The sequence below is a fragment of the Crocuta crocuta genome, unplaced genomic scaffold (assembly GCF_008692635.1).
Source record: "Crocuta crocuta isolate KB4526 unplaced genomic scaffold, BGI_CrCroc_1.0 scaffold52, whole genome shotgun sequence".
NCBI lineage: Eukaryota > Metazoa > Chordata > Mammalia > Carnivora > Hyaenidae > Crocuta > Crocuta crocuta.
In genome coordinates, this window is record NW_027528617.1 from 1631206 (window position 1) to 1919474 (window position 288269).

The 288269-nt window shown below is 38.5% G+C and overlaps 5 protein-coding genes and 1 pseudogene across 16 annotated transcripts in view; 3 read left to right on the forward strand and 3 right to left on the reverse strand.

Moving 5' to 3' along the window:
• Positions 1-2829: 2829 nt before the first annotated feature.
• On the forward strand, positions 2830-22127 carry FAM241A (family with sequence similarity 241 member A). Its single transcript, XM_077754999.1, has 2 exons — positions 2830-2880; positions 20099-22127. Exons 1-2 carry the CDS (start codon positions 2863-2865, stop codon positions 20342-20344), a joined length of 264 nt encoding a protein of 87 aa, XP_077611125.1. The 5' UTR covers positions 2830-2862; the 3' UTR covers positions 20345-22127.
• Positions 22128-39106: 16979 nt separating this feature from the next.
• LOC144224149 (transcription elongation factor A protein-like 8) lies at positions 39107-39452 on the reverse strand (annotated as a pseudogene).
• A 25937-nt stretch (positions 39453-65389) lies between these two features.
• AP1AR (adaptor related protein complex 1 associated regulatory protein) lies at positions 65390-102136 on the forward strand. Of its 2 annotated transcripts, XM_077755010.1 has the most exons (10): positions 65390-65567; positions 86365-86413; positions 87945-87971; positions 90431-90456; positions 93063-93159; positions 94354-94452; positions 96875-96933; positions 97589-97662; positions 99187-99315; positions 100700-102136. In XM_077755010.1, the coding sequence occupies exons 1-10, from the start codon at positions 65485-65487 to the stop codon at positions 100960-100962; spliced, it is 906 nt and encodes a 301-aa protein (XP_077611136.1). In that variant the 5' UTR covers positions 65390-65484; the 3' UTR covers positions 100963-102136. The 2 variants fall into 2 exon arrangements, with proteins under 2 accessions (XP_077611136.1, XP_077611137.1); XM_077755011.1 differs by lacking the exon at positions 94354-94452.
• A 2981-nt stretch (positions 102137-105117) lies between these two features.
• TIFA (TRAF interacting protein with forkhead associated domain) lies at positions 105118-114538 on the reverse strand. Of its 3 annotated transcripts, none has more exons than XM_077755023.1 (2): positions 114444-114538; positions 105118-106495 (listed from the first exon to the last, which is right to left on the reverse strand). In XM_077755023.1, the coding sequence occupies exon 2, from the start codon at positions 106469-106471 to the stop codon at positions 105914-105916; it is 558 nt and encodes a 185-aa protein (XP_077611149.1). In that variant the 5' UTR covers positions 106472-106495; positions 114444-114538; the 3' UTR covers positions 105118-105913. The 3 variants fall into 3 exon arrangements, with proteins under 3 accessions (XP_077611149.1, XP_077611148.1, XP_077611150.1); XM_077755022.1 differs by lacking the exon at positions 114444-114538 and adding an exon at positions 113647-113810; XM_077755024.1 differs by lacking the exon at positions 114444-114538 and adding an exon at positions 111243-111331.
• ALPK1 (alpha kinase 1) lies at positions 113965-242188 on the forward strand. 9 transcript variants are annotated; one of them, XM_077755018.1, is made up of 16 exons: positions 113965-114240; positions 115390-115506; positions 122871-123001; positions 178470-178701; positions 183301-183455; positions 211081-211279; positions 220464-220523; positions 222492-222578; positions 224296-224372; positions 225318-225413; positions 227666-227770; positions 228668-230777; positions 233701-233854; positions 238004-238166; positions 239383-239569; positions 241652-242188. In XM_077755018.1, exons 4-16 carry the CDS (start codon positions 178581-178583, stop codon positions 241846-241848), a joined length of 3711 nt encoding a protein of 1236 aa, XP_077611144.1. In that variant the 5' UTR covers positions 113965-114240; positions 115390-115506; positions 122871-123001; positions 178470-178580; the 3' UTR covers positions 241849-242188. The 9 variants fall into 9 exon arrangements, with proteins under 9 accessions (XP_077611144.1, XP_077611143.1, XP_077611145.1 ...); XM_077755017.1 differs by lacking the exon at positions 113965-114240 and adding an exon at positions 114802-114892; XM_077755012.1 differs by lacking the exons at positions 113965-114240; positions 115390-115506 and adding exons at positions 118585-118701; positions 121551-121732.
• Positions 242189-287972: 45784 nt separating this feature from the next.
• NEUROG2 (neurogenin 2) overlaps positions 287973-288269 on the reverse strand; it is an 839-nt gene continuing 542 nt past the window's right edge. The window contains exon 2 of the mRNA XM_077755000.1: positions 287973-288269. This exon is cut by the window's right edge and continues 10 nt beyond it. Within this exon, the coding sequence (XP_077611126.1) occupies positions 287973-288269 (297 nt within the window).

Below are 288269 nucleotides of genomic sequence, written 5' to 3' on the forward strand. Positions count from 1 at the left end.
AAGGAACAATGAAATGACATGGTTTTATAAGGAAGCATAGCATGATTTTTACCCTAACACTTAGCCTAGAAGGAACAGGGAAATTAGAGGTTACTGAAAGTCAGGCAGTGGGAGAGAACATGGGACTATGAATTCATAGTTGAAATGGTAGGCTGTGGGTTCTAAACTGCAAGGAGAAAATAAAATCCAAAAGGACTAAATCTGTAACCCAGAGGCTTTTACAATTTATAATTGCTTCTTTCTTAATATCTGTTTTCACATACTTGTTTATCACCGTATGATTTTGTGTCTTGTTGACGTTTTGCAAATGTGAGACTCCTGCCCTTCAAAGAAAGGAGCAACATCTTTTTCAAAAACTACTGTCTTTCTTCTGAGAGGCTGAGTGGGATAGTGGAGTGGATTGACTAAAACAAATTCCAGTATTTAGAGGTGAAGGGAGGCTTTTCAGAGTAAAATGCCTGGGAAACTGACTCGACTCCCAACTTGTTTCTGTCATTGTTCTTCCTTCATTTTTGTCTCTTCATAATTATATTCACTCAAAAATTATGGCATAATCATAAAGGCAGCCTTCCTATGATAATTAGAGCACATTCCACTATGTTAGTTCATTGTTCATACTACTAAGGTAAGATGATTGCAGAGGGGAGTAAAAGGTGGTTATTTTCTGTCCCAAACTGAATATAGTTAGAAAAATGAAACCCAAAATAATCTGCCTCTGAAGTATTTTATGTGCTTTGTCTTTATGCTAGTTTACATTGCTTTTCTTTTATGGGGTAGGGGCAGTGATGGGATTAAGACTTAGAGATTGGTTTGACATTTATTTTCTTAAAAAACACAAAATTTAAATCCTGGTCAAACAGTAAGTATCACACTTGAGACCAGGTGCTATACTGTAGGGTGAGCCAAAGGTAAACACTGCAAAACCATTTTTAAATAATTTACTATTTTTGCTGAATATAAATGAATCCAGACAAGTGTAACTGTTTGAACTGCTGTTAAAATTTGATACATTAAAACAAATAGAATGTGAATAATTACAAGATTGATTTGTATTTATAAAAAGCATATATAGTGCAGGGCTTTAGAACATCAGCTTTAGAGCAGAATGCGTGAATGTATGTCTTCACTCCATCAGTTGCTAGGTAGTATTGATGAAATTACATAATCTTCCTTCCTCAGTTTCCTCTGTTTTGAAGATCAAAGTACTTTAAAATACTGCACGGCATATAATATTCAGTAAATGTTAAGTTTTTTAAATTAATATATTGTAAAATTCATTTAAAACTTGACTTAAACATTATTTAGTTGTTGTTTGTAAGGCTCTTCTTTCTCTACATAGGACATCCCTACATAGGGCCACCCTTTGAGATGAAGAGGAATAAAAAGCAACAATGAGTCTTTGCAGGTGATTAAATGCTGATGTAAAGATGTTTTTGATAACCACAGAATCAATTTATATTATATCAGTGATATACACAAATGTTCTATTATATAACGAGACAAAAGCAGTTAAACACACCGTCCCGTTTTTTTTTTTCCAAACTATATTTGAAAGCATTGTGTTTATAATTGTTTTTGTTGTTGTTGTTTTTGGTTTTATGCCAAGTCTCATTTAACTTTTTTACCAAATTGACCTTTTCTGAACTAAATACCAAGCATTTTGCCACTCTTTTTTTTTTTTAATTTTTAATGCTTATTTATTTTTGAGAGAGAGAGATGGAGTGTGATTGCAGATAGGGCGGAGAGAGAGGGAGACACAGAATCCAAAGCAGGCTGTCAGCACAGAGCCCAAAGCGGGGCTCAAACCCATGAACCATGAGATCATGACCTGAGCTGAAATCAGACTCTTAACTGACTGAGCTACCCAGGAGCCCCTTCCACTTTTAAACATATCATATTTTGCCTTAAATATACTTATTTTTATATAAATGTTTACCTCCTGACTAAAATTTTAGCTTCTTAAAGTTAAGGATATAGTCTTATTTATCTAATACGTTATAGGCATCAGAAACATACTTTTGAATTGAATTGGTTCTATAAATAAAAATGTTTTTACAGCAAAATAATTATAAATGTTACCTTGAATATATATGTTATATTGAATATATATGATAACTTGAGGTAGATTCATTCTTATACGTATTTGGTATGTTTCCTTCTTTGCTGATGATTTTCTTTCTGGGCTGCCAGGAATTTAATATAGGGAGTAGGAAGAAGGTGATGATTTTAATGCTTAGAATATTCTTGATTTACTTTTCACATTTCTGCATTCTTTACAAACTTTTCCAGGGGGTTATAAATACTAATAAAAAAAAGTATTTTAATTATGCTAAAAATTATTTTTAAAAACAGATGGGTATGGCATTTAATATATTGATAATAACTGAGGAAAAACGACTATTTTGAGATTTGAAATTCTGGTTAATTTCCCAGGGCTTAATTTTAAAAATGAGTTAAATCAGCCAAAGTACTTGCTAGACTCTGCTGAGCAAAACTAAAAAAGGAAAAAGGAAAAAGAAAAAAGAAAAAAAGAAAACTACCTCTTTAATGTTGGGTGTGAAGGGAACTGAGAAAGGAAAATTTTTTAAAAACTCATTGGTTTTTATTTATTTAAACTTTAAATACAACTAAAGAGTTTTTTTAACTGTTAGTAGAAATATTTGATGAAATAGATCCTCAAAAGTTGAGCTTTTATACTCAGAATTTGACATGACAAGACATATGAAAAATAATAAACACTCTTCAAAAAACTAGCTATCCACCATTCAGGATCATCCAATTCACTCTTACAGGACTTGTACCTTATTTCATCATCAGAAAGAATTAACGTCCAGAATCAACCAAGACAGGACTTCTAGAACAATGGAGCAAGGAACTCAGGTGGCTTTTCTCTCAGCAAAAACAACAATTTAACTGGTGAAAATTATTTAAAAACAACAATCATTCAGACTTTGGGAATTATTCTATGGGCATACAACAAATCAACAAACATTCATTAAGGAAAATCTTCTGAATACCAGAACAGTGAGTTTTTGTGGCATTTGAGCCACAACCCAATCCACTCCCTCTCTCTCATTGCCTCCGCCTCACAGTGCTGCGTTATAGCAAGTCCGACTCCAGCATGTGTAGCCAAGAAGCCAAGAAGAAGGTGAAGTTTCCCTTCTCCCTAACTCCTAGCCTAGAGCTACAGTTTGATCATAGAGGAGTTGGCCTCTGGTGTTTCTCATCTCCAACCACCCACCACCACCAGCTCCATGGAATTCTATTCCATATGGGTGTGGCTAAGACCATTCTCCCTTTCCACAATTAGCCCCTATCCTAGCAGAGCAAGCTGAGAACACTGCAGCCTAATTACCCTGCTCTAACTCACCATGGGGTAGACGTGCCACACCAAGTGTAGCAAGCCAGGACCAGAGCTGCTTCCCACTTCCATGCCAACTTATAGAGCAGAGTTGTAGTTGGGAAAAGAAGGTCTCTGTCCCCAGTTCTAGTGCATTGGTGCAGGTGTTCTGCCCAGGGGTAAAGGCAGATCATAAGGGTAAAGAGCTCTGTAGATCTGAGTGAGAGGACTGATTATTTATACTAAGAAGTGTAGAATTCCATGCCTGCAGGTGTACAATTCAGAGCTTGATGAAGAGAAATTAAGAGGAGGCTGGTAGCACCATAATGCATCAAAACAACAGAGCAGCCAAAAGTTTTAAAGAAAGAACCAAGCAAAGAGTTAGCCAAGAAGAGCCCTCCTGGCATCATAATCAACTGTGATGATCAGGAAGGTAGTGTGTGTGTGCAAGTCTACACCCACTTAGGAGCAATCAGAGCAGGATGTGGGGCAGACTTGAAAGCATTCCCCAAGCTGCACACAAACCCATCAACACAGGGCAAAAGCCTCAGAGGAACAAGGGGCTTCAACACAACCTGTGACCAAACACTTATTGAACAATAATAAGCTATTCTGACTTAGTGGTAACTCCTAGGAAGTAAGGCTCCTATGATATCATGATTATTTCTGGCAGTCTGGAGAATGGTGCACATGCCCAAGGCCATTCCCTCCTAGGAGCTGAGTACTTCCAAAGGACTAGCCCTGGCTGAATGTGGGGCAAACAAGTAAAATCCCTGAACTAGGATAGCAATGACCAAGCTGTAGATACAGTCAGTAGTAGAGAGTAAAAATCAACTGGAAAAAGAGGCTTAAGCACAACCTTTAACCAATAATTTGCTTATGATAACCCAAGAGCAACTCCTAAATAATGAGGCTAAAAGATGAAAATGGTAGGAAAATATAAGTAGGAAAATCAGAGACTGCACATTGCAGGGAAAAAAGACTTTGCAAAATTAGTTCAGCCAAGTCACTAAGCAAATAAACAATCAAGCAAACAACAGCAACCATCAGCGTGGGGTAAGGAGTCAGTATCTAGTGATGCTGATACTACAACAAATAGTTGTAGTTGAGACATGGAAAGAAATAAAAAGATATGACCCATAAACATGGGGAAAATTAGGAAATAGAAAATGCCTTTGATGGTACCCAGATGATTTACTTAGCAGACAAAGACTCCAAAGCAATATTATAAATACATTTAAAGATCCAAAGGAAACCATGCCTAAAGAATGAAAGTATAATGACAGTGTCTCATCAAATAGTGAATATTAAGAGAAATTTCTTTTTTTTTTTTTAATGTTTTATTTATTTCTAGGAGAGAGAGAGAGACAGCATGAGCAGGGGAGGGTCAGAGAGAGAGAGAGTCACAGACTGAAACAGGCTCCAGGCTCCGAGCTGGCAGTCAGCACAGAGCCCGACGCGGGGCTCGAACCCACGAACCGCGAGATCATGACCTAAGCGAAAGTCAGACGCTTAACCGACTAAGCCACCCAGGCGCCCCAGAAATTTCTTAATTAAATGGAAATTCTGGGGTTTAAAAGTATAATAAACCAAATGAAAATTATTTGAGCTGGAAGAAGATGAAAATCAGTGAATTTGAAGATAGATCAATAGAGATTATAAAAACAAAAGAATGGAAAGGAAAAAAAAACAATGAAAAAAGTGAGCAGAACTTAAGAGAATTGGGGGACATGATTAAGCACACCAGATAATACAGATAAAGGGGATAACAAAGAGAGGAGAGTAAAAGAGATAGCAAAATATTCTAAGATATAATGGCCGAAAATTTTTCAAATTAATGAAAAGCACTAAGTTACACATCCAAGAAATTCAGTGAAGTCCAAATAGAATAAACACAAAGCAGTCTTCATCCAGACATATCATGGTCAAAATGTTGAAAGACAAAAAGAAAAAATCTTGAAAACAATAAGGGAAAATAACTCATCACATACAAGGGAACCCCAGTAAAATTAATAGTTGACTTCTCATCAGAAAGAAGGCAATAGGGCAACACATTCAAAGTGCTGAAAGTAAAAACCTGTCAATGAACAGTCTTATATCCAGCAAAACTATCTTTCAGAAATGAAAGTGAAACACATTCCCAAATAAACAAAAACTGATATTTTTTTGTCAGTGGATCTGTCTTATAAGAACTATCAGAGGAAGTTATGAGGATGAAGTCATGTAAACCAGAGAGTACTATGTCTCCACACATGCACAAAAACAAAGAGCATTAATAAAGGTAATTATGTAGATAATTCCAAAAGATAGTATAAATGCATATCTATTAAATCTTCTCAACTGATTTAAAAAGCAATTGCATAAAACATTATGTACATAATTGTATTGTAGGGCTTAAAACATATTGAAATGTAGTACACTTGACAATATCTGTGCAGGAGACAGTTGTATTGTTGTGAGGGCTTGTATTGGAGTGAGGAAATGACACTAAATTGGAATTCAAATCCATAAGAAGAGACTTCTGTTTTCACTCATATGTGGATCTTGATAAACTTAACAAAAGACCATGGAGGAGGAGAAGGGGAAAAAAACAAGTTACAGAAAGGGAGGGAGGCAAACCATAGGAGACTCTTAAATACACAGAACAAACTGAGGGTTGAGGGGGTTATGAGAGAGAGGGGAAAGTACATGATGGCATTGAGGAGGACACTTGTGGGGATGAGCACTGGGTGTTGTATAGAAACCAATTTGACAATAAATTATATAAAGAAATAAAAAATACAAAATAAAATAATAATAAAAATAATAAAAAATTAAAAATAAATAAATCAAATGGGAATAGTGTTACCTGACTGGTATAGTGCCATAGTTCTGGAATCAGCCCAAAATTCAACCTTAGTTTTTCCATATACTATATATATATTATGTGTCTCTAGTTGAGTGAGTAGTTTTGGACACATCATATTACACCTACTTCATAGGGTTATTTTGAATTTTAAATGGAAATACATAGGAAACAAGCATAGCAGATGTTTAACACAATGTTTGTTACCTTAAGGCATAAATGTGAGTGGGGAGTATGCAGAGAACAGACGGTTGTGACCAAAATAGAATTTGTTTTAGAGGACAGCTAGAAAGTAGTATAAATTAGTACAGTGGTTACATAGAATACCTCGTAAGATCTTTTTTTTTTTTTTTATGTTTTATTTATTTCTAGGAGAGAGAGAGAGACAGCGTGAGCAGGGGAGGGTCAGAGAGAGAGGGAGTCACAGACTGAAACAGGCTCCAGGCTCTGAGCTGGCAGTCCGCACAGAGCCCGACGCGGGGCTCGAACCCACGAACCGCGAGATCATGACCTAAGCGAAAGTCGGACGCTTAACCGACTAAGCCACCCAGGCGCCCCGTAGAACCTCGTAAGATCTAATAGCAGTTAAGAGATAAAAAGAAGAAGATAGAATATACTGGGCAGAGGAAATAACTTTTAAAAAGTCTTTAGTCAAGAAAAGCAAGAGAGTATGAGAGACACAAATTAGGACAGTGAGGGGAGAAAGTAAAGAAAGTAAAAGAGGGAACAAAGTATAAGATGAGGCTGAGTGAGAAAAGCAAGTAGAATCATGTAGGAAGAATTAGGTAGATTAGGGAGATATTTAGGATTTACACATCAAAATCAGGAGGACATACTGATGAATTGGATGTAGGAAATGAGGAAAAATTTTTGCAGATCATTCCTAGGTTTCTGGCTTGTAGAAATTAAGGATGGATTTCATTCCTAACAGGCTGTTCAGTGAATGAAGATCAGTTTTGAGGAGGGAAATTGTGGGTTTGGCCTTGTATGTGTTGAGTGTTGAAGTATATTCAAAGTATTCAAGTGTAAACTTCAAGAAGGCAATTGAATATATGGCTCTAATGTGCTAAATAACTGATTTGTTTGTAGTAAATATAACTGTAAGGTTTGGGTGTGCTTATTTGGGAGAAATAAAACATGCAGCGAAGAAAGATGAGGACTTAGGACAAGAGGTTAGGGACCAAAATTTAATAGCTGGGCTGAGGATGATGAACTTACAAAAGAGACTGAGAAGGTATAGCCAGAGGCATTAAAGTAGAACCAGGAGAATACGATGTCCTAAAATGGAAAAGAAGAGAAAAAGTGATTGTGAAGGCTACCCTAGGAGTGGAATAAATGAGAACTGAAAATTGTGTCTATTTGACTTATTGATAAGAGTTTATTGGCAATCTTTTCAAGAGTCGTTTTGGTGGCGTAATAGGGACAGAGGCCAGACTGTGAGAATGCATGGAGTCATTCTCCAGGGATCTCTTGTACTAAAACTTTTTCTTTGGACTGCTCTTTCAAGGATAATTGTTGTTAAGTGAATAGACTTGGAAGATAGGGATACTGTCTCTTTCTGGAACAGAAAGCAAATTTGTTTGCTGTCCAGTATAATAAAGATAATGGCTCCCTCTGGGACAAAGGTTAGGCAGGTTTGCCTATAGCCCAAAATAAAAGATTAGAGTTCTTGAACTTCAGAGTTCCTCAGCTGTGATACAAACCCACCGCCTGCAGCATCTACCTGTGCCACTGTGTATCACCCTGTGGTACTTAGGAGGAAAGGGGAACCAGCATCAACGTGAAACTCATGCTACTTCCTGTGGCCTGAAAAATAAAGTCTTTTGCCTCTTACCTAAAGTTTTATGTCTTCTGCCAGCATCCATGAAACTGTGATAGGCTAATTTGTCAACTTGTAGGCAGGACAAAATGTCAGTCTCTTATAGTTCTTGACAACCATCAAAACACTGGAACAAGCCAAGTGAATTGTTTCAAACAGTTGGGCTATGAAAGAGAAGAAAAGACAAGGCAGAATTAATAGGGGATGTGGTATGGAGGGAGTCTTTTATTAGGGGCTTAAGATCTTAGAATGTACAGTGATGAAGAGCCAGTTGAAAGGGGGAGATTAAATGTATATGAGACAAAGGATAATGGAAGAGGGATAATCTAAGCTAGGAAAAGACCCTACACTAGGTAAAAGGAATTAGACATAGAAGAAGGAACACTTCCTCATTTCTATATGAGTAACAAAAGAGAATGGGGGAAGAGGGGCATAAATTTAAGTAGCTGTTACATTTAGTATCACAGAGTTAAGGAAGCTCTTTCCTGACTACTTCTCTTTTCCCTGAGAAGTAGGAAGTCAGATAAATTGACAGAGGGGGATAGGAAAATAGAGGAGCAGGAGGTTTGAAAGAAAGAAAAGGTTTGAAATAGCCTGTGGCGAGAACAGAAAAAAAATGAGCCAAGCAGAGAAATGAAGTAGGAATGCAGAGTATTTGAAGATCTTGTTGGGGATTAATGGTCAGAAACTAGTGGTACCAGTATACCCAATGGTATGACTTTCTCTAGCACCCTCAGGTACAGGCCAAGAAAAAAATTAAGCTCCTCTAAAATTAAGGTTTTGCCCAATGAAACAGCAAAGTTTAAAATGTTATTGAAATTCTGGACCATAAATCTCAAGCTGAACGAGGATAAAGAAAGGAACAGGCTGGGCTAGAGGATTGAGAGAATTTGGACATCAGTGGACTAGAAGCCCAGTGTGTTTGGAAACACTCAGTGTGAGTAGTTGAATAAACAAGTTAAAAGGAAAAGAGGTTGCAGTAAGAAGACTTACGAATTATTCATTCATTCATTAGTTCTTTCATCCATTCAATAAACCTCAATTTACAGACCAGGATGTGCTATCTAAAAATTATTTTCTTCCTGCTTGGTATGCATCTTGAGATGTATAACTTTATCTGCCTAGTTATGATTGCCTTGGGTTTACATTATTGAGGCTGACCCTTCTTGATAGCTAGGGAAGGCCAACCAAAAATACAAGGAGAAATCAGTCTTTCAGTTTTTACACTGTATTCTCTTGTGCTGTCTGAATGCATTCAATAACCATTTATCCATTTGTTCTTATGCAGTTTTTAAAAACAACACTTATAAAGTTATATCTAAACATTTCTACTTGGATAACCACCATTAATTGCTGTTTTTAGCATTATTAATGCATTTGCCATGTTAGTTATTACTAGTAACAGTAAATCCAAGTTAATGACGAAATGGCTGAGCACTATAGCAAAGAATACAAGCTTTGGAATTAACTATCAATACTTACTATAAAAAATGGAGATTAAGTGCCATAATGAATGTAAAGTGCTTAACACAATATCTAGCATGTAGTACATGTTGAATTAATAGTATCTATTATTTTTATCATTGTCATCATCATCATCATCTATAGTCAAAATTCTTGGTTCCAAGTGAAAAAAAAATCAACTTCTACTGGGTTTTCCATTATAGGAATATATTGGCTCATGTAATTAAAAAGATGAGAAGTAGATACACTAGGTGTATTCAAGTATTGAAACCATATTGGCAATATCATTTTTTGGCTTCATTTATAGCAGGTTTTCCCCTCATGGTAATAAGATGCCCTGTGTCTTATCAACTAACCAATAGCAGATTGGTTTAAAAAGTGTCTCTTTTTTAAGAGTTGCAGCAAAAGTCTTAGGTAGAATTGTTCCATTGGCCTATTTTGAGTTACATGCTTATCCCTTAATTAATCATTATGTCCAAGGAAATGGAATATTCTGATTGCCCTGCCTAGACCTGGAGATTGCGGACATCTTCAACCAAACACAGGGACTAAGAGTGGATGAGGGATATTTATTCCATAGTTAAGTCAAGGGGCTGCTACTAGAAAAAGCATGTAATAAATACCAGACGGGCAAGAATAGCAGATTTCTAATACTGTGCAGTAATACAAATGTGATACTTCAAACAGGAAAACAGTTGAAAGTGAATTATAAATTGTCACCCACTCAGCAAAAGCCTGTTTATAGAATGTAGCCTGTGCGCTTCTTAAAGTGAATAAACAGAGGTCCCGCCGTACTAATATGCACAGATTCTTCCATCGGTCAAGATGTTCCATAGAAAACTCCCACCTCAGCTTGTATATAATTAAACTGTCATAACAGTGGAAGAAAAATAAAACTGAATTTAATTATCATGAGAAAGATGATCAGTAAGGTATTAATTATCTCAAGGAACATGGTACAATAGAAAGAAAAGTAAAAAATTACAAGATATAAATCTACCAAAAACATAATAATAATAATAATAGTTACCATATACTGAGTGATTAGTATATATATCTTAAAAGTTTCTTATCCATTTATTATTATTTACCCATTTATTATTATTCTTCATTTTATTATCAATACTATAAGGTAAGTATTATTATGTTCCTTTTATACATGGGGAAACTGAGGGTCAGTGATTAAGTAATTTGCCTTGAATGTGTGCAGAGCAACATTTGAATCTGTTCTGTTTGCTTCCAAAGCCTGTATTATTATTAGTAAGCTGATGACTTAACCTCATATTCCTTCTTCCTAAAGTAGGAGATTTCGATTTATTTGTCTTTAAGGATACTTACCTCTTAAACCTCTTATGATTTGGGGCACTGGGTGGCTCAATTGGCTGAATGACCGACTCTTGCTTTCAACTTAAGTCATCTCACAGTTCATGGGTTTGAGCCCCATGTGGGGCTCCTCACTGCCAGGGCGGGGCCTGCTTGGAATTCTCTCTCCTCTCTCTGCCCAGCTCATGCTTTCCCTCTCTCTCTCTATCTCTCTCTCTCTCTCTGTCTCTGTCTCTGTCTCTCAAAATAAATAAACTTAAAAAAAAATCCTATGATTAAGTAAAGGTTCACGTTTAATTTCCCATCATTGGTTCTGTATATGTTTTAAGAAGGTCTTGAATCAATTATAACACCTCATTATGTTTTTTGAGTTTATCTATTTTGAGAATGAGAGACCGCGCGTGTGCAAACAAGTGGGGGAGGGGTGGAGAGAAGGAGAGAATCTCAAGCAGGCTGCACACCATCAGCACAGAGCCTATTGTGGGGCTCGAGGCCACAAACAGGGAGATCATGACCTGAGCCAAGATCAAGCATTGGACATTTAACCAATTGTGCCACCCAGGAGCCCCACACCTTTTTTATTTTTATGTACATTGTAAGTCATGAACAAAAAAATAATAATATCACTATTTTGGTAAAAAAAAAAAAAAACACTTCAGCAGGCATATCACAGTACTTTTGTATGATCATGAAGGAAAATGCACTTTTGCGAAATCTTCTTTCATCAGGACCTCACATACAAAGAAAAAATTTGCCAAATACACAAAGTGACTAATGTTAAAAGAGAGGGAAAAGCATCGTCTGAATTTCTGCCCTGGTGTACCATTTTATGTATGAAGTGTTTTGTTTGGAGGGGTTTTGTTGTTGCTGTTGCTGCCTTATTGCAATTCTGCCAAGTATATCTCTGCATTCTTGCTTAGAATCTCTTTTCCACATTCGTTTTTCTGCTTGTTTGTTTTCTTCAGCCAAGACAGCAGAAGAGATGATTTATTGTACATCTGTTACATTCAGCCACAAATGTAAACAAAATTAGTCCTGAAAGTCACAGACATGTCCAGGGCAAAGCACAAAAAGAGACTGTTTTGGTACGAGCAAGGCAGGTCTCTCTAAGGTGGTAATTACAGTCAGTGGCATGCAGGGTCTAGATCCATTGAATCAAGCTCTAGAAAGTAGGTGTGCAGTCCAAAACTTGGTACCAGGGTATCTGGCCTCTGGCTTTCCTTATTTCTGCTCCTGTGTTCCTGGGTGCACAAGCTAGTGGCTTACTTGGACCTCTGCCTCATCTTTCTCCTTTTATGCTTCAGCCTGTGCATTCGCTTCTTCCTCCACTTGGCTCTCTCAGTGTGGAGGTTTCCAAGAAGATGGTGCTAAGGCTGAGAGCTTTGTTTCCACATTTGAATCTGAATTCTAGTCAATACTGAAAGGGCTATGAAAAATCCACTGAGCTGTTGCAAATAGCTTTGCCTCGTTTAAATTTTTATGTATGATAAAAATAAGAATTTGAGTAATTCTTTGCTTGGTAAACTCACTTTCAGTATGCTGTAAACTGTGAGAAAAGATGTAAAGCCAAAAAAGATGCTGGTGTTCCTTTCACTTTGTTAAACGTACTCATTCTATGAAAAAAGGCTTTTCTCTTTTCAGGCTTCATATATGTAAAATGTCTCTGAAAAATAAGCAGCATTAGACAGATGCTGGCTATTAATAATATAATAATAACTGGTGGGAGTATAATAAGGGATTAATGGTGAGGAAGTATAGTATAGGAATTAATTACTCTTAATGGAGTAAGAGCATCTGGATTCATATCACAGCTCCTTCATTCACTAAGAATAAGTCAATGGCAGACATTTAATGCCTGTGAAATTTAGTTTCCTTACCTGCAAATGAGGGAAAATAATGATGCCTCCACAGCTTGTAGAAAGATCAAACAAGATAATACTTGTAAAGCACAGTGCCTGGCACATAAAGGGCACTCAGTGTTAGCTTTTCTATACCATTAATAATACTGCCACTACTACTATTACTCTGAATACTATAAACATGTGAGAGGAAGTTGAGGACTCAAGAACTCATCTGTTTATACTGCTCTCTACTATTAAAATACAGTGGTTTAGAAATTGAGTTAAGCATATAAATTTTAGCTAGCAGCTACTATATCTTGTAATCTAGTCTAGAATTTATTTAGGCCAGGCACAATACAATATACTAAGTACAAATGTAAAAATGTATAAGACGTGGTTCTTGTCCTTAATGGCCTTGCCTTTCCTATCAAAGCTAGAGACAAGAAATAGATATATAAAGAAATAATTTTATAATAAAATATTCTGGTAAGCAGAATAATGCCTCCTCAAAGATGTCCAAATCTTAATTCTTAAAATTTGTGAATATGATACCTCACATGGAAAAAGAGATTTTGCAGGTGTGATTAAATTTAAGGACATTGAGATGGGGAGATTATCCCAGATTTTCCTATTGGGCTAGACCTAATCACATGGGTCCTTAGAAGCAGAGAACCTTTCCCTGCTGAGATCAGAGAGAAGAGTTGACTACAGAAGAATGGTCAGAAGAGCTGCAGCATTGCTAGCTTTGAAGATGCAGGGAGGGGGCCATGCAAGGACTATGGACAGCCTTTAGGAGCTGGTAAAGGTAGGCAACTAGATTCTCTCCTGGAGCCTCCAGAAAGAAACGCAGTCCTGCTGAGATTAACCTACAGAACTATAAAATGATACATTTGTGTTGTTTTAAGCCACTAAGTTTATAGCAATTTCTTATAGCAGCAATAGAAAACTAATCCAAACACAATAAATTATCTTTATATGTGGACAAATAGAAAATAAGGATCATTTTCCAAAGTTGTGTCAGAAGAGCTAGGGAGATTTTTCCAAGAATACCCACAAAAGTCGTTGTTTCAAAGTGGATCATATGCTCTTTCCAAAGCCAGCTATGGGTAGAGGGAAGCTTATTATTCTTAGACTTGTCATCTCTGGAGCTGGACATGGGGTATGCCTCATCTGAGGAATATGGGCTGGAATAAGGCTCTAAGAAGAAAGAGGATGCTTAATAATATTCAAAACAGAAATACCCCATTAAAATCTATACATTGCTTTGAAATTAATATAATAAAAATACTTTGGAAAATAAAGACCATTTTTTATCTGGCAAGAAGTAAGCAAGGTAGAAAATCTATCAAGATATTGCTTTAATGCTTGCCAGACACATGATCAGTTTTCTCCATTTATTCAACAAATATGCATTGAGCTCCTTCTATGTGCTGCTATTCCCAAGACAGCCCCTGCTGTGTATTAATATTAGAGGATATCAGTGGTCAGCAAAAACAGATACTGTCCCTATCCTCATGCACAGTGATCGAGACATTCAGCAAACAATCACACACACACACACATTTCCACTGATTCAGAATACATTGAAAGAGCATTAAGAACACTGAAAGAGAAACTGAGTTGAAGCTTAAGCTGAGACTAAATGAGCAGGCATTAACTGAGCAAGGAAGGGAGGAAAGAGTGTGGCAGGCAAAGAAAACAGCAAGTACAAATCTGTGACAGGCAGCAGCATAGCCTTTTTAGGGGCACCTGGGTGGCTCAGTTGGTTAAGTGTCCAACTTCTGATCAGGTCATGATCTCACGGTTCATGGGTTCGAGACCAGCATCAGGCTCTGTGTGACAGCTCAGAGCCTAGAGCCTGCTTTGGATTCTGNAAAAAGAAATAAACATTTAAAAAAAATTAAATAAAAGCATAGCCTTTTCAAGAAGTTAAAGACCCATGTGGTTGAAACAGAGAAAGACAGGAGACTGATGACAGGATGGGGCCAGAGACCCAGAGAGAAGCCAAGCTAAGCAGCGCCTTGTAAGTCATGTTAAAACATTAGCCTTTATCTTAGAAGCAGGATAGAGGTGGAGTGATTGCATTTGCAATGTAAAAGGATCTCTTTGGTGTGGTATGGTAAATAGGTTATAGGGGAGCTAAAGAATATGTGCAAGAGCAGTTAGGAAACTCAGAATAATCAAGGCAAGAGACGTTAGCAGATTATTTTGGGATTACGGCAGCAGATGGAATGGCAATATACACAATAAGGAAGGATTTAAAAGGTAAAATAAAGAGGGTATGTGTTGATGAGCTGGACTTAGCAGGGAGGGAAGATGGAGGAGTCATAAATGCCTCAGGTTTCTGGCCTTTGGATCTGGCATATGGATGGTGGTGTCATTCATAGAGCTAGGCTGAAGGAGCACTACTTCCTCACAAATCATCCAGATGGTTTAAGTTCTATTGTAAATAAGAATCTATAAAAATTATTGAATTGAATTTATTTTTGATATCTGCATGAGACCAGAAAAAGCAAAATTCTGTTACTTGTTGTGGTGGTTTCGTAGCCCATATGTATTTCATTTTATCTAGCATATCCACCACTCAAATCATACTATACTTTTTTCTTAATACAGTTTTCCCAATTTTAATGTATTGTAGTAATTCTGTTTAACTATCCCAACTTATCAGTTTTGTAAATTAAAAAAAAAACACTCATTAAATCCACTAATTGATGGAAAGAAGGGAAAGATGAAACTAATCAATTATAACCATGCAGGTCTTTATCTCAACTACTGTACCTATAGTGGACTACTGATGGCAGCTCCTCCAGACCTCAAGAGCCAATTGTTAAATTTTCAGAAACCTTGCAAGCTAGTTGTTAAGCAGCTTGAAGGTAACCACAGCAGGAGGACTAGCTACAGAAACTGGAAAACACTACAGAACTGGCAAACAATTCAAATTAGAAATTCACCCACCCCAATTCCCACCCCCCACAAGCCTACTGTTAAACATTTACCAGCACATGAATGTTTGTACCTTTTAGAATTGTGCTATTTGGGATGGATCTTCTGGATACAGAAAATACTGTAATGAGATTGACTATAATCTCACTGATTTAAGAATGCTGCAGAGGTGCCTAGGTGGCTCAATCAGTTGAGCCTCTGACTTGATTTCAACTCAGGATCTCACGGTCGTTGGTCATAAGTTGGGGCCTGGGTTGGGCTTCACTGGGTGTGGGCCCGATTAAGATTCTCTCTCTCCCTCTCCCTCTGTCCTTCCCCTGCATGTGTATGCACTCTCTCTCAAAAAAAAAAAAAAAATACATACATATATATGTTATATACATATATATATATACACATATATGTAGCTTATTTTCCACCTTCTTAAATGCCTTTCATTTAGGATTGTTGGAAACCCATCTGATTCACTGCTGAGTATCTTGGATGTTTTCACAGAACTTCATTTGTGAAGATATGCCACTTTTAAGGATTCTTCTAATGATTTTCATTTTTTCTCTACTTTAGACTGCCCAGGTTAAGAGGTGCTGCAGTAAAGTGGCAAATTTTTAGTAATTATTGATTCTAGCTATAGGTGTATAGGAGATCATCATACTATTTTTCTCTAATTTTGTGTGTGCTTGAAGTTTTTCATATCAAAAACAGAAGCAGGCTGCAGCAGCCGCATCTTGCCCAGCCCAGTCCTTACTGGATCTTTCACTTCCTGTCTCAATCTCAGCAGGTATTCTGAGCTGATGTGATCCAGGGCTGCCTCCCCATCTGACCTCTAGGAGTTAACTAATTCCTTATTTTGATTTAAGTCTTGCAACACCTACTTCTTCCCTGAAAAACCCACAAGCAGTGTGTAGAAAATTTTAAGGTAAATCTTCAGAAGGAACCATACCAGATTAGGGTATTTTCTTTGTACTACAACCACAAAAATACTGAAAAAAAAAATCTTAAAAATCTTCAGTAACCACAGAAAACCCCAAAGTACAATGAGTTCATAGATTAAAAGAAATTGGAAAAAGTAAAAAAGAAAACAAAAAACTTTAATAGAAAGTGAAAAAGAGGTCAGAAATGCTGTCAACAATGCAAGACACTGGAAGAGTAGAGAGAAGTGGGGGACCAGAAAAATTATAAACTAAATCAAGTAGTCTTCAAGTAGTGTCCTAAATATAAGAAGAGCTTGATCTCGGGCAAGAATAAGACTTTTTTTTTTCTTTTATAATGTAGTATATTATTTACGGAACACAAAACAATATGAGAAGCTGAGAAATATAAAATTTACCTAGTCTCAGCACATCAGTGAAGAAAAAACTAATTTAGAAATCAAACACAAAAAAATAAGGAAAGGTTAACAAATAAATTATAATTCAAGAGAAAATTATCAGTATCCAAGGGGATTATCCATTTTATGGATTAGAAATCTGAAGCTCACGAAAGTGATTTGGTCAAGGTCATTCAGTTTAGGTGTTGGAGCCCGGATTTGAACTCCCTAGATGTCTCCACATATTTTGTTTTTCCCACTCTTTTTTTGATAGAAATGAAAGTCCAAAACTGATTTTGGGGGCACCTGGGTGGCTCAGTCAGTAGAACGTCCAACTCTTGATTTCAGCTCAGGCCGTGATCTCATTGTGTGTGAGTTCGAGCTTCCCATCAGGCAGCGCACAAGCCTGCTTAAGATCCTCCTTCTCCCTCTCTCTCTCTGCCTCTCCCCAACTCGTGCTTTCTCTTTCTCAAAATAAATAAATAAATAAACATTTTTTAAAAATGGATTTTTAAATTACATGTAAATATAATTTAAAAATAAATGGCTTAATTTTAAAATATAGACTTAATAATGATGCCCCAATAAGTCTCACTTTTCTACTACTACTTCATCAATGACACTCTGTGTTCTACATAAATTACTGCCATCTAGGGAATGGTCACCTTAAAGTCACTTTCTCTGCTATTGCAAATAAAAATTAGATTTTTATCACTCCCTCTTTCCTTAAATATGTAACTTATTTATTTAAATTTAAAAAAAAATGTTTTTATGCTTTAGAGATAGAGAGTGTGCAACCAGGAGAGAAGGGCAGAGGGAGGGAGGGAGGGAGAGAGATGAGAGAGGGAGAGAGAATCTCAACCAGGAGGCTCCACACTCAGTGCGGAGCATGACATACCTCTTAAGTATATACTTTAAATAGTATATATAGACTTCATAATAAAGCATTTCTTAATAAAAAATATTTTTATTTATATGTTGATGACTGAAATGATCAAGCTTTGGTTTCTACTAAAGGAATCTAAGTTGGAGTCGTATATTTGAAGAGTGCCTCAAAACTTTCTCAAATTCATTGGCTCTTTTTGGCAGATGACTTTTGTCTTTTAAGTTTACTTTCCTCTGGCATAGACAGCATACTTAATGGTATTTAATATTTACTTTTTATTATTTCAAACTTTTTGTTATATAAATATTTCTCCATCTTGTACCTACTATGAGCTAATAGGTATTCAGTAAATAATTATTGATTTCAATCATGACTCCTAAATGCAATTACATTTAATAAATTATGATGACAACTATGTCACCTACATGAAATAGTTTTTCTTTTGTGACTGTATTAGTGTCTAGTGAGGAGAAATTATATCCGTGATTTTAACAAAGATAATTTAACTTAAAGAACTGTTAATTGGGCATTGAAGAATAGAAGAGCCAAAAGAGAACAATAAGGCAGTGATTTTCTCAGATGATGGCCAACAGACGAGCATCATAAGCATTAACAGGAAACTTGTCAGGAATGCAAGTTCTCAGAATCCAAGCTCTGGCCCCTGGTGATATGCCCAACAATCTGCGCTTTAACAAGCCCTCCAGCGGATTATCAAGTATGCTAAAATTTAAAAATCATGGAGCAGACAACAGCCAGCACTCCAAAGGCTTGGGGCAGTAAAGAAAAGAGGTGAAATTACTAAAACTGAGAAGATTAGGGAAAGGCCCAGTGGAACTGAAATTCAGACTTTCAAGAACCCATCACTGTTTGCCTGGTAGTGGTGTCTGTGCACTCAGAGGAGGGACCCTATTGACCCACCAATGGGATATCTGAGGAATAGGCATCCATAAGTTTGATCTAGTGTCTCAAGAAGGCACATTGAGATTAATTCTGCAAGTGTTGGGAAATTCCCAAATTTTGAAATCAGTGGCTTCTTCTGGAAGAAACTACTATTACCAGAGTGAAACACTGTTGCTAGAGCAAAACAGACAGCACTACCAAACCCATCAGAAGCAAACAAGAGCAAATCCCTCCTTACTTCAGCTGTGCAATGTCCCATTAATACCTCTATTGGCAGAGACTAACAAGGTGCCAAAAATGTTTGTGGAATTCCAATGATTGGTTTTAAGCTGAGAGCAGGTAGCTCAATAACTGGCACGAAGACCTAAATTATAAGACTGAGAGGTAATAGAAGTAGTAACCATTTTTTGAAAATATTAAACAGTTTTTGGCCTGTATATAGGGTACACATGGACATTTTCTTGGGCATTGACTTCTAGGTGGACTTTTGGACTTCTTGTACAAAATTATTCCTATTTGAAAACTTTGTCTCTCCTGAGGGGATTAATAAGAGGCATTTAAGACATTCGTAGAATTTAGGCAAGAAACTATGCAAGGCTCTACACTGAGGTCTCCTTAGCTAGGGCTGAGACTGAAAGATCACAGCAGTAATGGCTGAGGATTGCTCGATAGAATAGTAGTAGTAAGACTTGCTTTCAAGACTTGCAGCTGCGCCTTAGTTCCTTAAAGTCTTAGTGTCAAGGGAATGGACTAAACAACTTACCTGCACACGGCAGAGCAATCTGGAGCCCTGCCTCAAAACAGGCAATTTGGTAGAAAGGTTATTTTGAAATCATGGCAAATGATAAAGCAGTACGAACATGATTCCTCATTGAAGCACCTGTCTTTTATAATGCCCGGAAACTAGAAAATGAATGGAAATGAATCAGCTCCCTCCTTAATCTTATAAATCAGTGTTCTGGTAGTTGAGGGTCCAATGTTGATTCTACAGAAATCAATAAATTAATGATTTCCATATTCTTGATAGTGGGTACAGTTCCAGTTGTTCTATATGTCAATCAAAAGGAATCCTCCCAAATATTTACTGAATGATTATCAGAAGAATGCCCAGTAGTTTGGGAGAATGATTATTACTGGGAGTCATTATTCTTAAGGACCTTCATCTATGGGCACCTGGGTGTCTCAGTCAGCTGAGCATCTGACTCTTGATTGAGACTTAGGTCATGGATCCCAGGGTCATGGGATCAAGCCCCATGCCAGGCTCTGTGCTGAGCCTGGAGCCTGCTTGATATTCTCTCTCTTTCTCTGCCCTTCTCCCCAACTCGCTCATACTCACTCTATCTCTAAAAAAAGAAAATTTTTTTTAAAGGAACTTCATCTATTTCTCATTTTATGTTTTGTGGTTTTTTTGTTGTTTTTTTTTTAAAGGATATTGAAGAATCACAAAACCACACTGGCGAGCCTGTTGAAGATGACTACAAAAAGATGGGAACACTTTTTGGTGAACTGAACAAAAGCCTCATCAACATGGGCTTCACAAGGATGTATTTTGGAGAACGAATTGTGGAACCAGTAATAGTCATTTTCTTTTGGATTATGCTGTGGTTCCTTGGTCTACAAGCCCTTGGACTAGTTGCTGTTCTTTGCCTTGTCATTATTTATGTGCAACAGTAAAATATGGCTAAATAAGCTGTTGTTTGACATTTGATAGCCAGATATGTAATTGGTGAAGTTATAGATTTCACTACATGAAAGCCGAAAAATTTGCCTTGTTTCAAATTATGTGCTGTTTTGTAATTAAATTTATTAGTGGATGTTGTTTAAAATTAAACTCAACTCTTAATTATAGCAGGGTTGAATATACATTTTGTAGCTTATTCAAAAGTCTAGTTTTACTACTGTGATCTGTGCCCACTTTTAAACACCCCTCCCTATTCCCATGCCAAATCTTAACACCACCAAAAAGTGAGCAGGGAAAATACTTGACTATGGAATTCGAATCAGACAATATAGGTCCTGCAAAGAATTCCAATAAAGCATTTTATAATAAAAAAGGATGAAACAAGGAGCTAAAAATGTTTGAACGGGAGACTGTCCCCACCCATACCCACCAAATAACCCCATATAATTTGGGAAATAATTTGGATATCTATTGCTCCTGCTCAGACCAAACTAATATAAATGATAATTACTACACACTACCTTAAAATCAGGATAAAAATCAGTAAATTAGCACATTTTCTAAAGACTGAAAAGAATATATTTATTATGGCTGGTGAAACTTCCCAAGTTCAATGTAACTTTTTTATAATGTAACACTGGGTCTGGAATCACTTCAGCATATCATTTGAAGTTTTAGACAATTTTGGTGCTAATTACCTTTTGTGAATTTTTTAAGTCTCATAAGCCATGTCCATTGCTGGCTGCACCCCATGGTAATGCTATATTTTCTTGTATCTAACAAGTTGCATATTTTTTTTCCTAGAGAGACATTTTCCATGTATTTTTTCCAGAAATTTACATTTTATAGTTCTTTTATAACAGTTGTTCTAAGATTTAAAAAATCTATTTCCTATTTTGGCATGGATTTTTCCCCCAAAATTGATTTATATTATGGCTGAAATTTTTTACTATGCCTTGAAGGGAAAAAAAATCAGTTTTCTTTGATATTTGTATTGTAAAGGTACAGTATTACAGTATAAAACCAAATGCTTAAATTTGGAATTTAACAGTGAATTGTAATAATATTCCTCTAAGGCTAAAGCCAAGTCAGTAATTGGCCAGCCATGTTATTAGTGTGTTTTAATTCAGTACTTTGGGGCTTTATATTGAAATAAGCATATCTTTAAATAACCTTTAAAAATAGAAAATGGCTTAGTGATATTTTGGATTTTGTTAAAGAACCTAAAATCTGTACATTTTCTTCTCAAAGACATTCTATATACATAAAGGAAGGGTACTAAAGATAATTATCTAAAAATTCAAGCTAAATATGAGGAAAATGGGACAATGGGATATTTTTATCTTTGGCAGGGTAGTAACAAGTGTATAAAGTGTTTAATATTCTGCTTTGTAAAGTTTTTACCCAATCCTGTTTTAAAAATTTATTCTATAAGGTCTCAGTGTCTTCCATGCTGAAGCATAAAACTGATGAAAAATATTCAACTTAGATTTCTAAAATCAGATAATCCTGAACAAAAATATCAATCTGAGGACACTAAAAAAATATTGTGTATTTGTATAAATATAGACCTTTTAAAGTTTGACAAAAAAGGAAAGATTTTGTACTGTATCATTGTGTTTTTATTGGGTTTGAAATATTTTTATAGTAACCTTTATGAATTTGGCTTAAGTGCAAGTTATTTGAAAAGGTGTCTTCATTTGTTCACAGTAGAATTGTGAGGTTTTTAATAGAAATCATGAGATTTTGTATATCTGCATTAAATATTAAAAAGTACATTTCCTAATGCTACCAAGAATTTTAATTTTCCTTTGGAATATAAAAAAGACACAGTATGTATAATAACAGCTCTGGTTCCACTAGTGCTAATTTTGAAAATATTTTAAAAGTAACTTTGAATAGTAATTATTTAGTATACTGTCAATACTATGTATCTATACACTGCTGTTAATAGGGTACATATTAAATTACATAAAGAAATGAGATATTTTGCTTTTCTTCCTGCATTTTTCATTGGTTATAACAGTATACCATCATATTGTTTGCTTTGTTAGGGAAAAAACAGACTTTGCTTGTTTGATGGAAATAATATATTTTCTTTTATGAAATATAATAGAATATAGTTAATACTTATATCCTGAAATGGAAAGAAACTGGTTATTTCTTTTTAAGGAATTGGATGAAAAATGATTCTCAATCATTTCAATCTCAGACACAAGCCAATTTAAGAAACTGTTACTCCTTATGAATACAGACATAGAAGTTACAATGCTAAGGTTATTGGATTACTCATGTGTACATCATTCATACCACAGGTCTCAATTCCAAGGGACAAGGTCAAGATCTACAAATAAACTGGCTACACATGAATAAGTCAATTTTCCTTAAAGTGGAAACTCAGTATTTTGTAGAATTCAGTTTCCTCGTATCTTAAGCTATGATTCGCAAGGTATCTTCCCATTCCTGGCTGCCAGCCAATCACACTTAGTCCAGTAGGGTCTGGATCCAACTTGCACTAACTTGCAAGAGACAATTGTGTACAGTTTCGCCCTAGTTTGCCTTCAGTAACACCAGTTGGTAGCTTTAAATTGTCTGTGGGGGGAGTATTTACACTATAAAAATTGGCAAACACAACAAATCAAGGCTCTTTTTTTTTTTCCTGGCAAGCCAGTTATTAAACATATATCAGTATGACACCTATTAGCCACTCTAGAGGTCACAGACCTGTTTTGACTTCTATAGATACAAAAGGAAGCATGTTGAGCAAATCCCCATCAACCAGTGTAAAACCGTATTTGGATCTTTTCCATGTGGGAATTATGAATTATGGTTGTCTTCTGACCAACACAACTATATGTGTTTTGATCAGAGAAAATCTCTCCAGGTTATTACTGAGCTGCATGAACATTAAAGGCTATCCAAATTGCTGAGGAAATAGTTATAGAACTGATGGAGGCAAATTACAGCATAAGTAAAGAATCCTTGCAAGTAGAAAGCTCAAAATAGTTAAAACAAGATATTGAACAATCAAGGGCTATTTGATTTTCAGGAGATTATATTTAACAGTTATTTTACAAATGTTTATTAATTTCAGGTCATTTTAAATGTTTTTTATTATCAATTCATGGCTTCACAAGGTAAAAGAGACAAAAAAAAAAAAATCTAAGAGTTTCATACCTGTTAATACTTCTGGTAATAGACTTGGCCAAGGAGAATATAAGGAGAACACAGCCTGTTTTCTCATCACCTTACACGTTACCTTGGACAATGTCACCACTCCCATGGCATCAGTTACCATTTCATACTAACAGCTCTTCATTCTGTATCTCCAGTTCAGAGCACTGTACAGACTATAAAATCCATATGTTTAATTGCTTGCCCAACATTTGTACTTATTTATCCCTTAGTACCTCATATTCACTATATCCAAAACAAAACAAAACAAAGGAACTCGGGTTCCTTTTCCCAACCCTTTTTATCTTCCTGTGTTTCCATTCTCAGCACATGGTGGTTGTCTCCAACACTGCCTACATATAACCAGTCACCAAGTAGTATTTTACTTCCTAAGAAATGTCTTCAATCTTTATACTTCTCCTGATTCCCAGTATCACTAACTTCGTTCATCCACCATCATCTCCCTAGATTGCTGTCTCAGAATCCTAGTTGGTCTCCCCTGCCTTCGTTTTCCACTCCACAGTCAGAATAATCCCTTTGGCCTAAATCTTTTCAATGGCTTCCTGTCACCATTATGATAAAGTGCTTACTCCTTAATCTATTTACAAGGCTCCTCAAGCACTAGCTCTTGTATACTTTATCTCTCTATACTACTACCATCCCTTTCCAAGACTCAGCTTTACGAATTGATTTTTCCGTTCCTTGTGAGAGTTGTGCTTACTCACTTCCGGAACTCTGTATACGCTTTAGCTTCTTTAATCCCTCCTCACCAAACTGACCAATACATCCACAGCTTTAAGACCTTTAGACATAATGTCCCCCAGGAAAATTTTTCTGATTCTTAAGTCCAGTTTTGGCATTTCATGTGCTTTCTGAGAAACCTGTGCTTCCCCTATCAGCATTTGTCATGCTATATTGTAATAGCTTATTTGTCAGTTTCTTCCTTTAGACAGTAGGCTTCACAAGGGCAGAGAACATGTCTATCCAGTTCATAAATTGCATCGTCTAACACAATGCCTGGCACATAATACATGCTCAAGATATTTAGATTAGTAAATCAATGTCATTTATTCATGTACTCCCTATAGGGCATTAACAAAGATTTAGCACTTGTTGTACTTTAGAGTTCTTTAACTCCAAAAGTATGCTTATCATGCATAAAGAATGTCAATTGGTGTATATGTTATCATTTATAAAGTTTATTCACTTTTGATGGAAGAATATAGCTATTATTTGCGTATACAGTATTACTACTATACACTTGCATATTTTTAGGAGGCAGTGTGAATTTTCAGTGTTGTAATTGGTGAAATCACTATTTCTCCAGAAAGTATATTTTAGAATGTATGTGGTCACTGATGCTACCTAAACTTCATATTTCCAGTATTTTTCAATAGACTTTTGTCTACTAACTTTTAATTAAAAAAACAAAACAAAACACAGAAGTTGTGATCAGGAATTCTTGAGTATCTAAGCTTGGGTATTTTAGGCTACAGAATAAATTCACTACTAGAATGTTCTAGTTACCCAGATTATAAATGTTAAATAACATGTATATAAAGTACTTTGTTATCTTTTCCAATAAATAATACACTTCCACAACCTTGCATTCTGAGTCTCACTTCTGACTCCTTCTATCATGTTCTATTTACCACTTAATTGCTACCACATCAAGTTGGGAAATTGCCAAAGCAACAACATACCTATCAGTGGATCATCTCTAATGCTGGAGCAGCAGAAAGCTAAAGCTTGATATGTGGATGGCTTCCTAGGCAGGAGAGTAGTAGGAAAACCTAGGTCAAGACCAAACCCTGCAACCAAGCTGTGTTTCTCCTTTGTTGCCTTGACTATTGCATAAATTAGAGTTATTGAATGAGCTCTGCAGGGGCCTGCTAAGATCCAGAACTTAGTCAAACACACGCCTATTAAATTTGACGTATCTTTCCAGCAGTTAAAGTTGTATCATTTAGCCTTTCAGCAACTTAATATTAGTTGGAAATTTCCTTGATAGCTTTCCAATGCACTACAGAATACAATGAATTTTATCATAAGATCATGGTCCTTTTTTGATATTGGTTTACCCCTTTATTATGAGGCTAATTGAGGTATATATTTTAGTGTTAGGGGTTTTTTTTAACAAATGAATGAACATTCTATATATAATATACTTCTTTATACCATAATATCTTAAGACAAAAATCTTAAGAGTTATTTTTCAAGGATAGGGGATGGGATATGTAAAACTTCTATCAATATTTGAGTACACACACTATCTTCTCTGTCTGAATGCCCTTCTCTGTCTGCTATGGTTGCTTCTGTTGTATAATTTCTTAGTTTTACATATGTAATATCAAAAATATTTATGATTTCCTTATTTAATGTATTTCCAGCTTTAACAGGCACATGAATATATATATAAATGCAATATACAAGCAAAGGCTAAGAAGCAACAATTACAAAAGGAAAATACACTGCTTAGATGTTGGCTTGGGAGCCTTAACTTAAATAAATTGGCCTTGCACAAAACTATAAAGGTGATTTCTCATATAAAGTAAAGCATTTCTTCAAATATTAATTAGAACAGTGGCTTTCAAAGATTTTTAGTTTGTTTGCCCTAAGTGAAATCTCACATGAATAGCCAATATCAATAAATGATAAAAGCAGGGCTGCTGTAATTGATTTTGTTGTAGGTCCAGTTCCCTGGAAAACAGACTGAGAAGAAATTAGCATGCAGGAAGTTGATTAGGGAGTGCTCTGGGATCAGCAACTGTGAAGGAAGTAAAGGAAGCAGGATTGGACAAAGGAAGGTCTGCAATACAGTCACAGCAAGGCCTCAGCCACTCTACAGGGTGCCCTCAAACAGAGAGGGCCCTTAAGCATTGACGTGTATTGGGAGCTCTTCAGCCAAAAGCAATTCCCAAAGAGAGCTGGCAGCTGGGGCTTGTTACCTGGCAGCTTCCCCAGCAGTTCACGGAGTTCAGTGGCTCTGAAGAGAGGGTCTGAGCTCCCCAACATGGCATCCACTTATTCCTCGCCTTGCCTGATACCTGAGTCACTTCCAAAACCCCACTCTTCAGAGTACAATGTGAAGATGACTAATTTAAATCATAAACTCACTGGTCAAGATGGACTTTCAAAACTAGGGGTACCGTCTTTAGTCTGTTATGTTGCCTGTTTCTACTGTAAGATTCAGGTCCTCAATTATGATAAAGTTTTAGTTGACTAAGCATTATGCCCAGGATTCAGCAAAGGCTTGAAGCTACTGGGAGCAGATGAACAAATGATTGAGAGAAAAGCCCATTAGTTAAAACCTGAAGTAGGAAATCCATGAGATTTTGTGTACGTAAACTGCTTAGACCAACCATAAGTTAATAAGTCTCTCAGATGGGGCCTCACAAGACATCAGGACAAACCAGTATTAGCTTGTGTCTTGGCGTCTGGATATGTTCAAGCCTAGATAGAGGTAAGTCTGCTTTGTGCTTTGTGGCCCTTTTCCCAAGTTCCAATGCAGTTTAATTCTCCAATTTTGGGAGCATGTTTAAAATAAGATTTTCAATGGCAGAGGGGAACTCACTTGTAAAGAAACTGTATCTTCCCCCACCCCCAACACACTATTACAACTGATTTATGGCTTGGAGATTTGGCCCTAATCATGATTTTCCTATTTAATTTTAGCACAAAAGTTCTCAGCAATCAGAATGGGTAACTGAGTAGGTCCTTGAAAAGAGCTTCCTTCAGTCTTGGCCCAGAATATTTGGGGGGCCCCTAAGCATAATTTTAGCTGCTATTTTTATCCCTGGAATCTTAGGAGGTGGCAAGATCAGGCAAGACAGTGGCTGTAAGCCAGTTACATGCTAAAACTATAGTAATGTTTAGGCATGATTTCCCCCTTTGGTTGTATGAAAATATTAGAACAATACACAAACCAACTCTCAGGTAAAAAGATCTCTATGTCAAACCCAAATTTAAGATGACTCTGATATTTACTAACTGCACAATTTGTATAAGTCATACCCACATCTCTTTAAACTCCAAGATCCTCATCTATAAAATGGGGTAACTGCTATGGTTAAATAAATTATTGCATATCTTTTTGTTGTGCCTTACACATAGCAAGCTTTCAAAGAGTGATGGTCGTTAGTTTTAAATATAAATATTCACATATAAGAGAGGACATTCTTCACTATCCATGGAAAGCTCATACTTTGAGAGCCATAAAAGTTCCAATCTATTTTATTGTTAGCATAAGACTGATAAATGCAAGGAAATTCTATGCTGTGAACCCAATTCCTCATGACTGAAATCTTTCTGAATTCTCTTATTAATGTCAAATATCAGTGCTTCATGAACCAAAATGATCATAAAAATTAGGAATGAAGAACCTAAAGATTTGATGAACAGAAATGAAATAAATATGTTCTCTGCACCCACACCTTCTTTAATGAGATACTATGTTTTCTCTAAACATCTACTTACTACAATACCAAGCACTTCTGTTGCTCCTCTGCCTTAGTAAAATTAGGTGTAGAATTACTCACCAATGCATATACAATTCTGTTGTGGATTAGAACAATTCACAAAATGAAAACAATTCCAAAGATACTTTTCTGTTGTACTCCATTACATAGGCCAAGAGTATTATGCTACGTTTCTAGAATCGCAAACATTATCTTCCTTTGCTTTCAAAGTGAAATTTCAAAATAATCTGTTGGTCTGTTATGTCACATTTTCAGTACGCACTAAAATTGTTTCACCAAGATAAATATCATTGTATATTAGTACTTTCAACATAAAACATCCTGTACCTAGCAATATGCATGCATTCTGTGGACAGCTAGATAGTACAAGCCAATAAAGACTACTAACATGTTGTGTTTATGAGAGTATTAATATGTTCATAAAGTCTTGCCTTTAAGTGTGTGAAAACATGCTAACAGCATATCATAATCTTAATTAATCTTTATTTTAGCAAGCCTTCAGTTATGTTGTTCCATCCTGGGTTCCTCTTTCATGTCCTTTTCTTCCAAGTAATTCTCCCTACCTGAAAAGTGGAAGTTCCTCAAATCAAATGTTTACAGATATGAATGTTTTCTAATAAGCTATGGCATATCTTTAGTGCCATCTCCTAATGCATTTCAAAACTGGTTCTCCCACATTTTCCTTAACTGTCAATTTATGCTTTCAGATATTTTTATAAGATGCTCAGATAGAGCTGGTGTTGGCCAAATACAGTTCTTCTCAGGCATTTCTTCCTTTTTCAAGTTAAAAGAAACATTTCCTGAGAGCTCCATGCCTGGCCATCTGATCGTCACATTGCCTCCCTCTGTAATGGAAATATACTGTGCTTTTCCTTCCCTTACCATATCACTGACACCCAAGTGGATGGCATAGGCTTTTTTTCCACTAACTTGGCTTGCAAAGGCCTGAGACTAACAAAGAAGACATTATTCAGGCAATGCAGAAAGATTTAGAGACAAAAAGACCTGAACTTTAATGCTCGTTTTAAATTACAGTCACTTCACTGATACCATTTACTAGCACTAGGAGTTACTGTTTCATCTCTGCCAATTCAAAGAAGACAAAGTGCTACTAAAACTGCCTCTACCAGGTGATTCCCTTCTCTTCATCAATGACTGCCAGAAATGTTCATACGGGAAAAATAGTAATGCTGAATCCTCAAAGTATATCCACAGTTGATATCCATAGTTACATCTCCGTTGGCATCGAACCAAAGAGAAGAATGATACACCACCTGCCTGCCTCTTCTGTTTTTCCTAATGTTTGCTGCACTTCCAGTCCTATGCACCACTTTCTGCCTAGCAGAACCATGTTTTTCAATGCAGTCTCATCTTCAGAGGAGGCCTAGAGAATAGACAATTATTTTTTGAGTAGATTTGGCACATATAATCACAGCAAGACTGAAATAAAACTTGCTGTGAGACACCATCTGTTGCCAACTTTTTTCTTTAAATACAGAACAAGGGACATCGGTATGAACTCATGCTCAGTTTAATATAGATACAGATAAACAATATGGAAATAAGCATAGCTATGGGTGTATGGCATTATTGAAGGAGTTCATGACATGCCACCCCAAAATATGCTGCTTTGGTACATTGATTATTTTGAGCTGAAGGCACTTGAAAATCAGCAAATGCAGGGAGGGGCTTTTTCTGTGCTTCCCTTATCTGCCTAAAGACAGATCCTCCAAAAGAAACTCAATTGTCAAAACCTGCCTGTGAGTTTCACCAACCAGAGACCATTAACTCTTATCACAAGAGAGGAGACTAGAAGTTGACATCACACCCAAACTTTGTCACAAACCATCATACATGCTATTTATTCTTCTAAGAGCCCATTCATCTCCAATAAAGATCATGAACTGTCCCCTAAATTGCCTAATCCCCACTGCCTTTCCTCTATTAAGATAACATATAAGTTCTCAAATCTCATTGATTTTGAGGGGTATTCACTTTTCCCCTCTGTGATACTTCCATGCAGGTAATAACAATTAATGAATTTATATACCTTTTCTCCTGTTGATCTGACTGATGTCAGTTCATTTCATAGACCCAGCTAATGAAACCTAGGAGGATAGGTAGTCTTTCTCCTTATAGTACTGACTCATGTATTTCTAAGTTGAGAAAACTTGAATTTCTAATGACATCTGTTTTTTCACTCTCTTTTTTAATACATGATTTTATAGCAGCAATATAAGATTCATACTAATTAACTCTTCTTAGTAAAATCATTGATCTGTAAATTTTCATGTGAGCATTTGATCGATGTTTAATAATTTTCTGGGGGTGGGTGAGAAATAATAGTAATCTAACTGTTGTAATACAAAAGCAATTAGCTCACACCCAAGAGAGTCTTTGGGTGTGACATATACTCTCATACTTCTAGAGGGTTCCTGTTAGGTATGGAGTGTACCTCCAGAACACGCTGGAAGTGGCCAGGCTGTGACAGTGGCAGAATCTGTTGGCTCAGAGGACCCGAAGAGCCTCACCACTGTTGAGTATTTTTATCTGCTCAGGACAACACTGTACTGGAACACCATCTCCTTCCCCCACTAACACTCAAAGAACAGCCTTGGTCCCAGAGACAGTCTACCCATAAGAGAGTTCACAGGCCCCAAAATATCTTAAAGAGTCTTTTAGGTCAGCTTCCCAGTGTTGATATCAAAGTGACCCTCTGGCCTTAGAGGACCCTGAAGAGGTATCATGTAGGGAGAGGTCCTGCAACCTGACAACCCCGTCTGCATGCACACCTAGCCATGGGGCAGCCTCAATATATCTGCCAGTCACTAAGAGGCCCTCTCAGGAAGAAATAACAGGGACTGGGTACTCTCTGGGGTGCAAGGCTTTGTAAGATTTGATAACTGCTTCTGACAGCAATACCTGTTTTCCTCTCTAATTAAGAGACCTCTGGCTTCTGAGAACTGGAAAACATTTCTGTCTAAATATCTGCAGTACACTCTCTACTCTGTTTTGAAAATCACCACTCTAACTATCCAGTGGTGATTATGAGGACTATCTGGTGCCCTGAACAGGTGAGATAAGAGAGAAAAAGAATGACACTTACTATGTATTCTTGACTCCCGCCTTTTAGAAATTAGACTTGTCTTGGCTCTCGTATTTGTAAATGCCAATTTGATGTCACTTTCAAAAAGGCAAAACATTACTGGATAAAGTTTAAAAAACATATTGATTTCAGTTAAATATTACATTTAAATGTATTTGGTTATGTTTATATATTAAATTTATATATATTTATTATGAATGTTTATTATATTTACTATTTTTTATAAACATCTTCCACAAATATAGTAAGGTGCTAACAGTGGTGATCTCTGAATTGTGGGTATGTTTACTTAATAATTTTTGTTTAATTTATTTTCTATACTACATGTACACTAATAACACTACTTATACACTACATATACACTAATAATAAAATGTTATTGTGTTTAGTATATATTAAATTATGTATTCAGTGCACTAAATTTCTCTACCTACTACCTGTTCCCTGCCTGTGGTTTTTAAAAAGATAATCTAATGAAATTTAAAAAACTGCAAAAATACAAACTAAGAATGTTAATAAACTGAGTTTCTATTAATAAATAAAATGCTTCTCAAAGTTTTCCATGAGGCATTGGCCTTCAAGATGGAAATTTCCAAACTATTTTCACTTGCTACTATAAAAATTGCATGAGTGGTCAGGCCTAAACACAGATGGGAAACTTGGTGATGCCTGGATGACAAAAAGGATAATAAGGGCCAGATGCTGAGCTGTTTTCTTTACACTGCTCCTGGTCTATGGGGGCCCAAAGTGCCCCAAAGGTGATGGCATAATTGGTTGTTGAGAAAATGAGCTTAATGTCATGGAAAGGTCACTGATAACATTGAAAACTATTTGAACTGAGAACTTATTACTGCCAATTACTTTGAACCTAATTTTTATACAGTTCTTTCTTCAACTGTTCGCATGCCTGCGATCGGTAATGAAAGTTTAAATTCTGGAACCCCTGGGGTGCCCGGGTGCCTCAGTCGGTTAAGAGTCCGACTTTGGCTCAGGTCATGATCTTACAGTTCGTGAGTTGGAGCCCACGTTGGACTCTGTTCCGATAGCTCAGAGCCTGCAGCCTGCTTCAGATTCTGTGTCTCCCTCTCTGTCTCTTTGCCCCTCCTCCACTCGCGCTCTGTCTCTCTCTGTCACTCAAAAACGAACAAATGTTTAAAACAATTTAATTCTGGGACCCCTGAAAACATGTTTCATGAAGTTCCCTACTTCTGCCGCTTGCTCACCCCTGCCATCACAGAATGCCAGGAAGGAAGGGAATAATTCCAAAGCTAGTCCAAGAGAAGTTCCTTCTGGAGCCTCTCGAGGGATCTGCTGGAGCAGTCCTGTTTTTACCCTCAAGTCGACAATCATGCCTATTTTAATATAACTGATCAGATAAATAGCAGGCCCAAAATTCTTATTTCTTAAGTCTTATTTCTTTCCTCTGTGATACTCAAAGTACCTTACAGACCTGCTTAGCCAGGCTTTTCCACGCTCTGGTTAGCCTGGGAGTTCGGTATAGCAGGTGACACCAAATAACTTGACTCCGCTCACAAGTGACTTGTTCGTCTATGGACAGTTGTCTATCTACCAAGCCCACCACTCGCTTCCTTTCATGCAAACTTGTATAGAATTATTTAAACACTGAAAAGGAATAGTTAAGTTTAAATACAGATATTTAAAAATTTTTTATTACTTCTTTTAACATTTTCTCAAAACAACGTCAATGGTTCTTACCTGTATGTTATCCAGATATTTGCATAGAGAAGGGAATTCCTTGGAAGCCCTTTGTGATTTTATTTGGCATTGGCTTTCTGTACTGAGATTTTTGCCTCGCTTTTTTGCCAAGATTTTGGATGTATGTTTTTCTGTTGAATCATTCAATCCACAAACACTTACTAAACATCTATAAAGTTTAGTATTAGCAAAGCAATACAGACATTGCATGCAATAAGAAATACAAATTATAAGGCCTAGTACTTACTCTTACAAAGTTTATAATCTAGCTGAAGAAATCAGAAATAAATATGAACTTTTTAATAACAGCAAGAGATAAAAATAGGTTATAAATCTAATTCTGTGGTGGAATATGATCAAGTTAAAATACTATTAGATGAGACAATGACATCAGCAAAATAGTGGCACATGAGTTACTTTTACAGAGCATATTGTAGAAGTAAACTTTCTTAGGAATACCATTTATAAAAATTCAATACTTAAAGTGAATTTGGAAAATACTAAAGGTGAAAACTTTGCAAAACAATAGGCAAAGAATGGATCAATAGAAGTGGAACAAGCAAAATAAAAAGAAACTTTATTGGACCAGAAAAGAAACACGTGTGTGTGTGTGTGTGTGTGTTAGACTTCGTGTAATATTTCTGGAAGATCATAGCAGACACTGACAATAGAAGTTTCTTCTCTGTAGAAAAACTGAGTCACAGGGAAAAGAGACTTAACATTTCACTGTGTACCCTTTTAAAGCTTTTTATTTTGTTCTATACATATGCATTAACTAGTTTAAATAAACAAAGCAAACAATTTTTAAATGCATGCATCTAAAAGGATTCATACCAATTTGTTAATATTGGTTGGTTGCCTTTTCTCTTTTGTATTTTATAGTTGTCAAATTTTCTATAGTTAATGGGTATTTAATTTATAATCACAAAAAGTAACTTTTTTAAATATTTTTTATTTATTTCTAGGAGAGAGAGAGAGAGAGCGTGAGCAGGGGAAGGTCAGAGAGAGAGGGAGTCACAGACTGAAACAGGGTCCAGGCTCCGAGCTGGCAGTCAGCACAGAGCCCGACGCGGGGCCCGAACCCACGAACCGCGAGATCATGACCTAAGCGAAAGTCGGACGCTTAACCGACTAAGCCACCCAGGCGCCCCCAAAAAAGTAACTATTTTTAAATTTCTCTAAAAACATGGTGAATAACCAATGAATCAATATAAACAAAATAAATTATATTAATATTCATACTGTATAGTATTACCGGTAGTTGCACATAACTTCACTTAAGTCATCAATATAGAAAACTAAATATAGTTCTAATTAAACAGTATTCATTTTCAACTAACCTCTTTTGTTTTCATCATTAATTCCACCCCTTAAGGGCCCTATCAGGTACTGTTACAGATTCTTGAATTAAGTGGTCCCTGCCCCTGCATCATTAAGTGTATGGGAAGTACAAATTTGGATAAACAGCACTCCAGACAAACTTTAATATGACTAATTTCTATATATTACCTGCTCAAGACTGGTAATAGAGAAGCAGATGTAGCTAACATAGAGTAATTTTCAAATTATGATTTCATATATAAAATATCTTTAAAACTTTTATACCTATACCTAGTAATGTCTTGGATTAATAAATGACATGAGAAAGTTTTAAAACTTTTTATTATGACTCTCCAAAGAAAATATACAAATACACAATAAGTACCTGAAATGATGCTAAACATCATTAGTCGTTAGAAAAGAAAAGTGAAAACACAGGATACTAGTTCACACCCACAAGGATGACTATAATCATTAACAGAAAATAACACATTTTGGCAAGGATGTAGAGAAATTGGAACCCTCAAACATTGTTGATGGGGATGTAAAATTGTGCAGCTGCTTTGGAAAACAGTTTAGTAGTTCCTCAAAAAGTTAAACCGAGAATTTCCACATGGCCCACATACACACCCAAGAAAAATGAAAACATATATCCACAAAAATCATGCACATGAATGTTCATAGCAGTATTATAATAACCAAAAAAAATGGAAACAACCCAAATATCCATCAGGTGATGAATCAGTTAATAAAATATATATCCAAACAATGGAATATTATTTAGCCAAAAAAGGAATGCTACAACATGAGTGAACCTTGAAAACATTATGCTTTAAGTAAAATAAGTCAAACGCAGAAGACTACATATTATTGTATAATAACATTTATATGAAATGTCCAGAGATAGAAAGTGAATTAGTGTTTGCCAGGGGCCGAGGGAGGAGAGAATTGGGAGCAACCATTAATGAATACTGAGTTTCTTCCAGAGGTGATGAAAGTGTTCTAGAATTAGAACAAACTAACAATAATGGTTACACAATCTTATGAATATGCTAACAACTACCGAACTGTACATTTTAAGGAGTGACTTTTATGGTATGTAAGTTATATCTCAATGATTTTATAAAATTTCATTAAAAGCTACAAGCCCAAGGTCAGGGTAACCTGGTTATCAACCTAAGTTTATTGACTCAATGGCATAAGAATTATGAGGGCTAATTCTTTGGGATGATATTATTACTAATTAAATAGCATATTTAAACTAATGTAATGCAGACTATATTTAAAATCTCTTCAGGGATATGCTAATTCTAAAAGTTTGCATTGGAACTTACTACTAAAAGAAAGGTAATATAACACACAAATAAGAGCAAATTTGCTTTTTCTCCTCCTACAAACTTTCACTGTAACAGCATAGTGGTCCTGATTATTTTTAGAGTTTTTATCACCAACCTTGAACTACCACACAGAGAAAACTGACAACAATACAGCCTCAAACATCAAACTGGACTTATCACAGCAAGCATTTGACAGCATATAGGAATATGACCAAACTCTGACCTCTAATATACATTAATACATTTCCCTCTATATTATACAGAAAGATAATGCAATCTGTGTTTTACATAAACTAAACACTATTATGATTGATTTTCAAATTAGAGTCCTTTTCTAATGTTGACAGTATACTGTAATTATTCAATTTCCATGTATTATTGACATATTTCAATGAAAACATGTAAATTCGTTTGGTTTTTCTCCTGAGTTATTTGGTTATTTGTTAATATAACACTGTAAGAGGACAATAAAATTGCTGAATAACAGTTCTCAACTCCGCATTTCTCTCTTCCTCACCTACACGGAGTACTCAAAGTTCTATCTAAAAGTGTTAAAGTGTTAATTAAAACATTTTTATTTAGCATTCCGTTAGGAAATGTTTAGTAAGCCAATAAAGTAGACTTTATCTTATAATGCTGAATTAGCTATTTACTGCCACCTAACAAATTACTCCAAAATATAGTGACTTAAAACAAAAACATTTATTATCTCACAGTTTTTGTGGGTTTGGAATTTCAGGGTGGCCTAGCTGGCGACTTTGGTTCAGAAGCTCCCATAAGAAATTAGAAAGTTTGTCATAGGCATCTTTTGGAGTACTAGAAGGTAGATTAAGGGAAGTGAAGAGGATGATGTTATTCAAAAGAACAAGTGAAATAATTGGGAATTAAGAAAACCAGCAACAAAAGAAAAGCAGGAAAGACCAGTAAATCAGTGGGAGAAAGAAGGAGCCAGTACTGATAATGAATTCTTCATTTAAAAAGAAAAACAGGACCAATAATTTGTTATTTTATTTTCTGCCAGCAGGTGGCAGCTCCTGCTAAATATATAATGGGAATGTTTCTGAAGATTCCTACACTGTCTCCATGATAGGCTCTCACTTTAAAAGGTGGGGAGGGGGTGGTGGGGATTGCCAAAATTGTGTATCAGTCACTTCTCTATAATACTAAAAAGTAACAATTTTTCAAAATAGGCCAATATAAAACAAATGCCTTCCAGGGTATATTAGAAACAAAATAACAAATACATGTACATTTCTTCCAATGTAACAATTCTCAGTTATTTCTTAAACCTTCTGGGATTATGTCCTATTTTGTTGTTTTAGTAAATTTTGAATTGTCAAAACCCATGGTTTTATTATAGCTCAGATCATGAGACTCTGGGATTAGGTGATTAGGACATAGCACTATACTAATTACAATTTTTAAAAATGGCATATATACACAAAGACCACTGTTTAATTTTTTCAAGGATACACACATTTCTAAATAAATATCAGGAGTCTGTACTGGAAGAGCATATATTGTGTGTCCTAATACTAGTGTCTTTGGAGGAGAGGGAATGGGACTGAGGATAGAAAATGACAGGGGAAAAATTAAATACTTTTACATTTGTCCCTAAGTATTTCATGGTTTTGTTGCTTTGATAAATAGCATGTTTTTCATTTCAATTTCCAATCACTTGTTTTTAATATATATAGAAATATAGTTCATTTTTATACATTGATCTTATACCTTGCAATTTTGCTAAATTCACTTATTGGCATTACTATGATTTTTTTGTAAATTCATTGAGATTTTCTAGGTAGGTGATCATGTCATTTGTGAATAAAGACAAAGAATGCCTGTTGCCAATCTGCATTACTACTATTTCTTTTTCTTGCCTTATTTCACTGTCTAGAACTCACTGATTAATAGAAATGGAATAGAGCTGATATCTTTGCCTGGTTCTTGATCTTAGCAAGAAACTACTAACTCTTTCATCATTAAATATGATAATAGCTGTAGGTATTTAATAGATCTATTTTTCAGGTTGAGAAAGTTCCCTTGTATTCCTAATTTGCTGAAAATTTTTATCATTCACGGATACTTAAAATTTTTTTCTGCATCTGGTGAAAAGAGCATATGTATTTTCCTTTTTAATCTATTGATAATGTGAGTTACACTGATTAATTATTGAGACTGAAACAAGCTTACATTCCTGGGATAATCCAACTAGATTATAATGTATTATCCTTTGTTTATATTACTAAATTTGATTAACTAATATTTTGCTGAGAATGTTTGCATCTATATTTACATGTTATTTTGGTCTTAAGTTGTTTTTTCTTGAAATGCTTTGTCTAGTAGTAGAATCACAGTAATGCTGGTCTTATAAAATGAGTTGGGAAGTGTTCCTCTCTCCTCTGTTTTTCATAAGCATTCAAATAGAATTTTCTTCTTGAAATGTTTGGTTGAATTCACGAATGAAGCCATGTAAGCCTGGAGTTTTCCTTGTCGGAAGAAAGATTTTAGCTACTAATTCAATTTCCTTAATAGATATAGGACTACTTGATCTGTCTCCTTGAGTGAACTTTCATAGTTTGGGTATTTCATAGAATATTTCCATTTCATTGAAATTATCGAATTTATTGGCATAAAGTTGTTAACACATTAGCTTGTTTTCCTTTTAATGTTTGTGAGATCTGTAGTGATACTGTTTATTTCACTTCAAATATTTGTAATTTGTCTTCTCAATTTTTTTATCATTCTAGCTAGGAGCTTAGTAATTTTATTTATCTTTTCAAAGAACCAGCTTTTTATTTTACTGACTTTATACCTGTTTTCTATTTTGCCAATTTCTGTTCCTTTCATTATTTATTTCCTTAAGCTTACTTTGCTCTTATATTCTGTTTCTTAAGGTAAAAACTGAGGTTGTTATTTGTGAATTTTCTTCTTTTCGATATAGACATTTAATGCTACACACTTTTCTCTTAACAACTGCTTTAGATGTCCCACAAGTTTTAGAAAAATATTGTGCTTTTGCCTGTATTCAATTCAAAATGCTCTCTGATTTTCTTTATAATTTTCTTTTAATACAGGGAATCCATTTACAATTGTGTTGTTCCATTTCCCAATATTGCGGGATCTTTCTAGGCACTTTTCTCCTACTGATTTCTAGTTTAATTAATTTGTAAATAAAACTTTAACTCTTTTTGTGTGCATGACATGGGCTCATGAAAAAATACATATAAGCAAAAAGAAAAAAGCTCATGCCACACAGAAATAAGCAATTAACTTTTTGATATATGCATGTATATATGTATGTATATGCACACACACATATTTAATTCTACAAATGCAAGCTGATGCTATATACTGCTTTGTAACCAATTATGTTTTACCTTACAACATAGAATGAATATATTTTCATGCATATATGTGAAACTCTCCAATTAAAAAACGGACCTGCAGAATGGGTCAAAAATACAAAATCCAGTGAGATGCTGGTAACAAGGAAACTACCTAAAATAAAATTCCACCAGATCATTAAAAGTAAGGCAAAGGTCAGAGATACACCAGAAAACACTAACAGAAAGAAAGCAGGGGCCAAATTTTAATATCAGATCAAAAAAAAAAAAAAAGAATTCAAGGCCTCAAGCACACAGGATAAGGATGCCTGCATGAATGTCTGCTTCCACTGCATCATTACCATCTTGTTTCTTACTCTTATGTTTCTCCTAAGCCTTTCCAACTCATCTACTCTTACCATTTCTTCAGGGACCTGATCCCTCACAGGAATTTCCTCTTTAAACCCCTGGCCAGAATAGGTCAGCTCTCCTCTAAGACTTCCTTCTGCCTCTGGGCTCACACCTTCTCTAGAAGGTTGAGGATTTCCTTCTGCCTCCTATGGTACATCTTCTGAAGGGTGGTCTCCCTTGGCCTTTGGCATGTTCTGCGGTTTTCCTTCATTTTGCTTACGAGTCTTTTGCATGTTGAGTATTTTTCTGTTATTTCTTTTTAATAAATTAATCCTGCAGGAACCCAGGAGATTTTCCTATCTCTTCCCGCACTTGATTTGTGTCATACCCAAAATACCAAGAGTCCTGAAAGGATCTGGGGCACTTTTCTCCTCCAGCAATATGTAGTTTCTAGTTTAATTCTTTTGTGAGCAAAGAACATATTTTTTAGGAGTGCAATCATTTTAAATTTATAGAGATTTCTATATACAGTCTACCTTGGTGAATATTCTATAGGCACTTAAGGGGAGCCTGGGTGGCTCAATCAGTTGAGCCTGTGACTTCAGCTTAGGTCATGATCTCACAGTTGGTAAGGTTGAGCCCCACATTGGGCTCACTGCTGTCAGCGCAGATTCCACTTGGGATTCTCTGTCCCCTTCTTTCTCTGTCCCTCCCTCCTTCCCTCTGCTTGCACACTCCCCCTTTCAAAAATAAATAAAACATCAAAAAAGAAATAAGAACGCATATTTTCCAGTTATTGAATGGAACATTCTAGAAATACCAGTTAGATCAAATTGATTATTTAGGCTTTCTAGATCCTTAGTGATTTTTGGTCTACTTTTTCTATCAATTACTGAAGTAGAAATACTGAAATTCCAATAATATTTGTGGATTCATCTACTTCTTTCAGTTCTATCAGTTTCTATTTCAGTTTCCTCAAATTGTGTTATAAGGCATGTAGATATTTAGGATTGTTATAGCTTTTTGTACTTTGATCTCTCTATCTCAGGTAAAATTTCTTGCTTTAAAGTCTACTTTCTGTGATATGAATACAGCCACTCAAGGTTACTTTTAATTAGCTAATGCATGGTTTATTTTTGTGCAGCATTCTTTCTTTTAGCTGGTCTATGTCTTCAAATTTAAAGTACATTTACTTTAGGCAAAATATAGTTGGATCTTGTTTTTATATTCAGTCTAACAAAGTCTGCCATTTAACTGGGGTGGTTGAAGCATTTATAGTTAATATAATTATTTATATAATTGAATTTAAATCTACCAAGTTGCCATTTGTTTCCCTTTTTCCCAGCACTAGACTCTCATTGCACATTACTTGATGGGCAGCTCAAAGCACAATGGAGAAGGCTGTCATTTCCCCCTTCTCTTCAGCCTTAGGCAGGCCATATGTGCCTAGGACCTTGGGTATAGGCTTTTTATTTCTGGTCTTCCCTGGCCCAGGAATCAAACTCTTGATAGTCTTGGGCTGGCGAGTTTTCTCTCCCTCCTCCAGCCCCCTTTCCTATTTACTCAATGCAAGACTCATGGTAGGGGCAGGCAGGTTTCTTGTTCTTACCTTTGTAAGAACAAGAGGCTTTTGCTTCTACCCTTCCCTCAGTAGAACCGTATCTTTGCCTAGGTCTAGGGTAAGAAGTTTCCTCTTCTCTTAGAGCAGCAGATGGTTTATGCATCTAACACCCANCCCCAGAGGTTTACAGCTTCTGTTTTGCATGAGAAAAGTCTAGAAAGTAGACAGATTTTCATTTCTGTGTGCCTCCAAGGGGCATGCTCTGAGAGCTCTCTACTTGCACTCCATCTTTCCTGTAAACATGAGGTAGAAGCAATGGAAAAGCACTGATGAAAGAATGAGGACTCTAGCACTCCCAAAGATCCTAACTTGTCACACTAGCCCAGTCTTTACGATTTGTTAAAAATTAGTTTTTTCTTTTTCTTGCTTAATAGCAGCAACCTCTTTCTTTTGTGCTCTGCCAAAGGTAAAACAATTATATGTTTCATTTCTCTTCAGAAGGACTTGTCACCCTTTAGACTGTTTGCCTTGCAACCCCCATTCTCTGATGGACTCAATAAGGTTTATGATTCCACAGATTAACTGGCTTTTTCTCATTGTTAGGATGGAAGCAACATTGTTTTTGTGGTGGGTGATGTGCAGGGAGATAGATGGATGAGACTGGAAAAATGTTGAAAATTGTTAAATCTGAATGACGGCAAATGGAGATTCATATTCTTTTTTTGTGTCTATTCTTGTATATGTTTGCAATTGTCCACAACAAAAAGTTTTTCAACAATTAACAAGATTGAAACTTTTTTTTGTTTATTTATTTAGAAAGAGAGAGGGAGAGAGAAAGTGCATGGGAGGGACACAGAGAGAGGGAGAGAGAATCTCAAGGAGGCTCTGTGCCATCAGTGCAGAGCACTACGCTTGGCTCTGTCTCAAGAACTGTGAGATCATGACCTGAGCCGAAATCAAGAGTCAGATGCTTAACCAAGTCACCCAGGTGCCCCTCAAAACACTTTAAAGATCAGGTTTTAGAAATTCCTTTATAATTAAAATTTATTCTAAAACAGAATAGACTTTGATAACCTGATAACTTATAAACTAAAGGATTTCGCCTCCAAGAGTAGAAGCTTAGAAACAGGGTGAGAAATTTGCCCTAATAATTTCCTCCTCAGCTGTGATTTTTAAGTTTTTATTCTATTTTTAAGTTTTTATCTTAAGATAAAACTTAGTTCACATACAGTTTTATATTAGTTTCAGGTGTACAATATAATTCCACAGTTCCATACATTACCCTGTGCTCATCATAACAAATGCACTCCTTAATCCCTATCACCTATTTAACCCATCCCTCCACCCACCTCCTCTGTGGTAACCATCAGATTGTTCTCTATAATTAAGAGCCTATTTCTTGCTTTGCCTCTCTCTCCCTCATTTTTCCCCCTTGCTTCTTTGTTTTATTTCTCAAATTCCACATATAAGGGAAAGCATATGGTATTGTCTTTTTCTGACTGACTTATTTCACTTAGCATTATACTTTCTAGCTCAATTCATGTTGTTGAAAATGGCAAGATTCCATTCTTTTTTACGCCTGAACAATATTCCATTGTATATAAATATCACATCTCTTTATCCATTAATCTATTGATGGACACTTGGGCTGCTTCCCTATCTTAGCTATTGTAAATAATGCTGCTGTAAACAAGTATCCCTTTCAATTAGTATGCTTGTATTTTGGGGGGTAAATTCCCAGTAATGCAATTCCTAGATGGTAAGGTAGTTCTATTTTCAACTTGTTGAGAAGCCTCCATACTGTTTTCCACAATGGCTGCACCAGTTTTCATTCCCACCAACAGTGCCTAAGTGTCCATTTTTCTCTACATCCCCACCAACACCTGCTGTTTATTGTGTTGTTAATTTTATCTATTCTGACAGGTGTGTGTGATAGCTCATTGTAGTTTTGACTTGCATTTCCTTCATGATGAGTTACAATGAGCATCTTTTCTTGTGTCTATTGGCCATCCGGATGTCTTCTTTGGAGAAATGTATGTTCATGTTTTCTGCCCGTTTTTTAAATTGAATTATTTGTTTTGGGGATGTTGACTTTTATAAATTATTTAAACATTTTGGACACTAGACTTTATCAGATATGTCATTTTCAAATGTCTTCTCTCATTCCATAGGTTGCCTTTAAGTTTTGTGGATTATTTCCTTCACTATGCAGAAGCTTTTTATTTTGATGTAGCCCCAGTAGTTTATTTTTGCTTTTGTTTCCCTTGCCTCAGGAGACATATCTAGAAAGAAGTTGTTATGGCCAATGTCAAGGAAGTTACTGCCCGTGTTCTTTTCTAGGATTTTTATGGTTTCCTGTCACACATTTAGATCTTTCATTCATTTTGAATTTATTGGGTATGCAGTAAGAAAATGGTCCAATTTCATCTTTTTGCATGTTCCATCCAGTTTTCCCAACACCATTTGCTGGAGAGACTCTTTTTCCCACTGTATATTCTTTCCTGCTTTGTTAATTAACCATATCATTGTGAGTGTATTTCTGGATTTTCTATTCTGTTCCATTGATCTTTGTCTCTATTTTGGTGTCAGTACCATACTGTTTTGATTACTGCAGCTTTGTAATATAACTTGAAGTCTGGAGCTGTGAGGCCTCCAGCTTTGCTTTTTTTTTTTTCAAGATTGCTTTGACAGTTTGGGGTCTTTTGTGGTTTCATACAAATTTTAGAATTATTTGTTCCAGCTTTGTGAAAAATGCTGTTGGTATTTTGATAGGGATGGAATCAAATGTGTAGATTGCTTTGGGTAATATTGATACTTTACAATATTTGTTCTTCCAATCCATAAGTATGGAATATCTTTCCATTTCTTTGGGTCTTCTTGAATTTCTTTCATCAATGTTTTATAGTTTTCAGAGTACACGACTTCCACCTATTTGGTTAGGTTTATTCTTAAGTATCTTATTATTTGGGGTGCTCTTGTAAATGGGATTGTTTTCTTAATTTTTCTTTCTGCTACTTCATTATTAGTATATAGAAATGCAACACATTTCTGTACATTGATTTTGTATCTTAAGATATTACTGATTTATGAGTTCTAGCAGTTTTCTTGTAGAGTCTATGTATAGTATCATGCCATCTGCAAATAGTGGCATTTACTTCTTTCTGAGTTCGAGTCTTTTTATTTCTTTTCATTGTCTGATTGCTGTGGCTAGGACTTCTCGTACTATGTTGAATAAAAGTGGTGAGAGTAGACATCCCTGTCTTGTTCTTGACCTTAAGGGAAGAGCTCTCAGTTTTTCCCCATTAAAGATGATGTTAGCTATGGGATTTTCATAGATGGCCTTTATTATGTTGAGGTATGTTTCCTCTAATCCTACTTTGTTGAGGGTTTTTATCATGAATGGATGTTGTACTTTGTCAAACATTTTTTTCTCTGTCTATTGAAATGACCATATGGTTTGTATCCTTTCTCTTACTGATGTGATGTATCACATTGATTGATTTGCAAAAATTGAACCACACTTGTAACCTGGGATTAAATCCCACTTGATCATGGTGAATGATTTTTTTAATGTATTGTTGAATTTGGTTTGCTAGTATTTTATTGACAACTCTCACATCTCTGCTTATCAATGAAATTGGCCTGTAGTTCTCTTTTTTAGTGGTATCTTTATCTGGTTTTGGTATCAGAGTAATGCTGGTCTCATAGAATGAATTTGAAAGCTTTCCTTCCTTTTCTATTTTTTAAAATAGTTTTAGAAGATTATGTATTAACTCTTCTTTCATTGGTAGAATTCGCCTGTGAAGCCATCTAGTCCTGAACTTTTGTTCTTTGAGAGTTTTTTGATTACTGACTCAATTTCTTTGCTGATTATGAGTCTGTTCAAATTTTCTATTTCCTTCTGTATCAGTTTAGGCAGTTTTTATGTTTCTAAGAACTTACCTATTTCTTCTAGGTTGTCCAATTTGCTGACATATAGCTTTTCATAATATTCTCTTATAGTTGTTGGTTTTTCTCTGGTTTTATTTGTTATTTCTCCTCTCTTATAATTTTATTTATTTGAATCCAGTTTGTCTTTTTTTCTTGTTAAGTCTGGCTAGAGTTTTATCAATTTTATTGAAATTTTCTCAAAGAATGAGCTCCTGGTTTTTTTATCTGTTCTATTGTTTTTGTTCGTTTCCTTGTTTTAGTTTCTATATCATTTATTTCTACTCTAATTTTTATTATTTTCTGCCTTCTGCTAATTTTAGGTTTTGTTTGTTGTTCTTTTTCTAGCTCCTTTGGTTGCAAGGTTCAGTAGTTTAGAGATTTTTCTTCCTTCTTGAGATAGGCTTGTATTGCTATAAACTTCCCTCTTAGAACCACGTTTGCTTTATCCCACAGGTTTTGGACCATAGTGTTTTCATTTTCATTTGTTTCCAGAAACTTTTTAAATTTCTTCTTTGATTTCCTGGTTAATCCATTCATTATTTAGTAGCATGTTACTTAGCCTCCATGTATTTGTGGTCATTCCAGATTTTTTCTTGTAGTTTCTTTCTAGTTTCATAATGTTGCGGTCAGAAAACATGCATGATATGGTTCAACCTTCTTAAGTTTGTTGAGGTTTGTTTTGTGGGCTAATATGTGATCTATTCGGGAGAATGTTCTGTGTGCACTTGAATAGAATGTATATTCTGCTGTTTCATAATGGAATGTTCTGAGTATATCTGTTAAATCCATCTGTTCCAGTGTTATTCAAAGCCATTGTTTCCTTATTGATGCTCTGTTTAGATGATCTGTCCATTGATGTAAGTAAGGTGTTTAAGTCCCCTACTATTGTTGTATTATTATTTTCTTTTATACTTTATTGTCAGGTTCTTTCTTTCTTTTTACAAGCTATTGCAAATACTTGTATAGATTTCAGTCTTAGAAGAAAGCACTCCAATTATAAAGAAATTTTATGAAATATCCAGTCATTAATAAAAAGACTCCCCTATTTCTTAAAATGGGTTCTTTTTCTCTGCATAAGTCTAATTTTCTTCAAATTCCCATTCATTGGGTTAACCATTTGTAAGGTAAACAGTATATGTCAGGCACCATGGTAGAAACTTTTATATATATTACATTCACACCACATAGCCTCTCTTTCTGTTTCTTGTTGACCTCATCTGCTGCTCTGTTCTGATTCTCAATTCTAGTGTCTCTAGGCCTGACCTTTGTCCACAAGTTGAAGGCCATAATTCCGATAGATTTCCTTTTTTTTTTTTTCATATCGTCCTCACTTGCACCTCAAACTTAATATGTCTGACATAGGAAGCATACTATTTATGCCATTCCAGCTGCCATTTTATAGCACACCAGAAAATTAGTGATAACAAATTACCATAGAAGATATTACAACATATTTCAAGTCATTCTAAATACTGAAAAAGATTCGATATACCTCAAACCCTATAAAATTATATTTTTAATGATTTAATATTCCTTACCTATGTTAGTGACATGCTAAGAGGAAAATAAAAGGCAGCTGAAAAACCATCACAAAATATACTAAGTACCCACCATAAGTTAAACATATGAAAACGTAATTCCTAAAAAGGATGAATTCCACTAAATTTGGAAGAAAAAATTAATAAAAACCATTCTCTGAGTTAACTTTTACAGTGTTACAGTGTTCCCCCAAATTCCATCAGAAAGACCATAACTCTTTCTTAATTTTGAAATCAAGGAGAATAAATATAAAGATAAGCTTTTGGTATGTTTTATTGTTGTCTACAATGGTGTCATGCTAAGCAACTGAAGAGTAGTGATCATTACTGAGTCAACAATAAGAGAGACAAAGAGCAATGATTTCTCAATATTTATCCACTTTATCCACAGCAGAAGGTATGCTGTTTGATCAGTTCAAGCATCTGGGTCAGACTTACTATGTCTTTATAGTAAGAAGCTATTCTAGTTTGATGACAACTTTCCACAGGCTCACTTAGACACCCTTGCTATTTAGTATATCATGTTGTTTTCTTCTTGGGAAGAAATACACTCAGAAACCAAGTCCTAGATAACTGAAAAATTGAATTCCTCGGCCTTGAAGCTAAGACCTGGGCTTTTAACCAGAAGGTGACACAGCCCCTCCCTGTGGCTCAATAAGCAGAACCTTCTAAGCTAGGTTGTAGAGTGATGGAATGCCATATAAGTATTTTAAGTAGGGGATAATAGAAGTTTTGAAGATGTTGAAGAAATTTTGAAATATTATTCTGGTTTTTATATGGAAAAGAGATTGGATTGAGGGATAGAGTGGATGTGAATAATTACAGTGGTACACAGGAGATATGTTCATAATTGAAGGAAAGTAGTGGCAGTGAAGATGGGGATAAATGGGTGCATTCAAAAATATTCAAGAGATAAAATCAACAGGACTTGGTAAAGTAATTGAATATGGAACCAATATGGGGATGAAGAAGAAGAAAGGATTCACGAATGACTCCTAAGTTTCTGTGCACTAAATTGATGGTGGCACCATTAATTGGAGGAAGGGGACACTGGAAGAGTAACAGGCATGGTGTGTATCAGCATAAGCAACTGAAACCAGTTTTAGCTATGTGTGTCAGTTTGGCGTTCCCTGATAGCAGAACTTGAGATAAGGGCTTGGGTACCATTTATTTGGGAGTTGATTTGGATATCATTTATCTGGGAATTGATACCGAAAAGCAGGATTGATGGAGTGAGGAGAGTGTGCTAGGAAAGGTGAAAAGCCAGTTTAAAGGCATGTTATCAGGTCTCTATCATGGAATAATGCTCACCACCAAGACATCCTAAGAAGCGTATAGAACACCTCCCCCACATTATCTACCTAAAGGCCAAGAGGAAGCAGACTTATCCATCTGCTATTTCCCTCGTTGGCTGAGGATTACCCCCAGGAGCATTATCCATGGACTTCTGAGCTGTGCTATGTGAGAGTAAATGGACTCGACAGCATCAGAGAAGGTCTTTGGGCTGAAAGTTGTAAGACAAGTGGCTCCTGCTTGAGGGATGCTGTCAGAGTGAGAAGCGTATAACCTTGCACAGAAAGGTTCATGTCAACTATAGGTGAAATCACAGATGGATCGAGGAGATGTGATATAGGGCACTGGGGCAGCATCTATACTAGCTTAAGAAAAACAACCAAAGTAAAAGTAAAAGGACATTACAGAATGGGCATTAGATAATAAGACCAGACTTGAAAAATGGATAAAAACCAAGGTCATTCCAGAAGGATACAAAGCAAGAAGCACTACAACTATTGAAAGAAATGAAAAACCCTACCATATTACATTCTGTTCTCTGAGCTTCCCTATATCTCACATGCTAGTCCTTTGACCAAAAGGGCCTTCCTTCACTCTCTCTGCCCAGTTATAACTTTAAAGTACTTATATGTATGAAAAAACTAGTGAGAATTTACAACTGGAAATAAAATCTGTTCAAGAAGAAATTTGACAAATACGATATCTATAGTCCTGCTACTTAAAGTGAGCATGTAAAGAAAGGATAAAAAAATTCACAACATAATTATTATAATTGAAATAAAAGAAGTTAGACCTATTCCTTCAGTAGGACCAGAAAGTAAAGTCTAAGAAAGCAGTGAGTTGTTGAGGAATATTATGTGTTGTAGGGGAAAGAGAAGAAGGATATGAATATATACATATTTACCATCAAAACCTTTCATAATGAAGATGGTTCATTATGAGATGTCAAATATTTGACATATAAGGTATAAGGTATCACAAACACCTTCAGGTAAATAATCCAGTGATGTTGTAAAATTTTATTTGAAACAACTGTGTTATTATTAAGAAAGTTCGCAACTGTAGCACCTATTACAATAACATCAAAGTCTATTATATTAAAGCTTTGATGAAGGTCAGCTTGCATAATGGGGCACCTGGGTGGTTCAGTTGGTTAACCATTCAGTTCTTAATTTCAGCTCAAGTCATGATCTTAACAGTTCTATTGGATCAAGCCCCACCTCCCTGCTGTCAGCATGGAGCCTGCTTGGGATTCTCTCTCCCTTTCTCTCTGCCTCTCCCCTGCTCGTGTGTGCATTTCTCTCTTCTCAAAGTAAATAAACATTTGTTTAAAAGTCAACTTGCATACTAAATAGGAAAAAGGAATGATGAAAGCAAGACAAATTAGAAATAGAATGTCTTACTGCCTAACTCAGAAATTTTTTTCCAAATTCCGTTACAATTAGAAGCAGACTGATACTGGGGCGCCTGGGTGGCTTAGTCAGTTAAGCGTCCCACGTTCGCTTAGGTCATGATCTGGCGGTTCGTGGGTTCGAGCCCCGCGTCGGGATCTGTGCTGACTGCCCGCTCAGAACCTGGAGCCTATTTCAGAGTCTGTATCTCCCTCTCTCTCTGACCCTCCCCTGCTCACGCTGTCTCTCTCTCTCTCTCTCCTAGAAATAAATAGAAATAAAAATAAAAATAAAAAAAAGAAGCAGACTGATATTGAGAGGGCATGGATCTGCTCTGAAGTTCTCAAGGGATAAAATTCCAAAAATGGCAGGTAACAGAGAAGCCTGGAGAACATTGCTACAGTGTCCTCCTCACCCTAATTGGAATTTTAAAAATAGTCTACCACTGCAGAACAGCAGACAGCTTTCTTCCACAAAGAAAGTGCTAGAAAAAAACACAGAATACAGTCCCTAGTGTATAAATATTTTTCAATGTGTACCAGTTGAAATTTTATCATGTATTTTGTCTAAATCTTTTCCATAAGGACTCATCTCCAATCGTAGAGTGAAAGTAAACAGGAAAATAAAGTCCTATAAACATTTAATTTAGAAGAGATATTAGATATTATCTAGCCATGTTCTTTTTCATAAATGAGGAAACCTAATGTAAACAGTAAAGTTAATAAATTCCTTAATGAACAATAAAATAACTTGAAAAGTACATTGTAGAACATAGCACCCATTAGTCACTCAAAAGGTGGTATTTATTAATATTATGAGTAATATTGTTATTTTGGTAAATACTATTATGTTAACAATAATAATTAGGCATATCTTAGTAAAGTGAGTTTTATATGCCTGATGTTGGTTTTGGCTTGGGATATTGGACTAAAACACAGTCCTTGTTTTGAGCCTCAGGTGTTTATATCCTACCAGATAATTAACTATAGTAAGTAAAAGAATAAATTGCAAAATGGGGAATAATGGCAACACCATAAGTATTATAAGGCATTATTAATAAAGTTTTGTGCGAATGCAGGCCTTGTTATTCACAGCCCCTCTGCTCTTTCCAGTCAATCATGTTGTCTCTTCATATGGCCCAACACACACACACGTACACACACACACACACACACACACACACACAAGATCAGAGTCAGACTAATAAAAGTTACATCTATATTCCAAATTAGAGAAGCACTGAAGTGAAAGTGAAATAAATCTTGTCACATGTACTTTTCACAGTATGGATACTGTGAATACTGGTATTTGAAGTTTAAAACTTTTGTGGTTCAAATTCAAAAAATGGCACGTGCCTCATAGACTTTTCCATTTACTTTAATAACATTCTAGCTATCAAAGAGGAAATATAAATATAATATTGATAAGCTGTAAATATAAACTTTATTTGCAGCTTTGACTATGGGAATCCATACTTATAAAGATTATTTTGTTTAGATTCAGATCTCAGCATCTTCACATTAAGCAAAGTGTTAAATGCATTAAGCCTAGAACGGTTCCTGATAGATGCGTTAGAGGACATCTCCTTTCTACTCAGCATCCTTTCCTTTGGAGGACGCTTATCCATTCTAGATTAGTATTTTCAGTTCTTATGAAGCAGGTCAGACTAACGTGACTCAAGCAAAACCAATCAAAATATCTCAATCATCAGGGATTTCATACATGATCACTAGGGTAAAGTGCTCTGTTCTCTTTTTCTGAAAAAAAATGACTTGTAAAATGAAGCAGCTCTGAAGCTAACAAGAGGCATCTTTCCATTCTGATATTCTCTTCCTGAAAATGATGTCAGGCAGAGATGGGTAATCTGCGCAATAGAGAGACGCAAAGTCCTAAGACCAGTATTTCAACCCTTGTATCTGGACGTGTCTTAAGCTCTAGCTCCTCCCACAGATGTGAGAGAAATTTCCACAGTGAGCCAGAACAATTCATTTTCTACTTAAGCCTGTGTAATTTGAGTTTTTGTTGTTTGCGACCAAAAGGTCCTGACCCCAACAGGCAGGTAGCGCACAACATTTATTGCTATTATGATTTAATAATTACTCAGTGCCAGCAAAACATTGTACAAAGTATTGTACAATATAAAACATATGTTTAGCATCACAACTCCTATTATTGAGGAACTTATCATTCAACTTAGGTCATGAAAATGAGAAAGATATTCATTTGCGAGGAAAGAAACCATGGTCAATAGAAAGGGAAAGATCGTGACACTACACTGATCACCCTGATCTGCTTTTCCTCAGACTTTTTCCTTACCAGTTTGGAAGACAATATGCAGAAACCGTGCTATATTAAATCAAGTGCGAGAAGGTAGATTAATGTCCAACGGGCCGATAATTAAACTACCACACACTCATAAAACTAGAATATTAACAACAGTAAATAAATGAACCAGAACTTTACACATTCCAATTAGTGAATCTCAAAGACATGATGTTAAGTGATAAGGCAATTACAGAATATTATAAAACCATAAACCCTTAGTAATATAGCATTAGAAGTATATATTAATATACACTATTTGTTATATATTAATATTTTTAATAATAAATGCTTGTTATTAATGTATTGATACATTAATATTAATTGTATATTATGTATAGTAAAACTATGATGAAAAGTGAGGAAATAATAAAATTAATATTCAGAATAGTTGTTACCCTTGATAGAAAAGGAAAGGGATGTGACTGGACAAAGGCATACAGGTATTCTCAGAGGCAGAGTTGATGTTCTTTTGCTTAACCTGGGGTTCTGATATCTGAGTATATTAGTTCTTATTGTTGCTGTAACAGATTACCACAAATTTAGTGGTTTAAAACAACACAAACTTACTATCTTACAAATTTCAAGCAATGGGTCTTACGGGGCAAAAATAAAAATGTTGCCAAAGCTGAGATCTTTCTAGGATCTAGGGTGGAGTTTGTTTTTTGGCTTTTCTATCACCTAGAGTCTGCTGCATTCTTTGATTTCTGCTACATTGCTCCAACTCCTGCTTCAATCAGCACATCTCTTCTGATTCTGACCTTCCCTTGTGATTACATCAGGCTCACACTTATCATCCAGAAGATCCCCATCTCAAAATCTTTAACTTAATCCTACCAGCAAAGTCCCTTTTGCCATGGAAAGTAAGATATTCACATATTCCAGGGATGAGGACATAAACTTTTTGGTGGCTGCATTATTCTTTCCAAAATACCGCATGTTGCTTTATTCTGTATGTCTCATTTTTGTTATATATACACATTTGCAGCGAATAGATTGGTGGTATGCTGCCCAGATCTCTGTTGAGATCTCAGTCATTCATTCCCCTGGCATCTGGGAAAATTGGCAGTTGACAGTTCCCTGTTGAGTTCTTTCCAGGAATTGCCCTTAACCAGAGTCATTTCACACAAGGCCTTACACCTTCACCAGGCTAAGTCTGTATCCCATGACTGGTAGGTATAGGAGTATAAGGCTTGGTCTCCAGAGTTACTCAACTCTTCCTTCCCCCAATCTTTTTTTTCCCCTTTGGTAAAATTCTAAGTTTTTTTTACTTAATTTCTTTTTAATTTCAGTGCAGTTAACACACATTACATCAGTTGCAGGTGTACAGCATAATGATTCCACAAGTTTAAACATTATGCTATGTGTACCATAAGAGTAGTTACCATATGTCACCATACAATGCTATTATAAATAATATCATTGACTACACCCCTCATGCTGTACCTTTTATTCCTGTGGCTTTTTCATTTCATAACTGGAAACCTCTATCTCTCACTCCCCTTCACCCATTTTGTCCATCATTCCCCTGCCACTGGTAACAATTAGTTTATTCCCTATGTTTACAGGTGTGATTCTGCTTTTTGTTTGTTTATTCATTATTTTTTGGTTCCACATATAAGTGAAATCATATGGTATTTGTCTGTTTCAGTCTGACTTATTTCACTTAGCATCTACCCTCTAGGTCTATCCACGTTATCACAAATGGCATGATCTCATCCTTTTTATGACCACTTAATATTCCATTGTATATACCATTATCTTTCCTATCCATTCAAAGCTGTAGTAATCAAAACAGTATAATACTGGCGTAAAAATAGACACATAAATCAATGTAACAGAATAGAAAACCCAGAAATAAACCCAAAATTATACTTTTAAGTAATCTATGACAAAGGAAACAAGAATATATAACAGGGAAAAGATAGTTTCTTCAATAAATGATGCTGGGAAAACTGGATAGCTACATGTAAGTGAAAGTGGACCACTTTATAATACCATAGACAAAAAATAAACTCAAAATGGGTTAAAGAACTAAATGTGAGACCTGAATCCATTAAAAACCCTAGAAAAGAACACAGTATGTGATTTCTCTGATATCAGCCATAGCAACATTTTTCTAGATATGTCTCCTAAAGCAAGGGAAACAAAAGCAAATATAAACTATTGGGATTGGAACACCTGGCTGGTTCAGTCATGAGATTCTTGATCTTGGGGTTGTGAGTTCAAGCCCCATACTAGGTGTAGAGATTAGTTAAAAATAAAGTCTTAAAAAAAATAAAAAGCTTTCATACAGTAAAAGAAAACATCAATTAAAAAAAGGCAGTCTACTGAATAGAAGATATTTGCAAATGATCTATCTTATAAGAGATTAATATCCAAAATATGTAAAGAACTTACTCAACTCAACATACACACAAAAACAAACAACTTGATTTTTTAAATGCTAGAGGACCTGACATTTTTCCAAAGAAGACATCCAGATGGTCGACAGACACATGAAAAGATGCTTAACATCACTCATCATCAGGAAAATGCAAATTAAAACCACAATGAGATATCACCTTATACCTGTCAGAATGGCTAGAATCAATAAGACAAGAAATAAGAAGTTCTGACAAGAATGTGGAGAGAAGTAAACTTTTGTGTACTGTTGGTGGGAATGTAAATTTGTGCAAGCATTGTGGAAAAAAGCATGGGCCTCCTTCAAAAAATTAAAAAAATACCAGATGATTCAGTAATTCCACTACTGAGTATTTAGCAATAGAAAACAAAAACATTTATTTGAAAAGATATATGCACCTCTATGTTTATTGCACTATTATTTACAATAGCCAAGATATGGAAGCAATGTATGACACCCTCTCCCCAAACTTACGTCCTTCCCTCCCCTTACAGGTATTGACTCCAAGAACATATCCCAATAAACTCCCTAAACATAAATCTTCCTCCCAGAGTGTGTTTCCTAAGATAATATTATATTATGAAGAGAAAATATTTCATGATCATTTAAAAAATTGTTAAAAACTACTTGGGGTATTTAGCAGAGAATAAATAAATTCAAAAACAAAAACAAGATGAATTGGAGTAAAAAGAAACTAGAAACACAAAGTCCAGTTAAAAACAGTGTAGGGGAGCCTGGTTGATTCAGTCAGTTTAGTGTCTGACTTCGGGTCAGGTCATGATCTCACAGCTCGTGGGTTCGAGTCCCGCATTGGGCTCCATGCTGACTGCCAGCTCAGAGCCTGGAGCCTGCTTCAGATTCTGTGTCTCCCACTCTCTCTGGCCCTGCCCTGCTTACTCTGTCTATCTCTCTCTCTCTCTCAGAAATAAATAAAAACATTAAAAATTTTTAAAAAAATAAATAAAATAAAAACAGTGTAGATATTGAGGCACCTAGGTGGCTCAGTCAGTTTAATGACCAACTCTTGATTTTGGCTCAGGCCATGATCCCAGGGTTGTAGGATGGAGCACTGGGTCAGGCTCTGTGCTGAGCATGGACACTGTTTGGGATTTCTCTCTCTTCCTCTGTCCCTCTCTCCCCCTGCCTGCTCACATGCTCTCTCTCTCTTTTTCTCTCTCTAAAAATAAATAAATAAATAAATAATAAAACAAAACACTATAGATATCTAGGGATATTAAAAGCTTGGATTGAGAAATTAACAGTGGACTTGGAAAGAATTAGACAATCTAACATTTCAAAATAAGTTCAGTAGGAATTAACAACTGAAATATTTAGGGAAGTCAGGGTTAACACTCAATTTGGGCTTCTGAATTTAGTTCTAACTCTACTTCCTAACTTCTTAGGTTGTGGTTTCCTTGCTATTAAATGAGGTGATTGGCTGTTAATTTCTAGTCTAAATAGTTCTAAAAGTCTTTTAACCTGACAAGAAAGCAGAAGTAAACCAAACAATTTGACTTTGGAATAAACACTATCTTTTGTTCCGATAGCTATCAAGTACTCAACATGGTTCTCAAGCTCCAAAAGAAGAATCATGAAAAAATTCAGCCCTCCCTAGACAGTCAGTGATAGTTTAATATCTGCATTTGAAAATATTTTCCTCTCTACTGATGAAAATCTGAACAAGTCCTGACTTTCCTATTTTACACTGTGTAAATTTCAAATACAACATCATTGAAGATTAACTCAATTTATCTCCTTATCTATTACTCCTCTTAGAATATTAAAATCGCATTGTAGATTCACGATTGAATGTATATTTTCATGTCATGACTTGTTTTAGAATAGCACTTTTCATGTCTATTATGTCATTACAAATAGTGAGCAAAATATTCTGTATTGTATATAGCTAACTATCCACAACAGTGAGAATTTATTCAGCTAAGGAAAATACATTATATGAACCAGCAAACATGGGCTGATGCTCCCTATAATCACTGAGCCATCAGCCTGGAGCCAGCCCTAGCAGCGAAGATCTAACCATCAAGAGCTCACAGATTGGAAAGAGTCCATTGTGGAATAAACACTTGTTCATAGCAAGTGCAGGGTATGTGACAGGCACTGTATGTGTATGTAGAAATCCAGCCTTGCCCTAAAGCCCCAACACAATTTTAGAACTCACTAAGTACTCTGAACTAAAAATAACAAATCCAAAGCCTAAGAACCATTGAAAAGCCAAACAAAACGAACAACCTCCTAAGGTCACAAAAAGCACCATTTCAGACTCGTTTCTTAGTTCCTATGTCCAACTTGATGTTACCCTCCTAGAGCTCTACATAAGAAAAAAAAATGTCTTTGAAATCCTATTTGGTGAAGTTCCAATAGTTTATTTTTGCTTCTATTTCCCTTGACACAGAAGACATATCTAATAAGAAGTGCTATGGCTGATGTCAAAGAGGTTATTGCCTGTGTTCTCCTCGAGGACTTTGATGGTTTCCTGTTTCATATTTAGATTTTTTCATCCACTTTGAATTTATCTCTGTGTATAGTGTAAGAAAGTAGTCTAATTTCATTCTTTTGCATGTTGCTGTCCAGTTTTCCCAAAACCATTTGGTGAAGAGACTTTTTCCTACTGGATATTCTTTCCTGCTTTGTCAAAGGTTAATTGGCCACCGAGTTGTGGGCTCATTTCTGGGTTTTCTATTCTGTTCCACTGATCTTTGTGTCTGTTTTTGTGCTATAACACACTGTCTTGATCACTATTGGTTCATAATATAACTTGAAGTCCAGAATTGTGATGCCTCCAGCTTTGCTTTACTTTTTCAAGATTGTTTTGCCTCTTTGGGGTCTTTTGTGGTTCTACACAAATTAGGATTGCTTGTTCTAACTCTGTGAAAAATGCTTGTGGTATTTTGATAAGGACTGCATTACATGTGTAGATTGCTTTGGGTAATATAGACATTTTAACAACATTTGTTCTTCCAATCCATGAGCATGGAATGTTGAGACTATCAAAATAAAAAGCTTCAGCACAGTGAAGGAAACAATCAACAGAACTAAAAGGCAACCAATGCACTGGGAGAAGATATTTGCAAATGACATATCTAATAAAGGCTAGTATCCAAAACATATAAAGAACTTATAAAACTGAACAAAAACACATAATCCAGTTAAAAGATGAGAAGACATGAATAGACATTTTTCCAAAGAAAACATTCTGATAGCTAACAGACACATGAAAAGATGCTCAACATCACTTATCACCAGGGAAATACAAATCAAAACTACAATGAGAAATCACCTCACACCAGTCGGAATGACTAAAATTGACAACACAGGAAAAAACGGGTGTTGGCAATAATGCGGAGAAAGGGGAACTCTCTTACGCTGTAGATAGGAATGCAACCTAGTGCAGCCACTCTGGAAAACAGTATGGGGGTTCCTTAGAAAGTTAAAACTAAAACTACCTTATGATCCAGCAACTGTACTACTAGGTATTTACTGAAAGGATAAAAAACTACTGATTTGGGGGCGCCTGGGTGGCTTAGTCGGTTAAGCGTCCGACTTTCGCTTAGGTCATGATCTCGCGGTTCGTGGGTTCGAGCCCCGCATCGGGCTCTGTGCTGACTGCCAGCTCAGAGCCTGGAGTCTGTTTCAGTCTGTGACTCCCTCTCTCTCTGACCCTCCCCTGCTCACACTGTCTCTCTCTCTCTCTCTCCTAGAAATAAATAAAAATATTTAAAAAAAAAAAAGAAACAATGAATGGTTCCTTGCACCTTGATAATAGAAAGAGCCCAAATATCCATTGACTGATGAATGGGTAAAGAAGATAAGGTATTATATATATAATAATAATACCATTATATATGTATATATAATGGAATATTACTCAGCCATAAAAGAGTAAAATCTTAACATTTGCGACAATGTGGATGAAGCTTAAGAATATTATGCTAAGCAAAATAAGTAAAACAGAGAAAGACAAATGCCATATGATTTCACTCATATATGGAATTTAAGAAACAAAGCAAATGAACATGGTGGGAATAAAAGAGAGGCAAACCAGGAAACAGACTCTTAATTATAGAGAACAAACTGAGGGTTACGGAAGGGGAGGTAGGGGGGATAGGTAAATAGGGGATAGGTATTAAGGGGGGCACTTGTGATGAGCGCTGGGTGTTGCATGTAAGTGATGAATCACTAAACTCCGCACATGCAACTAATATTACACTGTATGTTAACTAACTAGAATTTAAATAAAAATTTGAAGAGAAAAAAAAGGAAATCTTCTTTGGGCCCAAGTCATAATCTTGTTACATGTTGGCTTTGTGAACTTGGATGACACCTAATTCTTTTAACTTCAGCTTTCTCATCTGGTAATCTAACATAATTCATTGAGAAAAAAAGTTTTATCATAAAAACATATGTTGCCTGTGAAGGAGGGTCTAAAATAGGTTTTAACAAAGCCATACCATTAAATAAAACTGAAAATCAATATGGTAACAAAAGGGGCACCCTCTGGCTCCAATCCACCCATTTAGGTCTACCCATTCTGCATGGCCTCATGTCTGTTTCAGAGTGTTTGCTGTGCTGGAAAAACTTGTAGCACCTGGCCAGGGTCAAAGGAGGCCTTCATTACTAGCTATTAACTGATTTCTGTTTCTCCATGGCTTCTCAGAGTCAAAGTCCTAAGGGACAAAGCTATATACCAACCAGTGTGAAAACATTCCGGTATCTTAACAATAGTAAATGCCAGAGTTGTGTAACTTTCTAGACAGTAGATATAGCAGATACCTTCACTTTGCTGTCACTGCTGAACAATATTTTAGCTGGGTATTGGTTTACTTTCTCTCAATACTTGGAATATATTATTCCATGGTCGTCTGGTTTTATTGAGTAATCTGCTGAGGGTCATCATTCCCATAAATGTAATATATTCCCACTCTTCGTTCTTCTTAAGGTCTTCATGACTTGGATGTTTTTCAGTTTTGATATGATGTGTCTAGATATAAATATTTATTCCACTGAGGAATTGCATTTTCCAGATCTGAAGACTCATATCAAGTATTGCTACTACTTCAGGTATTATTTCTTTGAATATTTCGAAACATTATTCTCTCTTGCTTTTCCTTTTGGAACAGCTATTATACTTGCTCATTCCATATCCCAGTCTGTTAACCTCTGTTTCATATTTTCATCTTTATACTAAATCCTGGGTCACTTTCTCAGAAATTTTTTTACCAGTTCATAAGTTCTCTTTCTTGTCTTTTAAAAAAATATTCATTTGTATCAAGTTAATATATGCAAATAGTTTCAAGTATCAAAGAGGCAACCACTTTAAATTTTTGTACTGACTCCTTCAGTTATGACTTCTTATCACTAAATAATATGGTTTTATTGCTAGTTCTTGATTTTTCAGATGTAGGTAGTATTTCTGTTATAAGAAGACACCCAAAGCCTAGTGTCTTATAACAATTCATTATTTCTCAATATACTATGAGGCAATAGGATGGTTCCTTTGCTTTATATGATATCAGTTAAGATGCTGGACAACCAGAGGGCCTAAATGACCTCACTCACATAGCTGGAAGTTTGTCCTGGCTGCTGGGCTGTCAGCCAGAGCATTTTAGCTCACCTCGGCACGGTCTCTCTAGGGCAGCTTGATTCTCAGGGTCAACTATTAGAGATAGATAGAAGTTAGGACTGTTATGCCTTCTCAACTTACCTTCTTATCATAATGAAACATCCCTCTGAAGAGGCTCAGAAAGTCTCCCCAAATTATGCCACTGTGGCACGGAGATTATGGTGAACTAAGGACAACCAAGGTCCAGTGGCCTCAGGAAAAGCTCTTTACCTCCCCCTTACCTATAAAAAAAGAAGTATAAATGCTCCCACTTGTGGGGAAATTCTGCAATTATAAAGGAAATTTATACTGGAAAGGGGGCCTGTACCATAAAGAGATCTATTACCAGAGATCATTTTTTACCTAAGAAATTTATGTGCATAACAGGGCAAGCTTTAGTTCCCAAACATCTCCTACTCTCACCTTCCTATAAGTGTTCTTCCTCCCCTATGTAGTGCCAGGCCTCTACACCTTTCCTTACCTCAAGATGTTACAGAAACCTCAATTTCCTGGCTGCCTTTTAAGTTTAATATCTTTTGGGGGCTCCCATACATGTTATTAAATTTGTTTGCCTCTTGTTAACCTGTCTTATGTCATTTTAATTGTCAGACCAGTCACAGAACCTAGCAGGGTAGACGAAAAATTTTTCCTCCCAACACCTCCTTATCCCTGGTAATGCTCCTTATATTGCAGTCTAATTTGTCTGATATTAATATAATCACACCAGCTCTATGATTAGTATTTGCATGGTTATATCTTTTCTCATCCTTATTTTATTTTATAGAGAAAATGCTAATGGGTGAGAGAGAGAGTGAGAGAGCAAGAGAGAACGAGAGAGAGAGAGAGAGAGACTGAGAGAGAGAATATCAAGCAGGCTCCACAATCAGAGCAGAGCCTCACATGGAGCTTGATCCTATGGCTCTGGTATCATGACCTGAGCTGAAATCAAGAGTCAGATGCTCAATTGACTGAGTCACCCAGGTGCCCTATTTCATCCCTACTTTTTAAAAAATATATTTTTAAATGTTTGAGAGAGACAGAGCATGAGTGGAGGAAGGGCAGAGAGAGAGACACAGAATATGAAATAGGCTCTAGGCTCTGAGCTGTCAGCACAGAGCCGGATGTGGGGCTCAAACTCACTAACCATGAGATCATGACCTGAGCCAAAGTCGGATGCGTAAACAACTGAGTCACCCAGGTGCCCCTGTATTTGCTTCTTCTTGGTGTTTCTATTGATTTCCTGAAATACCATATATCTATACCTATTATGTCCATATATTCTTGTGTATATTTTCACATATTTATAGTAGTTGTACTCATGTTCTTGACAAGGTCTAATAAATGGGTCATCTTCTCCAGGCCTTTTACTATTAACTGTATTTTCCTTTATGATGGCTCCCATTTTTCTGCTTATTTTCATATCTGTTTAAAAAAATTAATTTATACAGATTGTGTGTAAAACAACATTGAAGACTAAAGTATAACTTTTGTTTCATTTTGATTATTCCCAGAGTATGAGCCTTTTCCTCAGCTAGGGTGAGAGTGATTATTCAGATTCTTCCAAGAGTCATGTTGAACACAGTCAAGCCATATATATACTGTATATATAGTTTTTTAACTCACCTGTAATCAGCCCTTGATTTTTTTTTTTAAGGTATTTGAGCTGGAAGTTAGGTTACCTTCAGAAAATTTTGATTTCTCTTCAGATTCAATTTTAGGAGGATGCAGAATCCAAGCACTGCGAAGATGCAGAGAAATACCCAGTTTATCACAGTTTTCCAGCCTTTCCTCCACTGCTGCTTTCTTGGCAATATTTGGGTGTAAGTGGCACGTGGAGAGAGGGCTGCAAAGGTAATTTATTTTCAAATCTGGAGCTTATTCTGGTTTTCTCTTGCTTCCTCACACATTACTCCAAATTTAACAATTTAACAGTTTAAACATTTGAAACAAACGTTGAAACAAAACAATATTTGAATATTTGTTTGCTTGGCGGGAAGGGGTAGAGAGAGAGAGGGAGAGAGACGAAGCAGGCACCATGTTCAGCATAGAACCCAACACAGGGTTTGATTCCACAACCGTGAAATCGTGACCTGAGCCAGAATCAGGAGTTGGATGCTTAACCAACTGATCCACTCACGTGCTCCACAATATTTGAAATAAAAATATTTTATTATGTGGATCTGGCTAGAAGTAACCTCAAAAATTATCTTGAGGTGGCTCTAATCACAGGCCTACTGGTTGATATCAACCGTTGGTATCACTTGGGATGATCCAGGCCATCTCCACACACCATGTTATACATAGACTTCTTACACTGCACTCACAGTTACAAAATCATGTGTCCTAAGACGACCAGACAGAACTGTATCACTTTTATAACTTAGCCTCAAAATCCACATATTATTTCTACCACTGTTGCAAACTTGACCAGATTCAAGAGGGATCTTGGACACTACCACTTGATGGGAGAATGTCAATGTCACATTATAGGAAAGAGAATGTAGGATGAGTTATTGTTGAGGCCATTTTTGGAAAACTCAATCTACTACAGTTTTCTTCCAAAGTCTGCTATCTCAAACAAACCCACTCTGCTGCCTAACCTTGGTTGGTTTCTATTCACCTCCATCTTTGGTGGACCAGTTCTTCATCTGCTCATATTTAGTCCAGGTGCTTACTCCCAAGTAGGAAGCTACTGAAGCTTTCTGTTCATGTATGAACATCTCATTTCTCTAAAAATTAGTTCATCTAGGCTGTCTTCTATTTATTGTTCCTTGCTGACCTCATAAAAAAATGAGTTCAATTTTGTTGAGGTTTTTGTTACCACGTGCCTCTCATGTCCTATATTTTAACTGGAAGCAGAAATCTCTTCATGTTTAATTTCAATGCCTTTATTTTTCATTTTAATTAGTTGTTTTAATTAACTATTCTTTCATGTTTCCTTGTTTTCTTTTTTATGACATTAACTATTTTAAACATGTTAGGGGCACCTGGGTGGGTCCATCGGTTACGCATCAACTTCGGCTCAGGTTTGACAGTTTGTGGGTTTGAGCCCCACATCAGGATCTGTGCTGACAGCTCAAAGTCTGGAGTCTACTTCGGATTCTGTCTCCCTCCCTCATAGCCCCTCCCCTGCTTGCACTCTCTCTCTCAAAAATGAATAAACATTTAAAAAAACTTTAACATGCTTATAGCATCTGATTGCTTTTTTATGTTTGGTCTATAAAATTCATGTTTTCTTTTCTTTTTTTCACTTATATTTATTTATTTATTTTTTTTACAAATAGTTTATTNGCAACAAGCTGATATTAAGTGGCCATCACTGTAGATAATTTGTGTGTCTCTTACTGGTACATTGAACAGTCTGCTGGGCAAACTGCCATATAAATGAATTCTCTAGCTGTGATAATTAAACATATAAATCTTACCCAAATATACTTGACTATTGTCTTTATTTATTCCATAACCATTCCCAAATGTAGATTTGGAGATGCAATATTGTGTCATGGCAGAACAACACAACAAGCCTCGTTGTGCTCAACTCATTTTATTAGAATCCATCTACATTCAAATTCTCATCACTTTCTAAATGTCTCCATTTGTTATCAAACTTAACTAAATTGACTATCAATTAATCCTTCCTGCTGACAGACCAGATTAAAAGAAATTTTTTTCTCTGATTACGGAAGTATCAAATTATCACTTAAAAAACTGAAAAAATACAAAGAAAAAAATCTCCCCAAATCCACAATCTTGATATAATTACTGCTAATATTGTTATTTAACAATTTTTATGTTCCCCTAGCAATATATGTAAGAAAGAATGTATGTATGTACTGAAGAATGTATATGCTTTGTTTTAAATATGATTTGGAACACACTATATGTATAATTTTCTTTCCTGAATTTTTTTCATATATCAGCAGCATTTTGCCATGCTATTAAAGCTTTTCTAAAAGTATTTCAGATGGTTATATATTATTATAAGACCACACCAGGAAATTTAACCATCCTTCAATTGTTGAGCATTTACTTTGTTTCTGGCTCTTGACAAAAGATTTCCAACTGATTTTTCAGAATGAATTTCACTGTCTCCAGTTCAGGACAGTACTACTTCACTGTACTCTTTCAAAAACTGAACATTTTTATTTGTAAATTTTTGTCGACTTGACAAGTGAACAGTGACTTCCCTTTGTGTCTTAATTTATATTTTTTTAAATTAGTGAAGCCAATTTTTTAATGTTTTAATCATACTCACTGACTCTGAGAATTATACATATCCTTAACTGAGTCCAGATCTACTTTTAACAGAGGTTTAAAAGAACACTTATGGCGAAAAATCCATGGAGTGTCTATTGTTGCATTAATTGTGGTATCGCATGCAGTTGTAAAAAATAATATGAAGAAATCACCACAAGTACTCTTTACCCAGTTTTCCTCAATGGCAGTATCTTGCAAAACTATAATGCAGTATCACAAAGAGGATATTGACATTGACACAACCAAGATTCAGGTTTTTCATCACAAGGATCCATTCCCTCCTCCCTGATCCCTGGCAACCATGAAATCTGTTCTGTTTCTTTAATTTTGTCATTTCTAAAATTATACACTATGTAAGCTTTTGAGACTGGTATTTCAATTCAGTATAATCTTCTGTAGATTCACTTAATATGTGTGTATCAATAGTATGTTCCTTTTTGTTGCGGAGCAGTAGTCCATAGCTTTCTTTAAGCATTTATAGTTGAATTTTAAAGATTATTTCACTACTAAGTTTGCTTGATTCTGGGGGCTGAAAGAGGCATGGAAAGTATGGTTGTTATTCAATAAGTTATTCAGTCATTTCACCAACATCCACTGATTGCAGACTAATGGGCCAAACATATCCTTTATGCACTTGGTTACAAAAAACGACCAAGACCCAAATAAGGTCAAAATTACTTAAGTTCTAAGACTGAAACCGAGGTCGGTCTAGATTTCAGGAAACAAGAAAACGAATAGCTCAAAAACCATTTTTTCATTAATAACAATTTTTCTGGATTAAATTACAACAGGCTAAAAATAGGCATACTTTTAAAAAAGCATTTTTTAAATGGACTAGGTGTTTACTAATCCACGCCTTCTATGCGATTTTAAGGCCCAATACAAAAGCCGAGTTGTACAGGAGCACTTGAGAATGCAGATCAAGTCGCGTCAAAGTAGCTATCCCTTCCCGTCTACTACAGAACCCAGCACCTCGCTTGGATTGGCAAGGCTGGTGTCCCTGAAAAACCGTCGCCCTCGAACTGATTTCCTCTGGACCACTACCACCTCTCCGAAATGATGTGAAATTCTGATTTTAAACAAAACAAAACAAAACGAGGCCAGTAGGGCACCATTAAAAAGTTTCTCTACAGCATTGACAGTACGGAGATAGAAACGTCAACTAGAGGCTAGAAAAGAAAAAAAAAAATCCTGGTGCATTCAAAACAACTTCACTCAGTCCCCGGCCTCCACCTGCCACTTATGGTGCAGTATTAACAAAACCTAAGCACACACCACACAGAGAAGTGCCCCTTCTCATACCCGGTGACTTCTGGCCTCGGGCTCTAGGTAAGCCGCTCACAAGGCTTTGGTACAAAGTTCAAAGGCTGAGCCTTGACCGTTGCCACACGCAGAGACGCTCAGGACCCAGACGCGGGAAATGAAGGGGAAAAGGAGACTTCTGGTTAGGTCAAGGTCCAACGAAACACACATTCACACCCAGGAATTGCACGAACTCCGAGGCGGAGGCTGCAGACGCGGGAGCTTGTGGAAGTGACGTAAGAGCCGGTGGCCGGAGGAGGCGGGGCCGCAGGGAGAGGGCGCCCTATTGGGGCCCGGGAGAGGGCGGGGGTGTGGCAGCGTCGGCGGCGAGGCGCCGGCCTGGGCGCTCGGGAGGGCGGGGTCTGGGCGCGCGACTCGCGGGGACTGGCTTCCACCCGCGGCTGGAGGCGGTCACTTGTGCTTAGGCTGGGGGCCCGAAGCGAGCGAGGGGCCATGCGGACTGCGAGGGAGTCCAGAACCCGCAGCCCGGCACTCCTCCCTCGAGCGGCGGCGACTCGGTGGCTGCTGGAGTAACCGCCGCCTTTGTTCCGAGCGCCTGTCCCAGCCTCTCACGCTGTCGCGCGCCGGCCCGCCCGCCCTTGGTCCCCGAAGCCTCATTCGGCTCGTGCCGCGCGGATGCGGCTGCCGGGCCTGAGCGTGGGCTTTGAGCGGGAGGAGGAGGAGCGGCGGCGCCTGGGCGGCATGCGATGGGGAACTGCTGCTGGACGCAGTGCTTCGGGCTCCTCCGCAAGGAAGCGGGGCGCCTGCAACGTGTAGGAGGCGGTGGAGGGTAAGCCCGCTGGGGGAAGGGCCGAGCTCCTGCTGGCTCCTCCTGTTCTGTCCCTTGCAGGAACCCCTTTCACAGTCTCCGTTTCCTCCCTCCCCTTGTGTCTTGAAGTAGGCCGGGAGCCCCTCTGCTCTCAGGACTTAAACTGGCGTCGAGTGGGCTGTCGTAGTGGAGGCCCCGGTCGAGAGGTGGCTCCCGGGGAAAGAGCTAGCGAAGGGGGCGGGTGTCGCTCTGGCCGCCTCCAGCAAGACTCCCTGCGGGTGCGATGTCACGCGGGGAAGGAGTCATGGTAGGCATCGTCTCTGGGAAGCCTGGGGTACTCTCTACGAATGGGCAGGAGAGCAGGCGTCACAACAACCCGGACACACCCTACGTTGAGTTTGGGCTAATGCCAAAGGTAATAGCTCTGTATCCGATCCTCCCTTTGGCTGTGACAGAGCCGCTGAGAATCGTGCTCTAGAAAGTTGATACCTCAGAGGGATTTTTAGTAGAAGTCATTTGGACGCTGTATGTAGTACAGTAAGGTTCCAGACATTGAGTAACTCTGACACGTACAAAGACTTGCCAAATTGCTGGGTTTCCAGTAGGGATTCGGATTCTTTGTACTGATAACAAGAGAAGCAGTGGGAGGCTTTTTCGTATTGTTTCGGTTATTTCCAGAGGAATGCTATACCCTGATTGCTGCCAGTAAACTCTGTAATACTAAGGAAATCTCACTTCTCTTGATTAAAACTGGCATATGCAAAATTGACATATGCATAAGTTTTTCTACTCACACCATCCAGAGAATGCTAGAATTTCATTATTCCATTTTTGTGTTTTTATTTCTTACAGTGTTGAAAAAAATTAGAACAAATTCCTTTGAAGTTGGCTTTGTTGTTGTTGTTAAATGTTTCCCAGAAATTCAGACTTAGAATCAAAAATATGAACCAAGCCACATTATGTAAGGAATAAGACTTTTTGCACTTTATGGAACAGATTGCTAAGTCTTCACGCTCTGTCTCATTGAACCAACGTTATTAGGTAATATAGTTCTGAATACACAAACGTAAGCCCCATGATTTATAATTTGGATCTGTTGGTGATGGAGATCTGATTTATATATGATTCACTCATTGGTTCATCAGGCTCATATCTTTGTGTTCATTGCATCACCTCACTGATACAAAGTAGCCAAGGTTGTACACTAAGTAGTCTGAATGGAAAGGTAAGGATTTAAAGATTTTTGCCTAGTTTAGTATTTTGGTTTTCCTGACTGAAGGGCTATTAGTTTTTCTCATGTCAGACATAATCCTGTAATTTACTTCTAATTTTTGTGTGGGGGTGCACCAATATAGTCTTAGACGCTTAAATAGGTTTGCCTAAGGACTGGATGCCACAAAATCTCTGGTTTTGTTACCATTTATTTGTATTTGTGTTGTAGTGTATTAAACTCTAATTGTAGAAATAGGGTCTTTGCTCTAATTGAGTAAGCAGAAATCATTTGTATTTGATTTTGGACTACACTGTGGTGTGTGGGATTTTTGTTTTGATCTTTCATTATGATTTTACAAATTAATTATGTTCTCCTTAGAGTGTAGCATTAAAATTGTAGATTTTACTCCCTGAGCACCTAAGCTTGGCAGCATAGGGAAGGGGCTGGGGGAAATCAGTCAATCAGTGTGTTAATTGTCTGTCGATATGCCATAAAAACATAATAGTTTGATCTGTTTTCTTCTGTTATGGGCAAAACTCCTTGAACAAGCAAGTCCTGTTGAAAGAATAAACTTCTGTGGGTGTGGACACTGTCATCTAAAGCCATATAATGGTGATATCCATACTTTTTTTTAAATTTTTTTTAATGTTTTACTTATTTCTGAGAGAGAGAGAGAGACAGTGTGGGCAGGGGAGGGTCAGAGAAAGGGAAACACAGAATCAGAAACAGGCTCCAGGCTCTCAGCTAGCTGTCAGCACAGAGCCCAACGTGGGGCTTGAACCCATGAACCGTGAGATGGTGACCTGAGCCGAAGTCGGACGCTTAACCGACTGAGCCACCCAGGTGCCCCCATACTTTTTGTATCAATCCATAAGCGTAGGTTTGGACAAGACCGTTCCCTTACTTGAATATTCAGATAACTTATTGTTTTACATTAATTTCTGCATTGTTTTAGGAGCTTCTAGTAAGCATGCAGAGACAAGTGGATACAGCTAATTGTTATTTACAGAATAAAGTTGCACTTTGCCTCTTGTTTTAGTTGCTTTTTTTTTTTTAAACCCCTGGTAATTCTGATTTTCTTTTAGCTGTAGGTTTAGATCATTAACTAATCGTTTATCTAAAGGCAAAAAACTTAGGAAGCGATCACAAAATCTTGATTTAATTTATATTTGTCACTGTAGTTGCCATAGGTAGAAGAATCCTGGGCTTTCTTAGACTGTTTTAAGCTGGACATCACAAGGATGCTTTATGATCTAGGGCCTAGGCCTGATAGATTCCCTCAGGGTATCTCAGAGTCAGATCACTCAGTATTCATTATCCAGTTTCAAAGCCGGAATACCAATGACTTTGTTTATACAATATTACAGAATTCTGGTATTTTACATTCTAAGGTATCTGTCAACTAGTCAAAATATTAATATCAGTGTTAAGAAATGTCATAAATCTTGCTACTAATAAAATTATTTGGTGATTAAAGCAGAGGGAGTAAAATGTCTTTAAGGAATAAAATTTAGGTATCCTAATGAGTCATCCTTTTTCACTCTAGGAAGTTTTGCCTACCAACACATTCTAGAGGGCTCCACCTGCTGGTCAGTTGTTGGGCAGTACTAGAAATCTTTTCTATATATACTTTCAGTGTTAGTTTCTTCTCAAACTGAAGATCCAATTGTGTTTTGTTGTGTTATATTAGAATTACCATTTTTATGTTGTCACGTATTTCCACACAGTGGTTAAAATGTAAAATAGTTTTTTTAAACATTTTTTCAAAGTTTATTTATTTTGAGAGAGAGCACTAGGGANAGAGAGGGAATCCCAAGCAGGCTCTGCAGTCTCACCATAGAATCTGATGCAGGACTCAAACTCATGAGTCGAACCATGAGATTATGACCTGAGCTGAAATCGAGTCAGATGTTTAAGCCACTGAGCCACCCAGGTGCTCCAAAATGTGCTGTAGTTTTATATAAAGGTATGATCATGTTTTGTATCCTTTATATTTAATATTTGCTGGCCTTTTGGCTTCAGCAGCAAAGTTGCCTGAATTCAGGCAATAGTTTACAATGACTTGCTGCTTTCTTCCCTGATAAAAAAGATTTTGATAATAGCTACCAATATCTGATTACTTCCTATATGTGCAGGATCTGTTCTAAGTGCTTTAAATTATCTCATTATTCCTTACCACAATCTTGTGAGAAAGATAAGTACTATTACATACATTACAGATTGAGAACTAAAGTGTGGCAAGTTTAATTTACTCAAGATAGCTAAACTGGGATTGAGCCCAGGTCCCTATGAATTCAGAGCCTTTACTCTTAACCACTAATAGCTCATGGCTTTTTAATTTTATACCTTAGATATGCATACATTTCAACAACTTGACTGTGTGATAAACTGTTCTTTTCTTGAAACTGCACTTGACCTCCACAACATCACTTTTATTATTTTCCTGCTTCTATCCTGGCTGTTCATACTCTGCCTATTAAATATGGAATTTTTCTTTGTGTTTTTCCTGCTTTATTTAGTTCCCTTCACACATAATACCCACCCCTGAAATTTTATCCAGTCCTATGATTTCAATCACCACTTTCAAGTCTCATATCTTCGGAACAGACCTCTTTCCAAAGGTTCAGCACTGTATTTTCAGTTGCTAACTGAACAGATAAATTGGATATGTGAAGTCTCCTCAAATCAACCTCTCTAAAAATCTGATACTCCAGGAAATATCTAAAATAGTGTATTTTCTTTCCTCCAAGATTTCTTCTTTCTCTGCTTTATGAATTAATTCCCTTAACAGCTGCATTCATGGTTTTCCAGGCCACAGACTAAACTTCATAGTCTTCTACTTCTGTCACATCAGCTAGGTCAGTCTCTCCTTAATACATACTGAACTCATTTCCTTTGTTGATTGATACTTGTGCCTTAAACTTTGTCTTTCATATCGCCAGTCACTGGCTTATTGGCTGTTCTCCTTGTTGTACATATCTGTCATACTTCAGCCCATCTTCCCTTTCTGTCATTGGAGTTAGGCTTTCTAAAACCCATACTGGATCATACCAGGCCCTTACTTAGCCATTCCCTCTGTGTCCTATTTTCTGCAGGGAATAAATTGCTCAGCCTTTTTTCCCTTCTGTGACAGTGATAAGATGCATGGCAACAGCTCAGATGTGCAACATAATGTCTGCTCAGGATTATATGTAGTTTCTGCATTTGGGTAGAGGGTAATCTCAGTCTTTGTTCTCTTACTCAGAAGATAATATCAGAATACAAATCAGCGGGAATAACATTAAAAGAAAAACAAATCTAATTTCAAAAAACAACTCATAAACCTTAATATCTTAACTTTTTTTGATAAATGATAACCCTCCATTGAGAGAAGTGTCAAATTTAAACTCCTGACAAGATAACTTTAATCTATTATACCAGCCTAGTTATGTTTTCCAATTATATTTTTCTCAGAGTATAGCATTAAAATTGTAAACTTTACTTCCTGCACACATGAGCTTGGTAGCATAGGCAGGGAAAATCAGTGGAAGTGTTCTCTGACATTCTTTCACTTGCCACATCCCCAATATCCTAGATACTAGATGGACTATATGCATTCCTGTTTTCTTAAAATACAGTGTTCTCCCATCCTAGCCTTTTGTCTTTTCCTGTTCTTGGTGAGCTTTTACTTATTCTTAAGCATTGCTTTCTTTATGAAACCTGGTCCAGCCCCCTGAGACAATGTTATCTCCCTGAAGAAATAATATTTTCTATAGGCTTCAATCTGCTTTGTAACAGGGGTTGGTGAACTTTTTCTGGAAAGGGCCAGAGAAGAATATTTTAGGTTTGCAGGCCATAAGGTGCAACTTTGTTGCAACTACTCAGCATTTCTGTTTTAGCACAAAAACATAGACAATATGTAAATAAGCTGCATGTGACTATATTCCAATAAAACTTTATTTTTCAGAAACAGGCACTGGGCCAGATGTGGCCCATGGACCATAGTTGTCTGACTTCTGGTATATTCCATGATATGGGTTGAAAGCTCCTCAAGGTCAAGGATACACTTTATCTCTGTTTACTCTCAGTGTCTCATGTTTGCTGAATAGCCAGGGAGTATTATTTATGAACTTGTAAGATCTAGAAAACAGTGTTTTCTCTTATCCTTTTTCTTTTAGAAAACTGTGTCACTTTGGCAAAAACATCACTCATTCACAGAGTTGAACACATATCCTACCATTTTTATGTTGATTTAATTTTTTAAAAAGACCATAGAGAATACTAATGAGAATGTTTTATCATAAATAGACGTTGCTAAAATAGTAATCAAGTGTCATTTTTGAGAGATTCAGTTTGGTTTTCTGAATGTTTGCCAGAAAAATATGCAAGTATAGGACATTTCTCTTGAAATTTTAGAAGTTAGGAAGGAAAACAGTAGTAGACTTAAATGGATATGAATTTCCTGAATATTCTTTATTTTACCTTAAAGACTCCCCAGAGCTCTGCTCTGAACCTTTCTCTTCTCCTTTAATCTATTTTCCTTCTTTAATGTACTTTTCCTTGGTGATGGCATGAAAACACTACCTGCATACTAATGAGCCCAGTCATCTCAGTGTTAGCTCTGAAATACCTAATTACCCACGGAGTATTTCCACTTGGATATGAAACATAACTTCAAATTCAGTTGGTAAAGCTGAGCCCATCTTTTTTCCCTTCTCATAGCCCTTTCGTCAATTTTTAAAAAATTTTTTAAAGCCCCAATCATTTCTTTTTGCCTTGTGCCCTACCTCGTGGAGTGGTAAACAGTATATAGTCACTTAAAGCTATGAACCTGAGAATCATATTAAACTCCTCCCTTTCAATCACTCTCCAAATCTGGGTTGTCATGTTCTATAGATTATACTTTCTGAATTACTCTTACATCTTTCCAAATAATGGAGCCTCCTTGCCTTAGAACAGACCATTCCATCTTCTGTATATCTGTAGCTCTACCCTCTTGCTGATACCTTTTTAGCTTATGTCTCTTTAATCTGAAAACCAAAGAGAAAGAAACACTAAACCTTACTTGGACTCCTACATCTCCCTCTAGACGCTACCCTATTTCCTGTCCTTTCCCTTTAACCTAAAGAATTGTCCAGTTTTGGTATCTCAATTTCCTCACTTCTCACTCAATCTTCAAGGCAAGCTAACGTTCACTTTCCCTGCTACTTCTGCTTTTGTTGCCTCTCCCTCACCCCATAACATCAAAATAGCCATCATAATCCAGGGAGTATTAGTAATCTTTGCTCCACTTCACCTTTTAGCAGCATTTGATACTGATTGTTCCTCCTTTAACTTCTGTAATTTTCATACCATATTTTCTATCTACCTCCCTGGGTAGTGGATTTAAATTGATCTATCTTCCCTATATCCTATGAATGTTCATTTTCTATTTTTTTAATGTTTATTTATTTTGAGAGAGAGTACTAGTGGGGGAGAAGGGCAGAGAGAGAGAGCAAGCCCATGCTAAGTGTGGAGCCCAGTGTGGGGCTCGATCCCATGACTGTGAGATCAGGACCAGAGCCAAAATCAAAAGTTGGATGCTTAACTGACTGAGCCACCCAGGTGCCCCTGAATGTTCATTGTCTTTACCTTAGTCATTAAGTGTTGGAATCCTTAAAAATGGAATTAGACTCTAATACTATACTTTCCTTAAAGTATAGCATGCATATAGCCACTAACTTAGGAGCATCTATGACACTATTCCCCCATCTTCTCACACATCTTAGTCCATTCCCCAAACCAGATTATTTTTATACCTCCTAGTTTTTCAACCCACCTATTTCTTTTACTGCTGCCACCTTAGTCCAAGCTTTCATCATTTCTTGCCTAGATTTCCAATACCATGTGTTAAAATAACACTCTTCCTAATTCACCATTTTCTAGTACTACTTTATTCCTTCATAGCACTTAGCACTTAATGACTTTGTAAACTCTGAGTATTTGTCTAGTGTCTGTTCCCCTTTAAGAGAATATAAATTTCATGAAGTCAGGGACTTTGATTTATTTATTCCCATATATCCAGTATACCAACAGTGCTTGTCACATATTAGGCACTCAGTAAATATTTGTTAACTGAGTGGGTAGACTACCAGCAGGTCTACCCACATCTATTCTTGACCTTTTTCAGTTGCTTCTATATTTTCAAGTCAGAGTAATGATAAATGTAAATCTATGATACAAACACAGCTTAAAATTCTTCAGTGGCTTATCATACTTGAAACATTGAAATCTTTAATGTAGATTTCAAGGCTTTGCATTATCTATCCCTTGCCTTCCTTTTTTTCTTTGGGGGAAAGGGGGCTCATCTGTGTTATATACTTACATGCATCTATTTCATCCATTTCTTCCCTTTTTACTTAGGTAGCTCCTGTTCAGTCATCTTTTAGATGCCAGCTCAAGGATTATCCCCACAGAAGTCTTCACAAACCATCTCCCACCCTCAGGGGATAAGTCTTCATATCATCATGGAATCATCTTCCTTTTCTTCTGAGCACTTCTTCAGGTTTTTATTATACCTGAAATAGTATGATTATTTTGTTAATATCTGTTTTCTGCTTTCATTGTAAAGGAAGGAGTCCATGCCTGTTTTTGCTGACCATTGAATATTTAGCTCCAAGTTCTATGCCTAGTATATAGACAATAAATAGTTGTTAACAGAACTAATGAGTATGTTTCTTAAATATATCTTGCTCTTTCATTCCCCCTTGTCTTTGGTGCCTGCTACTCCTTAAAACACTCTTTTTCACTACTTGGGGCCTGGCTGCTTTCTCCTCCAGCCGATTTTTGATGGCCCTCATCTGAACATATCCCTCTTAGAGCATGATAGTTGTTAATTTACCTATGCATCTACCCTGTTAGACCCTAAGCCTCTTGGGTACATGAGTCAATTTTTATTCACTGTTGTAGTTTAACTACAAACCTATGTCTTTCATTTGGTAACCCAGGGAACTTCAATTAGAATTAGAAAACTCAATATCATAGATACATAAGTAGCAATAGTTTCTAAAGAAGAAGGTAGTCAGCAATTTCAGATGCTGCATACAGATTTCAGAGAATGAGTGAGAAAGAACCAAAAGACCAATAATGTCTCTTCTAGCTATTAGATTCCTCAGGCCCCTCTTAAATGGCAGTGACCTTCATACCATGCATCCTTTTTGACCACAGTGCTGGAAAGACCACAGATGCATAGAGGTTAAGTAACATGCTACTAACCAGTGAATGGCTAAAGCAAGAAATCAAAGAAGAAATAAAAAGTTATATGGAAACAAATGAAAATGAAAACACAACAAAATCTCTGGGATGCACCAAAGTGGTTTATTTTATTTTATTTTATTTTACTTTATTTTAGAGAGAGAGAGTATATGTAGGAGAGAGGGGCAAAGGGAGAGAGAGAATCCCAAGCAGGCTCCACACTCAATGTGGAGTCCAACATGAGGCTTGATCCCACAACCCTGGGATCATGCCCTGAGCCAGTATTCAGAGTTGGATGCTTAATCAACCGAGCCACCAAAGCACCCCAGCAAAAGCAGTTCTAAGAGGGAAATTTATAGCAATATAAGTTCACCTGAAGAAGCAAGAAAAATCTCAACTTAACCTTATACCTAAAGGAATTAGAAAAAGAACAACACACAGTACGCAAAGCCAGCATAAGGAAAGAAATAAAGACTAGAGAGGAAATAAATTATATAGAAACTAAACAAAACAATAGAACAGGTCAGTGACACCAGGAGCTGTTTCTTTGAAAAGAGTCAACAAAATCGATAGACCTCTAGCAAGACTCATGAAGAAAAAAAAAAAAGAAAGGACTCAAAAAAAATCACAAATGAGAGAAGATATAACAACTAACACCACAGAAATACAATTCTAAGAGAATATTGTGAAAAATTGTATGCCAACAAAGTGGACAATCTAGAAGAAATGGATAAATTTCTAGAAACCTATATCCTATCAAAACTGAAGCAGGAAGAAGTAGAAAATGTAAACAGACTGATTACCAGCAAAGAAATTAATCCATAATAAAAAACAGACAAACCAACAAACATAACCTCCCAACAAAAAAAAAAAGCCCAAGACCAGACAGGTTCACAAGAAATTGTACCATTTTTAAAAAGTGTTTATTTATTTATTTTTGATAGAGAGGCAGAGAGAGAATCCCTGGCAGGCTTCATGCTGTCAGTGCAGAGCCCAACTCAGTGATCAATCTCGGGGACCTGAGCCAAAATCAAGAGTCAGATGCTTAACCCACTGAGCACCTCCACCAAACATTTAAAGAAGAGTTAATACCTATTCTCCCAACTAGTCCAAAATATAGAAGAAGCAGGAAAACCTCCAGATTCATTCTATGAGGACAGCATTAACCTGATAGCAAAACCAGATAAAGACACCACTAAAAAAGAGAACTATAGGCTAATTTTCTTGATGAACATAGAGACAAAAGCCCTGAAAAAAATACTAGCAAACTGAATTCAATAGTCAATTAAAGAAAGTTATTCACCACGATCAAGTGGGATTTATTTGTGGGTTAGGGTGGTTCAGCATTCATAAATCAATGTGATACATCACTCAATAAGATAAAGGATAAAAACTGTATGGTCTTTTCAATAGATGCAGAAAATGTATTTGACAAAGTAGAACATTGTTTCATGATAAAAATGCTATCAAAGTAGATTTAGGAGGAATATACCTCAACATAATAAAGGCCTTATATGAAAAACCCACAGCAAACTCTTACTCAGTGGGGAAAAACTGAGAGCTTTTCCCCCTAATATCAGGAACAAGACAAGGATGTCAACTCTCATCATTTTTGTTAAACATAGTGCTGGAAGTCCTAGCCACACCAATCAGACAACAAAAAAAAATAAAAAGTATCCAAATTAGTAAAGAAGAAGTAAAACTTTCACTATTTGCAGACGACATGACACTATATAGAGAAAACTCTGAAAGACTCCCACCAAAAAAATACTAGAACTAATAAATGAATTCAGTAAAGTCTTAGGGTGTAAAATCAATATACAGAAATCTGTTGCATTTTTATATACTAATGAAGCAGTAGAAAGAGAAATTAAGAAAATAATCCCATTTTCAATACCACCAAATAAAATAAAATTCCTAGGAATAAACTTAACCAAATAAGTGGAAGACCTATACTCTGAAAACTATAAAACATTGATGAAAGAAATTCAAGAAGGCTTTTAAAAATGGAAAGACATTTCATGTTTATGGATTGGAAGAACAAATACCATTGACAAATATTGTTGAAATGTCTGTTGTTAAAATGTCAGAAGCAATGTGCACATTTAATGCAATCCCTATCAAAATACCAACAGCATTTTTCAGAGAACTAGAACAAAGAGTCCTAAAATTTGTATGGAATCACAGAGGACCCCGAATAGCCAAAACAGTCTTGAAAAAGAAAAGCAAAACTGTAAGTATCACAATTCCAGGCTTCGGATTACAAAGCTGTAATAATCAAAACAGTATGGTACTGGCACAGAAATAGCCACCACAGATCAATGGAACAGAATAGAAAACCCAGAAATAAACCCACAAGTATATGGTCAGTTAATCTTCAACAAAGGAGGAAAGAATACTTAAAGGGAAAAAGACAGTCTCTTTAACAAATGGTGTTGGGAAAACTGGACCACTTTTTTACACCATACACAAAGGTAAATTCAAAATGGAGTAAAGACCTAAATATGAAACCTGAAACCATACAAATCCTAGTAAAGACCATGGGCAGTAATTTCTCTGGTATCTGCTGTTGCAACTTCTTTCTAGATATGTCTCTCTCTTTTTTTTTTTAATGTTTTATTTATTTCTGAGAGAGAGAGAGACAGCGTGAGCAGGGGAGGGTCATAGAGACAGGAAGACAGAATCGGAAGCAGTCTTCAGGCTCTGAGCTAGCTGTCAGCACAGAGCCCGACATGGGGCTTGAACCCATGAACCATGAGATCATGACCTGAGCCGAAGTCGGACACTTAACTGACTGAGTCACCCAGGCACTCCTAGATAATGTCTTTTAAGGCAAGGAAAGTAACAAAAATAAACCATTGGGACTACATCAAAATAAAAAGCTTCTGCACAGCAAAGGAAACAATCAACAAAACTAAATGGCAACCTGCAAAATGGGAGACGATATTTAAGACTGATATATCCAAAAAAGGGCTATATCCAAAATATATGAGGAACTTAGAAGACTCAACACTCAAAAAAGTGAATCCAGTTAAAGATGGGCAGAAGACATGAACAGGCTTCTAGAAATATCTAGATGGTCAACAAACTCATGAACAGTTGCTCATCATCACTCATCGTGAGAGAAATGCAAATCAAAACTACAATGAGATATCACCTCGCCTCACACCTGTCAGAATTGCTAAGATCAATAACACAAGAAATAACAGATGTTCGTGACAATGTGGAGAAAAAGAACACTTGTGCCCTGTTGGTGGGAATGCAAACTGGTGCATCCACTATTGAAAGCAGTTTGGAGTTTCCTCAAAAAGTTAAAAAATAGAACTGCCCTACAATCCAGTAATCACACTATTAAGTATCTATTCAAAAAAATACAGAAACACTAATTCAAAGGGATACATGCACCCATATTTTTGTTTACAGTAGCCAAATCATGGCTGCCCAAGTGTCCGTCAGTAGATGAATGGGTAAAGAAGATGTGGTATATATACACAATACAATATTCGTCAGCCATATGAAAGAATGAAATCTTTCTATTTGCAAAAACATGTATGCATGGAGTTAGTATAATACTAAAGCAGTAAGTCAGAGAAAGATAAATAGGATTTCACTCATGTGGAATTTAGGAAACAGATGAGCTCAGGAAAAAAAAATAAATAAATGAAGCAAGAAGCATCCAGACTCCACTATAGAGAACAAACTTCTGGTTACAAGAGGTGAGGAGGATGGGGGGATGGGTGAAATAGGTGATGGGGATTCAGGAGTGTACTTGTCGTGATGAGCACTGGGTGATGTATGGAACTATTGAATCACTATGTGATGTACCTGAAACTAATGTAACGCTGTATGTTAACTATACTGGAATTAATTTTTTTTATTTTCTAAATGTTTCTTTATCCATTTCTCTCATTGACTCCACTCTAGTCCAATCTATCATCATTTCTTACCTAGATGCAACATTAATTGCAAACATTATTCATGCATTCACTTATTCTCTATGCATTTATCTCCACTCATTTCTCTAGTAATCACATGGTTTCTGGAACTTGAAGGAGCAATTTCTTATATGGGCCTAAGTTTACCCCTCTAACTTGAAAGAAAGAGTGATGTTTTTATTTCCCTGTAGTCACTCTAAATATAGCAAACATTGATTGTGATTTAGGGTATTGATTCTTACCTATAATATTTATTCAAAATATCTATTTTCACACACATAGCTCTGGTTCATTCATTTAGGATCCTGTGTAGTGTGTCATTGTATAAATAGGCTATAATTAATTTATCCATTCTCCTGTTGGTGAGCATTTAGATTATTTTGAAGCTTTTTGCTATTACAAACTACTTCAGGTAACAGTCTTACAAATGACTCTTTGTACATGTGTATAAGAGATTTTTAAGGTATGTATACCTAGGAATAGAATCCTGGGTCATGGCTCATGCACACCTTCAAATGTCGGATTACTCAAAGTAATTTTACCAGTTTATACTTTTTCTAACAATAGGTTTTCATTGTCCACTTCCTAACACTTGGTATTGTCAAATATTTTTCCTAATCTATTAATGTGAAATGCTGTCTAATATTTATATTAAACCCTTATTGTATTCCTGTGTTTCAGAAACAAACTGCATGTTTTAAAAATTACTTTCCTGGACGCCTGGATGGCTCAGTTGGTTAAGTGTCTGGCTCTTAGTTTCAGCTCAGGCCATGATCTCACGGTTCGTGAGATCAAGCCTCATGTCAGGTTCTTTGCTGACAGTGCAGAGCCTACTTGGGATTCTTTCTCTCACCCTCTCTGCCCCTCCCCCACTCATTCTCATTCTCTCTCTCCCTCTCCCTCCCTCCCTTCCTCCCTCTCTCTCTCTCTCTCCCCCCTCTCAAATTTTTTTTTTAAAAATTACTTTCCATGTTAGCAATGAAAAGTACAAGAAATTAGAACTAAATCAATAATAGATGTGTAAGAACAAAGCAACATTTAAAAACAAAAACCTGAAATAAATAAAGGATAGTGTCATGTTTATGAATAGAAAGATATGAATTGAATGCAGTTCCAACAGCTGCATTGAACTTCACAAGCTGGTTCCAACAATTTTTATGAAAAAACAAGAAACCAAATCTGGCCTGCAAATTTTAAGGAAGCAGATTTGCCTTAGAAGATATGTTCTAATAATCAAAACCCTACTGTATTGATACAAGGCTAGACAAATAAATGAGCAGAATAGAATATAATACCTGGGTCTGTAAATCAACCTGAGGCAGAGCTCAGTAATCTTCAGTCTTTAAAAAGGTGATTGTTACATGCCAAAGTATGAAAATGGCAGATTTACTAAAACCGACTAATGTGTTATTGGAGGTGTTTTTATATATTGTGTCTAGATCATAGACTCACACTTTTTTCTCTTATTTCAGCTATTAGAGGTGCACATCAGTCTCCTGTCAGTAATAGTAACTTACTAATTGATTTTTGCCCCAGGGTGGGGAATGGATCCCTTCCTAGATTTACTGTTGCCACGTTTGCATGTTGGTTTCTCTGATAACATCCAGTGTTCACTACTTTGAGAATCTCTGGTCTTATGAGCTTGGGAGTTTTCTTTTAGAGTTTTGTTATCATTATAAATGAAATGAATTTGAGATCCAAAACTTTAGTCAAACGTTACAAATATGAAAGTAGAGAATATAATTTTTAGCTGTCTGTTTTTACTTTTAAGCAGTTATGTTCACATAATGGAAAAATCTTAAATTGTTCTGATTTACTTCTAAAATTTTTAGTGAAATTTAGGGAACTTTGTACAACGTGATCCACTTATATGCTAACAATAGGTTTATAAAAGTAGGATGACTCTTCTTTGTTTTTAGATTCTTAAGAAGTTAATGAAAGTATTAGACCACATTTTCTTTTAATTTTAAATGTCAGATTTATTTACCCCAATACTTAGTTAAGAACTTTTTATGAATAATAAAACAAATGCTTTATGAATAATACAAACATTTCTTCTAAAAGTGTACTAAAAGCCTATATATTGCAAAGTGGTATTACATATAAAATTAGTATACTTTTAGATTCTAAGCCATACACAGAGTATTGGAATATGCACATCAGTCTTTTCAACTGCAGAACTGTATAGTCAGTTGAACTTGGAAGGAGGAGGAATTGAGGAAGATCTAAAAGATATTTATCTATGTTTGATCATGGATATATGTTGAAAAGAGCTTAGTTATTGGAGCTAGATCATTTTATTTTGTTTTTGTTGTTGTTTGGTACTCAGTCTTCCAAAGAAAGGAAATATTTGAAATATTCAGACTGAATTCTCACATCAGACTAGCCACATGTCAAGTGCTTGATAGCCACACATAGGCTAATGGCTATCATGTTGAACAGTGACTATCTCTAAGATTACAGTACTCCACAGGATTATTGTGGAAGGGAAAATACATATGAAAACTAAATTCATTAAAAAAAAAAACGAAGCTCATACATACATAATAATACCTGGCCTGTTGTAGGCACTCAATAAATGTAAGTCTCTTTGTTCTCTATTACAGTAATAACTTGTCATACTTCGTTTTTTGTAACATTATGCATACGAGGAAACTTCAAGTCTATAATTTTTTTTTCAACTTGAATACAGCAAAACTTATTTCTTTAAGCCAAGCAGCAGTAATCAAGAGCCAGGCCTTTGCAGGACATCTGGGTGGCTCAGTTGGTTAAGCATCCAACTCTTGATTTCAGCTTAGATCATGATATCATAGTCTGAGTTCGAACCTCACATCAGGGTCTATGCTGACAGTGTGGAGCCTGGTTGGGATTCTGTCTCCTCTCTTTGATGTGTATCCTTCTCAAAAATAAATAAAAATAAGCTTAAAAAAAGAATTATTTAAAAAAAAAGAGCAAGGCCTTTGCAATAGACATTATTGCATTTAATTGTTTTGTTTCTTATCTTTCCTTTTAAGATTTAACCTACATCTTAGTTTGTTGGAAACGTAGTTTAATTAGTTGGTATCAAATTTCTGGTTTTAGGCTGATCCTAATTCTTTTTATCTCATTTTCCACTGTTCTTTTTTAATGGTGCCACTTACATACAACTAAAAGTTCATTCTTGAAGAAAAGATTGTCAACTAGGACCTATGTACTATAAAAGGAAATATTACTGCACAGGACTTCGGAGACCTGAATAAGACAAATCCTGTGATTTTTTTTTCCTATGGCTAGTTCTGTTGTTCCATTAACACATAGTAATTTTTTAAAGTTTATTTTGAGAAAGAGAGAGAGAGAGAACACGGGAGGGGCAGAGAGAGAGGGAGAGAGAGAATTCCAAGCAGGCTCTGCACCATCAGCGCAGAGCCCGAAGCTGGGCTCCAACTCACCATGAGATCATGGCCTGAGCCAAAACCAATAGCCAGACGCTTAACTGACTGAGCCACCCAGGCGCCCCTAACACATAGTAATTTTGGTTGAACAGTCAGTCACATAAGTTTTTCCCTTTGTCCCAGGCTCTTGCCCTCAACTTTATTGAGTCAAATCTAGAAAACCTGAAGGTATATTTGGTAATCAAAAATGCAAAATATAACTGTCCAGGAAGTGTATAGTACTTGTATCTTCAGTTAAGCACATTCTTTCACTATGAGTAAATAATGAGGTGGAGGTTCTTAGTATAAATTCAGAAAATGTTATTCAATTCAAATAACCCATCACAAAGGAAGATTACCTACCACTGGGTCCAGACAGCTCAGTTTCTTGAACCAGGGACTCCTGCCGATAGGCTTTGGATGAACTGCTAACATTTGCTTCCCTGTTTTCTGCCCTTCCATTTCCTTCACTTTAACACATTCTTCTTTTAGATATTAACTACTTCTTTTTCCTTTAAGTCATAAAACCCAGGAGCTATTCTTTTTCTGGAAGGTAAATTAGCTTGTCAAGGTAACAGATACGTTGTCTGTTGCTTTTATAGTTTTAATTTTTGTTTCCTGTATTTCCAACTTTTTGAGGAATAGCCCATTCTTTTTCCCCAGAATAAGCTATACTTCTATTTCTCCATAGTGATTGGAAGTAAAATCCTTAAACACAGTAAGCATATGTATGTGTTACTAATAACATGAAGCATATGTATGACAGGAAAAATCACTGGGATTGCATCCTTGTTTACAGCAAACCTTCCTTAGGATAGAAGAAAAAACAAAGATTAATTTCCTGGGTTTGAAGCCAGGAAGAAAAGAGTGGTGTTCTTAGTGATCTGGAATTGAGAGAAGTAGGCCCAGGGTTCATTATAGAAAGTTATAAAGGCCTTTGGGACTGGTGCTTATCTTAATGTGCTAGACTTAGAATTTAAATAGAGGATTCTCATCCAGACTCTTAACTATGTATGGATGTCAAGCTTAAGGCATCTAGAAATACCACTCACCCCTTTTTTAGGTTGGTGTGAAACTTGATAATAAATGAATTAGGCTGAAATACCTGAACCTACAGATCATTCTTAGCATCAGTAAAAGTGAGGCAGGCAAAAACAGAGTTTCTCATAATTTAGTTGAACAGCAGGTGCCACATATGAAGGGTTCTTGCCTTTAAAAAACTTCACTCAATTTAAATCAAATTATCAGTACACAGGAAATAGAGAGGAAGGAGGAAGCAAATAGCACCAAGAGAAGAACAATCAGCCAAACCTAGAAATTGTGAAATTCTACAGGACAAATGACACAATTTCTCCAATAAATCAGTGGCATGGGAAGAGATGATGGTGCAGCAAGGAGGGCTGTTCAGACTAAACGAGGACTACAGAGGAGGTCGGGGGGTTGCAGATTGGGGGCGCCTGGGTGAGTCAGTTGGTTAGTGTCCGACTCTTGATTTCTGCTCAGGTCATGATCTCACAGTTCATGATCCTGAACCCATGTCGGACTCCTGCACTGACAGTACACAGCCTGCTAGGGAAAATGGTAACTTTTTAAGTAGGGTGATGGGTACAAGGAGGTTTATATGCTCTCCTCCCTACTTTTGTGCATATTGGAAAATTGTCATGATAAAAGCAAAAAAGGGGGAGGAGGGAATGCCAAAGACAAATCTTTTTTTGTAAATTCTCAACTATTGAGAATAAACTCCAAAATCCTTCCCGTGGTCTGACCCTGGCTATTTCTTAGACCTCATATCTTTTCCTCCCCACTCCAACCATTCCGTTCCCCCACTTATGTAGAATATGCCAAGCACAGTTTTGCCTCAGAGCTTTTTTGTGTTTGTCTTTCTTCTGCTTAGAATTCTTTTCCTCCAGTTATCTAGTTGGCTGGCTTTCTTCGGGGACCTTTATTTCAGTTTTGCTTTACAGAAAGACCTACCCTGACCACCCTACATGAAATAACCTCCCTCTTCTGGTCACTATCTTTGCTTACTCTGAAGTATTTACTTATTCATAGCATTTCCCACCATTTGCTTATTGTCATTTTCCCAAGAATGTTAGCTGCAAGGTGGCAGGGTCTTTATCTGTTTTATTGACTATTGTATTGCCAGCACTTTAGAACCGTGCCAGGCACTTAGTTACATACTCAAAAAAATATTTATGAAATAAAATATAAACACTTGAGGCCATATTTAATAAAACAGATGTTTTTCCTCTCTGTAGTTGTTCTACTTACCTTTCACTTGTATTCTCATCTTTACCCAGAAGTAAGTAGTAGAGGATTGTGAAGAGCCTCATTCCTTACTCTAAAACAACACTTCAAGCGGCACCTGGGTGGGTCAGTTGGTTAAGCGTCTGACTTCGGCTCAGGTCGTGATCTCACAATTCGTGGGTTCAAGCCCCACATCGGGCCCTATGCTGAGAGCTCAGAGCCTGGAACCTGCTTCAGATTCTATGTCTCCCTTTCTCTGCCCTCCTCTCTCTCTCTTTCTCTCTCTCAAAAATGAATAAACATTAAAATATTTTAAATAAAATAAAACAACACCTCAAGGTAGAAAATCAGGGCAGTTTATTACAGAAAACACTGAAAAAGTTATATTCTAGATGTATTAGACTTTTAAGCATCCAATAATATGTAAAGATTTTAATTTAAATTTATTTCATTTACCGCTTAAGTAATGGAGAGCTCTCTGAAATCTGAGAGGCTACTTTTCAGCAGTTGGCTTTCTAATTACTTTTAAAATGTGTATCACAATATTTCATGACTTCTTTTCAGATAAAATCCAGGATAAAGCTCTTCTAATAGAAAATGTTGCCCCTGAGTTTGCTAAGTTGAATATTTAATCTATTAGTACAGTCTTGGCATTTATGACCGTAGGAATCAATATATGCCTTTTGTGAATAATAAGGTCTCAATCTAATCTGTTTTTAAAAAGAAAACTTAAATTCTTTTTCACTTGTTTTGCTTTTCTGTATACCTTCCATTTTAATTGTTGTGTTTTGGTTTGGTTTTAGGGTGTTTTTTTTTTTTTTCTATTACTTTGCTCTTTTGCCATTCTTTCATATAGACTCATGTTTGTTTATTAGTCAAGACTGTGATTGTGGGGACAGAAATCCAGATCAAGCTGTCTTAGGCAAAAGGTAGAATTTCTTACAAGGATACTAGATTTCTCAGGTACTATCCAAACCATAGGCAGAGCAGGGATGTGGCTGATCCTTAGGGATGCCTTCAACACTGTCAGAACATTTCTTTGATTTCATTCCTCTTTGAAGATTTTCAGAAGCATAACTCCCAGCATCTCCCTGGAGCTCTCAGGAAGTATTATCTCTCCCTGCTCAGTTTCCATATAACCCTGAACCAAACAGATGAGGTCTGGGGTTTGACTATGTCTAGTTTGGTCAGAAAATCGGGGAGTCAGAGTCATGCAACAGCCCAATCATTATACTAGAGTTAAGTAGAAGGCACAGAAAAGTGAGACAGTTACAACAGTCAACACCTTGGGCTTCTACTAAAGTTAGGTGTGTATCTATATATAATTGGAATAGAACAGTGTTCTGCCATCTAACACAAGTGCAGTGCAACAGTTACTTCTCTTGGTTTCGACAGTGTACCAGTTAGCTTTAGGTTTTGCTTCAGCAATGAAGTCACACTGATAGTCTATAATGAGATACTTAGTATCACTGAACTTTATTTTATTATTCAGTTACACCATCACAGTAAGCCTGGAGGGAGAAACATATATTAATCAGAGACAGATTCTTCATTCAGGGGAGAGAGTGATGGTTGTGGGGAGAGAGCACACAGTACTTGAAGCATGAGTCCTAATGTCAGAACACAGTGCTATTCAGAGGCTCAACACATTTCTGTTTTTGTTTGAGAAATGGTGAAAATAGAAGAATGGGGACACTAGATGCTTAGAGAATTAAGGGTATTTTGTTTGTTCTGCATATGTTCCATAAATTATTAGGTCTGTGAAATGACAATACCAAGTTCTCTGTTTTTTAATAATGATATTTTAATGGGTAATAAAACTGCTTTGCATCTGTTAGCAAATAAAAATTGTACTAGGAAAAATGGGACCTATGATTTCACTGCTCTTTTTATTCTTTATAATAATAAATTATATCATTATAATATAGCATTCATTCCCTTTTATGAAACCCATCTGCCCCTCCACACATACGTACATACATAATACTCACAAAACATTCTAACCTGTCTTAACTCCAGGATTCTTCTCATCTTTTAAAGAATCCTTTCTGTCCAAGGATCCATTAAAAACCCTTAATGTGACTTTTGGTCTCTGTGGGGGCATGAAGTCCTTTCCTCCATCATTTTAAGCAGCTATAACACTAACTACATTCTAAGTGAAAGTCTTATAATCTGGCACCTCCAGTAGTGAAGAAGTTTGAGCGCCTCTGCCCTATACCGATTTTCATACTATAATAGAGGACAGAAACATAGTTAATAGAGTATGGACATGTTCTTGGAGCAGATATAGCAAAGGCGATTCTTATTTGATTACATGTAAATTTCACATAGGAGAAGAAGAGAATGATTAAAATTTATATGGGCATAGAAAGAATAAAAAGCACCTAGCTTTGTATAAACATGGGATTCCACAGTCCAGAGATAACCACTCTTAGCATATTGGCATATATCTTTTCAGATTTACATTGTTTTGCCTATGTGTTAGAAAATTGGAGACACACTGTTATATATTATTTAACACATCAGTATTTTAACATACTTTCCTGATACAGTAAAAACAATGAGATGAGTTTTAAAATTTAATTGCATTCTGTTCTAGGTAGTAAATACAATAAATAATTTATTATTACTGGTTGAGTAAATATTAGTGTCAGTAGAAAAACATTGGTTTGACACTTTTAAACTCATAACTAAGTTTGAAAATACGGGAAATATTTTTATGGAAATGTTTTTATGCTACTATATTGGCTCAGTTTTAGTATTAATTGTGATTTTTAAAGTTTTCCTATTTTTCTTCCCAGATCCAAGTATTTTAGAACATGCTCAAGAGGTGAGCACTTAACTATAGAGGTAAGTAGAGTCGTGAATCTGATTGAATAAAAATACCATTAGGAAGGCAGGAGGGACATTTTTCTTTTCATAAAGGGCCCTAAACTTAGTATGGACTTGTTATATTTCAATATCACTGATGCCAATGAAGAGGAAAAGAATTGGTGTGGGGAGGGGAGTGGTGAATAAAGAGAAGTTTGCAGAAGATTAAGGTCCTATTCTTCTAATAGAATTGCTGTTTCTAATAAGTAGTGTTTTTGTTTTTTTGTCTTTTTTTTCACTTGGCATAATTCAAAGAGAGGGTACTCTGGTAGTAGTTACATGGCTCAGTAGGTGGTGATTCTAGAGATAGATGGTTGGCCTGCCCCTCGCCCCCCTTCGTGGAGAGGTGTAGTAGGATCAAAGCAGAAAGCAGACTTTAAGCAACTACACAGGATGAATCACTGATTTGCTTATTCTTTGTGTGTAAAATATAATAATAGAATGTACTGAGGCCCTACTATGTACCACCTACTCCACCATACAGTTTATAAATTTCATCACTCGTTATTCTAAATGCAGTTCTGTTGAATGAGTGGCAGTCATCCCATTTTATGGATGAGAATTAGAGGCTTAGACAGGTGAAGAAATTGGACTTTGTTACCCAGCCTATAAATGGCAAAACCTAAATCCATTCCCAAACTGCCGAGCTTCAGAGCTTGAACACTGTACTTCACTGCCTTCTATATTAAATAAGGAAGCAAGTAAATCAGAAATTAGTTTTTTAAAAAAATCACAAACCGAAAAAAAAAGAAATTCAAGATAATAATTTTAAACAGTTTAAGTCACTTCTTTAAATTCTTGTCTTTCTAAACCTTTTAAATGCATTGTTTTCTTGATCTTTAATAAACAGTGTTAACAATAAAACTTTTTTCTTTTGGTGGTTATCAAATTATTTATATTTAAAATACAAATATTTTAGTAATATAATTTAGTAGTAAATACTTTCATTTAGTCATTAGACATAATACTGTTCATCACATCATCATCAAATTGTTTACCTTTCTATCTGTAGAAAGACACTGTATTTGGGAGCACCAACTACCATTTGGTAGATTTTCAGTAAACAGTTAATGAATAGATGAATAAATATAAACATTATAAGACAAATCCTTATTTGGGCATCTTTTAAGTCCCTATTTCTTGAGTAAATTCTCCTTCTTATGACTAGTTTTTTTTTTTTTAAATTCAAGGAGAAAATTCTGGTAGTGTGGGTTTAAAACACCCATATAAAATAATTCAGGTGAAAAATAGTTTATAAGTTTTAAAAAGTTTCTGATTTATGAAGGAAATTGCTATAATTCTTTTTTCATATAAAATCATAAATAACAGTATATACTTATTTTGGCTATCTTGTAGGACTGTTGAGTGAACAGTGTATAAGGGACATATGACTCAAAGATCTTAAAAGTATAAAGGTGTATTATTTTTGAAGTGAAAAAGTGACCATTTTTTTGAGATATATACCTGAGACAAATATCCCTCCCTAACAGTTGCTTTCTTGTTCTTTCAGTTTGAGAATCTAGTAGAAAGTGATGAAGTAAGTATTTCTACAGTACAAAACCAGTATTTGTTCTCCTGAATCATCATGTTAGTCTTAGCTTTTATTTTAAAATTTTTATTTTATTGTCTTTTAGGATTTTTGATTTTTGGTTTTTATTTTTACTTCTTAGTCCCTAATTATGTCCTTTTACTAATTTATATTATCATATCATTGATATGATATCATTCAGAGTTTTCTCATATATAACATATAATGCTATTATGTGGTATTATTATATATACTTTTATATGTTGGTTTCATGTATTTTAAATATATAAACATATATCATATTTTAAAGCATGCTATAGAACTTAAGGAACTTTTAAAAGGATATTTCTAACCTCTTGCCATTAGGTAGGTAAAATTTCTCAACAACCCAAGATAGATCCATTCTTTAACCATAGTTTTCATAGATTTCTGAGGGTAGAATTTATACATGCCCATTCTATAATCACTTTCTGACTTTAGCCATTTTGCATTTCGTCTCATCTAAAACTTAAATTTAAGAGGCATTCCAAGTGTAGAAGTGTGAAAATATGAAAAAAAAAATACAGTGTAGAATTGGTGAACTGTGGTGTATATTTCTTATGCACTGGTTATAGTTAGAAGAGTTTTAGTTTGTGAGCTAAACTTAAGTTTCACTAAACTAATTGTATGAGTTTGTGCAAGTTACTAAACCCCCCTTGGGCAAACTTTACACAACTCTAAAATGAGTTCTACTACAAGAACTCTGTGAGCTGACCTTTTATCACTTTTTGTTTCTAAGGAAAGAGGAAAATGTATCAAACTAAATTTAAATTATTTTTTAGCCCAACATTTCCCAGCGTGTATGGAATACTCAGAATGTAAATTAATATGGTAAAGATTCCGAGACAGACTGTTAAAGAAGCTGTTAGAGAACTGTTAAGAAAATTATTTAAACCAATTCAACTCACCATTTCCCAAATTAATTGGGTATAATTCCTTTTCTCAGAAAATGATACGTATTTATTATCATCCGATAGAACACATTTGGGAAACTAGCATAGCCTTTTGTTTCCTAGTAAAATTTCTCCCAAATATTTTTATGTTTCATAGAACCTAGTTTCTTTCCCATTTCAAGTCATTTTAATTCCATGTTATTTTTTTAAAACAAGTGTAAGCAAACACTTAATGTTTTTAAAGTTTCTAAAGTTTAAGTGCTAAATGTAAGAGTCCTTTCAACCTTTATTGTATCATACTGCTTTTTAAAAGAATGTGGTTCCATGTGTTTTCCTAAGGTGCTTTTTGTTTGGTTGAGTTTTTGTTTGCTTTTGTTTTACTAACTGGTCTTTTCCTCTCCTGCATCATATTTTGTGTTTGGTTTAGTTGAACATCACCCTGTTTTGTGCTGCTGTTTCCTATCAGTTGGAGTTTTATTCCTGTTGTCAGTTGGCCATATATTTTAACTATCACATGTGAATACCTTAAGTGTATAAGAAAGATGCATAAATTCAAATCAGCCTTGTAAGTAATAATGGTTTACTTTGAAGGGAAAAAAAACTATAGGCAGTTTCATAACCATGTGATAAAAACCCCAAAAACAATAGATTCTCATCATTTGTGGTAGTTATACCCTATAAAGTTGCCATAAATGCTGAATTATTGAATACCAACTGGAACATTACTCTTAGGGAAAATAGAGAGTTAGATTCCTGTAAGCTTCTAGTCACAACATTTTCATCACCCAATCAGTAAATTACCTTGTTTTAGGTTTCTGCTTTACACCTTATTTTAATCTATATTATTGATTCATTAACTTTGAACTCATGGCCAATAGCAGTGTAAATCATGTCTGAACAGAAGCCTATCCAACACACACAGTTTTTCCACGGGGCTTGCCACAGCCTTCATGTGACTAGGAAGATCAGATAGCACTTCAACCCTACACAGTGAAATCACCAACAATACACAAACATGCAAAAATATGGGACTCAATAGACTATAAAGAGGACAGTATGAGAACTGAAACTAGAAGGCAGAGCATCACTACGTTCTGTCTCTACTGGGAAGGTGCCTGTCTAGCAACTTGAAGTTTTTGCTGCCCTGTGAAAATCTGTTCATGATCATAAAAGTATAGGGATTATTAGTTTTGATGTTAAAATACATTTTAGGTTATAGTTAAATTTGCAAATATGAAAGCTACAAATAATGAAGGTCAACTGTAAATGAAGAGGGTATAGAAAGTATATTGTTTAGAAAAACATTAAGATGTCCAATAACTAGTTAATGTATAATTAAACTAGATATGCAGTTTTGCTTTTGAGAAATAGTAAAATTTTAAAGCTTTTTGTTTAAAACACTTTTAATAATAAAATTTGTTTACATGATAAAAATAGATAAGCAGGAAATATTTTGATTAAATAAAAATTGTATTGCATTGCCTTGCATAGAAATTCAACTAGTGAAATTTCTTTAATTGTTTAATTTTTATACAGGGGGAAAGCCCAGGAAGCAGTCATAGGTAAGGCTCTTTTTTTTTTTTTTTTTTTTTAATAAAATTTCTGTNTTTGCTCGCTTTGAGAGATTGGACAGTTTACATATTAGGACCTTAGTTTTCTCTTTCTATAAGATTGAGGCAAATAATAATGTCTCAAACTTGTTTTGAACATTAAGGAATTTAATGTACATAATTGCCTAGTGCTTACCTATTGAACCTGAGTCATGTATTTTTTAGTTTTTAAAAAACTATTTAATATTAATAAGTACATTTCCTTGAATTTTTAAAATATTATCCCTCTTTTTCTTCCTCGCGACATTCTAAAACTTGTTTTACTAATCAGGTTAACAAGAACCTTAATACCTCAGTTTATTTAAACAGCCTCTTTAGGTTCTTCTGAAATTACAGGAGCTACTTGAAAAAGAACCATCTGTCTTTAACTCAAGGGTTCTTATATCAAGAGAATACTTTCATATACTGTTTCATATTTCAAATGCATGTTCTTCATCTTTTTTTAGTTTAGCAAACATAGACAACTGTCATTGGCACTGTGCTAGGCAGTGGGATTAAAAAATCAAACATGATTCTCTCTATTAGAAGAAAGAATATCCTGGTCTAGGAAGTAGTTTGTGTACATGACTAATTTCAACATAAGGTGGGAAAGAGATTAATTAGCAGTTATAAAACATGCAGGGAAAATGTAAAGGAGAGACCCTTTGCCCAAAATGTGTGAGAAGAGGTGTGTTCAAGTAGACCACAAGTGTCTTTAAGAACATGCCACTTAGGTCGATCCTGGAAGTGTAGTTAGTGATAACTATCCCAAGGAAGAGAGCATTCCAGACAGAAGAAATTGCATGAACAAAGTAGGTTGGCAGAAAAGAGGTACAAGAGAATTTTGTGGAGGGATCGATCTGTTTGTATCTTGCTTTGTGTGGCAGTTATATGAGTATATACAATTGTCAAAACTCTTTTAAGTGAAATAACATTTATTTTATGTTATACCTAAAAAAAAAAAAACTTAAAAAAAAAAGCCACGGGCAGAAGTTAGGGCTAGAGGAACAGAAGTAGGAGATACCACCTTATACTGGTGGTTAAAACCATGATAATTATCAAGATCACCAACCCGAGATTGCGACCAGGAGGAAGTGGGGTGGTTGGAGTGTGGAGAAAGAGCAATGGTCTGAGAACTACAGTCAGACGCTAGAAGAAGAGTCTGAAGACAACCAAGGCTCAGTGGGCAAAAAACAGTTAAAAGAACATGGTAGACATAATCTGTCTTCATCTCATTTCCCTCATGTGTATCATCTCTATCTCTACCTGATAATATTGGTGTAAGGATTAAAATTAGTTAATATATATAAAGCACATTGAAGAGGGCCTGACACAAATTAAGTGCTAGATGTGCTATCAGTGTACATTTAGTTTCATGAATTTTAGCTGAAATGGGAAGGAGGGAACAGTAGCTAGAAATAAATATAGGTCAAATGAAGGTTTTTCCTTTTTCTTTTCTTCTTTTTTTTTTTTTCTTCTTTCCCTCTTCCCTTCACATGGAAGAGAGGTAAAAACAGCTAAAGAGTAGAGTGAAGCTGAAAGAGAAGTGCTAATTAATAGGGCAATGTCCCAGGGAATGCCCTGGGGATGGGGGAGGGAGGATGGCATCAGTGTTGAGTGAATCAAGAGTAGAAGTATAGCAGATGACTTTGAACAAGTTAAGGAATGCCACCTCTTCAGAGGATTGAGGGAAGAATAGAGAGGATAGGCTTAAGTAAGAGGTGGAGGGGCAAGAAGCTGAAGGAATTGCTGGTTGATATCCCCAGATTTCAGAGTGGGGTGAAATTAACTTCTGAGAGAAGAGAGTTTGAATGAAGAACTTAAGGAGTACTTGAAGATTTGAAGTAGTTAGCTTAGGATGTGAGAGGTAGTTGCTCATGTCTAAGAAAAGAGTTATTGCTAGAGGCTGAGAGCCAGTTGGGTGTTAAGTTTTCTCTAGCAGCTCTTAGGAGAAAGGGCTAATCATGGAAATGACCCAAGGTCAGAAAGTAAGCTGGGTGAATAAGGTATTATGATAGGAATGCATGAAGGTAAGTATGTTGGTAAGAAAGTACTTTAGATTTGCCATGGTGTCCACTTTGGTTGTATGTGAAGTGTAGCTGGGTAATCAGGATAGGTAGACTGGGAGAAAAGGGAAGGATTGAGGGCCAGATTGACTGACTGATTGGCCAGAATAAATAGGAGGGTAGTGGGTATGAGAGTTACGAGTCCCAGAATGGTAAGAGAGCTGTCAAAGCATAGCTCTATGCTTTATGGTGAAATCTTGGGATATGGTCAGATGGCTGAAGCAGAACCAAAGTGAAGGTAAATGGAGTCCACATTTCTTAATAGTGGTTGTGGTGCTAAAAAATACTCTGATAATATATCATGCTATTCAACATATATATCAAATTTTAGCAAGTGTTAGAATGCATGCTTTTTTACTCTTACCAATTGAAATTATAGCATCAAATTGCTTTAATACATATTTTACAGTAAAATTTTAGTATTTCTCTGGTTTATGAGTTTTTTATTTGGACTTGGACTTATCAGAAGTATTTTTTCTTTTCTTTCTTTTTCTCTCTCATTTTTCTCTGTAGGCCTCTTACTGAGGAAGAAATTGTTAACCTAAGAGAAAGGCATTATGATTCTATTGCTGAAAAACAGAAAGATCTTGATATGAAAATTCAAAAAGAGGTAAATAGTCTTTTATGTTGCTGAAGTGTATGTTCTCATAAAGCCTTGGTTTATAGTATGGAGAAAGTTGCCATTAATATAGTGCGTAGGAACAGTCACTGGACCTATATTTAGATATTATACAGATGAAAATTATTTAAAAGTAAAAGAAGAACAAAAAGTAAAAGAGTAGTGTTCCAGTCTATTATAGTTTCTTTTATTTTGATTTAATTGATAAGAAATCATATGCTGCCAAAAATGAAGATAATACATTCTTCTAAAAAATAACATTTTAATTCACAAGTAGAGACTCTGACAAGGTACTTGTATTTTTGTGTTTAAAATAAACTTTTAAAAACTACTCTATTTCACGATAAGTATGTTTTAAGTCTTTTTGTTTGTCAAGGATTTATTTATGCTTAGTAAGTAAACCATAAACTATAATCCTAAATGTTATATTTATTTTAATGTGTTTATGGAAATGACCTATAATTATAGTTTTGCTAATCAGTAAGTAGATTAGTCACATTGTATTATACATTTAAGAACAGCCTGTTTAGTACCAATTACTTGATTTCAACAGCATTAATTTAAGCTATGCAAATAGATGTTAATATTAAGCTAAAGAAAAAATTGTTGAAATTTGATTTTTAAATTTGTTTTGACATGCAATGGATTATCACTAAATCAGTTTGTATGCTATTAGGAATAGCAAGAATTTAAATTTGGAAGTAATTTCTGAATAGCTTGGTAGTAATAAAATTCAGGACACATGTGCATCAATGAGACATGAACTTTGTGAAAGCTTACTTCACTTTGATAGACGGTGATATGATTGGCCTTAGTTTAAAGACTTTAGGCTTATGAGAGCCAAAACCATTAAACTAGTCAGAGTGATAGGCATTGGAACAATTGTTGAGCATGAAGATCACTATATATTCTAAAGAAACAATTTTGTATTTGTGCAAATTAAATGCTACTACTTCATAATTCAGCTTCTAAAGAGTTCTGTAATATCTCTGATATCATTTGAATTATTTTGTAATAGGAGAAATTGAAATGAGAAATCACAAAAATTTCAATTCTGTTATGCTTTGTAGAGGTCATTTATTTTTTTAATAATTTATTTTTAATTTTACAAACAAACACTTTATTTTTAGAGCAGTCAGACAGGTTCTGGTTTTTGTTAATCCTTATTGTTTTGTTCATGTACAGTTAGCCTTACAAGAAGAGAAGTTAAGACTAGAAGAAGAAGCTTTATACGCTGCACAGCGTGAAGCAGCCAGGGCAGCAAAGCAGCGAAAGCTCTTGGAGGTGAGGGGGAAAGACCCCAACATATAGTAGGGCTGCTCATCTCCTGATTTTCTCCGACAAATCTCAGTTGAGACTTCTTCTCCCCCTAGAATCAAGGGCTTATTGTTTAACAAATGTATTTATGCATATATTCTTAGGAATTTTCATTTTTATTTTTTATTTTCTGGTTTATTTATTTATTTTGAGAGAGAGTGCACAAGCAGGGGAGGGGCAGAGAGAGAGAGACAGAGAGAGAGAGGCAGAATCCCCAGCAGGCTCTGCACTGTCAGCACAGAAGGCCAATGTGGGGCTTCATCCCACAAACTGTGAGATCATGACCTGAACTGAAATCAAGAGTCAGATGCTTAACCGACTGAGCCACCCAGGCACCCTATTCTTAGGAATTTTAAAGGCAAATTAGTTTGTCTTTAACTAGAAATAGCATCCAATTTTATACTTGATGTTGAATGCTATTTAGCTTTAATTTAGCAAAAGCTAATTCTTGTTTATCCCAAAGATGAAATATAGTTTTCCAAAATCTGGTACTCTTTTAAAAAATAAATACACTCTTAGGTGGAAACATTGCAAAGCTACTCTTTAAATATAATTTCTGCATTTTTTAAGTTTATTTTTTTGAGTATTTTTTAAACAATTTCTTGAACTGCTAGAATTTCCTCTCCTTCTTTGAATCCGGTAAGCTAGGCAGTTTGCCTCATTTTCAGATACTGTATATTTCTCATCTTTATTCTTGTGTCTTTGGGTGATTGGGAGTTTGAGTCTTGAGAAATCTTTGGCATATTATCAGAGAAGGCAACATAATTAATTGTATCTCACCATGCTATATGCTAATATGGCATTACCATAAATGCCAGACCACTATTAATAACAGGTATTTATGGAGCCCTGGCTAAGTGTCAGAAACATGTCAGTTAATTTACATGTTTTATCTTGTTTAATCCTGACAAAAATCCTGGAGATAGGTAGCATCTTCAATCCTCATTTAATAGATGAGGAAACCAGGGGACTGAGATGTTAAGTAACCTGCTTGTCATCCTGTGGTTAATAAATGGTAGAGCCACAGTTCAAGCACAGCAGTGCTTGGTCAGTTATCCCACTTAGTATCTTCCTCTGTATTTTGCCTATGTGAACTCTGTACTGTAATATTAACTGAAGTAGTACAAAGATCATGTCACATACGAATTATTGTAGCAGAGAAACTGAAAAATCATGTGTCATATTGCCATGAATTTATATGTGACTTGTACCCTTTCTTTCTCTCTCTCTTTCTCTTCCTACTCCCCTCTCATTTTTTATTAAACTATTTCAGCAGATTAATTAGATTATATGGGAGAGTGGGGTTTTGTTTTTGTTTTTCAGTATGTTCTAACTCATGAAAAAGTTTAAAAATTAATTCACCTACTAGGAAATAAAGATGTTTTTCTGGCTATAATTTAGAAAACTCTTTTTATTGTAATAAAATTTCCACTGCTCACCTTTTAAAAACAAAAGCATTACATTCCATATGCAGCATCTCTTTGGGTTCTCTGAGTTTTCCAGAAACACACAACAGTCTGTACAACATACACTAGCACACAAAGATACACAGATGCATGCAAATCCATTTGATTTTCACAATAGCATTATGAGTATGCTAGGGCAGTATTATAGTTGTCTATACTTTACAGAAAACGGAAAGTAAAAGACATGCCAGGGACACACAGCTAATAACTGTCAGAACCCTAACTCTTTTTTTCCACCAAAGTTTATCTATTTTTGAGAAAGAGAGAGAGAGAGAGAGAGAGAGAGAGAGAATCCCAAGCAGGCTCCATGCTGTCAGTGCAGAGCCGAATGCAGAGCTCGATCTCATAAATCCTGACATCATGACCTGAGCCAAAATCAAGAGTTCAGACGGTTAACCTAGACTGAGCTGTCCAAGCACCACTTGTTTTGTTAAGTTTATCAAGAGCCCTAACTCTTCACAGGTTTTCTAAATCCTTTGTTTTTATTATTTCTGAGTCAGCTCAACCAGGTCTTCTAGATCTTTTGTTTTATTGCTATTTATTTCAGCCAGAATAGAACCTCATCTACTGTTTTAACTATTTTTTTCTTACTCCTCATCCTTCCAGTTATTGTAAGTTCTTAGGTATACCAACATATTGGTATATGTTGGGTACACCAATATATATCTGTTTTAAAAGTTATTTTTAATAACACTGTAAATATTCTGATCCCTCAAGGATTATACAAGGATAGAAATTCTATCCATAAATAAGAGGATATAGAAATGAACAGTGATACATTAAAAAAAAAAACTTCAATGGAATAACTTTTTAAGTTTTTTTTTTAGGAACTAGGAAAAAAGTACGTTTTGGTGTTACTTGAATGATTTTTTAAAATGTAATTTTACAACAGAGTGATTTTGTATTGCATTATGTTTCCAAAGCAAGAAAGGCAGAGAGTTGTACAGCGATACCATCCTTCAAACAACGGAGAATATCAAAGGTAAATGGGGGAATATAATACTTCCCTTTGTAGTAGGAAATGTGATTCCCAAAGCGAGCACAGTTAATCTCTCGATGTGTGTATATATACCATATTTATGTGTTCCTTAAAAAATAGAGACACTACTTCGTACGAATACTGAGAACATTTGCTTTCTTTACATTGGAAAGTGCTCATTATTTATTTAAATTGATTTCATTGAGTTTTTAAGAACAGTCATATCTTTCATATAGAAAACAGTGCAGTAATCAAATGCCTTTGGATAAATTGCTTATGCCATGCTTGTTTGGGTTTTCCTTAGCACCCTCTTTTTCTTGTAACACAGTTTGTGTATGATCAATATTTAGAAGACACATTCCAAAGTCGTATTTTCCACTCATCATAGAACCTTGTTCATGCTTCATTATTGTAAATTATAAAACTGGGCTTATCACTAAGCTTTGACTTCAAGATTAACCAAAATCTCATTATTTTCAGTTTATTGCTAGCATTCAGAAAATTCAAACCGACTTTCATTAGGTTAATTTTAATTGTGTAGTAATTATAAATTTGTGTGGGATAGATCTTCAAACTAAAATGCCATCATTAACTTAAGTATACATTGTGTTATATCTACTATGAATATATTAAAAAAATTCTTTTACTTTTATTACAGTTCAGGACCAGAAGATGACTTTGAATCTTGTTTAAGAAATGTAAAGTCACAGTATGAAGCCTTTCGAAGCAGTAGTAAGTCTTTTAAAATATATGCATACATTTTAATTTTACTTTATGCCACAATAAACAGATAAATAGAGATCCTTGCTATGTTTCTATAGAAGAACTACCTGCCCTTTAAAATTGTATTTCCCACAAATCAAAAGCTATATGAGATACCACCTCATGCTGGTCAGAGTGGCTAAAATGAACAAATCAGTAGACTACAGATGCTGGCGAGTATGTAGAGAAACAGGCACCCTCCTACACTGTTAGTGGGAATGTAAACTGGTGCAGCCCCTCTGGAAAACAGTGTGGAGGTTCTTCAAAAAGTTAACAGTAGAACTCCCCTATGACTCAGCAATAGCACTGCTAGGAATTTACCCAAGGGATACAGGAGTGCTGATGCATAGGGGCACATGTACCCCAATGATCATAGCAGCACTTTCAACAATAGCCAAATCATGGAAAGAGCCTAAATGTCCATCAACGGACAAATGGATCAAGAAATGTGGTTTATCTATACAATGGAATACTTACATGGCAATGAGAAGGAATGAAATCTGGCCATTTGTAGCAATGTGGATGGAACTCGAGGGTGTTAGGCTGAGTGAAATAAGTCAGGCAGAGAAAGACAGATACCATATACTTTCACTTATAGGAGGATTAGGAGAAACTTAACAGGGGACCGTGGGGGAGGAGACGGGGAAAAATAGTTGGGGAGAGGGAGGGAGGCAAACCATGAGAGACTCTTAAATACTGAGAACAAACTGAAGGTTGATGGGGGGTGGGGGAGAGGGGAAAATGGGTGATGGGCATGGAGGAGGGCACTTGTCAGAATGAGCACTAGGTGTTACATGGAAACCAACTTGACAATAAACTATAAAAAAAAAAGCCTTGAAAAATAAATAAATAAAATAAAATAAAATTGTATTTCCCAGATACATCAATTAACTAGTCCTGAATTATACAATTTTATCTTTCCTTTTCAAAAGGGAATTGGAGCAAAGAAAAATCTCAGGGTATAGCTGCAGTCTGGATGGAGAGTCAAACACTTGTTTTTCCCTATCTACTGTGGTCCTACCTCTCCCTCTCCCAGAAAAAAGGGAAGGTAGTTACAAAAGTATACTTATCTTACTTATTACAAATTGACTTATAAGAATTAAAATGTTTTTCTCCAAGTTTCAAAAATTGGAACTCCAAAAGCAGTTCCTGTTGAAAACATGGACTGCTTTTCATTTTTATTTGTTCATTTATTTTTTTTGTTCCTCTTTGTAATTAACTAGTACAATATTACCCAGAGTCCATTGTATTGGAAACATTTATAATTCATTTAAATTTGCATGTTTATCATGCTACATGGTAAAAAAAATAGAAAAAGAAAAAGAAAGGGAAAAAAACATTATATTGTTCCTAGTAGAAACTTACCAATGTGATGATTTCAATAATTGTTGATGATGCTAAAAGGAGTAATAATACTTGGAGAAACATAATATTACAACGTAAATGGTGATAAAAGAGTACAAATGACTACCTTATATTTGGTGTATATTCTAGGACTCTCATCAGATGCCACAGTTTTGACACCAAATACAGAAAGCAGTTGTGATTTAATGACCAAAACTAAATCAACTAGTGGAAATGATGACAGCACTTCTCTAGATCTAGAGTGGGAAGATGAAGAAGGTATTTTATATTCACAATTTTACCTGAAAATTCTAATCTGTGTTAATTTATAGAAATCTGCTTGGTATTTTGCTTTAAACTGAAAGGAGTGCAAGGCCTTGGAAAATCAATATGAAAATTTCTTAGTCTCTTACTATATTAGTGATTATCATTTGTTGATAAATGGTTTAGAAAGTTGCTTAATTCTTAGTGTTTCTTGAGCTTTAGAAAATAAATGTTAATGAACTGTATTAGATTACTCAGTAAGAAGAATTACTGCCCCCTTGTGGTCTACCTAAACCCAAAATTTTATTATCTTTTGGCTCATTATAAATGTTAGGAGTTTTTTTTGTGTGTAGTACAAAAGCTATAACCTGGACATGGGTTTGGATTTTAGCTGGTATGTTTTCCTAGCTTTAGTACTTTCGAGAGATTTCTTAATCCCTATAGAGCTTCAGTTTGTTCATTATAAAAAGTGAATAATAAACCTACCTTAAAGGATGACTATTCACCGTTGTATACTCAAGGCCTAAACTGCCTGGCACAAAAATAAAGAATGAAATGAAATGAAATAAATGAAATGAGGCACATAATAAACAGTCAGTAAATATTTGAACATGGGAACCTATGAATGTTGTGAGGATGAAATAAAATGTGTATAAAATAGTACAGGGTGTAGCACATAGTAAGTACTCAAAATTGTAGTTAAAATGTGGGAGTTTTTAAAAGGCTATTTCACTGAATAAAGCTCAAGTTTCCATTTTCATTTTCATTTTAGGAACTAGGTAATCCACAAAAAGGAAGAACCAATTTTAGAATGTAGGACTTTAAGAAAAATAGTAAGCATTAAGTATTGTATAGAATTTTGAGATGGAATGGACCTTAGTCCTCTAGTTAAGCCGTTTATTTCTTTTAACAAGAAACAAAGATACAAGGGACTTGAATAACTTTACCGAAGATTGCTTTAACTTACCTAAGTCTTCTCAGCTAAACACTTTCCACAGTCCTGTACTTCTGTTATTTTGTTTCTGGGTCCCAAGCAGCAGACTTTAAATTTATTTTTGTTGCAGCATCTTTTTAAGTTTGATCTAAAGCTTAAAGTCTTTCAATTCCAGATTCTGTCTTCCATGCTGTATGCTAATCAGATGTGTAGATAACATGACTTTTGAGGTTATTATTGTAGTCATTAACACACTTATTAACTAGACCAGGTAGGAAAGAGAGCCCATTAAAAACCTTTCCTTTTAACAAGGCCTCCATAGGACTGACTCTTGAGGTTAATTAACAAATCAAATCTGATTTGTTATAAAATAAATAACAAATAAAAACTATATTACTAACTGGCCTTTTGACACAGCTTTTTAAATTTTCACTGAGATTTGTAATAACTCTATCCAAATAATAGGAATGAATCGCATGCTTCCGATGAGAGAACGTTCCAAAACAGAGGAAGACATTCTCCGAGCAGCACTTAAGTACAGCAGCAAGAAGACAGGAAGTAATCCTACATCAGCCTCTGATGATTCCAATGGGCTGGAGTGGGAGAATGATTTTGTTAGTGCCGAAGTGGATGATAATGGCAATTCTGAGTATTCCGGATTTGTAAATCCTGTGTTAGAACTGTCTGATACTGGCATAAAATCTGATGCAGATCAACAGAAACGATAAGGCAAAATTGTGTGACCCTGTTTATCAGTTGTGACCAAATTTTAAAAACCAAGTAGAATGTATAAATGGTTGTGCTGAGCCTTTTTGTAAGAGGGAGATAGGAAACCATATTGTAAATGCTTATTAAAAGGAATAGAAATGATAGGCTATCTCTGAGTTGCTTCAGAATTAAGTGCAATTTCATCATCTGCCTTCTGCTTTTCAAAAACAATTTAATGGTTCTGTCATGTTATTAAATTTATTTTAAATCATCTTTATATCATTCCTATTTACCATTTGTAGGTTTTCACTTAAAAAAACAGTTTTATCTTTACTTTCAATGCTTTCGCAAGCCTATTTCAGTAGCTCTCTGTGAAAATATTAAGGCATTTTATGTTAATTCTCAGCAGATGTGAAGGGAGCAGGAGGAGGGACTGCCAGATCAGATTTATAATAGAGTTCCCGTTTCCAGCGTTATTTACTCCTACGGCTTATTTAAATTTTATTATCTAATAGTAAGCACAATTGAGTAGATGACCCTAAAGAAATGCTGAAGTATCCATTTCTCTCTACACTTACTGCGTATCCTACTATAATAATGTCCATTCAGTCTGAACAAAGGATAATATGTTACAATAAGCTTTCAGAGTTTGGACACTTGAAGCTGGTAATCAAAAGTAATATTGAAGAAAAAACATGTAATTAGGTTTTTCTCTTCCTTTTACATGCTGCCAGTATAAATGAATATTGACTTTAAGTTAATTGATATATTAAATTTTTAAGTGTCATTTTTTTAAAAATTCTATATTTCCAATGAATGATCTTAGAAAGATTTTACACAGGACATATTCTCTGTGCATGATTTATTAAGAAAGGAAAACCTAAAAAGGCAATACGGGTATTTCAAAGTAAAATCCTTTCCAGTGTGAAAGGATCCATTGATATTATTAAGCTTTCCTTTGCCTTGTAATACAAGGTGCTTTAAGGGGATGGAACTAATAAGCATATCAGTATATATAAATGCATTTTGTTTTATGCATTGAGCTCTTTTTTCCCCTAAAGTTTATGTATCAATTTGAAAGGCCAACGATAATAAGCACTCCCTAATTGCTTGTCTTAATTTTGCTGAGGATTGAGTATGATTTTAGGAAGCATACTGTTTTCTGATTTTTCCTTGGTGTGTTTTTTTTTTTTTCCTTGCAGCAATGACAGTGCATGTTCTCAAAAATATAGGAAGGTCCAGTTATAAATAGTAACTTAAAGTTCTGGCTGTACCTAAAACAAAATCATGTGGCCCTTTCAATATTTGAACTGCTAGGCAATGACATCTATAGTTTCATCTTTTTTTAATCTCATAGAAATAAATATGACACTTTAAATATGTAAATATATTAGGTAATGCTGTTATTTATGACTGTCTTAACAATTTAAGTTGTAGCTTTGTCACTGGAAATATTTTAAAGGTAATCTATATTCACATTGCCTGTGTTATGCTTTTTACAGTTTGTATACATCAGATGTATATTTTTGGTTTGGCATAAGCTACTATTGTAATTTTTCTTGGCATTTTGTTCATAAAAATTTTTTGAAGGAATGGTAACTTCTCAAGGATTGTGAATAAACACATTTTTACATTTAAAAATAATAAATTATTTGATTATTACTAGTTTTGCTCTATAAAAATACATAATTATGACTCCTGGGGTATAATTATTTTATTAAATCTCCTATGAAGATAAAAAGGAGTGAATTAGGAAAGCAGGATAGAACTAAACTTGAAAATGTTTGTTTTAGCTGCTAAGAAAAGGATATAAATTTTCTTGTTTTATACATTTACTAAAAAACACTAGAAACAGCATTTATTCAAAAATTTTTAATGTTTTATTTATTTCTGAGAGAGAGAGAAAGACAGCATGAACAGGGGAGGGTCAGAGAGAGAGGGAGACACAGAATCTGAAGCAGGCTCCAGGCTCTGAGCTAGCTGTCAGCACATAGCCCAGTGCAGAGCTTGAACCCACGAACCGTGAGATCATGACCTGAGCCGAAGTCGGACACTTAACCGACTGAGCCACCCAGGTGCCCCAACATTTATTTATTCAGCAGATATTAGAGAGTCTACTGTGTCTGATAGGGCATTAGGGATATAGTGGTAAAAAGACATGCAATCTCCAAGCTCTTTTGCCTACATTCTGATGAGAGAGACAAGACAGTAACAAGTAAACATATAAACAAGAAAACCACAGATCACAATTAGGAAATATACAAGATGATAGGATCCAGGATAGAGAGTCTTCTCTGAGGAGATGACATTTGAGCTGAGACCTAATTGTTGAGCAGGAACCAGCCACGTAAAAAGCCTGGTGACATAGGTTATAAGCATAAGGAACAGCAAATATAAAGTTCATGAGGTGAAGGAGAAAGTTTGGTATGTTCTGAGAGTGAAAAGACTGCTGGGACTGAAACATTGTAAAGTAGAGTCATAGGAGATGATATTTGAGGGGTATTTAGGGCCAGATCATGTAAGGCCTTATAGGCTATGGTTAAGAGGTAATCTTATTTGATGTATAAAGCCACTGACTTTTTGTAAGCCAGAGTAGAGTGATCAGATTTGCATTTTTGAAAAATTCCTCTAGCTGCTGTATAGAGAATGCATTATAAGAGGGTAGGAGTATATGTGTGATACTTGCAATGGGACATGGTGTGACTTGGGCTGATAATGATGATACCAATACAGAGCTGATAAACTTTACAAGTAGAATTAAGAAGGTTTTCTAATGGGTGAGATATGGGGGCAAAAAAGGAGTGGAATCCAAGATAACTGTAGGATGATGCCTCAGCATGGTGAACGGTGAGCTTGCTCACTGCATATCTACATAGCAACACTCAACCCTAGTCCAGCCTAAGTCTTGACAAAGCCCTGTGATCCTCCCTGGAAGATGGCAGGTGTAGGCAGCCTTAGAGAAGTTGTGACAAAGCCATTTATCATCTCCTTCCCTATCTTGCAGAAAGCTGCCATGAGGCAATTTCTTATCCAACTCCCTGGTTCTAGTGAAGCATGGGATTTCCACCTCACCCCCATGCACAGATGTAGGTGAATAAAACTGCTTGGCTGGAGTTCATTAGAGTTGGCTCTTTAAACAACAGAGCGACCTCTATTTATGTGTCATAGAGCCTCTGTGGTCCAGTGTCCTACGGACATACATAGGTACCAGGGATGTGGGATACTGACTCCATGCTGATCTTCATTTTGCTGTCTGCGTAAGTAGTAAACTAAATCTATTTGATATTTGAGCTTCTTGTCTCCTTGCAGGCTAAATCTATGGAAGTGTGACAGCCAACCCAAGAGCTGCAACTTTGCTTGTCAGTAACTTTTTGGTTTCTAACTTAATGAATGTAGTGGCAGGAACAGATTTAGGAACATGGAGGAAATTAAGGGTTCTGTTCTAGAAAGTTAAATTGGAGGTGTTTATCAAAAGTTTGAATGAAGATCTCAAGGTGATAGCTTTTATGTCTGCAGCTCGGAGAAGAGGACAAGGTACAAGTTTAGGAGTCATTAGTAGGTAAATGTGTTGTTAAGTCATTACACTAGGTAAGATCACCTTGGGGAAGCATATAGGCGGGGAAGCATATAGGCAGAGAAGCCCAACTTGATATTTAGAGGTCAGGGTTAGAGAAACAGTCATAAGAAGCAAATGCAAGAAGAACAGAGGAAACCAAAGAATGTAGTGTCACAGGAACTACTGGTGGCCATGTGCCACCATGTGAAGTGAGGAACATGGAGAATTGGAGCCAACTGGCACTGAGAGGTGGAGGGTGGTGTCTTAATCCCTGGCCACAGCCTCTGCCTGAGGCCTACGGCATTCCTTCCTTACAGCAGCAGCCTAAAGAACAGTTGTTTCTTTTCCTCAGAAAGAGCTTCAAAAAAATTTCAAGCATTTTAAAAAATGTTTACAGACTGTGTGTTATATGGAAACCAACTTGACAATAAACTGTTTTTTTAAAAAGTATAAAAAAATAAAAAATTCTGTTTACAGAATTAAACTCAGACCTTTTTTTTGAGAGAGAATGTGGGGGAGGGGCAGAGGGAAAGGGAGAGGGAGAGAGAATTTTAAACAGGCTCCACGATCAGCACGGAGCCCGATGTCATAACTTGCATTGAAATCAAGATTCAGACACTTAACCGACTGAGCCACCCAGGTGCCCCTAAACTTCAACTTTATTATGTGCATGGATGCTGTTAAAATTTTGAATTCATAGAATTTAAAAGTATGTAGTACATAAAAGTCAATTTAATATTTGGTAAAAAAAACTGAAAAAACATTCTAAACATAGCAATGGTTCATTAAAATGTCTAAAATGTTGGCTTTAGATGCTGAATACAGACAAGAACTATTTTTGGAAACAAACACTATAGCTCTACAAAAAGGAAATCATAGAAAAGGTATTATTGCTCAAATAAGGCTTCAGATATTAAAATGACAATGATGCATAGACACTGCTCCAAAACACTGCTCAAAAATCATGCTGTGCTGCAGTACTCTAGCACTGCAAGTCCCAACAGGCTACACCACCAGTAACAACCCCGCCCGTAGCCTTAACCTTGAAAACAAAAGGCTGCTTGTGAAATAATATGACCAAACCAAGAGATGGTTCCTTACAAAACACAGCACTAAAATCAAACATAAAAAAATAATACAACCTATTTTGAGGACATTATTCCTTCATCACCAAGGACACTTTTTGTACATGAACGCTCACAGAGGTACACTTAAATATACTTAATTCTTCATACATCTAGGAATGCAACAGATGACTAAATTGATGACTAATAGAATTTATAGACTTCAAAACGGTAATAAGAGATACCAAATTTGACAAGAGATGACAATAATATACTAATAAACTGTGAGATATCTATAAAACGTCTACAGATTTCTTCATCCGTCATGATTCTCCTCTTAGTCCTCTGTGTTCACAATTCATTTTCATCCATTTCTGTAGGAAAAGTGTCTTGGGTAGAACAGGATGGATAATGGCCATACTCAGGTATGGGCTTCTGTAGTGGCCAGTTGTTTTCTTCCAAGAGTGATCTTGGAGACAAAATGAATTGAGTTTCAAAACATTCTAATGACTCTCCATCTTCCTTCTCAATCAGGAACTGATAGTCACCAAATCTGACCATGCACCTGTAAGGCAGGTCTATTTTATTTAAGTAGCACAGTTCCTTGTTGTCCACAAGCAGACTGGTCTTCTTACTCATATTTTTTATTTCAAAAGAGAGAACTGAACTATCAAACTTTTTAAACAGCTGCAGAGAAAACTGAACTCGGGAAACCTGTTTGTCCTGAAAGGTATAATGACAGATGTTGGAATTTCGGCCAAATTTCACCACTTCGCTGGAGGGAAGTTTTTCTCGGTTATAAAACCTTATAGATTGGAATACTCCACTTTGCATCTGGCCAGGATGGTAAACAGTTATCTGGAGAGAGGTTACTGTCTCTTCCGTGTCAGCATCTTCGAAATTGGACATGATGTGTCTCAGAATCTGACCTGCCTGCAACAATCAAAACAGCCATGTTAGTTCACTCCTATACTTCAGGCATTGCGATCTTTAATTCTAACATTTTGATGAAAATCTCCTGATAGGTGATTTATTTAGATTTTTTTTATGTTTTATTCATTTCTGAGAGAGAGAGAGACAGCGTGAGCAGGGGAGGGTCAGAGAGAGAGGGAGACACAGAATCTGAAGCAGGTTCCAGCCTCTGAGCTAGCTGTCAGCACAGAGCCTGACGCAGGGCTCAAACCCGCGAACCGTGAGATTATGACCTGAGCTGAAGTCGGACGCTTAGCCGAATGAGCCACCCAGGTGCTCGTACATTTTAAAATAAGAAGACAATACCAAGGCACCTGGGTGGCTCAGTCAGTTAAACGTCTAACTTCGGCTCAGGTCTCCATCTCAAGGAACATGAGTTCAAGCTCCCATCAGGCTCCACACTGACAGTGCAGAACCTGTTTGGGATTCTCTCCCTCTTTCTGCCCCTTCTGTGCACTCTCTCTCTCTCTCAAAATAAGTAAATAAACTTTAAAAAAAGGAAGATGAAGACAATACATAGAATAATTTCAATTTTCTAGCACAAATGTTAAAAATTTCACCAAGCCCCATGAGATCTGGTGTACTACTTTTTCTATCTCTATTTTTCATTTCTAGTTTGACAATAAGACCATACATACAGGCTAGACAATAACAAGGAATGCTTGTTGATAATAAAGTGATTTGGCAGAAGCAAAAAGAAACTTCAGTTCCTTTCTCATTTAAATAGAATGACTTGGGCCCAGAGAAAATATGACAGCTGTACGTTAAAATCAGGAATAAATAATCCCTTTGTTTTGAATACCCTCAGAGGATATGCACGCACACACACACACACACACACACACACACACACACACACACACAGGACTATTATGCAGCCATAAAAAGGGATGAGAGCATGCCATCTCCAACAACTAGGATGAACCCAGAAGGTATTATACTAAATCAAATAAGTCAGACTGAGAAAGACAAATGCCATATGATTACACTGATCCACGGAATCTAAAAACAAATGAACGAACAAACATAAAGTAGAATAAGCCCTCCAAATATGGAGAACAAACTGATGGTTGCCTGAGGAAAGAGAGTATGGGGAAGGGCAAAATGAATGAAGGGGAAAGGGAGATATAGGCTTCCAGTTATGAAATGAGTAAGTCACAGGCACAGCACAGAGAATACAGTCAATGATATTGTAATAGTGTATTCTAACAGATGGTAGCTACACTTGTGGTGAGCAGAAGTACAGAGAAGCTGAATCATTGTGTTGCACGCCTAAAACTAATATAACTTTGTATGTCAACTATACTTAAAAAAATAGTGAATGCTTTCAAAGTTTATTTTATTTTGGGGCACCTGGGTGGCTCAGTCAGTTGGGCGTCTGACTTCGGCTTAGGTCATGATCTCACAGTTCATGGGTTCGGGCCCCATGTTGGGTTCTGTGCTGACACAGAGCCCGGAGCCTGCTTCAGATTCTGTGTCTCCTTTTCTCTCTGCCCCTCCCCTATTCAAGCTCTGTCTCTCAAAACTAAGTAAACATTAAAAATTAAAAAAATAAAAGTTTATTTTATTTTATAATTTTAAAATCAGACAATTACATACTTTTAAAAAATCTCCACAAGTTACTTCTAAATATCATAGTCTGTACTCATACTGGAATTATTTATGTCTGTCAGTGGTTCCTAATGACTGGACAAACTGTCAGTAACCACAATATAACTGCCATTAAGAGTTAAGGTGGCTCTCTAGAGCTCTCGGCCTCACGGTGCCCTCCACCTACATTTGCCAATATGTACTTTTAATACTCAGTGCAGTAAAGTCGTGTAACAAAATAGGAGAATTAATTACCAAAATCTTTGAGAGATTATTCTCACACAGAACTGCCATCTTAAACCTAATTTATTTTAAAAGGATTACATACACATGATTTAAAAATGGACACAGTAAAAAAGGATTTCTTAAAAAGAGTATCTTTCCTCCACCCTAATCTTTTGCTTCCCCTTCTAGAGCCAACCACTGTAAAAGGTGCTTTTATCCTTACAGAAATTGTCTTTACACAGGCTTAACTATGTGTGTGCTCAGACATAAACACCTGTTTCTACACATAAGAGAAAACATTTTCTTACACGAACATGCTGTATTTAGTTCTAGACCTTGCATTTTTTTTTTAATTTTTTAAATTTATTTCTGAGAGATAGAGACGTGTGATCAGGGGAGGGTCAGAGAGAGAGGGAGATACAGAATCTGAAACAGGCTTCAGGCTCTGAGCTGGCTGTCAGCACAGAGCCTGATACGGGGCTCGAACCCACGAACCGTGAGATCATGACTTGAGCCGAAGTCGGATGCTCAACCGACTGAGCCACCCAGGCGCCCCTAGACCTTGCATTCTTAAATTAATAATACAAATGGGTGGTTTGTTTCTTTATCCACACATATAAATATACATTATATTTGAATGGCTACACAGAACTCCTTTAACTTAGTGTGGCGATCTCATACCAATAGAGCGGCACCTGGGTGTCTCAGTCAGTTAAGCATCCAAATTCAGCTGAGGTCATGATCTCATGGTTTGTGAGTTTGAGCCCCACATTGGGATCTGGGGCTGCTGGGGTCTGCTGATGTGACAGTTTTGCCTGTTTTGGATTATATCTCCCTCTCTCTCTGCCCCTCCCCCACTCACACTCTGTCTCTCTCAAAATTTAAAAAAAAAAAATTATACCAGTAGAGTGATGCTGAGCACTCCCTGCATTCCTTAGAAACTGTTTAGGGCTTGGGAATCAATAATCTTAAGTGAAGTTGATCTGTAGAATGCTTTCCTTTTCTTTCTATGCTTGCTGCCATTTACTTTTAAAATACAATCTTTCCTCATGTTTTGCAAAGCTATGATGCTAAAAATCAAACTCTCAATTTAGTCAATGTTTCAACAAATGATATAACTAAGCAAACTTTCTTTTTTATTGATTTGGAAATATGTCTTTAATTTTAAATTTACTTTTGTAATAGATTCTTTTTGGACATAATTACATCATATTGCATTAACCAAGCAGAGAACAGATGCCCAGCTATTAGCAGAAAAAGTGAGAGGAACGCTCAAAATCATGGGTCAAAGATGGTAAAAATTTCTATGAAACCAAGGTAGCAGGAATTAACCAACAATGGGCAGAATTGGTTAACCGATCCTACACTGTGATTTGAAGATACTTTAATTACAATAATTAAGTCTCATTATTCAAGAAGCAGACTGCATTAAAAAGAATAATTATAACAAATCATTAGATGATGCAATTAGTTGTTGACAAGAAAAGAATGAGCTGTTAACAACAAAAGAGCTAAAAGGAAAAGCAGGAATCTGTCAATGATCTCAGCCTTGTCTAGGATACATTGCCTTCATTCTAGTTCATTCTCAGACTTTAGACAATAACAGTTCCAAAAGGAGAAATGGATTCAAAGCCATGGATATAATCTTTTGGTGACACCCAAACTTTGGTGTGGGGGGGGTGGTTATTTTAGAGAGCGTGCGTGCACAAGTTGGGGAGAGGGACAGAGAGAGTGAACATCTTAGGCAGGCTCCATTCTCAGTGTGGAGCCTGATGTGGGGCTTGATCCCATGACCTGAGCTGAAATCAAGAGGCAGATGCTCTACCGACTGAGCCACCCAGGTGCCCTTCTTTTGTGTTCTTTATATAATCTATGAACTTAGAATTTGTTCTTTTGAGCAAATCTGAAAGTTTTGCCTCATACATGCTCTTATTCTTAGTACTCAGGATAGATCTATTATCCACTGCAAGGGGGAAAATACCGGCATTCTGGTTTACCAAATCAGTGGCTACAAGAGTCTTGGTGTACATCAATTCTCAGGCATCACAACTGTGACCCTCCAACAAATGCTGAGGTAGACTATCCTAATGTCAAATATTTGCTGCTCCTCCCTATCAGGCCAATCCCTACTGGTTCTACTCCTTTAGAAAGATGATACTTCCCACTCCATTGACAGCCATGTCAATGAACCATGAATGGAAATGACATAGAAGCTTATTTCCAAGCAGAAGCTTTAAAAGTCACTGTGTAGTTCCACCAGGCTTCTTTGCCTCTGTCACATCAGCAGACCCCAGAAGCAGCTCAGCCTCCATCCCAGAGGCAAAGGCCAAAGATAGAGCCAAAAAGGACATGGAATGTGAGCACGAAATCAAACCTCCTTTAAGTCATCTGGGCTGACGTGTGTTCACCTACCTAATGAAGGTATGAAGCGACTACAAACCCTGACAGTTAATAGGGTTACTACTTAGTGTATATGCCCTTCATGTGCCAGGTACACTGCTAGCCATTTACACATACTGTCTTCTCTTCCAAATAACCCTATGAATCACTGCTTCACATAGAGGGAGCTAAGTCTCAGAGGCTTTAGTTAAGTAGGCCAGGTCTCAAAGCCAGTATCAAAGGGAGGATTCAAACAGAACAGAAATACACCCTCTCCTACCCACTACAAATACTGCTCCCTGTTACCATTTACTCCACAGTAACCTATAGAGAGGGGGGACCATGGAAATGTTCAAAAACCAGCAAGACACCAATCTAGAATATAGTGTTGGGGAGGCAAATACACTCTACCGGAGCCTCATAAAAGGAAGAGGCTCTGAAGCAGCAGGTTACCATGAATACTAGTTATCCTTAAGTCTGCACGAATAGACATTAGCATGGACCCCGTACTCACCAGTGATTGTGGCAGGTTTTTTGGAGAGCTCCAATATCATGGTCTCTGATGTCAAGGAAATTAGAAAGTAATCTATTTGTTAATTTCTAGAGCTGCAAGTTCCCTCCACAAAGCTGCCTGAATCTGTCACATTTCCGACTTGTTAGTAAGACCAGAAAGACTGAAACAAAAAAACTAAAATAAACTAAAATTGGTGGATCTTTAAAAAAAAACAAAACACTACTACGCAAATGGTCAAAAGCAGCTTTTGAAATGTTTGAGGTAAATTATCAAAGACAGAAGAACAATGAGCTTATATAGTAGTAACAGCAGTTACCTTTGGAGAGGAAAACAGAGGTCAGGAGTGGAAAGGAGACTTCACTGCACACTGTATATCTTTGAAATTGTATGTGGTGAGCACCTATATCTAATCAAACATTTAACAAATATTTTCTTTACAAAATTACAAACCACTTGAGTTTTATGGAGGTGGAGATTACCTAAGTATTAAAGTGGTAAATTGTGATATCTGACATCAAAAAGTTGTAAAAAAAAAAAAAAGAGTTTGCCTGGCTAGCTCAGTTGGTATTGATTCCTGATCTCAGGCTCATGAGTTCAAGCTCCAAGTTGGGTGTGGGGCTTACTTTAAAAAAAAAAAAAGAAAGAAAAGTTGTAAAACCCTAGGATGATGTCTGAAACAACACAGTATCTGTATTCACAAGTGAACTACAGTAGATAAATAGAAATGAAAATGAGCCCTGGCATCAAGAACTCTATCACAGAAAGCATAATGCAGAAGGCATGGGTGCTCCATTCTTGAGTATCAGAAGAGTGAACCTCTCCTTTACTAGACACCAGGAAGTACACACTTCCAGGGAGTCTGACAGCTGGCATGAGAAAGGTTAGACTCTGCGGCTGGCTTCTGACTCCTCTCAGAGGAAATGAGGGTAGATATGTTAGAGGTGCTATGTGCAAAATACATGCTCTCCACCCCTGCTTACACTCCCAACCCCTCCACCTCTCTCTCTCTCCCTCTCTCTTTTTCTCTTTCTCTCCTACACACACCCACCACCACCACCACCACCACCACCACCAACTACCACTCCAAGAACTGGGCAAAGCCAGTAAAGAGACATACTACCCTCAACCTTGCAAAAGGCTATTTGGACCTCAACTGTTATGAACAAAAAGACAGATATTTTTGCTTAAAGGAGGAGCCAGGTGTCCAAGCAGTTTAACAGAAAATTTGGTGCCCCTGGGTGGTCATGCATGCCAAGAGGATTCTCATGCTTTAAGAGTTTGTTTCTTAGGGTAAGATCTACCGAAATAATGGAGTTTGCTCTGGGCAATGTGTTAAGGAAGGTGTCCTTCTTAAATTTTTACTTTCATCCCTCTTCAGCTCAATGGGACTATTGATAATCTCAAGAAAAAGTGTCTTCGCCTTGTTGCAAGCAGCCTTTTATCAAAGGCTGTCTCCCTGACCAACAACCGACACTAAGCTTATTAATAAAAAGGAAGAGAAACTTAGAGCACAGCAAAAGACACAGGAATCCTCCCGCCAAACCTCCTTCCGGTCATCGCCCCCGAGGGTGGCTCTGAGGGCATCTGTGAACAATACTCTTCAGCAAAATCAATTCCTACTGAAGTGGAGTCGTGAAAAGCAAAAAGCAAGAGAAAAAAACCTTAAAAAAGTGATAAAAGGAGTCGTGAAAAGCAAAAGAGCACGAGAAAAACCTTAAAAAAAAAAAAAGACTTTTCAGAAACAGGGTCTTGTTTCTGCCACTCTGCCTACTTAATCTGTACCCAATCAAATGTGCAGACTCCACCTCCAAATCTGGAGGCTGTGGACGTCCGCTACGAGGTACAGCGTCGGTTCTGGCTTCCGGACGGTTTGGGAAATTCCTCCTTTCAACCTGAAAGCTAGAGAAAGTCCCAGAAAACAGCCGATTACTCTATTTCCCTAATGAATCACTGAGGCAAGGAAGGCAGGTTCAGAAGGACGCTCGGCAGAGAACTCTGAGCTCCGGGGAGCCCGGGACCCCGCAGAAAGGGCTCAGCCAGCGAGAGGGTTGCTGGGGATCCCGAGGGAGTTCACGCATAAATTCATTTTTGTTTTCTGATCAGAGAAAAAAAAAAAACTTGCAAAGCACAGAAAAGTATTAAAAAACCAAACAAACCCATCTCCAGTATTTCCTTTCACTATTCCTCCCTCGCATTTATAAACGTCCCTAAGTGCTATAAACCCGGGACTACGCCGTATATAATTAATTGTTTCGGCGTGCCCGGACGCTGAGCCAGCAGGAGCAGCAGGTGTGGCTTTCCACAGGGCACCCCGAAACACTCCTTGACAAAGCCTCCCTCTTGGGGCGACAAACAGGCAAGGCAGAGTCCCCACATCACCCCCAGCCTACAGCCCGCCAGGTACCTTGGGGCCCGAGAGTCAGAGACCGTCCCAGAGCGGCTTCGCTTTCCCGGCTCCGCAGGAGACTAACAGAGGCCACCCCGCGGCGGCTCGCATGGGGGGGCGGTCACCGCCCACTGCCCGCAACCACACTAGGAGAGGGCGCCAGCCCGCTGGCCGCAGCTACTCCTGGGGGAGGGGGGCGGGGCCGAGCAGGGGGGGGTGGAGGAGGGACGCAGACGCCGCCAGTCCCGGTCGTCCCGCGCGCGCCTCCTCTCCCCCCCGCGGCGCGGAGGGCCCCCCACCCGCCTCCCCTAAGCATTTCTAGAGACCCGGGGAATGAAGCGGCTTCCCAGCCTTGGCCCCGCCCGCCTCCTTTCTCTGCGGGGTGACCGCGGCTGCTGGCGCTGGATCCAGACCAGAAGCCCAGCCTCCTCACCCCTTTTCGGAGTTCCCAGGACGAGTGTGAAGCACAGTCAGCTGGTGGGGGCCGCACCTCCCGAAACACGCGGCCCCTCCGAAGAGGATGTGGCTAGTGAGCTGGATTTTGAAAAGGGAACAACATTAAGGGCCACTCTCTCCCTCAAGAGTTGGCCTCGGACGGGGTAGGAATAGGAGGTGAGTTGAACTAATTTACCAAACAAGCCAGGTGCACGGCTTGTATTATCTCATTGAATCCTCACAGTTGGGAGACTAGGGCCCCCTACAGATGAATAAACTGCGCCCCTGCCGGTAGGTAAGTGTCACGTTGAGCAAGAGCAGAGACAGGATTCGAAACTGCCCCCAGACCCCTCATCAGCCTGCGGCTGTGATGCCCTCACCTTACACCGGACCGGTCCAGGGGCTTCCTCTCCCTCCCCATCCACCTAAAGGGACCCCTCACTCAACGTCCAGGGTCTGCGTTTCCACGAGTAAAGGCTGGCACAGGATGCAATGAAAAACACTTACTCTCCCATGAGTCCTTTATAGCCTCGGGTGAGTAAGGTAATAGTTTCTTTTTGCCTGAGGGAGAGGGCTTGGGATGAACTAAATAAAGGTGGAGAGAACCTGAAGACAATAGGTGTCTAGACGGTGTAGGAGTGAGACTCTATATAAGGAGTAAAAGACTGAGAAGAAGGGAGGGAGGACAGGGCTTGCAGTGACAGGTCAAAGTGGCCCACTTACTTCAGAGCCTGGGAATCGATCCATCAATTCGGGTAGGCGTCCGACGGAAGACGCTCCTCTTGTTTGGATTCTGTCCTTGGCTTGCAGGAGAGTTGCTCCTTCTCAGGTCAGTTTCACTGGAATAAAATGACATTGATGGGGAGCTTCCCCATCTGATAAAGAGGTTACGTGAGAGGGGTTAAGTGCTGACCTCTCAGAGTCAGTTAGGTATAATCAGGAACCACAAGCCCTGGGAAGGAAATGTACAACTACAGATGTGGCCAATTCCTGTAAGTCCACAGTTTTGTTCGTTAATCATCAACATTTATGATTTCTTCTCTGAAGTGGAGATAGCCAGAGGATCTTCTTTCAGGGGAAGAACATTAGAGCATGTGAAAGTCAAGATACACAATTTTACTGTACCAATAAACCTGTACAGTAAGATATTTTATCAGAATTGGAGTTTCTGATCTTCACTCTTTAAAGTTAAGAAGACTTGAAAATGCTGTGAAGGCTGAAAAGGACTAGTGTGGTAGGTGTTATTAATAACACTAGTAAAGACAATGCAACAGTTGCTAAAATTTACAGTGCTGAATATTATTTCGTTTTTCTGTTCCCTTTAAGTATTCCTAGGCTACCCACTGAGGAGGAGATTAAGAGGAACCCTTGAGAGAAACGGAAACCCCAAAAGTCAGGCTGGAATTGTTTATCAAGGCAAAACAGAAGAAAACAGTAAGGCAGGTATGCTGTCGATACAAAATAAAGAGGGATTTACTGTTTGAATTATCAGTGATGAATCATTTAATGTGAAAATAACATATAATGCCCATGGCCTATTTTTCCATGAAAACAATATTAAAAAAGTCTTTAGATACTTTCACTACCCCTTAGTTAAGCGGATGTACCTGAAAGCGTATTTCGCTTAAAATAAAAACTAGAGGAAGCTAATTTATGGTAATACAATCACACCTTATAAGGAAAGAAAAGCGTTGCTTGTTTGTGTTGCTTGCTGGGAACTGGGTTATATGATACCCACCTTCTGTTCAGTGCACTCTAAATCCCTTGCATACACACTCATCTAATTCTCTACTCCCAAGCTCAGATGCTCAGATTTGGGGTAACTCCGTTCAGGAGTGCCCCACTTCACGGCTTCTATCAGCCTTTGAAAATACTCCGAATTACCTGAGATATCTCACTGAACTCTTTTTTCGTTAGTCTCTGAATGGAAGACAAGCAGAAGAAGCCCAAAGTGCTGGGATTGGAACAAAGGAAAGCTAGCGTGGACTTCTCTTCCTCCTCCCTTTTCCTGGAATCAAGTGACTACAACTAAAATAAGCCACTTAGATTTATGTGTGGAGATCTGTCAGAAACACTGTAACAGAAAAACCTAAGTGCTGAACAAAAATGTTGCCATTTGTAGAAAAGCCTGTCTGTAAATGCATGAAATATCCACAAAGAAATGCAAGAAATAGAATTGGTAGTACTGATTAATCTGAGAAAAAGAATTTGGGAGAGAGAAGGCAGAAGGTCCATATGAGGAGACATTTTTCATTGTGCACTTTTTCATAGTGTTTGGATTTTGTCTCATTTGCATGATTGTGGTTACACACCAAAAAAAAAAAAGCAAAAACAAAAACAACAACCCCCCCCCCCAGCTTTTTAAAGAAGAGCCAAGTAAGAGAAGGCTCCCAAGAGACCGATCCAATGTTCTAATGCCTCAATATTTCTCATAACGTGGAGGACTGCAGTAGAATTCAGACTCCCAAGAGAGTGGTCATATGGTGGGGTGAAAATTAGAGCCCACAAAGTCAGGGCACCTGAGGGTGGAGGAGGAGGAGGAGTTGGCCTGTTTAGGACTACCTGTTCTGCCCCTCCCTGGAGGAATTTGTGGGAAAGTTCTGTGGTAAAGCAGAATTCTCAGACAGCCCCCAAGATTCGCACTCACTGGCATACACAACTTATATAACCTCCTCCCCTGGAGCGTGGGCAGAACCTGTGAATATGATGGGCTACTCCAATGACTAGGTTTCTAATCAGTTATATTTGAGTTAATCCAAAGGAAAATTATCTAGCTGGGCTGGACATAATCACATGAATCCTTAAAAGGGATGGAGCACTTCAGAGGTCAGAGATACATGCCTAGAAGCAAATATCCATGCCAGGAACTGCCTATGGAGACCATGTGGCAAGGAACTACAGGTTGTATCTAGGAGGTGAGAGTGGTCCCCAGCCAACAGCTAGCAAGGAAATGGGACCTGAGTCCTACAAGTAGAATTCTACCAACAATCTGAATGAACCTTGAAGGAGATCCCAAGCATCAGATTAGATCTGCAGCATTCTCAATGATAATGTGCCCAGACTTCTGACTGACGGAAACAGAAATAATAAATGGGTGCTGGGGTTTGTTTTTTTTTTTTTGCTTGTTTTTGTGTATCAGATGTTCTAATTATGATATCATTTATGGACATTTTTTAATGTTTATTGTTTTTTTAATGTTTATTTTTGAGAGAGAGAGAGAGACAGACTATGAGCAGGGGAGGGGCAGAGAAAGAAGGAAACACAGAATCTGAAGCATGCTCCAGGCTCTGAGCTGTCAGCACAGAGCCCGACATGGGGCTCAAACCCGCAGACTCCAAGATCATCACCTGAGCTGAAATCAGATGCTTAGCCAATTGAGCCACCCTGGCACCCCTAGACATTTGTTTATTTTGTTTTGTTTTGTTTTGCTTTATTATTTTAAGAAAGAGAGAGAATACATGTGTGAGCCTGGGAGAGAGGCACAGGGAGAGAGAGAGAGACAGAGAGAGAAAAAATCTTAAGCAGACTCCACACTCAGCACAGAGCCCAACACAGAGCTCCATCCCATGACCCTGGGATTGTGATCTGAGCCAAATCAAGAGTCAGACATTCAACCGACTAATCTACCCAGATACCCCACCGTTTATATACATTTAAAATGCATCTTCATTTACAAATATTTTACATTTGGTCTATAGAACAGATAACTTAATGGGTGCTGTATTAAACTGCTAAATTTGTGGGTAATTTTTTATGTAACAATAGAACACTAATAAGTTTTTCTGTTAGAGGACCCCTGTGGATTATGAGAGTACACAGTAAATCCTGATCCTAAGAACCCAATATAAGAGCTACAGGCTATGTCAGCAGGAAAAGAAAGGCCAATTTGGGGAGTGTGTTATTTCTGCTGGTCACATATCTTCCAAATCAGGTAACTTCATCTTTCCCTTGTTGAATCTAAACTTTTGGCATATAGTATTCCTCACTGGTGTAATTTTTAGTAAAAAAGAAAACAAAACCCAAAAACCTTACCCTTTCTTTAATATTACATTTAAGTATTTAAATTTTATTTGTTAGTGCTTCTTCATTGATTTTTAAAATCAATTTCAAAAAATTAAAATTTTTGACCTATTTGCCAAGCCAATGGACACCTTTCTGACCTCATCCTTCATCATTTCTCTGCATCGTTTAGTACTGTTGAAATATGGAGCCCTAACATGAGTTTGTCTGTTTATAATAGATCAAAAGCAATGTCATATTCATTGTTTCTCACTGACATTCTCTTTCCTTGGTTCTTAGAGGACTGACTCTCTGTTCTGACTTAGTCCAAATAGGAAGTTTCCTTGCACTTTGTTTAAAAGAAGGAACTTCCCTGTAGTAATACAACTCCCAGAATACCTTTCACCAAAGTAATTCCTAAAGGGGTGTGTCTTATCATGCAAAACTGCTGAAAATCCCAGAGATGAATTACACAATCATATTCAGAGGCAGTGACAGAGTTTGTTTTCCTTTAAATTTCTACTTCCTGAAACCGACGCTGTTTATGAGAAACAGTGTATTTCAAGGAAACTGTGCTAAAATTAACCTTTTTCAGAGAGTTGCTGGTCTTAAAAGTGTTTTATCTTCTTCAAGACAAAGGTAAGTATAAGCCTTTAAATGACAAAGCACAGTAGATGTGGGTACAAAAGATGGCATAATGTATAAGGAGGTATTGTTTTAGACTCTTTCTACTTCCTGGCCCTGTCTACATTTAAATACCTTGAGAGCTCTAAGAATATTTGCAATCCTAAAAGCGCCACACAGAGGGGGTAAGGGTTGAGAAGGGGAGGGAACAGTAAATTCAGACTACAAGGGAAAGGAGAAAAGGAACCTGTTTTGTTTGTTTGTTTGTTTGTTTGTTGTTTTTAGAAGGTTTTAGTAACAAAGTCCAGACATCAGAGAGCTTGCTACTGAAGTTCTGGCTTTGTCACTGAGTAGAGATGTTTGATTACGGCATTAAAGAAATGGAATTACTTACGTGAAAAACCAACCCTGGGACTTTTGCCTGGAGAACATAGGCAGTCATAACAGAAACCATCACTCGTAGGATGACCTCAGTGATTTTGCCGGGAAAATAGATAAGAGTGGAGAATTACTCTTTTCATATGGGAACAATTGACAGGAATTCCGGGAGTGGTGAAGCATCATGCAGACAGAAAACATCCAGAAAAATTAAATTCTGGGATGCCTGGGTGGCTCAGTTGGTTAAGTGGTCAACTCTTTTTTTTTTTTTAATGTTTTTAATGTTTTATTTATTTTTGAGAGAGGGAGAGGGAGAGACAGCGTGAGCAGGGAAGGGTCAGAGAGAGAGGGAGACACAGAATCTGAAACAGGCTCTAGGCTCTGAGCTGTCAGTACAGAGCCCGACACGGGGCTCAAACCCACGAACTGTGAGATTATGACCTGAGCCAAAGCTGGACGCTTAAGTAACTGAGCCACCCAGGCACCCCAAGTGGTCAACTCTTGATCTCTGCTCAGGTCATGATCTCATGTTCATGGGTTTGAGCCCTGCTTCAGATCCTCTGTCTCCCTCTCTGACCCTCCCCCATTCTCTCTCTTTCTAAAAATAAATAAATAAATAAATGTATGTTAAAATTAAATTCCTTTATGTTTTATTCAAGAATTCTTTCATTGACAAATTTTATCCTTTGAAATTAGGGCTCTAGACTACTTTGGAAAGCCACAAATTTTGACCTTTAGAATAGTTTGAATCTGGGACATCTGGGTGGCTCAGTTAGTTAAGCATCTGACTTGGGCTCAGGTTATGATCTCACATGGGTTCAGACTGCAAATTGGGCTCTGCGCTGATGGTGTGGAGCCTGTTTGGGATCCTCTCTCTCTCTTCCCTTCCCCCATTTTCACATTCATGTGCAGGTGTTCTCTCTCTCTCTTTCAAATAAATAAATAAACTTAAAGAATAGTCTGGGACTTCTAGGTGGGTGAGAGTGCAGAGTCAGGGTCAGAAAGTAGGGTATTTATGTCACAACATAATGGCACCTTTAATATTTGCTATCTCCCTCTGCCTTTTCTTTTCTTTTTACTTAGTGCAGCTAGTACTCTTATGAGAAACAATATCTGCTTTTGGTTTGTTGATACCTCATTGTTAAGAACATTTTAAATTCTTTATACATAATCACTGTTGCTGTTCAAGCCTATATATGATGCTTTCAGCATAGTCTTCACATTCTTTTGTTTCTCCTCTTTCCTCCTTGACCTCAAATACAATTGAACTATATAGACCATTAGTATGATTGCACCACAGAGCCATGTGCCCCTGTCTCGATGGTGTGTCAGCAGATTACATATCTGTACAGAGAGCACGATTTTGGATAGGAGTATGTGTATGGTAACTTGCCACCTGAGAGGCACACCAGACCTAAACAAATGCCAAGTCGGTCTTTATATCCACTGACTAAAATAATTTACTTCTCTCTTTCCACCTCCTCCTTCTGAACTCTGTGAACCTGCAGTCTCAAGAGAAACAAAATACTTAAAATTGTTCTGTCAATAATTCACTCTCCACTTTAAATATCTTTTGAATCTGAGTTGAATCAGTCCTTCAAGTTCTTTCCCAACAAGACACCAGAATTTTATAATATCCTCCACTGGCATGAGTAATGTTAGGGTGCCGGTGACAGGGATGGTAACGACTTGCACAAAGGGTAGAGCATCAAGCAGGACAGAGTGTATTCATTCTCCAAAGGAAGAGAAGGACCTAACATCAAGAGAGATGTTGGCCAAGTTTCTGTTAGGCTAGGCCTTTTATAGGGTTTTGAAGGTTGTGAGTGGGTTGCAGCTAAGCCCAAAACAACTGCAGGTGCAGGGTGGGGGGGAATTATGGGGAGGGGGACAAGTCTTGGCCAGTTAGAGCAGGAGGTGATAGGTTTCTCTGTCCAGGGCTCATCTGGGGTGTGAGTTGTGGTCAGGCTAGAGAAGAATATGTTTTGTAGTTGAGGTCTATTTTCTGAGAATTCAAGGTACCGTAATCTGGAAAAACAAAGAGTTAGCACCAAGTATAAACACCTGTGAGTTTTGTCTGTAAACTTGGCAAGGGAAAGGGCTTTGAAAAGATTTTTTTCAAGTAANCATACATATATATTAAAGCCTTATGTAAATCATGAATGTTATAAAATCTTACATAACATAATAGTGTGTAATGAGCACACTTGACATATTAAGCTGTAACAATTCCCCTTATGTCCTATGTGATCCAAGTTTGAGTTTAGAACCTGGAATTTTCCGTAAGAATGTACGTATCCGTTTCAAACTATTTCTGAAACTCCATGGTTCCTCCCATTCCAAGAGAAGTTCAGTGACCCCTTTCCCTGAACACAATACACATACTACTTGTACTGTCCCTTAATCTATTTCAAATGATGATGGCTTTTTAGCATAAAATGCTCATTGACAATGCTTTCCTGAACATGTTTTAAATATTTATTTTTGAGAGAGAAAGAGAGTGCACATGTGTGCACACATTGGAGACGTACAGACAGAGAGGGGGACAGAGGATCCAAGTGGGCTCTGTGCTCCCAGTGCAGATGCTGGACTTGATGTTGGACCCAAACTCACCAACTGCGAGATCATGACCTGAGCCGAAGTAGGCCGTTTAACAGACTGAACCACCCAGGTACCCGTGTTTTCTTAAAATGTTAAGCATCTATGGTTTGAAGAACTTTAATAGGAATGTGCATTCAACCTTTGATGTAAACTCATTCCGTATTTTTGTTATTGTTATTTGTTGGCTCTCTATATGGTAGAGTCTTTGTTTCTTGTTATTGACAGTGACATCTATTTTTGACAGTGATGTTGTAATTTGCTCTGTCTATAGAGTTCTCTGAGATAGACTAATTTAAAAGAAAGAATATTATCTGGTGCTATTGTTCTCCTATGTCTAAAGAAGAGGAAAACATGATTTGAGCTTTAACATTAGTTATATAGTAATACAGTTTTTTTCAAAGTATGGTGTACAAACTACTGATTTTAGATAGCATCTGTCTTTGAAAATTTGAGTTACATGCTTAGTTTAATGTGAATCAAAAACATAATTAACTCATAAAATTTATGACTTCATAGATATTATTGCTCAAGAGGATGCTAAGTAAAAAGAAAGTGAACTGTTTACTACTGATTTTAAGAAAACAAGTAAATAAATACTCTTATAGGTAGTAGCAGATATGGTAAAAATTGTGAAGGTGGCATGTAAATGGCTAAAGTTTTGGAAATATTGAACTAATGTGTTTGCTAAGTGGATATTTTCTGAACCGCTGCAGAAATGTGAACCTCACTTGTCCTTGGTTACACTGCTCAATTAGTAATACAATCTGTTAAACATTTTTAATTATAGATGTACAAAATATTCGATAAAAAATGCCTTAGCAAACTTTCACCAGACCTACAGTCCTCATGAATTGTCATAACATTGAAGGAATGTAGAAGATAGACACCGATATCTTTCAAGGATGGGGAGGAGTGCTGTGCATTGAAGTGTGAGAGAGGGGGAGGAGACATAAATATCACCTAGGTCAAAGGCCATTGATGTATCATGTAGTGTGCCAATGGCCATGAAAAATGGTCATTTTGTTCATTTCTTGGGGGGAATCCAATCTAGGGAGGATGTAATTCTAAATATGGAGAAAATTTACAAAGATGTTTATCATAAAGGTATTTATGATAACAAAGAATTACAAGCATTCTAACAAAAGGGACAGGTTAAGCAAAATAGAGTACAATAGTCCCTCCATTATCCATGATTTTGCTTTCCACAGTCTGAGTTACCTGCAGTCAACCACTGCCGGAAGCAGATGATCTTCCTTCTTTGTCACATGCCTGGGTCATTCACCTCACTTCATCTCATCACGTAGACATTTTATTGTCTCACATCATCACAAGAAGAACAGTGAGTACAGGCATATCTCATTTTATTGTGCTTTGCTTTTTGTGCTTTGCAAATACTGAGTTTTTTTATAAACTGGAAATTTGTGGCAACCCTGGGTTGAGCAAGTCTGTCAGTGCTATTTTTTCAAAAGCATTTCCTCACAATTTTCTCTGTATCACATTTTGGTAATTCTCTTAAAAGTTTCAAACTTTGTCATTATTGTTATGTTTGTTATGGTGATCTGTGATCAGTGACGGTTAGCTCAGATGGCAGTTAGCATTTTCTAGCAATAAAGTATTGTTTCATTAAGGTATGTACATTTTTTAGGCATAATGCTATTGCACACTTAATAGACTAGAGTGTAAACATAATTTTTATATGCACTAGGAAACCAAAAAGTTCATTTGACTCCATTTATTGCAATAGTTGCTTTATTGCGGTGATCTGGAACTGAACCCGAAATATCTTCACAGTATGCCTATATAATAAGATATTTTCAGAGAGAGACCAAAACAGCCACATAAAGTAACTGTTTTACTTTATTATTGTTGTTAATCTCTTCCTGTGCCTAATTTATAAATGAAACTTTATGTATGTATGTATGTATAGGAAAATAATATGGTAGATATAGGGTTCAATATGGTATCAGGCATTCATGGTCTTGGAATGTATCCCCCAAGGATCGAGGGGGGGACTACTGTATATCGGTAAAACAAGATGAAGAATAGTACTAGCATAGAAAATGCTGAGTGAAAACTATTGTACTTACAACTATGTAATACATACATCAAATGATATAGATATAAATTCACAAATATTCTAAAACTGGTTATTGTCTTATGGTGGTAGATTAATAGTTCCTTTTCCTTTATTTTTGTATATATAATATATTTTTATATTGACTTTTTATATTACTATATAACATATTTGTATTGCTTTTTAAAAGTTTAGTTATTTTGAACAAGAGACAGAGAGAGAGCAAGAAGGGGCAGAGAGAGGGAGAAGGAGACAGAATCCCAACCAGGGTCCATGCTGTCAGCACAGAGCCCAATGCATTGTTCAAACTCAAGAACAGGGAGATCATGACCTGAGCTGAAGTCAAGAGCCAGTCACTGAACCAACTGAGCCAGGTGCCCATATATCACATTTTTTTAAAGTTTATTTATTTAATTTGAGAGAGAGACTGAGAGAGAGCAAGTGGGGGAGGGTCAGAGAGAGGGAAAGAGAGAATTCAAGCCCAATGTGGGCTTGAAGCCACAAATCATGAGATCATGACCTGAGCCAAAATCAAGAATTGGTCACTTACCTGACTGAGCCACCCATGTGCCCCAATACTTATATTACTTTTTGACAAAATTCATATATTAAATAAACTATGCTGCTGTATAGGAAATATAATTGTTCAGTCTTTGGAAAATAAATTTTACCTTTTCTTTATTTGACATAGAAATAACTTGCTATTTGAAAGAAAAGAGGATTGAGTCTCAGTGCTAGAGTGAACAGGCATAACAGAATCAGGGAACAGAGGGGGAAATACCAATTGAAACACTTAACTACTAGTTGATTTTTCTTGCATTGGTTGCTTCAATGTCAACCATGGCTTTTACTGAAGTCAACTTATTTTTTTATTTTGAAAAAATGGAAAGATGTCTTTTTTCTTTTTGAGGAAAAAAGGAAAGAGGAATGGGAACTTTACATGATATCTATGCTAATAGTTTCTTATTAGTTTCTCATTCTTTTGGATCCTATAACCTGGATTCACAAACTTTTGTCTGTACATATGGTACTTACATCCATTTTTGCCATATCTTTGCATATACTCCTATTGTACCCCAAAGTATATTGTGTCATCAGCTTGCCCAGGAAGCTTTGCTTAGAATCTTAACCCTAGCATATATAGTTACTATGATACATTCCCCATTAGTGCATTATAAGCACTAAAAAATCTGCACAATTTTCAACAGAAGCCTTGTCCACTCATAATTGTTTTTCTTTTCTATAAGAAAAATCCTTAGATCTTCATTACATGTCCATTTGCTTGACCATTTCTTCACAATGACTTAATCTCTCATTAAAGTCTGGATGCTGCGGGTCATTATTCTCCGAGATAACTATATTCCTGCGCAGAAACTTGCTTCCCTAAATCATGCCCAAGTTACTGTGAGGGCTAATAACATGTAAGTGAATAGCATCTCTTCTGAGATATTAATCAGTCAGGTCTGATGCACATTTCCTAACGTTGCAGGTTATTCAATAAGAAACATTTGAAGCGTTTTGAGCTCAGATTCCCTGCCACCCTGCACCTCCCCTCTTCTCCAGTGGGCAGGAGAGATAGGTAGGCGGACACCAGGAACCAGGAGGAGCTTCTAAAGGCACAGCTTGCCAGGCAGCCGAGAAGCAGACAGAAACACCCTTACCCAGTTAATTCTGGGCTCTAGGTTCCAGCCTCTTAATGTAGATGAGGCAAGGCCCTTCATCTTTGTAGCTCTCCATGGGACTTCTTGGGGCATACTCTGAGTATATTTCCACTTAATAAAATGACCTCTTTCATTTTCTGATCTTTCTTTCTTTGCAATGTTGACAGTATTGACTTCTCCAAATTTTCTTTTTTGGTTTCCATATCACCAGGCATTTCTGACACTTCTCCTAGCTCTCTGGCTGCACTTACTTCCCTTTGTTATCCCCGTTCTCTGCTCTCTGCCTCCTCTCACTCCTGCTGCACGTTCACATTGGTGAATGCCCGTTGCTGCACTTATACGGGTTTACAATCCTATGCTGAAGGCCCTGTGGCTCTTCTTCCAGAGTTCTGGAATGCCCAGAGGCATCTCACAGCTAAAATATTCAACCCTGGACTCATCATTTACCACCTCTATCAGTATTTTTTATATTGATATTTGGCAGTAAAAGCCATGTACTTGTCTAAGCTAAACATTTGGGGCTCACCTAGACCTCTTATTTACCAATAGCATCTAATCAGTTTTGAAGTGACATTGATTCCATTTCTTAAATATCTTTGGAAACCACCCATATGTCTATTCTTTGTTCAAACCCTCAACATCTCACACCATATCCTAATCACCTCAAGTCTCTAGTCTATCTGCAGGCAATGTTTCAACAGTTATTTTGGGTCATGTAGTTCAGAGACTTCCTGTTTTCCGAGCATGTACTTTAATATGCTCTAATGATCCACCATCTGCCTTCTTCTCCAGCCTCATCTTTCAGCCCTAACCAATCAACACCCTAGATGAATCTAAGTTCCAGTGATACCTCGATACCTATACTTTCTCAACTATGCCAGGCTCTTTATCACCACTACTGCTTCCTTTGCCTGAAAGACGATTCCTTCCTTTGGTGGCCTACTTTCTGAAAGATACACCTCAAGCACATTCCTCTGGGAAGACTTGACTGCCATTGCTGCTCTCTACCAAAGCATGTGGCCACTTTGTCCTGGTGGACTCGACATTTCCTAGGACTCGGAGCATTCTTCTTTCCCAGAACTTTTTTTGCAGTAATCACTCTTGAAAACTAAGACTGTACCTTTTATTTCCGAATTCCCAGTACCTAGCCCAGTGCATGAGACATTGTATGTCTCCAATATGGACTTGATAAATAAATAAAATTTCATGAGTTCCTCCTACTTTTCTGCCCTATTTCTTTTGTTTAGATGAGATTTACCACTACTTAAAGCTCCCTAGCTCACAAAGGACATAGTTTTTCCCCAGAATTAAATAAAACAATAAATCCATCAATTCAACATTTGAATAATTACATCTACTTTTTCGCATATATATAATGATATCTACTCAACTAGAGACTGTAGAAGGTTGTGACATTTGAGAGGTTTTGGACCCTGCCAAATGCTTCTTCTGACTTGGTATTTTGGTTATTTTTTTTTTTTTAAATCCTGAATGTTGCTCCATTTTAATGTATTTAAAGATTCCCAGAAGGAATACTATATATTCTGGATTAACAGGCTCACATTTTTAAATGTTCATTTATTTACTTAGAGAGAGCAGAGAAGGGCCTGAGAGAGAGAGGGAAAGAGAGAGAACCCTAAGCAGGCTTCATGCTGTTAGCACAGAGCCTGATGCAGGTCTCCAAACCATGAACGTTGAGATCCTGACCTGTGACTAAACCAAGAGTCCGACACTTAACCAACTGACCCACTTAGGCGCCCCCCTTTTTAAAAAAATGTTTGTTTATTTACTTATTTTGAGACAGAGAGCTTGGAAAGGGCAGGGGAGAAGGAGGGAGAGAGACATTTTAAAGCAGCTTGTCCATAGCATGGCCAATTTTTTGCTTTTGTGCTATTAGGTTATTTTTTAAAAAAAGAGTTTACTGTCTATTAAAAAAAAAAAACCCATCTGCTGAGCCTCCCAGGCACCCCATCCTAGGAAAAGTTTTGATAAAGATTAACATTCACTGATGAGGGTTGACTACTGGGATTTGTCATTTGTGTTAGGTGGGATGTGGAGGGGCAGCAGAGTGGTAAGAAGGTCTAGTTCCAAAAGCAAGGCTGAAAGAAAAACAGAAGACCATAAATATAGAAAGCATCCCTATGTTAACCATAAGTCATGAGGGAAAGGAAGTGCCACTAAATTATCTATGGTGTCACAGTGTTTTGTTAAACTACTTCTGACTACATCTAGACACCTCAGCTGAGAGGCAAAAATCAGCCTGCTCAATTATAGTCAAAGAATACTTAGTTAAATTTTGAAAACTTACACTTTCAAAAACTTTATTGTAAATATATATGTATACATAACAATGTGTATATACAAATGCCGGGAGCCGCACTGGCCTCTTTGGATGGCAGTCACAGCAAGGGAATGGCAATGTTTGCACAGCTTNAAACATTATAATTATACAGAGAAATAATGATATGAAGAAGTTTATAGTCCTTATTTCATAGTGGGACCATGGGTAAATCCTATTTTCTGTTTTGCTGTATTGTTTTCTCCAAAATTTTAAATAATGTCACCATTTTGCTCTCATTATAAAATAAAATGTTTCAAAAATCTAAGTTATTTAAAAATACATCAGAAATCACTACGGTACATCCTTCAAGATTTTCATGACTCGGGGAGCTTGAGTGGCTCAGTCAGCTAAGCATCTGACTTTGGCTCAGGTCATAATCTTGTGGTTCATGGGTTTGAACCGCACGTCGGGTTCTGTGCTGACACCTTAGAGCTTGGAGCTGCTTCGGATTCTGTGTCTTCCTTTCTCTCTCCTCTTCCCCTGCTCATGCTCTGTCAGTCTCTCTCTCTCTCTCTCTCTCTCTCAAAAATAAATAAATGTTATGGGGCACCTGGGTGGCTCAGTTGGTTAAGGTTCAACTTTAACTCGGGTCATGAGCTAGCAGTTTGTGAGTTCAAGCCCCAGGTTGGGCTCTGTGCTATCAGCACAGAACCTGCTTCAGATTCTGTGTCTCCCCCTCTTTCTACCCCTCCCCCACTCATACTCTTTCTCTCTCTCTCTCAAAAATATATAAAAACATTAAAAAAATTTTTAATAAATAAATGTTAAAAAATTAAAAACTTTTTTTTTCATGACTTAAATATTTTTTGATAGAGCGCACTGGAAAACACCCAGCAGAAACACCCAGCAGGCTAGTAATACCTCTCTCTTACAAGCCAGAGACTACTATGTATGAAAAAGCACTACTTATTATGCAACATAGATCTCAGAAGTCTCACAGTATCTCAACACAGTTATTCCCCAAGTCACAGTTGTCAAGGAAAAGCTTTTTAGACCACAGCTGCATATGAACAAAGTGAAAGTCTGAATGGACACAAGGGAACCAGGGTAAGTTTCCCTTCAAATAGCTCTATCTGCTCCCATTCAGCATCTTTTGACTGCACAGGTCATCTAAGAGCTGGCCTTTCATTTCACTTTCTTGGATAGGTCATTAGCTGAGTCGTTAGCTGAGGCAGATTTGGAGTTCAAAGTAGACAAGTTGAGAATGTGAAGCTTACCAGACATACAAGTCAGATACCCAGTAAACAGTTGAAAGTATCCATTGGAAAATTTCAAGACAGAAGTTTGGACTGGAGATACAAAGTTGATGATTGATATTTAAAACTCTGAGCTGAATGATATCACCAAAAAGTGGATTAATTGATTGATTGATTGATTGATTGATGAGAGAAAGAGAGAACATGCAAGCAGGGAAGGAACACAGAGAGAGGGAGGGAGAAAATCTTAAGCAGGCTCTACACTGCTCAACTGTGAGATCATGAACTGAGCCGAAACTGAGAGTTTGACATTTAATTGACTGAGCCACCCAGGCGCCCTAAGCCAAGGAGTGGACTTAGACGGAGAAGGGAAGAGGGCCAGAGACTGAACCTTTGCACATTTCAACATTAAGGGATCTAGAAAAAAGATGAACCAGCCAAAAAGTCTGAAAAGGAGAGATAGTGAGGTAGGAGGAAAACCAAGAGTGTGTGGTATCCTGGATGGCAATAGAGAAGGGAAGGTGTGTGTCACATGCTACCTGCCACATGGTTTGGTAGATTAAAAAGAAGAGGAATGAGAATTGACCATTGGATGTAGCACGGTGGAGCTCACCAGTGACTTTGACAAGGGCAGTTTCAAGTGGAGTGATGGAGCAGAAGTCTAATTGAAGTGCATTTAAGAGAGAATGGGAAGAGACAGGTTGAAAGCTTGAGTAGGAGCAATTCTTACTAGGAATTTTGCTGCAAATGGCAATAGCTATTGATGAAAGTGAAGTCAAGAGACTTTTCTTCTAAGATGGGAGAAATAATGGTGTGTTTGTAAGCTGATAGGAATGAATCAATGGAGAGCAAAAACTCAGAGACAGAAGAGAAAAATGCAGCACTGAGTTTGAGTAAGGAGAAAGGTGCAATTATTGTTCGAATAGAGTAATTGCTTCCAGATAAGAGAATGGGTGATTTGTCTCTGAAAGCAAATGGTGGGGCAGAATATGGGCTGTTAGCCACTGTTTGATTGGTAGAGGTGAAGGGGAGGCTATAGAAGTCCTTTTCGGATTGCTGAAAATGAGGATAGAGGAGGGAGGAGAGAAAGTGAAGTTGGCCCCTAACAGAGTGCAAGGTGGATGGACCTGAGAATCACAGTGTGATTGTCTGGCAGCATTAATGGCATCACTGAGTTTTTTAGAGTCAGAAATTTAAAGGGAAATCGGGGGGCAGGGTTATTTTTCCCCCAGCATTGTTCAGCTGGGAGAAAATTTGGATTTAACTAGAGTTGTGATTTTGACATGAACATACTAAAAACAAGGGAGTCAAAGGTGTATGCATGTGGTGATGATGATCATGATTGACCATGAGAATTAAACTGGGTAGGGGGAGGAGAGAGGACCTCAAGGTGAGTGTGGGTCCATGGAAAGGTGGTAGATCAATGGATTCTAGGTACCAGTGGGATTTTAGAATTGTTGGATTTGGGAGAATAAAAGAGGACAAGATAGATGGTATTGGACGAAAGTGAGATACAATTTGAAAGTATGAAAGAGTTGCCTTGAAAGTGAATGCCTGAGGTTGGGTAAAGGACAAAATCTTTGCAAGAAGGATTTCAAGAAACCAAGAGTCCCTGATCACTACATAATTATTGAAATCTACAAGAATAGGGGTCATTTGGAGTAATGATGACGTGGGAACTAAAATGCCCTAGGTGCTGGCAGTTGATGTTAACAATGATGGGCAGTGGACTATGATGTAAGATTCAAAGACAGGGTAAGGGATATGCAGATTAAACAAGGAAGGTAAAAACAAGGTCTGAAAATGGCCAGAGGTCTCCTCATTTAGAACCAGTGGTTCAGAGGCTTAAGAGCACAAGCTGCCCCTTGAAAGATTTTTCAAGGTGGTTGAAAATGTAAAACACTATGAAGTGTAATATACTATTTCTAGCATATGAACAAGTAGTAACTATTATCATAAACTCTTTTAGCAAAATATTTACATAAATAACAGGGAGGACTTCCTCTCTCTGGCAATCCCCAAAAGTAGTAGACTTTTTTTTAAAGTAACTGAGTGGAAGTTTAGAACTTTGAGACAAGAGATCATTCAGAAAGGTTTTTTCAGCAAAGTCTCTTTATTTTCTGCATAACAAAACTATCAGATAGTTCTAATCCTGATAATTTAGATCTCTGTTAGTAAAGTTTCTAAAAAGTCTAAAGAGATTTGAAACCCCTACCCCTGTTTAAAGAGATGGGGAGAGATGTTTGTCCCCTGTTAACCACTTTGGACAGATTCTGGTCTTCCTTGATTGACATTTTTCCTTCATGTGTTTCTTTTTATTTTAAATGTTTATTTATTTTATTTTATTATTTTTTAATATTTGTTTAATTTTGAGAGAGTGCAAGCAGGAGAGGGGACAGAGGATTGAAGCAGGCTCTGCACCGACAGCAGCAAACCTGATGCGGGGCTCAAACTCATGAACTGTGAGATCATGATCTGAGCCAAAGTTGGGTGCTCAACCAACTGAGCCACCCATGTGCCCCTATTCATTTATGTTTAATGTTTATTTAGCTTAGAGAGAGAGAGAGAGAGAGAGAGAGCAAGAGGGGAAACAGCAGAGAGAGAGAAGGGAACAGAAGATCCAAAACAGGCTCTGCATTGAGAGCAGACAGCCCCATGTGGGGCTTGAACTCATGAACCATGAGATCATGAACTAAGCCAAAGTCAGACGCTTAACCAGCTGAGCCACCCAGGTGCCCCTCCATGTGTTTCTAACGTGATGGACAGTGATGATCAACTGTAACTTCTCTAGTCTCATTTGGGACTCAGAACCTGAGTTTCCTCTCTTCTCCTACCTGGGTTGTTTCAAGTAGCAGTCATACAGCAATGCCTATAACATAATGCAGAAAATAAGGATTAGAGATTATTCCTTATTCTATTCATTATCTTATTATAATAAAGTCCTCTGTGTTTAATATATTTTTAATGTAGAAAGTTCTAAATTAGGAATGGATCAAAATATATGAACACCAATTTGGGGTAAGTTTTCACATGAAGTTTTGAATTAATTATTTTCTCCTAATTATAGAACTATGCATAGTCATTTTAGAAATCATGGAAAGAAGGGGAATATAGTCAAACAGTATTACTGAAAGCGACAGATGCTAAATATTTTGGTGTATCTTCTTCTATTTTTGCAGACATTCTTAAAAATTGTGGTAAAATACACATAAAATGTGCCATCATAATCATTTTAAGTGTACAATTTAGTGGTATTAAATTACATTCACATTCTTGTGCTACCATTTTATCCACAGAATGCTTTTCATCTTGCAAAACTGAAACTCTGTGCCATTAAACAATAACTTCTCATTCCCCTCTCCCCCGAACCCCTTGGCAACCACCATTCTACTTTCTGTCTCTTATACATTTGACTACTCGAGGCACCTTATTTAAGTAAAATCATGCAATTTTGTCTTTTTGTGACAGGCTTATTTCCTTTTGTATAATATCCCCAAAATTTACCTGTGTTAGAGCATTTGTCAAAATTTCCTTTTTAAGGAAATATATGTATATACCACATTTGTTTATCTTTTGATGGACACATAAGTTGCTTCCACCTTTTAGCTACTGTAAATAGTGCTGTTATGAACATGGTATACAAATAACTCTTTTTAAAAAATATTTATTTTTAAGAGACAGAGTATGAGTGGGGAAGAGGCGGGGGGTAGGGGCGGACGGGATATACAGAATCCAAAGCAGGCTTCAGGCTCTCAGCTGTCAGCACAGAGCCTGATGTGGGGCTCGAACCCACCAGCCATGAGATCATGACCTGAGCTGAAGTCAGATGCTTAACCGACTGAGCCACCCAGGTGTCCCCACAAATAACTCTTCAAGACCCTGCTTACCATTATTTTGGATATGTACTCAGAAGTGGAATTTCTGGATCATATGATAATTCTATTTTTATTTTTTGAGAAAATACCATAATATCTTCTTCCATAGCAGCTGTACCATTTTATATTCCCACCAACAGTGTGCTACGATTATAATTTCTTCACATTCTGGCCAATACTCTATTCTTTTTTCCTTTTTTTCCATAGTAACCATCCTAATGGGTGTGAAGTGGTATCTCATTGTGATTTTTGTTTGCTTTCCCTAATTATTAGTGATGTTGAGCATATTTTCATGTGGTTATTGACCCTTTGTATTTCTTCTTTTGAAAAATGTAAATTCAAGTCCTTTGCTATTTTTAAGATTAGGTTGTTTGTATTTTTATTGTTGAGCTGTAGGAGTTCTTTACATGTTCTGGATATTAATTCCTTATCAGATGTGGATTTCCACATATTTTTCTCATTCCAGGGACTCCCTTTTCACTCTGTTTAATATGATCTTTGATGACCAGGAATTTTAAAATTTTATGTAGTCCAATTTATTTGTTTTTGTTTGTTTGTTATATGTGCTTTTGATATCATACCAAAGAAATCACTGCAAAGTTCAGTATCATAAAGATTTTCTCATGTTTTCGTCTAAGACATTTATAGTTTTAGGCTTTATTTTATTCCATTTTAGGCTTTATGTTTTTTAGTTTGATTTTGGTTTTGGTATAAGGTAAAGGTCCAACTTAATTCTTTTGCACGTGGACTTCCAGTTTTCCCAACGCCATTTATTGAAAAGGTTGTCCTTTCCCCATTGAATGGTCTTGGCACCCTTATCAAAAACCATTGGATGTGGGGCGCCTGGATGGCTTAGTCAGTTAAGCATCCGACTTTCGCTTAGGTCATGATCTCACGGTTCGTGGGTTCGTGGGTTCGAGCCCTGCGTCGGCTTTGTGCTGACTGCCAGCTCAGAGCCTGGAGCCTGTTTCAGAGTCTGTATCTCCCTCTGTCTCTGACCCTCCCCTGCTCACGCTGTCTCTCTCTCTCCTAGAAATAAATAAAACATTAAAAAAATTTAAAAAAAAAACCATTGGATGTGAAGATTTATTTCTGGGCTCTGTATTTCATTGGTGTGTATGTCTGTCTTTATGCCAATATTACACTGTTTTGATTAGTGTAGCTCTGTAGTAAGTTTTAGAATCAGTAAGGTCAGTAAGTACAAGACCTCCAGCTTTGTTCTTCTTATTCAAGGTTGCTTCAGCTATTTGGTTTTTTTGAGATTTTAAATGAATTTTAGGGTGGGTTTTTTTCTATTTCTAGAAAAAACATCATTGATCTTCACTGACTTTTTAAAAACGTAGTAGCTATCACACTGTGTGAATAATGTTATATTCTGTTTTTCTTCCTTAACATTATATTTATGTTGTTAAAAAATAGACATTAGTTCTTTTTATTTAAACATTTCATAAGCATATTTCACAATAACTACCTAAAGAAAAATGTACAAATGGACATATAACTGACAGATTAGAAAATATTTATGCCTCAAACTGTGTGACTAGAATATACTTTAGATATTATAATCATGAAAATGAGACAAATCTGATTCAAGATTGTAATTCTTATATTATTTTTGACCAGCTCTAACTCTGGAATTCATTTATTTGCTCAGTAAACATTGCTGAGTGTCTGTAGTTTTGACCACCCTGGGAACCTAGATATAAATTAGATATGATCTTCACCCTCAGGGAAATGGAACAAATACTAAAATTTAGTGAAAATGTAGGATGTGTGATGAATTTTCACTTTCTTTTTTAGTGTTTGCATTCATCTTATGGGGAAATGGTGTTAGACCCATTTATAGATGAGGGTGAAAACCATTCATTTAAGAAAGGCTGAAGCTACCTGTTTGAGGTGACACAGAGAGTGAGTAGCAGGGCTGGGATACAGCTCAGGGTTGTCTGCTTCCAAAGCTCATGCCCTTTTCATTCCCCCTAGTTGCCTTTTGGCACTAATGACAGAGCACAAGAGACAGAAGTACATATCTGAACAAAAAACTGTTATAGGTAGGTATTAATTCTGCCAGAAAAGTGTCAAAAAAGGCTTTAGAGAAATAGCATTATAATTTAAAACTTGAAAACTGAGAATTTCATTAGATAAAAATGGGAGAGCAGCATTCCCTCTGTGCGCTGGTCACACGGCTGGTATCAGCTGTGTGCTGGCGATTTGAAAGAGAATGAGTGAGGCTCTGCCCACCCTCAGGAGTCAGACTCTTGGGAGACAGTCAAGTAACTGTTACATGATAGAGCCTTGTGCCAGCCTCTGCCACAGAGGACAAAACAGAGTGCTGGAGGACACTATTGCAGGGTACTAAGGACAAGTGCACAGGGACAGAAGCTGTGCTGCATTGCAGGTATGCTGAGTACCACACACTGGATTCTCCATGCCCAAGTTCAGGTGCTTGGACTTCATCCTATAGGCAACAGCAAGCCAGTAGATGTGTTGTTTTTTTGTTTTGTTTTGTTTTGTTTATTTTGTTTTGTTTTTAGAGAAAGAGAGCACAAGCTGGGGAGAGAAGCAGACAGAGAGAGAAAATCCCAAGCAGGCTCCACATTCAGTGCAGAACCCAATTCAGGATTCAATCCCAGGACCCTGGGATCATGACCTGAGCCGAGATCAAGAGTCAGATGCTCAACTAACTGAGCCACACAAGTGGTCCTCCACAGACGTTTTTAAGGAGGAGAGTGACAAGGTTAATTCTGCTTTTAAGAGGCTATCTGTAGTGTGTGAAGTATAGAGTATGGGGATGTGGATAGAAACAGGTGGCAGGAAAACCAGTTTGGAGGCTAATAGTCCCAACTAGAGATGGAGAGGACCTGGGACAGACAACAGCAGAAGAGATTGTGAGAGCAGAGACCATAGTTGCAAGGAGAAGATGGCAGACTTCATTGAATATAGGATGTGTAGTGCGAATAAGGTAAGAGTCAAGAGAACAGCATAAAGGCTTCAGGTCATGTGTATGTTCAGAACCACTGCATTATTTGCAAGTGAAGGACTCATTCAGTACTTCATAAATAGATAATGAATGCTCTTTGAGTTACCAGTATTTCTTTCATATATTTAGTCATTCTAAAATACATTTAATACTTTAATAGATTTTTCCCTCCCAGTTTACACATGGCCTGCAATGCTATATACACTATCAATTCTGTTAGCAAACTCTTTCTACATAGAGAGTAAAAGGGAAACTTTTATTGCTGTTATATTTAAACATCATAGATTTTGAGACAATGGGTTAGTGAATTTTTTTCTATAATAAAATTCAAAAGGAATAATGGATTTTTTTCTGAAATGGGGACCAAAAATGGTTATTGGTAGATAAATAAATATACATCACTATTTTAATGTTTCACAAAAGTTTTCCATTTTATTAGGTCATTTCTAAGTCTTATAATTTATTTGGCTCTCTTTTGTTCTGTAGAGCCACATTTGTTTTCATCAATGAGTAAAGATACCCATCTAGTTTAAAAAGTGGAATCTTCTATGCCTGTGCTGTTATATGTGACCAGAAGAGGGTGGCAGTGAGGCACTCAAAAGAATGAAGACCTTTAAATTGCAGAAAGGCAGTTAAGATCATCCTGTAAATGACATAAACATTTGTTGAGGCTGACAACTCATTAACTAGCTCATTTTCTGAGACAGACACTATGATATAAACATTATCACAAAGTTTTCAGAACTTCTGATGATGTCCTTATAATGCAAAAAGTAACACTAAGAAGTATTCGGAAAATTTTACATCAGTCTGAAGGGAAAAAAATAGAAGATGAATTAAGAATAAGCATGTTATTTCTTGTTAAAGAGTGTAGGCAGAGATTTTAATAGTGTATAGAGACAACAAAAGGAATCCTATTTCCTTTGAACATTATAGATATTCGTGGAATAAAAAGAAGTATTTCCAATTTATCAAATATATAGTAAGCAAAGCATAGGATTAAGCAACTCAAAGAGGATGCCCAGATTTATTAGATATCTCCTTTTACAAGCAATTCATGAAAACGAGTATTTTTTGAGTACATCATATATTTTAGGAATTATCATATGTCCTAAATATTCCAGGCTGTAGAAGGGAACAGAACAGACACATGCCCTCTCCTATTGGGGAAGATAGGCATTAAAACAAAACTACAAATTAATTCATAGTTACAGTTGAGAAAAAAGTGAAAAGCAGTCTACCATAGGGCCCCAAATAAACTAGTTTAGGTTCATTTCCCAAATTGGAAATTAAATAAAATTGAAAATAGGACTTAAGAACATCTCATCTGAAGTACTTAATACCTATTTACATATGTGTTTCTTTTAACAATAAATAAAATGGATAAGGGAAATTTACATAGTAATGAAAATAGCATTGCAAAAGAACATTTGGGTAATTGACATACAGCAATAAAACACTGCCAATTTGAAGTGCTGTAAAATACCCCAAGACTTCTCTGACTGCCTGAGTTGATGACACAACCATGTCAGTCATCAGGCTGGCCCCAGCTGCAACTGAGAATCTGTCCTCACTTGATCCACTCAAAATCCCAGGTCCCAAACCTGAAAAACACTTGTGTAAATATAATTCCCTACCTCCTCTCTTTTGTTCATTCATGCCAGCATCTCCAACATCCCCGATTCTGTTTGCCCAGACTATGAGCCCACTTCTGCGTTCTCCAGCCTCTCTCTGTCTGGACCCCGTGGCCCACAGGCACTTTAGACTATTGTTATGTTCTTTTGCCCTCCGTTGTATACACTTTCCAGATGTAGATTGACTTCAACTCTCCAGAGTAGACATGAGATAACCCCTCAGCTGACTGATGGGATCCATTACTGATGAACCATAGCTGAACCCCCACTGATTCTTTTATTTATCCTTACTTAATTGTCTTTCCAATTCTCTACAGCCCCTGTTCCATTCCAGGATCCCCCTTCTCAAGCTGAATTCACTCCTGCCACCCTACCTCCCAGATTTCCATCTGTTTGACTTAGGATACTGGGTTATCCGTAGTGAACTCTCAGATTTTCTCTCAATCATTAGCCATTCTTTTCTCCTTCCCTTCTGCCTCAGAGAAACAATGTTCTACCTTGGATTAAGCCTACTCCTGACGTCTTAAACCTCTTTTGTGATTTTTCTCATATTCTTCCTCTTTTATCTTTTTCTTTCCCCTTTGCTTTGCTTTCTTTGTTTTTTCTTTGCCTTCTCAGATCTCCTTAGCCTACACACATGTTCAAATCTAATGATTCTTATGAAGCATTCATTTCCCCTGAGACTGCATTCGATCTTTCTCCTTCCCTTAAAGGCAGTGCTTCTCAAAATAGTAGTCTATATTTATCCCTTTCACTTCCTTGATTAACACTCATCCATCTACTTCTGATCTGCCCTCTTCTGATCATGTAAATGTCTATTTACAAGATTAACAAGAACTTTCCAATCACCTGATCTAGTTGCCTCTTTCCAGTAGTTACTCTGGGGCTTCCTGTGGAATTCGTTGTTCAGTATCATTTTTCCGCTGTTTCTGGTTCTCACAGTTCTAGCTGTTTCTCTGGAGGCCATTATTTCACTATTTGGCACCTGGATAGAGGCATTTTGTAGAAGTCCAGTCTTCATATTTTACCTTTGCCTCCTTTAATCTGGTACAGTAGCTTCTATTATTGCCCCCCATGTGGATGATCCCTAAATTCCTCTCCACTCCTAATCTCCTCCTGAGTCTGACTCACACTTCCCACCCTCTTGTAGTGAGCTTCGTTTCTCTACAAGATTCCATGGACACTTAAAACAGGACTGGCCTGAACTCATCATCTCTCAGTGGTGCTCCATGCACCCTGGGCTCCCTGCTAACTTTAATCATGATCTGCCTTCACTCTTGCGGTATCCCCATCCCACCCCATCTGTCTGAAGTGTATCTCTTTGTACTACTTTTCTTGTTCCTCAGACACTGCCTCTCCATTTTCTCCACTTGTGGGAGTCCTACCCATCCTTCAGTGTGTAGTTCATATTTGTCCTTCTTAACAAGGAACAACTTAACTAAATCTCCACTTGCCCACTCTTCATCCATTCTTTGCTTGGAATTCAGCTATAAATGATCCCTTTCCAGTCTTGTGTTTGAGATACATATTTGTGTTTGTCATCTCTATTAAACCCTGGGGCCTAAGAGTGCTGGGACTGTGTCTTATTCATCTTTGGATCCCCTAGAGCCTGACACATAGCATAAAACCTTGAAAATTTGGTTAATTGGCATTGTTGGAAGAAAAGTACCATAAACCTTAATTTTTTTTTTTAAGTTTACTTATTTATTTTGGGAGAGAGAGAGAGAAAGTGAGTGGGGGAGGGACAGAGAAGGGGAGAGAGAGAATCATAAGCAGGCTCCTCACTGTCAGCACAGAGCTCAATGCAGGGCTTAAACTCACAAACTGTGAGATCATGACCTGAGCCCTAATCAAGAGTCAGATGCTTAACCTACTGAGCCACCCAGGCACCCCACAAACCTTAATTTTTAAGAACTGAGAAAAACATAGAATTTATAATATATAGGCTACAAACCTGGGAGAATATAGGATGTATAAAAACAAGTTTACATCAAATATAGTTGACATTTTTACCTATTTCAGTTGAAGCAGATTTTTAGAGTATTACATAAAATTTCACTCAATAAGGGCCTTTTCTAGGGATAATTAAATTCTTGGAAATTAAGATTTAAGTTTCAGGGTCTGAGGTTTTATTTTACTCTCTCTTTTAAAAAATTTTTTGTAACATTTATTTATTGAGAAACAGAGAGAGACAGAGCATGAACAGGGGAGGGACAGAGAGAGGGGAAGACACAGAATCCAAAGCAGGCTCCAGGCTCTGAGCTGTCAGCACAAAGCCCGATGCGGGCCTCGAACCCACAAGCGGTGAGATCATGACCTGAGCTGAAGTTGGATGCTCAACCACTTTTACTCTCCTTACAGTTAGTAACTTGACCTGCTATGTTTCATGGATGCTGGCAAAAGACATGAGACTAGCCTCTTGAGTCAAAGACAGAGGACTGTATTATTCAAGAGCACAGCAAGCATGAGCATCATGTAGACATCAGTTTCTTATGTCCTCTAAGTCCCAAAAGAGTGATACTGAGCAGTCCAGGTGGATGCCAGTGGGTTTGTGTTGCAGTCAAGGAACACTGATCTTGAGGAAGCCACTGCTTTTATAGCACAACTGTTCTATGACCTCATTTCTCAAGGTTGCTGCAAATACAAACCTGATGAACAGGCCAAGCAAGGAGAAAATGGGTTGGCATTCTTGACACACCCAGCAAGAACTTGCAGAGATGCCCACAGCCCATGGTGGATTGCCTTTCCCAAAAACATTCTGTGAGAGTAATGACTGATGGTTATCCTGGTGCAACAGAGGGAGTCAATAAATATTTGTTGAATCCAATTAATTAATCCAATTAATGAGAAGAAGGAGAAGCACCGAGGAATTAAAAAGGCAAATAGAGTGAATTGCTGTGGGAACAGTTCCAGATTTCAGATCTGATGAGGAAAAAAGTCAAAAGGGCTATGAGAACTAAGATTTTGTAGACCGGCTGGTTTTATAACACATAAAATTTCTAAAAACTTTACGTCATGGGAAGTGAGAAGGACTCATATACAAAATAATCACTGATTAAGTCCAAACAACCTAAGACAATGCCTGTAGCTTGCTGAATTAGTATCAAAGTAACTATGGTTCTTTCTATCTGCAGCATTCTGCCACACACTAAATTTCATTGAAGGTTTAGACGCTTTGCTCATTTGGGAACTTTCTCCACACGTGATTTTTACTTCCTAAAAATGGTGAATTGGACTACAAATGAATGTAGGTTATGCTAATGAATTTGATCAGAATTAAATACTTGCTTCAAAAGTTGTAGTCGAACAAATGAAATCTCTTAGCCTCTCAAGATTCTCTCTGTTTTAAGATTAAAGTATAATTAACATAAAACACTGTATTAGTTTCAAGTGTACAATATAGTGATTCAACAATTCTATACATTACTCAGTGATCACCACAATAAGTATAGTTACCATCTGTCACCATACAAAGTTATTACAACATTACTGACTATATTCCCTACTCTGTACTTTTCATCTCCATGACTTATTTGTTTTCTAATTAGAAGTTTGTACTTCTTCATCCCCTTTATCTATTTTGCACCCCCACCCCCACTGCCCTTCTGGGCACCACCAGTTTTTTCTCTGTACTTAAGAGTTCAGTTTTTTGTTTGTTTTTTCGTTTTTTTAGACTCCACATATTAGTGAAATAATAGGGTAGTTTTCTTTTATCTGACTTATTTCACTTAGCCTAATACCTTCTAGGTTCATCTGTGTTGTTGCAAATGGCAAGATAACATTCTTTTTTTTATAGCTGAGTGATATTCCATCATATGTACCACAACTTCTTTATCCATTCATCTATTGATGGATACTTGGATTGCTTCCATATCTTGGCTATTGTAAAAATTGCTGCCAATAAACATAGGGGTGCATATATCTTATGAATTAGTAGTTTCATTTTCTTTGGGTAAATACCCAGTAGTGAATTATTGGATTAGATGGTATTTCTAGTTTTAATTTTTTGAAAAACCTCCATACGACACCAATCTACAATCCTGCCAACAGTGCATGAGGGTTCCTTTACTCAACATCCTTGTTGATACTTGTTATTTCTTGTCTTTTTAATACTGTCTGTTCTGACGGGTATAAGTTGATATCTCATTGAGGGTTTGATTTGCATTTTCCTGATGATTGGTGATGTTGAGCGTCTTTTCATGTGTCCATTGGCCATCTGGATGTCTTCATTAGAGAAATGTCTATTTAGGATATCTGTCCCTTTTTTAATCAAATTGTTCATTGTTTGTTTTGGCATTCAGTTGTATAAGTTCTTTATGTATTTTGAATATTAACCCCTTATCAGATATATTATTTGCAAATATATTTTCCAATTCACTAGGTTGCCTTAGAAAACCATCAATAAAACAAAAAGGCAATCTAGTGGGTCAAGATTCCTTTGAAGGAAAGGAATTAACCTGAAATATCTTGTCAGAGTGTAGCAGTGAGGTACTTGGGACATGCAGGTTGGAAGTACAGATTTGTGAGGGAAGTTTATTTTTATACTGATGATTTCAACTCTTTTCTCTCAAGACCACATTAGCCCAAGTGACTAAAAAACTTAGGCTACAGCCACAAAATTTGTGGTGGCATATCTCAACTTTTAGCCTCTCTATTTTCCTTTTCTCCCTGGGTACTTTCCAGTCTTTTCAAACTACTGTTGCAGTGTCAGCTGATCTCTGTCTGTTGTTCTCAGATATGGAGATTGATTGTCTCCAGGGTCCACAGTGTTTCTAACAACCTTATAGACTTTGAACTTTTAAACAGCTACTACAGGATGGTTTTGTTTTTAAGATCTAGAATTCCCCTTCCTTCTCCCAAGGAATGTCACCCAGGTTGCCCTGAGGCAGCAGGGTTAGAGGGCTCTTGAGTAACCCCTGCCTCACTGAGACTCAAACTGATATCCCCAGATAGGCCATGTATCGGGAGCCCTTCCCTACCCCAAGCTAAGTTCTCAGCTTTCCTGAGGTTCTTTCCTTTTCTTTCCTCAAGTTTATAGAAACTTTCATCGTTCTTTTGTCTTTGAAAATCTTTACAATAGAGATGATCATCACTTCCTTCCATCGATCATATCCTCTTTACCAACATCCCATTTTCATACCATTTGCTCTATTCTTACCTGATTGCTGAGATTGTCCCATGCAACCCACCCCCCCCTCAGCCAACTGAGTCATTGTTGCTATGCCTGAAAGGACCAAGCGTAGACAGCTGATGCCAGAAGTATCTTAGCCATATGTTGTGCTAAGATTTTGTCTTTGAACTAAGGATGCTGAGACTGAATTAGAAGATTTGAATCAGGAGGTCATGTAAAGCCATGGTAAATGTATCAAATGAGGATAGTCTACAGAGAAGAATAAGGCAGACCTTGTACTCTGGACTCTTACCACCTAGCATGGTACCTGATATATAGTAGCCTATCAGTAAGTCTTGGTGGAATGAATAAAACAGACTCTTGGAGGGGAGAGAGAGAGAGAAAGAGAGAGAGAGAGAAACACAGACAGAGAGAGAAATTGCTTTTGCTTTCAACAGCTTTTGGTTCCTGACTCTAATCCCTCATGAGGACTATCTGCATTTCCTGTCCTTATGTCCAGGAGAGATCCTTGTGTCCATCCAATAAATCCCCTTTTATGCTAAAGCTAGTTTGGGAGTATTATGCTCATTACAGCTACATTAAACTCAAGAATCTCTTAATATAAGTGTTCCAATCATTCTACTTTAAAGTCTTCTTGTACCCAAGGAGATACAGTTCCTCATGCAGGCCAGAAATCTTGATAACTTGTCCAAAAATCACTGAATTCCAGAAGTAGGCATGCCTCCTCTTTGCCTAATGTGAACCTCACATTGTTGGGACAGAGAAAAGAGTAGAAACTCAAATTCAACAGAAAATAAAGGAATTACCTCCAAAACTAAAGTCTGATGGTCTTCTTAAAAAGTTACCTCTTGGGGCTCCTGGATATCTCAGTCGGTTGAGCATTGGCTCCGGCTCAGGTCATAATCTCAGGGTTCCTGGGTTTACAGTAGGGAGCCTGCTTGGGATTTTCTCTCTCTCTCTCTCTGCCCCTCCCCGACTCCCTCACACACACACACTCTCTCTCTCAAAAATAAGTAAACATTAACAAAATAAAAGGTTAAAGCAACCTCTGGGGACACACAGCTAGCTCAGTAGAGGAGCATATGGCTTTTGATCTTGGAGTTGTGGGTTTGAGTCCCACAGTGGGTGTAGAGATTACTAAAAAAAATAAATAAATAAACTTTAAAAAAAAAAAAAGCAACTTCTGAGGAAAAACTCCATAAACTCCCAAGCTGAGGATCCTTTTGTAGAAAGGGCCAGGTCTTAGACATTGCTGACTGAACAGGACTTTATTTAAGGTCCACAGGGAAGATTAGGCATGGTCAAGAGACACTTGCCAACCTAAGCTCCAGGGCAAGGAGGTCACAGCTTCACCTTAACTTCTCAAATGTACTTGAACTAAACCTGGTGACGCAGGAGACTTCTTTGCAGTGTCTGGTTGTATTCTTGATTATCACGCAGCATGTGGAGGAGAAAGGCTATTCTTCCCTGCTCACTAAAGTAGCAGGGAGACAGGGAACATATAAACTACCTCTAAAGATGGAGAGAGGTGGTTGAAAAAGCCAGGCTTGAAAAATAGAGAAACATACTACTTGGAGGCAATATGGCAAGTTTGGCGAGAACACACGAACTGAGACAGATCTCCAAAACCAGTTCTCCATCTTACTTTAGCTCTATGTCCTGCCTGGACTAAGCTGCTTAAACTCATAACCTCAGATTTCTCATGTACATGATAAGAATAATAATACTTTACAAACTTGTTATAAATATTAAGTTAGGTAATGTTTCTAAGTGTCCTGGCCAGTGGTAACATCCTAAGTGAATGGTAGGGATGATTAGGATTGTTAGTGCTTAGTAGTTTAAACAATGATGAAGAGTGTGTTATTTTTATGTGGACCAAAAAGGAGATTAAAAACTTTTCTAACTGAAGAAATATTGTACTAAAACGGATATTTAACAGTTCTTCTTCACTGTTACTTTTATAACATAATTCTCTATGTGATAGAGAAATGTTAAAAAAAAAAGAGAGAGAGAGAGACCAGTAAATTATCTAGCAAGATGATAGCTATACAGTATATTGCCATTAATTGTGATATCATTCAACAGAAGTATAAACTTCCTTAGAAGAAGGAGGAGGAGGAGGAATTCTCTAAATAGGAGGCAAGTGTGAATGAATTCTCACATGGAGTCTTCTGACCTTAAAAGCACTTGCAAACTGTATGACCTCTAGATGGCGAACTTGGATAGGGTGAATACTAACTAAGCAATGACTACCTAGAGAAGAAAGCAATGGTTTTTGTTTTGTTAAAGGAAGGACTAAGTTAAATTGCTACAATAATAAAGGCTGTACCCTATACCAACCCTAGAGAATTCTTTGCTGACACACTGGATGTCTTCCTCTAAAGGGACCGTCCATCTGCCTGTCAAAGTGAGTCTACCTTCAATCATATGTGCTGTTGAGGGACATTCGTTTCTGAAAGCAATGTTTTGGTTCAGCATTCACACTGGCTGCTAGTCACTGATACGAGAGAACAGAGTATCAAGTAAGGAATATAAATAGATTTCTTACAAGTCTCTTGAGGGGTACAGAAATGTTACCCTCTCAGAATATCCATATGTAACACTAATTATCTGAACCCATCACAGGTGTCCAAAGTATCTACATCTTTTGATCTATATAAATAATTATTTCCTCCCTTGCTCACTTACTGCCACTGTTGAGTATTTGTTCTGTACACTTCCCAAGGCAATCCTTTAGGGACCAATTACCGTCCTTTATTGACATCATCTCACTGGCTGATGGAGATTTCTAGAGTATCACCCTGGGCATTCAGGACTCCTAAGGGAGTTCTGTGGTACTTTATATGATCTATGTGCCCTGCTTGAGAAACATTTTCTTCCTTAAAATTCTACTTTGGGGTACTATTTTTAGCATATTTACTAGTTTTACCAGATCACAACTACATATAATATGTGAAATTGTAGTAAAATTCATGTGACTTTCCAAAACTGTGTCTGCTCATGCAGTGGCTTAGATGTTTTGTTGATTCTTTCAGTTGTGAAAAAGCCTAGTAACTCACCCAACATGATAGATTGATGACCTTTTCCTGCATTATAAAAGGGTCACTGTCCCCAAAGCGCCTCTCAGCTTGTGGGTCAGGTGAAGGGACATCTCTAGACTTCTGTGGTGCCTCTGCCCTGTCATTTATCACAAGGCTGTAATTATTGCCTATACATTGGCCTCCCCCAATAATGTACTTATGGAATCCAGAAACTATACTATATTTATCTGTTTATCCTTAAACAGATTGTGTCTGGCACATACTAGGTACTTATGAAAATGCTGAGTGGATTAAAGAATAATATATGTGCTTTGGAAGAACAAAAGAAGGCAGGAAGGAAGAAAGATCAATTTAGGACAAACAAAAAGAGGAAGATAAACTAACTACCTATAAGGGATTGTACCTATTTTAGACAAATTTCATTCCAAAAATACAGAAAAAGAGAGAACAGCAGTTTGTGTCCAGCCAAATACATTTATTTTTTACTAACCAAATTATTGAGAGGGTTGACTTCTAAACTGAAGTGCTAGTTCACCATTTCCTGTAGAGAACCTCTCTTCAGAGATTATACAGTTTTTGTGTCCAGTTTACAGCATTGCCCTTAACCAATTCCATTGACTTCACATCTTCATTTATATCAAAAGGAAGAAAGTCCCTAACTTTCAGACTGAGGCAGTTCTGGTTTTCAGGTGGCTTCTAAAAGCCTCAAAAAGTCGCAGTTACTCTAAGATATGGTAGGCAGAAGTTATCAGAATGTTTAGAAATTATAGACTTAGATTTAAAGATACCCACTGGTAAAAACCATACAATAGAAGGTAGGAGTGAGGAACAATCAGAAACAGACTCTGAAAGACAGTCCAAATAAGAGGAGCTACACATTACCCCAAATTTTACCCATAGAGTTGACAATGGGGCATCTGACATGAAATAATAGGGATGGCCGAAGACATGAGGACCATGCATAGTGATGAAGAGTATAGGACTGTCATTCCTACACATCGTGAGTACTCAATAGATGCTGGTTGAATGAGCAAGCCATTGTGTGCCCGAGCTGCTGTTAAGAGAAGTCATGAACTGCTTTGTAAAGGCAGGGTTTATTTATTTACTTATATATTTACTTAGGTACATGTAAAAAGGAATTGAAGTGACATGCGCTATTAAAATGTACATAAACCAAGGTAGGAAAAGTTAAAGCAGAAACTATTTAGAAGAAAGGAAGAAAGCAATGTCCTGGAAACCTGAGGTGATAAACTCATTACAATGGAACTTGTAGGAGGCCCTGAGCTTCCTGACAACCAGTTCAAAAGGGAAACATGCTAGATTATACATTCTCATCAGCCAGTAAAGGGGAATTTGTAAATTCATCTGGAAATGGAGACTTATTCTTGGAACTTAATTCTAGAAAGAGTTTACTGCATGGACTCTTAAATAAGAGGAAGAAATTTAATAAGTTTTGCATAAGCTACACATATCTTATTTATTGACTAAGCTATAAAGGTAACCACCACCAACATACCCTCTGTAAAATAATAGGTGATGGAGAGGGGGGATGGGTTAATATATGAACATACATACTGCTGATCAAGCAAGAAAATACAATATTGACCACAGTCCCCATGCTTGCAACTAGTTATGAGACTACATTTATAACTTCCTTATTATACTCTCAGTAAAGAGGAAGAGGGTAATTTGGAGATTCTTTTTCCCTATAGTTTCTGAGCCCATGTAATCTGTCCTTGGGTGAAACAAAAGCATATTATTGGTTATTGATGTGGAACATATACCATTTTCTCTAGACCAGTACCCCACCTTATAAGATGTCCTCCAGCTGGCTCTGTAACTGCGTCTTCAATAGACTATTGCTTTGCTCTCAAAAGCCAGCTGCTCCTGGGTTATGGTAAGACCAGTGAGTCCTGTGGGAAATTACCTACAACATTCTGACCAGAAGCAATGTTTTGTGGATTACTTTTGGTGAATTAAGCCTTTAGTAAATCCACAGAAGATATTGTTAATAGAAACATAGGAGGGAAGTCAAATCTATATCCAGAATAAATATCCATTCTAGTGAGAAAAATTTGTACCAAATCCATAATGAAAGGGGTTCAAAATAGTCAGNCGAGATCATGACCTAAGCGAAAGTCGGACGCTTAACCGACTAAGCGACCCAGGCGCCCCTCTCCTGATATTTAGATACCTCAGCTCTACAGTTCCAAGAAGTAAGACTTGATTCTTTTTTTTAATATTTCTTTCTTTCCTTCCTTCCTTCCTTCCTTCCTTCCTTCCTTCCTTCCTTCCTTCTTTTCTTTTTTGGGTAAACAGCATATATTGGCTTTATTTGTATTATTTCTTGAACTTGATATACACTAAAATTGACCTTTCATTTGGCCTTTATTTTATGTTTTTAACACATGTAAAGATCTGTGTAATAACCAACACCACGACTAGGATATGGAACAAATTTCCCAGTCCAGACTGCCAACAGCTAAACCTTTGTCAAGACCATTGTTAAAGCTGGCAAGTATTTTAAACAGTGATTCAGATAGCATAAGCTTTGGGGATGTAAAGTTTTAGAAAGTGATCGGCTTGGTTGTGGATATATAGAAATTTTAGTATATTAGTAGGAAGTATATATCTCAGAGTGGAAAGTCAGGATAAGGATGAATATTTCTTTTATTTTTAACCAGGTAACGCTGAGACTTTTCTAAGTTACCCAGATCCTTGTGCTATAGGCTCCCTTTGGATCTGATTACTCTGCTGTAAGTTGAATTAAAAAAATATTCTTGGGATAGATACTTTGTTTTATAAATCTTTGTTGCTTGTATACAGTTCCTGTTAGAACCAAGGAAACAGACTGGATGATGATCTTTGCATTTCCTTTTACCAATCCTGTTACATTCTGGGAGGAGAGAGGGGAAGATTCAGGGTAGTGATAGTAAGAATCAGGAACAAAAAAAGCCATTTGCTTTTGGTGGTTTATTATTGTCATCCTAATCACTGAGATGTAGTCTTTTCTGAAAGGAAAAGATAAGCCAGATGGTTAAGTTTCTTTTCATTCTTCAAAAGGTGTATATTAATATCTTTGTGGTGTTGGGATGGTTGGGGTCCTGGCCTCCTGGTATATCAGATGCTTTTAGCAGGAGTGGAAACTGGTGCCATCTTGAATAGAAACAAGTGAACTCATGGGCTTCTATTTGAGGCAGGCCAGGGACTAATATCAGTATGAGATGAGTCAGAATTTCAGCTAAATTTTCAGCTGAATTTTCCTCAGAATTTCAGGGAGACCTGCATAGTGGACATAACATATTAAAGCCACATAATCAAGAGGCAAAAAAAATAGAGCTTCTTCTATTTCTCAATGACTTAATGTAATTTCAGTCTTAATATTCCATTTCATCTGGATAAGGGAAAGCTTGAACTAATTAAGTCCAAGTAGATTCAGGTAACAAAGGTTCTTCTCTTAACAGTTTTGGGTTTTCTTGGACTTTTTCTGACAGGGATAAGTGCAGGGCTTTCACAGAGGGTAAGTCCAACATCTTTGATTCATTGCATAAGTTTTGAGGATCTTTAACCTGAATGGGTGAGAAAAAATGTTTATTGTTTACAGTCCTTTGTCATGAATTTTTTATATGCTTTTGCATTTTGGAAAAGTAAATAAAAACAAAAACAAACAATCAATAAATCCAGGCCCTTGACTTGAGTCTGTCTCTGAAAACTATTAAGGCTTATTTTGTTTACTGCTATATCCCTGGTGCCTAAAATAGTGTCTGACATATAGTAGGTGTTCAATAAATATTTGATGACTATCTAAATGAAAGACTGAGTAAATAGGTGAATGAATCAAGTCTAGGCTTTCACTTGTTCCTTTTAGTCATAGTTTCCCCAGCAGAAAAATAATCAAATGAACAGCCATATACAGTGAAGACAGTATAGGAATTACCTTGGATAATGGGAAGTAGATTCACTGACAGAGTGGGTAAGATGAGATTCAGACAGATGCCTTTCAGTATTGAATCAGGGGAAACTACATTTGGAGGTATACATTCTAATGTGTAAAAAAATAAATTAACTGCAAGCAAGTTACTTAATCTCCTTGAGTGAATCTCCTTTGTTTTTTTCCTAAATTTTTAATGTTTATTTATTTTAGAGAGAGAGACAGACAGACAGACAGAGCATGAGTGGGGGAGGGCAGAGAGAGAGGGAAACAGAATCTCAAGCAGGCTCCAGGCTCTGAGCTATCCGCAAAGAGTCTGATATGGCACTCCAATTCACGAACCATGAGATCATGACCTGAGTCAAAGTTGGACACCTAACCAACTGTGCCACCCAGGCACCCTGAGTGAGTCTCCTTTGATCATAGAGATGACCAAAAATAAATGACTGAAATTTAGCTAAATTTAAGCATCTTTACTGAGGNACTCTGAGCTATCCGCAAAGAGTCTGATGTGGCACTCCAGTTCACGAACCATGAGATCATGACCTGAGTCAAAGTTGGACACCTAACCAACTGTGCCACCCAGGCACCCTGAGTGAGTCTCCTTTGATAATAGAGATGACCAAAAATAAATGACTGAAATTTAGCTAAATTTAAGCATCTTTACTGAGGTATAATTTATATACCAAAAAAATACTAATTTTAAGTGTATAATTAACTTTTTAAATAAATTTACCAAGTTGTGTGAATCTCAGAATCCAGTTTTAGCACATTTAATCACCCAAACACCATCCCTTATGCTCATTTACATTTAACTATTGTTCCCACTCCCAACCCTCATTCTCACCCTATTAAATCAACTTTCTATGTCTTTAAATTCTCCTTTTCTTAAAATTTCCAAGAAATGAAATCACAAAATACTTGGTCTTTTGTGTCTGGTTTCTTTCACCTAGCATGTTTTTGAGGTTCATCTATGTTGTAGCAAGTTCCTTTTTATTGCCAAATAAAAGGATATTTCATTTAATGGATATTACATTTTCTTTATCCATTCATCAGCTGAGGGACATTGGGTTGTTTCTACTTCAGGGCGATTATGAATAATGCTGCTGTGAACATTTGTGGGCAGGTCTTCGGGTGGCCATATGTTTTCATGTTTTTTGGGTAAATACCTAGGAGTGGAATTACAGGGTTTTTATGATAAATCTGTGCTTAACTTTCTACGAAACTGTCAAACTGTTTTTTTCTAAAGTGACAAATGTATTTTATATTTCCACTAACACCGTATGCAAGCTCCTGTTTCTCTACATCCTTGCCAACTTCTGTCTTTTTCTTCCTTTTTTGACAATAGTGAATATAATTTCATGAGGAAAAGGCAGCCACCTGTGTTTATTTATGCCAGCTTTATTGCTAGTGAAATAATGACAGCTAAGATATGATTGGGATCATTTTAAATATTTGGAATGGAATTTATAAAACTTGAAAAGAAGCAAAAAGTAACTCCCTGCCATCTTTTTAATCTTCAAGCTCTATTTTTTTTTTAGTCCCTCTTCTTTTTTTTTTTTTAAAGTGTTTTTTACAGTTATTTATTTTGGAGAGAGAGAGAGAGAGAGAGACAAAGCACAAGTGGGGGAGGGGCAGAGAGAGAGGGAGACACAGAATCCAATGCAAGCTCCAGGCTCTGAGCCATCAGCACAGAGTCCGACACAGGCTCAAACCCACGAACCATGAGATCATTACCTGAGCCGAAGTCAGGAACTTAACCGACTGGCCACCCAGGCACCCCCTAGTCCCTCTTCTGTTAGAAACTCTTCATGACCCTCTCAGTAGTCTCCTGGAGTTGTCTCATACTGGGCCTTATGAGAACCAATTATTAATTTTCAGGAATTTTGTGGGCCATTTGTTAACACAACCATCACTAAAAATTAAATATATAAATTAAAACTAATAAGCTACTTGAAGACAAAGACACATCTTCTTACTTATTTGATGGCATGTGACTATTTGTGGTGTTGAGATTTCCTACGTCTACTGCATTTGCATCATGGACACATTACAGAGTTGTGTGGTACTGCACATCTCTTCCCAACACTATTTTCAGTGATCCCACAGTGATAGCTTGAAATCAGCCATGGTAGGAATATTTACACCACAGAAGTTGACAAATGCTACAAACCAGTACTTTTTTTTCCTCCCAGAGAAATGTTAAATATTTACCAGGTGTAAATTTATCCTGTTGGTATTTTTAAAATTAAGTTTATTAAAGGTATAGATGATGTTGGAGAGAATTATATCATTAAAATATTATTTGGTTGTTTGTTATTCTTCTGCTACCTCAGTAAAATTTTCTAATATTTTGAATCCACTTCTTATTAATTTTATACTTGGCAATTTACATTTTGGAGATGTAGGTGGGCAAAAACTATGTCTACTATAGTTATTTTTTTCATTGTCTTGGTTAGGTATTAATATAGTGTTAAGTCAGTCTTATAAAATATGAACTGAGAATGTCTTTCATATTTTTCTACCCTGTGTAATAATATAAATTTCTTAGAAATAACATATTTCTAAAAGATTTGGTCAAAATTGACTATGACATCATCTGAAAATGACACTTTTCTTAAATACTACATATATATTTTTTTACAAATTCTTAGTCTTAATTATATAATAGATTTTTTTCATTTTAAAAAAAATTTAATGTTTATTTATTTTTGAGAGAGAGAGAGAGAGCACGTGCAAGTGGGGGAAGGGCAGAGAGAGGGAGACAGAATTCAAAGCAGGCTCCTGGATGTGAGCTGTCAGAACAGAGCCCAATGTGGGACTCAAACTCATGGACCATGAGATAATGACTTGAGCCGAAGTTGGACGCTTAACCAACAAAGCCACCCAGACACCATTTTTTCTTTACTTTTAATGGTATATCAAGATTGTCCCAGAAAATATACCAGTATAAGCAAATGTTGACATTTTTTAGATGGATTTGTACGTGGTAGTCTCTTATGCTTCTAAAATCTTTTTTTTTTNATCATAATGGTGTTTATATCACTTTTCCCATTCTGAAATTATTCTCTCTTCTTTTTTTCCATTATATTTTCCTGAAAGACAATTAATTGGTTTTTTCAAATAGCTACCATTTTGATTTATCTGCTATTTCATAAATCACTATTCTTAAAATTTTTATGTTTATTCACTCCGCCTACTTCCCTATGACTTAGTTTGTTACTCCTTTTGCATTTCCTTAATATGAAAGCACAGTTGCAACTTCTTCATTTTTATTATAAAAAGTTATCAAGCTGTGAATTTTTTCTGGCTATGGTTTTGGTTGAATCTTTAAGTCTGGAAATGTTTTGAGAAAAGACAGTAAGATCACTTGCAAGGGCTATTGTAATTTCAAATAGGCCAATTATAAATTTTATTTTTTTGTTGTTGTTAATAACTTAGAGCTTTTATGCATTGTCAAAGAATTTCTCCTTTTGGGGGTTTTTGAAGTTTCTTTTGATCCTACTATATTATTCATTTTTATAAATGTTCAATAGTAATGCATACCTAAATATATATTTATTTTGGATAAGGGCTGAAGGGCTTGCATTTTTTAAATCCTTTTGATTAATGAACTCTTTCATATTATTTTTTTATTCTTAAGTATAATCATCCCTAGGGGTCTTGGGGGGGAGGAGACAGTTGTTTTGAGTAAAATATCATAAACAACTTTAAACATACTCAACCTCATACTAATTTCCCTACCTTATTTAAAATTAGAAGTGTGGGAAGAAGGTGATAATAAACAATAAGGAGGAGGTAGAAGAAGGAATAAGAATCACACGACAGAGATGCTTTCATAACTTTTAAGGTGGCACAGACATTGAGGAGGCACACTACCTAGGAAGGACATTTGCTAATGTCTAGATGACTGAAATAAAATCTTCCAGAGTATGTTTTACCTTGGACATGATTGAGATATAAGATTAAGTGGAGAATGATACTAATTATAAATGAGACTTTGGTGCCAGGATTAAAGGGAATACGCATGACGACTCATAGCAAAGTTTGTTGTTTTTTTTTTAGTGTCTGAAAGTGCCCAAGTGGCTCACAGCAAGAGAAATAATTGGTCACCTGTCTCATAACATAGTCTCCTCTGAAGAACTGGCAGATAATGCCTGCCACATAGTAGGTACGTGGCAAATCCAGGCCTACTTAACTCCAAACACTGAGTTCTTTCCATTTGCCATAAAGCCTTTCTAGGATATAAAGAAAATAGCCAAATTACATAAAGAACACTATTGTGAAATATATTTTAACTTGTACACATATTCAAAATTGTTTGAAATTACCTATAATGAGACACATTATGAGACGTGTCTAGCATTATTAAACTAAGGGTAAATAATGTGGACCCAAAAAATGAAGGATCTGGGTCCTTCATTTGTGTGATGATTTGTGTAAGATTACTAAGTAAAGGACACCCATGAACTGATTACAAAATCTGGCTCTGAGTTTCCTGGGAGTAAAGGCAAAAAGGGACAATATGTTGGGGTTTAGATCCTAATAATCGAATAAAAGTAAATGTATTCATTTTATATGAAAATCAGAATGTCTCCTGCTTTAACCATTGGAGAATTTATTATGTGGGACTTTAAGTGAAAATAACACTAAGCAGCATAACAAACATCTTCAATGGCAATTTTTACAAAACATTATTTTCAAAATTATGATTTATAAACTAATTACATTTTTATAAACTATCAAAAAATAAGGAAAACAAAAATGAGTTTCATCTATAGCATAGCACTTTCCTTTAAAAAAAAATCCTAGCATTAGTAAGGGAATATTATCAATAGAATAATGGACTTTACTTGTTTTCCTTTGTTTTAAATAAAAAACTACATACTTCTGCAATGTTGTACAGTATTTACTGTTTATTCTATTTTATTGAAATTGGATACTGGATTGTCTGTGTGCTCTTTTTTGGGTATCACCAGCTGAATCATCTTTGTCTGTAAGAGCTACCTATAAATCCTGGGACATCTAAATGTTTTTCTGTAAAAATAAGGTATAGGAAAAAAAAGACCTGTGACATCACTGAGTCTCTTTCCTCTTGATTATCCAGGATCAGATTCCCTAGACAGAAGATGTGGTTAGCATTGATCCTAATCAAAGGACCCCAAATACTTGGATATAGTTCATTTTAATCTTAGCTGAAAAGATTGTGGATAGACACTTAGGAAAAAGTGAAATCAGCATAATATCTCCTCTTCAAGTGCAGTCCAGCTTTCAGAGTGGTAACTTGGATTTCAGCCTCTTGATAATTGTCCTTGATGAAAACAGAAGGATTTCACAGCACAGAAAACAGTGGTTTATGAGGCTGGGTACAAGACAGACGTACAAGAGAACTCTGTTCATCTTCTTCAAAGTGATGCAGCGATGGCACGGCCGCTGCTGTGGCCACATGTAATATAGCCTGTAGCTCTTTAAAGAGGATTAGCTTTCTCGGCTGGGAGCATTCAAAGCTGGATTTCATGTAGAGTGGAATATGCTAATGAGATGTAAATGTCTATGGCAAACATTGCGTAATATCAAAAACCCTCAAAACTGAGCTTTGTCTCTTGCACAGTGGGAAACCAAACTTTATCATGTCAGAAGAAAAAGTAGAAAAGAAACAACCTTATACTTTTCTGCCTCATGTATCTGCATCCGTAAAAAGTGAATTTAAGTATATATAGACATGTATATTTATATTTAAACTAAATTAAATTTTGATGTCAATAGGGAAACCAAAGTCAAGTCATTCAGAAATATCTTGATAGATCTATGCCCAGAGATGGATGTGAAATAATTCATATTCATAGAACAGGATACACGCTTAATATGGATTTTTTAAACACTGTTTTTTAACACTGTTTTTCAACACCATTTTAGGTCTACAAAGGGCTTTACAGAGTGGGTTTTCCCCCATGTCACTTTAAAATTTTTATTTGTAATTTTTACCTTTTTTCTACATCATGTCCTGCTGTTCAGTATTCAAAGATACTGTGTCTCTATCTTAATTTTCCATTTCTTTTACTACCTTGTAGGAAGCCGGTATGAGATTTGATTCATCTCTTAAAGCTACATATGCATGCAATTAATATTAAGGTTATTTTCATGTATTAGAATTTTAGGATGTAGCTAATATTGGGAAGGTGAATTCATTATATGAGGTGTGTGACTTACAATCCATGTAACTGTGTGTAGCATCTTGGACCCCAAGCACATGGTTCTCCAAGATTAAAAAGCCCTTAAAGAATTTCTTCTCAGTTGCTGGGAAATATAGATCCCAGGAAGCCCATGGGAACCGGGTGCTTGTGTGATCTTTCATTAGTTACTAGCTTTTCACTACACTCAACCAAGTAGTTGAGGTTCTCTTGGTTTTGTTGGTTAGCGGTGTGTGTGTGTGTGTGTGTGTGTGTGTACATACGTGCGTGTGTATTTTATACCTCAGATTTTGAAGGGTTTGTCTCTGTAGACACTGAGGAGGAGTGGTAATACATATTCATGAAAGAGGACTCTTTCCAGGCCCTGCTACCACTGACAAAGCCTTCGCTGTTTCACACAGCAAGCTGACTGGGATTGTGTGTGAGGGCTGCATGGCCAGATTAGTGCAAACAGCAAGCCCACTCCTCTGCTTGTTAGGCCTTGCCTTCCTGACAATTTCCCCAATTGTCGCTTGTGACAAGGCTGTCATTAGGTGATGGCTTCTTTTGGCCATTTTCAGATAAAGATAATTTCCTTAACTTCCATTTTATTTGACAACAAGCAGTTTGGGAGAGAAAGGAAGTGCTTCAGTAGTTTATGGATTAGGGTTTTGTCACTTCAAAGGCATCTTTGATCTAAAAATATGTGCTGTACCAAATTCATTATGTCTTTCCTTAAAGAGCCTTTAAATTTATTGATCTTCTCCTCAATTATTCTCCTTTTACGTCCAGTAATGATGTGTGAGATGGTAGTGTTGGGAAAAGCCTAGGGAGGAGTGTGGGGAAAATGCAGCCAACTGGTCACTTCTAAGGCCATTACAAGAACGAAACAACAGGTGCTTTTGTTTAGTGTTGATTCTCTTCTGAATCCCTGTGCGGACAAAGGCCCCTCTGCTGTTTATCGCTCAACGTAAAGATATCAGTACCGACAGGATAAGAGAAAATTATAGTCGGTATTATAACCTTGTAATAAAGATAAGAACTTCACAATTTGTATAAAATTTATGCCTGCAATTGTTTTCATTCTCACCATTATCTACATGAGTCCCAAAAGCCTATGTAAGAGTAATAGAGAAACAGCGAGTGACTTCTTTGTGGACCGATGATTTGGCTTCCTCTAGAAGCAATCTTACATCGTGCTGAGGCTCAACTTGCTAAAGTTCTTAAAACTGGATCATTAGACTGTCATAGAGAGCAGAAAATAAGAGGAGAAAAATCCATGTGTGAAATTTTACTTTAGAAACTGAGCAAGATGAGCACTTAGAGCTTCCATACTAGGTTCTCTGGTTTAGAAGGCCTACTTACCCTTTTCACCTTCCTGTTGTTGTTGTTGTTGTTGTACGTAGTTGTTATGTGGAGTTAATTGTGTTTTAAACAACACCTAGGACAAAGAAGTAAATAGTTTACATCTAAACTATCACAATTAACCATTGTCTTCTAACGCTTCACCTACAATAACTTCAAGTTAGGACAGAGCAAGCTACTCCCACTTCTGCACTGGGAAAAGGGAGTTAAAGCAAACAGCTTAATTTCTTTTTTTCTCTCTTTGTCTCAAAGTATTAGTTTGTTAGCCTTTTGGCAGGCTATTTTATAATTTAGAGATATCTAGATGCTTTTGATAATTAGAAAGTTCATTTTAGCAAAGCATGACTTTAAAATCTTACACATTAAAAGAAATATGTAATTTAAAAGCATGACCTTAGGTTCTTAAAGGCAATAAAAATTGTTCCTTTTAAAAAGTCAGTTTTCTGAATTTCCAAAGACTAGTAGAACATCATGTCTTTCATTCTGAAAAACTAGTTTAGAGGGTTAGGACTCTATCTTTAGGCCCTTAATACACCTCTACATAAAGTCAGAATTAAAAACAGCCCTCAGGAGCGCCTGGGTGGCTCAGTCAGTTGAGCATCAGACTTCAACTCAGGTCATGATCTCACGGTTCGTGGGTTCTAGCCCCGCAGTGGGCTCTGTGCTGACTGCCAGCTCAGAGTCTGGAGCCTGTTTCGGTTTCTGTGTCTCCCTCTCTCTCTGACCCTCCCCTGTTCATGCTATCCCTGTCACTCTCAGAAATAAATAAAACATTTTAAAAAATACAATAAAAACAGCCCTCAAAGCAAAATGTGTTTTCCATGTGTTAGTTTATTTCATCCTTATTAAAAGGTACATATACTTATTAACTCGATTTTATAGAAAGAAACTGAGGTTCAGAGAAGTGAAGTAAGTTGCCCATTATCTCACATTCAGTAAATGGTAGACCCTGACTTGAGTACTTTGGATGCGAAGCCTCTGTTCTTAATGGTAGGGCCTAGAAGATACAGGATCTGAAATGTCTCCTGGTACTGAACAAGTAAATGTTCGTTCTCCTCTCCTTCCCATCCTTCAGCTTCCACAGCCCTGGTCCGTTGTTCCACACCGCCCAAGAAGAGGGAAGAGAGAGTAGGGAAGGATAATGCGAGGGGGCTAATCCAGGTTTCCTTCAGCCTGCATGTCAAACACAGGGTGGCTGACATGCCAAAATGTGATCAATTCAGACGCTGGGGTTCATGGTTCATTGTGCTGTCTTTTCAAGGAACCCTCCACCATTCATTATAGACCTCAGATGTAATTTCTCTTGACTTCATTTTAACCAGGAAACCTTATTTTAACTTCCTCCTGAAATCGGCAAATGCCACTTTGGAGGAAAGAATTACTTTTTGAGCAAGAACGTCATGGGGAAAGATCTATTTTGTCTTAGAGTTCACCTGCTCTGTAACACGTGAATGCACCACAGAACTGGCAGGCAGCAACACCATCAGCCTGCCCCCGAAGAGACAAAAGTAAACACCCGTTTCAAAGAGATTGCACTGAAATATGATATCAGCAGCAAGAGAGGGCCATCTCCTCTGGTCAAACGAGAAAAATCATATTATCCTCACTGTGGTATACAAATAGCTTGTAAGCCGCATTCTCCATTTGAATGATAACAATAAAGTGCTAACCTCACTGCTGCAGGCCAGGGCCAGCCTGATCCCATCTCCAAACACAAACACTTCTGCCTCGGTTTTGGCTGGGGGCTGTGCAGTGGCCTCCCAACCCCCACCTTTTCTTCCCCCCCTGTTAATTGGCTGAGACCACCAGAATTTGGAGGACACAGATGTCACTGATAGTTTTCCTAGGGAGCACATTCATGCCCATCTGTTGCAGCCTAGAAGGCTGTTCATATATCCACAAGGCCTTCATTTAATTCTTGTCAGAAAGTAATGTAAATCCAGTTTACCTCAGAGGTCGCAGCCGAGATTTATGCCAATGAGCCCCCTGCAATTTACACACACTGTAGTTGTATAGGATGAAAAGAAAGCCTTTCATGTTGGTGCATATTAACAAGAAAGCCTGCCTTCCGAGAGGGGCTTTTTGATTGAGGTTTCTCCTGATTTTAATACAGCCGATGCCAGTTGGTATACCCAGCTTTAGAAAAAGGGGAAAAAAATCTAATCTTTAAACTAAAGTTTTTTCTTTTATAAGATGTAAAAGAGAAAGAAATCCTAGCAAGTGGCACTGCCATGTCTTTAATTATCTGCTATGAGACAAAACTCTCTTGCACTTGCAGAAGATGGAGTGTGACAGGGGAGCGTGTTCTGGCCTGAAGTCTGGAGAGAATTCAGTTGTTAGCAATTCTTTCCAATGTGACAATAGTAGCAGTGACCAGTTGAATTAGTCTCTGACTTTTCATTTGTCTCTTTCTAGTATGTTTAGAGGAAATTATGGCATTTGATTAACTTTCTTTGGACCAGGCTGGGTAGAAATTGATTCATCAGTAAAGCGGAAGAGTATATGTGTGATATATACATATGTATTTACAAAATTACTGGAAGTCTTAGAGTACTTAAAAGGACTTCCATCCATCCTATCTTTCTATGCATTTTGAAATATTCAGGACTATGGCAGTAAGTTGGGAGGCAAATAGCTTTAAAAACATCCATCAGGACAAAATCTTCTGGAAAGTCTGAATACGCTTTTTATGAAGTATATGACCTTGGGTGGGTTTTTAAGCCTCCATGACCTCAACTTTCTCATCCCTGAAGTGGGAATAATAAAGCCTATGTTATAAGGGTTTGTGTCTTCGGTATCTTCTAAAGTACAGAAAATATTCAACCTATAGTAATTTCCTTCTCTGTCCTGCCTTTTGGCAGTGCCTGTGACAGCAAACTATAGATTAAAACTATTAGTTAACTTGCTTTAAAAACACTAAGCATTCAAACCATCAGATTACTTTTTCATATATATTTTTTAAAAGGTTAAACAGAGATGAAGTTGGAGATAGTCTTTCCAGTTTGCAATTTTTGTTTTGAGTTGTTTAACTTTTTAATTCTGTAGAAAGTAGAATAATAGAAGTGTGTTACATAGTTTTGTTAAAAGCAGGCTTGGCTTCTCTACTCATTCAGTCCTAGCCTGTGATTTCCCAAGACAGTGTTAATAGGGGGCGTGCTTCTCTTGTTTTTGTAGACAGTGCTCATTTACCCGTGCTAATGGCTTTGAAATATTGGGTATGATTATTTTTGCACACATTTAACTTTTTGTTTATATTTTTGTTAGGATAATATTCAAATTGGCTTGTGTTTTCTAAGCACGTACTTCTTAACGGGAAAGTGCAGCAGAAAAGCCCACATTATATGATGAGGATGTAGGTGGAAGGGGCCGTAATTAAAAATATGTGTTGTTGGTAACTCATTAAGCAGACACTTCAAATATACATAGTCATAGTCTGGACTTAATTACAGAATCAGATGAAGCAATGGCTTCACTTTACAGAGTAGGGCTCACATTCACGAGGGCAAAGCAGTTTTGTTGGCTATCTAAACCTGGTACTAGGCAGATTTAAAATAATTTCAGAATAGTCTTTTACTGCTTCTCAGAGTTTATCAAAACTATTTCTTCTTGCTTACAGTCCTTTAAACAGAATCTTTAAAAATTTTTTATTATGCAAAAATTCAAACCTACGAAAGTAGAGGGGGCAGTATAAGAAATCCAACATATTTTATTCAGCCTCAACATCTAACAATTTGTAGCCAATCTTGCCTAGTTTATACCCTCACTTTCTCCCCACCTCCATGTCCCAAATTATTTTTGAGCCAAATTTCAGACTTCATGCAACTTCATCTGTAAATATTTCAGAGTGTTTCCCTAAAATATATGAACTCCTTTTCTTTTCTTTTTTCCCTTTTTAAAAACCACAGTACTGTTATCTCACCTTGAACATTAATATGAATTTATTAATATTAGTTATTACAACTTAGTATTATCAGTGGGTAAATGGAGAGCCCCCCTCCATTATTTGGAGGATTATTATTTGGCAGATTATTTGACTTTCATGTTATAAATTAGTTGTTTTGCTCCCACGACACAGAGTTTCATGAATACTCATTTGTAACAACTTTTATTGTTGATTTATGCGGCTGGTGTGTTTTGTGATAAGTGCTAGTATATTCCTCGAATGAAATTGCATCATTTTATTGGAAAATAAAAATTGCATCATTATTTTACTCCTACCCACCTTCATCGATTCATTGGGTAAGTGTTTTCCAAACTTATTAGCTTCAAATGAAATTATACATTGAAAGCCACTGTATAAAACGGATGGAAATGAAATTGCTCTGGGGCCATGCTGGCGACCACTCATTTGTCCCATTCTTTCCCCATGTGGGGTTTTGGTAAGTGAAATTTTTTTTTATAAATGTATACCATTTTCCCATTTTGATTTTTGGGCAAGACAAATTGCTATGTGAAATAGTGCAAAGAATAAGAGAGTATTGCATACATAGCTGAAATGACAAGAAAATGACAATACATTACATATTTTTTAAGCCTACTACCACTAAAAAGAATGTTTCACTTAAAATAATTAAAATGTTTATTGTAATGGGAAAAATGCACTGTTCATAAATAATGGCCCCACTTCTTAGTTGACTATACTGGGGGCCTCCTGGGAGGAGATGTATTTGCTCCCTGTCAGAATTAATCTATAAATGCAATCACCACTTAGACCTCATCAGTTCTTTCCTTCCCTTTCATTGGTCCCTCTGGAATTACACTGCAGCTTGAATAAGGTCAAAATTAGGATACTTTTTCCCCAGGAAAAACACAGCCATTGTTATTTCAGTGCTTTAAAATTTGACAATCAACCCAAGAGTTAGTTCTTTGAACAGACTGGAATATACATTTCTGTCACAGAATCATTATTGTGTTTTCCAGTGTGTTTATTGGTTTCTTCCCCACAAAAGCCAGAGACACAAAGTAGTCTCACATAAAACCACAGTGCATTGGATGTTTAAAAGCTTGTGTCTAACACCTGCAAATTATCCCAGTGAGTTGCCATTTGAACTTGGACAAACCATTGAATTTCTGACTTTATCTTCAAATGGGGGCCACATTACTAGCTATCTTCCTCATTGTAATCTTATAAAAGTAAGATAATTCTTTCCTTTGTCAAGATTTAATATGAATGCCTTTGCCTCCAACTTGTCTAAACATAAGTAATCTTATCCTGGTGGGTCAGAATTTTGCTTTGGCATTTTTTATAAGCTAAAGTATATACTTATTTTACTTCCCCAGTGAGACTGTCTCTAAGGGTTGTGTATTCTGTTTCTTGGCAACCTTCAGAAGCATCAAGTACAATATATACAATATATACAAACTCCGTTCAGGAGTTTGCAAATGTAGTACATATTATTTTATATCTTATGCCTGTAAGTTAGCTATTAAAGCTAAACATTAAGGAAACAGTAGGAAACAGATCATTATTTTTTTCCAGTAAAAGATTGTGTAAAAACTAATGTGTTTCACTTGCTTACTTTGATTTACTTATTTTTAAAAATCAATCTGTTCTACACTGGCAAATCTTCCTTCATTAACTAAAAGCAAAGAATAGAATGAACACTAAGTCTCAGATTCCACCCTTCTCATTAGGGAAAAGAGAAAATGTGAGTTCTTCTGCTTGAGGAGCTACCAAAGAAAGTGAGTGGACTGGTTCAAAGACAATAAAGTTATATCCCCCAAATCAGGTGATTGTTGCTCTGAGCACATCTGCTCTGGGACTGAGCAACATTTTACCCAGTAACAGAACTCTTACTGAAAGTGACGAATCCTGAAATTGTAAAACTGTACTCATTTTCCAAGTCAGCCTGATGAAAGGAGGGCCTTGAAGCTCTCTACAGGTTACAGAGAGAGCAGAAGTAGGTCTGATTTCTAATAGAGTCTTTCTGCCTCCTAAAATGACTCCTGTTAAGGATGCATACAAGCTGTCAAGACGTAAGGAAACAAAAAATTAAATGTGCTACTTTTTCTTTATAGACACCTTTCCCCCCACCTTAAGATCACACAGGAGTGGTAAAATCCTGCTGTGAACTGCCCTACAGAACACCTCACCCTGGGGCTGTACGTGGTTGTCACTATGTTAAAGTAGTTTGGTGCGTGAATGTTCCCCTCACTGAATGATACTTTTGCCTTTGAGCCCTTCGTGTGGGGGGATATCCCAGCGGTTCTCTCTCAACAGTCTCTTGCCACTCGAGAAAATTCAAGTCTATTTGTTCCCAGGCCAGTAGGAGGCTCCCTGCCAAGACCCATTGGTTGCCAGTGACATGCACACGCTGTGTGAATCACACGGACACATGGTGGACTTTTATTATGTCGGCCATAATAAAAGTGGTCTGCCAAACCCCAATCCAGAAGCTCACCCCCTGGTGCCTCTGACATTTGAAGTAAAAAATAACTGAAGAGCTTTGTGTGTATCTCAGAGTGAAGAAGAAGATGTGGGGCTGGGGGTGTTTCTGTCTGGTCTGTAATCTGATAGACGCTCTTTCCCTTAGCCACTTCAGGGCTCACTTTCCTGCTGCCTCAGATAGAGGCTGCGTGTTGGAGGCAAATGCTGATGAAACCAAGTTGGCTGGGTTTTAAGGGCTTGTTTTTTAAGCAAATGAAACTCACATTTTTCTTCCTGAAAACGTCTAACTGGTTGTAATATTTCAATTCTTTAACATACTTTTATTCATTAGTTAAATGTGGCTCTGGAGGTTTATTTAGGGAATAGTCCCAGTATTACAGGATTTTATACTGGGGAAAATATCGACATATCAAGAATCTGAAAACTTTGCATCACCAAACAATTTTCTTTCTTAAGAACATAAATGCTAATTAAGTCAACAAGGAAATCAAATCCAAATAAGGTAAAGAGAAATTTAGTGACCCTCAAAAAAATGAAATTTTATTTCTTGAAAATTTTATTGATGGGACTCCTGGGTTGCTCAGTCGGTTGAGCGTCTGACTTTGGCTCAGGTCATGATCTCACAGTTTGTGGGTTGGAGCCCTGCATCAGGCTCTGTGCTGACAGCTCAGAGCCTGGAGCCTGTTTCAGATTCTGTGTCTGCCTCTCCCCGGCTTACACTCTGTTTCTCTCTGTCTCACTCTCAAAAATAAATAAAGATTAAAAAAAGTAAAATTTTATTGATAATAACTGATAACTATGGAACACTTTTTACATGTTAGGCAATGTTCCTTGTGTTCTATATATAATATATTATATTTACATTATTATAGATATTTAATATTACAATATAATCCAATCAATCCTTATAAAACTCTGTGAGTTTGGTTCTATTATTACCCTTTTTTACAGATGAGGAAACTGAGACATGATTTATCTAAGGCTGCTCAGCTAACAAGCAGCAAACCTGAAATTTAAACCTGAGAATCCTGACTGCAAAGTGCATGTGCTTACCTTGACTCCCTAGTGATGGCTTAGACACTGAAAGTGCAATTCTTCATTTTACTATCTTCATTTTTCTGCTTCTGTAATTACAGGGCCCCCTCATCCGTTACCTCCAAGACAGACTATTCTTCTGTAAGCTATCTCACTCAAAATCTACATCTGCAAAATAACTCTCCTGGCGGTGAGAATCATGGATACAAATCTGAAATACTTTGTTGCAAAAATAACTTTAATCCCCACATTTACTGGCCTCATCAAAAGTATATAATGCTTCACAGCCCTGGCAATTTTATATCATAGTACATGTCATGCCATTTCCATATGCATACCGCACCATCGCCTGGCCTTTCCTTCTAGTCCACGCTTGGGACATCCAGCAGGTTTGCCGTTCTGACTCTGTCACACAGAACATCTCAGTTGCCTCATCCACCAAAGCACACACTACAATAGTCAAGTCAGCTCCATTTCTTCTTTTAAAGATTTCTCTTCCAGTGAAGTTATTCTTGCTGTGTTTTTCTCTAGAACCCTGGCATCCCTTTAATGAGAAGGTGTGTTTTGAGGACAAGTCAGGTCCCCTGAATTCCTATCCTGATCATTGCTTGGGACTTTGGGCAAGTTACTCAATCTCCTCCTGCTGCTTCTTCACCTAGAGTTTGGGTGGACAATATCTGCCTCCTAGAGTATGCTTGTCACTTTGAAGGCTCTTCAAAGTTTGTAAAATAATTTTTTTCCTACTCTATGAATGCCCCCCACCCCAGTGTCATGGCAGCTCTGGATTTGGGGACATATGGAGTTAGTAAATGTGGCAGCTTTTCTCTCATTTCGAGTGCAAAACTACAAAGAAAACTCTTCCTGGAAGTACCGCTTGGAAGTACAGGATCCCTGAGCAGGACCAGATGGCAGATTTGGCTCACCTTGACCTGAGATGTTACTCTTCTAGCCATGGGGGCCGGGCTCCTAATTCATCGGATGTCACCATGGCTGATGGAGTGGGTAACTGTAGCTGCAGAGTGTGAGCAACAGCCCCCATGATGATGACCTTTTCTTCCCCTCCTTTTTCTTCCTGAGGCCAGTAGGTAACCCATTCGTGACCCGGAACACTCTCATTGCACTTTCCTGTGCAGTCAAGTTGGATAAACACATTCAGCAGTCAGGAACTGGAGAGGGTGGGGCACAAGGGCAAGGGAGACAGAGACAACTTTGAGAGAAGGGACAACTTTGGCCTCCAGTCTCCCATTCTAACAAGGTGTGGCCTTTAGACTGGAAGCCTTGATACAAAAGAGCCATAGGAAAAAATTTCTCTTTCATTTATAGAATTCCCCTAAAATCTTTTTTTTTTAATTCCTGTATACTCCTTCATTTTCTTTGTAAATGGAAAGACAAGGTGACTTGAATTTAATTGAATTTCTTGGCCATCTAGTGTTTGTGAAACTAATGGTTCAGACTGCCTGTCTTACCATTATCTCACTAGCCACTGCAAGCTCATGGATCCTTAATGCAAAAAGAGGATCTCCTCCCTAGAGTCTCTTGTCATGTCATTCCCCAACTAAATTTCTTTTCCTCACTTCTCTCTCCAGCCATTTCAAATCCTACCCTCTTGAGAAGTCCCAGTGCAAGTGCCCCTTCCTGCTCTGAAAGGCTCTTTCCCTGTCTCTCAATGGAATCACCGGCTCCAGTCCTCAGGGCAGGAGCTGATATTTATTACCCATGCAATACTCCTAGACTTAAGTTTCTATTTTCCACTTTTTAATTTTTTCATTAGATGTCAAATAGGTATCAAAAAATTATAAAATAAGGACACCTGGGTGGCTCAGTTGGTTAAGCATCAGACTTTGGTTCAGGTTATGATCTCACGGTCAGTGGGTTTGAACCCTGCATCAGGCTCTGAGCTGACAGTGTGGAGCCTGCTTGGGATTCTGTCTCTCTCCCTCTCTCTCCACCCTCCCTCACTTATGCTATCTCTCTCTCAAAATAAACCTAAAAAATTATAAAATAGGTGGAATATACTGAGAACATGATGAATGCTCATAGATCAAACTGAGTAAAAAACATACCACTTTCTTTGATGTCGCCTATGTTCATATTCTTCCCTCTCATTTTCTTCAGTCTTACCTCAATAAATCCACTGTTGTTCATTTTAAGCTTATCATTCCCTTCCTTTCTTTGTAATTTTCTATGTAATTTACCATATATGTTTGTATCCTGTAACAATATATTGTTTACATATAAACATTTTTATGCATGTATTTGTGACTTGCTTTATGATATTATATTTCTAAGATTCATCCATATTGCTATATGTAACTGTAATTCATTCGCTTATTTGCTTATTCTATTCCAGTGTATGAATACACTTCAGTTATTTATTTATTTATTCATTTATTTAGAAGTTTATTTATTTTGAGAGAGAGGGTGAGAGAGAGTGGGGGAGGTGCAGAGGGAGAGGGAGAGAGAGAGAATCCCAAGCAGGCCCCTTGCTTTTCAGTGCAGAGCTGAAAAGCTTGAAGGCATGAACCATGAGAACATAACCTGAGCCAAAATCAAGAGTTGGACGTTTAATGGACTGAACCACCCAGGCACCTCTACACTTCAGTGTTTTAATCCATTCTCCTCTTGATAGGTAATGGATTGATCCTTTTGTTTGTTATTACAAACTGTGTCTCTGTGAAAATGCTCATATTCCCTAGACACAGGTCCAAGATTTTCTCCAAACTAGAATATCTAAGAGCGGACACCGGGTTATAGTGCACCCACAATATGCATTTTTTATTTTACTATAAAATGCCAAACTATAGTTTTCAACAGTGGTGAATGGAAGTGTCAGTGACTGTTCTTGACAACAGTTATCCAACTTAAAATTTTTCTAACCAAGAAGTTGTGAATGGTTATGATTTGAATTTGTATTTCTTGATTACTAAGGAGGTTGGACATATTTCATGTGTTCATTGGCCATTGATGTTTTCTCTTGCATAAAGTGTCTGTTCAAGTCTTTTGCTTATTCTTTTTCTATTATGTGAATGGTCTTTTTCTCAAGGACTTATAACAATTCTTTGTGTATTCTCAATAGAAATCTTTTGACGATTACATACAGTGCAAATATTTTCACCCTGTTTATGACTTGTCTTTTTACTTTCTTTATGGCATCATTTTACTAACCAGAAGTTCATCTCTCTAACTGATTAAATATCAATCCTTTGTGATTTGCTCTTTTTATAAGTGTTTGAGAAATTCTTCCCTAACCAAAGATCAAGAGGATATTCGGTCTTAGATATTGTCTTTTAAAAGTTCCATACTTTTGTCTTTCACATTTAAGTCTTTAATCTAACTAGCATTGATTTAAAAAAATAACCAATGAGCTCAATGCCATATAAGGAGCTAGTGTATTAAGCCAAATTCCCATATATATGTGTGTCTCTTGCAGAACTGTATTTAGAAGGTCAATTTGCCCATCCTAGTGCCAGTAACTTTTGCATCATTTAATATAATTTTATATTAATTATTGACATCTGTTATGATACTCCCTGCTCCTCCCTTGTTATTTTTCATTAGAAGTATCTTGATTATTCTTGAACTTCATCCTTCCACATAAATTCTAGAATCATCTGGCCAGGTTGACACACAAACACATGTTCAGCTCTAGCAATTTAATTGGAATTGCATAAAGATGCAGATAAATTTGGGAAAACCTGGTATCTTAATAATATTGTGTTTTCTAGGCTACTATCATAGACTATCTCCTTATGTATTTAGATTTTCATTATGTCTTTCAATAGTGTTTTGGAGTTTCTCTCCAAAAGTCTTACATAATTATTATTAGAATTATTCTTAGGTTACTTCATATACACACACATGTTATTTTTATTATATTTTACATATTTTATGCAACTTATAAATGGTGTATTTTTATTAAGTTACATTTTTTAGCTACTTATTGCAGATTTAAGGATATTTTGCATAAGATTGGACTTACTGGCTTATTCAATGTTTGATAAAATTTTACTGGTAAAACTGTATGTTCCTGGTGTTTTCCTTATAGGAAGGTTTTTCAGCAACTGATTAGATTTCTTTAAGATTATAGGACCATACAGGTTTTGTTTTCTTCTTAGTTTCTTTTAAGTAAGCTATGCTTTTATATGAATTGACCATTTTATTGTTTTCAAATTTATTAGCATATAATGTTCCAATATTCACTTATTAGCTTTTTAAAAATCTCTGTAGCATCTGTTAATGCCCCTCCTATGATTTTCATTTCTACTTTTATTTGTTTATTCTCTATCTCTTGATCAATTTCACCAACAGTTTGTCAATTTCATCAGTCTTTTGAGAGAACTTTATTTTATTGAGCTTCCTATTGCGTATTTGTTTTTTATTCCATTAATTTCTTATTTCTATTTCCTTTCTTCTACTTTTTTTCATTTATTTTTTTCTATTCATTTCCTTACTTTTGGTTATTTAAGTTTAACCCATTAATTTTCCCTCATTATTTCTCTTGTAAGTATTTTGTCTATAAATTTATAAATTTCCTTTTTTATTCTACTTTGATTGAATTCCACATATTTTGACATGTAGTATTTATCATTCTATTGTGATACTCTCTCATTTTCATAGTGATTCTTTCTTTGACCTGCCAGTTATTTAGAACTGTATTTCTTAACTTCCATCTATTTGAATATTTTTCTGGTCATCTTTTTGTTATTGATTACCTTAATTGTCTTTTGGTCATACAATGTCATATGCAAAACATTAATCTATTTTCTGAAATTTGTTGAGATTTGTCTCATAGCACAATAATCCTTAAATTCTTGTAAATGTTCCAGGCATGCTTGAAAGTAATAGTGTATAGACAGCCATTGATATGTTGTTTCATAAATATCTTTTCAATCAAGTTTGTTAATTGTGTTGATCAAATCAGTGATATCATTACCACTTTTTTTTTTTTGTCTGCTTATTATAGTACTTTCTGAAAGGGGTGTGTTAACTTTTCCCACTATGATTATGTATTTGCATATTTTTCTTTATGGTTCTCATTTTCTAGGGAGATTAAGCAACCTTTGTAAAAAAATTTTTAATGTTATTTTTTTGAGAGAGAGAGAGACAGAGCATTAGCAGGGGAGGGGCTGAGAGAGAGAGGTAGGGAGACAAGAATCCGAAGCAGGCTCCAGGCTCTGAGCTGTCAGCACAGAGCCTAATGCAGGGCTTGAACTCACAAACTGTGAGATCATGACCTGAGCTGATCTCCAGTGCTTAACCAACTGAGCCACCCAGGTATCCATATGGTTCTTTCATTTTTTGTTTCATATATATTAAAAGCTATGTTTCTAGATGTGTACAGGTTTAGAATTTCTATACCTTCCTGGTGAACTGAACCATGTATCATTGTAAAGTGGCTCTTTTATCTTTATTAATGCTTTTTGCCTTAAAGTCTATTTTGCTTGATATTAATATAACTAGACTGTTTTATTTATTATTATGATTTTAAAAATTTCTTAAATGTTTTAAATGTTTATTTATTTGCATTTCTATTATTTTTTATTATTTTTTAATTTTTATTTATTTATTTATTTATTTTCTTTCATAGTTTATTGTCAAGTNAGTTGTTTATTAGTTTTAGGGATTGTTCCCCTTGCAATTTTTTTTTAATTTTTAAATTTTATTTTCTATTGTTTTTTTTTAAAATTTATTCATTTATTTAGAGAGAGAGAAAGCGTGGATAAGGGAGGGGCAGAGAGAGAGGGAGAGAGAGAGAGAACCCCAAGCAGGTTCTGCACTGTCAGTGTGAGCCCAATGTGGTGCTTGAATTCATAAACCATGAGATCATGACCTGAGCCGAAGTCAGATGCTTAACTGACTGAGCCACTTAGGTGCCCCATTTTTTTAATTTGAGAGAGAGAGCATGCTAGTTGGGGAGAGGGGCAGAGGAAGGAAGAGAGAGAGAGAGAGAGAGAAGATTAAGCAGGCTCCATGCTCAGTACAGAACCTAATGCTGGCCTCGAGCTCATGACCATGGGATTATGACCTAGCCAAAACCAAGAGTCAAATAGATGCTCAACGAACTGAGCCATCCAGGTGCCCTGATATACTACCTTTCTTTTAGTTAGTATTTTTCTAATATATCTTTTTCTTATTACCTTTAAACTTTCCTTATTCTTATGCTTTTAGTAAATCCATGTGACTGTTTTTTAAATCAAGTCTACCTTTACCTTTTACCTGTAGCATTTAGTTCATTTATATTTATTGGAAATACTGATATTTTAAATTAATTTCTGTCATCATATTTTGTATTTTAAATTTATCCTGACTTTTCTTGTTTCCTCCCCCACCCTTTCTTTTCTTGCCTTCTTTTGGATTGTTTTGTTTCTTTTCATTTTTTACCTTCTACCAGTTTGAAAGTTACATGTTTTATTTTTAAAAGATTATTTTAAAAGTTTTTATCACAGTCTAAAGTGAAAATCTCTCTACCTCCTGTCAATCCCAAGATCTTAAAACACTTTAACATCAATCACTCTCCTCCTCATATGTATGCTGTTTGTGTTTGTATGAGTTTTTTCTATTTTTTTAATCTCATAAGACATTGTTTTTTTGTAGCTTTATACAATTAATATTTATATTTAGCCAACAATTCACCACTATTTTTGTTTATTATTTTTCCTTCAATCTCAGGCCCTTCATCTGTGATCACTTTCCTTCTATATCAAGTACATACTTTAGAGATTTGTTTGGTACAAATCTGTTGATGTTTGTTTTAAAATGTTTTTATTTTTCAAGGTTTCCCCCCAGTATATTGGAGATACCCTTTCACTGTGTTCTAGTTTCCATTGTTGCTTTTAGGTTGGTAGCTATAAATTCACTGTTGTCTCTTTAAAGATGTTCTGTCTTTCCTCTCCAGCTACTTTAAAGATCTTCTCTGTGCCTTTGGTATTCCCTAGTTTTGCTATTATATTTCTAAATATGGATTTTTATTTATTTATTTAACCTGATTGAATATTATGGGTATTTTAATTACTGTACTTCTATTGTTCTAAAAGTTCTTAGACATTATCTGCTCAAACATTTCTTTTGCTTCTCCCTCTTCTTCCCATCTAGGACTCTCACGAGACATGTAGTAGAGCTTTTCCATCAATCCTCCCTATTTCTTAATCCCTTTTTGTATTTTCTACCTCTCTGTCTTTTTTTTGTGGCAGTTTAGATATGATCTGATTTATCAGCCAGTTTAAAAATTTTGTCTTCAGCCAGAACTAATATTTTATCAAATCTATTTAATTTATGGAATTTAAAGTTTTTAATTACTATTTTTTCATTTATAGAACTTCTATTTGATTCTTTTTCAATCTGTCTATACCTTTGTATAGCTTCCTGTTCTTATGTCATATACTCAATATATTCTTTCAGATCTTAAGCATGTATATTTTGTATCTGTATCTGTATCTGATAATTCCGTTATCTAAATTCTTTGTAGATCTAATTTTACTATCTGCTATTTCATCTTTCATCTGTTGTTTCCTTTTACCTCATGCTATTTGTGAGTTGGCCAGGAACTCATATTTCTTGGTATTTTATAGGTAGAAATTCTTTGAAGCTTAATTTGAAGTCAGATTCCTTTAGAGAAGATTGTGTTTCATTCCACCAATTGCCTGAGAAAACTACCAACCTAGGACCTTGTTTTCCCCATGAAATTCATATATGTAAAATTACCTTTCATTTGCTATAGCTATTTCTTTTTGAGAGAGAGAGGGCACAAGTGAGCAAGGAGCAGAGAAAAAGAGGGAATCCCATGAGGGGCGGAGAGAGGGAGAGAGGGCAAGAGAGAGAGAAAGAGAGAGAGAAGCAGGACCCATGTTCACCTGAAGCAGAGCTTATATGATGCAGGGGTCACTCACCCAAAGTGGGACTTGAGCTTACCCATTGTCAGACTCAAAGTCACGAACCATGATATCATGACCTGACTCAGATGCTCAACCAACTGAGCCACCCAGGCACTATGCAGTAGCTATTTTAAATAGCAAACACAGTGTTAGAATATTATTTATCTCTTGTGATCCTGAAAAACATCATATGAGAAGCTAAAGAATGAATGAAAGAAATGATTAGGCCCTTGACATGTTTTCAATAGACACATGTGATCTTGAAAAACATCATATGAAAAGCTAAAAGATGAATGAAGAAAAATGATTTGGTAGTTGACATGTTTCCAATAAACAGTTAATTTAAAAATTTACATGAGTTCTGCATTTTGCCTGGGTCGGGATGTCAGTATGTTATAAGTGGAGTTTACAAGGTATGTTCTTCTAAAGCTTTAGGATCATTTTTAAATAACTTGTTTTAAAGTAATTTTCAGTTAGAGGTTTTGTGGATCTGTGGAAATTCTCAAGGGAAAAGATTTTGGTCTCCTTTAAGAGGCAGCATGTTTCGGCACAGGCAAATTTCCTGAGAGGTAGCAGGAGAGGATGAGGATTCATGTTTAGCTTGCCTTTACCCTAAAGGATCAGCCTTTTAGGACATCTGCAAGGGAGCAGTTTCTTCTTATACATTACCCCTTGGGCAGCCTTTGGTTTTATTTCCTATCTTCCCACACTCCAAGATCGTGAAAACTAGAGTTGCAGCTTACAGTGTTTGCAAAAACGCTCAAGGCAAAGGCTACCTTCTGTACTAGTTAACCTTCTGGGTTCCAGTTTTTACTTGGTTTGTTTTCTGAGTAGTCCTTCCTTTCTTACCATTTTATTGATACGTTGTAGAGGTGATAAAGTGCTTTTCCAGCATTTTTACTTGTTTTCAGTGGGAATGTTGTTCAGAATGTATAGTCTTCCATACTGCTAGAAATAGAAGTGTACCCTTTTGGTTTTGGGGGACTTAAAAGTTGCCTTCTCCTTCTCTCTTTTCCTTCAGTTTTAAAATGCTAACAATGGCTGTTACCCAAAAATACCTATCCAAGCCCCACAGTTGTCTTAGTCTCCAATCAGTTCTCTTTCTCCTTGTTTCCCCACTTGCACCGACCAGTACCAGAGGGACTATGGTCAGAATTTGTGTGTGGGGTTGCTCAGGGGAGGTGGGAAAACCTGCATTGTCATTGCTGGTGACTGATTGGAGAAGTGTATTCTTGTTCTACGTTAGGGACCAGAATACATTTTCTCATAAAAATAATATGATAAACGATTTTGAATGTAGATGAAAAAGTAATTTTAGTATAATTATTCATTTACATATGAATTAAATGAGCTCTGTATGTTCGCTTATGAATCTAACCAGTCATTAATTGGATTCCAGCAAAGATATTAAAACCATTTTTTTAACATTTATTTATAAATGTTTGAGAGACAGAGAGAGACAGAGCACGAGTGGGGGAGGGTCAGAGAGAGAGGGAGATATGGAATCCGAAGCAAGCTCCAGTCTCTTAGCTGTCAGCACAGAGCCCGACATGGGGCTTGAACTCACAGACTGCGAGATCATGACCTGAGTGGAAGCTGGACACTTAACTGACTGAGCCACCCAGGCGCCCCCCAACAAAGATATTTAAACTGAGCTTTTGGACTATAATCCTGTTTAATAATCTTTGTATAGTTCATTTTAAATGTACTTATGTCTTATTCTTATAATTATATTGTAACTCCTTGACAGTGTAGGCTTCTTTATGCTTCCCCACATCTTTTAGCTTAAGGATTATGACTAGCTGGCTGGTGGATTATTATAGAAGTGGCAGTTAGTAGATCATGGAATACCTTTGAAATTCTTTTATTTTCCTTGATTTACCCCCAATAGGAGTACTAATTGTCCAAGAAAAGGACTCACTAATGCCAAAGAAAATGGGGTTATGAATAATACACTGATTTGTTTACTCTTTAATGATGGCTGATTTCTCAGTTATCTTACAACTCAGCCACTCAGCTGAATTTTAGATCACCAATAGAAATAAAGTACACCAATATCAAATCAAGCATGGAATATATGAACACATGACCATTGGGCTATGTGTGTGCATGTGTGCCGTAGATTCTAACTGGGTACCTAATATTATTCTAGAAGTATCTGTATATTCTATTGCTCTTGCTGGCCTCTTCCTACTTAATTTTTAGAAAAAAAATATATAAGAGGATGTCAAAGTAGAGAAAATAATCCATAGATCACAAAAAGTATTGGGAAACTAACATTATTCAATTTAGTAATAAGTACAGCTCACAGAAAGCCACAGTTCAGGGAGTAAAAATTGATATGTGTTGAAATTGAAAATGATTCTTTTATAAAGGAAGCTGACCAAAATTTCCAGCGGGACCATTGCCTGAAGGAAAATTTTCTAGGCTCCAGCCTCTGTTATGCTTAACAATGAACCATACAAGTCTGGACAGATGGTTGGATTCCAAAGTGTTTCTCATGTTACAGTATTTTCTTCCTATTGTCTCTCCTGAATTCTGCAGGGAAACGAGAAAATGTTCTAACTTTCAAAAAGTATGAAGAATATTTTTAGTACATTTTGGGAAGTCACAAGTGCCAAACATTAATTATTCTGGAAATCTTTTTTTTTTTTTTTTTTCAGAAATGCTTTCTTGGTTAAAATCCAATTGCTTATTAGGGACAGTATGACTTATCTTTCTTGCTATCTTTATTGCTTAAATATGCTATCTTTATTGCTTAAATATAAGATGTATTTATGTCCTTTCCTAGATCTCTTCTATGTCCCCTGTCTCAAAGTACAGTCACTGTTCATTCAACTTCGAGCTATGGTCAGCTACAAACTTGGGACACATTTTTAAGACCATTCATATCCGTCCAACAGCAACATTGCATTTATTCCCTAAACAGCCTTCAAATTTGTCCAACTTTCTATATCTCCAAGACTCTGGCCCAAAGTTCTGATATTTATCACCTAGATTATTACAATAAATGCCTAACTAATCTACCTGCAATCACCCTTTACCTCTCTGCCCCCAAGACACACTATAGCCAAAACAGAATGAACTTTCCCAAATGCAAATCTGGTCATGTTCTTCCTGCTACCAATAGTTTCTTATGACTCTTGGGTTAAACACAGGATTCCTTACCTGGCACACAGGGCCCTGAACAGCCCCTACCTACCTCGTCAAACTTGCCGTATATCAACTTTCTCCTTCTAGTTCAACTAATATCATTCATTTCCTCTATATTTCTTTCTTCATTAAGGTATTCCATACTATTTTAACTTCATTAAGCTCTGTTCTCACTGAGTTTAATTCAGGCATCACATCCCCAAAGAATTCTCCATTAACCTGCTCTAGTTCTACCCAAATTATTAGGACAAGTCCTGTTGTTTGCCCTCACAAAACCACACTTCTTATCTCTCTTTCACAGCACTTAGACAAAAGGAAGAGATTTATGATCCTGTAGACATTAGGGCTTCAAGTGAGGGAACAAAACCAGAGTTATATTTATTTAGTAATCAACTTCTAAGATTCAAGCCAACATTTCTAAACCATAGAGAAAAGTATACATAAAAATATTATACTTCAGTGTTCTCAAAAGAGCCAAGATTTATGCAATAAATATCAGATGTTCTCCAGCAAAATAGACAATCTGCTGAGTATGTAATTTAAGACCTGGAAAGATATTAGCAGTTGTTCCCACTTAACCCCTTTAAGATACAGATAAGAAAAATGAGTCTCCAAAGTGATTCTCAGAGGTCTCACAAATAGCTAATGATAGAGAATTAAGTGGAATTGGTCACAAATATCTGTTGAACACTATTATGTGTAACAGCTTTCCTATATCCAAGTCCTCTTTTCATTTCTACATGTTATTTCTGTTTAACCATTTACAGAAACAGAGCAATTAAAGTTTATTTTAGTTTGTCCGTATAACAAAAGACTGCATCCTACCTTAAGAGGATGATATGGCACTAACAAAACATTATTATAAGCCTTTAGACAAAGGGGTGTTCTATTAACATTACATCACAGTACAGGCTTAATTCTTTGTGCATGAGTTCTTCATATTTTCTTATTATACCCCTTTTTCTACATGAAGTCCTAAAAAGGATCCTTAAAAAAGAAGCCCCTTCTTCCTTTCATTTAAAGAGAAGTGAGTGTATCCTACTAACTTTCAGCTAAATTCAAGCAAGGTTTGTTAAGGTTCTCAGTTACCAACTGCATTTCTCCATCTCCATACTAACCCTGGATTAGAGCCATAACTCCCTTTTTCAGGAATGCTGGGCTATTCTATTGCTACATGGCCTCTTGCTTACGCTAGTCCACTAATTAGCTCTCTGGCCAGCCCTTACTTCTTGGTTCCTTTCGTAGAAAGGCAAGCTGATGGCCATCTCTTACCACACAACATTCACTTAAAAACACTTGAGCTACAAGGGACATTGGAAACCATTTAATACAACATCCCAATCCATGCAGGAATACTTTCTGAAACATCTTAAACAGAAGAGAGATTTAATTTATACTTATGCTTAAATGTATCCAGTAACTAATTTGTCACAATCTCACTTCTGTGAATTCTCTTTCAAGTAACAGGAATTTTGTGTCCAAGTACTCTACTTGTTCTTCACCAACACGACACCATTATTTTATTTTATTTTTTTCTTTTTCTTTAAAATATATTATACAATATTTTGTTTTTGGGGGGTTTTTTTGTTTGTTTTTTTTTTTTNGGTGTATAAAAAAGCAACCTATTTCTGTACACGACACCATTATTTTAATGAAACAAACCTGTAACATCCTGAAACTTTGCTTTGGCAGTTTTCTGTGTAAAGAACGTGTGTGTGTTTTAAAACCCAAAGCATATAAAGTATACCAGCCAGGTTAGAATGAAAAAATGCAAAGTTTAGATTACACAGTTAGTTCATCATCCATTTTCTGTTCCTGTTAAGTCTTAAGGGGAAAAAAAAGGTAAATGTTTTCTTGCTATTTAAAATTCAAAACTAGCTTCTTAAAATGTGACTTTTTATCCTAACACCGATGCAATAATTTATGGCTTTAATATTTTTAATGATGACTTCACTGTACATGTAAGCCAGGAGATGAAGGAACTGGGGCTGTCCATACATCTGTTACTTTCTTCCCTTCTAGATTCTCTTGCTTTGCTAATAAAATTCTAGGTGCCCTGTAGGAGTGTCTAAACCAGACAGTAGCTCCACTCTCTATACTGGCAAACTCAGGAAGAGTTTCTTTGTTTCATTTGTTCATTGTAAACAAAGGAAGTTTGTTTTGTTTACAGTATACATTCCTTAATAAAGGGAGGACCGTACAAAAAGATTTGTTAATCTAATAATTTTCTGGTATTTACTTCAGGCACTTTTGTAACGTCAGTAATTTATTTTGTTCTTGAAAGTACCTTGACTGCAATAGATCATTATAGTACATTCATATTTACATATGAAACCCCTCATCCAAAAATTCATCCATACGCTCGATCTAGGAAATTGGGCTTTCTGGGATATCATTTCTCTATTTTATTCGGCAATATGCCTGGCTACGAAGAGCTTTAAATTTGGCATCTGTCATTGCCTATCTCGGTCCAAATTATATGATGCTAAATACCACGAAGAATACTTCACAGGGGAAATCAGTAGTGGGTTATGAGAAGGGTAAACTTCATATCACCATGTGCTTGTATGTGAATATTAGAACTGTTAGCCAGATGCTTCCTGTAGACTTCCAGAGAGACAGAAAGTGTGGTGCCACTGGGATCCAGAGGCACTGATGGGAAGTATGCAGAAGATACATAAATCACAGAGCATATTCATTTCATTTGGCTTCATGGGATTCCACTGACATCACTGCGGGGAACCAAGGTCTGTGCCAGGACCCTCTCCCTTCTGCTCTCTGACGCCTTCGAGGTGCTGCCCATGTAGACCAGGCCCTGCAGTAATTTCACACACTCCCCTAATAACGTCCACTGGGGCTGTCATGTATTTTCATGTGTTTGCCCTATTATCCCTCCCTGCTTGAGTCTTACAGATAATTGATGATGCTTCAGTTAATCATCTTTCTCCCGCTTTTGTTCACCAGGTACCTTCGCCTTGAAGGGGCTCTTTTATTGAGAATCGATGTCTTCTTCTGGGTAATTGATCACCGTAGACCCAGGGACACTTGACTCATCGTTGAGGAAGAGTAATCATCATGAATAATCAAAAAGCTGTAGCCACACTACTAGAAGAGTGCAAGCAAGTGCTGGACCGGCTCTTGTTGGAGGCGTCAGATGTGTCGGAGGAGGACAAGAGCGAGGACCAGCAGTGCAGAGGTGAGGTCCTGATGAGAGACGCTGGGGGGAGGGAGAAGGCAGCAGGTTTGCTCTCAACTGCCCTGCCTGAACGACATGTTTTCATCTCTGCCCTATTTTTCTTCTCTTGGCAGATGACCACCGAGAGATGAGTGGATTTCTAGGGCATGAATGGGACATGGGCTGCAGGCGGACAGGCAGGGGAGGAAGCCCACTTTGTTGCAGTGAATTGCTGTCAGTTCTAATTTTAGGCTTCAGTAAACATGAGGCTACGAGAAAACAGTTTAGTTCAAGAAGAACAAAGGGTGCAAGTAGGCTGGTGCACGTAAATTTCAATTATTAAAAAATTGAAGCAACTTCTGAATGGTGGCATATACTTTTTTTCAAACTAGGCTTTTGTGCCTCATCAGTTTCCATAGGCTTCTACGGTTTCCATAAATATGTCATCCCATTGGTCCAATCTCCCTCTCTCTCTCTCTCTCGCTCTCTTTTTTGATTATTGATACAGTTCTCATGCTGCATTCACATGCCATTTGTAAAATAAATCCTTTCATACCAATGAATACTGATTGCATCATTATCAGGGTTTAAGAATTTGGCCTTTTGCTCATTTCATAGTTTATGCCATCCATAGTTTTAGATGAGTCATTGTTTGAGAAGTTTTGATCACAAAGTCTAGAAAGTTAGAGCATTTATTTTTTCCATAGCCAGTTTTGGAGAGGGAGTTTTCCTTCCCTTCAGCATTTGAATAAACTTTCCTGCATTTCTAGGAGTGTGTTTCCTTTATGTGCTTTTAATATTTTTTTTTTGTATTTTTGGTGATTGGCTATTCCTTGCAGAAATAAGGTTACATAAAACACACATTCCCATCTCTCTTGTTGTGGATAATTATGTAATGGGGAAGGTTCTGGAGGAGTCTCCCCCACATTCTTGTATATTGTACACACATTCAGACGCACTCTGAGGTACCTATAGGCGTCTTAAATTTTTGTAACCTGTTATTTGTGCCCCTTTCAAGGTAAAATGCCCCAGGCCCCATTGTTTCACAACACCTTAGTTTATGTGTTTTCCTTCTTTCCAATAGCCAGATACACCACTGCATGATTTTGCTTGCTAGTTATATGTGCCCATCAGCCTGAGCGCACCATGATAGGTGTTAGCCCCTTTCAGGGAACGGCAGGTACTTGGCGCCTCTAGAACACGCCGAACGGCTGGGTTTCATTTCCCCAGGGCCAGCGTATTGTGTTCTATCTACCTAAATTTTGCTCTTGTCCTTTGCTATGTGGCATCCTTTGTCTCTTTAGCCCAAATTCCTTTAAGCTTTGTGTTCTCCCTAGTGAAAACTCAGAGCTCCCAATTGGGTAGCCCCCAGTTGGGTAGCATTTTCTTTTTTTTTTTTTCTTTCCAAGTGCCACAGAATAGGAGGAATAATCAGTTTAGTTTCGGATAAGGCAAATCAGGGCTACAAAATCATTCAATTAGCAACGGCCCTTCAGGTAAGCTGCTTGGGGAAGTAAGTGATCAGAGAGGCAGAAGAACGATACTGCTCCGTCAGGGGCTGACTGCTTGGCTTGGCTGACTCTGAGAAGCCAGTGGGGGAGGAGGTCTGTGCTGAGCCATTGACAATCTCAACATTAACTGCACCCCACAGAGGCAGGCTTCGCGGTCCACTCTGAGCGCCAGCAGTACAACTGGCGGTAGTCCGAGCACAGAGTTCCTCCCTGACAGGTGGCAGCTTCTGAGCCATACTAGTGACTGAAGTGGTCACTTGCATGTGCTCCAAGAGGAAGGCATTAGTACAGGGCCACTTATGGTGACAGAGCAAGCCAGGGGACTCAGACATGATGACTATGGTGTTTGCTCTTTCCTCCTCCTCCTTCTCCTCCTCCTCTCAGCCCTGTCCCCTTCCTTCGGAAATTGTCCTTGTCAGCATGGGTGACTACCTCTAGCAACTTCCTCAGAAATACAGAAGGAACTGAAATTTAAACGTGTGTGTGTGTGTGTGTGTGTATAATATGATTTACTGTCAAATATATATATATGATTTACTGTCAAATTGGCTAACATATAGTGTGTGAAGTGTACCTTGGTTTTTGGGGTAGATTCCTGTGGTTCATTGCTTATACACAAGTGCCCTCCTCAATGCCCATCACCCATTTTTCCCTCTTCTCCACCATCCCATCCACCCAAGGTTTGTTCTCTGTATTTAAGAGTCTCTTATGGTTTGCCTCCCTCCCTCTCTCAGAGATATATTTTTAAAATGTATTTCAGAGGAATCATTTATTTCAGAGTGCCGCACTGGACTCTCCATGTTCTGGCATGATCTGTAAGGAAGGGGTAGCATGGAGGAGGCAAATGAGTTGTACAGAACCAGATTTTCTCCATCATTTTGAAAAAAATTGAAAATATTGAAACCATGCAGTGCCAATATATGGTGAAATTCTTTGAATCCAGAAATCAGATTCCTGTTGTCATTTGACTATTCATTTGACTCTGGAGGTTGATACTCATGGATAGAATGTCCAAATTTATCAGTCAAACCGAGACATTGAGAGCAAGAAGGAGCACTATTAATAAGTACACCAGGACCACAGAGAATTTTCCTAAGTGAACAGGACTGAATGAATAGTCATCCTATTCCCAACTATTTAGAAATATCATTTAAGAAACTTTCTTTACATACATACTGGAGCATTTCTGGCAGAGGGCCAAGCTTTCCAGCAGATTATGACCACGTAGGTCCCTAATGCCATAGCTCTGCTTTCTTTGGAGGAGTGCTATTGCATAGGCTGTGCTCCATAGTTGAGGGTTGCTGAATCAGGGAGCTGTGATTTCAGTGTGAAATTTATAAATAATCCTCAGTAGTCAGTACAGATTACTCACTGGAGGGGCCCATCTGAAATGCTCTCAATGCCAAGCAGTGTCTCCCCACCAGGAGTCATCCTTATGTTTGCCCGTTTGGCAAGGACACAGAAGGGCATCATGGACCAAGGCAGAGTTAGGTTTTCTTCCTTCTCTTCTTTTTGGCATGTCTCATATAGGTATAAGACTAATCCTTCTTTTAACTCTCAGGGTGTGAATTACAGCAGTGATAAGACATGATGCCTGTTTTCAGGGAGCTCACAGTCCAGTGAGAGGACAGTATGGTTTCAGAGCAGTGGCATGAACACTGAAAGGGCATGCATCGGAGGGCTTGGGAGCACTCATGAGGGACATCTCAATTCCATGGGATGGTCATAGCAGGGTGATGAGGAGTAGCCAAGTTTGCACTGAGTGCTGAAGCCAGGGGGCCTGAACTTGATCATGCAAGGATTGGGAGAGGGCAATGCAAAAGTGAGGACATGATATACAAAATCATTAAAGAATTGTATGCAGGGCAGTGGCCTGCCCGATCTTGTTCTTTTTTTTAGCAAAATGAGGATCAGCAGTGTGGAAATTGGAGTAGATGGGGCAAGATAGGGAGCAGGGTTTCAGGCAAGAATTACTGATAATGACAAGGAAGAAACAGATTTTTTTTAGAATCTACAGAATTCGATAACCAGTTAGATTCAAGAAGGAAGAGAGAGCAAAGGATCTAGACTGACTTTTAGGTTTCAGACTTGGTGACTCAGTGTATGGTGGTAGCATTCATCAAAATAAATCAACAGATTTAGAAAAAAGACAGTGAGCTCAGTTATAGATATTTTTGAGTATGAAATGTCTGTAAGATAAGCACCTGGAGATTTACAGCTGGCAGTCATATGACCAGGTCCATAATCCCTTATAGAGACCACTGGGGGTTCACATGTGCTTCAGAATTCAGAATTTTTCAAAAGTTAGGAAGGTAGTGGGGGCCCATGCCATCTACTCCATTCACACTCCAGTGGAAGCTGGACAGCACCTATAGTCAAACATGAGTTTTACCACAAAACTTTTGGCTTCTCACTAAGTAAGATGAACAAGACTGTAAATATCCTCTAGTCAGCTCAAGTCTGGGTTGGGTGCGAAACGTAACTAGTTTCCAGAATTTTGGGGGGTTTTCCAGTTTGGATAAGATATTGTGGACCTTTGTAACAAGGTTTGATACCCATGAAGAGATGGAATGTATCTACTAATGTAAAACAAGACCATCTCACAATAAATTGATACCATTTCAAGCGTCATTTTTTTGTGGTCATTGTCAATATTCAAATGTAGTCCACAGTGAAAGTAGGAGGTGAGGCGAGGTCTTGGAGAAGGAAAGAGACTGTACAAATTGACTCTCTGCATTCCCCAGCTGCCACAGCCCCAGATGTCATTCCACCTCAGTCCCTTTCTCATTTTACAGGGAAAATAATATTTCCTTCATTCCTTTCTCTGATTCTTCATGCAGAGATAGTCACTGAAGTGCTTTACTTCCTGCTAAAAACCTTTCTTAATGCCTGACTACCCCAATTTACCTGAAGGGCAAAGCAGACCAAGGCCACCCCTGACAGATAGCTTTGCACTATTATTCTTTGAGTCAGAGCCACCAGCTCAGACCAGCCAGCAAGAGGTAGGAAAATTTTTTTTTTTGCCACTGAGGTGCTTCATCATAACACTGGTAACTCAACAGCCTTTTCTTTGACTGCAATTTCCTTACCTGAACTCTGACCTTTTCAGCTTCACTCCCCAGTGAATTAAGGACCCTGATCCAGGAGGCAAAGGAAATGAAGTGGCCCTTCGTGCCTGAAAAGTGGCAGTACAAACAAGCCGTGGGCCCAGAGGACAAAACAAACCTGCAGGATGTGATTGGCGCCGGGTTGCAGCAGTTACTGGTAGGAAGAGCCACACCACCTGTTCCTCTAACACCCTGAAGTGAGGCATTTAGCCTCTAAGTGGTCTAATAGATTAAATTTCTTTGAAGCATAAGACAGCCCCTACCCTTATGGTCAGCTCTGCCAGCTTGACTAATGTGGGGGAAATAGCTTTTAGAAAGCATTGCCTGTCTATAAGACCTTCTGTTGGAAGCCAAAGCAAGTAAAAGTGAAGAAGGGTGGTCAGTGGGTCTATCGAGAAAACGGTCATCCTGAAATATTTATTATATCCCTGGTAGTCCAGAAGCACTCGTTTTGATTCTGCCATGTCTCTTAGCATTTTTCTTTTGAAACGCTCCTTTTTAAAAATTGGGTAGCTTGAAAAAAATTCATTCACCGCTATTTCATCAGTATGACTTGCTGTCCACCATGTCCCTTCCCAAACCTGGGATCCTCCTCACTCCCTTGTCTCCTCACGATGCGGGCTGTTCAGGAAGTACCAAATCAAAGTCATTGACCTGCTTATTCCTCAACTCACTTCTTGGAAATTGGTCAAACTGCTATCTCTTCCTTGGATAGAAGAGGGCTTCAGGAATAGCACCTGAACTCAGATCTGAGCTCAGATTTCACCCTTAGGTTCTGGGGCTACTACACAGACTGCCATTGTTCTTTTTAGTAGCATTGTTTTTTACCTACAGTCTCTCAGGTGATTGTCAAGGAAGAGAGCCTATTAGCTTATATGTATTTATCTCATGTAAAAATATACATTTGTCTGGAGACCAGGCATTATAAACAATGATAATATCCTAAAAATTTTTATTGCATCAGTTTGCATGAGAATGTTTTGGGGTAACCCCAAAGCAAATGTACAGGTATTGTGTTTGTCTACCAAGACAGAAATTTGGCAAAGATTCCCTGATCTATGTACACATAATGGCATTTTTGGAGACTTAATAGAAATAGCAAAACCCCCACTTTTCCCATGACCCCCCCCCAAATATAAACAAACAGACTGGGGTTAAGCAAACTGGAGACTGCAGGAAAAGGAAAGGGAATATTTGGAAAGAATGCAGTGGTGAACCAGGGATTTTAAATGACCAGGCTTGGTATATGTGGAAAAGTGGAATGGAATAATAACTGTGATCTGTCTATCACTGCAGATTTTACAAAGTGCTTACACATACATCACCTCATTTACTTCTCAAATAGCCCTCCTGTGATTATTACCATTATCATCCCCATTTTACAGATGAGGAAATTAAGGTGCAGGAAGATTAATGTGAGTGGTAGACCCGTGAGTGGTAGATCTACCCCTTCCTCCATCTCGCCACCAGTTCTCCTTCAGAAAGCCCGATGTGAAGAAATTGAAAGCACAGGTAGAATCCCTGAGACCTGTTGACTCTATAGCAAGATGTAGGCTGTCCAGTAGAACTTCCTGCAGCGAAGGAAACATTCCATATCTCTGCTGCCCAGTGCATTAGGCCCTGACCACTTACGGCTCTCCAGCACTTAGAATATGGCAAGTATGAGAACTGAATTTTTTCGTATTATTTAATTTTTAAAAATCAATTTCTATATAAATAGCCACATATGGCTAGGCCTACTGTTTTATTGAACAGGGCATCTCTTCAGAAGTGATGCTTAAAATGAGACCTCACAGCAATAGCACGAGATCACCTAGAAACTTGTAGGATATTCAGATTTTGTCCCTACCCTAGACTTAGCAAATCAAAAACTCTGGGTCTAGCAATAAGCATTAGACAAGCCCTCCAGAAGATTCTCATGCATATGCTAGAGTTTGAGAACCACCGTTCTAAAGACAAGTGGAGGAAAGTCAGAGAGTCTGACCAGGGATGTGAGGGGAGAAGGAACAAGGTAAGGGGTGAAGGAGACTCCAATGCGAAGTTTGCAGGAGACCACCCATAAAAGTAACCTCCTTCCCATTAGTTCCAAGAACTTGTTTAGACTCGGGCCAGTTCCTGAAAACCTCCTTCACCTGCTTGGAAAGCCCTTGTGTGATTTGGCCACTGGTGGCATAGAACGTTCAAGGCTTTTAAGGAAGGTGAGAACAGGACCTCTCCTTTGATCTTTGGGGCTTAGAAAGTTCCTCTGAATTTCAAACACAGGCTGAGAGAGGGAGACTTACCACACCAGGTAAGTCTGGTGATGATAACCAGGGTTTTACTCCTCTCTGTCCATCCCACACTCACCAGATCCCCTTTGCTGCATGCCACGCTGGTCGTGCCTCTAGATGAAAAACTCAAAATGATATTTTTAAAACTTGGTCTGACTGCATTTGGGGTTTAATATGAGTTGGGAGAGAGGCTGCTCCTAGTTGTTAGACGGTATTTATTCCTTCTACTTTCCCTCTACATACTGCATGGATGTCACAGTTGGGAAAATAGAATTTAAGATGTTTGTGTCCAGCTCACAAGATCACTAATGGCAGCTCTAAGAATCAGTCCATTAGGCTTCTTTAGCCCCTGATGTATTTAACCTGGGAGCTTTTTGAACTCTGAGCACCATTTTCTTTAGCTTCCCCAGCAAGCTATAAATTAAGCAACCACACCTCCCAAAGACTCTTAGGATGCTTTCCTATTGTGTCAGACCCCAAGTGCACAATTACTAAACCACTCTGTTTTGTAAATACAGAGAACTATAGCACTCTGTGAACTCACACTACTTCTGGTGTCTTAGCTTGCCAAAAGTATCCCGAGTGAATTCCATGATTTGTTTCTGTCCCATTATCCGTTGGTTTCAATATCATCCTTTACTGAAGCTGGCTGGCCATGTTTTAATAATCAATCAATTATGAGATTCTATACTTTACATAAAAAATTGGTTAAAGGCTTCCGAGTTTGTCTCTTCAGCCAAGTTATCTCTTCTTACAGTTTTTTCCACAAATCTAAACCTGCCATGATGTTCTTTGCCTTAAAATGAATCCTTCCATAAAAAGTTTCCCCTCCATTTTTAAAATTAGCATTACACTTAGAATGTAAACACTGTCGAGTTTAATTACATTTAAGTTAATTCCACAAATAACATACAAAGTTAAGCACAAAATTATACTGAGGGCCTGAGTTAGTGAAATTAAGGGTCATTTATAAGGTTATTCTCTTAGGCTAAACTTAATCAGGAAAAATTATATGTGTTTTATGCTTTGCTTTCTGTTCTCCATGGCCTCCCCCATTTCTTCCCTCCCCACAGTCCCCCCTCCCCTTCCCCACCCCCAACCTTTTCCCCATTTGTGGGTNAGAGAGTTTGTTCGCTCTCTCCCAGAAAAAACACCTGCAGCACGCTCCCCAAGAAACCTGGAGAGATGGGAGATTAATGTGGCTGTAATAGCTGGGCAGTGTTTTTGGTATTATGCCCTCTCCCCAGGTAGATGGGTCTTTTCCGAGATGATACCAATTATTTATTGCTGAAACATCTGTTGATAACTGCAGCTGCCCTTGTGAAACAAAGCCTATCGTGGGGTCACAGGCTATAGGGACCTAAAATCCTACCTCATGCTAGTTTTAGACTATTCAATAACACCCTCAAGTCCATGGGTTACCATCATCTTTAATGTCTCATCATGCCATAGAAAATACTTTGTAAACACTGCACTGCCCTACAGGCTTTGAAGTATTATTTCATCTCCATTGGTAATTTATATTCCAGTGCCATTGTGCTGTGGGAAAAAGAGGGGGAACCTTTTTTGTTTTCCATTTAATTGTATATCGCCTGACACTTTGACCTGTATTATTAGTATTAGTCAGAAAAAGGATTTTCTCCCTCTCTTATTTAAAAATAAAATTTCAAGGGAAAGTAAGCGCTCCTTCAGCTCTTTTCACTCAAAACAATGTTTACACTCTAAGAGGAAAAGATGAAAAGCACAAGCAATTTTTTTCAAGTGTCGGAGAAGGGCATTTCAGTTTTTGAAAGAGAACAGTAAGGCCCTTATAAATATCATTCAGCAAAACCTTTGATGGATTTTTTTCATGAAAAGTATTGAAGGCATTTACCGTTAGCTTCTGTTTAGCTTGGTTTGAGACAGGCACAGTAGAGTTCTTACTAGTAAAATTCTCCTTGCTTCTGAGATGCCAGGGAATGAAGGCATCAGTCTCCATATAGATGCCACCTTTTGTAACTTTTCCAGTGACTTTTACACTTCTAAAAAGGATGCTTTCTGCACAATTAAAGAGAATATGAAGATAAACTTTTAAAAAGAGAATAAAGGACATTGGATTCGCGTGTCTGTCGCAGTTGAGAGCAGGCTGGGTTGCCAGGCTAAGAAAAATTGTTGAACGGGCCCTGGTTTTAAACATTCCTGCAGATTTGGGCATCTTGATCTTGGAGAGGAACCGGCCTCTCCTCAGCCCTGTTTATGTGGAGGGAAGGAATCTAAGTTTTGTGTGGTATCTCTGCAAAGAGACGCAGGGTAATTTTTAGAGGCTGGCTAACGTAAGGTGCAAGGAGATGAGTCAGTCTCAACATGAGAATTTTTTTTTCCATTTTCTCGTCAACTGTATAACCATGAAAATGGAAAGTATGATAACCTTTATTCCACAAATGTTTTTGGAAATCTCTGTGCTACCTTGCAGTAATTTGAAGAGAGACTAAATAAATAAGTAGTTGTTTTCTTACGTGATCTTGGGTGAAAAAGCTTTGTGAATGAACAAAGTTTGATAAATTTAGCTTCCAGAATATTTTTCTAATATATCTCTTCAGATAATCTTGTTGCCTTTAACTCGTTGATATTTTCGTTTTTAAACTACTTAAAGTAACAAGAGGTCAAAAATTAAAACATAAATAGGAGCGTCTCGGTGGTTCAGTCGGTTGAGCATCTGACTTCAGCTCAGGTCATGATCTCACAGTTCATGAGTTCTAGCCCCGCATCAGGTAAGCTGCTGTCAGCACAAAGCCCACTTTGGATCTTGTCACCCTCTCTCTCTGCAACTCCCCTGCTGGCACTCTTTATTTAAAAAATAAATAAACATTTAAAAATATATTGAAAATTACCACATAAATGAATATGAATAAAAATAAGAGTTATTCATTACAATATTATGGGGGAACATTTTTTAAATGTCTAGTGTGATTAACCTAAGAGCAGGGAGGCTGGAGAAGACTTTTAAGCCTACAAGATGAGTATAAATATATTAGGAAGTGAAAAGTCAAGTTGAAGAAAGATACATGGTGTGAGGACTAGGTAAGGTGAGATGCTATCCCTGGAAGTAATAAAATTCTTCTCCATGTATACGCTCTGGGTTAAAGAAGTTCTTCATATTAATAATAGAGAATTCTTGGCTCAGATCCTGGTTCAGGTCATAATCTCATGGTTCATGGGTTTGAGCCCTGCGTCAGGCTCTGGGCTATCAGCCCAGTGCCTGAAGCCTGCTTTGGATTCTGTGTCCTACCACCCCCCCTCTGCCCCTCCTCTGCTCATGCCCTGTCTCTCTCTCTCTCTCTGAAAAATGAATAAATGTTTTTAAAAATATTTAAGGGGCACCTGGGTGTGTCAGTCGTTTAAGTGGCTGACATTGGCTCATACCATGATCTCCCAGTTTGTGAGTTCAAGCCCCACATCGGGCTCTGTGTTGATAGCTTGGAGCCTGAAGCCTGCTTCGGATTCTGTGTCTCCCTCCCTCTATGCCCCTCCTCTGCTTACACTCTATCTCTCAAAAATAAACATTAACAATTTTTTTTAAAAATGTTTAAAAAATAATAGAGAATTCAAAAGCAGTAATAGGTAATTTTGGGATTATGACTCAGCAAGTGATTTTTTTAAAATGAAGTTTTCATCTTCATTTTAAAAAACTCTGTGTTTTGGGGTTTTAATAGTGGAGATCTTTTTCATCAAGAAGCAAAAATTAATGCAAGCTGCATATTCATTCATTTATTCAGCAAAGCTTTATTGAGTATTAACATGTGCCACACATTTGAAATATAGAACACTGAGAGAAATGCAAAGGAAATGGAAGACTTACTTCATGTCCTGGGAAAACCACCAAACTGAAGAGATGGGTCATCCAACCTTTGTCAAAAGCCCTGCTTGTTGGAACGGTTCCTCCCATTTATCAACCACTTGGAAGGTAGTGGCAGGTGCTCAATACATATTCTTCTAATTTTTACAGGCTTGGCAATATGTCCTGTCTTAGCCAATGAAATATGATCAGCAATAACATAAGCCAGTTCCAAACAGAAGCCTTATAAGCCATTGTGTAGTTCTACTACTGAAAGTTTTCTTTTGCCTCATGGGCAAGATCATGCCAAGAACATTCTGGCAATACCAGAAGCTGAGAGAGAGGCGTGCAACCTTAGAGATAGCATGTCCTACTGACGACCTTGATTTTGGACTTCCAGCCTCCAGAACTTTGAAATAATACATCGTCATTGCTTTCAGCCACCCAGTTTGTGGTTCTTTGTTTACGGCAGCCACTGGAAACTAAGACACTAAGGGAAAGCTGGCTGATGTACATGTGGAAGATAATGCAGCAAGAAAGCTCTCAAATGACCTGAACGTTCTTGTATGTGGTCCTATGCCTCTATAGGGAAGAAGGCAAAATACACCACAGTCAAGAACAGAATTTGTTCAAAAGGACATTTCAACAAAAACAGTTTCTAAAGGAAAAAAAATGTAGGGTATGGCATTTACTCTATTATTTCATCCTTAAATATGGCTGGAGAAAACAGATGGGAAAAGCCCATCCTCTTTCTCTTTCATTCAGTTTTGGGGCTGTGGTGCAGTCAGAAGCCCATTGACCCTCTCTATTTGGATGTCCCAGATCCCTCAAGTCCACGAGGGACCAAACTGGCTCATCATCTCCCCACCTCTCGCTCCATCAAGTTCATTTTGTCCTCCTCCAGTGATCACAATATCAGTAAATGGTACCATGAACCTCCCAGTTACCCAAATCAAGACCTAGGAATCACCTTTAATTGTGTCCTCCCATCAACCCTCATATCTTAATGATTATCAAGTCCCACTATTTCCTCTTAAGTATCTTTCAAATACATCTTCCTCTCCCCAACCCTGCTGTAACTATACTGGTTCAGACCATAACACCTCCTTCCCAGATTATATCCAACCCTTCCCCCTACCTCTAGTCATGTCCCCTATATAAATAAGGATAGTAAGTTTAGGCTGCAGAAAAAGCAATGCCAAAACTTAAAGCAATAAGGATTTGCTTTTTCGTGTTGCTATGTGTCTATCTGAGGGGTGCGAGGGAAGAGAGCTCTGCTTCATGTCACTTTCCTCAGGGACCCAGCTTAATGGAACTCCTACCATTTAGAATATTGCTAGTTGCCATGGCAGGAGGAAAGCAAAATTATGAATTGCACAGTGGCTCTAAAATACGTGCATGCAGAAGCAACCATAGGCCACATTAAGCCGTGTAGTCACAACTCACTTCAAGAAGGCTGGAAAACACAATTCTACCTTGTGCTCAGAAGGGGAAGACATGGAAACAGACTGGCAGATAGTACCCATTATCTTCATGTGCTTGAGACCCGCTCCAGACGGTCCAGGGGTCCCTGAAGGATGGGCGGTGTCATAGAGAGAAAGTGAGAGAGCCCCGAGAATCTTTCTGATCACCAGGCAGGCATCTCTGCCCTGTCAGTTTTGGTGTCTTTATTTATAGATGAAACATTAACATGGCATCAGAAAATGGAATCTTTACAATGGATAGTTCTCTGTGATAAGATGTTTTAGAATGTGTATGGAAATAGGTTTTACAGAAATATTCTTGCAGAACTGCCCCAATTATAGTGAGGTTAAGTAACTAAGAAAATAACAGGGTGTTCTTAGTGAAAAACAGGATAACATACACATTTTAATAACGATAAGATTAAGTCATAGGTTAAGTTGCAGATACTCTTATCCATCCTCATCACAGCTGCCAGTGTAAGGGAAGGTGTTTGTGAAATGTAGGCCTTAGGGAAGGGACTGCTATACATCATCAGTTAGCAAAGGTATATGTAGTAACTTATGTTCTGCCCTTATCTGTTCCTTCTCTCTAAGTTAGGCTCTTGTCTCCGGGCAAGACTTCATTGTCCAGTTATATTCTTTATGGCACCAGAGAGCCAACCATACCTTTAAAAGAGTTTAGCTCATTTCTAATACATAGAATAGCCTCTTCGAGTGCATTTACCTTTGTGTCTAGTTTTATGATTTCTTGAATAGCTAGGGCATGAGAAACATTTTTGGTTAGTTGATTTACATGTTGAGCTGTATGACCCTCTTGGACTAATGCAATGGTAGAAACAGAATTGTACATATAGAGGTCAGTCTTTTATGAGTAAGAGTCATTAGCCTGTTTATACCTCAAAGGAAGTATCAAGGAAAACAGGACCTGCCGGAGACACGATGTCTGTTCCCATAATCAAAAGAAGTTCCCACAATAAGTTCCTTTACAAGGTGCAATCATCATACCAGGGCCAGAATAAAGGGACAAGTCACTCCTGATACCAATCAACAAGATACCTTGGGGGTTGATGTTCAAGCAGAAATAATTGAGTGGGGTGGATATTGGCCGTCATCTGACGACAAGAGACCATGCAAACTTGCCTTAACCTCACAAGGAGTTTTCTCAATTGAGTGAGTTCAGAAGATGGCTCCAAACACCCATGGCTCACCAGCCTTACTCTACACAGCAGCCAAAACTATCTTTCTACGATGGCAACTTGACACTTCTTGCTTAAATCCCTGGGGGAAGTCTCAGTTAATTTGAAAACACAAACTTTTAAATGGTACATCTTACAAAAGTACCTAATATCAATCCCGAACAACAAAATCTACATAAATTTGGATTTATTTGGAAATGTTTTTCCATTAAAGTGGTGAGATTACTAGTTACTTTTATTCTTTATACATTTTTTATTCTTTACCATAAACCTCTCTTACCATTATGAAAAAGGAAGGGAAGAGAGAGAAGAATATCCACTCATCAGTCACCTTTAAATCCAGATCAGTGCAAATGTTCAGAAAAACCTAAGTAAGGGTAATAAGGCTATAGTGCACCACTTCTCTCATGCCAAGTACAAATCCTGAATTGCTTCTGTCTTAACAATGAACAAGCTAAGGTCATTAATTAAATGACTCAGACAGGTGTCTTTTGCTGATAAAGGGAGGATTTGCAATTGCAATATTCTTATTTCTGAATCTTCTCTTCCCATCTAATGGCCTGCTATCAGCTAAATATTATTCTGCTCCTGTTCTGTTTTGGGAGATCATTTTAGCACACAGCTGGGTATCCACACATATGGAAAATATATGTGTATATATCTACATAATTGATATTCACAAATACAATTTCTTTTTTTTTATTTTCGACAGAAAGTGCACGTGAGAGTGCAAGAGGGGCGGGGGAGAGGAAGAGAGAGAATCTTAAGCAGGCATGGGGCCCAAAGCAGGGCTTGATCTCAGCAACCAACCATGAGATCATGACCTGGGCTGCAGTCAAGAGAACCGTTCAACTGACTGAGCCACCCAGGCACCCCAATACAAGTTCTTTCTTTATCAAATGATAGAGCTCATTTTAGATCATTTTAGATCATTTATATCATTTTAGAGATCATTTATTTCAAGCCCATCATTTGATCAGTGGGGAACTAAAACCCAGAGAGAGAAAGAAGTGGCTCACCGTAAGTCACAGTCAGCGAGAACCAAAGCACATGACAACCCAGGTCCCTGAATCTCCCTGAATCTTCACAGTCCCATCCTTCACACAGGCCTGTGGTAGGACTGGGCCAGCCTTTCCCAGCTGCCTCCCTATCCTTTCTGCTGCCCTAGAATCTAACCTCTGCTAACATCATGGGGCTTTTTTACTCAGAGCAGAATCAATTAAGACAGACATTTTATAATTTCCTATTATAAATATTTAAAACCTTAGTTTCTTCTGCTGAACCTCATAGTTCTTTGGAAAAGCAGCCAGATAAAATGTTCAGATTCATCAAAAATAAATTTCATTTAGTAAGTGAAAATTAGGCACCCAGAGAATAGAGCTCCTGGAAGACAAATATTAGCTCCAGGGCCTATGAAGTTTCAGACTTTAAGATAGAGTATGATTAAAATCACCAAGGATTTAAACCCTGCTCTAAAACTGTGCCAAAAACTGCCCCTTTTAATACGGTACTTTCAAGTTTCAATGGAAGATAAATTAAAACGATGACTTGTTTTTAAAATTCTACCAACGAAACTTTGGTTGCCCCAGAATCAGGCATGCGAGTTATCCCTTTGATGAGGCTAACCCTATGGCATGAGCTTCATGTCTCCCCATAATGAGACCCAAAGGCTAAGCCAAGTCTTGGAAGAGTTGATCCGACTGAGATGAGCAGACAGAGCAGCCCAGTTCAAAATGCAGGAAATGAACATCTTGCAGTCCTGGGCAGACAGAAGAAAGCAGTGACCTTCAGAAAAGGATAAATCTGGGAGGGTGTTTATTCAGTCCTGTCCACAAGAATAACATCACCTCCTAAATCTTATAGGTGAAAAAACTCAGGCGCTCACAAATATTATCTCTAAAAATACATCTCCCTATATCTGACATGGATTCTATTAGTTTAAATATGAAAATATTGTCTTTGCATGTCAACAAATGTCAGTGGCAATTTCATAGAATTCAACATGATATGTTTACAACATACAATCTTGATGGAAAACCCTCGAAAGTAGATTTGATTATGCCCATTTTGCAGATTTGGTGATTGGTTCAGGGAGGCTCAAGACTCTCTTAAGCTAACCTACCAAGTGGCCCGGCTGACATAGAACCCAGACCTCCCCATGCACCACCTCTCTCTACCTGCCATCATCCTGTCCTGATGTGGCATCACCTACCTGGCTTATTAAACCAATTTGCCTCACTCTCACGAGCAGACACCAAAAAATTTTAAGCTCAACAAAAATCACAGATATTTGGGATTAGGCCTTTCTTTTTTTAGGATATATTTGTACAGCACAAAAGAAAGAATTGCATTAGCCCACTGATGAATTTATTCAGAATTAGTTGCCTTTGATATTTTGTTGTTGTTGCCTACCCCATCAGTAAAAACATTTTAGCAGGCACCCTGATGTACATTTAATTTTTCATTTAATAAGTTATATGCATGTGCTATGCATTACTACATTTTATATATATATATACATAGATATATACATATATATACGTGTGTGTGTGTGTGTGTGTGTGTGTGTGTGTGTGTGTTTCTATAGAATGGAAATTTAAGAACAACACAAAGATTAAATGACCATTTTAGAATAATTTTTTAAATTGCATTATTGGCACACGAACCTTTTTGTTCAATTTAAAATTATAATTGAATGTGTTTAATTAGTTTTTAATGTCTTGGCACTGTGCCTTGAAGATGTGGGTAGGATATGTTTTTTCTTTAACACTTAGCTTTTTAATGGCTGTCATAGTTAAAAGACGGCTTAAAAGACTCCCATTTGTCTGAGTTATTTTTATGTGATGCTTTATTTGGTTTGAAGATCACAATGATGAAAACATTTCCAGCCCTCATGATCTGAAAAACATTTTCAAAATACCTCTTGGGTAGCATACTGTTGTCAACCACTTCTCACAGGAAAGGCAGGAAATTTTAGAGAACTTGCCTGTTTATAAGAAGTCTAAACTCTTTAAAGTTGACAATTCTTTAAAGAACTTTGCCTGAGATGTTTGTAGTCTTTCTCTCTTTTATTATGAGTTATTCCAAAGTATCTGTGATTTATAATAATATCATCTATCAATCTACTTAACCAGGTATGTATAAACTGCAATACAAGCAACTCAAAATTGAGTTCAGGGTTCTCATTGTTGAGGGTTTCCTCAGGTAATATCCATGCTAAGTGGCCATCTGACATACAGGCCAAGTAAGAAGCTGGTGTCCATCTACCATTTTTAAATGTCAAGAAAGCTTTCTTACTGGTAAACTTCAGAGGAATCTTTTTGAATTGTCTTTCTGTTTTGAGAACTGAGAGACTGATTCCACAGATATACTCCCAATCCACTCTCGAAATAATGAGTTACTATTTACTGAGCATCTACTATTGAGCATTTTACATATGTTCTCTTTAATTTTCTCAGTAATCTATGTAATATTATTATCTTTATATACAAGAAGGTTGAAATTAAAAAGTTAAATAAATTACCCTAAAGGGGTAGTGCCTCAGTACAATCAAGGCCCCTTTTTTTGCACCATCCTGCAGTATCTCCCGTAACAACTGATATGACTAGCTTCCTCGTGAGAATAGCCTCAATAAGTTGGCTTCTTTTTCTATATATATATATGTACAATCTGACACATTTTGAAAGCATTACCAACTCAGTTCTGGAACTTGTTATATTTATTCACCATTAAGCCTAGAAGCAAAATATGTTTCTTTCATGATTATTAAACACCTCATACTAGGCATGAATTATTCCCACTGGCACTGTATGTGAATTGGAAATCTCTGGGCTTTCTGGAGTCATTGTCAGGTGGAACTTTAAAAGGGCTTGCTTAGAGGTCACACTCCTAGCCTTTCTCAGTAGCTCTCTCATTTTATTACTTTGAGCATAAGACTGTGACAGCTTCCCTTCACTCTTTGTATAAGGCCGTATCTTTGCCTAATATGCTTAAAATGCACATTACTTATACCCGTTTAAGACTTTAATGGCTTATGTCAGACGTTCCAAACACTGCTTAATGAGCTGACTGAATCAAGATTTTCTGAGTGAGTTGGGGTAGGGGGATGAGGAAAAGGGCAACTTCTTTAAAATATACCTGGAGATTCTGATTTAGATCTCTACTGAGACTCAAGAACTTATATTAATAAAACATTGCTATTGATTCTAATGTACAACCTGGTTGAAGTGACACTATTTTACTCCCCTTTTTAAGTATCTTATTGGTCATCAATAACATATTTTTGTAATTGAATCATATTTTAAATAAATTATAGAAGCTCATTAAGAATATTATAGTGAATCATGAAGACTACTTTGTGTAATGCATAATCATTCCTTAGGTTGACGTTCTCTAGTATAGTAATCTGAGATTTTTTTTTTCTTAATGAGGTTTTATTAAAGCAAGGCTAACCCATACTGACTGGAAATTTATTTCTGCTGTGCATATGTGAATGTGATTGCCTTGGACTATAGGATTCTAAAGTGACAGGTCAGTCCATTTGTTTCTCTAAGTATGCATAGCTGTTAAAATTACAACAGGCACAAGTAAGCTCTTAATCCTTTCACTGATAATTAATAGTTTAAGAACCAGTAAAAGCCCTAGGAAAAATGAGGTCCAAATAGTTCTCTTTGTTCTATACACTGCTACTATGCTAGTATATGTTTTTGGTAACAAGGACAATGACAATCTTGATAAAATTAAGACAATATAGGTAGGGGCTAAGGAAGCTGAGTTGGTAGCTAACTAGACTGGTTGGGTTGGAATCCAAGAACTACCCCTTATTAGCTTCGTCATCATGGGCAACGTATGTCAACTGCATTTATAATGATAGTAATAACAGTAGACTCATAGATTGTTTGGAGGATTAAGTGAGTGGATAACATGAAATGTTTAGAATGGTGCCTGGCATTCAATAAATGGCAGCTATTATTATAGTATAAGCTAATTGACAAAAGGACATGGCTTAGGGCCAGATATGGGATCTTTATAGTTATGAGGCAAGACAAAAGCTTAAGTGAAACAAAAGCAATCGTAAACAATTGAGACTACAAAATGAAAAGATTTTGCACAGCAAAGAAAACCATCAACAAAACATAAAGGCAAACTACTGAATGAGAAAAGATATTTGCAAATAACATATTTGATAAGGGGTTAATATGTAAAATATACAAAGAACTTATACAACCCAACACCAGAAAAACAAGTAATCTGATTAACATGAAATATAATTTTTAAAAAAGACAGAAGCCAATATCAAATAGAGTAATCACGCCTCTAGTTGAATTTTGCTATCAAGACATCAAAAATGACTGAAATATTTTCAGATTTATCTATAAAGGTATTTAGGCAACCTTTCAAACAGTGCAAAGAACTTTACATTCCAAACAATATGTTAGTGAATCTGACAGTTGAACTTCTTCATGAGTCCCTCCCCCAGTACCAGCAGTTACATACCACCACTATTTAAAAAAAGAGAGAGACAAAATAATGTAGCTATGGGAGAACCCCAGACTGCAAAACTGATTGTCACGCTGGCCTCTTCCTCTGCAGCCGTTGATGACAGCCACTGAGATAAAAGAGGCATAAGCGGTGATGAACCACTATTCTGGATGCCTCCCTGGAGTGCCTTAAAGGCAAAGACTGAGGCTCCTTTGCTATTACCACTCACAGAAACCATTGGCTGTTATGGGAGTAATATCCACATAAGGTAGACATGGTTCCCAGGAAACAAAAGAACCCCGTGTAACCTCAGTTCCAAAGTCTTCCAGTTCCATATTAGATAAAAAGAGCTTTAACCCTTGACCTGACTCAGTACTCTTTGAGAAGGGAGACATCTCCCCAGGAGCCAAGGTGGTTAGGACAAGGGAGAAGGATGCATCTTCTTCATCAAATAACTCTTCCTCTGCGGACCAATTTTTGGACTTGCACTCAATGTGTTGACTCGGATCTTAATGCTAAGTGTGTGGTCTAAATATTAAATTTTTGTTTTTAACTCTGACATTCATCTGTTCTATATTTTCTAAAAGCCACTCAAGCATTTTGCTGGGGATTTTCATCTTCAAAATATTTAAAGATCAGATAACACCATGTCTGTCTTTGTTAGTATTGTATATCCAATGCCTATAAGATGCATCTCAATACAATATTTTCTTAGGAGAATGCATAAATTCTCAGTAAATCATATGCCAAGAATCATTTGCTACATTATAAAGCTTCGTGTGCAAAGATTCCCCTTATAAATGGGATGTATTGCAATGATGAGTTCCCCTTTATATTTGAGATTAAGCTCATGGGTCCCAAATCAGTTCAGTTTTGTCCACAGTCAAGTGTCACATCAACTAATATCGACTTTCAATTTTGCTTTTCATTTTGTTTATTTCCAGTTTAAACACTCTCTAAGAAAATAGTTTTGTTATGAGTTTATAGATATTTTCATAGTTTAAAAAGAAGGAATAGTAATTCTAACTTCCCAGGATTCTCTGACATTTCATTGTCACTGCATATAACCATGACATTGGTACCAGTAATAAATATTGTAGAGATTTGTGCATAAAGGTAGAGCCAATAGGGTTTGCTGACATATTGGAAAAGAGAAGAAGAGTCACAAACTTGGAGTCAAAGCTCTAAAATATTCTCCTAAACAAATGAATGGATGACTTGTTTTACTGAGATGGAGGACACTAAGGGAGAAGCAAGCAAGTATAGAAAAAAAAAGACCTCTGTTTTAAATATGTTAAGTTTGAGGGGCACCTGGAAGGCTCAATTGGTAGAACATGCAACTCTTGATCTGAGGGTCATGAGTTTGAGCCCCACATTGGATGTGGGGCCTACTTAAAAAATAAAATAGGGGCACATGGTTTGCCCAGTTGGTTAAGTGTCTGGCTCTTGGTTTTGTCAGGATCTCACAGTTGTGGAATAGTGCCCCACATTGGGCTCTGTGCTGAGTATGGAAGCTGCTTGGGATTCTCTCTCTCCCTCTCTCTCTACTCCTCCCTTGATTGCACTCTCCTTCTCTCAAAGTAAATAAATTAGCATTAAAATTTTTTAAAAAGAAAAGAAATATGTTAAGTTTGAGATACCTAATTGACAAGTTGGCTGTTATCTTGGCAATTTCATATACAAGGTGCATTTCAGGAAAGAGACCAAGGATGGTATTCAAATTTGGGATCCACCGACAGAAAGGATACTTGAGGCTATGGGACAGTGTAAGTGAGTGTAGCTAGAGAAGAGAGGCAGCTTTAAGCCTTTTCGGGCATTCAGCATTCAGAGACTGGAGAAGATACTCCAGCAAAGTAGAGTGAAGAAAAGAAGCCAGTGAAGTAGAAAGAAAACCAGGAGAACGAAATGCCAGAAGTCACTTGAGAAAAAAGGAGAGATTAATGGGCTCAACCAAATACTTCTAGGAGTTTGAATGAGGGTTAATAAATGATCTTTGGATTTGGAGGTTGTTGGCAACCTTGAAAAAGGTGGGTTCAGTGGAGTGTTGGGGATGAAAGATATAGATTTAAGAAAGAATGGGAAATGAGGAAGTAAAGACAGTGAGTTTAGACAACTCTTGAGATTGACTGTAAACGGGGACAGAGATACTGGCAGAGGAGCTGGGGAGAGACTGCCGTGGACTATTTATCTCCCCTCACCTACCCCAAATTCATATGTTGAAATCCTAACCCTCAAGGTGAAGTTATTATGAGGTGAGGCCTATGAGAGGTGACTAAGCCATGAAGGCAGAGTCCTTATGAATGGGATGCATGCCCTTATGAAAGAGGCCCCAGGGAGACACAGGGATAAAGATGGCATCCGTGAACTAGAAAGTGAGGTTGTATCAGACACTGAATCTGCTGGTGCCTTGCTCTTTGACTTCCCCAGAACTGTGAGAAATAAAGTTCTGTTGCTTATAACAGAGTTTATACCACCCAGTTTATGGCATTTATGTTATAGCAGCCTGAACTAAGACAAAGATGTATGATTAAGGGAAAATGTTTTAGATGGAAGATACTATGTTTGTATCCTGATGAGAATGATCTGGTAGAGAGGAGGAAGTTAATTATGCAGAAGAGAAAAAAAAGTGTTTACAGGAATCATGTCCTAGAGCAAAGAGGGAGGGATAGAACTGAGTATGTAAGTGGGAGGTTGGCCTTAACCCTGCCAAAGAGGGAGTAGGCAGAAACATGGATTCCGCTGCAAGAGGGTTGATAAATCTGGGTAAGACAATAAGACAGGTCTCTTCTTGTTGACTGTTTTCTCAGTGAAAAAAAAGAAGCCAGGTTGTCCACGGAAAGTGTGGCACCTTAAGAAGAGAGCAGAAGGTGTCAGTGTAGCGGGACTGTCGGGCTGTGCTGAGGGCCAACTTAAAGTTAAGGTCATAAATTTAAAGTATCAGATTTGTTTTTCTCCAGCTACATTCAATTGGTTGGGTAGAAGCTCAGGTTAGGCAGAAAAGTAGATATAATTTGGAGATTGTAAGTGGCAACAAATAACACTCATTGTCACCTCCTGTGTTCAGAGCCAACTGAAAGATAGATGCAAGAGTAACCTTCATTATTCTAAAATGGCTAGGAGAACATAGCTTTAGGTATTCAGACAAGTGAGTTGGTAAATTCCCTACCCGAGACTCATTTTGTTGCTGACAGGTTCCTTCCCTTATTGTAGAACAGGGAGGAAGTTTTTCTTCTTAATCTTTTTTTTTCTTTTGAGAGAGAGAGAGAGAGAGAACACAAGTAGAGGAGGAACAGAGAGAGAGGGAGACACTGAATCCAAAGCAGGCTCTAGACACAAACGCTTGAACTCACAACCACAAGTTCATGACCTGAGCCAAAGTCAGATGCTCAACCGACAGAGCCGCCCAGGTACCCCAAACAGGGAGGAAGTTTTGGAGGGAGGGGAGAGGAAAGGTCTGAGCCAAGTATGCCCCTCCCATTAGATGACTCATTCCACCTTTAGTGGAGTAGGAAATGAGGGATGGGGAAAGAGGCTAACAGTTAGGGTAGTCCAGGGATTCACAGCTCTGCCTGCACTTTGAATCACCCAGGGACATTAAAAAAAAATAAAATAAAAAAAAATAAAAAAATAAACAATGCCTGTGTACAATTCCCAGGGGGTCCAATTTAACTGGTCTGGGGCGCCATCTGGACATCTGAACTTTTTAACGTTCCCCTAAGTAATTTTGTTTTTGAGAGAGAGAGGGGACTCTGCACAGACAGCACTAAGCCTGATCCGGACCATACTCACGAACCCAGAGATAATGACCAAACCCCAACTGACTAAGTCACCCAGGAGCCCCCCCGCCCAAGTGATTTTAATGTGAGACCAACACCTTTCCTTAACAGTAAATATGGTTGGAATTGCCAGATTTATATGACAGAAGCAGAAAGTGACAAAGGAATCAAGAATATTTTTAAGTCATTACATTGATGCACCATGAGAATTTAAATTTTTTTAATGTTCATTATTTATTTTTGAGAGAGAGAGACAGAAAGAGTGCAAGCAGGAGAGGGGCAGAGAGAGGGGGCGACACAGAATCTGAAGCAGGCTCCAGGCTCTGAGCTGGCAGCACAGAGCCCAATGCAGAGCTGGAACTCACAAACTATGAGATCATGACCTGAGCAGAAGTCCATCGCTTAACTGACTGGGCCACCCAGGTGCCCCAAAGCACCATGGGAATTTAAAGAGTCAAGTGAGAACATGAGGGAATTGGTCACATAGCAATAGTAGGGTCAATGGCTTGTGTGGATGTCCCTGAAGGGTTGCAGAATTGTTGGAGTTGAGCTACTGAGAAAGTCAGTTAGAATAAGGAAATAAAGATCAGAGAATCAAATGGTTAAGTTGAGATTCCGATTGTGCTGCTGCCAAAATTTCAAATTCTAGGCTATGACTGACAATGGGCGTCATGGGTATCACAATCATAGGGACTAAGGCTGGGTGTAGAACAAGATCACTGGAGATAAGGAGGCTGTGGCAAGAGAGAACAGTGTGCTGAGTGAATTATCGATGTGGATTTTTAAATGACCAATGGTGACTAGAGTCATGGTGGCCATAGCAATCTGCAAGAGACTAAAGCATTCAGGTCCCTGGCTCTCAAGGACCATGAGATTCACTAGGATTCTGGGCAGGTGGTTGTCTGTTCTGAAACTGCTGTTTTCATCTACAAGACAGCCAACCCCGTCTATGGTAGATATGATAGAGAGAGGATGAAAAGCAGGGAGAGATGATTGAAAACACTATCATTAGATATACAGAGAAAAAGATACTTTCCAAAAGGGCTTGCATGTTCCACTGGTAAAATCTAAGAAGATCAGTGAAATGTTAACCAGCCTTGGGCATAAACCTTGGGAAATTCAGGTTTTCTTCTCTTCCTCCTTCTCACATTTCAGTGGGTGGACAAATATGGAGCGTGACACGCTTGGTCTTCTGTTGACCTTGAGTAGTCCAACTGGACAGGTTCTACTCTCACTCTGCTTTCATTGTTGATGTATAACTATGCAGGCATCATCATTTTTCATTTGTTTATTCTGCTAATTCCTCACCTCAGGACATCTTCCCCCACTTTCCGCTGCCTTTTTCCAATCTCCCAATTTGCTATGCAGCAATAATTTCCCTTTCCACTATTCCTGCCAATTGCAATGCCAGATGGCTTCAGTTCTGAGTCCCCTCACCCAGCCCCCCTAGAGAACAGCTGCCATTGTCATTGCCGCAAACGCATCATGGCTTTGAACCCATAGCTGGGACCCAAACTTGATGCTCAGCATCGGGAGGGGCTCACACTAATGCAAGGAACCATGAAAACGGCACACACTTTTCCTTGCTGCTGTTCAGCAAAAGCCCTTAGAAAAAGCTCTTTAGCATTTTTTCAATCATCTGTGTATTGAAATCTCATTGTGGAGTTTAATTCCTTTACCACCTGACTCAGCTTTCTAGCCGTGAAGTTCCCTTTGTGCCATAAACTCAATTAGAACCCCCATATTTTCCATTCTGAAAACAGATGTGAAAAAACAACTGTGGGGGCTGTCGCGCACATGCACACGCGAGCGCACGCACACACATTTGTAAGCCTGTCTCTAGAAATCCAGCACTCTCTTATCTACCTCCACATATTTTTATTTAAACATGATCGCTCAACAAGAAAAACACAATTTGGTGGCTCTTTGAACAATCTGACAGCCCTTAAGTCAGGCTCTGAGGAAAGATAAAGGAATAGAATTCCTGCTCATTTTGGGGGTGTTTTCTTCCCCTTTGAGTTATCCTGTGCGGATTCCAACACTAAAATTCTGTTACTGTGAGATTGTCTTTAAAAGATCATATGTTTGAGTCCTCTGTGATAGCAGGTCAGTCGTAGGCCTACAAACCCAAACAAAAGAACCCTGAATCAAATTCCATGTAGACCAATATGCATTTCAAAGGCACTGCCCGTGTAGGCAGTGGGTTCGGGTTTTTGTGTTGTTTTCTTTTTCTTTCTTTTTTGGGGAGTGGGGGTGGGGGAGGGACTCTCTTTCATGTTAATCTAATTGTGCATAACCCAGGCACATTTACCATGTAGGGAAACCTTCTCTTTTAGTGTCCTTCCTTGCCACACACTCTGGCCTCCTCTCATTACCCTCCTCTTGAAGTCGGAGTGCTCCCGGGGCGTACATTTGGGGGAGATTCCCAGGACGGTGATGTATTCGGCGTTGCCGCCGAGGAATTTACTATCCCTTCACTTGGCAGCAAATGAAAGTGGGTATTAATTTCTCAGAGTGCTGGTAGAAATGCGAGACAGGGCGACAAGAAGGATACCCACCTAAATCTGTATGTGGCGCACAGCATGCCGAGGTTTCAAAAGAGCGAGAGAAAAGACAATGGCAAGAAAGAAAAGATTCTCCTGAGTTGACTTCTCTGCATTTTGCATCGTTAGGTTTTGGAGAGAGATACGAGAGGCTCAGGCCCAAACGGAGTTAAATTATGCAGCTGTGGGGATGCCAGGTCCTCCAGAATAGGATGCTTCGTTTAGATTTTCCACAATGCTATTGAAGTGCTTATTTTCCTCCTGAAGAGACACAAACAGATGCAAACTTCTGTAAACACTTTAGAAATGAATTCAGTGAGTTTGGCCTCTCAGCAGTGCTCAATAGCTGACAGAAAAATGTCTAATTAGTGCAAGTGGAAATAATAGGGCCACTTGGATTCCTTCCATCCTCCTCCAAGTCTACTTTTCCAAGGAACTCAAAGGGCCTTTGTATGGCAGGTCACCCTCTCTCAGGCTTTTGTGCTCCAATCTATTAAGAGTAGAAGGGGGAAAAATAGATTAGGCAATGTTCTCTGCTCAAATATATGGCGTGTTCATGCGGGATGCAGAATGGGGTGTTTGCAGCATCAGTTTACAGGTGCTTGGGGAGGGATTCCTCCATTGGCGACAGCCAAAGGCAGCTCGCACGTGCTGAGAAGGCTCGCTTTCAGGAACCCGCTTCCCTTCACCAACTGCCATCAAGCCTGCTCATTCTCCTTTTTCTTTCTCAGTTTCTAGCAACATCCCTCCTCAGAGCTGGCAAAGAGAAGAAAGAGCATAAAAGAAATCAGAGGCTTAGCCATATTCTGACATGGGCCTTATGGATGTTATGAACATGATCAGTTATTTCCTTTTCACTCTATTGAAAATTCTACTGAGACAGTTATTTTCAGAGCCTGTCTTGTTATTTTGCCATAGGGAGAGTCGGAGTACATGAACTGACTTTTTTCCTATTTTCCCCTACAGTATCCCCTGTCATTTATTAAGCACCTACCCTGCTCCAGGCCCTGTCCTGAGCATTTGACTCACATTTCCTCTAATCCTGATACAGCAGTGCAAATATAATCCACATTTCAGAGATGAAGTCATCGAGACTCAGAGAGGTTAGGTAATTTGCTGTTGACAAATAAATGCCAGCTAAGAGACAAACTCAGATATCTGTGACTTCATTTCAGACATTGCATATTTTTTTCATCTCTGGAAGTTTTATTTGGATCAACTTTCACATCTCCCTCCTGTGTTTTTCACTCTACCTAATTTTTACTCTACCTTCTGAAACTTATGAAATACAGTTATAACAACTGTCATTTTGAAGTCAGTTTCTATTGATTTATTTTTCTTTGCAATTTGGGCTTTTTTTCATCCCTGGCAGTTTTTGGCTGGATGCCAGACATTGTAAATTTCACCACATAGGATGGAGGGTATTTTGTGAGTCTACAAATATTCTTTTTTTTAACTTTTTAAAAAAGTTTTATTTGTTTGGGGTGGGGGAGAGCATGCACAAGCAGAGGAGGGACAGCGAGAGAAGAGAGAGAAAATTCTAAGCAGGCTCCACATGGTCAGTGCAGAGCCTGATGTGGGGCTCCAGCTCAGGATGCCTGAGATCATGACCTGAGCCAAAATCAAGTGTCGGCCACTTAACCCACTGAGCCACCCACGCATCCCACCTGTAAATATTCTCAAGCTTAGTTTTGGAACTTGTTCAAGGTAGGAAATTGTTTGATCTTTTTCAAGCTTGCTTCTAAACTTTCGAAGTAGGCCAAGAACCACTTTAATTTTGTCTCACTATTGAAGTGATGGTCTTCTGAATACCCCATGCCCTGTAGACAAGATTTTCCTTTCTGACTGGTGGAAGTGTAAGACCTACGTGAAGCCATGTATATGTTTCCTGGGGACTGTTTCCTCTAATCCTTTTAGGTAGTTCTTTCTCCAGCTTTGTGTGGTGACTTTCAATGCATGAGGTCTCCTGAAACTTGAGGGACCCTTTTCAGATCTCTGGACTTCTTGCTTTGTGCTCCTCACTCTATGAACTCTAGCCAACTTGGCCTACCCAGACTCCTAGAAGCCCCATCTTTCCAACTCAGGAAGACCACCTCACAGAAGTTACGACTGGAATTGCAAAGTGTCTTTGCAGCTCAGTGTGGAGAATGTCCAGCTGGAATAATTTCTAGCTAACCACCAAGTCATCATTTGCCCTCATGGCACCAGGTTTTACTAGAGAATTTCAAAACACTAACATTGAAGGCCATCTCCTATATTTCTTTTACTTTTAAATACATAACAAAAGCCCTCTTTTCAATTATGGTGGGGTTTTTTTGGCGGGGAAGGGGTCCTTTATTCCTCCTTAGAATTTTCTCATCATAATAAAAGACATGGTTTCTTAGAGCTACTGTTTGCATTCAGTGAGTTATGAGTTTAGCCCTAGCTCCAAAGACCCAGCATCCTATGCCAAGATTAGGCACTGAGCAAAATCGTCTTGATCAGACTGCAGGGAGAAAGCAGAAGAAAAACTGACCCTTTAGACACTTGAGTTCCTCAGGTGCTGGCCAAGGATATGGAGAAATTGGAACTCTGTTCACTGTTGGTGGGATTGTAAAATAGTGGAATCTCTAAGGAAAACAGTCTGGAGCTTTCTCAAAATATTAAAAACAGAGTTACCACATGATCCATTAATTCCACTCCTGGATATATAGCCACAATAACTGAAAGCATAGTTTTAAAGAGATATTTGCATGCCCATGTTACTGGCAGCACTATTCACAATAGCCAACAGTTTGAAGCAACCCAAAAGTCCATCAACAGATGAATGGATAAACAAGGTCTGGTGCATATATACAATGGAAAAATTCTGCCTTAAAAGGAAGGAAATCTTGTCACTTACTATAACATGAATGAACCTTGAGGATATTATGCTAAATGAAGTAAGCCAGTCATAAAAATACTATATGATTCTACTTATTTGAAGTACCTAGAATAATCAAATTCATAGACATAGAAAGTAAGGGGCACCTTGGTGGCTCAGTTGGTTGAACATCCGACTTTGGTTCAGGTCATGATCCTGTGGTTTTTTTGGTTTTTGTTTTTGTTTTTTTTTTTTTTTTTTTTTTTTTTTTTTTTTTTTTNTCCCCCTTGTTCCTCCGTCCTGTGGTTTTTGAGTCTGAGCCTGGCATCTGGCTCCCTGCTCTCAGAATGGACCTTCATTCAGATCCTCTGTCCCCCTCTGTCTGCCCCTCCCCCACCTGTGCGCTCGCGCTCTCTCTCTCTCTCTGTCTCTCTGTCTCTGTCTCTCTCTCTCAAAAGTGAATGAACTTAAAAAAAAAAAAAAAGTAAAATGGTGGTTACAGGGCCTGTGTTGTGGCAGGGAAAGGGGAATTGTTGTTTAATCAGTATAGACTTTCATACTCGCAAGATGGAAAAGTTCTGGAGATCTATTCCACAACAATGTGGATTAACATTACTGAACTGTTCACTTAAAAATGATGAAGATGGTAAATTTCATGTTATGTGTTGTTTATCACAATAAGAAGAAGCATTTTTAAAGATACAGATCTGGGTTCTTGCCTGACCCTGACCCTTTGACTTTATAAATTTGGAAAGTCACTTAACCTCTCAACTTCAGTTTCCTTACCTTACTTAAATTTTACAGTTACTCTAAATCTAACTGGACTAATGCACATGAATGGTTTTCATAAATTAGATGGAAACCGTTTTTATCAGAGAGGTAAGGATTGAGAATCACCCCTGGAAAATAGCCTGTCACTAAACATTGCATCCCATGTAGGTAGACAGTTACCCTAAAACTCAATGGGGCACCTCTAAGAAGGGAGAATAAAACTAAACATCAAGCATACACCAAAGTGCAGCCTCGAGAGGGAATCCCCTGGGGCTTGCTGAGTACCCTGCATGGTATGTAGTCATGAGCAGGGTTGCAGGAAGAGCAGACATCTAAGAAAACCTGCAAGTGGAAGAGGCTGCCAGTGGTGCAGATAACCGCTGAGGTTGCAAACTCATGGACTGTATCACGTATACCTCACAAAGTGAGGACTCTTGACCAGAGACTGCCCTTCTTGAACAGAGCTGGGCATACATAATACCATAGATTTTCCTTTCCATTTCATTTCCATTTGATTTACAGTTTCTGCATGTCAAGTGACTGACTTTTTCTTGCTTCAAGATTTGTGTTGTTCAGATTGGCGATTTGCTTGACAATTCTCAATAGAAGTTTTGAGCATTGTGGTTTTAGTTTGGGGTTCCCCCCCCCCGTTGGAAGGAACCAAGGTTCACTTAAGCACATTCACTAAATGGGGTGTACATTATTATGAAAACATAATGGAACAAATAAAGGAGGCCTGTAACTATAAGAATGGCCCTCATGAAAAGGTAAATTTGGATACAGGGCCATCGTTCTTCAATCCTCACCCTGCTGTTGCCCATAAATATGACTTAGCTACATTCTATTTTCTGCTTCTTTCTACCCTTCTGTATTTGTGAGTTCAGATTTGAAACTTCATGTTTTCAAGCCAGGCCACAGAGTCATGGGGCCAGGTACTTTTGGGTTAGCTTTGAGCTGGTGGTTGGGTGGAGAAATGGAGTCAAGGTCAAGCAGCAAAATGTATAGTTGTTTCAAAGGTAGGGGCTGCCGGCAAAGCAGTTGTCCTCAGAAAGGATTATGGTATATCAGGCAATGATTAATGTTGGGATCTTTGAGAGGATCCAGGATTCCTTCCCTCCTGGATTCTGAGCAAACTGAGAAATTAAAAAAAAATTTAAAAAGGTAGGCAGACATCAGGTTAAACTTTACCTTTAATTCTGATAAAGACTAAATTGAAAGACAGCTTCAGGGGTGCCTGGGTGGCTCAGTAGGTTAAGCCTCTCTGACTCTTGGTTTCGGCTCAGATCACAATCTCATGGTTTCTTGAGTTTGAGCCCCATGTGGGGCTCTGTGCTAGCAGCTCTGTGCCAGCACAGAGCCTGCTTGGGATTCTCTCTTCCTCTCCCTCTCTCTCTCTCTGCCCCTCCTCCACTCACTCCGTCTCTCTCAAAATAAATAAATAAGCTTTAAAAAAGAGAAAGATATAGCTTCATATTAGAGTACAGGGGGTCTGCTAGCTAAACCCCAGAATTATATAGACATTCCCATTCAGTCACAGAAATTACCGGGGCAAGCAGAACACCACATACAGGGTGGTTTTCTAGATAAGACTCATGATATAAAAGAGCAGAGTATTCTGTTTCCTTTAGACAGCTGTTCCCAAGGGGGGAAAAGAAAGGGGGGAGGGGAGCTAAACCAGACACGCCCAGTTTCTTCATCCCAAATTTACCAATCAGATTAGTCATTCCACTCCCCTGGGGCAGAGTGGGTAAAGAGAGAGCCAGGAGTGCTACGGTACGTAAGCTCCCTTCACATGGAAGGAAACATCAAGAAGGAAGAAGGGATAGTGCCCCCTAGTATATGGCATCAATGAAAACAGTGATCAATTTGAACAAGAGAGTAAATATAAACACAAATTATCACTTTCCAGACTTCATAAACACAGCAATAGCTTAAAAGCTTTAATGAGTTAAGAAATCGTCAGTATGAAAATAGAGGGCTTACTGTACTGGTTCTTGGTAGGCTTTACCTGATGGATGAATACCTATAAATACAAATGTTATTTTCTGTATGCAGTGCTGTAGATAAGCACACCAAAACATATATGCCAAAAGCCAAATCATGTGAAAAAGCACCATAGATAGAATTCCTGACTGGGCCGGATACAAAAGCTTAGGCCGGTTTTACTCAGAGATACACAAGAATCAAATTAAAACTCTGAAAGGACTGTTCCAAGCAGATTTTGAAAAGCAGAGATTATTCTCTCCCAATTTGAATGTATCCTCTCTTACTTTCAATTTGTTAAAGTAAATCACTCTCAGACCAGCAACTGTAACAACACTGATTACACATTTGATATATACGACATCACTGCAATTATCAGATAACTGATGTCCAACTCCTGTTTCCTAAAATAAAGTCACTACCACATGGGACTTGAGTATGTGGGATTTGGACCTGGACTTCCTGTGTTCAAATCCCCCCTCTTAGTCACAGGTCATGTGACATTGGGCATGTTAATTAACCCCTAGGAGTCTTAGGTTTCCCCTCTGTAAAACGGGCTTATTAAATAGAATCTGCCTGTTAGGATTGTTGTAAAGAGTGAGTGAATTAGTACATGGAATGCACTTCACATTGTGCCCAGCACCTAGATTTTATCCAATAAATGTTAGTACTTAGGATTATGTAGCAGCGCTTTGTGTAGTAACATTGCACTAGGAAAATGAGCAATGCCTTCTGGGCTTTATATGTGACTCACAGACTCTGAAAACACAGCTTTAGTTTAGCAAATGGAGAAAGTACTACTGGGTGGGATACTCAATTATGCTAGTAGCTACAAGACTTTGAATGTCTTTAATATAACGCCTCATGAGACCGAAAGTGACGTTTTCCCATAAAATTCTGCCTCATTTGTCTCATTCTTTAGGTTACACTTTCATTTCCTGCCTGTTTTCTTCTTTTTCGTGTTGTATTCATTAACCGAATATAAATCAAATTTAAAATGTTACCTAAAATTCTGTATTCCTCTTAATTAAAATGTAGGCAATAAATGAAGCAGAGTGTTGTGAACTGATGTGGAACCCTCTTCTAGATGTTACCATGACTGAATGAGCCAACTAGCATAACAATATGCCTAGTGTAATCTCATTTATGAGAGAAAAGGAGGGAGAGGAGAAGGGGGGAGAAATCAAGGGAAGACAAGGAATCAATTAATGTCTAAACACACACAAAAGGGTAGAAGTTTCTAGAAGGATACCTCTGACACCATTACAAGGAGGAATGAGAATGAGATTGAGGAGAGGAGGGGAAAAATAATGTAAAGAGTCGACTAACTAAGGAGCACTTTTCATTTTTACCTTGTGTTGTTTGGATTTTCTAATAACAGGAAATATGCGTTTAGCACTTGTATAATTTTAGAAATGTAGTGAGGGAAAAGAAATATTTTATCTCCCAGCTGAATTGGATTTTTGCTTCTTTTTCTTTGAGTTCGGCCGCCCAGGGAAGTATGCGTCTCCCCTTAGTTCTAGGTGTTGTGGCTCTCGTTTCAATCAAAACACCTAGCAGAGTGAGCTTGGTCTCCAGGCTCCTTCCCCTTGTGCCTGCGCGGCTTCTGTCCGGTTCACTGTGTCCCGTGGTTGCCCCTCCAGGCGTCCCTGAAAGCCTCCATCCGCTCCCGCGACTACGCCACCGCAGCTGCCATCGTGTTCTTAAGCGACCGGTTCCTGTACGGGCTCGACGTCTCGGGCAAGCTCCTGCAGGTCGCCAAAGGCCTCCACAAGTTGCAGCCGGCGACGCCAATCGCCCCGCAGGTGGTCATTCGCCAAGCCCGACTCTCGGTCAGCGCAGGTAGCCCCTCCCGCCGGCCCCTCCGCGTCCCGGCGGCGTCCGGCCTGGGGCTCGCCTTCCCTCCGGGGCTCCTTGACTTCCGCGGGGAGCGCGGCGGGCACCCGGGCCCGCGGGCCATCTTTTCAAGCTGCGGGCTCTCCCCGCCCCCGGCCCGCGGTGCCCTTCCCCCCCGCCTCTTGGCGGCACAAAGGCCCTGGCATAAAGGGTTTCAGAGCCAAAAGCGGTAGAGAAAATTGTGAAAGGGTGTGGAAAATACTAATTGGAGCTTTTGTCTTCTAACAAATCTGTCCTGCTGCTTTCAAACAGGGGTATCTGAATTGCTATACTTCTGACCAAGAGCCTTTAAAAAGCAGATTAAAATTCTACTATTTTCTCTTAGTTCTCCTGTCTCCTTTCTGTAGGGCCACTTGACTATGCTAACAATAGAGCTGACAAACCCACTGAAGTAATTTGAGGGTTTTTTCCATCCCTGGGACCGGTACAGTACCTGATTAGGCCTTAAAGTATCTTTTTTTTTTTTCCCTTCTGTCACTTTGAATGAAATGAAAAATGAGGCTGACATTCTAACTTAGGATGTAATGTAGAGGGGGGTTGGAGGGGAAAGGGGCCTGCTATGCATTACAGTGAAGTTTACCTCCATAGAATTTTTGAATTATTTAAATTACTGATAACCACGAGGCTTAGAACATGTGTAGCCTGCTATTCTCATTTCTAAGAGTGAAAGAATAAAGGACAGAAGGAGAAGGCAAGTTGCCCTTCCCGGAAACAGGACTGGCTCCTTTTTTAAATTGATTTTAGCTATTGTTACTGTTTTTAATAAGCCTGGTCTTCAAGGGGTTAAAACATCTTTACTTCACTTCCTTTGAAAAGGAACTGTACTGACTATACTAAATGGGACAATTGTTGGATGCAGAGAGGCACAGAGATAAAAGGACGTGAGAGAAATGGGCTTGTGAAGGTTAACTTTTCAAAAGCCCAAGTTCATTCACTTTCAAGTTCTTGCAGCTGTGCGTAAATTGTGTCCCCGTTGATTACTTTTCTAGAGTAACTGAAGGGACAGGGTGGAACTTAGGAAAACTTTCTTCCTTCCGAAATACTGACCTGGGACATTTTACAGCGTTTGGAGTTTATAATATTTGGGGTATGAGGGAAACTTAACAACTAATGCTCCTTCTGATGGCATCAGACGGCGATGATGTGTGTGCGTAGACTTCTGTGGGGAGAACAGAGTGATGAAGGATGGGCGTGCACAGCAGACTTCCAGATTGGTCGTCCTCAGTTAGAACTTGGAGCAGAGTTAATGTGACCTCGTCGATGATGTACAGAATTGCTAAAGTGGGACATGGAAATTGAGGTCAAGCGGTCAACAGTCCTGTTGATCGCTTTGCTTTACGCAGCCAAACTGAAATTTTCACTGGTTCATTTTGTTGTTTATCTCATGCTTCCAACCCTAATAACAAGTAAGTCTAGATATCGTCACAAATAATATCCTCTTCTGCTCACATGTCGTACGTCTAAGATAAAATTCTAGATCTTAGTCCCCAACAGTTGGGTTGTCTTTTCCTCAAAGAAGCTACCAGAAGAGCCACAAGAACACAAACACAGCCTCAGAGTTAAGTGAATAGAATAAAACCTTGGTTTGCAAGCATACTGTGTTCCAGAAACATGCTTGTAATCCGAAGCACTTGTATAGCAAAGTGAATTTCCCCATAAGAAATAATGGAAACTCAGATGATTTGTTCCCCAACCCAAACATACTCATATAAAGTGATTACAATACTGGAATATAAAACAAAATAATAAAGAAAATACAAAATGTAAAGAAAAATAAATTAACCTATACTTACTTAGAAATCCTTCAAGGCTGGTATGAGGGAGACAAGAAAGAGTAGGGTTACTTTGTAGAACAACTTTCACTATCACAAAGAGAATCACTGCATCTATTGGCTCACTGAAATCTTTTTATTTTTGTGAAACTTTGACAAGGAACCTACCCAATGACACTTGCTTTTACCTCCTTTTGAGGATTTCACGGAAATGTGACACGGCATGCTCGTTAAACAGATTCATCGTTCACACTGCTACAGCCTTATTTGCGTGGTGCTTTTCTACAAAGTTCTGCGCTGCCCACATTTTACACATCTCCCTAATCTCTTTTGAAGTGAGGGGTTCCTCCATCTTTTTCTCCTTCTCCTCTGCAGACGAGACACAGACGTAGACTTCTTATAAAATCTTGCAGTTTTGGCCACCAGCATACGTCATTCAACCTTCTCAGTGATTTCCTTCTTAACTTCCACCATAATCATCTCCTTGTTACCGCCTTTCTTTTCAACATTTTTCTGCATGGGGGCCATGGTATACGCCTGCATGTATGTACTTATTTTGAAAACTTTCATGACTTCATTAATACAGTACAGTATTAATAAACTCTTTTCATATACTGTATTTTACTGGCAATAAGGCAGCAGAGGAAAGGGTCTGTATCTGCAGGCAGGCTGACCTAGAATGAAGCAAAGCATGCCTAAGCTTACTCTTGTATGGAAAAGCAAAGGACTCTCCATAGGTGCTTTGAAGTGACAGAAATTACACTAGTGCCAGTTATGGACACCTTCTAACGTTCTGAAAAATCACTGATTTCTGCCAAACACCGCGGCCTGACACTGAACATCTGAGCATGGGAGATGATCACCCACAATTCCTCAGAGAGAGAGAAGAACCATTGGCTCAGTTGTGATCATGTAACATTTACTTGTATTGCAAGACGTGGCCCGTTTAGCAAGTTAAAATGTATTAGAAATGTTTGCTTGTCTTGGAGAACACTTGCAGAGCAAGTTATTTGCGATCCAAGGTTTTACCGTATTTGTGAATTTCTGCCCTCAAACAACTCTTGAGCTTCCCCCTACAGTAGATGTCTCAAAGAGAGAGAGACTTAGAGCAGGAGTGGTGTCCTGGTAAAGAAGGTGCCATGATAAGGGATCTCCATCCTCAGCACCTGGGACTCCTGTGTCAGAAGAGTGAGATGACTATATGATATAATAAGGAGTAAGGAAGAGGAGTAAAAGTAACATGAGGGGACAGCATACCCCTCCTGTCACCCTACCTGGTATCCACCCAAAACACATGACAAAGCTCAGGGCATTTCAACATGTGGGGTTTCAGAGGCAATGGCGGGCATCCTGGGCCTGTCCTGCTCACTCTTGCCTAAAATTAGGAGGCAAAACCTTTTAAGCTATAATTAGAGATAAAGGTTCAAACTCCAGTTTCATCAACATGGAGCATTAAGCAAGTGTATAATCTTCTCCCATTACATAAATATTGTGAATACATTTTTTAAGTGCTAGAAAGTGTTCAGAGTTAGAATAGTAGACTACTGCTCATGACACTGTAGCCAGAGGGGTTTACACTTGGTATGACTAGGGGAAGGGACTGTCATTTTAATTCTGATGCAGGGACAAGAGACAGGACCTTGGGCCTGTGTGAGGAGTGAAATATTTACATAAAGCTGGAGTGTTTAATTTTTTTAAACATTTATTTATTATTGAGAAACAGAGACAGAGCATGAACAGGGGGAGGGGCAGAGAGAGAGAGACAGAGTCCAAAGCAGGCTCCAGACACTGAGCTGTCAGTACAGAGCCCAATGTGGGGCTCGAACCCACAAACTGCAAGATCATGACCTGAGCTGAAGTCTGACGCTTAACTGACTGAGCCACCCAGATGCCCCAAAGCTGGAATTCTTAAAGCTGTGCCCATCTATGAGGGTTCCACCAGCTCACCCACAGAAGTGGCAAGGAAGCTTGCGCTCTGCCCAAGCTCTGGGGCAGAAGGCCAAAATAATAAATAAATAAAAGTCACAAGACTGTGCCAAATGTGAGTGTGGAGTCTAAATTTACTCTACCCACAAAGGAGGGACTCCCCCCAAATAATTAACTGAAAAAAACAGTTCAATACTGCCATTTTGGAGGCTCAGCAGAATATCATGCACAAAACTATATTCTAGAGAAATATCCATGGTCCAGGGGCATAGGAATTCCACAGGAGAACATTCCTTGCTGATGGTGCTCTTAGATTAAACTGTATAGGCAACACAGGAAATGAAATGTGAGAGAAGAACACCATGTGCAATAAACAGGAAACATGGCACTCCAAAACAAAATATAAAAATAGAACAACCTGAAAGACTCATTTTTTTTTTAATATTTATTTACTTTGGAGAGAGAGCACAAGCAGAGGAGCAGCAGAGAGAGAGGGAATTTGAATTTGAAGCAGGTCTCAGGCTCCGAGCTATGAGTACAGAGTCTGACTACAGAGTCTGACGCCCCTAATATGGCTTTTTTTTAAGTTTATTTATTTATTTTAAGATAGAGTGTGTGAGTGGGTGAGGGGCAGAGAGGGAGAGAGAAAGAATCCCAAGAGGGCTCTGTGCTGATAGCATGGCCTGAGGTGGGTCACGCTTGAACGCACAAACCACGAGCTCATGGTCTGAGCCAAAATTGAGTCAGATGCTTAAGCAACTGAGCTACCCACGTGCCCCAAGACTCATATGGCTTAAAAAAGTAGTATGTTTAAAGAATAGAACACAGGGGTGCCTGGGTGGTTCCATCGGTTAAGCGTCCAACTTCAACTCAGATCATGATCTCATGGTTCATGAGTTCGAGTCCTGAATCGGGCTCTGCTGAGAGCTCAGAGCCTGGAGCCTGCTTCGGATTCTGTGTCTCCCTCTCTCTCTGCCTCTCTCCCACTCATGCTCTGTTTTTCTCTCTCTCAAAAATTAAAAGTAAACATTAAAAAAAGAATAATAAAAAAATAGAACACAACAGGAAAAGAAAATGAATTCACTATTTTTAAAAAGAACTAAAGAGAACTTTCAGAAAAACATACAGCAATTGACATTAAAAATCAGTGTGGTTGTCCACTGGGTGTTATGTGGAAACCAATATGACAATAAACTATTTGTAAAAATAAATAAATATCAGTGTGGTTGTCAAGAAAGCATAGTAATTGTAGGGAATTGCCTACAAAGCAGGCACAGCATAAGTTCCTTTTTTTTTTGTCGATACGGGCTACAAGAGGGTGACCACACGGGGATGGCTAGAAAGAGCCAAAACCCAGCAGCTCTCCCAGTTGGCAGTGATGCTTCCTGAATTTCAAGTGCTGATAAGGACACCACCTGCCAAACAAGCTGCTTAAACCGAGGTGAATGCAGTAAAATAGATTATTAGAAAAATGAAAAAAAAACCAAAAGATACATAAAACTATGAGTCTAAAGTACTTATTATTAGATCGAAGAGTCATAACATTACTTTGGCCAAAGGTTTAAAAAAATTTCTGAACGTTTGTTCTCCATTTTTCACTTAATCTCATCTCAGGCCGGTGATAAAAAGTCGCAGGCAGCAGTGCTTCTCAAACATTGCTGAAGCACCGGGACAGCTTACTGAAAATGCAGATCCTTGACTGAGCAGGTCTGTGGCAGGGCCTCAGAGTCTGCATGTCTAACTAGCTCCCAGACAACACTGATGCTGTTCCCTGAACCTCACTCGACCAGCAAAGGACGATCCAAAGACTCTGACCACGTGCCTGCCTTTCCAGGGGAGCAGTAACATTCTCCCAGGAAAGACAGACTTCCTAGGCCAGTTTCTCAGGTGTTCCATCCCCCTAACTGACCTACCTGAATGTGTTCACGCAACAGTTCAAACAGCAGGACAGAAAATGATGGACCTGGATATTATATTTAAGGAAAACCCTGAGAAGGAAGCATATAGAGTCAGGTGGATGAAAATATGAAAGAGGAATTTTAAAAACTTGAAGAATAGAATGAAAAAAGCATGTAAGCCGAATAGGACTTCTGGGAGATTTGACTGGAATCAGAGGAAAACACATGTCTTTGCACAGAAAAGATGGATCCAAACTTGAGCAAAAAAAATTTTTAATAAAAAATCACCTAGACACAGTGTGGTGGAATTACAGAAAATCAAACAATGAGAAAATCTTAAAGGAAACAGAGAAAAGACAGATTATTTATGTGGGAATTGTATTTAGACTGACAAAAAACGTCTTATCGGGAATAACAGAGTCCAGAAAGCAGTGGAATCTACCAAAAAAATTTTTTTTGAGAGGAAATAGCTTTTCAGCCTAGAATTCTATACTCAGCAAAAATCATCATCATTCAAAAGTGAGGACAAAATAGACGTTTTCAGACAAAGACTAAACATAATTATTATTCTCAAGACATCTCTCTCATGAATGCACACATTAAAGAAGGAAGTTGAATTTATACAGATGGAGTAGGAGATTCAAAAAGCAATGGTAGAAAAATAATTGGTAAATGCATAGATCAAACTAATTAAAATGAAAATAAAAGGAAGTTATATGGCAGTATTGTTTACATAATTTATCATGTGCAAAAATCTTAAAATATTATAAAAATTGACCAGCATTACATTAAATTAATAATAATACATTACAGTAAAGGAAGGCTGTTATCTGTTTATTCCAGATACATAAAGATGGTTAAATATTTAAAAGTTGATTCATTCAGGGGCTTCTGGGTGGCTCAGCTGGTTAAGCATCAGACTTTGGCTCATTATGATCTCACTGTCTGGGAGTTCAAACCCAAAGTTGGGCTCTGTGCTGACAGCTCAGAGCCTGTATCGTGCTTCACATTCTGTGTCTCCCTCTTTCTCTGCCTCTCCCCCATGCGTTGTCTCTCTCTCTCTCAAAAATAAATAAACAAAAAAATATATAAATAAATAAAAGTTGATTCATTCAGGATTGCCTGGCCGCTTCAGGTGGTACAGCCTGTGACTCTTGATCTTGAGGTCATTAGATCAAGCCCCACATTGGGTGTAAGGTTCACCAAAAGGGATAGTAATAATAATAATAATTAACTCATTCAATTCACCTCACGGACAGAGTAGACAAGAAAGCTACATGTTCACCTAAATTGATGTGAGAAGTGCTTTATAAAATTTCCAACCCGTTTAGGTGAAAAATACAAACTAGGGTTAGAGATGTTATTAGTCATCTTCCAGTCAGGAGACAGAAACAACACACTAATTTGAAAAAAGAACGTTCAGTATAAAAGAGTTATTCATATGTCAGGGGATAAATGAAGGATTGGCTAGTAAGTAGGAAAGAAGACTCTGAGGAATACACAGTAAGCAGTTGTAAAGAACAACCACCATCCCTTGTACTGAGATAGAGCATGTAAGAAAATGTCGCAGACACACCGCCAGGCACACCGGGACTGTGATCAACACCTTGTTGGAGAAGGCACAGCTGTGGCTCACTGGATGGCAGAGAAGTCAAGGAGTTTCTATGCCAGCAGAACTCACCGGAAATCCAGCATCTGGGGTGCTGAGGGAAGCCATCCTCAGAGAGGTGCCACCACAAAGCTGCCCTTACGGAACACCTGGAGGAAGCAGTCACCGAGACGTGCCTCACTGGCAGGCAGCGCTTACTCCACTGTGAAGTCACCTGAGAGGATGCTGCAGGACCCTGCTGGCTGCTGGGTGCTGCTGACCTCTGAGGAGCCAGGTGCTCGAGAAGCCACCTGTGCTGTAGAAGGAAGGCACAGGAGAAGCCAGAACGCTGCAGCAGGCAGGCGTTGGAGCAGCTCTAAGCACTGCAGGAGGCTGGCAAGAGTGGCACACTACATGAGGAAGAGAAGCGTCTTCCCCTTGCAGTCTCTCCACACCAGCTTTTTTTTTTTAATGTTTATTTATTTTTGAGAGGAGAGAAAGACAGAGAATGAGCAGGAGAAGGGCAGAGAGAGAGGGAGACACAGAATCTGAAGCAGGCTCCAGGCTCTGAGCTGTCAGCACAGACCCCGACGCGGGGCTCGAACTTATGAACTATGAGATCATGACCTGAGCCCAAGTCGGATGTTTAACAGACTGAGCCACCGAGGTGCCCCATCTCTCTACACCATCTAATGACAAAGCTGTCAAAGGAGAAATATTTACAAGGTCCATTCCCATTACTGCAAAGCAGGCAATGAAGGATGGATTTGGAGCTGAAAGGCAATAAGCTGATAGCTGCACAAGAGGGAACATCTTAACTGGATAAAAAGGAAGCAACTGGAAACCTTTGGCAAAACTACTGGTGAAAAGTTAGGAATATTCCTTTTAAAATCAAGTCAAGAAAAAAATGCATCTTATTATTACTTCTATTTGATCGTAAACTAGAAGTCCTCCCAATGCAATGAAAACAGAAAAAGAAATGAGGTATAAAGATTAGAAATGAATAAACACAATTAGCAGGGTTTGTGCACAGTATGATTGCCCACATGGAAAACTTCAGGAAATACACAGATTATTAGAATTAAGACATTCAGGAAATTTGGCAAATACAAATCAGTATTTTTTAAAACTACCCTTCCTTATATATCAGCAAAACCTAATTAGAAAATATAACTTTTAAGAGTAAAGATCCTTGGGGTGCCTGGGTGGCTCAGTTGGTTAAGCGTCCAACTTCAGCTCAGGTCATGATCTCACAATTCGTGGGTTCAAACCCCCTATCGGGCTCTGTGCTGAGCTCAGAGCCTGGAGCCTGTTTCAGATTCTGTGTCTCCCTCTCTCTCTGACCCTCCCCTGTTCATGCTGTCTCTCTCTCTCAGAAATAAATAAAAAACATTTAAAATTTTAAAAAAAGAATAAAGATACCTTTGCTAAAATTTATTTACATAGGTATTTCAAGTTATTGCTCTCTTTCTAAACACATTGGAATGAATACATTTTAATCAGGCCATAACTCATGATTTCAGAAAGTGGTTTTCCCCTTCCTTCCTTCCTTTCTTCCTTCCTCCCTCCTTCCCTCCTTTCTTTACTTCCTTTCAGTAGTCTTGTTCACAGAAAGAAGACACATGTTTTATAAAGATTTATCTTTATTTTTCAAGCCTTATTCTATATGAATGAGTGTGTGTGTGTGTGTGTGTGTGTGTGTGTGTGTGTGTGTGTGTAAATCTAATTGCCATTTCAGATACTGTGCAACTTCCCACCTTCCCAATTCCTGGAAATGTCATCTTTCTGTTCACTTTGGTATATGATGTAATTATTGATTTTTATTTTAAAAATAGAATGTTTCCAAGAGAGGTAACAGTGTGTTACTCTGAGAGCTTAAACTACTAGTAGTATTGAAGGCACATGTTCAGGAACTAATTGTGTGGCATTTGGTTGCTTCTTTTCAGGGAAACTTTTAAAAGCAGAATATATCCTGAGCAGTTTAATAAGCAACAATGGAGCAACAGGTAAGGTGCTTTCCTATCTTCACAGTGACCTTCACCTGCAATTGAACTGAAGTTCTAGTTTAAAAGCAACAACCTAATAGCTGCTGTAGACTAGATGTCTCCAGAGCTGGCTGGGACTGACTTTGCCATTAATGAATGAAGTGGCTTTGGTCAAGGAGCTTATTTCTCTGTGTCTCCATTTTCTCTAATTAAAAATGAAAACAGGGGCGCCTGGGTGGCTTAGTCGGTTAAGCGTCCAACTTTCGCTTAGGTCATGATCTCGCGGTTCGTGGGTTCGAGCCCCGCATCAGGCTCTGTGCTGACTGCCAGCTCAGAGCCTGGAGCCAATTTCAGAGTCTGTATCTCCCTCTCTCTCTGACCCTCCCCTGCTCACGCTGTCTCTCTCTCTCTCTCTCTCCTAGAAATAAATAAAAAATATTTAAAAAAAAAATGAAAACAAAACAGAACAACCAAAGCTTCTAATTTTCCAGGCTTTATTGTAAAATGTATTATCTAATGAACAATATGAGGTTAAAGCAGGAAACTCTATGGGCCCCAGAAGGGACTCAGTAGCAGCCTTTAGGAGACTTGTAAGTGGAGATGAAGCCTGTAAGTTGAGAAAAATATATTTATGGCTTTATATGTTTAAGTGATTTGGAAAATAAATTTGATTTTGCCATGTACGTATTTTAATAACTTATTTTGAAATGGATTTCTTTCAATATTTAATCATAAATGAAAGGAAGCAAATCTAATAGTTGGGTAACAAATTATTTAAACCTTCAGCTACCTTGCCTGAAATTCTGGGCGTTAAAGTCAACAAGTTTCCCAGTAAGGTCAACACAACTTCCAGTAGACTTTTAAGTTCAGTGTGCTTGGTTGGTTATAAGGTCCCAAGCACCTTGAAACTTGTAGACATTCCAGTGGAGAAGCAGTTTGGAATACAGATATTGACCCCACACCCATCATTTGTGGCCACCATCACTAACCTATGATATACACACTTCCCATCTTCTACACCTCACATGCGCACATACACACACACACACACACACACACATGCACACATACGTGGATCAAAAGCGAGGGAGAAAATAGGGTGATGTGACAGAGAATCAAGGAGGGTATAGTAATGAGTTTGACTCTATTTTTGGTGTTTGACCACTGGCAGTTTGCAGGCCCCAGCCTTCCGCCACCCACTTTATCCCACAACTGGACAGGCTGGTGGGAAGGAGGGTTGTTTTTTGGTTTGTTTTAAACCTACTCATCAGTAAACCAGGCATAGCTTGTGGGAGACTTTGCCCCAGCCCACACCCTAATGAGAGTAGAAACCAAAGCCACTCCCCACTCTCTTCACACAAGTCAAATGCACCAGCTTGGGTACCTGTCTCCTCTTCTCAGAAAGGCTCACTATGTCAGTACTAAATCTTTTCATATCTTGTTGAAGTGTGTGTGTGTGTGTGTGTGTGTGTGTGTGCGTGTGTGCAATCATCGGTCTCCACCTCCAAACCAACTTTGGTTGGATGGGAAGGATCCCACCCTCTACTAGGCAACCACAGACCGTGGGGTAATACTATAGCAAGTTAACTCGGGGGGCTTGGAGGCAATAACATTGAGGCTGAGACCTGAAGCAGGAGAAGCTGGTCTCCTCAGGAACCAGAGTAAAGCAGATCCCGGGCAGAGGTAGCAGAAAGTTCAGAGGCCGTGAAACAAGAGGCATCTCCCACATAAGGAACACAAGTGAAGCTGCCGTGACAGAGCACGGTGAGTGTGGAGACTTGGAGACCAGGCAGGAGTTTGTTTCTGTGAAGGCTTGTACATGATAGCGAGGAGTTTGGACCTTTCTTTAAATGTAGAGAAGAGATCATCTCTCAAATCTGTATCACATGTGCTCATGAAGGCTCCTGTGAAAACAGTTTCATTTTACCGGGCTATTTACTTGATAATTAGGAGCTAAAACTACTTTTCTTTTTTCCCTCTTTTGTGTAGGTACCTGGCTGTACAGAAATGAAAGTGACAAGGTCCTGGTGCAGTCGGTGTGCATACAGATCCGAGGGCAGATTCTGCAAAAGCTAGGTACGGTCATCAAACATTCGCCTCTCTCAGGGCTCATTTACAAAGTCTGGCTACAAAGTTTTACCATGGAATTTTCTCACTGTATCTAGTTAAAATTGCTAATCCTCACTTTTCTTAGTTTCCTCATTGAAAAGAAAATGACATTTGGGATCCCGGGAGTGTTATGAACATTAACAAAACAAAATCTTTTCTGTTGAGTTTTGTTAAAGAAATATACAGGTGTATATCATGATATTAACCTAGGGTTCTCAGCATTATTTCTGGCGTCTGACTTTCAGTTCTATGGGACTCCATGTGATAGAGTTTTACCTTATTTTATTTTATTTTTTTTATTTTAAGGCATTTTATTTTTATTTTTATTTATTTTTTACCAATAGTTTATTGTCAAGTTGGTTTCCATATAACACCCAGTGCTCATCCCCACAAGTGCCCTCCTCCATGCCCATTTACCCTTCCCCCCCACACCCATCAGTCCTCAGTTTGTTCTCAGCATTCAAGAGTCTCTCATGGTTTGCCTCTCTCCCTCTCCCCCACCATTTCCCCCCTACTTCTCCCCCATGGTCCTCTGTTAAGTTCCTCCTAATCCTCCTATACGTGCAAACATATGGTATTTGTCCTTCTCTGCCTGACTTATTTCGCTCAGCATAACACCCTCAAGGTCCATCCACGTTGCTACACATGGCCAGATTTCATTGTTTCTCATTGCCATGTAGTATTCCATGGTATAGATAAACCACATCTTCTTGATCCATTCATCCGTGGATGGACACTTAGGCTCTTTCCATGTTTTGGCTATTGTGGAGAGTGCTGCTATGAACATTGGGGTACATGTGCCCCTATGCATCAGCATTTCTATATCCCTTGGGTAAATTCCTCCCCTATTGCTGGGTCATAGCGGGGTTCTATTGTTACTTTCCTGAGGAACCTCCACACTGTTTTCCTTATTTTAAACCACCCTGACACCTTACCCATTCATTCCTCAGAAGGCATTCCTGAGTTTGTAAGGCAAAATGTATAGAATGCTAGTTGTGCTTTAAAGTGCATGGCCCTCTTTATAGTCCAGATGTTTATAGTCCAGCAAGTCTGAGTGGCTTCCCAACAGTCCACGAGACGGTCTCTGGCACTGTCCCCACAGACAAGCAATCTGGACATCGGGAGTAGGGGTCCCAGCGAGGGGTCCTGCGGAGGGACACAGGGCAGAGGCTGTGCCATCAGCTGGAGGGAAGAGAGAACTCTTGGGGAGCCCCTGGGGCCCTGTGGGCTTCTTAGCCTGTCCCCAAGCCCTCTCCTCACCTGAGCACAGAAGACTTTAAAAAGCAACAGAAAGGACTAATAAAAAGGAGCTGCAGGTGCTCAAATTAATAAATTAAATAAAATGCAAACTAAGGTGTTTGAAAAATGTTAACATAGAATGGTAATTATTCTTGTAAATCCTGGATTTAATTATCTTCATGTTAATGTCACATTATATATGATATATAATATTTTTTTACTGTTTTCCTGTGAAAGGGAAATTATCTGTATTGAACCAGCTAGAAAAATCGATTGCTGTTTTCCCAGCAGATTGGTATCTGCCAATTGCTGTCGATGTAATTCAGCCCTGAATTTTCCTAACAGGAGCCAATGAATCTTCTTTCTGTATTAGTTTTCAAAAGTGTTTTCTAACACCATGCACAGAAACTGGCGGTCTGTTCCATCTCTCCCCTTCGTTTTTCAGGGATGTGGTACGAAGCGGCAGAGCTAATATGGGCCTCGATCATAGGATATTTGACCCTGCCTCAGCCAGATAGAAAGGTGGTTTAACCGGTGCTTTTTTCCCTCCTTTCCTACATTCGTCTTTGGATAATTATCTCTTTATGGCATAATGCAGTGTATCGGTTATCAATTTTATTGGTCCTATCTTTATTGATTCGACATGTGCATAGGACCAGGAACATTTGGTAACTTCCTCTTATGCTTTGCTCTGTCCCCATTCACAGCCAGACTCCTGGCATGTATTTGGTGTTTCTGCATTTATTTTTAACTACCTATTTGTATTTTTATTTCTATGAGTCAGTCACCTATTCCTTTTATTATATACATAGACTTTCCCTGATTCCACAGCAAAAATGAGATGACCAACCACTTCTATGTAAAATCATTTTCCCTCTACTGAGTGGGCAGACTCCAGTGAATCGTTTATGTGGCATCTTTATCCAAGGAATGTGAGGGGCAATGTCTGATTTCCCACTTAATGTTTTCATTCTCTGTACCTCTGTAGAAGTATTCTCCCTGTTAAGTGGAGCACTGGGTTATCACCTGCATCAGCAATGCCATTGCCTACAATCCTTTTACCGCACAGACAGAATGGGGTGCGAGGACTCTTGTTTGGGCCAGTTGTTTGGGTCCCTGGCGGTATGGAGAAGTTAGTGTTGACAGCCCAGCAAAGTCCAACTAAGAAATAGCTGTGTTTGCCCTCAGGATGTGATGATCTTTCAAACCCTGTGGCATCCAGTTTAGAACTATTTCCACTGTCAGAATGACAAGAAGAAGGAGGAGGGGGAGGAGGAAGGGGAGGGGGAGAAAGAAGAGAAAGGGGGGAGGAGGGGGGGAGGAAGAAGAGAGGGAGAAGGAGCAAAAGCAGCAGCAGCAGCAGCAGCAGTTCATATGGAGGACTGATCACTGCCTTCAGGCCTTGTGATGAAAACAGTAATAGACCTTAAATTCCTAATCTGTGTTTTGTTTGTATTTTTCTTACAGGGTATTTCCACATCGCTAGGTATACTGGCAGACATCTTTGTTTCCATGAGCAAAAAAGATTATGAAAAGTTTAAAAACAATCCACAGATTAACTTGGTAATTACCAATTGGTGCAGAGTGGCATCACCTACAAAACTGCCAAAGTTTTTGGTGCTTGGTTTATCAATCTCATTCTCTTTCCAGGCGTCAGGGAGCACAGTGTCTCCCCTTTTCAAGTAACATGAACAATCCTGGGGACAGTTCTTATGGGTGTCCTATTTGGCTTGACTATCTTAACACCTAGCACAGTACCACACATACCGAGGGTACTAAAAAAAAAAAAATGATGAGTGAATGAATGCGTAAATGTCATCAAAGTGATAAATGCTTTGAATCCCACTGATTTCCTTTCAAATTATCACAGAATTCAGTTTCCACACTTGGGCCCTCTTGGTGATAAAGTAAAGGAGTAACAATTTTAAGACTTTGATTACCCTCTATTCAAATCAGAGCATCTGTCACTTTCCTATGTTCTTACTCTTAATAATAAGGGTTACTAGGGTGCCTGGGTGGCTCAGTGGGTTAAGCATCCTACTTCGGCTCAGGTCATGATCTCACAGTTCGTGGGTTCAAGCCCTGCATCGGGCTCTGTGCTGATAGCGCAGAACCTGGAGCTGATTCGGATTCAGTGTCTCCCTCTCTGTCTACCCCTCCCCCATTCACTCTCTGTTTCTCTCTCTCTTTCAAAAAGTAAATAAACATTGAAAAAACTTAAATAATAAGGATTACTAATATATCCTTATGTAGCAGGATATATAGTATATAGTATAGCTCATATATATATGAGCTACACAAAACCCTATGAAGTAGGTAGAGCAAAATGTATCATTCCCATTTTAGAGAAAAATAAACTGAGGTCCTCTATAGTTTGCATACCGGATAGGAAGAAAAACAAGGAGCAGAACTCAGGTCTCCGACCAGTCTGGAGCATTAACATAAACATTGAACTGCTCTCCTGCACCGCACTGATAATGAGATTATTTTTTATTTTTATTTATTTTTCATAAATATTTTATTGTCAAGTTGGTTTCCATGTAACACCCAGTGCTCATCCCCACAAGTGCCCTCCTCCATGCCCATCTTCCCCCTCCCCCCCAACACCCATCAGTCCTCAGTTTGTTCTCAGCATTCAAGAGCCATGAGATTATTTTTTAAATTTATTTATTTTGAGAGAGATACAGCATGAATGGGGGAGGGGCAGAGAGAGGGAGAGAGAGAATCCCAAACAGGCTCCATGATGGCAGCACAGACGGTACTGCTACTCGAACTCACAAACGGTAAGATCATGACCAGAGCCAAAATCAAGAGTCAGATGTTTAAGAGACTGAGCCATCCAGGTGCCCCTGATATTGAGATTTTTGATAGTTTCACAAAGATTGGCATTTCTGTTAAATACTAAAGTGACAATAGTAACCATATTTAATAGTAATGAGTGTAGCATAAGAACGCTTGCAGCTTGCTGCTAGCAATCTGGGTTTTAGCAAAAAACCAACACACAAGAAAAGGATTATAGCCCTTGTTCAGTGAAGTTGTCTCTGATGACTGTTTAACAGTGTAAACTGCTAGGCACCTGGGCTGGCTCAGTCGGTAGAGGATGTGACTCTGGAGCTCAGGGTCGTGAGTTCAAGCTCCACGTTGGATACAGAGCTTACATTAAAAAGAAGGAAAGAAAGAAGATTAAATTTTTAAAAATTGCAAACTGCCTCCTCACCTCTTCCTGCTGTATTTTTCTCTCATCTGCTTGCCACCATGCCAGATACTATGCATTTTACTCATTTTGTGTATTGACTGATTCCCTCCCCTCAATAGGAAGCAAGCTTATTTATTGCAGGCTCACTGTCTGCCGTCTCCTTCGTGCTTAGAACAGTGCCTGGCACATGGAGGTACTCGATGCGCATATCTAGGATGAATGAATGAATCTTAATTGCTGTGAAATCATACATTAAAAGGCTCTTTGCCAAGAACCCTGCAGAAATCATCAGCTAATTTGGCTGCAAAATGTGGGAGGTTCCTGTGAACAAAGAGTTGCATGATCCTGCAGAGAAACTTGTGTGAATTATTTTGCGCACGTTAGGCCCAATCTGGGGAGGGAGGGGGATGGACTGTGTCTGGGTATTGGAGGAAAGGGCACTCAGTTCCCTAGGGTCCTTTGAGACACTTAACTCATTCTTGGCACTGTTCAGATGTGGTTGTGCTGAGGGGCAGGGTGTCCCTCAGAATCCTGAAAGGAAAGGAAAGGAATTTCATCACCTGACTTTTGCTAATGGATAAATAATTGTCAACACAACACTTGGCCTGTTTCGTCGCAGGGTTTGCTGAAGGAGTTTGACCACCAATTGCTCTCAGCTGCAGAAGCCTGCAAACTGGCAGCTGCCTTCAGTCCCTACACACCCCTCTTCGTGCTCACAGCTGTGGTAAGCAGAGCACAGCTCTACACTGTCCCTCTGCCCAGTGATGGGAACTTACTAGTGAGAGGAAAAAGTCTAACCTAAAGTAGGCTTTGTGCACATCGGTAGATAATTGTGATCAGACCTCATGTATGGGAAGGTTTTATCAGTCAGGGTAGTGACATTCTCGTGGAAGCTAAATTAATTCAACCCATGGATCTAATGCTGTCTGCCTTAAACCAATGGTTCCCAAGCACAGCAGAATCCACCCTAGACCCACTAAATGCAAACGTCTGGGATTGATGCTCGGAAATCCTTTATTTTGAAATACTGCCCAGGTGCACAGAGGGGTTTGCAAGCCACTACTCTCTTGTTTTGACTATTGTTAAGTAAATGATATGTTTATATATAGCAGCCTTATTTGCACAGGGAGAATTACTATGTACATGTCCCATGTACAGACCATTAGCTAAAACTAACAACAGCAGTAACAACAAATTTATCATCTTTGATCAAAAATTATCAGGCATGGGGCACCTGGCTGCCTCAGTCAGAAGAGTATTTGACTCTTGGTCTCAGGGTCATGAGTTCAAGCCCCACTTTGGGTATATGGATTACTAAAAAAAATAAATAAATAAACTTTTCTTAAAAAGTATCAGGCCTATATTAAGATTGTAGTTAAAGCTAATTTCTTACCCCTTCATGCCAACCAGTCGCATACATCCCAGGCCCTTTCCCTTATTCACCAAAGAGACTTTAGTTCCTTGACTCAATATCTGATTGTGTATTTTTCTTAGACTATTTATGCCATGTGCTTGTCTTCCTAGAATATTTCTAATGACCACCCTCCAGGAATGAAGTTTTTCCTGATTCACTTCCAGTTTGTATTTCAGTGTCTGATTTTGTACTTGGTATTTTCCTCAGAATATCCGTGGCACGTGCTTGTTGTCATATAGTAGCTCTAACGACTGTCCTCTGGAAATGAAAAATCTGTATCTGTGTGAAGCCAAAGAGGCCTTTGAAATTGGCCTCCTCGCCAAGAGAGATGATGAATCAGTTAGTGGAAAACAAGAGCTTCATAGTCTTCTCAAAGCTGCTTTTGGCCTCACCACTGTGCACCAAAGACTGTATGGGGAGACAGAGGTGGTCCATACCGCAGGTCAGCTCTGTAATGAAGCTATGGGAAAGCTGTACCGTTTCAGTACTTCCTCTGGAAGTCAGGAGAGAGAAGCTCTCTCTAAGGAGATCATGTCAGTTATCACCCAGGTAAAGGATCACTTACAAATTCAAAGCTTCTCAAATTTCGATGACAAGTCTTATGTTCCAGAGAGTTTCAAGCATGGATTGGATAAACCCATCTTGCATGGGCAAGTAGATTTCCAAAATATCCTTGAGACTTACTCACAGCACCACACTTCAGTGTGTGAAGTATTTGAAAGCTCTTGTGGAAACTACAGAGATAAAGGGAAAGATACCAAAACGGGAGTCTGTATCACTACTCTAAAAACAGAGACAAAAAACATAGATACTGTGTGTGCTACTGAAGACAAACCACATTTTCAAAAAGGAATGGCAGTATCTTCCTCCCAAATGGCTAAGATTGGCCAGGAGAAACCCAGGAGGATAGCAAGGAAAAACTGGACCCGTTCTGATGCCTTTCGGGTCTCCTTGGATCAAGATGTGGAAACTGAGGTTGAATCATCAGATCACAGTTATGGTGAAGGAGCTGTTTTGAACCAGTCTCTGAGTGACAGCCAGTGCTCGAGTTCTTGGAGCAAGTTATCGGCAGTTAGTTCCTCTACCAGCTGGGAGGAAGTGAATTATGTGGACGATAAGTCAGCCAGAAAAGAGCCTCGCAAAGAAGTGCATCCTGTGGATACTGCGTGTTCTGCGGCCCTGTCTGAAGAGCTCAAGATCAATGAGGAAACCGGACCTGTGCACCCACTGTCTTCAGAACTTCACGGTCTCTCTCTCCAAGTGTCCGAGGATGACAATTTAGAGTCGTTGCAAAGTCAGCCGCACAGACGCGTGCCCTTGACAACCTCCCATCCTCGTAACACAACAGGCACATTCTCAGCCCCCGGGGCGGGTCTGTTAGAAGGAGCTCCAGAAGATGTGCAGAAAGTCAAAAATAGGGGACCCAGAAATACTTCTGCTCATTCCAGACCCTCGTTTGGTTCTGCTTCTTTGTCCTCTTCTGATGCTGGTTGGCCCAAGAACACAGCCACGTATCCTTTGGTTCGAGAAGAAGAATCCTTTGAACTAATTGACAAATTTCCAGAAATCGATTGTGATGCTGAAGACAGGTATGGAGAGGAAATCAAAAGAGGCACAGGCCTTACATTTAAAGAAAGCTCTGCCTGGGTTGACCCGGAAGGAGAAACAGCAGAAAAAGAAGAGGATATGCCCTTAGACTCTGACATAGTCATGGAGGATCCCCTGGGCAAACGTTCCGGGATGGCGTGTAGCTTTTCCACTCTTCATTGGCCTGTTCAAAATCCTGACTCAGGAAAGAGCAGTGGCCCAGTCAAAGAGCAGGGCATCGACCCTGATGCCTCCACGGTGGATGAGGAGGCCCACCTGCTCGACAGCACAGATGTTCAGCCCACAAGCGGGCGTGGCCTATGTGCTCTGAGGCAGCCGCGTGGTCAGGGACCCGAAACCCCCAATTCCTCTGTAGGCAGTAGCTTTCCCTCCCCTGGTCTTAGCAAGGACTGCACTACCACGGAGGAAGGAAACAAACTAGGAAACATGCTAAACTGCAGCCAGAACTCCACCTCCTCAGTGTGGTGGTTGAATTCACCAGCATTTTCCAGCGGTTCTTCCGAGTGGGAAAGCCCGCCGTCCTTTCTGAATTCCAGCGGAAGTTCTTTTGTTTCGTTGCCAGGAATGACAAGGCAAGAGATCCTAGAGGCTCGAACCCTGCACGCGGATGACTTTGAAAAACTCTTGGCAGGAGTGAGGCATGATTGGCTCTTACAGAGACTGGAGAATACGGGAGTTTTTAAGCCCAATCAACTGCACCAAGCACACAGTAAGTACAACCTTTTTCAGTAGGTCCAGCCTCAGGAGGCATCTATGTACATTTGGGGTCCTCTGAAGAGCTTAATAGGTAGATTGCTTAAAGCTCATGAAAGACACAGACCCCTGTCATGCTCTCTGACTCTACAGAAAAATGTGACCTTCAAGGGCCTCCCTCACTCTTGGTGTGGCAGACTCTAATGGTTGCATAGAATAGAGGCTTTCTCAGGTCGCCTCATGTATTGCGGACTTGCTGTGAAGATACATAGGCAGTAAGGTAGACAGGAGTCTCACAGGAGTAAGGAACAGTCATCAGTCAGGGTTTAAAACAGCTCTGCATGCCATATCCACTCAGCATCTGTCTTTTCTGTGGATTCTCATTACCAACCGATTTCTATTTTTTTCCATTCAAATTCTAGAGGGGCAGGGCAGAGTTTGACCTAGTTAAACATCATTTCTCTAGTGGGCAGAGATTGTCCACAAGGTTTCTTTCCAGCCAGTGGATTGATCAAGTGGCCCCTACTATTACAGTCAGTAACTACATCTTGCTTACGGGATCACCCAAGGTCACTTACCATGGCAGGGAGCCTGGGTGGGGCACCTCGTAATCTAATGTAGCTTAGAAGTAGTGAAGACGCTGGGAAGAAGACAAAAGAAGGCTCTTCTCTTAGCCCAGGGGATTGTAATACCCTCCAAGATACTGAAAACTTATTTGAATGAGAAAAAAAAACTTGCAAAGCACATTTCAGAAGACACACGCTATATGGGTTGCTAAGCATTGGATACTAAAGTAGTAGTTCTCAATCTTGGCACCACTCAAGAATCCCCTGGGGAACTTTTTAAAACTTCGAGTGCCTCACCCCTGAGATTCTGATCTAATGGGTCTGGGGTTTGGATCCAGGCATCGGTATTTTTTAAGAGCTCTCCAGTGACTTTGTATAAAGCCAATGTCAATAACTTCCGCTTCAGAGTATTCCAGTGTTTTGCCTGCTGCCTTGAAGTCAGACTAAAATATAGTTCAGGTTGTTATAAAAAAAATGTTCTACTATAATAGGGTTTCCCTATTTCCTATTCCTACTTAGGGACTCTGAAGGTTCAGAATCCCATTCCTTAGAATTAAGCAACTGCTTGATTGTTATGCCTATGTGCCAGTTTGTGGATGAAAAGCCACATGTACATGATCTCAAACCCATTAGAGGAACATTATTATCCCCAGTGTACAGGTAAGAAAAAGAGAGGAAGCCCAAAGCTGGAAAACAAAGCAAGTTGTACATTTCCTCCTTTCTTCTCCCCTCAATTCACTACCCTTCCTGTGAATGTGTGCAAGCGGCCCACCTTCTACTTCCAACCCCAGCTTCTCTGATTGAGTTGCCCAGCCCTGGTCACTGTCTTCCCCAGCCTCCAATCATCTCCCTCCCCAACCCCCGACCCGTGAGTTTATCTTATTTTAAGTACTTGTTCTCCTGAGTCTTCCATTCATTCATCCATTATCATAACCTAGATGCAGGAGGTCCTTGTTCACTTCATTTTAACTTGGATCCCAAAATGTTGCATTTCTTCCTCAGGGCTCATGTCTTTCCCCCTCAAAGAAATGCTTTTTTGCTAGCACTGCTCCCCCTTTCCTTCAGGTGGAGACAGTTTTTACTTTTCCTTCCTATCTTTTCCCTTTTCAGTTGAGTAGCATCTTTGTAGAGCAGCTGTGTTTTCTCAAGTAATTCCTGGACTTTCCCAACTTAAAACAACTCAGAGAAAATTAAGGTACATGATGTCTGGAGTTTCCAGGAATCTCTAAGGTAGATTATTTCATTTATTTCTATCTATATGGCCTGGCACAGGTAATAGCCTCCATTATCAGATAATTAGAAGAAGATGCAAGCATGTATCACTGTTTGAAAATAGTCTCTGGCATTTTACTGTTTAAAAAGCCCTTTATTTTTCACTGCTTGTTTTCTTTCTTTCTTTCTTTCTTTCTTTCTTTCTTTCTTTCTTCTTTCTTTCTTTCCTTCCTTCCTTCCTTCCTTCCTTCCTTTCTTTCTTTCTTTCTTTCTAGAGAGAAAGAAGGGAGGGGCAGAGAGAGAGTGAGAGAGAAAGAATCCCAAGCAGGCACCATACTGCCAGCACAGAGCCTGAGACAGGGCTCAGTCCCATGAACCATGAGATCATGACCTGAGCCGAAATCAAGAGTCAGACGCTCATTTGAATGAGCCACCCAGATGCCCCTCCACTGCTTTCATATAGAAATTCTGGCCTTAATCCCTCTCAATCACAAGAGAAAGATTTTGTGATTCTTCATTATATTTGCAAAGCTTTATTTTTTTATTGCACTTCACTAACCTTTTAGTAGTATTCATAGAAAAGGCTAAAATTTGAGAAAATATCTAAAGAAGCTAAAGATTTCAGACAAGCTGGATTAGGATCTGTGTTGCTTCAAATTTATTCATGAATTGTAACATCCCTTTGAAAATAATATCTAGGGGTACCTGGATGGCTCAATTGGTTAAGTGTCTGGCTTCAGCTCAGGTTATGATCTGGTTCATGAGTTCAAGCCCCACGTCAGGCTTTGTGCTGACAGGTTGGAGCCAGGAAGCTGCTTCAATTCTCTGTCTCCCTCTCTGTCTGCCCCTCCCCCGCACATGTGCTTTCTGTCTCTCAAAAATAAAATAAACGTTAGGGGCACCTGGGTGGCTCAGTTAGTTAAGTGTCTGACTTCAGCTCAGATCATAATCTCACAGTTCATGAGTTTGAGCCCCACATCAGGCTCTGCACTGACAACTCAGAGCCTAGAGCCTGCTTCAGATTCTGTGTCTCCCTCTTTCTCTGTGCCCCTTCCCCACTCGTGCTCTGTCTCTGTCTCTCTGTCTCAAAAATAAACATAAAAAATTTTTAAATTAAACATTAAACAAATAACATCCGTTTTTTTCTTACCTTTTTTTCAGATGCTCTTTTATTAAAATATTCTAAAAAATCAGAATTATGGACAGCCCAGGAAACTGTTGTATATTTGGGTGACTACCTGAATGTGAAGAAGAAAGGTAGACAAAGAAATGCTTTTTGGGTTCATCATCTTCATCAAGAAGAAACTCTGGGGAGGTATTTCTTTAAAACACCTATACCACTAATGTAAAATGGGTTAATTATACCTTTTTCTTAATTAATCATTTATGAGATTTTGAAAGAGCTGAAAAATTTGGCCAAAATGCATATTTTCAGATATCTACTCCTTCCTTCTCCTTATTAATTAATTAATAGCAGTTACCACACATTGACCAACACTATGTCAGCCATTTTAGATATACATGATGTCAAGCCTATCAGGGAAACATTATTATCCCCACTGTACAGATAAGAAAATGGAGTTTCTGACCATCTGGCAGGACAGAGAGCCTTAAACACTCCCACTAAAAAATGCTGGCAAAAAATCTAGTTAAACTATGAAAGCTTCACTTATAAGCAATAAAGGACCTGCCAAAAAGGTAGGAAAATCCATTGAGCATAGGGATATGAAGCATTCCAGGCAGATAAGTGTATACCGAGCCCCTAGGACATTCTATACAAGTTTTGAGTGGGGTGGGATGAGGCGGCAGCTAGTGATAAAAATGACACATGGAAGGGAATGAGTTTAGAGACCACCATCCATATAAAGCAAGGATTCAGAATGGCTATGTCCTCCAGGAACATAGCCATCTAAAAAGACCTATAAGCCACGAATTTTAAGGTGGACCCTGTTGTCTATCCAAATCCAAATAATTTAAGGAATAAGTAGGAAGAGAAGAAATAAGAGAGAGAGAAATTGGGTGGTTCTTAAACAGTGGAAGTACATTTGCTAAAAAGGTTGTTGATGATAATTATAATAATAGAAACAATACATATACTTACCAGGTATGTATGTGCCAAGCCTCATTTTAAGTCATTTATGTACTGACTTAATCAATCATCACAAAACCCTGTGAGGTCAATATTATTATCCATTTTACAGATGAGGGAACTGAGGTACAGAGATGTTAAGAAACTTGCCCCAAGTCATGAATCCAAATGATGGAGCCCTATGTTATGGGTTGAATGATTTTTTAATAGCTCTGTGCCCCCAGCCTCAGATTCTTATGTTGAAGCCCTAACCCCTCATACTCAGACTAGGATCTTACTGAAATAGAGTAATTGCAGATGTAATTAGTCAAGATGAGATCATACTGGAGAATAGTGTGCCCCTTGTCCACTATGATTGGTATCCTTATAAAAAGGAAATTTATTTTTTTTAATGTTTATTTATTTTTGAGAAAGAGGAAGAGACTGTGCATGCACCCGCACATATGAGGGGCAGAGAGAGGCGGGGACAGAGGGGACACAGGCTATGAAATTTATGAAAAGGAGATTTAAAGAGAGACATGCATTTGGGGTAGCCTGGATGACTCAGTCAGTTAAGTGTCCATCTTCGGCTCAGGTCATGATTTTGCTGTTTGTGAGTTCGAGCCTCACGTCAGGCTCCAGGCTGACAGCTCAGAGCCTGGTTCCTGCTTCCGATTCTGTGTGTGTGTGTGTGTGTGTGTGTGTGTGTGTGTGTGTGTCTGCCCCTCCCCCACTCGCACTCTGTCTCTCTCTCAAAAATACATAAACCTTTAAAGAAAGAGGGAGACACATACCAAGGGAGAATGCATGTGAAATTGTAGTTATGTTGCCACAAGGCAGGAACCACCAGAGGCCAGGAGAGAGGACTGGAAACCATCCTTCCCTAGTGCCTTCAGAGGGAACATGGCCCTGCTGACAGCTTGATCTTGGACTCTAGGCTCCAGAACTGTGAGAGAATCTATTTTTGTTGTGTAAGTCACCCAATCTATGGTACTTGGTTGCAGCAGTCCTAAGAAGCTTAATACACCAGGATGCATCACAGGAGGATCTGAGATGGGAAATAAAAGAGAATAAGAAACATGGAAGATGGAGTGAGAGGGTCCAATGTATGTCTGATCAGAAAAAGATAACAAAGCAAATAGAAAAGAATCACTATGTAAATAGATAATATCTGATGATTTCCCAGAATCGCCAAAACACATTAATCTCCAAATATAGGAATTGCAGTGAATCCTAAGCAGGATAGAAAAGGAAGGAGGGAAGAAACTAGAAGGGAGGAGGGGAGGAAGGGAAGGAGGAAGGAAGGAAGGAAGGAAACCATAAATCCACTTCTAGCCACATAGTAGTCAGACTTTAGAACAGCAAGGACAAAGAAACAATCTTAAAAGCAGTCGAAGAAGAAAGAGTTCACTGCTAACATATCTTTACTGGAGATAAATGGTCCCAGCAAAATGGCATAAGATGCCAGAAAGAATGAGCCTCTGTTGCCAGACTGATGATCCCATACCTGGCGCTGGAGGCCCTCTGACAGAATGTTTGGGAAATGATCCAGTACCGAGGTTTGCTCGAAGTTCTGAACTGGTTCAAAGCTCCTGTGGCCCAGAGGTCCGTGCATAGCAGAAGTGCTCCAGGCACTGAAGGAAGACCTCGATCAGGACAGCTGCTCCCCTGCGGGCTGCTTTCTGATGCTCCATGGGTTCCGTCTCTGCAGCCTCGCCGGTCAGCTTTCTTTTCTCATCCCCAGAAGGTGATGGTTGCAGCCAACTTGGATTGCATTATCCTATTGGACTCAGATATTTCTGGAGGGAGTTTTCTCTAGTTGAAGCCTATAACTCCAACAGTTCCCTTTGATTTTTGGACGTCACTCTGGACACATGAGAATTAGTCATGAATTCACACCAACATATAGCAAATATAAACCGCAGTAAAGCATGGTAGTTAACTTGGCAATCAAAAAGAATGAAATCTTGCCATTTGCCACTACGTGGATGGAAGTAGAGGGTATCATGCTAAGCAAAATTAGTCAGAGAAAGACAGAAATCGTATGACTTCACTCATATGAGGACTTTACGATACAAAACAGATGAACATAAAGGAAGGGAAGCAAAAACAATTTAAAAACAGGGACAGGGACAAAACATAAGAGACTCAAATTTGGAGAACAAACAGAGGGCTGGTGGAGGCGTTGTGAGAGGGGGATGGGCTAAATGGGTAAGGGGCATTAAGGAATCTCCTCCTGAAATCATTGTTGCACTATATGCTAACTTGGATGTAAATTTTAAAAAATTAATTTAAAAAAAGAGGTGAGATGATTTTTTAAAAAGTGTGATAGTTACTGTTTGCTCCTTTCAACACTTAATCATTTATTGCCTCATATATTTTGTCTCCAACTATGCGTAAGTCCTTGAAATATACAGATTTCATACTTTCTTCAAAATGCTCAGGGCTAGCTAGCACGATGCTGTACACATAATAGGCAATGATGGAAACAAATCTTTGTAGAGATGAAGAGATGACAAAAGGAAGGGACAGAGGAAGGCTTCAGATTGATTAATTCGCCTGTGTAAGCCCACGCTGCAGGTAGTAAAAGATCTGGTTGCAGAGTCTGCACTTTTCAGTGCCCATCCTGGCTCCCTTAGCTAACCAAGGAAGTTGGGCAGACTGCTTCATTAACTGGGGATTTTCTCTATATCAGTATCATCCTGGATCAGTGTGTCAGACAGAGTTCTTCAGAAACACAGAACCAAGAAGATGCAAATATATATAGACGAGTTCCTGTCAGAAATTGGCTTCCATGATTATAGAGGCGGGAAAATCTCAAAATGTGTAGTTGGCAAGCTGAAGACCTGGGACCACTAATGGTATAGTTGACAAGGTCAACAGGCTCAAGACCCAGGAAGAGCCGATGTTTCCGTTCAAGTCCAAAGGCAAGAAAAGACCCATGTCTCGCCCAAAGGCAGTTTGGCAAGAGGCTTGGGGAGAACGTCAGTCTTTCTGTTTGGTCCTTCAACTGATTGGATTAGGCCCTTCCACATTAGGGGGAGCAATCTGCTTTATTCAGTCCATTGATTCAAATGTGAAATTCATCCCAAAACAACCTGACAAAAACACCCATAATAACTGTTGCTTAAATACCGGGGCACCTTATGTCCAAATCGAGGTGGCACATAGAATTAACCATCACAGTCAGCTAGCATGAATTATGTTCTCTTGTTCAGGAGGCTCTTACAAAATTGTTGGAGTCATGAGAGAATTCAAGGTAGTTAATATTGACTAAGGTAGAAAAAGAGTAACACATTTCAAGCAGTTTTGCATATCTTCTTTGGTCTCTGCTCTCTTACTCTATGGTAAGATCACTTCTGCATTTCTTTTTGTATTTTTTTTCTCTGCTCATAGATATGTTGGGAAAGAATATAAGGAGCAGAAGGGGCTCTGGCACCACTTCGCTGACGTGGAACGGCAAATGACTGCACAGCACTACGTGACAGAATTTAACAAGAGACTTTATGAACAAAAGATTCCAACACAGATATTCTATATCCCATCCACAGTATTACTGGTAAGATTAAGGAGAGTAAGGATTTGGTTAACCAGGCCTGTAAACATACGTCGGGTTAGATTTCTGGTAATTCCAGTAAATCAGTTACCAGATTCCTTTATCTACTTCATCTGTTTCATCTACTTAGATATGTAAGAACTATGACTCTCTCTACCCTGAATATACAGTTTGGACCTTGGATCTTCAAAGTCACTGTGTTAATTCTGGTATCTGATCCCACAGGGTCAAGTTAGCATTTGTAGTATCCTTTCTTTGAGTACTGTCTGTACTTTCAAAGAAAAAAGAAGGACCCTGAAGATGATACAGAGTACAAGTTATTCCCTCAACATGATGCATGAATTCTCTGTTTCACATCTATTAGTCCCCGCCCCTTGCAACCAAGTGATGACTAAGTCATAACTTAAACACCATTACTAAGGAAAAATAATTATTCCCTTTTCACTTTCAAATAATTCTAATTGTTAGGAAGCTCTTAGATTTAACCCAAACCTCTCTCCCTCTGATTTCTACCTGTGATTACAGCTCTACCTTCTGGGGCCATTGATACCAATGTGTTTTCACTAAGATATCTCTTTAAATATATAAAGTCAACCATCCATCTCCACTGACTTTTCTCTTATTTGGATTAAGAATATTCTGCCTCCCCAACTATGTCGAATCCCTGGCTCATTCACACCTAAAGGATTTTTTTTTTTTTTTACTTTGGCCAGAGACATTCTTAGGCCCATATTTTATTACTGCTAATAATAGCCAGCATCCGTTTCTCACTTTGTTTATGTCAAGCACTATGCCAGACATTTAACACATTAACCTCTGAAACAACGCTGCAAAATAGATGATACACACAAATGCTTAGCTAACATTCTAACCCTGCATTCCAGCGTGTGATCTATCTACATATGCTGACAAGCTAGCTCCCTGGGTTGGGTCCCATCATGGCCTTGTTTTTATGTGAGCATTTTAAAGAATAATAATAATTTTAGGTTCTATCATACACCACATAAAATTTAGCCAATCTACATGCATTTTTCTCATATAATTCTTTTAACAATACTATAAAGTGGCTATTATTATAATACCTGCTTTGCAAATGAGCAAACCAAAATCTATAGGAGTAACAAAGCTCCTAAGTGGTGAAGCCTGCGTTCAAAGTGAGGTCAAAGCCTGCAGCCTTCCTAACCATTATGGTATATTGTCTCCCATTTCTATTTTTCAGATTTTGGAAGGCAAGACAATAAAGGGATGTATAAGTGTGGAACCTTATATCCTGGGAGAATTTGTAAAATTATCAAATAATGCAAAAGTAGTTAAAACAGAATACAAAGCCACAGAATATGGCTTGGCGTATGGCCATTTCTCCTATGAGTTTTCTAATCATAAAGATGTTGTGGTCGATTTACAAGGTATGTGAAATTGGGAATTAGTTACTTTTAGTGTTATTCAGATGTAAATGTGAGGTCTTGTAACTAGCTCTTCTAGTCATTATTTAATAGATTGCTCAGTGCCTAGACTACTACGTGTAACTAACTTAATTAATCTTACGGGGTGCCTGGGTGGCTCAGATTGTTAAGCATCTGACTCTTGATTTCGGCTCAGGTCATGATCTTGCAGTTCATGAGTTCAAGCCCCACATTGGGCTCTGTGCTGATCATGCAGAGCCTGCTTGGGATTCTCTCTCCCATCCTCTCTCTGTTCCTTCCCTGCTTGTGCTCTCTCTGTCTTTTAAAGTAAATAAACTTAATTAAATTTAATAAATTAATTTTACTGTATGTAGAAAATGATGTCTGAAAAAAAATGACTAAAGCTTCTACAAGTCTAGAGAATAACACATAATCAGTGAAAAGATCTCACTCAGATTCTGTTGGGCTCAATTCTACAGCACATCCACAACAGCTTTTTAAAATTACACTTAAGTGTATTTGAGTGATGTAGGATTTTTAATATTGCATGTTTTAATATGTGTAAATCCTTCTACTCTTTCTTTTCTTCAGCCCTTTACCTTTATTACAAATGTGATATTGGATTTCATAATGGGGATGGTTATGGAACAGAAAATTGTGTGCACTCAGGGGCATCTGGGTGGCTCAGTCTGTTAAGCGTCCAACTTTGGCTCAGGTAATGATCTCCTGGTTCGTGGGTTCGAGCCCTGTGTCGGGCTCTGTGCTGACAGCTAGCTCAGAGCCTGGAGCCTGTTTCGGATTCTGTGTCTCCCTCTGTCTCTGACCCTCCCCTGCTCATGCTGTCTCTCTCTCAGAAATAAATAAAACATTAAAAAAAAAGCTTTAAGAAAAAGAAAATTGTGTGCACTCAAGTCTGACTTTTTAAGTTTTCTGCATTTATATTTTAATTTTGTTTCAGTTCATCTATTATTTCGTTTATCAGAACTATTATACTAGTATAAGAGCCAATACTCTTTGCTTCATTTAAATAATAAATGAGGCTTATTATAATTATTTTTAGTAATGATGCAATGACCATTCCCCAAGATTTTCTCTATTCCCCTTCTGTAGCATTTATCATCACTCTCTGTCATATTATATATTTTACTTACTCATATTGTTTCTTAATTTGTCCCACTTAACCAAAATGACAGCTCAATGAATGTAGGGATTTTTTTTTTGAGAGAGAGAGAGACAGAGAGAAAAAAAGAGTGCATATGTGTGAGCAGGGAAAGAGCAGAGGTAGAGAGAGAGAATCTTAAATTTTTTTAAATGTTTATTTTTGAGAGAGAGAGAGACAGAGCATGAGTAGGGAAGGGGCAGAGAGAGAGGGAGACACAGAATCTGAAGTAGGCTCCAGGCTCTGAGCTAGCTGTCAGCACAGAGCCCAACACAGGACTCGAATTCATGAGCAGTGAGATCATGACCTCAGCCAAAGTCGGACGCTTAACCGACTGAGCCACCCAGGTGCCGTGAGAGAGAGACCATCTTAAGAGGGCTCCACATTAAGTGCAGATCCTGACTAGGGACTTGATCCCACGACTCTGGGATCATGATCTGAGCTGAAATCAGGAATCAGCCACTCAACAAACTGAGCTACCCAGGCATCCCGAGTGTAGGAATTTTTGACTCACTTGTTCATTGCTAAATCCCCACTACTCAAAACAGTGTCTTGTACAGTGTGTATACTCCATCAATATTTGGTAAATGAACAGATGAATATATGAGTCAATGAGTTAGGCACTAAAAAAACTTATGCATCATGAAAGAAATATTCAATATATTGTGATCAAGTTACTGCTAACTCCTTGAAAATTGGTAGTCAAGGTATGTCATATGTGACAAACTTAATTACTCCATATTTAGTTTCCTTTTTAAACCAATAATTGGAGTATGCAATACCAAATCCCTTAGCAGAAACTTATTAAAACCATTGTGACCAGGTTTTCAAAATACCTCTTTAAGCATACATATTTTATTTTTCTGAACCACTTCGCTGACATTTGTAGACGATTTCCTCCTCAGACGTCTTTATTTCTCTTTTAGGTTGGGTGACTGGTAATGGAAAAGGGCTCATCTATCTGACAGACCCCCAGATCCACTCTGTTGACCGGCATGATGTCACTACCAATTTTGGAAAGAAGGGAATCTTTTACTTCTTTAATCACCAGCATTTGGAATGTAATGAAATATGCCATCGTCTTTCTTTGACGAGACCTTCAGCTGAGAAACCAAGGAAGTGATAGACTGTCTGGCGTGACGCTGCTCACCAGAGCTGGGTCCTTCTCTCCCCCCAGACCCACGCAGGATTGTAGCCTGGTCCCCTCGGGCTCAGGCAGAGCAGTGAGACTACTTCTGGCCAATGACCTGTGAGAGGAATTAGTGACTCTCCATTTCAGGCCCCTATTTAATTACCAGTGCGACTTGCTGTGGAGTTAGTTGAGTTACTTTCCCTCTGCCACAACTACCAGAACTCCGTCAGGAGATAGCTGCTTATCGGCATCAGTGCTACACGGAAACAGCCCCTAACTGACCCCTCGTGGACACAAAACAGATGAGAAATAAACATTTGTGTTTAAGCCATTGAGATTTTGGAGGTTTTTTTGTCACTATCTATCAATGCCGATGCTATGGGTGTTTCTCTTATTGCAAATATTTAGGAGTTCTCTGTAGGTATTAAAGAATTCAGGACATTGGGATAGAAGCTCTAGTTTTTTTCTCTTTGTCATCTGACATTTGACTTCATGTGAAATTTTTTTCCATGCATAATTTGTTTTATGTGGTTGAATTCATCAATCTTTTTTTTTTATTGCTCCTAGGTTGTATATCATATGTAGACCCTCCCGACCATGGGTTTCTTTATTTTTAATCTCAGCATATATATGTATTTTTTTGTGTGTGAAAGAGAGAGTGCATGAGAGCAGGGGAGAGGAGCAGAGAGAGACAGAGAAAAAATCCCAAGCAGGCTCTGCTGAGCCCGAAGCAGGGCTCAATCTCATGATTGAGATCATGACCTGGGATCATGACCTGAGTCAAAATCAAGAGTCAGATGCTCAGCCGACGGAGCCACCCAGCGCCCTCCCCACCATAGTCTCTTCTAGCACATTTACATTGTGAAAGGTGTGAATGAAGAATAGTGCATTTTCACAGCCACAACAGTCCACTCCTTGCAGCGTACACATCTGCTTCTTCACACAGGCTTGGGGAGCAGCTCGTCCAGCTCGGGGAGCATCTTGTCCTAACTAAAAGAAACTTAGGAAAGGGATATTGGTGAGGTATTCCCTTCCTGAAGTTAGTCTTTGGGACTGCGACTCTTTTTCCCCCTTTCCCTCCTACTATTCATTCTAAACTTCCGTCATTCCTAAGCACTACCTTGGCAAGTCACAGTGGCCAGCCTGGTGGTATGACTCAGACTGACACGTGTGGAGTTTCTGCCTACTCGAGAGAGCTTTCTCAGGGGTTACTGCACACGTCTGTTCACAGCTGCAGTCAGGGCAAGTGAGAACCATTCAGACCTGCCGCTGTGGGGAGCGCGGTGGCCAGAGAGTCCAGCTTCCACTCCAATGGGTCCACTGCTGAGTTCATGGCGAAGTCACGCTCCCCAGTGTGCTCTCAGCCAGTGACTCCGCAAGGCCAGGACACTTCAAACAGGTGACTGCACACGAAGTCTTCCCACGGGCCTGACCAAAAACTTGTAAACACTGCTGTCCTCTGAGACTCTGCCTGCCGATTCCTCCTTTGTCTGCCCTCTCCTTTCACAGATGTCAGACCTGCGTTCTCTTGTTCCCACCGCTGAGCCTTTACAGTCATTTCTCCCCATAAATATCGTATATGTCTATTCCCCTTGTTGGCATCTGCCTCCTGAACAACCCAAACCAACATAAGTTTATTAAAGAAATGGAAAAACTTCATCCTATTCACAAATAAAGAGGGAGGGGCGCCTGGGTGGCTCAGTCGGTTAAGTGTCTGACTTCAGCTCAGGTCATGATCTTGTGCTACATGAGTTCAAGCCCCTTTGGGCTCTGTGCTCACAGCTCGGATCCTGGAGCCTGCCTCAGATTCTGTGTCTCTCTCCCTGCCCCTCCCGCACTCACACTCTCTTTCTCTCAAAAAGAAATAAACATTAAAAAAAATTTTTAAATAGAGGGAAAATCATATCATCTCAAAAGATGCAAAAAAAAGGTTATTAATAAAATGAAAATCAATTCATGACAAAAATCTCTTTGCAAACTAGGTACAAAGGAAAGATTTCTGGCTCTGATAAAGAGTTTTTTTAACTTTTATTTTTTAAGTTTAATTATTTACTTTGAAAGAAAGAATGCTCACTAGCAGGGAAGGGGCAGAGAGAGAGGGAGAGAGAAAATCCCAGGCAGACAGATCCTGACTCAGGGCTCAATCCCATGCACCATGAGATCATGACCTGAGCCAAAACTAAGAGCCACCCAAGCTCCCCTAACTTTGTTTTAAAAAAGCGCAATATCATACAATATCATAATTAACAGTCAGGCACTTAACGTTTCCCATTTGAGAAAAGGAACCAGACAAATTTGCTCACTATTCCAACCCTATTCAACATGTGTTTTTAAAAAATATGTGCAATACATACATTGGTGTCTGATGCTAGTTCCTGGCACAGAGCTCCTCTAAGCTTTGTAATTCCCTAAGTCATAAGAGCACTAGGAGCATCTTTTGTTCTACTATTTGGTCTCTAACTCCAGGTCCTGATACAGAGCTCCTAAACCCCTTGGAATTTCTTGAATGCTACGAGTCTCTTTTGTTCTGATGAGGCAACTCTTGATGAGCTCCAAGATAGCTTCAGGATAAGAACTGGTCACCAGAAAGACCAAGCCATGATGAAAAGCTTGGAACTTTCAGCGTCGGCTCTCATCTTTATAGATGGGAGAGGGATTAGAGATGGAGCTCATGGTTAATCACGCCTACATGATGAAGCCTCCATAAAAATGCCCCCAAGTATCAGGTTCAGAGAGCTTCCGGGATGCTTAACAACCTGGAGGTACTGGGGGCCGGTGCCCCTGGAGAGGGCCCAGAAGCTCCGTGTCGCTGCCCCTCCCCCAGACCTTGCCTTCCGCCCCTCTTCCACCTGAGGTTCACCTATTCCTTTCATTGCATCCTTGTATGATAACCAGTAAGAAACTTAGTGTTTCTCTGAGTCCTGTTAGCCATTCTAGCATAGTGTCAAACCTAAGGAGGAGATCATGGGAACCCCAATTTGTAGCCATTCAGTAAGATGTACAGATGACACCCAGGCCTCTCAATTAGTGTCTGAAGAGGGAGTCTTGTGAGACTGAGCCCTTAGCATGTGGGATACGATGCTAATTCCAGGTAGATAAGTCTTAGACATAAGTTGGATTATAGGACATCTAGGCTGGTGTCAGAAAATTAGTTGATGTGGGAAAAAACCCACACATCTAGTGTCCGAAGTGGTGTCAATGTGGTGCTAGCATATGTGAGAAAAGAATACAAAAGTTTTTCTCCCTGCTCCCTAAAACACTAATAAACATAGAAGGAAAGATAGAATTAGGAAATCACCAAATGGGACACCTGGAAGGCTCAGTTGGTTGAGCGTCTGACTCTTGATTTCAGCTCAGGCCTGAGCATGGAACTTGTCTCTCTCTCTCTCAAAAAAAAAAAAAAAAAAAAAAGGCAATCACCATATACCCCTTAATTAAATAATAGACCTGGGTAAAAAGCATTGATAGAATAATTTTATAATGGAAGAATCAAGCCAATGTTACTTACACCTCAATCAATCGTATCACTAAATATGGGACAATAAATCAATGCTAAAATGACACTTTGGGGACAATTAGGGATTTTTAATGTTTACTGAGTGTTAGATAAATTAGTGAAGTGGTGTCCTCCCCCCCCAAAAAAAAATAGTGAAGGCGGAAGTGAAAATAGCTTGGTTCTTTCTTGATAATGTTGAAGCAGGGATATGGGTACATGTGTATTCGTTATATTAGTCTTTCTCTTTTTCATATATTTTTTAAATGGCAATTTTTTTAATTGGAAGGTCATAAAAAGGAAGAAATACCAAGTACAAGCCAAAGAATGGGTAGGTAGAGATGATGAAAACTATGATTTGTATCAAAAAAGCTAATCAGGAAAGAATATAAGAAGGAGTGTTCAACAATGTAAAGTCCTGCAGAAAAATCAAGAAGAAATAGAATGTGTATTGAGTGAGGGCCTGAAGATAATGAAGAGATTGGTGACAGCTAAAACAAGCCATTGCTTGACAGACTGACCTTTTGGATATTGTAGAACATAGATCAGCAAACTATGGCCTTTGGGTCACATCCTGCCACCATTCCAAGTTTTATTGGAACACAGCCACACTTAGTCAATTACATATTATTTGTGGCTGAATTTGTGTTATAATGGCAGAGCTAAGGAGTTGTGTCAGAGACTGTGTGTCCTACAAAAGTCAAAAATGTTTATTATCTGGGCCTTTACAAGAAAGGTTTGTTAGCCCTTGCTGTGGAAGAAGAGATCAAGAATAAAGGTCAGGCTATTTACATTTACAAAGAAATATGGCTATCTCTACCAACACAAAAGAAAAAGAAGTAACACAAATGGATGAAGAAATTGGAAATTTGAGGTGATAAAAAAAGGAAGTTGATGAAAAGCACATATCAGAGCATTCTTCCTTTCCTTCATGAAGTCAAAAGTCTAGGGTATCTGTTGAATGAGATGAGGCTAGCAACATCGGGGATTTGAGCAGAGGAAAGGTCATGAAACAATGCATATTTATGTATCAAAAAGAGCAGAAATAGAGATGCCTGGGGGTTTCAGTCAGTTAAGTGTCAGACTCTTGATTTTGGCTCTGCTCATCATATTGAGGTTCATGGGATCAAGCCCCATGTCAGGCTCTGTGCTGACAGTGCAGAGCCTGCTTGGGATTCTCTCTCCCTCTGACCCTCTCCTGCACTTGTGCTCTCCTTTCTCTCAAAATAAATAAGCTTTTTTTAAAAAAGCAGAAGTAGCACTACTGAGGGTAATTTGCAGAAAATTACATTTTAAGGATCTCTTTCAATTGTTATATATTTACACCAACATTGATATATCCAATGTCTATCTGGCTTAAGAAACTAAATGTAATACTAATGTTGAAACCTCCAGTAGACATTTCCCTAATCTACACCTCCTCTCCTGCCCAAGGGGCAATCACTACCTAGAAAGTGTTGGTTATCATTCCCATTAATGTTGTTACACATTTACTTTTATTTAATGTTGTTATACATTTATGTTCATATAAAAGCAATAATAAAGGGACTTTTAAAAATATTTTTAAGGTTGGGGCACCTGGGTGGTTCAGTCAGTTGACAAGCATCTGACTTTGGCTCAGGTCATGATCTTGCAGTTTATGAGTTTGAGCCCCATATCAGGCTCTGTGCTGACAACTGGGAGTCTTGAGCCTGTTTCAGATTCTGTGTCTCCCTCTCTCTCTGTCCTTCCCCTGCTCTCTCCCTCTCAAAAATACATTAGGATTTAAAATCTTTTTTTTAATATGTTTAAGGTTTATATAAGTACAGAAGGGGTTAAAAAGAGCCAGACTGACTTTAGAGAAAATGAAAAATACAGTCATTGATATTTATAATTTATTAGGTTAAACAGCAAACTAGGCAAAATTCAAGAATTGAAATGCAAGATAAATGTGAAGAAACTAACCAAAATGCAGCAGAAAGATACAGGGATGGAAAATGCAACAGAAAGAATATAAGATTGGGAGGAAACATGGAGCAGGTCTACCATTTAGTGCTCAACTATATCTGCTCATCTCCAGGTTACAGGCCAATAAATCCTTCATAGTACTCTTGTCTATAGGCAGCATTTGACACAATTGATCATGCCCTTCTTATTTTTTTAGAAGTTTATTTGAGAGTGAGAGAGCATGTGTGAGCGAGTGGGGGAGGGGCAGAGAGAGACAGAGAGAGGGGGGGAGAGAGAGAGAGAGAGAGAGAGAGAGACTACCCCAAACAGGCTCCATGCTGTCAATGAGAAACCCAACAGGGGGCTCAGTCTCACAAACCATGAGATCATGACCTGAGTCGAAATCAGGAGTCAGTTGCTTAACTAACTGGGCCACCCAGGCGCCCCTATATTGCATTCTTCAGTCTAGCTCTTCTTGAATACAGTTCTTTTCTCTGTCTCTATGGCCACGATCTTAACTGAGGCCTGCATGATCTCTGACTCTGATGTTGCCCCACATCATCCTCCGAGTTGCTGGTGATCTCTCTTAAATACAAATCTTCTCATGGCATGAACTTGTTTTAACTGCTACTATGAAATGCACATAAGAGGGAAAAGATAGAGAAAGGATGTGAACAGAGGATTCACAAAAAGGAAATACTATTTTCACTTATCAAAGTACAAATATGTTAAAAGTTCATACTCAGTTCTGGAAAGGTTGGAAGAAACTCTGATAATGGGAATGTGGATTACAGCAGCCTTTATGGAAAGGAATCTGACAATATATGCTGTCCATTCTTGGACCCACTAATGCTTCCATGAATCCCTAATGAGGAAATAACAGAAATGTGAACAAATACAAATGTGTCTATCATATCTTTACTCATGATAGTAAAAAATGAAATAATTTAAAATTTCAAGAGTAGGGGAATAATATTATATATTATAATGCATCCACATGGCTAAATGTGATCCATCCATTGAAATTGTATGTTTTCAAAAATGTTTAATTATACATAAACTTAAATTAAAAATAAAGCAATCTATAAAACAGCATTTATAGTATTGCTCCCAATATCAGTATGTATGTATATGTAAATAGAAAAAAATTATGCAAATATTGGAAATAGTTATCGTATTTTTCCTGGCTAGGGAATTTATGGCAGTGGGCTTTTATTTTCTTCTCTGTCATCTATATCTTCCATAATTTTTGGAAGAAGTAGGTACTACTTAAACAAAAAAAGCATATTTAATATAAAATTCAAATGGTTCTCATTTTTGGTAGAAAGTCCACATTATCAGATGAGGACATAGGGCTTTCTCCTTTAGCCCAACACTCCTCTGAGTCTTGTAATGTACTCTAGACACACTGATCTGCTAATGGCTTCAGTCCGAAGTCACCCTGTCTCTGCCCATCACACTACAGGCCGCTTTGTCACTCTGTGACTGTTTCCATGCTTATGCCTACAAGGACAGTCACCCCTATGTCTTTACATCCTTGAAGATTCACCTCAACCAACACTTCTTTCAAAAAGTTCTCCTTGAGGGGCACCTGGGTAGCTCAGTCAGTTATGCGTCCAACTCTTGATTTTGGCTCAGGTCACGATCTCAGGGTTTATGGGATGGAGCCCCACACTGACAGGGCAGAGCCTGCTTGAGAGTCTCTCTCTCTGCCCCTCCCCCACTCATGCTGGCACATGCACTCTCTTTCTCTCTAAATAAATAAACTTTAAAAAATCCTGCTCGATATCCTTTATTTCCATTCCTTTTTTTGTCTACAACCTAAGTACCCTTCCTTTAATCTACCAAAATAATTGTGCAACTATCACTGCACAGTTATCATGGAAGCTAATATGGAAGCTATGTCATATTATCTATATGATAATTATGTAATCATCTCTATGATTATATTATATAATCAACTTCAGTTGGATTATAATTATCTACTATATTATTTCTCTATTGCTGCATGGCAAATAACCCAGCACTTAGAGGCTTTGAATAATAAAGGATTATTATATATAGAAGATTATAAAGGCTATTCTCTTGAAGTTTCCACAGATCAGAAATTGGGGAGTGGCTTTGCTAGATGGTACCAACTCAGCATCTCCCCAAGGTCGTCATCACAATGTCAGCTGGGGCTTCAGTCATCTGAAGGCTTGACTGGGACCAAAGGATTTACTTCCAAGCTCTCTCATGTGACTGTTAGCAAGAGGCCTCTTCCTTGCTGGCTGTTGGTCAGAGGCCTTGGTTCCTCACCACGTGGGCCAGTCCATATCACAACATGGCAGCTGGCTTCAATCAGAGTAAAAAATACAAGGGAGAGAGAGACAGAAGTCACAAGTCTTTTATAATGTAGCCTCAGAAGTGACATACCATCACTTCTATATTCTATTAGTTACACAGATCAACTGTGATACAATGTGGGAGAGACCAAAACACACGAATATCAGGAGGCAGGGATCATTAGAGGCTGGTGTGGAGGTCTGACCAGCCTAAACGGAACCCCGTGCCCCCTTGTTCCCCCAGCACTTGCTTGTATTAGTGTCTGCTTAACAGTTGGTGCTTCGTTCATTTTCATTTAAATAATTGAATGAGTAAGTAAATTGAATGAATAAGTAAATGCTAATTCTATGCATTTTATATGCCCAGTAACTGCTTATTAGCTAACTACTTCTTGCTACATAAGGCAAGAGGCAATAAGGATTTATGTCTTAATAACAGAAGAATGTCTGAACTCTCCAGACTTCAGGAAACCATTCTACAACAAGGTAGGATGGGGATAGATACGTGGATGGACAGAGGATGGAAAGTTGGAAGGAAAGAAAGACAAATAGAATGTCCTCATTTGTACTTCAAATTTATAAAGAAAATTATTTTGCTTCCTTATGTATAAACTTTCCTAATTTCTTCCCCCACTCCTATTCTTTAATGTTTATGTCTCACAGCAAAATGGATATTAGGAGAGTTTCAAGTCAATTCTAGAAAAATTCCATTATCATGTTGCTGAATTGAATAAATAGTTAACTTTTAGTTTAATCATTTGTGTGCAGCATCAAATGACAATATATAAAGAGCTAAGTTTCGGGAGTTGTGTTCAACTTCAAGAGACGTAATTTTTGTCCCTTCAGACATCAGAAATATCGGGCTTTTGTTACTGTCTTTCAGCCCTGCTATTGTTTTGGAGATGATGTTTGTTCTGTATAGTTTGCTTATACAGATGTCCTCTGCCTGAACAGTTCAGTGGAAACTAGGTGTAAAGTGTAAGAAGCATGAGTGAGAGAAAAAAAAATAAATCTCTTTATTATGGTGCATAAACCTTCAGTGTGAGGGAGCTTCGCAGCTGCACAAGGAGAAAAATGCATTCAAAACCATAATGCCAGTGTGAATAATCCTTTCTCGAATGCTGCTTGCAGACTGCTCCAGCTTTGTCAGGTGAACTTGAACCGGCCCATCAGATTTGCCCCCATTCCCATTGCACACTCTGTCTATCACCCCGGGGCATTCACCATCTTGACTGTTGTTTAAAGAGAACAAGCAATCCATCATTGAACCAGGGAGTCACTTTCTCATAGAAAAGTAAAATCAGCATGTGACACTCTTCAGCCCTAGTGTTTTGCAGATTAAAATGATACATGGCGACTCACGTGTTACTAGGAAGATTAAGTCGGTTATCTTGTTCCGCTGCTCAGACAAAAGAATTCCCCTCAAGCAGTAAGTGGGAGCTTTACAGAGGCTGAAAAAGTTGGACCCAACCAGACGATGGTAAAACAGAATTTAACAAGAAGGCAGAAAAAGAATGTTATTCACATCTCCACACCTTCCCTGCCCCTGATGGTACAAAGAAGATTCCGTCCCGAAAGGGGGAGCTGTTAAATCTTTGTAGAAGCCTTTGCAGTTTGAGATGCCAATTTTATGACCAGAGACGTGCGCACAATTTATTGTCTGACTGCCTCCGCAATTGATTTAAATATAGTGAAATAAATGAGCAGCCGCTGGCCCTGGGGCAGTTTGCTTCATAAGAGAAGGTTGCAAATCCTGCAGCTACAGTATCACGTTATTAACACTGTTATTCCATTGTGTGACCTACACAGTAATAAAATTTTAAATGAACCTCATACAGAAATGAGCTCACAATGGACAGCCTTCATTTACCAAGCCCAGGCAAATATTTATCATATAACAGAAAGAGTATTTTTGGAATAACTGAATCTGTAACTGTTAGATTTGTTTTTAAAAAGTGATTTTCAAAAGGGAGAAGACAAAGATACGTATCAAAGGGTTTAATTTTAGATCACAAGAGTGCATTAATTAAAATTTATGCACAAAAAGTCCATTTCTTTCTAATTAAATATTTTTAAAACCTAAAATAATTTTAAAGTTTAATATGTGCTTTGCCGTTTAGACCTTCCACTGTAAATGACACAAGTTAAAGAGAAAGAACCTCTGTTTTCTTTCGGGTTCTGATGGATTTTAGGAAACACTGTTGTCGCCAAATGCTCTCTTAAAATACAGAGCATTTTTCTAGTCAAAGCGATTTAGAATCAGGGAATGCCCTATTTTGTCACTTTTAAGTAAATTTTCAAACGTTGGGCATCTGTAACTGCCTATATGTTATGTAAGTGTTCTGTAAGAATACGCGACAGCACTGGAATATGGAAGTTTTCTCTGCCAAGGACAGACACCAGATTTAACCTTCTTTTCCTACACAAATCACCAGAAAGGAGAAGGACTGTTTCAACACTTTTGTTAGACATTTGACATGGTCTTTTCCAAATAACAGAAGGACCCACAGTGACTGGCTCTGAGGGGCTGTGTTCCCAATGTGTTTTCAATAGGGAACATTCTCTCTGGGCTGAGCACCTGGGTCATGTGCAGCGTTCCCTTGGGCTGGACAGCAGTCACTGAGCCACCTGCATCAGAGAGGATGGTAGATGAGGGGCAGGAGCCTCTGGCCAGCTGTATCCTTCCCCAGCCTGCAGGGCATATTTGTGCAGGAGCCAGGCCAGGCTGGATCAGTACACAGGCATCCATCTGGGTGGCTGTCCTCTTTGCCCCACTGTAGACAAGTTAGCAAGAACCTTCAATGGGTATAAATAAAGGTTAAGAGCAATGGAACCCAGAAGCCTTTAAAACATGCCTCGTGCAAAGATTCAAAGCCCTCAATTGTTCTGACAAAAATAGTTTAAAATATCAAAGTCCTAGGGGCACCTGGGTGGCTCAGTTGGGTAAGTGTCTGACTTCAGCTCAGGTCGTGATCTTGCGAGTTGGTAAGTTTGAGCCCCATGTCGGGCTCTGTGCTGACTGCTCAGAGCCTGGAGCCTGCTTCAGGTTCTGTGCCTCCCTGTCTCTGCCCCTTCCCACTCTTTCTCTCTCAAAAAAAAAAACATTAAAAAATAATTTTAATATCAAAGTCTTAAGACTTCCAGACAGGCACCAAGGAAGATGACCAGAAATTGAGCTGGATACTAGAGCAAGCTTTACAACTCAGCATGGCCTCAACAACCTGCTGCAAAACAGACTTAAGCTCATCCCCTTCCCTCTCTGTGCAACCCCCTCCCCACCATCTCTTTTTGTCCCTTCATCCCAGCAGCACAGCCTCTGCACTTTCTGAGCTGAGCAAGGACATATACTCAACAAACAAAAATTATTCCTAAGTATCTGGAGTCAGTGTGATCACATATAAAGGTGAACTAAACTTGACATCTCTGAAACTCTGCATTGCCAAGCACCAGCTTTTTTAAAATACTCAACTCTTGGTTACCAGAAAGGAGGGGGAAATGCAAACAATCAAAAAGAGAAATAGTGTTAAATTCATTCTACACAGGGCACCTGGGTACCTCAGTTGGTTGCGTGTCCAACTTCAGCTCAGGTCATGACCCCACGGTTCGTGGGTTCAAGCCCCACATTGGTCTCTCTCTCTGCTGTCAGCATGGAGCCTGCTTTGGATCCTCTGTCCCTCTCTCTCTGCCTCTTCCCCCACTAACGTGCATTCTCTCTCTCTCTCTCTCTCTCAAAAACAAATAAATATTTTTCTTAAAAAGAAGGATTCATCCTCCATAAGCTGATGACAATTTTGTTGCTATTCAATGGCTACACAGTAAGTGCTTGCTGACTGGGAGACAGACAATTCCAAATAGCTCCAAATGTCAGGAGAATGCCAGGCTTTGTCATCAGTGACTTAAAAATGAAATTAAAATACAGATTGAGATGAATTAAGTGCTTGGTCATTTGGTATAAGTCAACTATTCTACTGCCTTGACACTGTTTGAAAAACGTGCCCAAACTGCCATGCTCAGAACATCTATCAACCAGAGTGTATCTCAAGTGGTTTTTTTTTAAAGTGAACTGAAAAAGGTACTTAGAAACATTAATGTTTTATACATTTTGAAGTTCAAGTTATCAAGAAAATACTGTTTTCAGGAAGCATTTTATAGTTGGGTATAGCTGATTCATGGAATTTCTAAAAGAGAGAAGGACCCTACTCAGGAGTTTGCATGTTTATTGTAGTGTTTTCCATTGGAAGGATTAATTACATATTCACTCAGTTGAAAATGGCTTCACTTCTGTCCCTGCAAAATAACCTTACAGTGATTTCCTCTTTCAAAATCTCACAAACTCATTATGTTTCTTATGAAAAGAGCTAAGCTTCAGAGAGACACCTAAGTCTTAATTCAAACGTGAACTTTAAAAAAATACACACTCACTTTTCTTTTTTTTGATAAAACTGTTTAAAAATCCAGACTATGAAAGGCTGCTTCTCAGTTGGAAAGGTCACTTTGAGTGCACTGTCCACAACATTAACTAGAAATGACCCTTGTCATCACTCTCAGCATGTGGGACAGAAGAAACAAATGAAAAGACACACCCAAAAGATGGTTTCTTGAATAGGCCACTTGGATAATAGATGAGATGCTGTACTCATGGGTCGCAAGGCCCCCGGAGGCATTGTTCCCACTGCGCATTGTAGTGTGTGCTGGGTGGCTTCGAGATGACAAGGCCACAGGGAACCGCAGAGTCTCCACTGGACAGCCACCCCAAAGTGATGGAAATGCTGCCTGACTTTCCAGTTCCCCCGCTGAGAACACTCCTTTCGTAACATGTTTCAAGTTCTGGTCTTGCATTTCTCTGACAACCTATTCCTTTCTATGCACGTTTATTAAGGCCATAAGCCGAGGGAAATGTTTTCATCAAATGATGTCCACACGGTTTTCTCCCCCTGCTATGTAACCGTTGTCAGTAAGGACTTCACGAAGCAGAATGTGCTTTGTTCTTGCCAAGGTAAACAAAGAGTTAAGTTATAGAGCCAGCTGGTGGCTTGCCAGGGAGGTTGGAGAGGAAAGAGCAGCCTGCCTTCCCTTTTCCTCCCAAATCACCAAAATACATCTATTACACCGCCATTCCCTTGCTGCCTCCCCTCTGCCCCTTTCTACCTCCCAAAGGCCAAAATAATTTAAATTTAAAAACAAGGACTTCTGACACTGAAATTATTCATGAGGCCACCCCCGTCTTCTGGCCTTCCCTCTTCTGGGCAATACTTAAGCATCAACTAGTGTTCTGTCCCTTCTGATTTTACCTGCAGTCATTCTCATCAGGCCTCCCGGAAGGTGAGGTGCAGTGAAGTCACAGAAAGGCGCCCTCGTTCTGCTGAGTGCTAGAAAGGTGGCACCAAATGTCTCAGAGCCTTCAAGTTCCAGTACGTCAAATAGGCCTGAAAAGACACACCTTAGGGGTGCTGTTGTGAGGATTAGAGGTAACTCATGTGAACGACTTAGCACAGTAGCCGCTCACTTTGGTGTTCGGTAAAGGATAGGGTTTTATTACCGTTATTATCCACGTTCTTTCCCCGGTACAGTCCTGCAGAATTCATTTTCCGAGTCCCACCCCCACTGACTTCGGCAGCCAAGACCACTTACTTCCGTGTAGCCTCAGAATCTCCCTCAGACACGGGGAACAGCCCTGGCCCCAGCGAGGAGCCCTTTCTGATCAGGGTGGGGAGTGAGAAATGCAAATAACAGCACCAACAACAATAGAATCAGAGTCTGCCCATGTAGTTACTGATGGAGGCTCATTCATCATTATTGTGTCATCTTGAAATATTTAAACCCTATCAAATTGCTGTTTTAAGTCTAAATAATCTATATTGGCAAGTTCATACGATTCAACCTAAATAACCCCCAAACACGATCCTCTCATTTGATCTTTCTCCAACCTCATTTCCGGATTGTCTTACATCCTCCAGTCTCACAGGGCACCTGTGACCTTCCCTCCCGCTGACTGTTTCCCAGGGCTCTTCCCTGTGCCTGCGAGATCTTCCCATCCCTCCCCTTGGAGATTCTTGTCTGTCAAGACCCTGGTCTTGTCACTTCTTCAGAGAGCCTTTCTCTGGCCCTTCTTCTACTTCCCTCCAGTAACACACACACACACATACACACACATGCACACACACACTCACACGCGCTCCTGCACGGACACACAGAGGCTTCGCGACACCATCACAAACTACTATGGTAGGACCTCAACTGCACAGTAATTTCTTGTTTATGTATCTGCCTCCCCATCAGATTATGAGCACGTGAAGGCAGGGACTGAATTCACCAGCCTCAAGGCCTAGCCTAGCACTTCGTTGTGAATAAGGCGTTGTTGAATGAAAAAAGCAAATTATTAAAAATCACAAGATTAATTAAGAGTGTAGTTTTATGACTGGCCCATTGTGGCATAACTCTTGGCGTAATACACAATTTAACACTGTGCCGTGCACATAGCATGTGTTCCATAGATGTTTGTGAACTGAATGAATGAATGATGGCAGGTGAAAAATCTCTTAATTAGATCCAGAGGGTCCTCTTTATTTGTACAATCCAAATAAGAAAGGCGTTCTCAGACACTGCAAAAGCTATGCCGACATCTTTGTCTTACAAAAGACTCATCTGAATGATAATGAGCGTGGAAAATGGATTAGCCCCTGGGTGGACAGGGTTTTTCTTGTTTGTTTATTTGTTACTTGTTTTGGGGTTTTTTGTCTGCATGCAAAAATAAAAATGCTTGAATGGTCCATCATTTAGGGAGATTCAGTCCCTTCTTATTATTATTATTTGATTTCAGTTACTTATCGAATTAAGAAAATCAAACTATTTGTGGTACACAAATTAAAATTGGTAAGAGACAATGGTTCCTTGTATTAATGTTGATTTTTTAAAAAAAATTTTTACATTTATTTATTTTTGAGAGACAGAGCACAAGTGAGGGAAGGGCAGAGAGAGAAGATACAGAATTCAAAGCAGGCTCCAGGGTCTGAGCTGTCAGCATAGAGCCCGATGCAGGACTTGAACTCATAAACTGTGAGATCATGACCTGAGCTGAAGTTAGACGCTTAACAGACTGAGCCACTCAGGCACCACCTAATGTTGATTTTTATTATTATTTTGTATATCTGCAAGTTTGATAACTCTGGAGAATTTATTATGATTTGTTCTTGGACTCTAATGATAAGGTGTAATTATCTCTAAGTGTATTCTATAACTGTGCAGGCAAAATGTGTTAGTGATCTAATTTTTTAAGATGATCAATAAGGGAGGGGCACCTGGGTGGCTCAGTCAGTTGGGCATCCGACTTTGGCTCAGGTCATGATCTCTCAGTCTGTGGGTTGGAGCCCCACATCAGGCTCTGTTCTGATAGTTCAGAGCCTGGAGCCTGCTTTGGATTCTGCGTCTCTCTCTTTGTCTGCTCCTCCCCTGCTCATGTTCTGTCTCTCTGTCTCTCTCTCTCTCAAAAATAAACACTAAAAAAAAGATGATTAATAGGGGAAACTGACTGGCTCAGTCAGTAGAACATGTGACTCTTGATCTTAGGGTCATGAGTTCAAGCCCTACATTGGGAGCCCTATGTTCTTAAAAAAGAAACGGTGATCAATAAATGTTGCTAACTCACAGTATATGTATTATATGATATGCTTTAGATAAAGCATGAATTGCTTCAGAAATAAAGGAGGCCTAATTTATGGGTCTTGGCTCAGACACCAAGTGTTTTTAAGTGCATTAAGAAGGGTATTTTGGGGTGCCTCTGGGTGGCTCAGTCGGTTGCGGGTCCAACTTTGGCTCACGTCATGATCCCCTAGTTTGTGGGTTCAACCTCCAGGTCGAGCTCCATGCTGGTGGTGTGGAGCCTGCTTGGGATTCTCTGTCCCTCGTTGCCCTCCCCAACTCATGCTTTCTCTCTCAAAATAAATGAAAAAAAACTTAAAAAAGAAAAAAGAAGTATATTTGCCAAGTTTTATGAATTAAAGAGTTCACTTTCTTCTTGAGCCAAAGCAGATAAGCGTTGCTGAAGTTAAGGGCACATTATAAAACTACAAGAGGCACTTAAATTTTCTGTCCCAAGATGCTGCCATTGTTTCCTGGATTTTTCCTGATTAATCTTAGGATCATTCTTCATTACCCACACCCAAGGGTTAAAAGAAGGTTAATGGCGTCAAGCTGAAAGATTTTAAGAATTAGAAAAAACACACGCAAAGTAATCACAACAGTGTTTGTTGCAGGGTATATATTCTGTACGTGGTTGTTGTTGCTCTTGTTTTATCATCATCATTATTACTTATTCACCATATTTTCATTCTCCAAACCGAAGCAGAGACACCATTATGTATCTTAGCATTGCTTTCCTCCAGAGCTAAGGCTAGTTCCTATATGAATGCCAGTTGCTCTAATTCTTGTTTACTGATAGAATCTGCCTTCTGTATGATTACCTACCCAGTCATCCAAATGTTGTTCCATGGTATTTCCTGCATGTCTTTTACGATTCAGTCTCTGCCCTAAGCCCATTCTGCATCATGAAACTTCCATCCTGATTATGAAAAGCTGTCTTTCCAAAAGCCTCTTGTGGTAACAGAAGGTCACACAATCGTTTAGGATCAGGGCTGTAGGACTGCACAACTTTCGAGGATTCCATTCACCGGTAGTTTTCTTTTGCTATGTAACAAAGTACCACAAATTTAGCATCTTAACACAAGACAGTTTGTTATCTCACAGTTCTGTAGGTCAGAAATGCAGAATGGTGTAACTGGACTCTCCGCTTAGGATCTCACAAGGTTCGCATCGATGTGTCAACTCGTTATGTTCTCATCTGGGGCTTCAGTCCCTCTTCCAACCTCATGCCTGTTATTGGCAGAATTCAGTTCCTTGCGGCTGCAGAAATGAGGTCCCCATTTCCTTGTTGCCTGTTAGCTGAGGATTGCATTCAGCTACTCGTGGCCACTCTCCAGGCCTTGCGCAGGGCCCCTTCCACCTTCAGAGTCAACAAGAGTACACTGAAATCCGTCTCAGGCTTCAAAGCTCTTCAACTTACCCTGCTACCGGCAGCAGAAAAATTTCTACTTAAAGAAGAGTCACTTGATTGAGTCAAGCTCACCTTGAAAATCTTCAGATCTTAAGGTCAGCTGCCTTGGGATTTTACATCTGTGAAATCTCTTTAGAGCAGGACCTAGATAAGGGTTTGAAAAAGCAAGGTATGGGAGTCTTGGGAGGCCATCTCTAAAATCCTGCATACCACACAATGTGAGTGGGGTTTCCTGATTTTGAGATGCTGGGTTTCATGACATTGTTTAAAATTTTTAATGGCAAAGAACAGACTCTCTCTCAACATAATTAATCCGGGTCCACATGAGATGATGAAGTAGTTTCATGTGAAGTCACTGATTGACTTCTTTCTTCTTTAATTTAGATTTCTAGGGTTCGCTTCTATTTAGTCGGTAGAAAATTAGAAGAGAGGGGCGCCTGGGTGGCTTAGTCGGTTAAGCGTCGGACTTTCGCTTGGGTCATGATCTCGCGGTTCGTGGGTTCGAGCCCCGCGTCGGGCTCTGTGCTGACTGCCAGCTCAGAGCCTGGAGCCTATTTCAGAGTCTGTGTCTCCCTCTCTCTCTGACCCTCCCCTGCTCACGCTGTCTCTCTCTCTCTCTCCTAGAAATAAATAAAAATATTAAAAAATTAAAAAAAAAAGAAAATTAGAAGAGAAACACAGTTCCCACTGTAGCAACCAAAAAAAGCTAGAAAATCTACAAACTTTTCTTGAGCCTCTATGAGAACTGAGGCTACCAGGCAATCAAGTAAATTAAATCCCAAATAATTGTGAGCCCTTCCAAGGAGAGATAGGAAACACAAACTCCTTTACCTTTGGCAAAACATAAAAGAGATACGTGACCACTATATAAGTCAGTAAGGAAAAAATCAAAAGTTTAATAAAGTCTTCAAGGACAAGTGTGGACTAGAGTATCAGTTTGGAATAACTGGGAGTTGAAGACAAGGGGACTTTGTGTTAGTTCACAGGTTCTTTTCCACTGGAGTCTCATGAGAAAAGCTAGAGTCAGAGCAGGCATGAAAGAGGCGGTACGTGGTGTAGGCATACAGGAGATTTTTGGCTGTCACTGTGGCAAAAGTATAAAAATGCACCCAGCAACCTGGATCATTCTCTCATAAAAGGCAAAAAGGCTGAACCTACTAATGGAAGGAGCAAACCTATTGCTTCTAGGGAATGAATAGAAGAAAGACCCTGCCTCCCCCTATGCAAAAGCAGGAAAACTCTTGGACTCAGGAGCCTGTCCTGGTGTGAGGATGGGTGTACTACTTCCAGGGATAGACAAGAAACTCTTTTCTATCCATGACCTACAAGTCAGAATTCAGCAGGCATTGGGAAGAGGGGTAGGAAATACTGATAAAGTCCTGTTCCTGAGAATCAGGCGTAGGGACTGAATAGGTATCAGACTAAAATACCAGAAAAACAAAGATCTCCCATTTCCCACCATGAACCTAGTATGATAGGAAAAGATAAGATCCAGTAGATAGACGGAAAGGGAGAGGCTAGGGCTTGCAGTTCCCTGGGTGGGGAAAAACACATTATTTTAAAATATTTCCTCTGGAAACATCTAACCTCAAGCAAACTCCCTCCGGTGTAAAATTCCTCTTAAGAATACAGACACTACCTACCGCCCCTCAGGTTTCCCTCAGGAATTTGACAAAAGACCTGACTAAAAATAAGTAGACTAAAAGACATATGACCCACAAGGAACAATATGGCCATCGACCACTCTTCATACAATGGATATGAGCCAATCAAAAGGAATGACTAGGCACTTAGAGTCACGTGGCCAATAGAGGTAAAATCGGAAGAGGAACAAGGAGGAAGGGAAGGAGCTGGCCAAAATCCTATAAAACAAAGTCCCTTGCGTATAGTCACGGTATTCACTTTCAAATTCCCCCTCCCTGCAAAGAGAGCTTTCAAACTACTCTTCCCTTCTGATCTTATACCCTAACACACTTCTGCCTGCTGTTCATTTTACTCTATGTCCACCTCTTCATTCTTTGAAGTGGCGAGACAACGAACCCCGGGTATGGAGGTAAATCCTGCAACACTAGCACCTAGTAATAAGAAATGGTAGCTCACAGCAGGAGAATGAAGCATGTGGAAAGAGAAACAGCCATGCAGGGAGCCCAGGAAGCTGAGGATGGAGCAGGAGCAATAAGAAAAAGAAATAAAAACCCACAACCCTCCACGAGCCCAGGACCACCCAGCTCTAGGCACAAAGAACAAGAGCCACCCCTGGAGGAACGTGAGGCTTACACTGCAATGAAGACAATGAGAGAAACAACAAAACCCAAACCAGCTGAGCTTCTGACCAGACTAACTCAGCTTCTGACATGCCAGCCTGATAAAAGACGCATGTCCATTTTCAGAGTTAATTTGTATTTACCTCAGCTCCTGTTACTCTTCTACAAATGATAGCAAAACTTTATTGACATGATCTGCAATTTTAAAAAACATAAGAAACAATCCATTGCTAACATCTAAAGCAATCAATAGAACTAGTCATCAGAGATGACCCAGATGTAGAAAGTATCAGAGATTTTTTAATCACTATAATTAATATTTAAAAGATTTAATAACAGAGATTGATAGCATGTATGGGAACTGATAGGGAATTTCAGCAGAGACATGGAAACTATTTTTTTTATTTTTAGTGTTTATTTACTTTTGAGAGAGAAAGAGTGCAAGTGGGAGAGGGGCAGAGGGAGAAGGAGACACAGAATCTGAAACAGGTTTCCGGCTCTGAGCTGTCAGCACAGAGCCTGGCATGGGGCTCGAACCTACGAACCATGAAATCATGACCTGACCTGAAATCAGACACTTACTGACTAAGCCACCCAGGTGCTCCAGAAGCTATTTCTTTAAAGTCAAATAGAAGTTTTACATAAGGAAAAAGAGAAACACATTATCAGAGATGAAGAATTCCCTCTATGGACTTATCAGCAGACTATGCACAACCAAAAAATAAAAGAAAAAGAATCAGTAAATTTGAAGATAGATCAGTATATATTATATAAACTGAAATGCAAAGAGTTAAAAGATTTAAAAAGAGTGAGAGGGAGAGAGAGAAGAGCTACCAAGAGCCGTGTAGCAATATCAAAAGAATTAACATACATGTAATTAGATTTCCAGAAAAAGAAGTAGTAGCGAATGTGGCAGAAGAAATACTGAAGAGACATTTTCTGAGAAACTTTCAAAATTAATAAAAGACAGAACTTTATAGATCCAAAACCCCAGAGAACCCCCCAAAATACAAATACCAAAAGAAACCACACCTAGATACCTTACAGTAGAACTACTAAAACCAAAGATAAAGATAAAATCTTGAGGGGCACCAAGGTGGCTCATTCAGTTGAGCATCTGACTCTTGGTTTCAACTCAGGTCATGATCTTATGGTTTGTGGGTTTGAACCCTGCATTGCGTTCTGTGCTGACAGTGCAGAGCCTGGTTGGGATTCTCTCTCCCTCTCTCTCTATCCTCCCCCCACGTCCTCTCTCTCTCTCTCTCCCTCCCTCCCTCCCTCTCTTTCTCACTCTCAAAATAAATAAATAAACTTTTAAAAAAGACAGAATCTTGAAAGCATGTAGTAGTGTGAGTAGGGTGGGATGAAGAGGGTGTAACATAAAGAAAAACAAAATTAAGAATTACAATAGATTTCTGGTCAGAAACTATACAAGTCAGAAGACAATGGAAAAATATATTTGAAGTACTGGGGGGAAAAATTTTAACAGAATTCTATACCCAGTTAAAATCTCTTTTAAAAATGAAGACAGATACTTCCAAATAAAAATAGCTGAAGGATTTCATCATAAACAAAACTGCTATAAGAAATGTTAAAGGAGGGACGCCTGAGTGGCTCAGTCGGTTAAGCATCTGACTTTGGCTCAGGTCATGATCTCACGTTTCATGGGTTCAAGCCCAGCATCAGGCTCTGTGCTGAATGTTTGCTCAGAGCCTAGAGCCTGCTTTGGATTCTGTGTCTCCTTCTCTCTCTGCCTCTCCTCCCCTTCTCTCTCAGCCTCTCCTCCACTCATACTCTGTCTCTCAAAAATAAATAAATGTAAAAATAATTTTTTAAAAGAGAAATGTTAAGGAATTTCCTATGCAGAAGGAGTATGATAGAGACAGGAAGCTGAATTTACAAAAACTAAAGAGTGGAAGAAATGTTTATAATCAATTAATTAATTAAGGGGAAGTATATAAATATAAATGTATATGTAAAAGATGATTTTCTTATGTTTAATCACTTAAAAAGATAATTGTGTAGAACAAAAATTATAACAATGTGTTAAAATAGCACAAAGGGTGGGAAATGGTAAATATAATAAAAAATATATTGTAAGTTTCTTATACATGAAGTGAAATGATTTTATTTGAAGCTAGACTGTGATAAGTTCATCACAGATATGGTAAGCTCTAGAGCAAACATTATGAAAAACTCCAAATAGAAAGACAGTTACTGGTCTAATGCCAAGATAAAATGGAATAATAAAAAATACTCAATCAGAGGTGCTTGGGTGGCTCAGAGGGTTGAGTGTCTGACTTCAGCTCAGATCATGATCTCATTGTTCGAGTTTGAGCCCCACATGGGGCTTGCTACTGTCAGCGCAGAGCCTGCTTCAGATCCTCTCCACCACTCCCACTGCCCCTCCCCTGCTCATGCTCTATCTCTCAAAAAGCAGTAAAACATTTATACATATATGTTTTTTAAAGTTTATCTATCTATTTTTGAGAGAGAGCATGCATGAGAGAGAGTGGGAGACGGGCAGAGAGACAGAGAGAGAGGGAGATGCAGAATCTGCAGCAGTCTTCAGGCTCTGAGCCATCAGTGCAGAGCCCCATAGGGAGCTGGACCCCCAAACTGTGAGATCATGACCTGAGCCAAAGTCGGACATTCAACCGACTGAGCCACCCAGGTGTCCTCGATATGAGTAAACATTTAAAAACAAACAATCAAAAGCAAGACAGAAAAAGAGATAAAGGAGAACAAACAGAAAACAACTAGAAAGATGGTAGATTTAAATCCAACCACATCAATAATAGTGAAAACATGGGGGGGGGGGAATTGCCACCAAACACTAATCAAAAGAAATCTGTGATAGCTATATTAATATCAAACAAACTGGACTTAAGAAAAAAATTATTATTAGAGATAATAATAATTGGGATAGTATTGAGTCTATAGAACAAATTGGGAATCTAATTAAGTGTCTGAGTCCATTTTTGATGTTTTATTGTTGACAGCTTTGAAGCTCCACCTCTCCTTCTTACCTTTCTGCCCCCCATCTGGAGAAGGTAACCAAAAAGCCCAGGTGCTTTCTCCTTTGGCAGCAGCAAGAAGTTAAAAGTATGCAAATTTCAACTTATATAATGGATTTTTATTTTTTATTTTTTATGCTTATTTATTTATTCTGAGAGAGAGAGACAGCATGAGAGGGTGATGGGCAGAGAGAGAAGGAAAGAGAGAATCCCAAGCAGGCTCCGCACTGCCAAAGTAGAGCCCCATGTGGGGCTTGAACATACGAACAGTGAGATCATGACCTCAGCTGAAACCAAGAGTCTGATACTTAATCGGCTGAGCCACCCAGGCACCCCTTAAAAGGGTTTTTAACTAGCCCCTCCCTCTAAACACCACAAAACTTTAAACCCAAACTTTCAAGCCATTTTAGACATGTTGGAAGCCTGCCTTGTTCCCTCTAGAAAGTTTTATTACATGAATGATGCTCTCCTCACACCCTTTTGGTGCATGCTGGCATCATCAGTCTCAACATCCAAATTTTTTGGCTGATCACTAATAGAGGAAAATTGACATCGTAGTAATACCAAATCTTCTCATGCGTGAGTACCATACATCTCTCCATTTATTTAAGTCTTCTTTAACCTTTCCCATAAAACATTTAGTTTTTTAGTTTTCAGCATGCACATTTTGCCCATGTTTTGTTATATTTATTCTTTAGTAGTTTATATTTTTTATGTTATTGCACATAAATTATTTTCTTATTTTGACTTCTAATTGTTTTTTAATAGTTCATGGAAGTATAGTTCAAATGCCATCAGCAAGATGGCAGAGTGAATTTTTCTACCTTCATCCCTCCATAGTACCTCAACTTTGGCAGTCACCCAGAGACAAGAGTCCATTCATGGGAGTCTGGGGGTCCAGCAGAGAAGTTGCACACAGCTATAGCAGAGTAATCCAAGAATCGATGCGTGGAAGAGGATAAGAGGAACAGTTTCACTTTGCTCTCAACACTCTTTCCCCGAGGCGGGATGGCTCAGTGCCAGGAGACACCTCTACAGATGTGGTTTCTCCATTAGGGAAACTGAGAACATGTGACCGAGTGGCTGGCTTCCTAGCCATGCAGGATGCTGCCCGGGAGACCTGCTTCTTTCTTACCTCACCCAGATGACTGAGGTGATCTGCAAGCCTTAGGGGTTGGAAGCAGTTAAGAGTATAGCGGCCAGGACTCTGAACTCATCAAAAAGATCCTACTAACTGTGACCGTCTACTAACCAAATCACAAACTCCATTAGGAAGCCTACTCACAAAAAACCGTGGATGCCTCAAACGTGTGGTTCCCCAACTGCCCCCACACCCATCCCTAATGTTCCCCGTGCATAATGCACACTTCTCTCTCCCCTGCATGGCCAGCTTCCCTGGAAAGTGAGGGGGAGACGTTGCAGATGACTAGCAAGCAAGCACAGAAAGCCACACTAACTTTGTGAGATTAGGAGAAGGCTCACAGGGCACTGTCCCCGGGAAAAACGGGAGATTCTCAGCACCCAGCTTGGTTTTGCACCACTAAGAGAAAGCATACAATTTTAGTAATTTCCCCCAAGGGGGAGCAAAAAGTGTAGAGTGGGCAGTCCCAAAGAAGAGATCTGAAACAGTCTCAGAATCCCCAGCTGGACTAATGTGTGAAGGTATCTCTCTCCAAAACCCAGTCAGTAAAGCCTGGAGGAGGCAATCCCCCTTTCAAAAGTGAAAACAGCAATGTGAGGCTTCAAGGAACATGAAAAATTAAGGAAGCATAACACCACCAAAGGAACACAATAATTTTCCAGCAACTGATCCCAAAGAAATGCAGATCTATGAATGGCCTGGCAAAGAATTCAAGATGATTATTTTAGGAAGCTCAGTGAGCACAACTCAGATAGATACAACACAGAGAGATAATGCAGTAAACTCAGTAAGACAACACATCAATAAAACAAGAATTTCAGCAGAGATATAAGCTATCTGAAAGAGAAATTAAGAAAATAATCTCATTTATAAATGCATCAAAAATAAAATATTTAGGAATAAATCTAATTAAGGAGATAAAAAAATGTATACATGAAAACCATGAGACATTGATGAAGAAATCGGAGGCTCAAATAAGTGGAGAGATATCCTGTGTCCTTGGATTGAAAGAATTAATATTGTTAAAATGTCCATATTACCCAAAGTAATCTATAGATTCAACGTAATCCCTATTAAAATTCCAATGGCATTTTTCATAGAAATAGAAAAAAGTCCTAAAAATTTTATGGAACCCCAAAAGACCCTAAATACCCACAGCAATATGGAAAAGAAGAACAAAGTTGGAGGTATCACATTTCCTGATTTCAAACTATATTACATAAACTCTAGTAATCTAGAGTATGTTACTATTTTATGATTTTATGTCAGTACCATAAAAACAAGCACACAGACCACTAGAACAGAATAGAGAGCCCAGAAATAAAATACAATCAACTAAGCTTTAACAGTGGTACCAAGAACACACAATGGAGATAGGATAGTCTATTCAATAAATATTTTTGGAAAAACTAGATATCCACATGCAAAAAAATGAAAAACTGGACCCTATCTTATTTCACTTGACAAAATTAACCTGAAATGGTTTTTAAAAGCCTGAAATGCAAGACCTGAAACTGCAAAACCCGTAGAAGCAAGCATATGGGAAAAGTTCCCTGAAATTGATCTTGGCAATTATTTTTTTGGAAAGGAAATGAAAACACAGGTAACAAAAGCAAAAATAAACAAGTGGGCTATATCAAACTGAAAAGGAAAGGGAAAAAGCAACAAAATTAAAAGGTACCCTATGGAATGGGAGAAAATTTTTGCATACCATATATCTAATAAAAGGTTAACATCCAAAATGTATAAGGGATTCATACAACTCAGTAGCAAAAAAACAAGTAAATAAAGGATAATACTATTTTTAAATGGGCAGAAAAACTGAGTAGACATTTTTCCAAAGAAGATATACAAATGGCCAACAGGTATATGAAAAGATGCTCAACATTACTAATCATCAGAGAAATGCAAATCAAACCACAATAAGATATCATTTCACACAGCTTAGGATGCCTAGGATCAAAAAACAAGAGATATCAAGTGTTAGTGAGGATGTAAAGAAAAAGGAACCCTTGTACACTGTTGGTAGGAATGTAAATTGGTACAGCCTCTACAGAAAAAGTATAGAAGTTCGTCAAAAAATTTAAACTGGAATTGCTATATGATCAAGCAATTCCCCTTCTGGGTATATATGCAGAGGAAATGAAACCAGTATCTTGAAGAGATATCTACACCCCCTTGTTGATCGAAGTATTATTCACAAAAGCTAAGATATGGACACAACCCAAATGCCCATCTACTGATGAATGGATAAAGAAGATGTGAAACAGAAAATGCAATATTGCTCAGCCATAAAAACTGAGAATCCTGCCATTTGGGACAACATGGATGAAACTGGAGGGCATGAAGGAAAATAAACCTGGCAAAGATACATGCTGAATGGTTGTCACTTATGCGTGGAATCAAAAAATAAATAGCGGCGCCTGGGTGGCTCAGTTGGTTGAGAGTCCGACTTCAGCTCAGGTCATGATCTCATGGTTCGTGGGTTCAAGCCCCATGTCGGGTTCTGTGCTTACAGCTCAGAGCCTGGAGCCTGCTTCAGATTCTGTGTCTCCCTCTCTCTCTGACCCTCCCCTGCTCACTCTGTATCTCCATCAGAAATAAACAAAACATTAAAAAATTTTGTTTTCAATAAATAAATAAGTAAATAAATGGCTAATCTCATAAAAACAGAGTTTACAATAGTGGTTTCCAGGAACCGAGGGGTAGGAGAAGTGTGGAGATGTTAGTAATGCTGGCAAAAGGGCAGAAGTTATAAGATTAGTAAATTCTAAGGATCTAAGGTACAGCATAACAACTATAGTTAATCATCCAATATGTATATTTGAAATTTGCTAATAGTAAAGCTTAAGTGTTCTCACCATGAGAATAGAGAAAGAGGGGGTGCATTCTAGCTCAGTCAGTGGAGCATGCGACTCTCGATCTTTGGGCTGTGAGTTCAAATCCCACACTGGGTGTACAGATTACTATCTATATGAAATAAGTAAAATAAAGATAAAAAAGAAACATAAAATTAAAAAAGAAATAAAACTGATTTCTGTAGAATGTGCTTGTATCCTCTGATCTTACTAAATTCTCTTAGTTCTAGTAGCTTTTGTGTAGATAGGTAACATGTCACCAGTGTATAGTGGTATTTTACTTCTTCCCTTCTAATCATGATGCCTTGAATTTCTATTTCTTGCCATTAGCACTGACTAGGAACTCCAGTTTGATAGTGAATAGAAGTGGTGAGAGTAAATATCCCTGCTTTGTGCCCAATCTTAAAAGGAAAACATTGAGCCTTTTATCACTAACTATAATTACTGTAGGCTTTTGTTGAGGTCCTTTATTGGGTTGCCAACATAATTTCTTTCTATTCCTAGTTTTCTGGAAACATTTCTGATGAATGGATGTTGAATTTTGTCAAATGTTTTTTCTCCATCTATTAATGGTCGTCAGGGTTTTCTTTTTTAGTTTCTTCATATAGTGGATTACGTTGGTGAACTCTCAAATGCCAAACCAACATTCTTGGGATAAACCTTATTTGGTCTTGAGATATAGATAGATAGATAGATAGATAGATAGATAGATAGATAGATAGATATTATTAGATTCCACTTACTAAAAGTTTGTAAAGCTGTTTTGTGTCAATATCCATCAGGGGTGTAATTTATTTTATTTACTTAATTATATATTTAATAAACTAAATATCTAATAAAATAAGTTTTAAAAGCTATCTAATAAAATAAGTTCATTTTATTATAATGTCTTTGTCTGGTTTTATTATCAGGGCAATCCTGGTCTCAGAATGAGTGGAGAAGCGTTCTGATCGCTTTTGTTTTCTGGGTATGTTTGTGTCGATCTGAGATTATTTCTTCCTTAAATGTTTGGAAGAACTCATAAGTGAAAACTATGCCTGGAATTTTCTTTTCTTTTGTTTTTTGTTTGTTTTTGTGAGAAAGCTGTAAGATGCGCATTCGTTTTCTTTAACGGAAACAGACCCGATACACAGAGGAAAATAGCCATGTTCTGGTGTGGTTCATCTGGTACAAAGTACTTGCTCCATCTCCCTTTAAGGAAACAAAGGTTCTAACTTTCTGGTTATGTCTTAAAGATTTAAGAGTGAGACTTTAACTGTTGTTTCGTAGGTACTGAGTTTCTGTTTGGGGTGATGGGCAAGTCCCGGAAGTGGAGAGCGGTGAAGGTTGCCCCATACTGTGAATGTTTTAATGTTGCTGGCTGGACTCAAAAGTGGTCAAAATGGTCGGTTTTATGTTAAAAAGTAATATGCGTTCAATAGTGACAAATAGAAAATGTCAAATAAACAAAAACTGTAATTTTTTCAATGTTCATAATGCAAACAGATTACTATAAATATTTAAAGTCAGAATGTCTTCATTTATAAAGCAGGAATGCTAAAGTGCCTACTGTGAGATTTTTATGCAACAATCTACAGAAAAGACTTAGCAATGGCCTTCACATGCGGTAAGCACATGATGAAATTGAGGCGTTATTATACCCATTATATGACAATTTTACACACATTATTGTAATCTGCTCCTTTTAACCTTATGATATATTGAAAAGAGACTTCAAGGTGAATAAAAAGACACGTGGTGTCTTATTCTTGTGCACTCTGCACTGTAAGAAAATTACTGTGAGTGCATAGTTTAGCTACAGTGCTATTATTTATTACAGCATTGTGTCAACTAGAGAAAAACTGGAAATAGTCTCAATACCTTGTGATAGGAAATATAGATTTCAGGTGTAGAACCAAGAGTTCAAAAAGGCTAAAGAACTTATTCAGAATTATACAAAGAACTCAAACCTAAACCTGGCCTTCTCATTACAAATGCTGTGCTTTTTCTCTCAACATACTCCTTTTGATTATCAAACCTTTAACCATCAGTAGAGTATAGGCAAAAAGGGTCTTTTGTTAGACACTGAATTTTTTGAGAGATAGAACTTCAGAACTTTTTTCAGCTTGCAGGAATCCTCATTCTCCTCTGCCTGTTGTCCCAGCAGAAGCCCATCATGAGAACCTTCTTCCAACACATGCACCTGCTTTATTCTCAAATCATCATCTGATCAGGAGCCTTATGCACAACAGATGTTTTGAATAGGTGGTCACCTTATCCTGGGAGAACTTTTGTCAAATTACCCTTCATAGACCTAAAGTCCCCTTAATATTCAACATATATATTCATCTCTTCATAAAAGAATGAAATAACACATTGTAAACTATTTTCAGGTCCCACATGATCACTGTGCATCGTCCTCAGAAAGAAAAAAATTCACAGCATGGCAACAAATGGAACGTATTATTTGTCGAGTTCCTTTGGGTAAATCTCCAAAAACGATACCAGCTTACAACTTAATGTGGCTGCCAAAGAAGAGAGAGTTACCTGTCTGTTCACCTTGACTCAAATGAGGGAATGAAGTTAGACTGGATATTTTCATTGCCAATCCTGTTTGCCTGAGCGGAAACATTTAGATGACTTTAAGGTAAATTCGAAGCAGATGCCAAGTTAAGAGCAAACCCTACTGGAGAGTCTAGATTTGCTTAGATAGATGAGAAAAGAAAGAAATTTCCCAGGGAAGAGGCTAAATCTGGTTGGATTAATTTGAATAGTTAAAAGCAGGAAATAGGGGCACCTGGGTGGCTCAGTCAGCTAAGCCTCCGACTTCGGCTCAGATCATGATCTCATGGTTTGGTTTTAAATTCGAGTCCCACATCAGACTCTGTGCTGACAGCTAGCTCAGAGCCTGGAGCCTGTTTCAGATTCTGTGTCTCCCTCTCTCTCTGACCCTCCCCTGCTCACGCTGTCTCTCTCTCTCTGTCAGAAATAAATAAAACATTAAAAAAATTTTTTATAAAAAAATAAATAAAAGCAGGAAATAAAGAGGCAGCAAGATTATCCCTTGCTGATCTCCATGTCTCCTGGTGTCCTGAAATTGCTGTCCCTTTATTACTTGTTAAAGCAAAGTAACAGTTGCTACTTTGTATGAAGATAGTCATACCCTAGGTGGCTCAGTCAGTTAAGTGTCTAACTCTTGATTTGGACCCAGATCATGACCTCACAGTTTATGAGTTCAAGCCACATATCCGGCTCCTGCTGACAGTGCAAAGCCTGCTTGAGATTCTCTCTCTCTCCTCCTTTCCTGCTCACACACACACACTCTCTCTCTCTCTCTCAAAATAAGTAAAAACAAATTTTAAAAAAGGGGGATGCCTGGGTGGCTTAGTCAGTTAAGTGTCTGACTTTGGTCATGATCTCGCAGTTGGTGGATTCCAGCCCTGTACTGGACTTTGTGCTGCCAGCTCAGAGCCTGGAGCCTGCTTCAGATTCTGTGTCTCCCTCTCTCTCTGCCCCTCCCCTGCTTGTGTCTCTGTCTCTCTCTCAAAAATAAACATTAAAAAATTTTTTAAAAAGAAGTGCCAAATATATCCTGACAGAACCTTAGGAGACTTGTCTTGACCATATTTCACGTGTTTATTGGTTCCTTTTATTTATCTGGTGATATAACCTTACAAAATGTTACACCCTATGGTATATAGTACAAAGGAAAAAGGCCCCCCTTACCCCACCAATGCAGTCCCATTCCCCACTTCCTATCTGGTGTATATTCTTTCATGTGCTTTCCTACGTTCATGTGAACAACTGGGTATAGATAAAAAATATGCTAATATTTTTATTAAGACTGGATGATTCCATGCCTGCAGTAAGCAAGATATTACAATGACAAAATCCACAAAGCTAATTCAGCCGCAGCCTGAGAAAGAACTCAACACTACCGGTTACGGGTTCTGCTGCCCCCAGCACACTGGACTGTCCCAGCACTGCCCTCCCACCCCCGCAGGGACAGAAAGGCAAAGAATTTGAATTCTCACAGCTGCTCTTCAAGCTAGAGTTCCTGGGGTGCAGCACCAAGGGCGGAAAAAGCAGACTCTGGCTCCACTGACATCCAAGGCCTGGCGAAGGGCTGTCTAAGATGGCCTGAGAAGCGGATCCAAAGTGCAGGACATGAATGTGTGTGTGTGTCGCTGACAGTTTTGGGATTGGGAAAGGGTATGGTAGCCTGGAGTTGATACAGAAGGGGTTCAGAACGTAATTAGAAACATTTTCTTGTGCTGGAAACAAACTGCTATTGAAAGTACCTTGGAATTTTTTTTTAATATTTTTATTTATTTCTAGGAGAGAGAGAGAGAGACAGCGTGAGCAGGGGAGGCTCAGAGAGAGAGGGAGACACAGACTCTGAAATAGGCTCCAGGCTCTGAGCTGGCAGTCAGCACAGAGCCCGATGCGGGGCTCGAACCCACGAACCGCGAGATCATGACCTAAGCAAAAGTCGGACGCTTAACCAACTAAGCCACCCAGGTGCCCCCCCTGGAATTTATTTTTAAGTTTAGTTCCCCCTCATTGCTTTCTAGACACTTATTCCACTTATGTGTCTTCCCTTTGTTAAGGTGTATGCTTGACATAGGGTCAAGGTCTTTGTGACCACAAGTGAATCCACATAGAAAGGATATTATCATGAGAGTGTGGTTTTCATCCAAAAAGTTTTCTTTCTTTCTTTCTTTCTTTCTTTCTTTCTTTCTTTCTTTCTTTCTTTCTTTCTTTCTTTCTTTCTTTCTTTCTTTCTTTCTTTCTTCCTCCCTCCCTCCCTTCCTTCCTTCTGATTTTTTTTTTTGAGAGAGAGCAAGCACAAGTGAGGGAGGGAGAGGAGACACAGAATACAAAGCAGGCTCCAGGCCCTGAGCTATGAGCACAGGGTCCAACACAGTGCTTGAACCCACAAACCATGAGATCATGACCTGAGCTGAAATCCAACACTTAACCAACTGAGCCACCCAGGCGCCCCTGAAAAGTTTTTTATTCTCTGCTTCTCTGTGTTAGCCCCTTTTCCTGAAAACAAACCTCTGTTTGTTTGGAACCAGTCAATTTCCAGTTGCTCCTGACATTCATGGACAGTGTATCATCTGGTTCTCTGTGAATTCTCAGGTGTGTGGTTACAGTGACAACGTGGTCTCCTGACACGTGAAGACAGGTAGAAAATAACAAGTCCATGTTGACAGTGGGTGTGTTCTTCATCAGCTTGGTGACTTGTCCACACTCCAGCCTCACAGCACTTAGGTTTCAAAAACATGTCTTAAACCCTTGGAGTCATTCACAGATGATGAAGCTATAAGTGCTAAATCCCCAAATGCCAAGGGTCTAGTGTGTTCTAGTGGTTTCCCTTAATTGGGGATCAGATAGAGATTAGGAAGCTGTTCTGATTTTCTGTATGGCAGAGGGATCCTGGGCTAAGTTCATTTTGCTGTTTGACCAGCCTCTATTTTGTGCTCTTAGCTAAAATGCTATGGAACACATGTGAATAAAAGTTCTGTAAAAAAAAAAAAAAATTGGATGATTCCATACAAAATATTCTACAATTTGATACTTTCATCTACTAAAATTTTATGGGCAATTTACCTCTTCCCAGTTTATCCCAAGGTAGACTTTCCCAGGAATAATGTAAATGGGAAGCATTACCATAGCTAATACAACTTTTTTGCAAAAGAGCCTTCCCAAATTATATACACGTAGGCTAACTAAGGCCATCTGGAAATAACCCTTCATATTTGTCTTTATCGTCTTGCTTCACAGTTCCTGAATGCCCATCCCAGACTGGCACCAAACTGGTTGTCTCAGAATCATTTCAGTTTTTAAAAAACACAGATTCCAAGCTCTTGCTTCAAAAAGTATCATCCCCATAAGTCTGAGAAAAGGGAATCTATAAAATATAACACAGATGAGTCTGGTGATCAGCCAGATTTTTAGACAACGAAATCATCACGTAACCAGTGTTAGTAGTGGGAGAGGAGCTCATGATCATCTGAGCAAGTCAGTTCACTGAGCCATACTCCATTCTCTTGGGATGGTGTACACTCTCCCAGCATGTGAATGTGCTAGCCTTGTTTAACTTATTCCCTACTGATGAACATTTAAATTGATTCCAAGCTTTTTATTTCATAAGCAACACTATCATAAATGTGTGTGTGAGTGAGTGTGAGTGTGTGTGTGAGAGAGAGAGAGAAGAACAGAGACAATGGGAGAGTTCTCAATGGGAGAGTTGTAGGATAACTTCCTAAAAATGGATTTTCTGGTTCTAAGAGTATATGCTTTTTGATTTTGAAACAACTCCTCCAGAACCACATTATATAGACACCTGTCTTGTCCCATAATGTATTATCAAAGAATGAAGTATTTTATTTCTCCTCTCCAACTGATTATATTAATTATAGTTATTAACTATAAATAACCTCAATCTAAAATCAATGGTAGTTACAATTATTCTAAATTTTCATTAATATAGTAAAACCTTGGTTTGTGAACATAATTCATTCCAGAAACATGCTGGTAATCCAGAGCACTTGTATATCAAAATGAATTTCCCCATAAGAAATAATGGAAACTCATTCCACAGCCAAACAATATTCATATAAAAATGATTATAATGCTAGAATATAATACAAAATAATAAAGAAAATACAAAATATCAAGAAAAATAAACAAATTAACTTGCACTTACTTTCGTGGCTGGTGTGAGGGAGACAAGAGAGAGGAGGGTTATTATATTGGATGACTTTCACTATCACTAATGGAATCACTGCTATCTATTGGCTCAATGGAATCTTTTTCTTTTCCTGCAGCTTTAACAAGGAACCTGTCCAAGGACACTTGCTTTTGCCTCCATTTGAGGGTTTCGCTGAAAAGTGACATTACATGGTCGTTAAACAGATTCATCACTCGCCCTGCTACAGCTTATTCGAGTGGTGCTTTTTTCCTACAAAATTTGTACTGCTGCCCACATTTTACACACCTCCCTAATCTCATTTAAAGAGAGGGGTTCTTCTATCTTTTTCTCCTTCCCCTCTGCAGACGAGATGCAGATGTAGACTCCTTATAAAACCTTGCAATTTCAGCCACTTGTATATACCTTGTTCACATTCTTGATGACTTCCTTCTTAATTTCCAATTTAACTTCCATCACGTTCTCACCACCTTTCTTTTCAATCTTTTCTTGCATGGGGGCCATTGTATATACACTCACAAAGATACTGACTACAGTACAGGACTAATAACTTCTTGTCATATGTTGTATTTAACTGGCAGTAAGGCAGCTGAGGAAAGGGTCTATATCTGCAGGCAGCCTGACCTAGAATGAAGCATCCCTGAGCTTACTATTGTATGGAAAAGCAAAGGACTGTCCATAGGTGCTTTGAAGTGACAAAAAATACACTAGTGCTAGGTGTGGGCACTTTCTAATGCTCTGAAAAATCACCGCTTTCTGCCAAACACCACGGCCTGAGTCTGAGCATCTGAGCATGGGAGATGTTCACCCACAACCCAGCAGTGAGAGAGAAAACAACCACTGGCTCGGTTGCGATCATGTGACGTTCAGCTTCACGTACTACTACTGCAAGACATCACTCACTTACCAAGTTAAATTTTATTAGAAATGTTTGCTTGTCTTGAGGAACACTCGCAGAACAAGTTACTTGCAATCCAAGATTTTAATGTATTCATTTTTCCTTGATATTTTAATAGACCTTATGTTATTTTTGAAATAACTAAAATTCTAAAAAAAAAAAAAAAAAGTAAAAAAAAAAAGTAGGGGCGCCTGGGTGGCTTAGTCGGTTAAGCGTCCGACTTTCGCTTAGGTCATGATCTCACAGTTCGTGGGTTCGAGCCCCGCGTCGGGCTCTGTGCTGACTGCCAGCTCGGAGCCTGGAGCCTGTTTCAGTCTGTGACTCCCTCTCTCTCTGACCCTCCCCTGCTCACGCTCTCTCTCTCTCTCTCTCTCCTAGAAATAAATAAAAAAAGAAAAGAAATAACTAAAATTCTAAAGCCTGTCTAATTTTATACTTAAAATAGCATGTACATTTGGTGCTCATCTATTTCAAGAAAATAGTGGAATAACAATCATTTATTAGGACCTACTATGTGTCAAACACATGAAATGCATTTGTTCATTTAACTCTATTAGAAATAGGGAGGGGTGCCTGGGTGCCTCAGTTGGTTGGGCATCAGACTTCAGCTCAAGTCATGATTTCGCAGTTTGTGGGTTCAAGCCCCGCGTGGGGCTCTGTGCCGGCAGCTCAGAGCCTGGGACCAGTTTTGGATTCTCTTTCTCTCTCTCTGCCCCTCTCCTGCTCATGCTCTCTGTGTGTGTCTTTCTCTCAAAAATAAATAAATGTTGAAAAAACTTTTAGAAATAGGGAACTAAGGTCAAAATTAAGGTGCTTAAGACCATAAAGACAATATATATTCCAAGTGAGATTTGAACTCAAACTGATCGATTCCCAAACCAAGCATGTAATACTTGGGGTATTAAAATTTATTTTATTTTATTTTATTTTACTTCACTTTAGTTTAGAGAAAGAAAGCAAGAGCGCAAGGGGGGAGGGGCAAAGAAAGATGGAGAGAGACAATCCCAAACTTGCTCCACACCCAGCATGGAGCCCAACATGGGGGAGGGAGAATATGAGTTCTCATGAGCTAAAATCAGGAGTCAGATGCTTAACCAACTGAGCCATCCAAGCACCCGTCGAATTTAACTTTATTTTCTTGTGATAGCATGGTGAATGGAACCTCAAGTATATTACAATGCAGGTAGAAAGGCATTACTATTGACTCTTAATGTATTCAAGCAATTGCGTTTATATGGAATATATTCTGAACCCCAAACTCCCGCCTCACCCACTACTTCACAGTATTATTGCAAGTATGCTTTTCTTAGCTCTGGAAGATTCCAGGTGCAGCTGGAAAAGATAAACTATTGCATAAAGAAGAAAAACTATTATTTGGGCAGACCCATTTATGACCACATCTACGATAGAGCTTTGGGGAAATGTTAACATTTGAACGAACTTTCTTCTTATCAAGAAGAAAAAAAGGGACACTGAGATATGTCTTAATTGAGTATACATACAAATAGGAATTTAGAACTGACTGTTCCTTGTCTATTGAAAATTCCTTTATGGTGCGCCTCCGTGGCTCAGTCAATTAAGCATCTCTCTTCGGTTTAGGTCATTATCTCACAGTTCTTGAGTTTGAGTCCCACATTGGGATCTCTACTGTCAGTGCAGAGCCCACTCCAGATCCTCTGTCCCCCTCTCTCTCTGCTCCTCACCCATGCCCACAAATGCACTTTCTCTCTCTCAAAAATAAATAAACATTTTTAAAAATTACTTCATCAACACTTACACAACAAATATTTACTGAGGTCCTACTGTGTGGGAGGCACAACTGCAGGTGATGGAGATAGCATCGAATAAAGCACGCGCATGCACATGGGCGCACAAACACGTGTCCTTCTGGGGTTTGCTTTCTAATGAGGGAAGACAGTGTAAACCAGTTACTTGTTGGTGATAAATGTAAGAAAAACAACCATGGGGAGGCATTTCCAAAGTAAGGGTGCAATGTAACTGGAACAAGAGTTAAAAAACCAGATGTATTTAATACACTGTCTCTAACTGAATCAGTGCCTAAAAATAAGCTACCAATTTATAAAGGTCATTTATTGACTTGGATCTCTCCAAGTCTCTGCATCATGAGGGGAAAATCAAATCTCCTTACTAAGAGATCAATTCTGTTGTTGCTTTTCATGAAGTTCAGTGACAGAGTAGAAGACTGCATCTAGCCTTTGGGAAAAAAGTATTATTCTAAGCTGATGCTAGGTGAACACTAGTTCATAGGGGTGAAGTAAAAATCCTAACTGACCTTCTTGGGGCTGGTTACTTCAGATTTCACTACCTCTCCTCTGTTCTACAACTCTCGGCTCTGAGGCCTACCCTCTCTGCTCTTCAGCAAACCAGACCATCATGTTAATAAGAGTTGATTTGTAAATAGCGTCTCCCTCACCCCATCTCTACCCCCCTTTGGCCAGGCTCCTACTTTTCTGCTCAATGGCACAGATGCGGCTTTGAGCTGACTGGGACCAGGCAGCTATTAGCAGCAAATCCAGTGAGGGAAATTAATGAAGGGGACAGCTAATAAAAGACAGCTCAGGACAGCCAGACTAACTTGCTTGGAGCAGTAATTAACTTTTTTTTTCTTTTTTTCTTTTTTTTCTTTTCTTTTCTTTTTTTTTTTTTTTTAACTCATGAAGGTAAATATGCCATCAGCACTGGTCCAACCCTTCTTTATTAAAATGGAGAGAGCAGAGCTATTCATGGGGACTTGAGACTTAATCTGTTTTCCCCCCAAGAAGAACAATTTTAAATTACTTGTGTGATGTGTTTATAGATGCATGATGTTCAAATCAAGACACGCCTTTAAAGATGAGAAATAAAGTAGGCAGATGAAGGAATATGAGTCTCTGAATAAAAGAAATAGTCATCCTCTGCCTGGAAGCAGCTTAAAAGACAGAAATCTTTTTAAAGATTTGCCTTTCTTCCCCACCTAAAATGACTGGCTTCTGTTCAGTGCCAAGTGTTGAATGAAAAAAAAGATCAGATTCAAGGTGCATGGCAAGTCTTACATGTCAGTGTTAAATAACAGCCTAACTTGAGGGACTTTTCAATTGTCTTCCTCAAACCTCCAGTTTCCATTTTTGAAGACGTATGTATTAAAGACAACTTAAAATTTGGTTTCTCCATCTATTTCTGGAAATCAATATGGTTCATTTAAAAGTAAACCTTTCTGGAAAATATATGGAGGTAAAAGGCACCTGAATAGCTCATTTAAGCATCTGACTTTTGGCTCAGGTCATGATCTCATGGTTCGTGAGTTCAAGCCCTGCGCCAGGCTCCGTGCTGACAGCTCGGAGCCTGGAGCCTGCTTTGGATTCTGTGTCTCCCTCGCTCTTTGGCCCTCCTCCACTTGAGCTCTGTTTTTCTGTCTCTCAAAAATGAACATTAAAAAATTCTTTTTATATACCCATGTGTCTCCTTATTAGGCCTGGGTACAACAGGATCAAATGACACTATGGTAGTGAGTTTTATCCATCCTGTCCCAGGAATCAATCTACTCTTCAAATGAACCTCGGAGCCTATTAAACCACCTCAATCACATTCTGATAGAATGAGGCAAAAATGTAATTACCTTCAGGGCTCTCTCAAGAATAGGTGGCTTCATTCAAGAGGGGCAGGTACCCAGATAATGGGTGCCCTCCTGTAAAATTGTCCTCAATCACCCAACCCTATACAAAGGAGAGCACAGCTCCATATCAGTAATTATTTCCCACAATGTAGCAGAAAGGGCAGGTGTGGTAAATGATAAAACTTTATACAATGTTTGTTTCTACATCAGCAGTGTGGAGAAATACAATTAAAGTTTATTAAAATGAGATAGAGAAAAGTAGGGGCGGAGCAAATGCATGCTTTAAAAATGAAAACAGCTTTTATTACATAAGGTATGTAACACACTCATATTCATAGAAACAGAAAGAATAGTGGCTGTCAGGGTAGGGAAAATAGGAGTTGTTATTTAATTGGTACAGAGCTTCAGTTTTGCAAAATGCACCAGTACTGGAGATTACTTGTACAACAATGTGTAAATATACTTAAAACTACTCGGCTTACAAAATGGTTAAGATGATTTTAAAAATCACTTTTAGGATGGCTATAGATTTCCAAGCATTAAAGCTTTTCTGCATGGCTGAAAGTATAAAGTAAAATGGCTTTTGTAACAGAGATGAGTTACCAAGTTTCCGTCAGTTATAAAACATTGTTTTGCTGCAGTAAGTTAGACAGTCCCTAAATAAAAATACACGCCAATTAATCAGAGTAGGCTATTACAATGCAATCATATAATGCAATCAAGTCCCAGTGGCTTTTGACCCACAAGATTTGTCTCCCTCACTCAACATCCACTGTGAGTTTAGGTGGCTCAGGAGGATCACTGCTGTTACCTGGTCACTCAAAAGCCCAACCAGCTCTATTGACTATTTGTCCTCACCATCTCAAGAGAAGAGGAAGATAGAGACCAGAGGTGGGGCCCCACCCAAAGGTAAGAGCCCTGAGCATGCGCAGTTGGGTTAGAACATCAGATATTGGTGGAGACTAGGCATGTCCTCCAGCAGCAGGGGGTTGTCAGATGGAATGAAATGAAATAACAGGCTTTGAATCAGAGTTGCAGAATACTGTAAAGAGAGTACCAACGAAATTCTGTTTCCAGGGACATGAAGGAATACTGACTAGCGTGTACGGGAGGCACTGTCACTGTCAGCACAAGAAATAGTTCTACTCAGATAGTGATACAATGTGGAAGGATGATGGCTGTGAATGTGACAGATCCTGTGAGACGCAGCAAGGATACTGTGCGGTGTAATTCATAGCTGCCTTGTTTAATGTTATCTTGAGACTCCTACTCCCTTCAAACATACTATCTACAGTTCTAAAATAAAAACATACTAAAACTCAAAAAATGTGTCATGAATACCAAAATGTTGAGAAGACTACTGTTTATGAATACTCTCCAGCTAGTCCCTTACCAAAGAGCTTTTAACATCACTTGTTGGCTGGGGTAGAAAAAGGGAGCCATTGAAGAAAACTGAACTTCAGCCTCTTTTAGGTGGAAAGATACAGAAGTAGCACTTAATTGAAGAGCAATAACCAGTAGTTACCACGTAGGAGATTTGCTCGAGCCTGCTTTGTAGTTTTGTCATCATCATCATCTTGTACGTGTTGTTACGGAAGACATGAATGTCCAAGGGATTCAGAGTAATGTGAAGGTGTAGTGGCTGCCCAGTGCCTTCATCAGGTCAGCTTCACCTGCTACAGTTCAGAACCCTTTTGCTTTGAAAAAACTCTATGAAGTTTAGAAAACTCTCCTCAGTCTAAGATTCTAGAGCAGTTCTACTTGAGGAGAACTCAACCCATTTTAAGTCAATAAAAATAATGAGCACAAAAAATAAAACTCATTTTTCGCTGCATTCCTTCTGAACTTCCCAGACTGAAGGTGCTGTCAGGTGGGCTCTGTAAGTATCCTGAAAAGGACAGGAGCTTCTTTTCCCGATGCCCACAAAAGCTTGGGAAAGGCTTGCCTGTGCACACATTCCCTGCCACGCGGGTATGGTGAGATTCATTTTCTTCCAATTCAAGAGAAGCACTGGATTTGAATTCAGAACTTTCAAGCTGTTTTTTACTGCTCCACCAGGAAAGTGATGTTTCTTTCCCTGTCTATTTCCAAGTTTCTGCCATGGCAATCTTTGAGAGTTAGGAAAAATACAACTAGTTTAGATGGGTTTGATTTAAAAAATAAAGTTTGAGTATGTTCTAGGCACTGTGATATGAAAGAAGTATTAATGCATTAATACCATACTTATCCAAGGTTATCACCACACTTTCCTCCACGTAGTTATGTTCAAGGTTTTAACCCCATGTGATTTCTTTTTTCCAAATTTATCTGGAAAAAAATTAATTATATCCTCACATTGAATCAGTCTTGTATTTGTTTGCATGTCATGTTTCAGTAGATGTAAAAGGTTGAAGAAACACACTGTAAAAGGTTGAAAAAACACAAATGCAAATTAAAGTTATACTCAGAATCCCTCATTTTAAATTATTTCAAAGCATACCAAGATTTATGTCTTACAGAAAGAAAGCCAGGGCAAGCCTGTGGGCTTACTCTTTTGTCACACTGGCACTAGTTTGACTTCTTTCTGCTATTCTTATAACCAAGGAGGCAATAAACCCCCTTGAGAGCCATAGAGCTGCCCGTGGAGCCCTGACGGTGCAGAGAAGCTTTTATGCCAAAATACAATGCACAAAGGGATCATAAACACATTTGAAAAGGAAGATGACCTCTTTGTCACAAGGAATTAGGCTTTATTGCAAGCTGCTGCCATGGAAACCAGCCCTGAGTTCTCTTTGCTTATTTTGAAGGTTCCTGTTTCCATTTTGCATGGACTTCAGCACTTTTAGTTAATTGTTTCTAGATCAGATAAAATAGGTGAAAGATTTTGGTTCTTCAAGCTGTTGTTTACCATTTCCAGGTGTCCGGGCACTGGAGGGAAGAGAGAGAAAGAGGTGGTGATGGAATCATAAGAAAGAAAGGAGGAATGTGGAAAGACCTTGGTGACACAGTCTGGTCTGCAATCCAACACGATCAGAGAAGATACACCCTCCTTCCTGAACCTTTGAAACGCCAGTTACAGTCCAAACAGCCTCTCCTGGAGACGTGTCCTTTGAAAGAAATTTAACTTTTTGCATCTCGATTTCTTACATCCCTGGAATTCATTGTACACCCCCTAACTACAGTGCCTACCAGGTGACATGAATCTAAAAACGCTACTCCCAAAGTCCAACCAAAATTAAAAGTATGCTTCCATTGGGAGGAATCTTGGCCCCCAAATCCTTTTATTTCTTAAGACATGTGGCTTTTGTATGGTGAGAAACTTGACATGAAAACCCAATGCTTACACAGTTACAGCCTTGACAAGTACAATGGAAAAGTAAGTTGAAAGAGAATGGATAATGAGCTAACCACCACTGAAGCTCCGAGCCCGAAAAGCTGGGAGAGCACCTGATGAGTAATGGCCCCAGTCAGATCGGTGAGAGGCGGGGGCTAGAGAGAGAGAGAGGAAAGCCCTGCGGATCATCCTTCGCGCCTGCACCTCCCCACCCCCAACCCTGCGGGATTCCAGAGCTCAGATCCCCGGAGGCTGAGCACCTCTCCCGAAGGCGAGAGACCGTGTGGGTAGAGCGCAGAGCTGGCCCCTCCGGGAGCCCCAGCCTTTCACTGGATGTTCCTGGTCAATAGTCCGAGCTGACTTTGCCCCTTTGCGCTGTGAGTGGCTGGAGAAGCCGGGTGCGAGCGAAAGCAGACAGGAGCACGCCTGTCGCCCTCCCTCCGCCTCCAACCCTGGCACCAAGAGGGGGGAAAAAGCCATTTGTTGTAGTGCACACACCATCAGGATCTTTTCCCACTGCATCCTCCCGACTCACGCCACCTTGCAGGAAAATAATAGCTTCGGCCACACTGCCTTTCCAGTTCTGCTTTCCGGATGACTGCATTTCTTTGCTCCTCTCTCCTGTCTGGGACCATCTAAAACTGCCTCTAAGTTGCGTTCCCAGGGGAACCCCCGGATTCGACGGGGACTAAAGAGCAACTCTCTTCCCCTTGCTCCGTAAGAGGAGCTCATCCAGGCTGGAAAAACCAAACTGGAAAAAGAACCCTGGAAAGGGGNCACACACACACACACACACACACACACACACACACACACACACACCCAAAGGCTTTGGAAAAGAAACTGCCCAGAGCAATGAACCCTGAAGGATAGGGAGAAGCGGCGGAGGGGGGTGAGAACCCTCGTTTTTCACACACACACACACCCCTTTTTTGACATTCCTTAAGTTTAGTCATTAAAATGGATTCTTTAAAAAAGGAGGCAACAGCTTAAAGCTGCCGTTTCTGATGATCTGCCCCACACACTGTTAGCGAAGTAAAAGATCTGGATCCAGCTTTGTTGCTTCGCTACCAATAGCAGACTTGGGGAGACCAAGCCTCCGATTTCTGGCCACATCAAAGCGCTGATTATGCAAATACTCCCCCTTTTTTTTTTAAAAAAAGAATAAAATGGAAGGGGAATTATTTATCACACAATGAACCCCCTGCCAGGGAGGGAAACAATAGATCAGACCAGATAGCCCTTCTAGCCCCAGGCTGGGGGAGCGGGAAGGGGGGTGCTGAAGCCCTCACGTTTTATTGGTCTAACCTAATTTCACTAATTCTCTTTTCACACATTTTCTTTTGCGGATTCGGAGGCCGGGACTTTCACGCTCCCGGGAGCGCCCTGCATCGGTGCGATTCAAGGGCTGCCTGCTTTATTTAATTAATACATTCAAAGCTCTCATGGGAGNGCCTCTGCCACAGCCCGGCCTGCGCAGCCAGAAGCCCTTGCCAGGCGGACCCGCGGCGAGTACGCGGCTAGAGCGGCGCCTTGCGCGCAGATGTCCTTGGTGCGTGGTCGGGCTAAACTCGGGGAAGGGCCGGCTGGACCCTGGCCCTCTCCGGGCCAAGGCCGCCCTGGGCCTCCCGCTGCCCTAGCCTCAGCCTGCAAGGCTGGACTCCTGCTCAAAAGCGGGGGGACCCCGGGCTCCTCTAGCCTCGGCTGGGCCTGGGCCGGGTACCCGCGGCGGGCCCAGCAGTCGGCAGCCCGCCTCTCTGCTTTTTTTTCCCTCTCCTTGTTGGCCCTCAGCTGGATGTATTTAAAATCTGGGGAAGTAAAGATAAGTCTGTGAACAAGTCCCGGGCAGGTCAGAACAAACAAATACAACCAGTGCCGGGACCCTGACGGCGTCGAAGCGAAAGCGACGTTTCCAAAGAGGGCAGAACCAACCTGCAAACCTCTCAGCCCTTAGTAAACTCGCGCAGCGCCTGGGATGGCGCTGGAAAGATCTAGCAACTCTGATGGTGTGGGACTGTCATTGAAGGACGTCTCCTTGGCCTAGTTTGAAACGCGTACCATCAGAGAGCTGCCAGAAAAGAACAGCTGCTCAGCTGCCCACGAGCCCTCTTGGTGCAGGCGGACGCGGCCCCTTAGAAAGTGGTCAAAGTTGGGCCGGAAATGGAGAAACTAGAAGAGTGACTCTACAAGCTACTGCAGAAGCAGCGGCTTCAGCCCTGTAATCCTCATTCCTCCAGGGGAGGGGAAAGGACGGCGGGGCCTCAGCCCACGCGCGGTGGAAGTTGCTGGAGTTTGGGGCGTAGAACTTCCAGCATGAGGGGCGCCTGAGTGGCTCAGTCGGTTAAGCGTCCGACTTTGGCTGAGGTCATGATCTCACTGCTCATGAATTCGAGTCCTGCGTCGGGCTCTGTGCTGACAGCTAGCTCAGAGCCTGGAGCCTGCTTCGGATTCTGTGTCTCCCTCTCTCTCTCTGACCCTCCCCTGCTCATGCTGTCTCTCTCTCTCTCTCTCTCTCTCTCTCTCAAAAACAACTGAAAACATTAAAAAATTTTATTAAAAAAAAAAAGAACTTCCAACGCAAAGTGAGGCAGAAAGAACATCATTCTTAAGCAGTAAAAGAAGTTGGACGCCATAAAAACAATAATTGCACCAATTTAGTGTAAAATAAGGTCTGCTCTGGATGGGGAAGGGAAAGCCTAAGTGTGGATCACAAATGGTAGAGGGACTTCCGGCCATGTGTGACCACTGACTTCGATGGGGACCTACAAACTCCAGCCAAACATGTCTCCGGTGCTGTGTAGAGGAGGCTGCTAGGTTCAGCAAAGTAGCGGGGTCAGTTGTCCTCTGTATTACCCTTACAGCTGTGGTTATCGGCCCCTCCTACCGTGCCTCCCCAAGTTAACAATTAGTGTCACCTGTTTATGGGATCCCCTCACCAATTGAAGAGATTTCCCCTAGTCTTGGGAGAGCAAGTGCACCTGAGGGTTTGCCTCCACAGACCTGTGCCACTAGCTGTGTCTTTGGCAAATTTCCGAAAGAAGCACCGTATATCAGCATGAGCATCATCAGCGCTAGAGCAATTATTTGGCACTAAAACTGATGTTTTAAACACCCGGTCTACAATTGTTTTTGCTTGCTGCCTTAGCTTCTTAAATACTAGAAACACAAATGTGGACATGAGGTATAGCACTTTTTCCTCATATCAGATAATCAAGAGTGGCCAGGAATAACAGTCTTGAAAATAGAAGGGTATTCCAACAGGTCTCTTTTATGTCCAGCTATGACAACAAAACAAAGCAAAACCTTGGCTCGGTTCTTCCTTTGATTAAAAAAATGCAGTTATTAAGATATTAAACACTTAATATTTTCCATATGGATAGACAGGAGGGGTCATTTCAGATAGATGCCTTGAGAGAAATTATGGTTGCTCAATGCAGAGGAGTGGAGGGTTTAACCCAAACCAGAAGCAGATCTGAAGTTCATGGGTGGGGCGTTGGGCATGAACAACCATTTCTTTGGTAAGGTGATTTTTTTTTAAGCTTGTGTTGTCCAGTGGACACGTTCCCCCCAAGGAAGGGGCTTAAATCTAGAATGTGGTCAACCTTCACTTGGTCATCTTGGACCCATGGTGCTATTCATTTCTGCTTTGGAGATTGAAGTGAAAGTTATAGAGTTCTGTGTTTTGGAGATTAGGAAACCATTTTTGCTTTCTCTTTGAGGAAGTTTTGACTATGTAATTATTTTAACAAAAAATGAAAGCTGAGCTATTTCCCTTGGATACAATTTTATCCCAGCTCACTCTGAATATTTTCTTTTCTCCAGCAGTTTGCTTTTCGAACCAACAATCTTGTTAAAGCAGCTAACACAAAGTCAGCTTCCGGTAATGGATTGTAAATACAATACGAATGGTAGAGCTGGAAGGAGGCCTTAGAAGTCGCTGGTCAACCCCTACAGTTTACAGATGAGAATATAGACTCAAAGTGTAAGAACCACATTTCTACATATTCTAACAAGAAATTTCAACTTCACTATCTCTTTTTAAATCAAGGTTTCTGAACTTTGGAACTTACTGTGATTTAATTATCTTTTAATCCCCTCCCCCATCCCCCCCTTTTTTTTTACTGATCTCAGGCTCAGAAATTGATTTCTTAAAACTCAAATGTTGTCTGTATGCAGAGCTACACTCTGATGTCAGTGTTAGTGTTTCAAATATGATTCAGCTTCTTGTGATTTCTCAGACCTTGTATGTCAGTTTCTACACACAAACACTGATGAAAAATACAAGTACTCTGCTCAATTTGCTATAGGGAAAAATTTCAGAAAAACAACACGTGTTTCTAAAAACCACATAAGCAGGCAAAAGCTATAACACAACACACAAAAATTATGAAAATTATATATTTTATTTATAGTTTAATCACAAGAACAATTTTTTGTTCGAGATGTAAATACATACTAGAATAAACTCTGTAGAATATACAAAAAATACATACTTTTCCCATGAAAAATTTCTTTATAATAAATAGAAGGGAACACGTGTGTGGCTGATCCTGATAATGCTCCGTGTCTGCTTAGGTTTTCAGTCTGTTGATTTATTTTTAATCTCTTGAAAGAATGGGGGAGTTCCTTCTCCCCTAAAAGGTCGAGATAAATAATGCATGAAGCAATCCTCCCTCCTGATTTTTCCCTTTTCCTCCACATTTTTCCTTTTGATAGAGAGTTCAGCCTAAATTTCCACGCTTGCATTCAATCATTACAAAGCCTACAAATTATACAATGACTTCTAACCTGGCCCTCTAACAAAACAACTTTTTTTCCCCTTATAAATCATAAGAGACAGATGGCAAAATGGAGAAGAAAAAGGAAAGAGAAGGACGGGACAATAGGCATTGTGACGAATCTGGGAAACAGAACAAAGTGCACATCAGAGAGGGAAAGTTTGGTTTGACAGGTGAAATTCCCACAGCCCGCAGACAGCAATGGGAATAAAGCAGATGCCAGCCATTGCAAATCTGTGGATAATATTATTACCGGTCAAATCATTCAGATGCTAAGATACATTTCTTTCTACTCGACATTAACATCTCTATGTAGAAGCAAAGGTGAAGAGATCAGAGGAACCAGTTGCATTCCCCCTGGGAGATTCACACGAACTGCTCCGGGTCCTTCTGGTGATGCAGAAAGGGGGAGGAGCCTCAGTCCACCCTGCAACCTCTTTAGACTGGCCGCCGTCTTCGCTTCCCAGCATCTTTTTAGCCTTAAGAAACGCCCCCCTCCCAAACTCTTACCATCCTCTTTGACAATAAGCTCCATCACACCTTCAATAAATTAGAGACCGTCTGAAGAAAGGAAAGCCTTGGCCAAGGAACGCAGCAAACAGCCCAGGATTCAGGGCGGCTACATCTGCCCTGTGAAACGAGATGGTTTCCAGGGCATACAAGTGGGGGCAGGAGAGGGGTGGGAGGGCTTGGTCGGGGACAGGAAAGGGAACCCGCTAAGGTCTGGCGCGGGAGGTGGCAGTTCTAGATGCAGTCCCTGACTATGGGGAGGTGAGGTACGTAGCGGTGCTTGTCGGGAGGTGGGGGCTGCCAATAGTCCATGTCAGAACCTGCCGGGCTGGCCGGGGATAAAGTGCAGCTGTAGGGGGAGGTGGAGTTGGAGGACGCCGAGGAGGACGGCGCTGGGCTGTTGGTGCAACTCCAAGTGGAGGCCGGCGACGGACTGTCTCCGCTACTGTTCAGGGAGGCGCTAGCGCCTCCGGGACTCAGCAACACGGTCTCGGAAAAGAGCGCCCCCGGCAGGCCCCCGCCGCCACCCCC

Bases quoted from the DNA above. Each gene is read 5' to 3' on its own strand.
- AP1AR (XM_077755010.1), top strand. From the start codon at position 65,485: ATGGGGAACTGCTGCTGGACGCAGTGCTTCGGGCTCCTCCGCAAGGAA. The intron at 90,457-93,062 runs GTAAGGCTCTTT...TTTTCTCTGTAG, and splicing joins AGCCCAGGAAGCAGTCATAG to GCCTCTTACTGAGGAAGAAA. The intron at 93,160-94,353 runs GTAAATAGTCTT...GTTCATGTACAG, and splicing joins ATATGAAAATTCAAAAAGAG to TTAGCCTTACAAGAAGAGAA.
- TIFA (XM_077755023.1), bottom strand. From the start codon at position 106,471: ATGTCCAATTTCGAAGATGCTGACACGGAAGAGACAGTAACCTCTCTC.
- ALPK1 (XM_077755018.1), top strand. From the start codon at position 178,581: ATGAATAATCAAAAAGCTGTAGCCACACTACTAGAAGAGTGCAAGCAA. The intron at 225,414-227,665 runs GTAATTACCAAT...GTTTCGTCGCAG, and splicing joins ACAATCCACAGATTAACTTG to GGTTTGCTGAAGGAGTTTGA. The intron at 233,855-238,003 runs GTATTTCTTTAA...CTCTGCTCATAG, and splicing joins CAAGAAGAAACTCTGGGGAG to ATATGTTGGGAAAGAATATA.